Here is a 288,358-nt window from a genome sequence, read left to right on the forward strand (position 1 = left end):
AATACATACATCAAAAAAAGTTTTGCATTACCCCAGTTCCCAGAACTCCGGAAGATAGACATAGACTGTGGATATTGTATCACAGACACAGTCCATTTGCTGCTCAGAGATACCACTAAATCCGCCCAAAGATGTAAACAACCATGAATGCGCAGCGCCTATTAGACGGAGGGAGTCCGACAGCCGATGAGTTCCAGTCATTCCACCAGGAAGGAGGTACATGGCTCGTGTTGTCTGTAGTTCAACCATGCCTAGACGGTCAATACCGCTGTTCGATCAATTCCGCATGGTTACTTTGTGCCAGGAAGGGCTTTCAACAAGAGAAGTGTCCAGGCAACTCGGAGTGAACCAAAGCGATGTTGTTCGGACATGGAGGAGATACAGGGAGACAGGAAATGTCGATGAGATGCCTCGCTCAGGCCGCTCAAGGACTACTACTGCAGTGCATGACCGCTATCTACAGATTATGTCTCGGAGGAATCCTGACAGCATGTTGAATAATGCTTTTCGTGCAGCCACAGGACCACGTGTTACGACTTAAACTGTACGCAATAGGCTGCTTGATGCGCAACCTCACTACCGACGCCCATGACTAGGTCCATTTTTGCAACCACGACACCATGCAGCGCGGTACAGACAGGCCCAACAACATGGCGAATGAACCGCTCAGGATTCGCATCACGTTCTTTTTACTGATGAGTGTCGCATATGCCTTCAACCATAGAATCGTGGGAGACGTGTTTGGAGGCAACCCAGTCAGGCTGAACGCCTTAGACACACTGTCCAGCGAGTGCAGCAAGGTGGGGTTTCCCTGCTGTTTTGGGGTGGCATTATGTGGGGAAGACTTAAGCCGCTGGTGGTTATGGAAGGCGGCGTAACGGCTGTGCGATAGGTGATTGCCATCCTCCGATCGATAGTGCAACAATATCGGCTGCATATTGGCAAGGCATCCGTCTTCTTGGACGACAATTCGCGCCCCCATCGTGCACATCTTGTGAATGACTTCCTTCAGGATAACGACATCGCTCGACTAGAATGGTTCAAATGGCTCGGAGCACTATGGGACTTAACATCTGAGGTCATCAGTCCCTCAGAACTGAGATCTAGTTAAACCTACCTAACTAAGGACATCACACACATCCATGCTCGAGGCAGGATTCGAACCTGCGACGTAGCGGTCGCACGGTTCCAGACTGAAGCGCCTAGAACCGCTCGACCACTGCGACCGGTTCTCGCCTAGAGTGGCCAGCATGTTCTGCAGACATGAACCCTATCGACATGCTTGAGATAGACCGAAAAGGGATGTTTATGGACGACTTGAACCCTCAGGGATCTACGCCGAATCGCCGTTGAGGAGTGGGACAATCTTGACCAACAATGCTTTAATGAACTTGTTTATAGTATGCCACGACCAATACAGGCATGCAACAATGCAAGAGGGCGTGCTGCTGGTATTAGAGGTACCGGTGTGTACAGCAATCTAGACAACCATCTCTGAAGGTCTCGCTGTATGGTGGTACAACATGCGATGTGTGGTTTTCATGAGCAATAGAAAGGGCGGAAATGATGTTTATGTTGATATCTACTCCAGTTTTCCGTACAGGTTCATCAACTCTCGGAATCGAGGTGATGCAAAACTTTTTTTGGTGTGTGTATATTCATTTGATCATTCTGAACGGCTGAAAGCAAGGGGAAACTACAGCCGTATTTTTTCCCGAGGACATGCAGCTTTACTGTATGATTAAATGATGATGGCGTCCTCTTGGGTAAAATATTCCGGAGGTAAAATAGTCCCCCATTCGGATCTCCGGGTGGGGACTACTAAGGAGGACGTCGTTATCAGGAGAAAGAAAACTGGCATTCTACGGATCGGAGAGTGGAATGTCAGATCCCTTAATCGGGCAGGTAGGTTAGAAAATTTAAAAAGGGAAATGGATAGGTTAAAGTTAGATATAGTGGGAATTAGTGAAGTTCGGTGGCAGGAGGAACAAGACTTTTGGTCAGGTGAATACAGGGTTATAAATACAAAATCAAATAGGGGTAATGCAGGAGTAGGTTTAATAATGAATAAAAAAATAGGAGTCCGGGTTAGCTACTACAAAAAGCATAGTGAACGCATTATTGTGGGCAAGATAGACACGAAGCACACGCCCACTACAGTGGTACAAGTTTATATGCCAACTAGCTCTGCAGATGATGAAGAAATAGATGAAATGTATGACGAGATAAAAGAAATTATTCAGGTAGTGAAGGGAGACGAAAATTTAATAGTCATGGGTGACTGGAATTCGTCAGTAGGAAAAGGGAGAGAAGGGAACATAGTAGGTGAATATGGATTGGGGGGAAGAAATGAAAGAGGAAGCCGCCTTGTAGAATTTTGCACAAAGCATAACTTAATCATAGCTAAAACTTGGTTCAAGAATCATAAAAGAAGGTTGTATACCTGGAAGAATCCTGGAGATACTAAAAGGTATCAGATAGATTATATAATGGTAAGACAGAGATTTAGGAACCAGGTTTTAAATTGTAAGACATTTCCAGGGGCAGATGTGGACTCTGACCACAATCTATTGGTTATGAGCTGTAGATTAAAACTGAAGAAACTGCAAAAAGGTGGGAATTTAAGGAGATGGGACCTGGATAAACTGACTGAACCAGAAGTTGTACAGAGTTTCAGGGAGAGCATAAGGGAACAATTGACAGGAATGGGGGAAAGAAATACAGTAGAACAAGAATGGGTAACTTTGAGGGATGAAGTAGTGAAGGCAGCAGAGGATCAAGTAGGTACAAATTCTTGGGTAACATAACAAATATTGAATTTAATTGATGAAAAGAGGAAATATAAAAATGCAGTAAATGAAGCAGGCAAAAAGGAATACAAACGTCTCAAAAATGAGATCGACAGGGAGCGGACCTTGGGGAAGATCAGTTTGGATTCCGTAGAAATGTTGGAACACGTGAGGCAATACTAAACTTACGACTCATCTTAGAAGAAAGATTAAGAAAAGGCAAACCTACGTTTCTAGCATTTGTAGACTTAGAGAAAGCTTTTGACAATGTTAACTGGAATACTCTCTTTCAAATTCTGAAGGCGGCAGGGGTAAAATACAGGGAGCGAAAGGCTATTTACAATTTGTACAGAAACCAGATGGCAGTTATAAGAGTCGAGGGGCATGAAAGGGAAGCAGTGGTTGGGAAAGGAGTGAGACAGGGTTGTAGCCTCTCCCCGATGTTATTCAATCTGTATATTGAGCAAGCAGTAAAGGAAACAAAAGAAAAATTCGGAGTAGGTATTAAAATTCATGGAGAAGTAGTAAAAACTTTGAGGTTCGCCGATGACATTGTAATTCTGTCAGAGACAGCAAAGGACTTGGAGGAGCTGTTGAACGGAATGGACAGTGTCTTGAAAGGAGGATATAAGATGAACATCAACAAAAGCAAAACGAGGGTAATAGAATGTAGTCCAATTAAATCGGATGATGCTGAGGGAATTAGATTAGGAAATGAGACACTTAAAGTAGAAAAGGAGTTTTGCTATTTAGGGAGTAAAATAACAGATGATGGTCGAAGTTGAGAGGATATAAAATGTAGACTGGCAATGGCAAGGAAATCGTTTCTGAAGAAGAAAAATTTGTTAACATCGAGTATAGATTTAAGTGTCAGGAAGTCGTTTCTGAAAGTATTTGTATGGAGTGTAGCCATGTATGGAAGTGAAACATGGACGATAACTAGTTTGGACAAGAAGAGAATAGAAGCTTTCGAAATGTGGTGCTACAGAAGAATGCTGAAGATAAGGTGGGTAGATCACGTAACTAATGAGGTACTGGAAGATGAAGAAGCTTGCACAGGATAGAGTAGCATGGAGAGCTGCATCAAACCAGTCTTAGGACTGAAGAGCACAACAACAACAACATTCTGAAAATTTACAGTGTTAATGTTAATATACACTTATGAAGTTTAGAAAAGGTATTTTAATTTTTAATTTCACTCTTAGATTATGGTTCAGTCCTTTGTATGTTAAGCACAGGCACGTTGTGATGATGTGGCGCTGACAGTAAATTGTGGTAAGCCCTGGCACTCCCCCGCCTGTGAACCTCTTACGATGATACCGCCCTTATTTCGCCTCACATCCTTAACATTACTGAAACGGTACCTCTGGCGCTAGTAGACAAGGCCAAAGCGGCTGATCTTGTTTTACGTTATACCATGAAAGTAGTTGCTACCTCTCTGTGAGGTAGCTTCGTCAGCCGCTTGAGGAACTGGAGTGGTGCCCCGTTGCCTACTCTGACCCAGGGGGACCGTGGCTGCTCTTGTTCCGTATTCTGGCCTGCCTCCTTCCCTTCCCAACATTTTAGTTATTCTTATTCTTTTATATCTGTCGTTGCTTACTGTCTCATCATCGTTGTTCTCTCTCCCGTTGTTCTCTTTCATGCGATTTTATCCACTTGTCCCTGTTGCTAGTTTTTCTTTGGTAATGGAGGGTGTGGAAACATAGGTTGGATGCAGAACTTACAGCTCCCATTGCATAACGTGCCCTGCGCGCTTCCAGTTGCATTCTGGGCTGGGCTACACTCCCACATTCACTCTTTTACCCATCTCTCACTTCCACTTGCTTCTGTCTCTTGGTGTCCTTGATTCTCGAATACAATCAGGTTCATCAGGTGATATGGATGCTTTATTTCTGCCATTTGGACATAATGGTCAGGTACACTATTTATTATGGGTCTGACGCATGTTTTATGAAATACAGTTGTATTTAAGAAAACATTATCAATCGCTGTTGCCCTGTTATTTTATTTATTTATACTTTGCTGATAACGGCCTCCAGTACAACACTTACAATGAACCAGGGTTTCACGCATACAGTATGTATTACAACATAGTTACCTAAGATAATAACAATGTTAGTATGACAACTAGTACTAAAATGATTTCAGTGTCTGCAGTGGCGGTGCGCCTAAAGTATACTGTCAGCTAACTAATTTAACACTAGCATTACTCTTGTACTACTGTGTAAGTAGGCTGTTTAGGTGTAAGTAGGCTGTTTAGGTTTTTTATGTTGGTAACGCCACGTAGCGCTCTGTATGAAAATAACTGACTGTGCTGTGTGCACTCTGTGGCTGGTTAGCATTGTTAGAATATTCGCTATCGTAGTGTTGGGTAGTTGGATGTGAACAGCGCGTAGCGTTGCGCAGTTGGAGGTGAGCCGCCAGCAGTGGTGGATGTGGGGAGAGAGATGGCGGAGTTTTGAGAGCGGATGATCTGGACGTGTGTCCATCAGAGACAGTAAATTTGTAAGAGTGGATGTCATGAACTGATATATATACTCCTGGAAATGGAAAAAAGAACACATTGACACCGGTGTGTCAGACCCACCATACTTGCTCCGGACACCGCGAGAGGGCTGTACAAGCAATGATCCCACGCACGGCACAGCGGACACACCAGGAACCGCGGTGTTGGCCGTCGAATGGCGCTAGCTGCGCAGCATTTGTGCACCGCCGCCGTCAGTGTCAGCCAGTTTGCCGTGGCATACGGAGCTCCATCGCAGTCTTTAACACTGGTAGCATGCCGCGACAGCGTGGACGTGAACCGTATGTGCAGTTGACGGACTTTGAGCGAGGGCGTATAGTGGGCGTGCGGGAGGCCGGGTGGACGTACCGCCGAATTGCTCAACACGTGGGGCGTGAGGTCTCCACAGTACATCGATGTTGTCGCCAGTGGTCGGCGGAAGGTGCACGTGCCCGTCGACCTGGGACCGGACCGCAGCGACGCACGGATGCACGCCAAGACCGTAGGATCCTACACAGTGCCGTAGGGGACCGCACCGCCACTTCCCAGTAAATTAGGGACACTGTTGCTCCTGGGGTATCGGCGAGGACCATGCGCAACCGTCTCCATGAAGCTGGGCTACGGTCCCGCACACCGTTAGGCCGTCTTCCGCTCACGCCCCAACATCGTGCAGCCCGCCTCCAGTGGTGTCGCGACAGGCGTGAATGGAGGGACGAATGGAGACGTGTCGTCTTCAGCGATGAGCGTCGCTTCTGCCTTGGTGCCAATGATGGTCGTATGCGTGTTTGGCTCCGTGCAGGTGAGCGCCACAATCAGGACTGCATACGACCGAGGCACACAGGGCCAACACCCGGCATCATGGTGTGGGGAGCGATCTCCTACACTGGCCGTACACCACTGGTGATCGTCGAGGGGACACTGAATAGTGCACGGTACATCCAAACCGTCATCGAACCCATCGTTCTACCATTCCTAGACCGGCAAGGGAACTTGCTGTTCCAACAGGACAATGCACGTCCGCGTGTATCCCATGCCACCCAACGTGCTCTAGAAGGTGTAAGTCAACTACCCTGGCCAGCAAGATCTCCGGATCTGTCCCCCATTGAGCATGTTTGGGACTGGATGAAGCGTCGTCACACGCGGTCTGCACGTCCAGCACGAACGCTGGTCCAACTGAGGCGCCAGGTGGAAATGGCATGGCAAGCCGTTCCACAGGACTACATCCAGCATCTCTACGATCGTCTCCATGGGAGAATAGCAGCCTGCATTGCTGCGAAAGGTGGATATACACTGTACTAGTGCCGACATTGTGCATGCTCTGTTGCCTGTGTCTATGTGCCTGTGGTTCTGTCAGTGTGATCATGTGATGTATCTGACCCCAGAAATGTGTCAATAAAGTTTCCCCTTCCTGGGACAATGAATTCACGGTGTTCTTATTTCAATTTCCAGGAGTGTATATATATATATATATATATATATATATATATATATATATATATATATATATATATATATATATATAATGACTTTTGAACACTATTAAGATAAATACATTGTTTGTTCTCTATCAAAATCTTTCATTTGCTAACTATGCCTATCAGTAGTTAGTGACTTCAGTAGTTAGAATCTTTTATTTAGCTGACAGTATTGGCGCTCGCTGTATTGCAGTAGTTCGAGTAACGAAGATTTTTGTGAGGTAAGTGATTTATGAAAGGTATATGTTACTGTTAGTCAGGGCCATTCTTTTGTAGGGATTATGCAAAGTCAGATTGCGTTGCGCTAAAAATATTGTGTATCAGTTTAGTGATGATCAGAATAAGTTAAGAGAAAAATGTCTGAGTACGTTCAGTTTTGCTCAGCTGTTTGAAAATTAAATACGTAAGGGGTTTATGAGCACAATCATTCATAAATTTTTCTGAGGGGAGGTTTCAACTGCAGCTGCAGCCACTAATAGTAACAATAATAATGACAATAACAATAATAATAATGCTGACAAGAACTGTGACGTTAATAACTATAATGATAGTGGCAGTTAAGAGAAGACTTTAAAGGTCTACAAAATAGACGTTTTCTGATATAGCCAGTTCTGACAAAAGATCATTTAAGGAGAACACGCCGCCAAGAAACTGGGAAATGAGGAAGATAAGATTGGAAAGTAGAATGTACAAGGTTAACGAGTGGGCACAGGGAGAAAGATAATGTTATCACTCCTTTACTCGATATGTCATTATCTGCTTTCTGAAGCTGGAGATGTTATCAGTGAAAGGTTGTTCAAGAGTCGGGTCCCTGCTACTGCGAAGGACTGCGAGAAGGTGGGTGAACGATAGAGTAGTACAGAAAGAATTTTGCTCTGATGGGAACAAGTGTTTCTGCCGCGTTGTTCCGAGAAGAGTGTTAAGGTCGAGGAGAGATGTGAGGGACAGTGTACACTGATAAGACAGTAGAGACGACGGAGGATACGAAAGTCTCCGCGTTTGTCTGCACACAGCCAGGATAGCTGTACATGTAATGGCGCAATATGATCGAAGAGTCAAAAATGACAGATATAACCAACACAGGCATTCATAACCAGTTCCAGGAGCCGTAAGATTTCCCGAGAAAGGCCTTGTACGATAACATAGTTATTATCAATAATTGGAAATATAAATGTTTGTACAAGTTTGTTCTTCAGGTCAAGAGGGAAGAGCTTATCATAATTTTGTAGAGCATGGGGAGATGCTGACGCCTTCTGTCGCATTATAGTTATGTGCTCAGTCCAGATTTTCCTCTATTATACCATCTACACTCTTTACTATGGCTACACTCTTTACTGATGGAGAGAAATTTATATTTGTCCCATTTAGTATATATGTGGTGCCTGTTCTTTCGGACATGTCCAAAAGAGCAGACACCATCTTTAGATCGAGCAGCCACTATGATTTAACACAAAGGAAGTAAATATATTGACTGCGAGTGAGCATTGATTTAAATCAATGTGGAAACTTGAAAATTTGTGCCAGAGTGGGGATTCTAACCGGGGTTTCCTGCTTGCTAGGCAGATGGTCTGGCAACTAAGCCATGCAGATGCAGTGGACTGAACGGCCTACCTTAGCACGCCTCTCGTCAGATCCAAATACTCAACTTATCCACACTCTACTGATGTAGTGCCCCTTGCTCATTATCCTCGTTACTCGCGGCATTTCGCAGATTCCTATGTGTTCGAGCTTCGTGTGCGTCTGCACTGAAGAGATCGTTGGCCGTTCTCGCCGTAACTGTATGTATGTAGTGTCTGCTCTTTTGGACATGTACGAAAGAATAGACACCATATTTGATCCACTATGAATTAAGACGCAGTGGAACTACAGACATTGGCTGCGAGTGGGCTTTTATTTAAATGGAGGAGATTCCTGATATTTTGGACTAATGAGCCTGGAATGACCAATCAGTGCCGCGTGGGCTTTGGGTGAGTTGAGCTTTAACTCTTCATCCTGCTCCCTATATCCTGCTTCCTATATCCGGAACACAGGTCAGTATTGAGATTGTTGATAGTTGTCTTAAGATTTACAGGCTTTGCACTTAGATACAAATGGAATCATCAGCGTACATGTGGTATTTGCAGTAGGATAAGACTGATGACACATCAGTTATGTACAATGAAAAATGTATAGGACCCAATACCGAATCCTGGGGACTAATGACATTACCTGCGTCCACTTTGACTTTATGGTTCTGGGAATGATGCATCGCTGGCGAGATGTCAGATATGAGCGAAACCATTGCACTCCACTTGACAAGAAATTTAGCCTGTAACTTTGGAAATTAAAATGTCATAGTCCACAGTGTCGGAGGCTTTGCTGAAGTTTAAGAAGCACATGATATTTGCCTCTTGTGCATCTATGTCAAGTTTCAAGTCATCTGTTACCTTTATTAAGGCAGATGTTGTGCTGTGATGTTTATGGAAACCTGATTGGTATTCGTCTAGTAGTTAATTTGTAGTTGGGGTGTTTATTAGCTCGTCGTGTCTTATTTACTCTAAGACCTTGTTTACCACAGAAAGAATGCAAGTAGGTCGGTAACCAGAGGCTGCTGTGGCAGCATCCTTTTAAGGTAATACCTTAACTAGTCCCTGTTTCCAGCCCTAAGGAAAAACACTTGCAGGCGGCCGGAGTGGCCGAGAGGTTCTAGGAGCTACAGTCTGGAACCGCCCGACCGCTACGGTCGCAGGTTCGAATCCTGCCTCGGGCATGGATGTGTGTGATGTCCTTAGGTTAGTTAGGCTTAAGTAGTTCTAAGTTCTAGGGGACTGATGACCTCAGCTGTTAAGTCCCATAGTGCTCAGAGCCATTTTGAACACTTGCGGTTGTGCAGTGGTTTGAGGTATCTGTTATAGTGAGCAGTAGTGGTTCAGTAACATGCTTCATCATTTGGACTGTCCTTCCACTGTGGCCAGCAGATGATCGTCCGTTACACATGACGCCTTTTTTGACGATGTTGCAATTAACATACTTTAGGCAGAATTTTCCGCTGCCCAGCAAGTAATCAATCAGTCTGTGTTTCGTTTGTGGTTTAGTTGTCGTTGTAGGTTGTCAGTTGTCGTTGTTGGTGTTGGTAATGTGAAGTACCGGTCCAGTTCAATGTCTGGGAAATGGGGTCGGCTGGAGCGTTTACTTTACCTACACCAGGAACATGCCAGTTTTTCCATAGGACATGTGGTGTAATCCTATTGTAAGTTAATGTATGGGTATACCTGAGATTTCCATTTCTCACAGCTTAACTGAATCTGCTTCACTTCTGCTTGTAAGGAATATGATTTTCAGGAGTGGGGCACTATTCGTACGCCTGTAGTGCAGCTTCTCTGAGATTCATGAGCTGTTTTAGTTCTTCAGTTAGCCAAGATGCGGGTTTCATTCTTATTTTTCCACTCTTTAAGGGGGAATATTTGTCATTTAGTTGAGTATGTTTGTTAGTAAAACCATGAAGTATATCTTTCTATTGTTGTTTGGAATTATACTGTCGAGGTCAGACCAAAGCGGGACACCACTATCTCTAGACATGGACTAGTACATTACTGCTTCGTTTGAATTACACTGTAAACTCATTAGTGCTCATAGTTTCAGATCAGTAATTACTCATCCATATGAGTTAGCAGAAAGGTACGACAGAAGTTGTATGTTCAATTTATTTCAAGTTATTAAACTTTTAATGGATGCAATCTTGATTACAATATGATGATTGCATTAGCATAAATGTGTAATAATGAATACTAAATAAAACAATCTGCAATCTAGACTAAAATGATCGACTTCTTCACACATTTTGTATCCTACATTGTGGAAAACAGTGTAACAAAGTTTTTCTAAATCTTCCAAATTTTGTATATCATTTACTACTGAGAACTGATAATAATTAATCAATTGCTCTATGTAACACTATTACAACATCTGATGTTTGAAAGTCTATTTTTAAAACTGTTCATTGTCTAACACAATCACATAAAATTACAAATGGGAATTAACAATTTTGATCACTTTCAGACATATTTGTTGCAGCCTTGGCCAGTTACAAATGGTTCAAATGGCTCTGACCACTATGGGACTCAACTGCTGTGATCATGAGTCCCCTAGAACTTAGAACTACTTAAACCTAACTAACCTAAGGACATCACACACATCCATGCCCGAGGCAGGATTCGAACCTGCGACCGTAGCAGTCGCACGGTTCCGGACTGCGCGACTAGAACCGCGAGACCACCGCGGCCGGCGGCCAGTTACACCGCCCATTGCTCTAACCAGCTGTTATGTACATATACACTCCTCCAGTCACCGAATAGTACATGGCAGAGTGTATCATGTGCCACCGCTAGTCATTTCCTTTTCTGTTTCAGTCGCAAACAGAGCGAAGGATAGCCGACAGTCTATAATTCTCCTTACGAGCCCTAATTTCACTTATCTAATCTTTGTGAATCTTGCGCGAAATGTGATCGGATGTCAGCAGAATCCTTCTCCAGTCGCCTCAAATGCCGGTTCTCTAAATTTTCTCAATCATGTTTTCCGAAAAGAACATCGCCTTCCATCAAGGGACTTTCATCTGAGTTCACGAAGCATCTCTGTAATATCTGCATGCTGATCGAACCTACCGGTAACAAATCTATCAGCACAGCTCTGAAGTGGTTCCATGCCATCCTTGAATCGAACCTAGAGGGGATACCAAACACTCGAGCAGCACTCAAGAATGGGTCACTGTAGTGACTACATGGCTTCTCCGTTATATACCAGCTACACTTTCCCCAAACACTCCCATCTAAACGAAGTGGACCATTCACTTTCCCTACTACCAACCTAACGTGCTCGATCCATTTCATATGCCTTAGGCCTAGATTATCAATCGATTTGACTCTCAAGCAGCATACTACTAATGCTGTAGTCACAGGAATATTTTTCCTGTTCATCCATATTAACTTACATTTTTATACATTTAGAGCAAGCTGCTTTTCGTCACACCAAGTAGAAATTCGGTCTACGTTATCCAGTATCCTCTTCATCAGCAAACAGCCGTAAATTGCTGCTTATCCTGTCCCTCAGATCATTTACATACACTGGCTGAAAAAAAAATCGGTACATCAAGAACGTAAACGAAAGTTGGTAAGTGTTTTCTAGATCAGAAAGATGATATCTACTCAAATTTTGCGCCAGTCGCATACGAGTAGCGCCACTGAGTATGCAAATCAGGTTTGCTTTAAACTAACGGTAATGAGTGTTAGTTATCTTTGACCGTGGTGGGTTGATGTTAGTCAAGAATGCCTTCAAGGCGACAAAGATGCCATTTACAGTATCTCACTAGTTTGAAGGAGGTCGTATAATAGGGCAACGAGAACCTGTATGTTCCTTCTGCGATACTGCAGGAATGTGGCCACTCTACATGATTGCTGGCAGCGTACGGTTGCATGAAGACCGGACTCCGGACGTCCATGTGGCGCTGCTGAGAGGGAAGTCCATCGTTGTGTTAAGCGAGAGCTGGTTGGAGGGCAGGATGGAGGTCTGTTGTGTTTTATAATGAGCGCCAGTGGCGGCCGTGTGTTGATTAGGAGCAGGCCAGTTGAGGACCTGCAGTACGACCAGCCTGCCTGCTGAATATACTGAACCTGCATCTGGAGTTATGGTCTGGAGTGCGATTTCATACGACAGCAGGAGCACTCGTGGTTATCCCATGCACCCTGCCTGAAAATTTGTACATCGGTCTGGTGATTCGACCTGTTATTCTGCCATTCATCAACAGCGTACAAGGGGATGTTTCTCAACAGAACGATGCTCGCCCTGTAACCCAACATGTTCTGCAGAGCGTCGACATGTTGGCTTGGCCTACTCGATTACCAAATCTGTCTCCAATCGAGCACATATCGAACACCGTCCGACCACAACCCCAGTGTCATCCACAAACACCAGTAACTATCCCTGGATTAACTGACCATGTGCGACACGCATGGAACTCCATCCCACGGACCGACATCCGGCACCCGTACAACACAATACCCGCACATTTGCATGCATGGATTCAACATTCTGGCGATTACACCAGTTTTCAGTGTACAAGCATTCGACATTTGCAAAGGCATACCTCTCGCTTACATGAACCTGTGATCTCACAATGTTAATCACTTAAATATGTTGCCTAGACATTTATTCGACGTGAAATTTAAAACCTGAGCTTTGCTTTTGCTACCTTCTACTGCCACCGCAGACGGGTAGATGAGTGACAGAACAGAAGAAGCCTTTGATCCGTTTAGTAATTTTACGCGTTATCAGAGTTTCCTTAGTTCTAGCCAAGATCTTTTGCTAAGTGGAAGTTGTAAGATTCACGCGTTGATCTTCTCACAGATGCACGAATTTCCACAAAATTTAGTTTGTCAGCATTTGCACACTATCCTTTGAATTGAGAGTGCAACAGTCTCTGCCTCTTCAGCATTAGCCGAAACTTTATTATTAAACGACGGTGGGTGTTTTCCACCCTTAATCCACTTACTTGGTACATACGTCTCAGGAGTGTGATTTGCAGCTTAAACTTCTGTAATTCCTCTACGTTTGACATATGGTAGCTAAATGTGCCGCCAACTTACATTTCGCAGAAGGACCACAAAGATAAGATAACAGATATTAGGGTTCGTACAGAGGCATATAGGCAGTCATTTTTCCCTCGTTCTGTTTGGGAGTGGAACAGGGAGAGAAGATGCTAGTTGTGGTACGAGGTACCCTCCGCCACGCACCGTATGGTGCATTGCGGAGTGTGTATGTAGATGTGGATGTAAATGATGTCCATTCGTTTCCTAAACGGAATGCTAATAACTGGAAAAAAGATAGCCTCACTAGTGGACAGTGAACCTGTACATGAACATGGCTGCTACAAATTTATTTGAAGAAGGCCGGCGATGCCCAAAACTCATAATTCCCACTGGAATTTTTACATCATTGTGCTGCGCAATAAATCATTTCATAAATAATTATTCAATCGCAGACATTTCCATTATCACTGACGTTATTTTTTACAAAATCTTAATCTTCTGTTTGTGAGAAAGAATACCGTACTAAGTAGCGAATTCAGTACCTGTTTAAAGGGAAGGTCTACCAATTCATTTTCTGCGCTCTGTACCTCATTTTCAATTTCATCTGGTCCTGACTGAGAAAAGACAAGATCCACTGTACACAGTCCAGAGTTTCGAATAACATCAATTAGTTTCTGTAGAAACTATCATTCCTCAGCAAAGAATAGAGTGCTGTTGGTGAATAGCAAGTTTGTAAGAGCACAGTGTTATAGGATTCATTCATTTTTATTGTTGCTGCAGTTGTGTTCGTCAGTCCAAAGACCAGTTTGATACAGCTTTCCATCTACTCTGTCACGTGCAAGCCTCGTCATCTACGAACAACTACTGCAACTTACATCCCTCTGAATCTGCTTTCTATATACATCACTTGGCCTCCCTCTACGGTTGTTACCCCGTCCAATACTAAAATGGTGATCCATTGATGTCTCAGAATGAGTTCTATGAATCGATGTTCTCTGATAATCAGATTGTGCCACAAATTTCTTTTCTCCGCTGTTATAATCAGTATTTTCTCATTAGGTACGTGTTATACCACACAGTCTTCAACATTCTTTTGTAGTACTACATTTCAAAAGATCTTATTCTCTTTTTTCCGGGAAAGTTTATCGTCCATATTTTACTATGCGCCCTACAAATACTTTCCGAAAAGACTTCCTAACACTTAAATCTAATTACTTGCTATTTACAGTTTACATTTTATGTTCTCTCTAGTTTGCCCACAATCAGTTACTTTGCTGCCCAAATAGGAAAACTCATCTAGTATCTTTGGCGTCTCGTTTCATAACCGAATTCCCTCTGCATCACCTAATTTAATTTGACTACATTTCATTATCCTTGTTTTGCTTTTGTGTATGTTCATCTTGTATCCTCCTTAAAAGATGCTGTCCATTCCGTTCAATTGCTCTTCCAAGTTCTTTTCTGTCCCTCAGAGTATTCCAATGCCACTGCAAACCTCGAAGTTTCTACTTCTTCTGCATGATCTTCAGTTCCTGCTCCAGATTTTTTTTGTTTCCTTTTTTGTTTGCTCAATGTGCAGATTGAATAACATCAGTGATAGGCTACAACAGTGTCTCAGTCGCTTCACAACCATTGTTTACTTTTTATACCGCTCGGCTCTTGTAACTCCCATCTGCTTTCTGCACAAGTTGTAAATAGCCTTTCACACCTTGTATTTTACCCCCGCTGCCGTCAGAATTTCAAAGAGAGTGTTCCATTCACCATTGTTAAAAGTCTTCTCTAAGTCTACAAATGCTATAAAAGTAGGTTTGCCTCTCCTTAGCGAATCTTCATAGAGTTAGTATTGCCTCAAGAGTTCCTACACATCTCTGTAATCCAAAATGATCTTCTCCGAGGTCGGCTTCTACCAGCTTTTCTGTTCTTCTATAAACAATTCATGTTAGCATTTTGCAACCATGGCTTTTTAAACTGATAGTTCAGTAATATTCCCATCTGTCAGAACGTGCTTTCATTGGAATTGGAATTATTACATTCTTTTGGAACTCTGAGGGTGTTTCACCAGTCTCGTACAACTTGCACACCAGATGAAAGAGTTTTATCATGGCTGGCTCTCCCAACGCTGTCACCAGTTCTGACAGAATGTTGTCTATTCCCGCGTTCTTGTTTCTATCAGTCAGGACTCACCACCGGTGTTCCCATTACTCCAATGTCCAGGCTTCGCAAGATATTCCTGCTGTAGCAAGCACCACACGGTCCAACAGAATCTGTCCGATCTACTGCCTCGGCTTAAGGCGACCGTTCAAACATGGCTCTGAGCACTGTGGGACTTAACATATGAGGTCTTCAGTCCCCTAGAACTAAGAATTACTTTAACCTAACTAACATAAGGACATCACACACATCCACGCCCGAGGCAGGATTCGAACCTGCGACCGTAGCGGTCGAGCAATCTCAGACTGAAGCGCATAGAAAAAGCGACCGTGAACCACGGCAAGACCCATACGGTTGGCACCACTAAAGCCTCCGCACAACACAGAAACTTGGAAATACACAATTTACAACAAATTGCCGGCCGGTGTGGCCGTGCGGTTCTAGGCGCTTCAGTCTGGAACCGCGTGACCGCTACGGTCGCAGGTTCGAATCCTGCCTCGGGCATGGATGTGTGTGATGTCCTTAGGTTAGTTAGGTTTAAGTAGTTCTAAGTTCTAGGGGAGTGATGACCACAGATGTTAAGTTCCATAGTGCTCAGAGCCAAACTTGGAAATGGGTCTCCACACACGTTCATGCTATCATCTTGTATCAGAGGATATATGGTCTCGTCTGTGAACAAGAATTTTCGCCAGCGAAGAAGTTGCCAGTTGACATGGGAATGGCTGAAATAAAGGCTAGCTGCAAGATGTTGTCATGTCAAACTCGGGTACTCTGACAAGGCAACTGGGTCTTAACGTGCTTTCTTGTTACATATTCATTACACTCAGACCACTGCCTGTCTGAGATCGTCTTGTACGGTTCTGGTTGTATCCGTACAATGCAGCGTCACAGAGATGACCAGATAACCGTCTTCAAAAATGTTCAAATGTGTGTGAAATCTAATGGGACTTAACTGCTAAGGTCAGCAGTTCCTAAGCTTACACACTACTTACTATCGTAACAACAAACACACACACCCATGCCCGAGGAAGGATTCGAACCTCCGCCGGGATCAGCCGCACAGTCTATGACTGCAGCGGCCTACACCGCTCGGCTAATCCCGCGCGGCTAACCGTCTTCAAGTAGAGTAGTAATACGTCGGCGAACTTGTCCAACTTGCCTTGTGTACTGACCTCTCTCCCTGTAACGTGTCCACAACCCACAGATGACACATGGAGACGCATTGGCATCTGCAGCAATATCACTGAAAGTCCATCCTCTTTTCATGAAACAGTCTGCCCTGGCAACTTCCACTGCATTAAGATGTCACATTGCATGTGATTGGTTAAATACAACATCCGCGTGGGGTAGCCGCGTGGTCTTGGGCACCTTGCCACTGTTCGCGCGGCTCCTGCCGTCGGAGGTTCAAGTGCTCCCTCGGGCGTGGGCGTGTGTTTTGTCCTTAGCGTAAGTTGGTTTAAGTTAGATTAAGTAGTGCGTGAGTCTAGGGACCGATGGTCTCAGCAATTTTCCCATAGGAACTCAGCACCACCACCATCCACAAGTTACAACTTCCATCTGCGTACCTCACTAGAAAAAAAATGGGACACTGGTACTCAGTTGCTTCTGATGAGTCACCTGACGCTGTGATGCATAACACAACCAATAGAGGGCGAGTGCTTTTAATTGTTACCAACACTGAAAGCGAAGATCTCAAGCCATGCTATGAGATAATATGTACAGCCCGTATCAAAGTAAATTTAACTCCGGCTGTTGACACAAATGTTCCCCTAACATAACTGCTTTGAAAAATGTAGAAATCTTGAGTTCCATATGAAGGCGAAGTCGGCGGAGGATCTAGTCGTGTAGCCGACATTTTGGTAGAGACTGGGAGCAAGAACAGGAAAAAGTAGAACATAAATTGAAGAAGAGGATACCAGTGTATAGTGGGGTTAGGGGAGCGATACATGGAAAAAATATAAACCTGTTTTGTTAGATTTTGTAAGCTGCCTACTTTTCTTTCATTTGGATGAGGCGCCGAAAATTAGGTAGAAAAATAGGCAGGTATTAGAGATTTTCTCTGCTTTTCTTGACTAAGCATAATGGAGAAAGTGACATACATAGTCATTACGCACTTGAAGGTTAAGATAGGGGGGGAGGGGCAAGATAGCCCTTTAATTTCTCTATCAAATTTGATGTTTGCTGTGTCAGTTCACAGGTTCTTATTCAACAGTATGAATTATTTCAGTAATCACTAGACATAATTTTTCATCATACAGTTGTTTAAAATAGTCCAGTGCCTCGGGATTTTATGCCACCACCTCTTGCTCCCTTTGCTATCCAAATAATGATGTTGACAGTTTCTTCCAAACTGAAGTATGGATCAGTCCTGTGTGGGTTTTGCGATAGCTCCTTTTTATTCAAGATTTAGTTTAATCAGCAACATTTGAGAGAATCTCATGCTTTCAGAAAAAGGCGACATAAATTTTGTTATGACATTATCGTAATTAGCATTTATAATTAATCAACAAAAGGTAATTAGAAATATGCATAACAGAAGACATGATAAAGGGTTAAGTTCTAAATTCTGATTTACAAGCACCGACATATGAGAACATCAAGCACCAGACCTAGCAAAATGAATACAGACAAACACAGTTAATATTAATGTGAGAATATTAATAGCTTGTTGCTGAACAACAGAGGAAGTACTCTACTAATTAAGTTTATTCACATTTATCAGATGACATAACAACGTGAAATGTTATTATTCCCTAAAGCAATACTTATGCAAACATTAGGAGACATAAAACCTGTATCCTCATTACCAGTGTTATAGTAAATTAGTATCCTGTCACATGCTGGCTTCAGATCTTACCAAAACGGAGAATCTTTCTCTTTGTAGAAATTTTGTTTTAATTCATTCCTTTAGAACAGCTATTTAAGTTAAAATGTACGCAAGACGTATAATGACATCATCTCACTCGACAGAAGTGTCGTGTGTCGAGGAACATCTTGAAACACTCAGTCCCTGAGCAGGAGTGTGCATACGAGCGCTCAGACGAACGCCTGACATATGCACCTTGAGGGTACATAATGACAGGAGCGACCATTCAGGGCATGCAGTCTCTGTGAAGGAACTTCAGAAAATCAGAGGGCGAGAGATGCTAAATGAAATGGGTGTAGCTCCCAAAAGTGGAGTGAATGAAACTTTCAATGACATCTACACTCCTGGAAATGGAAAAAAGAACACATTGACACCGGTGTGTCAGACCCACCATACTTGCTCCGGACACTGCGAGAGGGCTGTACAAGCAATGATCACACGCACGGCACAGCGGACACACCAGGAACCGCGGTGTTGGCCGTCGAATGGCGCTAGCTGCACAGCATTTGTGCACCGCCGCCGTCAGTGTCAGCCAGTTTGCCGTGGCATACGGAGCTCCATCGCAGTCTTTAACAATGGTAGCATGCCGCGACAGCGTGGACGTGAACCGTATGTGCAGTTGACGGACTTTGAGCGAGGGCGTATAGTGGGCATGCGGGAGGCCGGGTGGACGTACCGCCGAATTGCTCAACACGTGGGGCGTGAGGTCTCCACAGTACATCGATGTTGTCGCCAGTGGTCGGCGGAAGGTGCACGTGCCCGTCGACCTGGGACCGGACCGCAGCGACGCACGGATGCACGCCAAGACCGTAGGATCCTACGCAGTGCCGTAGGGGACCGCACCGCCACTTCCCAGCAAATTAGGGACACTGTTGCTCCTGGGGTATCGGCGAGGACCATTCGCAACCGTCTCCATGAAGCTGGGCTACGGTCCCGCACACCGTTAGGCCGTCTTCCGCTCACGCCCCAACATCGTGCAGCCCGCCTCCAGTGGTGTCGCGACAGGCGTGAATGGAGGGACGAATGGAGACGTGTCGTCTTCAGCGATAGTCGCTTCTGCCCTGGTGCCAATCATGGTCGTATGCGTGTTTGGCGCGGTGCAGGTGAGCGCCACAATCAGGACTGCATACGACCGAGGCACACAGGGCCAACACCCGGCATCATGGTGTGGGGAGCGATCTCCTACACTGGCCGTACACCACTGGTGATCGTCGAGGGGACACTGAATAGTGCACGGCACATCCAAACCGTCATCGAACCCATCGTTCTACCATTCCTAGACCGGCAAGGGAACTTGCTGTTCCAACAGGACAATGCACGTCCGCATGTATCCCGTGCCACCCAACGTGCTCTAGAAGGTGTAAGTCAACTACCCTGGCCAGCAAGATCTCCGGATCTGTCCCCCATTGAGCATGTTTGGGACTGGATGAAGCGTCGTCTCACGCGGTCTGCACGTCCAGCACGAACGCTGGTCCAACTGAGGCGCCAGGTGGAAATGGCATGGCAAGCCGTTCCACAGGACTACATCCAGCATCTCTACGATCGTCTCCATGGGAGAATAGCAGCCTGCATTGCTGCGAAAGGTGGATATACACTGTACTAGTGCCGACATTGTGCATGCTCTGTTGCCTGTGTCTATGTGCCTGTGGTTCTGTCAGTGTGATCATGTGATGTATCTGACCCCAGGAATGTGTCAATAAAGTTTCCCCTTCCTGGGACAATGAATTCAAGGTGTTCTTATTTCAATTTCCAGGAGTGTATAACAGAATCGTTCCGAAAGAACCTTGACAAAAAAGCTGTTCGTGGGACCAAAGCTAGTGCTCAGGCACTCACACACGATACGTGGATTGAAATCTAAGGCAGCAAACAAATCAGAAATGCTGGACTCGACTGTCAAATGTTCCTCAGCTAAAGAGTACCCATAGGTGCTGCCTTAATTTAACTCTTGCTAAATAACTGCAAAGATAAATGATTAGGTGTTAGTGTACGTATGCGGTGTTAAGATAGAGCTTAAACTCATGAAAATAGACGACGTGTGACGGAATTACTGCAAGACAGAATTTGTAGGTGAGTTAGCCCCTTCCAGAACAGTAATATACTGTAGACCTTTCGAAAAACAAAAATTGTCCCACTAGTTGCAATAAAGCACAGTCCTTGTGCATTTGCAATAAAGGTAACAGAAGTGATCTAGGAAACTAGTAAGGGTAACAGAACTGATCCACGAAATTACCATCCACTATTGTTGACATTCGTCTGTTGTAGAGTCTCAGAACATATTCTGAGCTTATATCAAACAGGAAGACCACCTCTGAAAACATCGGTCACGCAAAAGTCGACTCGTCCTTTTCTCAGCCGCCATTCCGAAAATGAGGGATCGAGGCAGTTAAGTAAAGGCAAAATTTATTGACTTCCAAAAACTATTTGTGTCTGTGCTACGTCAATGCTTATTAAACCATGTCCAGTACGGAGTATCTGTCAAAGTTTCTGACTGAAATGAGTATATCTTAGTAGGGAGAATGCAACATGTCGTCTAGGATGGATAGTCATTGACAGTTGTAGAAGTAACTTTAAGTAGCCCCAGGGAAGTGTTTCTTCGCACAGCTGTTCATACTCTACACTAATGGCAATGGCGTGCCACTCAAGATTATTCATTTTTTTTGCAGTTGATGCAGGTATCTATAATGAAGTAGTATGTAAGAAAACTGCACGGTAGTGCAGCTTTGGAAGTAGTGCAAAGAGTAATACCTTGTGTGGTGTCACCGCCAGACTTCACGCCATCCTTCGTACGCTTATAGCGTGCATTTCGGCCCACCTCAAAAAACACTGTGTCGGCATCTCGTGTCGACACAACAAGTGGCGACGAGGCTTAAAAGAGGATTTCGTGTTTGTATTAATTTGCTTGTGTCATGGCTTCGCCACATTCTCCAGATGTACTGTCCGAATTTTATCGCTTGCAGAATCAGCAGACGCAGGCGTTATTGGAGGCCCTTGGACAGCTCGTCCAGGGTCAACGTGCACTGCAAACCGATGCGGCAGCCGCCGCTTCACCGCTACCGCAGCCACAACATGCAGTTGCACCCCCATTTCGACCGTATGATGCAGCCATCGAAACCTGGACAGAGTGGTCACGCCAATTTGGATTCCATCTCGCCGCCTACAGAATTCAAGGTAATGAGCGGCAGCTGTTTTTGCTTTCGTGTGTAGGTGTGTCCACCTACCGTGTGATAGTGAAATTGTTTCCCCGACGCGACGTAGCAACTCTGTCCTACGAAGAAATTTTGTCTGCTTTAGCTGCCTATTTCAAGGAAACAGTCAATGTCGTTGCAAAACGGTATACGTTCTTTCGTACAAAACGTACGGCCGGTCAGACTAATAGGGAGTGGGTTGCAACATTGCAAGGCCTTACAAGGGATTGTGCGTTTGAGTGTGAATGTGGACTCCCTTATTCAGATACAATGGTATGTGATGCAATAGCACAGAACGTTTCTGATGTTCGTATACGGGAACAGATTTCGAAACTAGTAAATCCCTCCCTTCAACAAGTGATAGACATATTGGATAGGCAAGACACACTTGACTTTGCACAGGAATCATTTGAAACTTCGCCAGCCGTGTGTCACATTAACCGGCCCGCCGGGCGAGCTGCACGGAACTGTAAACAGCCCTCCCACACGTCCGCGCAGCCACGTGTCCTGCGCAAGCAGGCAACTGCAGTGAAATCATGCCTGCGGTGTGCAACTAGACATTCGCGTGACAATTGCCCGTCACGCCAAGCTATTTGCTTTTACTGTCATAAGAAAGGACATGTTCAAAGTGTTTGCCAGAAAAAGCTCAGATCAGACAATCACAACCATTCCAGGCCCTTTGCTTCGCGCCGGAATCGAACCAAGGACAATCAGGCTCGTGGACCTTCGCCCATGGACATTCATGTAGTCAATTCCACCCCGTCCAGTGCCCCTTTCTCTAACAGTGACTGTGTTCGTCCCACAAATGGTGTGCGTCGACGTCGCCGGAAATCTCGTCCGGTCGCAAGTGCTTCTGTACCAGTATCAGTTCAAATTGCACGAGCAAGTCGCTCTTGTCGTCGGCAGGACAATAAACTTTTTGTCGACTTGGACTTTGAAGGCAAAGTGATACCATTCCAGCTCGATACCGGAGCTGCAGTTTCCTTGATCAATCACGACACATACAAACAACTGGGCAAACCTCCGTTGCGTGCCGCAAATGTTCTGCTCACTAGTTATTCAGGACAGCAGATCCCTGTGTTAGGACTGTGCACTCTTCTTGCAACGTACAAGGGACAAACAAAACTTGTGTCGTTTTACGTCCTTCGTTCTTCTTCTGCAGTGAACTTGTTTGCTTTAGATTTATTTCAGTTGTTTAACTTGTCTATATTAAATCAGGTCCTATCAGTGAACCAGACTGTGCCTTCCGCCAGTGTTTCTAGTCTATGTGAAGAATTTGCAGACATTTTTGCACCGGGCCTTGGTTGCGCTACGAACTATGAAGCACATTTGGAACTGAAAGTAAACGCGCAACCGAAATTTTTCAGAGCGCGCAATGTTCCCCACGTACTGCGTGATGAGGTCGCCAGAGCATTCGATTCTTCCGAACTTTCTTGCATGTTCATTGATGCGGAAACCGATGATGTGGTCGAATCGTTTCCGATTCATTTTCGTCGTGTAGCTACAGCCACGGCTTCTGACCCGGTCCTTGCTACTGTTTTGCGTTTTGTTGCTACGCAATGGCCCTTGTCGAAGTCACGGATCGCGGATCCGTTGGTTCGCCGATTTTTTGCTCACAAGGAGAGTCTTTTTGTACGGCATGGTGTTTTGTTGTTGCGTTCTGATAATGATCAGTCCCGAGTCGTGGTCCCACGTTCGTTACAGTCCTCTGTCTTACGGCTTCTTCACCAAGGACATTGGGGTATAGTGCGAACGAAACGACTTGCTCGTCAGCACTGTACTTGGTTCGGATATGTGCTCTTCTTGCCTGGCGTGTGCCGAACAACAATCCGCGCCGCTGCGGAAATTCTTTGCATGGCCGAAAGCCACTTCCCCTTGGCAACGCTTGCACATCGATTTTGCTGGTCCATTCTGGAATGCTCGATGGTTGGTTGTGGTCGATTCTTTCAGTAATTTTCCTTTTGTTGTCCGGATGTCTTCCACGACGTCTTCTGCCACCATCCAAGCGTTATCTGCTATCTTTTGCATTGAAGGTCTTCCACAGACTATTGTTTCAGACAATGGCCCACAATTCATGTCCGCAGAATTTCAGTCATTCTGCACGGCCAATGGTGTTCAACATCTGACATCCGCGCCGTTTTCGCCTCAGTCGAACGGTGCCGCTGAACGATTGGTCCGGACTTTCAAGTCACAGATGTTGAAGTTGAAAGAGTCGCATTCTCGGGAGGACGCGTTATTGCTCTTTTTGTCCTCGTATCGCTCTCAGCCCCGCGATGGTCGCTCGCCAGCTGAGTTGCTCCACGGTCGTCCTCATCGAACCTTGATGTCTTTGCTGCATCCGCCGCATCAGGTGCCTGTGCAGCGGCAGACTCCTGTTTTTGCTCCAGGCGACGTTGTATTCTATCGCAACTATCGAGGTTCACGGCGTTGGCTCGCAGGGCGCATCCTTCGCTGCCTCGGCCGCGCGATGTATTTGGATTTGGGGGCCTTTGGTGAGGTGCGTCGGCATCTCAATCAGCTGCGCCTCTGCCGTCGCCTGGGTTCTGCCGCTCCCCGTCTGCTTTCAGTGACGGTGCCGTCCGGTCACCGCCCTGGGGACCCATCTACTGGCTCGCCTCATCCCCAGGTGTTACCGACGCTGCCTTCCATTTTGCCTCATGGCGACGCGCCGCCGCCGCCGCCGCCGCCGCCGCCGCCGCCAGTTCTCCCGCCGGCGCCGCCCGCAGTGGACGCGTCGCTGCACCCGCATGGCGCCTCCGTGGGTCACGCGCCGCCGATCGCTTCCCGTGACCAGCTGTCCTCCGCCATGGAACTCTTGCCCGCTCCGGACCAGATGTCGTCATCGCGCGTCGGATCCCCCGACGCAATGGAGGTCGACCCTTCGGCCCCTCCTGTCTCATTACGGGCTCATACACCGCTTGTTGACGTGCACCCTGGACTAGGTTTCCAGGCGTTTCCTAGCTCCCCTCGGACCGAATGGCCGGGTGCGGGTGGCACAGCCTCGCCTGTTGTTAGGCTCCCCACCTCATCGCATGCGTCAACATGGGGTCCTCCCCACGGCGGGCGGAAGCCTTATCACACGACCGTTCGCCGATTTGCGGGGGAGGAATGTGGTGTCATCGCCAGACACCACACTTGCTAGGTGGTAACTTAAATCGGCCGCGGTCCATTAGTACATGTCGGACCCGCGTGTCGCCACTGTCAGGATCGCAGATCGAGCGCCACCACACGGCAGGTCTCGAGAGACGTACTAGCACTCGCCCCAGTTGTACGACGACTTTGCTAGCGACTACACTGACGAAGCCTTTCTCTCATTTGCCGAGAGACAGTTAGAATAGCCTTCAGCTAAGTCCATGGCTACGACCTAGCAAGGCGCCATTAGCCTTACATAGCTTGTATCTAAAGAGTCTCACTTGTATAGTCAAGAGCGATGTACCACAAGGATGGATTAAAGTTAAGTATTCAAGGAGCTACGTACTTTTCTTTATAGCATTCATTACGTATCCTGTTTCACACCTATCTCTAGCCTGCGTCAGTAACGCGTGCCTTTCGGCTACTTCCGTGGCGTGGCTGTCTTGCTACGCCACAACACCTTGCTTTAAATGTCCAGAAGATGTGCACTTCGAGAACAAAATAAATGTAATATAGTGTAACTTTGAACACAGCTGCTAAGGTTCAGTGACCGTGTCAGAATTATATTGGGACAAATAAGCCCTCGGTCTCAAATGTTAAGTCAAAATTGACCAGGTTTACACGCTACTATGGGCGTCGTCTTCAGAATTAAACTAACTGTTCTAAAACATAATAGGTATATAAGACATTAATAAACTAAAGTGTGTACTGACTGAAAAGAGACTGACTGTCACATTCTACAAATCTCTTAGCCGGAAAGGCGACGTCATGAAACGTTTTAAATAAGATAAGATGGAGAGCCGCCAAGGGCTGCTCGTACCTGAGCGAACACGGGTTGCAACAAAACTGAGGTGCCCACGTTAGTAAGTGTGGGCAAGTAAACATGGTGTTGCTACGAGCGCCATCTAGTAGCCGTAGAAACAAGTAGGCTACTGTACATTCAAAATTAGACACATGAAATTGTATTGAAGCTGATTCAGGCATATGTAAGCACTAATAATAATAAGATGAAGTTACATATTTATCTGCTTTAAACAGGGATACACTTTGCAACGTAATGAAACGTCAGTTATGACATACAAGAAAACAGCAAAGACGAACAGGAAAACAACATTTCGGCAAACTGCATGAAGAAATTTGTATCAAAGATCAAGCGACGGCTTTATACAGTCGAAAAAGTTTTTATTTCGCAGCTGCAGCTGTTCGTTGAGAATGAGGCCATCATGACCAGATAGATGTTTAGAAATCTCCAATTCCTCTAAAACATCTAACCTACGCCCCTTCATTTCGGTATGCAGAATATTGCTATCGCCAATGGCTTTAGGCACGTGTCCAGTAATTAAGAGATGATCGGCAAAGGATGAAATTAGGGGACGTGTGCCGTCAGTACTCAGAATGAAAAAGTCCTGTTAGGAAAAGGACTAAAATACAACGTCAGGCCTAACCTGTCAGACAGAAATGTGAAAGAAAATATGATTGTTGATTTAAAAATCGGTCTTGATTATAATAAGATAGATAATGCTTCTCAAGCCAGAATTGCGTATGATGTAACCCGCATGCTAGAGAAAAATACAGCTACTTAGCCCAATGCTACCCATAACGACAGAATTTTAGTAACTTCCATTAATAATAAACTTAAAACAGCAAATGCTTTAATAACTAAATCCGATAAAGGTTGTTCGCTAGTCATTGCTTATGTTTCTGAGTATATTTCTAAAACTGTAAATTTTTTTCAATGAAAACAAAAATATCGGAGCTGCATGAGGATCCAACTCCTAAATTACAGAATGAAGTGAGGTCAGCCATTAACAATACAAAATTTCTTATAAAACCTTTCCAAAAGAAACTACTCATTGATATGAACCCTCAGCCCCCTAAACTTCTGTCCCAGTTCAAAATTCATAAACCTAATCATCCAATACGTCCAATTTCCAATAGCATGAATAGCGCATATCACGATTTGGCCCGATTTCTACACGAAACTTTGAAAAAATCTTTCGATTTCGAAAATAATTATTCCGTTCCCAACAGCTCCGTTTTGGTCCAAAATATCAAAAACTTAGTATGCAGTTCAGACACCAAGCTCTTTTCCTTAGATATTAAAAATCTTTATACCAATGCCCCGGTACATGAGACGCTCATCATTGTGGAAGAAAATTTACGTCAATTTAAAAAAGATCTATCAGATAAACAGATTACCGATTTTATGAATCTCATTAATGTCGTTGTCAAGTACAACTACTTTGAATTCAACGGACAACTGTACCAGCAATCTGATGGGCTCGCTATGGGGCAACCCTTTAGCCGGCATCCTTGCCGACATCTTTATCAATTCCTTGGAAAAAAAAAGCTGTTTAACCGTATCTCAGCCGCTTCACTAGGTATTCTTTCTTACACAAGATACGTAGTCATCTATAACAGACCTGCCGGCCGCTGGTGGCCGAGCGGTTCTGGCGCTACAGTCTGGAACCGTGCGACCGCTACGGTCGCAGGTTCGAATCCTGCCTCGGGCATGGATGTGTGTGTTGTCCTTAGGTTAGTTAGGTTTAAGTAGTTCTAAGCTCTAGGGGACTTATGACCTCAGCAGTTGAGTCCCATAGTGCTCAGAGCCATTTGAACCAATCTATAACAGACCCTCTGATAGCACTGATCATATATTTAAACTTTTTAACGACCTCCATGAAAAAATTTCTTTCACCATTGAACTCGAAAACGAAAACCGCCAATTACATTATTTAGACTTGACGCTTACAATAGAAGACAATAACATCACTTTCAATGTTTTTTGAAAAGAAACATATACTGACCTCTTTTCATCCACAGTCTCCAAAAATGGCCTTTTTTCATTCTACCGTCCACCGAGCCACCTCTATACCACTTTCAACAGCAAAGTTTAATGAGGAGATTAATTTACTTAAAACCATAGCAGTCAATAATGAATATACGCATAACATAGTGGACGATATCCTCAAAAAGAAAACTGCAAGAACTAGTACGCTCAACACCTTACGCGCTGAAGGTAACCCAAAAAAACGTTTTTCTATTCCTTTCGTAGGACCCATTTCCTATCAGATTCAGCGCATCCTTCGCAGCAAATACAACTGCGATGTTGTCTTCTCTACTAATAATAATCTGAAGAGAAACTTCATTCATAATTTGAAATCCATTCGCTACCCTACAGAAAGTTCTGGCGTTTATAAGATCATCTGTGATACCTGCTCCTCCTATTATATAGGGCAAACTGGACATGCTTTCACCATCAGATATAAAGAACATCTTTTGAGAAAAAACGGCACCAGTCCCCTAAATTCATCCTTTACCGATCATCTCTTAATTACTGGACACGTGCCTAAAGCCACTGGCGATAGCAATATTCTGTGTACCGAAAAGAAGGGCCGTAGATTAGATGTTTTAGAGGAATTGAAGATTTTCGAACATCTATCTCGTCATGATGGCCTCATTCTCAACGAACAGCTACAGCTGCGAAATAAAAACTTTTTCGACTGTATAAAGCCGTCGCTTGATCTTTGATCAGATTTCCTCACGCAGTTTGCCGAAATGTTGTTTTCCTGTTACGTCTTTGCTGTTTTCTTGTATGTCAGAACTGACGTTTTTTTACGTTACAAAATGTATCTCTGTTTAAAGCAGATAAATATGTAACTTCATCTTATTATTATTAGTGCTTACATTACGCCTGAATCAGCTTCATTACAGTTTCATGTGTCTAATTTTGAATGTACAGTAGCCTACTTGTTTCTGCGGCTACTAGATGGCGCTCGTAGCAACACCATGTTTACTTTCCCACACTTTCTAACGTGGGCACCTCAGTTTTGTTGCAACCCGTGTTCACTCAGGTACGAGCAGCCCTTAGCGGCTCGCCATCTTATCTTATTTACAACTTCTCATGGCGTCGCCTTTCCGACTTACAGTTTTTTAGAATGTGACTTGTAAGTACTGCATCGCTTTCCAGTCAGTACACACTTTAGTTTATTAATGTCTTATATACCTTTTATGTGTTTGACAGTTAGTTTTATTCTGAAGACGACGCTCATAGTAGCGTCGAAACCTGGTCAGTTTTGACTTAATATTGGGGATCGAGGGCTTATTTGTTCTAATGTAATATAGCATGGCTACAGTATCTGTGAGTCACAATTGACAAACGTTTGGGTGTAGGAACTGGTAAAGATATTAATCGGAATGATCGTTTACACATAGTTAAAAGAAGTGGCAGACTTGATTTATGGAAAGGATACTGGAAAATGCAACCAGTGTACAAAAGGGAGTGCTCACAAAACACTCATTTGACCCATTTCTGCAATTGTTAGGGTGTGTGATACCCATAAAAAGTATGACCGAGATTAGATATTGAACTTATGCCCTGGTGACAGGTTTGTTAGACCTGTGAGAGAGGAAAGACGCAGACTCTCCCGAGAAAGTCGAGATCCAGCATGAAGTTACGAATCTAGGGATACACCACAACTCTATATGCGACGGGAATGGGAAGAAGCCCTAGCACGTGGTAGAACGAAACGTACCCTCTGCCACTCACTTTTCAATGAGTTTGATAATACTGTTTTATGTATAGAAATACAGAACCTGATGCGCAGTCCAATTAACTATCCGCAGCTCTTTCCCAGAGTGGTGGCGTGGAGAGGGGGATGGTGGGGGGTGGGGGCAATTAAAGAAATACTCGAGCTGCAATAGCAAATCAGGCATCACTTTTATCTCATTGGCTAAGGTTCAGGCAGCGACAAGTGGTGATCAGAATAGGTTACTTTTCATTTACTCCTAAACACGTTGCTGCTCATGCAGAGAGATTAAGCATTAATATATGGCCATGGCCTCGGTGCAGTGCCCTGACGGGTGAAAATGTGATGGGCGCCTCCCACCCAGAGAGACAGCAACCACGTGACACAGCGAGGGAAGTATGTAACAGGAGCAGAGGCAAATAAGGAGCCATTCTGACGACGATATGGCCTGCAAAGGGGGATATATTCCTGGGAACGAGCGTGTGAAAAGTCGCAAATTTGGTCAGCCGTTTGCGTGCTGTTGTCGTGAATATCTGTGGAAAGCGTTTGCCGGTCGGTGAAACTACAAGTAGGCGACGAGGTGTGGGATGTGCGCGCCTTCTCACAGAATGTTCTCGCGTCCGTCGGCCGTCGTAATTTAATATATTGTTATGGTTATTATTATTTTTTTGATTGTTGCCGACTTACGTGGTGGGCCTTAATAAAAATGATATATCATTTAATTTTGATTTTACGATTAAATGCTTTCCTGAAGTTCTCCATTTTAGCAATATTAATCTTAAATTATTTGTTACGTTAATGAATGTTAGACTCGCTGAATCTTAAAACATGAGCATATAAGTTGTACAATGTAATAAACTTTTCATATTAATTTCCTCGGCTAGTCAGTTCACTTTAAAGCAAGAAATCTTTAGTTATTAATTTAAATTGCGGCCCACACACGCGCGAGAGTATTTTTCTTACCTCCGTTAACCATTGTATTGTAGTCAGAGTACTGGCTCTGGGTCTCGGCTATGGTACTGAAAATAAGAATCTTAAAGCTAAGTATTTTCTGCAACGTCGGGCGGCTGTGGAGAAAAATTAATATTATCTTCATAGCAGGCGAGTATTTCGCTTCCGCTAGTTTTTCATAAGTTAATATCGCAACGTAATGGCGTCGTTGGCTGCATCGGCCGCTGCGATTGTTGAACTGTAAATTACTTGAATGCAGGTTAATTCAAGGAAGGCGGACATGAAATCGGGATCACCTCTTACAAATTAAAAGTGCACAATAATATTAAATCATTATATTATATGCTTAACTCATACAAATATGCTTACATTTGCCAGCACTCGCAAGATGTCCGTCTGTACATCATCAAGACAAGTGAAGAAGAGGAGAACGACTAAAAAATTAACAAAAGAGCGTATCTTGTCGTCTCTTTAGATCACTTTGTTATATTTCTTTGCATTGCATTTCTTTGCATTTCTCGACAGAGAAATTATTGTTTTACGGCTACATGAAAAAAATATATATATTATTAAATTTAGGAATGTCTCTTATTTATAAATATTGTTTTTAAGTCTTTTCGTAATATGGCACTGGGGACGCTATATTGCCCCCGAAATGTTTATGTCATAAAAAATGTTCGTGGTTTTTGACATAAATATTTCCTCTTTCATGTCCACAGTGTCCACACGCAGATTTTTCTTTCACAGTCTACATATGTCACATCGTATATTTACACAGTAGTAATTACTGAGGTGTGTTGCACACAAGGTGTAATACAGATGAAGTTATCTACATAACAATATAATATACAATTGGTTACGTATACAGTCATGTACAAAAGGACATACAATACAATTAATTTAATTTTGGCTGCTTCTTTTTAGGGATGGAACTTTTGCAGTGTTCAAAGGTATACAAGCACGAGTTAGTCCGAAATATTTGAAGTCCCAGGGGTGTCAACTGTTCGCTCCCCATTTGGCGCGGCCGTAGGGAAACCTGGGGAAAACCTCGGCGGAGCGACAGACTAACTGCTTGGGTCACTTTAACTTAAATGTTTCTGGGATGTCATTGGAGTACAGGATGTGCATACATTACAAATAATGTTTTGTTGCACTATGCAAAGAAATGAGGTCATTATAACAATTGATTGCGGTGTCGTTGATGATCTACGCCGCGGCGTTTAGCTCGCGACGGCGTCGGTTGGTGTGTTCGGTGCTCGGCGGTCGCGGCGGCTGCGGAGAGGTCAACGCCCGCTCGACGCCAGCGTGTCTCTCGCCGTCGCGGAACGTCAGAATCAGCTGATCGGCCGCACGGTTGGCGATGCGCTTCTGTCTCGCCCGGGCGTGGCGGAGTGGGATGATATTCGCCCCCCCGCTCTTGTTGGCAGGAGTCAGCTCTGCTACGCATCTCCGACGTAGTACATGAAACATACACACAACCAACGTAATATTTGTTTCCCGCTGCAGATGGTCACGCTAGTGGGAAAGAAGCAGTTATTAGTGCGGCAGTTGTTGTTAAGTTTTCGCCAGTTTCCGAGTGTCAAGCCAGCACTGTCTTGCAGAATACATGACATGGACCTTCTCCCGTGAATGCAGTTTTGATGCAATACTGTTTCCATTACACGTCAGTTTTTGTCTTGACAAAATTATTTATGTTTTCGCCGCACTCGCAGGCACTGGTGAGTGTCATAGTACGAGCTTAGCACAAACATTCGCCGTTTCTGCGGTCGCTGTTTTGCAACAGTCCACGCATCGCATTCCAATCTCGCATTATTGTGCTCACTAAAACTACAGTCTGTCCCAAAAATATTGACTGTGGGTTCACTTTACGTTAACAGTTCACATTTATAAGCAAATTCACAGTTTTTCGTGCGTAATATTGGCGTTTGGCGTCTTCACCGCTGTTGAACGTTCAATACTAGCACTTCACTGTCCGTATTACAGTTTCACCTTCACAGTTTTTCACACTGTTTAAAGTAACTGTTTCGATCAGTTCACAAACACTAATGTATTTCATTCAGTCTGAACTGGATTTTGGCTCGTGCTGGATTTTACCAGTCTCTCGCACTAATTATCTCTTTTCATTTTCCACTTAGAGTGGTACTTGCCTTCAGATTTTTTGACTGTGCAATTGTATTTCCGTCTCATCTGAGGTAAGTCCCCATGTCATGTCTGCCCACTCATTGCGTACTTGCCCTCCAGAGCCAGGCTCGACTTTACAAAACTTTGCCTCTCGCATTATTGTACACATTTTATAATCTAGGCCTAGCGTGCAAGTTCCTAGATTAATGTTAGATTTGTGACTTTTGTTTACACTACAAATTCGTGCAAATCTCTGCCTTAGCAGATGGCAATATATTTTAACATTGCTTAGCGGTAGTCGCGTTTACTGATTTGCTTTGTACCTGGTCCACAACACATGAGGTACCTTGGGTGATGTACACCCTGCACTGATATTGTTAAGTAAATTATGATTGAGCATATTTCAAGATCGGTATAGACACAAATACATAGAACAACGTATACACTATAATATTGAATTTCATAAGTTGCATTACTACTACAGTTCAAAAATATTCATGACACACTAATGAAAAATTCTTTCATCATTAAATGCTGTTGAATTGTTTTTTAATATTTTTAAAGCATTTTTAAACATGAAATTTGTAAAATATTCTCAAACCTACGTTCATTTTTTTTTTCAAAATGCAATTGCTTAATAATACTGTTATTCCTTAACATCTACAAAATTGAATCACACTAATCTTGTGTGCCTCATTATCTTTAAATGTTAAACTAAAATCTGAACATTTACACACAGAAAAAATACACTATAAACTTAACCTACTACACACAAATGTAAACGTTGCTCTACTGAGCGAACTTCTTTAAGTCTTTGTAAGTATTTTCTCTTATTTCCTTCGTAACTGCCTCCTTCTTTGACCACGGGATGGTGTAGTTTGATATTGTGTATGGCTCTGGTTTTGCGGTGGTCGGTTGTAACTCCCTGACATGTTCTGTGATGGACCTGGGTTGGCGTTCCATTGTGGCGCTGTGTTTTGTTGCCACTGTGGTGTTGGTTCATTACAACCACGCCACTGGTTTCGGTTGTTCCGCCATTGCGGATTGCCGTTACCATTATATCCATTACTCATGCGTCCATCATGATGTCTCTTTCGATTTTGACGATTATAACCGTTGCCGTTATAACCATTGCCACTGTTTGTGCCTCGATTCTGTTGCCGGTGCTCTTTCCTATTCCCATTGTTACTACCGTTACTGTGGCTTCTATTGTAGTCGGCTTTTTGTTGATTACAGCCTGCATAGTTCCACTTGTTTTCGGTTTTCATATCTTCGATCAATAAGTCAACAGAATCCACTATTTCCATGAATTGTTCTATATCGTATTCCGACACATTGATGAAATATCTTTTAATTTCACTGGGCAACTTCATTTTTATCAATCTGATTATGTCAAGATCGGACATTGGCTCGTCCCAGTACCTGGTTTTGTTTATATACTTTTCGAAATATTTGTGTAACGTTCCCATCTTAGGATTGTACATTTCTGGACTGTACAACTCTTTTCGTAGTCTTTCTTGGACGCTATCGGACCAGAATTTTTGCAAGAAAGCACCTTCAAACTGTTGCATCGTTAGACATTTTTCGGACACGTCGGTGGCCCACAGTGCCGCGTCACCTTGAATAAAGGAGACCACGAACTGTATTCTTTGTCTTTCCGTCCATGTCCTGGGAAACACATTCCTGGAGCTCTTAATAAATACAACAGGGTGGACATTTCGTTTTTCGCTATTGAAGGGTTGGAATGTCCTGTGTTTTATTACATTGTCCTCTTTTTTGCACATCTGATCGCTACATTCTGGGACATTCATCACTTCGTGGTGTGCGCTGCACGGTATCGCATGTTGTTCGTGCTCATAATTCGCATTAGGTTGCGGTTGTGCACTCGCACCCTGCATACCGTCAGCGTTATTACAGTAATCAGTACGCGGAGTCGGATTCATGATCTGTCCGCCACTGTTTACATTGCTTTCCAACGCAGACAGTCTCCGCGCGACCTCCTGTTGCCAATTTGGCAACTCCGCTGTCACACGGGATTTGATCTGTGTTAATTGCGCATGTAGTGCAGCAGCGCTAGCGTCAATATTTACACTCGCGGCCGCAGTCGCTTGTTCTACAGCTGTTTTTACGTCGCTTTCAATCTTTGCAGATATCTCGCGATCCTTTACTTCTAGCCATTCATTTAGTTCTTTTTCTACTTTTTGAGCTTGCACTTCCAAATATGCGTCAATACTTTTCCGTGCATCTATCTGCACATTATCTACGCGGTTGGTTAAAGTCTGGACATTGTCTTCAAGCCTAGCCTGCGATATCTGTAATTTTTGCATCTCGCCGTCTAAGCTTTGCACAAGATCGGGGATTTCTTTGCAAGCGTCCCGCATCTCGGCAAGTTCGCTTTGGATCCTATCTAGTTTCGCTTCATTGCGCTGCTCTTGCTCACATAGCATCTGAGCCAGTTTTTGATCTCTTTCCCTACCTCTTTCTTCTAACCTGAGCAGAAATTCTGCAAATGGGTCTGCAGTCGGTGAGCATACTGGTGCCCCGCTTTATCTAGCACTCGATTGCTCCCCCTGCCCAGGCAGTGGAGTTGTTACTCTATTCCCATTCTGCTGTGGAGCGTCATTCACCGTCCACAGATCCTCGCCCTCCGCTCCGGAAATTATGTTACCCGAGGCGGTGGCTTGGGATTCGTTTGCGTATTGCAAATGACCCTCACTCTCCATATTAACAAAATTTTGTTTGGTACGGATGCTTTAGCTTGTCCTATCTTACCCGTAATAAATTCACTTTAAGCCACTGACGAATCTTTAACACTGATACACACACGAATAATTATCCCCTCCAAAAATAAACATATAAATAAACAAAACGAATAATTATCCCCTCCAAAAATAAACACATAAATACACAAAACACCGAAGGTATCTCATGTGCACATGGGTTCGATATTCCGCACAGAGCTACACAGGATGCTTGCACAATACGCCTTACCTTTATTTTTCTTTCTCGTAATCCCTTTTCTTTCCTACACTTTTTCTTCTCCAGCTCTCCTTAGGGTGTGGTTTTGTTGTTGTACATGTAAAAGAATTCATATAGGCATTAATATTTTACAACAATTAGACACACATATATATACATTCATTACAATAGAGTCAGATTTAGTACATTTCATATTTTCTTTGATCGGGCCCCAAAATTGCGGCGCCAATCTCGCGTCCGTCGGCCGTCGTAATTTAATATATTGTTATGGTTATTATTATTTTTTTGATTGTTGCCGACTTACGTGGTGGGCCTTAATAAAAATGATATATCATTTAATTTTGATTTTACGATTAAATGCTTTCCTGAAGTTCTCCATTTTAGCAATATTAATCTTAAATTATTTGTTACGTTAATGAATGTTAGACTCGCTGAATCTTAAAACATGAGCATATAAGTTGTACAATGTAATAAACTTTTCATATTAATTTCCTCGGCTAGTCAGTTCACTTTAAAGCAAGAAATCTTTAGTTATTAATTAAAACTGCGGCCCACACACGCGCGAGAGTATTTTTCTTACCTCCGTTAACCATTGTATTGTAGTCAGTCCTGGCTCTGGGTCTCGGCTATGGTACTGAAAATAAGAATCTTAAAGCTAAGTATTTTCTGCAACGTCGGGCGGCTGTGGAGAAAAATTAATATTATCTTAATAGCGGGCGAGTATTTCGCTTCCGATAGTTTTTCATAAGTTAATATCGCAACGTAATGGCGTCGTTGGCTGCATCGGCCGCTGCGATTGTTGAACTGTAAATTACTTGAATGCAGGTTAATTCAAGGAAGGCGGACATGAAATCGGGATCACCTCTTACAAATTAAAAGTGCACAACAATATTAAATCATTATATTATATGCTTAACTCATACAAATATGCTTACATTTGCCAGCACTCGCAGGATGTCCGTCTGTACATCATCAAGACAAGTGAAGAAGGGGAGAACGACTAAAAAATTAACAAAAGAGCGTATCTTGTCGTCTCTTTAGATCACTTTGTTATATTTCTTTGCATGGCATTTCTTTGCATTTCTCGACAGAGAAATTATTGTTTTACGGCTACATGAAAAAAAATATATTATTAAATTTAGGAATGTCTCTTATTTATAAATATTGTTTTTAAGTCTTTTCGTAATATGGCACTGGCTCTGAGCACTATGGGACTCAACTGCTGTGGTCATAAGTCCCCCAGAACTTAGAACTACTTAAACCTAACTAACCTAAGGACAGCACACAACACCCAGCCATCACGAGGCAGAGAAAATCCCTGACCCCGCCGGGAATCGAACCCGGGAACCCGGGCGTGGGAAGCGAGAACGCTACCGCACGACCACGAGATGCGGGGATGGCACTGGGGACGCTATAATGTACAGTATAGGTCAGACGAAAATTCAATAGTCATGGGTGACTGGAATTCGGTAGTAGGAAAGGGGAGAGAAGGAAACGTAGTAAGTGAATATGGATTGGGGGTTAAAAATGAAAGAGGAAGCCACCTGGTAGAATTTCGCACGGAGCACAACGTAATCAGAGCTAGCACTTGGTTCAAGAATCATAAAAGAAGGTTGCATACATGAAAGAAGCCTGGAGACACTGACAGGTTTCAGATAGATTATGTAATGGTAAGACAGAGATTTAGGAACCAGGTTTTAAATTGTAAGACATTTCCAGGGGCAGATGTGGACTCTGACCACAATCTATCGGTTATGAACTGTAGATTAAAACTGAAGAAACTGCAAAAAGGTGGGAATTTAAGGAGATGGGACCTGGATAAACTGACTAAACCAAGGGTTGTACAGAGTTTCAGGGAGAGCATAAGGGAACAATTGACAGGAATGGGGGAAAGAAATACAGTAGAAGAAGAATGGGTAACTCTGAGGGATGAAGTAGTGAAGGCAGCAGAGGGTCAAGTAGGTAACAAGACGAGGGTTAGTAGAAATCCTTGGGTAACAAAAGAAATATTGCATTTAATTGATGAAAGGAGAAAATATACGAATGCAGTAAATGAAGCAGGCAAAAAGGAATACAAATGCCTCAAAAATGAGCTCCATAAGATGTGCAAAATGGCTAAGCAGGGATGGGTAGAGGACAAATGTAAGGATGTAGTGGCTTATCTCACTAGGGGTAAGATAGATACTGCCTACAGGAAAATTAAAGAGACCTTTGGAGATAAGAGAACCACTTGTATGAACATCAAGAGCTCAGATGGAAACCCAGTTCTAAGCAAAAAGGGGAAGGCAGAAAGGTGGAAGGAGTATATAGAGGGTCTATACAAGGGCGATGTACTCGAGGACAATATTATGGAAATGGAAGAGGGTGTAGATGAAGATGAAATGGGAGATACGATACTGCGTGAAGAGTTTAACAGACCACTGAAAGACCTGAGTCGAAACAAGGACCCGGGAGTAGACAACATTCCATTAGAACTACTGACGGCCTTGTGAGAGCCAGTCCTGACAAAACTTTACCATCTGGTGAGCAAGTTGTATGAGACCAGCGAAATATCGTCAGACTTCAAGAAGAATATAATAATTCCAATCCCAAAGAAAGCAGTTGTTGACAGATGTGAAAATTACCGAGTTGTGAGTTTAATAAGTCACGGCTGCAAAATACTAACGCGACTCTTTACAGACGAATGGAAAAAATAGTAGAAGCCGATCTCGGGGAAGATCAGTTTGGATTCTGTAGAAATATTGGAACACGTGAGGCAATACTGACCCTACGACTTATCTTAGAAGAAAGATTAAGAAAAGGCAAACCTACGTTTCTAGCATTTGTAGACTTAGAGAAAGCTTTTGACAATGTTAACTGGAATACTCTCTTTCAAATTCTGAAGGTGGCAGGGGTAAGACACAGGGAGCGAAAGGCTACTTACAATTTGTACAGAAACCAGATGGAAGTCATAAGGGTCGAGGGACATGAAAGGGAAGCTGTGGTTGGGAAGGGAGTGAGACAGGGTTGTAGCCTCTCCCCGATGTTATTCAATCTGTATACTGAGCAAACAGTAAAGGAAACAAAAGAAAAATTCGGAGTAGGAATTAAAATCTATGGAGAAGAATTAAAAACTTTGAAGTTCGCCGCTGACATTGTAATTCTGTCAGGGACAGCAAAGGACTTGGAAGAGCTGTTGAACGGGATGGACAGTGTCTTGAAAGGAGGATATAAGATGAACGCCAACTAAAGCAAAACGAGGATAATGGAATGTAGTCGAATTAAGTCGGGTGATGCTGAGGGAATTAGATTAGGAAATGAGAAAGTAGTAAAGGAGTTTTGCTATTTGGGGGGCAGGGGAGCAAAATAACTGATGTTGGTCGTAGTAGGGAGGATATAAAATGTAGACTGGCAATGGCAAGGAAAGAGTTTCTGAAGAAGAGGAATTTATTAACATCGAGTATAGATTTAAGTGTCAGGAATTCGTTTCTGAAAGTATTTGTATGGAGTGTAGCCATGTATGGAAGTGAAACATGGACGATAAATAGTTTGGACAAGAAGAGAATAGAAGCTTTTGAAATGTGATGCTACAGAAGAATGCTGAAAATGAGGTGGGTAGAGCCCTGATGTGGAGTGGGATAGGTGGGGGAAAGTTGCTAGGAGGTACAAATATCTGGATGGGTCTCACTGTAAGGGAGAGGCAGTTGCGTTGGGCTAGGACATGGTGTGTGTGGAGTTTGCTTGGAATCTAGCTTGCAGGCAGTATTGGAGATGTGGAAGTGTTCGATGTTGGTGAGGAGGGGTGGGAATCTGATAATATAGTAGAGGTTGCAGTTGGAGAAAGGTAAACGTATGCGGAATGCAAGACGCAGTGCATGACGTTCGAGGATTTGGAGGAACTCACAGAGATTTAATGAGGTGAAGATCTATGCAACGTTGCATAGCATAGGAGGGGTCGGATCAGGGTTTTGGAGGCGTGGAGAATATTGGAGGGGGGCTGTAATCCCCAACTCGGCCTGTTAGTAGTTTTATTGTGTCGTGGGCTTTCTGTTGGATATTTAGTAGGTGAAGTTTCCAGGTTAGCTGCCGGTCGAAGATAAGTCAAATATATTTTAGTGTGTTAGTTACTGCATAGGACGGTTGTAAATGGTTAGGTGGAAGTGATGGAGGCGGAAGGTGCCGTGGTTCGTTCTATACTTGTTGTATGGATATTGGCGGGAGGGTGATTTATGTGGATTATGGAGGGATCTTTGTGATTTCTGAGGTGGACGGCAGAGGGCAAGTAAAGCAGGTTCGTCAGCTTACTGAAGGAGGTGGAAATCCCTTGCCTACATATCGGCGCTTGTATACCTCCATCGGAGTCGCGCTGCGTTGCATGTACGTTGCAGCAACGCCCGCAAATCGAAACTTCTTGATGGCCCTTTATGCCTGCACGTGTTTAGCGGGCCAGACAGCACAGAAACAGGGCAGCAGCTGATTGCACACGTGTAGTCTGGTCTGGCTAGTAGCGATTCACAGCGGCGAGCTCATCGACGGTTCATGAGGCAGTCAATCTGCAACGTGTAGAGAATGTAGTTCATGGGTGGCAGTGGTTACCTAATATTGGGAGTGTTCTTCCACATGTCTTGGGACCACTCATGAAGGTTACCGCGAACATGAGCCGGGATGTTTATTTAAACATTCTCGCTAACTAAATGTTACCCATCCTTCTACATCTTCATGATGATTATTCTAAGGACACACTCATTTTCTCAGACGATAACAGCCATATTTACAAGTGTGGACGCATACGTTCCTGGTTCGGCAAAAACTCAGGCGCCTCGGCTGCACGGCTGAATCAGCCGATTCTAATCACACGCAAGGTGTGGAACGTGGCAGCCAACATTTCCGCACTTTGGTAGCTCTATGACCGGTGAGTAGCTTCAGGTGGGTCTCTTTCTTTACGTCCCAGGGAAACTTGTGGCCTCTCTGCGTGGCCACACTGACGCCGTTATCGAGGCCAGAAGTGTTGTTACAGGGCGTCAGCGTGGTGACTCCTGGTGGTGGCCAACCTCTTGTGCGCTGTCGTTCTCAGACATTCCTGCGAATGGAGATTTGTGGTAGTGCCTTGAGACTCTGAGAAATCGAGTTTTTAGTCGGGTGTTAACCAATGCTGGAGGCAGTTGGCCGAATATTACTGGCATTAGCACCGTTACAGCAACCACGAATTTCGATGTTCGTACGTTGCCTCACGGGATTCCGTTCCAGATTTTGTCTAGCATTTACCCTAGCAAATGCTAGAATTACTTTAAAATTCTACCGGCATGTTCATGCATTGTAACATTCCGGAGAGTCGTAAACCATCACTCGTAGTTACTGGAACTGGTAAGGGACAAGGAGGGGGCCTCCAAGAGAGGATTCTCCAAGTGGGAAAGCAGATAACAGACCAGAGAATGCCGGCGCCCCCCTCTGCGTACGTTGTCTGCAAAGATAGTGGCCGATCCTTCCACCATCGTAAACCTATCTTCAAGACAAATCAGAAGCAATCCAGGCACTTCTCATAGTCATCCCTGGCGATTGTAAGCCTAAATATCGAGGAAAAAACGAGGAAAAAAGAAGAACTCTCATCAGCACTCTGCCAAACACACAAATGGGACGTATTATTCCTTCAAGAAACTCACTGAGGCCCAGAGGGTAAAATATCCGATACATAAGGAATGGAAGCAGCTGTGAAAGCACAATGTATTAGACACGGCGCTGCCATACTCACTAGACCAGATATAGTTGTGAACTCAGTCGATAAAGCCACAAAGAAGACATTGAAATAAAAACAGTTGAAAGTGGAAACTTGACAGCATCAACGGGGGCTGCAACGGAACAGATGAGAAGAGACTCCTGCTGGAGGAGAGGACAGACACAAGTGGTCTGTCCACGCTTCATCATGCAAAACATCCCCAATACGTTAGTAGTAAAATATGGAAGTGTAGCTGCAACCTCGTTATGTGTATCATCGGCTTTGCTCTAGCATACAAACCTGCTGTTTTACAATAGTAAATCAGTCCATTATTCAAACGCAACAAGTGTGTACCGCATTTAAGACCACTATGGTGCTATTCTGCAGGACTCAACTTCAGGAAGACCAGATGGACAGCTTTTCAGAAGGAATTTGAGAAAGCCATTGTGGCTCTCACCCCTACATCTCAGTATCATCATATATGCCACGAGGCTGCCGGCAGCAATTCATCCCTGGTCTCTCACACGTATCTAAGCAACTAGTCGCTACATATGAGAGTCTGTATCAGAAAGAATATTTTGATGAATATACCGTAACATGCGGTACAACACTGACGGTACGAGAAGTGAGGCGAGGCAAAATGGATGGCTCGAGACCTTGCAGAGGACCGAGATTATACACAGCCACAAAATAGCCTTGAACCTTACAGCGTGCTGAAGTGACGCCCAACGAAGTTGCCCATCAAATCCTCTTGAATGGAAAATCCAATGCAAAATGCCATAAAGTAAAAATAAACAGGGTCCTACAATCGGAAACCCATACGTTCTCAGCGCCTTTCACAATGAAAGAACTCGACCAGGGCCTCAGTAGTATGAAAAAGGGTAAAGTGAAGGGGGTGGATGATATTTGCCCGGTACAGATCAAATATTTTGGCCTAGACGCCAAAATGTGGATCCAGTGGCTCTTCACTATTTCTGCGAAACTTACTAGATCCCCCAGAACGTGGAGAAAGGCAAGAACAGTGGAGCTGCAGAAGCCTGGGGAGGAACCAGATCCGCCAAAAACCTACTGGCCTATATCACTTCTTTGTCACATGTACGAATTGTATGACACACTCATTTTCAACTGCATGGCAGACTCTATCGATCTGAAACTTATGCCTCAAAAAGCTGGTTTTAGCCTGGCAAATCTTGTAGCAGTCAAATTCTGTACTGGACAGAACATATAGAAGAAGGGTGCGAAAATAAGAACTTTATAGAGCTAGCATTGCTCGACCTCAGATCTGCATCGACAAGTTCAACCGTAGGCTGCTCTTCAAAAACAACTATAAAGAACTCGGATATATCATTCTGTCAAGTCGTTGAGTCTCTCTCACAAAACAGACAAATTTGCGTTGTTCTAGACGGAAAGAAGAGTCGATGGAGAAACCTAAGAAATGGACTGGCCCAAGGAAGCCTTTTAGCCCCTCCCGTTTTAACCATACACTAAAGACCAGTCAACACCAAGTCATACGAAGCATTTCCTATCTGCAGGTGACCTGGCAATCAGGATTTTCGAGGACGTGGAGCAGAAACTGTAGAAAGCACTCAGAGGTTGTGAGAATATTATCAAACTATCTCCCTTAAGCCGAATATTTCCAAGACTCAAGTAAGCGCTTTCTACCTATGATCACGGCCAGCAAACCGAAAGCTCAATGTTTACTGGAACAATATCTCATTGTAACACTCAGATAAGCCTACTTATGTGAGTGTGACGTTGGATAGATCTCTGGCGTATAGACGCCACTGTGAAAAGATCTGTCAGTAGGTGGTCTCCAGAAATAATACTTTGCAGAAACTCGTCAACAGCAAGTGGGAAGCAAAACCTACTATCCTGAGGACCACCGCACAGGCAATACACTTCTGCAAAGCCGAATATACTTGCCCAGCATGGACCAGATCAACTCACGCAAAAAAGTCGATACGAGCCTTAACGAAACTTGTCGAATAACGATGGGGTGTATGAAACCCACGCCCCTACAAAAGCTTTACAGAGCTGCTGGTCTTGCGAGTCCCAGATCCCGAAGAACATCCCACGAATTCACAGCGAGGCTCAGACAAACAACCGATGATCGACAACCCTTCTTTGGTACTGGAGGCCTGGACGACTGAGATCCCGTAAAAGGGTTCCTACACATGGCCGTTAAAGTACCATCTTGACTGTCCACCATTACAGGTAGTGCCTGACGGCTCCACGAAACCGCAGGAAGTGGAGGACCCTGAACTGCATAAGAACAGGGGTGACTCCAGTGAAAACATACACGATCAGGTGAGACCATGGTAATGTGGAAAAGGACAAGCGCGATTGTGGTCCTGTGCGTGGAACACTTTTGGCCTGTCCAAACTGACTCTACACTGTAGATGTAAACTCGACGATTTGTGGCTGGTCAAGAAAGAAGCCCACAACGTGACCCTATACTGGGCTGAAAGACTACGGTTTCAGGACACGAAACAGTAAAGTAAGTGGACCCGACAGTTTCATGTCTTCCTCTTCAATAATCTGAGATATTGCTCCACCGTTGTGTAACCACTCTCCAACAAGTGTGTGTGCTACTCTTCTGGAGAATAACATGCAGCGTCGCTGTAGCCCTTTTGATGCTCTGTCGTGAGTCAGCGGAAACACATCCATCCTATGTCCGAAAACTGTCTGCAAGATACTTGCGCTGTGATTTGACCTCTTTGGCGTGATGTCTAATATTGAAATTGTGCCTCAATTACGTCCCTGCCTGTCATATGATAAAGTGCCGTGTGAGAATTTATCAAAGTCTTACTGTCGGCCATTATGTATTTTATGGTGACAGTGTTATCTTACGTGGGTGGGCGTGCTTCATATAACTATCGCAATATTAGGAAACAATATTCTCTCGTTAATTTTTTCTGGTAACGTTTTCTTGAGCGCTGCTGACTAATCCGAGCTTTACTTTCACCGAACCACGAATGAATACTAGATATGTTTTGCTCTCGCAATTTTGTCAATCGAAGTCTGGTACAGTTTTTACGCTAATTCCTGGTCGTATAGTAAGCCACAATTAAGCCGCCAAATTCCTCAACCGTCAGTGAATCTTTTCTAGTGCTTAATAACTATGTTATGCGGCCTGATGTTTAATAGCTACGGACCAAAGTTTTGTTTATCCGTTACTATGATACAATGTGACTCCTAGCATTAGCTCTATCGGTATTTTAACCTCCAAGTATCGGACAATAGTTAGACGTCAATTAAACTTTGAATATAGCCGCCAAAATAGTCGTGACCTAACATAGGATAGAAGGAAGACAGGGTATTTGAGGTTAGCCTGCAATAACCTGTGTAAACCCAATGATGTTGCAGTTATCAGGAGTAAGTATAAAGCGTGCTGCCTGTGCTAAGACGTGCCTTTTCGCGGCCATCTTGTACAGTGACACCATACGACAGCGTTTCGGTGGTGGATGGAGTTATCAGTTAATTCTCTGAAGTGTAACTTCTCCCCCGGGAGAGCTGCACAGATCGTCTGCAATTTTCAGAGCTCTAATGTTACTATTTAGCTCCGGTAAACTAAATGCTACGAATTTTGCCTGCTCTCTGCACTGTGTCTCTCATTTTCTGTTTTGGAGTGCCCTTGATGACCTTAAGCGTAACGACGTACAAGTCATTAAGTCTTCAATATATAATTCATGTATGTGCTTCTTATATAGTTGAGTACATAAGCATACGTTCCCAATGACGATCATAAGAACACAGGTGCTTTTTGTTTGCGTGGTGGAAAATTTCTTACGTTGTTGCTCGGCTGTTCTCATTGAAGGCGCACTAACATTAACAGTTCGGGTGCCAAGAAAGCCAACTACGAAGCAACAACTTGCTCACAATAACCATGGGCTCACGTTATCACCCGTCTCGAAGTTCCACTGCTCAGACCCAGTATCTCGTCATACACTCGTGTAGCCATTAGTTCACAGGAATTTCATTTTACACGGCACAGGGGTATTGCTGGAACCTCGTATTTTAGTCTATGGTTACATTCCGTTTACTTTAATCGTCACAATAGTGTAACTTTGTTGAATCACTGCAACGGAACTTTCTTTACAATATAGATCGTGAATAGGCGTGTCCTCGTCCCTGGTCTCTCGCCAATAGAGGACGATTCTGTATTTACCAATTTTGCGGCACGACCTGTCTTACCGGTTAATCGACTAGACCTACGTGTCCATTGCCGTTTCCATATTCGCTCTGTATCTTGATGTCAGAATGCATTTCTTGGAGCACTGGCTGTCAGTCACCCTCTGTGAGACCCAGTCCGCACCATTTCTCGTCCTTACTCATGCTCGCCTAGTTCTTCTGCCATTTCAGAACACAGTCCTGTGATGGAGCGCACATATTTCGGGGCCCCTTCTTCGTCATGTTCATCTTTTGTATAGAAGTGTGTTTCCACTCTTGACGTATCTTCTAGTGGAATATCGTGATCCTCCGGAACACGAGTCTTCGCCACACATCCCGCACATTGTACATCGGTCTGCGCCCGCTTGGTTTTCCACCCGCACCACTCTCACAACGCTGTCCACATAAAAAAAAACTATTCCCTTACCATTTCCAATTATAAACCTGTATGACTGGCCAGCATTGCTGTAGTAGCTTTCGTAGAATTTAGTTTGGGGCTTAAAATGGCGTATAATAGATTCGAAAGATACAGATACCATTACAAGTTTCGGTAGAATCGTTCCCAATTCAAAGAGTTCCACTGAATTCTGACACTACGCCATCCCACCTCTCATCCGCTGACTATTTAGTCACAAAATCCTTTTGTTTGTAAACCTATTTCTTCATCTTCTATTACTCGCATCTTCTCAGCCAACGATATATCCTGTTGTGGAAGAGTGTGGACGCAGCTGCCTGCTTGGCAACCCGAGACACAGCGCCACACGACAGCCGCAGCCGGGATCCTCGCAGCACTAGCAAGCTGTGCTTCGTGCTCCTCCTCTTTGCGTACAGCTCGGCAAAGCGAACAGCCGGTCTCACCCGTTGATGCCAGCCACGTCTTGTTTGCGACCGACAAACGGGCGACGGTGGTGGTAGTAGCGTCTAATCCAGCATCTATACAAGTCGAGTGCTATCACACGCTAGCCAACCGGAGTGGCCGAGCGGTTCTAGGCTCTACAGTCTGGAACCGCGCGACCGCTATGATCGCAGGTTCGAATCCTGCCTCGGGCAAGGATGTGTGTGATGTCCTTAGGTTAGTTAGGTTTAAGTAGTTCTACGTTCTAGGGGACTGATGACCACAGATGTTAAGTCCCATAGTGCTCAGACCCATTTGAACCATTTGAGCCATATACAACGGTTAATCCTTGGCTGAACTTTTGTTCCACAGTGCTCTTTATAAAATTTAGCTTTTACTTTTCAATGTACGGTTTCATCTAAATGAGCCACTGGCCGCTTTAAATCTGCTACTTACTGTTTTGTAACATGTAAAGCAGTTAGCAATGTTTTTAACTGAGTCGTTCCTTTCGTACAATTGAGGATTTATTTATTGTGGCACATTTTCGAATAAAATCCGATGGAGAGAACAAGATGTGGTGTCACCGCCAGACACCACACTTGCTAGGTGGTAGCCTTTAAATCGGCCGCGGTCCGTTAGTATACGTCGGACCCGCGTGTCGCCACTATCAGTGATTGCAGACCGAGCGCCGCCACACGGCAGGTCTAGTCTAGAGAGACTCCACTAGCACTCGCCCCAGTTGTACAGCCGACTTTGCTAGCGATGGTTCACTGACTACATACGCTCTCATTTGCAGAGACGACAGTAGCATAGCCTTCAGCTACGTCATTTGCTACGACCTAGCAAGGCGCCATATTCAGTTACTATTCTGAGCAGATAATATTGTGAATCATGTACCGCCAAGAGCGACGTTCATCATTAATGGATTAAAGTTAAGTATCAAACTAATTACGTCCGCTTTCTGAATTCTAATTCCTTGTCATGTTCCAGACCTCACGTCAGTATAGTCCTTCCCTCCTCACGCCAGCCTGCGTGAACTAAAACGTGTGCATTTCGGCCTCCTCTAGTTACACGGTGTTGGCACTTCTGCCAACACAACACAATATATCTCAGATTATGTCGTACCCTCACAGTCCAATTCTATGCACCAAGAGCTGTTAAGTTTTCAGGACGATGATATTTCTTTGTACTGAGAATGGATGACATATGAGTACTTTCATTAGAGGTGTTGCAACTTTATAATCTTTTCACAAATATGTTTTTAACAGTTCAAAAATGGTTCAAATGGCTCTGAGCACTATGGGACTTAACATCTGAGGTCATCAGTCCCCTAGAACGTAGAACTACTTAAACCTTACTAACCTAAGAACATCACACACATCCATGCCCGAGGCAGGATTGGAACCTGCGACCGTAGCAGTCGCGCGGTTCCAGACTGAAGCGCCTAGAACCGCTAGGCTACCACGGCCGGCTTTTTAACAGTTGGACTTGCTATTCATCATACGTGATACCTATTTCATATCAATAATCAATTTCCGGTATAAAATTGAGTAAAACATGAATAAATGTCTTCTTCATATTATCTACATTTCCGGTACAATTACAAAAATTTTAAATGTTTTCAATCTGCGTTATTTATCGCAAATAATAATAATTTTGTATTCTAGACAACACAGACTGAAAATATTTAAAATTCTTGAATTTGCGTCTGATTTATCACGAGTTGTGAAATGTCTAACTTCTTTAAAAAGAATACAAAAGAAATGAAGATTAGTTTTTAAGGTCTCATCGACATCGACATCGGAGCACAATCCGGGAACGTTTCAAGGATGCGGGGGTAAATCGGCCGTGCCTATCGAAGGAACTACCCAGGAATAGCCTGATGCGGTTTTGGGAAATTACGGAAAATCAAAATGTCGATGACCGACCGCAGATTTGAACCATATTCCTTCCTGAACGCGAGTCCATTTCACCTGCTAAAAAATAAGAAAAAACAGTCAAAAGCTGTAAAATAAAAGGAGCACCACCATATAGAACACCTGTGACGTTATCAGTGGAACACAGCGTATTACCAAATTCAGTCTGCGTCATACAGAAACATGTGTCATGCATAATAGGTGGGGTGGACAGAGGTGGAAGGTGCAGAAGATGAGCAGCTAATACTATGCAGTATTAAAATGTTACAGAAATATTCTCTAAAAGAAGTAAAGCTATTAATTTAAAAACTAAGAAGCTCTGTAGATATTGGACATGATATTAACATGTGAGACATTTTGTGAAAATTAGTAATTCAGTTAGAACGTTATATGAAACTTCCTGGCAGATTACAACGTTGGTATAAAACGTAGTTTCGACCAGAGAGCTTCTGAGATGTGTGTTTCTGTTTTTTGTACCAGGGCGTGCTGAAAAGTAATTCCTCTGAATCTTTTACGCAAAAGCTCTTAAAGCTTTCCAAATAAAAGAAACGTTATTAACAATCTACTTCTTTATTCTTCATTTATACCTGTTTGCAGTCCTCTGCCTATAGAGCGTTCCAAATTGTAGACTATGACATGGCGGTGTGTAGAGTAGGTGTGAGTGCGTGTGAAACAGCTTGCTGTAGTCGAGTTTCGAACTGGGAGAGTTCGTCCACATATGGAGCTCCCTCTCCTCCAGCATGACACTGCGAGACCACACACGAGCACCTCGTGTTTACTGTCATCGATCGTCATCCATAAACAGGCCCGACTTCGCCCCATCCGAATTTCATCTGTTTCCAAAACTTGAAGAACAAGTTCGACGTCACCTTAACAGTGATGAAGTTGTGCAAGCAGGGGTGAGGTTGTAGCTGTGTAATCAAAGTCAAACATTCTGTAGTGACTGTATCACTCGATGGGACAAATTCGTTCATTGTCAGCGTGACTACTTTGTAAAATAAATGCGCTCTAAGAAAAATAAAGAATTACGCACCACGAAGAAATTATCCGACTCAGACGATTTGTTCAACAAAAGGGACTCATAAATTGAGCAAGCCAGTTACGCATTGCTCCAAATTTGTCCAATGTGCAAGCAGTTATCCAGCTTGGCATTCATTCATATAAAGAGGTGACAAACGTCATCAGATACCTCCTAGCATCATGCCCGACTTCCTCTAGCCCGGCATAGTGGACCAACTCTACGTGGGACGGACGCAACAAGTCTTTGGAATTCCTGTGCAGAAATACTGAACCGTGCTGCCTCTATAGTCGTCCATAATTACGAAAATCAACGGTGCTGGATATTATGCACTATCTGCCTTCTCGATGATGTCTCATCACTTTCCGATGGGATTCATGTCGGGAAATCTGGGTGGCCAAGTCATTCTCTCGAACTGTCCAGAATGACCTTCAAACCAATAGCGAAATACAAGTCGACCAGTGGCTTGACATCGTTGTTTGGGAAGGTGAAGTTCATGAATGGCTGCAAATAGTCTCCAAGCAGACGAACATAACAATTTCCACTCAATGATCGGTTCAGGACCCAGTTCATTCCATGTAAAGACTGGTCGCACCATCATGAAGTCACCACCAGCGCACACAGTACCTTGTTGACAAGTTAGGCCCACGGTTTTGTGAGGTCTGCGCCACAGTCGGATCTCTCCACCGGCTCTTACCAACTGAAACCGGGATTCATCCGACCAGGGCACGATTTTCCAGTCGTCTAGGGTCCAATCGATGCGTTCGTGAGTCCAGGAGAGGTGCTCCAAGCAATGTCATGCTCTTAACAAAAGAAATTGCGTCGATCCTCTGCCACCAAATTTCGCCCCACTGTCCTAACAAATACGTTTGTTAAAATTAAAAGTAAGGTCAGCGTTGGCCGTAATATTGACGTTTTATTGATAGCAAAATCGATTTTCGATCACAATCATTGTCAGTGCTGTACAAACTAAACTCAGACACTGGTATCAAGTTACCAAAAACCAAAACTGAGATGCGATGATTGTGATCGCTTCTCAGTTTTGGTTTTTGGTAACTTGATACCAGTGTCTGAGTTTAGTTTGTACAGCACTGACGATGATCACTATGTGATCGAAAATCGATTTTGCTATCAATATTACGGCCAACGTTGACTCTCCTTTTAATTTAAAATATATGATCGTTGTGCACACAGCACTCCATGGAGTCGCCAATCAGTAAATACGTTTGTACTTCTCACATTGACTTCTGTGGTTATTTCAAGTAGTGTTGTTTGTCTAGTTAGCAGTGACAATACCACGCTAACACCACTGCTCTGTCGTAGGTGCAGGCCGTCGGCCACTGCCTTGTCCGTGGTGGGAGACAATGGCTGAAATTTTCCACTCTGGGCACACTCTTGACACTGGATTTCGGAATGCTGAATTCTCTAACGATTTCCGAAATGGACTGTCCCTTGTGTCTAGGTTCAATTACCATTCCGCTTTCAAAGTCTGCTAATTCCCGTCGGCGGGCATAACCACGTCGGAAACCATTTCACGTTAATTACCTGAGTACAAATGACAGTTCCCCGAATGCACTGCCCTTTTATACGCAATGGACTGCTCGGCCCCTCCCGCCGGAGGTTCGAGTCCCCCCTCGGGCATGGGTGTGTGCGTGTGTGTTGTTCTTAGCATAAGTTAGTTTAAGTAGTGTGTAATTTTAGGGACCGATGACCTAAGCAGTTTGGTCCTTTAGGAATTCACACACATTTGAAAATTTTATATGTTCTACAACTACCAATTGTAGCCGGCCGGTGCGGCTGTGCGGTTCTAAGCGCTTCAGTCTGGAACCGCGTGACCGCTACGGTCGCAGGTTCGAATCCTGCCTCGGGCATGGATGTGTGTGATGTCCTTAGGTTAGTTACGTTTAAGTAGTTCTAAGTTCTAGGGGACTGATGACCACAGATGTTAAGTCCCATAGTGTTCAGAGCCATTTGAACCATTTTGAGCCAATTCTACAGGGTGTCCAGAAAATCTTTCCCTGATTACATAAATTGATAACTCAGGCTAGAAGTAAGATATAAATATAAAACTGGTGTCTAATTGTTTACAAACTATCAAAGTTTTTTTCACACATCAGTAAACTTCCACATGAGCACCCTTGGTAGCACATATCACATCTAGGCGATATTCAATTTCCGTCCACACATTAGCCAACATCACTGGAGGGATCGATTCAACGACTGTGGTTATCCATTGCCGCAAGGTTTCAAGATCTGGTACACGTGTTCGGTAGACCGTGTCCTTGACATAACCCCATAAAAAGAAGTCTAATGGGGTTATGTCAGGAGAGCGTGGAAGCCAAACCGTTGGCCCATCACGACCAATCCATCGCCCAGGAAAGGTCATATCGAGAGAGGCACGGACGTCCAAACCCCAATGAGGCGGTGCACCGTCTTGCTGAAACAAGACATCGGGGTGATACTGAAGCAGCTGAGGAACAACATACAGCTGCAACATGTCCAGACACACTGCAGATGTGATGGTAGCCTCAGCGAAGAAGAATGGCCCGATAATTCGATCGTGCACTAGCGCGTACCAAACATTCACCTTTGGAAAATGGTTCAAATGGCTCTGAGCACTGTGGGACTCAACATCTGTGGTCCTCAGTTCCCTAGAACTTAGAACTACTTAAACCTAACTAACCTAAGGACATCACAAACATCCATGCCCCAGGCAGGATTCGAACCTGCGACCGTAGCGGTCACGCGGTGCCAGACTGAAGCGCCTAGAACCGCACGGCCACACCGGCCGGCTCACCTTTGGACTGCCTCTGGTGCACTCCATAACCTCGCCAGGGGATTGTGAACCCTAAATGCGCACATTATGGCGATTCACTACTCCACTGACAAAAAAGGTCGCTTCGTCGGAAAAGGCATCCTCAATTTCCACCGCAAAGTCATATCGACCTGTACTGTCATTGGGCAACAAGGCCTGAACGATTTGCACTTTGTATGCACGAAACAATAAACGTTTGTGTAAAATGTCATGGGGAGAGCTTTTTGGCATCTGTAATTGACGTGAGGCCCTGCGCACCGATTTCTTCGGACTTCGCAGAAAAGACTGCCTTACAGCTTCCACCCTGTCTGCTGAGATTCTTGGTCGACTAGACCTCGGAAGGTCAGAAACCGATCCTGTGTTCTTGAACTTCTGATACCAGGCTTTAATGATCTTGACATCAGGTGGATTCCTTCCAAATGTTGTCTGGAAGTGTCTCTGCACTGTGGTTGGTGATCGTGTCTCATGGTACCACAGGACACACTGTGCCTTCTCCTGATTGGTTAACATGGCTTCTTGGGCACTGCATCTCATCCACTACTTACGTACTGCGAACCTAAAACAGAAAAAAACTTTGATAATTGTAAACAATTCGGCACAAGTTTCATATTTTTATCTTACTTATAGCCTTAGTTATCAATTTATGTAATCAAGGAAAGTCTTCAGAATGAGATTTTCACTCTGCAGTGGAGTGTGCGCTGATATGAAACTTCCTGGCAGATTAAAACTGTGTACCCGACCGAGACTCGAACTCGGGACATTTGCCTTTCGCGGGCAAGTGCTCTACCATCTGAGCTACCGAAGCACGACTCACGCCCGGTCCTCACAGCTTTACTTCTGGCAGTATCTCGTCTCCCACCTTCCAAACTTTACAGAAGCTCTCCTGCGAACCTTGTAGAGTGAAAATCTCATTCTAGAAACATCCCCCAGGCTGTGGCTAAGCCATGTCTCCGCAATATCCTTTCTTTCAGGAGTGCCAGTTCTGCAAGGTTCGCAGGAGAGCTTCTGTGAAGTTTGGAAGGTGGGAGACGAGATACTGGCAGAAGTAAAGCTGTGAGAACCGGACGTGAGTCGTGCTTCGGTAGCTCAGATGGTAGAGCACTTGCCCGCGAAAGGCAAAGGTCCCGAGTTCGAGTCTCGGTCGGGCACACAGTTTTAATCTGCCAGGAAGTTTCAAGGAAAGTCTTTTCGGACATCCTGCATATGCGCATGTTGCTATCCTGTGACTTTTGTAACCTCAGTGTAGAGTTGCTGGGAGTCCTCCTGAGGGATGTCGTGCCAAATTCTGTCCAAGTGTCGCGTTAGATCGTCAAAATCCCGTACTGGCTGGGGAGCCCTCCACATAGTGCTCCAAATGTTCTCAACTGGGAGAGACCCGGCGACCTTCCTCGCAAAGATAGTGTTTGGCAAGCACGAAGACAATTAACAGAAACTCTCGCCGTGTGCGGGAGGGCATTACTTTGCTGAAATCTAAGTCCGGGATGGCTTTCCGAGAAGGGCAGCAAAACGGGGCGTGGAATGTCGTCGACTTATCGCTGTGCTGTAAGGGCGTTGCACACAGTAACGAAAGAGGTCCTGCTCTGAAAAGATATGACACCCCAGACCGTCTCCCTGCTTGTCAGACCGTATGGCGGACGACATTCATATTCGTGTATGCCTCCACCATGTGGAGCGTCTGCAGAATCGTCTTAGCTGCTCATCGGGGCTCGATTAGAAACGGGAATCAAGGCAATTCTACTGCAGTCAATGAGATTGCAGCACGAAGACATGTCTGAAGACGCCCCGAATAGTGGTGGAATACCTACCTGTCGCGCACCGTACGGCCTGACAACGAGGTATTATGGCCTGGGATCCCATATCTTTTCACAGCAGGACCCCTTTTGGTTGTCATCCGCAGCACCCTTACAGCACAACGGTACTCCGACGACATTCTGCGCCCAGTTGTGTTTCCATTCAGGTAAAAATCCATCTTGGGCTGACATTTCAGCAGGATGATGCCCATCCATACACGGTGCGAGTTTCTGCTACTTGTCTTCGCGTTTCTCAAAAATCCCAGCAAGATCACCGGATTTCTCCCCTATTGGGAAATTTAGCAGTATTCTGGGAAGGGCTCAACATTCATCTCGTGATTTTGACGATCTAAAGCGCCAATTAGACAGAATGTGGCACGATATCCCTCACGAGGACAACAAACAATGTCGAAGTCAATGCTAATACTGCCGCCAACTTATATTTCGCGGAAAGACCGCAAAGATAAGATAAGAGAGATTAGGGCTCGTACAGAGGCATATAGTCAGTCAGTTTTCCCTCGTTCTGTTTGGGAATGGAACAGGGAGAGAAGATGCTAGTTGTGGTACGAGGTACCCTCCGCCACGCACCATATGATGGATTGCGGAATATGCATGTAGATATGTAGATGTAGATGTAATACCTGCTTGCACTAGGGCCAGAGGTTAACCCACGCATTATTAACTTGTTCTCTTTGTGAAGCTCATATTTTTTCTACATCATCCCATTTTTCCCAATCTGTACACATTTGTTTGTCTGTACATGCGTACATGTGCATCACAACTAACGATATTCTTCCCATTTCGATAATTCATTCATTTACGGGACTTCGATTTTCTTTTGTTGAGGTATATGTGAACATGAGGAATAAAGATGTAGAATTTGAATAACGTTTGTTTTATTTAAAGATTTTTCACGTGAGGAATTCTGAGGCATTGTTTCCCAGTACGCCCTCGTTCATAGGACTCAGCCTCCCTGTGAACACTTTGGGACCGCCTCCTGCAGGTGCAACCAGCTGCTAAGGTCTTCGCGTGCCGAGAGGAACTGTGGCAAATACGGTGAGAGTGCGTTGATGGGGCCGTTCGAACACGTACTCGAAATTCCTGAAGCCCCAGTGGAGATCGAGTATTTTATACGGTTCTTTCATGTGATTACCATAGATTTCATGTTATTCTACGATGTTCAAGACATACTTCAGGAAATGTGTGTATGGATTGAATAAAAGTCTCCAATGAATTTCATTTATATAATCTCGAAAGGCTCTAATTAATTCGTAGTGAAGTGTGTTTTTCAGTTCGAATATGGAAAGTTCTACCTGTCTGACACATACGCTTTCTACATTGCCTTTGCATTTACTCTTGCACACACCTGAAGCACTAAATTTAAAACTTTATTATTTGCACGCTGTTTTAGTTTGAAACGAAGAGCTTCCCTACTATGGAAATCCATAATTACCCTAGTCTTATGAAACTGCAGCCCTATTGTATCTGTTATCTATAGGCATGCACTGGGTGATCAGAAAGTCACTATAAACTTAAAACTGAATAAATACGGAATAATGTAGATAGAGAGATACAAATTGACACACATGCTTGGAATGACATGGGATTTTATTAGAACCAAAAAAATACAAAAGTTCAAAAAATGTCCGACAGATGGTGCTTCATCTGATCAGAATAGCAATAATTTGCAAAACAAAGTAACAAAAAGCAACGATGATGTTCTTTACAGGAAATGCTCAATATGTCCACCATCATTCCTCAAGAATAGCTGTAGTCGAGGAATAATGTTGTGAACAGCACTGTAAAGCGTGTCCGGAGTTATGGTGAGGCACTGGCGTCGGATGTTGTCTTTCAGCATCCCTAGAGATGTCGGTCGATCACGTTACACTTGCGACTTCAGGTAACCCCAAAGCCAATAATCGCACGGACTGAGGTGTGGGGACCTGGGAGGCCAAGCATGACAAAAGTGGCGGCTGAGCATACGACCATCACCAAACGACGCGCGCAAAAGATCTTTCATGCGTCTAGCATTACTTTTTTTTTGTTCTAATAAAACCCCATGTCATACCAAGCATGTGTGTCAATTTTTACCTATCTACATTATTCCGTGGTTTATTAAGTTTTCAAATTTATACTGACTTTTTGAACACCCGGTACATAAATTCTTTCACTTGCTGTCCCTCTTTTTAGGTAACAGTATCTCTTCTTCCCTACCCCATGAACCATGGACCTTGCCGTTGGTGGGGAGGCTTGCGTGCCTCAGCGATACAGATGGCCGTACCGTAGGTGCAACCACAACGGAGGGGTATCTGTTGAGAGGACAGACAAACGTGTGGTTCCTGAAGAGGGGCAGCAGCCTTTTCAGTAGTTGCAAGGGCAACAGTCTGGATGATTGACTGATCTGGCCTTGCAACACTAACCAAATCGGCCTTGTTGTGCTGGTACTGCGAACGGCTGAAAGCAAGGGGAAACTACAGCCGTAATTTTTCCCGAGGGCATGCAGCTTCACTGTATGCTTAAATGATGATGGCGTCCTCTTGGGTAAAATATTACGGAGGTAAAATAGTCCCCCATTCGGATCTCCGAGCGGGGACTACTCAAGAGGACGTCGTTATCAGGCGTTCTACGGATCGGAGCGTGGAATGTCAGATCCCTTAATCGGGCAGGTAGGTTAGAAAATTTAAAAAGGGAAATGAATAGGTTAAAGTTAGATATCGCGGGAATTAGTGAAGTTCGGTGGGAGCAGGAACACGACTTTTGGTCAGGTGAATACAGGGTTATAAATAAAAAATCAAATAGGGGTAATCCAGGAGTAGGTTTAATAATGAATAAAAAAATAGGAGTTTGGGTTAGCTACTACAAACAGCATAGTGAACGCATTATTGTGGCCAAGATAGACACAAAGCCCATGCCTACTACAGTAGTACAAGTTTATATGCCAACTAGCTCTGCAGATGATGAAGAAATAGATGAAATGTACGACGAGATAAAAGAAATTATTCAGGTAGTGAAGGGAGATGAAAATTTAATAGTCATGGGTGACTGGAATTCGAGAGTAGGAAATGGGAGAGAAGGAAATATAGTGGGTGAATATGGATTGGGGGAGAGAAATGGAAGCTGTCTGGTAGAATTTTGCACAGAGCATAACTTAATCATAGCTAACACTTGGTTCAAGAATCATAAAAGAGGGTTGTATACCTGGAAGAATCCTGGAGATACTAAAAGGTATCAGACAGATTATATAATGGTAAGACAGAGATTTAGGAACGAGGTTTTAAATTGTAAGACATTTCCAGGGGCAGATGTGGACTCTGACCACAATCTATTGGTTATGAGCTGTAGATTAAAACTGAAGAAACTGCAAAAAGGTGGGAATTTAAGGAGATTGGACCTGGATAAACTGACTGAACCAGAAGTTGTACAGAGTTTCAGGGAGAGCATAAGGGAACAATTGACAGGAATGGGGGAAAGAAATACAGTAGAAGAAGAATGGGTAGCTTTGAGGGATGAAGTAGTGAAGGCAGCAGAGGATCAAGTAGGTACAAATCCTTGGGTAACATATCAAATATTGAATTTAATTGATGAAAAGAGAAAATATAAAAATGCAGTAAATGAAGCAGGCAAAAAGGAATACAAACGTCTCTAAAATGAGATTGACAGGAAGTGCAAAATGGCTAAGCAGGGATGGGTAGAGGACAAATGTAAGGATGTAGAGGCTTATCTCACTAGGGGTAAGATAGATACTGCCGACAGGAAAATTAAAGATACCTTTGGAGAAAAGAGAGCCACTTGTATGAATATCAAGAGCTCAGATGGAAACCCAGTTCTAAGCAAAGAGGGGAAGGCAGAAAGGTGGAAGGAGTATATAGAGGGTCTATACAAGGGCGATGTACTTGAGGACAATATTATGGAAATGGAAGGGGATGTAGATGAAGATGAAATGGGAGATACTATACTGCGTGAAGAGTTTGACAGAGCACTGAAAGACCTGAGTCGAAACAAGGCCCCGGGAGTAGACAACATTCCATTGGAACTACTGACGGCCTTGTGAGAGAAAGTCCTGACAAAACTCTACCATCGGTGAGGAAGATGTATGAGACAGGCGAAATACCCTCAGACTTCAAGAAGAATATAATAATTCCAATCCCAAAGAAAGCAGGTGTTGACAGATGTGAAAATTACCGAACTATCAGTTTAACAAGTCACAGATGCAAAACCCTAACGCGAATTCCTTAATGAAGAACGGAAAAACTGGTAGAAGCCGACCTCGGCGAAGATCAGTTTGGATTCTGCAGAAATGTTGGAACACGTGAGGCAATACTGACCCTACGACTTATCTTAGAAAATAGATGAAGGAAAGGCAAACCTACGTTTCCTGCATTTGTAGACTTAGAGAAAGCTTTTGACAATGTTGACTGGAATACTCTCTTTCATATTCTAAAGGTGGCAGGCGTAAAATACAGGGAGCGAAAGGCTATTTACAATTTTGTACAGAAAGCAGATGGCAGTTATAAGAGTCGAGGGACATGAAAGGGAAGCAGTGGTTGGGAAGGGGGTGAGACAGGGCTGTAGCCTATCTCCGATGCTTTTCAATCTGTATATTGAGCAAGCAATAAAGGAAACAAAAGAAAAGTTCGGAGTACGTATTAAAATCCATGGAGAAGAAATTAAAACTTTGAGGTTCACCGATGACGTTGTAATTCTATCAGAGATAGCAAAGGACTTGAAAGAGCAGTTGAACGGAATGGACAGTGTCTTGAAAGGAGGGTATAAGATGAACATCAACAAAAGCAAAACGAGGATAATGGAATGTAGTCGAATTAAGTCAGGTGATGCTGAGGGAGTTAGATTAGGAAATGAGACACTTAAAGTAGTAAAGGAGTTTTGCTACTTGGGGAGCAAACTAACTGATGATGGTCGAAGTAGAGAGGATGTGAAATGTAGACTGGCAATGGCAAGGAAAGCGTTTCTGAAGAAGAGAAATTTGTTAACATCAAGTATAGATTTAAGTGTCAGGAAGTCGTTTCTGAAAGTATTTGTATGGAGTGTAGCCATGTATGGAAGTGAAACATGGACGATAAATAGTGTGGACAAGAAGCGAATCGAAGCTTTCGAAATGTGGTGCTACAGAAGAATGCTGAAGATTAGATGGGTAGATCACATAACTAATGAGGAAGTATTGAATAGAATTGGGGAGAAGAGAGGTTTGTGGCACAACTGGACAAGAAGAAGGGATCGGTTGGTAGGACACGTTCTCAGGCATTAAGGTATCATCAATTTAGTATTGGAGGGCAGCGTGGAGGGTAAAAATCGTAGAGGGAGACCAAGAGATGAATACACTAAGCAGATTCGGAAGGATGTAAGTTGCAGTAGGTACTGGGAGATGATGAAGCTTGCACATGATAGAGTAGCATGGAGAGCTGCATCAAACCAGTCTCAGGACTGAAGGCAACAACAACAACATCTCTTCTTCACGTGTGCACTGGTTTAATTTTTTCAATCATTTCAGCAACTACTTCAGTAATGTAGTTAGTTACTGCCACTTGCTTTATAATGGCTATCCCAATTTTCATATCCAACTCACCCAGTGGTAGCTTAAGCAATCTGTTCATTAGGCACGAAAATATGCTATTTTCTATGTAGTTGGATGCCATGATCTATGATGGAATCTGTGCAACTGGGCCTCCTGTAAATTCCGAATTTATGTATACCATCTTCTTTCACGACAACTGTCACAGGGAAATATATTATCGCATTATATTCATATCCAGCAGCAAAGTTTAGTCTGGGATCGAAAGCACTTAGGTTCACGGCAACGTCATTGATCTCATTATTGTTCCCTTTTAACAATATAATGGATACTTCTCCATATCATAGTATATTGTTTTCTTGGATTCTATGAGATTCCATCAATAAACTTTTGCTCTATGCGGTATTTCACTGCAGTGTTCTCAACATTAGCGAATTTACTTTGCAGTAACACGTTCGTACATACACCGAGCTGACAAAAGTCATGTCATAGCGACATGCACATGTAAAGAGGATGGTAGTATCGTGCACACAAAGTGTAAATGGCCATTGCATTGGGGAAGCCGCCATTTGTACACAGGTGGTCACGTGACAATGCATTCGATGTTATCATGGTCGCACGACGGAAGTTAACGCACTCTGACCGCGGAATGATAATTGGAACAGGACGCATCGCACGGTCTATTTCGGAAATCGTTAGAAACTTCAATATTCCGAGATCCACAGTGTCAAGACTGTGCCCAGAATACCAAGTTTCAGGCATTGCTTCCCACCACGGATAACGCAGTGCTCTACGCACTCCACTTTACGACCGAGGGCAGCGGCGTATGCGTAGAGTTGTCAGTGCTAACCGACAAGCAACGCTGCATGAGATAACAGCAGAAGCGACGAACGTATCCTGTAGGATAGCACTACGTTAAGGACTATGGCAGCAGACGACCGACCCAAGTTCCTTTGATAACAACACGACGTCGCTGGAGTACCTCTCTTGGGCTCGTAAGCATGTCTTATGGGCCCTAGATGACTGGAAAACCGTGGCCTGGTCACATGAGTCCATATTTCAGTTGGTAAGTGTAGTAACCAAAACCAACTGCGGGAACGCCTTGGGCTGCGGATCGGAGCCGCCAGGTGGGGAAGCCGCCGGCGGTGGAGCACGCACCACCGGGTAAACACAGGACGAGTCGGACGACAGACCAACGACAACCGACCACGACCGACTATGGCCGACACAACAAGGAAGAGATAAACAACGGAGGCTTGTGGAAACCACAACACCAAACACCAACAGTAAATCCACTCGGAACCAGAGCCAGGCAAATGTCAACAACGAGCAACAACCAGAACGCAGTACTGCCGAGATAGAAACGAAATCCAGAGCGAGTACCAGACTGGCTGGACTAGGTTTTTTTTTTTCTTTATTGTGATTTCATTCCCCTGCCCCATATGGGCAGGGGAGGGCTGTCAGCAGCACAATCCGCCGCTCTTCAGCCGAGTGACATGACAACTAAAACAAGAATAAAATAATACATACATAAGGAGGTAAAAAAAGGGGAACATAAAACAGAGTAAGGGGAGAAAATGGAGGTAAAGATACACTGATATGTAGACGTTCGATGGGGACAGTTAAAAAAGTCACCAGAAAGTTAAAAAAAAATCACAGTTGGCGATCCTTAAAACACAGAGAAGTCACTGGATGCGCAGGCACAGGTGCTGGACTAGGGCAGAGCGGGCCCCTATATACGAAACCGGAGGGAGTGGCTATTGGCCGCTGTCTGCACGTGGCGTAGCGGTGGAGCCCTCGCTGCGCGAGAGCCGCTGCGCGGAATAGCCGCCGCGGAGGCGGAGCCCTCTATAGGCTGACCACGTCCATTTGATCTGGCGCGTGTTCGACTTCCGCGGCGGTGGGTACTAGAGTAAGAGCTCGAATGTGGTGCAAACCTCAGAAAGCCAAGGACCAAAGTAGGCAACAAGGTACTCTGCCGGCTGGTCGTGATTTCATAATGGTGTGATCACTCTTTACATGGAATGGACTAGGTCCTCTAGACCAACAGAATCGATCATGGATATGTTCAGCTACTGAAAGGCCATTTGCAGCCATTCATGGACTTAGCGTTCCCAAAAAACTGTGTCATGTCACTGTGCCACAAATGCTCTCGAATAGTTTGAAGAACATTCTGAACAATTTGAATGAATAATTTGGTCACCCAGATCACGCGATATGAATTTATCGAATATTTACGGGAAATAACAGAGAGGTCAGTTCGTCCACAAAATACTGCACCGGCAACAGTTTCGCAATTATGGATGAAGTGTGTATGTGTTTGTTTGAATCTAACAGGCGCTCAATGGCGATGTCATCAGCAGCCTTACACACAATTAATTTGCATAAAATTACTAAAATTGTTTTCACACATTGAGGAGGAAGCCTATAAAATGATTCTCATACAATCAGTCCCACCTCACTCGCAAAATGATTCTCATGCTCTCACTCCCACCTCACTCGCTTTGACCCACAAAATCATTCTATCTCACTCGCCTTAAGACGACGAAGAAAGGGTGCAAGGTGCTGCACCATGTGTTAAAACAGACTTAATATGACGGAGGAGCGAAACGAAAGGCGCAAAGAAATCTTACTTGCTGACCACATACAAAAAACATGGGTGAGCCAACCGTCCTGTTAAAACTTAGTGAACATCTTCCTAAAATATGAGGACATGCGGGACAAATTACTTACACTTAAAACTCTCCGCACATTCGTTTGAATGTTACTTAAAACATAGGGAATATCTGTCAGCACATCTGCCGCTATGCTCTGGTCGGAAAATAAAACACAGTCTAATAAAATGTGGTACACAGTGGCCTACACGTCCCAAGCATCGCACATCTCGAGGGTCCTCTAACATGTTAGCTACCTGTCATAGGACTGTGGCCCATGCAAAGACGAGCAAGGAGAACCTCGTCTCGTTGACATGGCTGGAAGGAGATACGCCACGGCCGCGTTGTGGTCTTTGCTGGACGGAGCTTGTACTCTTCCAGCCATTCATGTTCCCATTGACGCATGACTCTGGACCTCAACAACGAGACGATAGCATGCAGGGATATGGCACACAGAACTTTTGTTCTGCGCAATACCCATGTACCCTGACACCTAGCAAAAGGAAACTTCCTTTACCAGCCTTTGTAGCCAGAGGAGGGCGTCGTGGGTATACTGGCCTCCTTTATCAGCTGGATACAAGCGTTGCAGAGACTGAAAGCACTCAGGGAGTTGAAACAAACTAGGATTTTACCAGGCATGGCACATCTCATCTGCTCCAGCGCCCTCAGGATCGCGGATAGTTCGGTATCAAATACAGCGAACTCTGGAGGCAACCGAATCTTGAGGATGCTATCTGGAAAAACAATAACCAACGGTGTCCCCCTATTTAGACCCATCCACGAATACGGCCACATAGTCGGAGTGAGTGCTCATTTAAAATATCGAAAGATAAGACTATAAAAAGAGATCTTGGAATGCAATCTCTCCTGTTGTTGTTGTGGTCTTCAGTCCTGAGAATGGTTTGATGCAGCTCTCCATTCTACTCTATCCTGTGCAAGCTTCTTCATCTCCCAGTACTTACTGCAACCCACATCCTTCTGAATCTGCTTAGTGTATTCATCTCTTGGTCTCCCTCTACGATTTTTACCCTCCACATTGCCCTCCAATACTAAATTGGTGATCCCTTGATGCCTCATAACATGTCCTACGAACCGATCCCTTCTTCTGCTCAAGTTGTGCCACAAACTTCTCTTCTCCCCAATCCTATTCAATACTTCCTCATTAGTTATGTGATCTACCCATCTGATGTTCAGCATTCTTCTGTAGCACTACATTTCGAAAGCTTCTTATCTCTTCTTGTCCAAACTATTTATCGTCCATGTTTCCATACATGGCTACGCTCCATACAAATACTTTCAAAAATGACTTCCTGACACTTAAATCTATACTCGATGTCAACAAATTTCTCTTCTTCAGAAACGCTTTCCATGCCATTGCCAGTCTACATTTTATATCCTCTCCGACCATCCTCAGTTATTTTGCTCCCCAAATAGCAAAACTCCTTTACTACTTTAAGTGTCTCATTTCCTAATCTAATTCCCTCAGCATCACTCGACTTAATTCGACTACATTCCATTATCCTCGTTTTGCTTTTGTTGATGTTCATCTTATACCCTCCTTTCAAGACACTGTCCATTCCGTTCAACTGCTCTTCCAAGTCCTTTGCTGTCTCTGATAGAATTACAATGTCATCGGCGAACCTTAAAGTTTTTATTTCTTCTCCATGGATTTTAATACCTACTCCGAATTTTTCTTTTGTTTCCTTTACTGTTTGCTCAATATACAGATTGAACAACATCGGGGAGAGACTACAACCCTGTCTCACTCCCTTCCCAACCACTGCTTCCCTTTCATGCCCCTCGACTCTTATCTGGTTTCTGTACAAAATGTAAATAGCCTTTCGCTCCCTGTATTTTACCCCTGCCACCTTCAGAATTTGAAAGAGAGTATTCCAGTCAAATTTGTCCAAAGCTTTCTCGAAGTCTACAAATGAGAGAAACGTAGGTTTGCCCTTCCTTAATCTAGCTTCTAAGATAAGTCGTAGGGTCAGTATTGCGTCACGTGTTCCAACATTTTTACGGAATCCAAACTGATCTTCGTCGAGGTCGGCTTCTACTAGTTTTTCCATTCGTCTGTAAGGAATTCGCGTTAGTATTTTGAAGCTGTAACGTATTAAAAAGATAGTTGGGTAATTTTCACATCTGTCAACACCTGCTTTCTTTGGGATTGGAATTATATTCTTCTTGAAGTCTGAGGGTATTTCGCCTGTCTCATACATCTTGCTCACCAGATGGTAGAGTTTTGTCAGGACTGTCTCTCCCAAGGCTGTCAGTAGTTCCAATGGAATTTTGTGTACTCCTGGGGCCTTGTTTCGACTGAGGTCTTTCAGTGCTCTGTCAAACTCTTCACGCAGTATCGTATCTCCCATTTCATCTTCATCTACATCCTCTTCCATTTCCATAATATTGTGCTCAAGTACATCGCCCTTGTATAGACCCTCTATGTACTCCTTCCACCTTTCTGCCTTCCCTTCTTTGCTTAGAACTGGGTTTCCATCTGAGCTCTTGATGTTCATACAAGTGGCACTCTTTTCTCCAAAGGTCTCTTTAATTTTCCTGTAGGCAGTATCTATCTTACCCCTAGTGAGATAAGCCTCTACATCCTTACATTTGTCCTCTACCCATCCCTGCTTAGCCATTTTGAACTTCCTGTCGATCTCATTTTTGAGACGTTTGTATTCCCTTTTTCCTGCTTCATTTACTGCGTTTTTTATATTTTCTCTTTTCATCAATTAAATTCAATATTTCTTCTGTTACTCAAGGATTTCTACTAGCCCTCGTCTTTTTACCTACTTGATCCTCTGCTACCTTCACTACTTCATCCCTCAGAGCTACCCATTCTTCTTCTACTGTATTTCTTTCCCCCATTTCTGTCAATTGTTCCCTTATGCTCTCCCTGAAACTCTGTACAACCTCTGATTTAGCCGGTTTATCCAGGTCCCATCTCCTTAAATTCCCACGTTTTTGCAGTTTCTTCAGTTTTAATCTACAGTTCATAACCAATAGATTGTGGTCAGAGTCCACATCTGCCCCTGGAAATGTCTTACAATTTAACACCTGGTTCCTAAATCTCTGTCTTACCATTACATAATCTATCTGAAACCTGTCAATATCCCCAGGATTCTTCGATGTATACAGCCTTCTTTTATGATTGTTGAACCAAGTGTTAGCTATGATTAAGTGGTGCTCTGTGCAAAATTCTACCAGACAGCTTCCTCTTTCATTTCTTAGCCCCAATCCATATTCACCTACTACGTTTCCTTCTCTCCCTTTTCCTACTACCGAATGCCAGTCACCCATGACTATTAAATTTTCGTCACCCTTCACTATCTGAATAATTTCTTTTATTTCATCATACATTTCATCAATTTCTTCGTCATCTGCAGAGCTAGTTGGCATATAAACTTATACTACTGTAGTAGGTGTGGGCTTCGTATCTATCTTGGCCACAATAATGCGTTCACTATGCTGTTTGTAGTAGCTTACCCGCATTACTGTTTTCCTATTCATTATTAAACCTACTCCTACATTACCCCTATTTAATTTTGTGTTTATAGCCCTGTAGTCACCTGACCAGAAGTCTTGTTCCTCCTGCCACCGAACTTCACTAATTTCCACTATATCTAACTTTAACCTATCCATTTCCCTTTTTAAATTTTCTAACCTACCTGCCCGATTAAGAGATCTGACATTCCACGCTCCGATCCGTAGAACGCCAGTTTTCTTTCTACTATACTGTACTAAATATAAAACTAATCTTAGCCTCTGCAGTAACCAGTGTGACAAAACTCCAGATTTGAACCCATACGTGCCCTACAACACACACTTTGCACGGATCCCAGACAGCCCTGTTGCCTGTGGACAACAGAGACGTTCCATAGCCGGTCGAGCAACCGTATCGCATGCTGGGGAAGTGGCAGTAGTGGAGAACTGACATGCCTGATGCACCATGGGAAGCTGCCGCCTCAGTACAGAGTCTGGACATGGGGCTGGTACTGTTAGCGCCCATGCCCAACCTGATCGCGTCAATGACATTCAGGTACGAAGGCCTTACTGTCCCATACACTGTGCATATGTGCTCAGCCGCAATCCCACGACATCATTGTAAAACTGGACGAGTCGCACCACGTCTGCTCCGCAAGACATGTCGCATAGCTCTTTAAGGCGACGCTCCAGTAACTACTGGCACACATTCCGTCCTTTCCCGTTTTGAGAAGAGGTATCAAAATTGCCTCTCCACGAGTTAGGAAAGTCGCCTTTCTGCCATACCGAATTAAGGGGACTTCCTTTGACGCTGGCTGCAAGTGCCGCAGCGTGCTGTATCGGATTTGGTCGTGGCTGGGCACAGTATCACAAGTAGGAGTGCCAGTTCCAGTTACCTCATGGATAATAGGCAATTTTAGGACTCTAAATTGCTAGACCTGCAGTCCAACTCACCCCTCTTGATGGTAGCACGATAATGACTCAACGCTTGATCGTAGCAGGCAGTGGCAGTAGTCAGCGCAAAATGCCCTGCTGTTGTCTATACAATGTCTCCAGGTGTTGTTTCGAGACAACCCTGATTCAACAATGCTGCTATTGGTAACCGACTGCATTTACCAGAAATCCTCCTAATGGCTTCCCATACTGCAGTAGAACTAGTGGGGTGGTTGACAAAGACCAGAACGCTTGGCATGACCTTTTCGTGTTCACCTTGATGATGCGTCGAGCCTTCCCCCCTTGCTAATCAAAAGGCTGCGAGGTTTTCCGACGCTGAGCGGCACTTCAACTGCCGCAGAGCTGTCTCAATGGCATCAGTCTAACAACGGACAGATGTTCTCCTAGGATCGTGAGAAGACTTTGGGATGGAGGGGTCAGGGGCATGTTGGATTACTCTCACTCTTGGATGTGGTCGCGGCATTCGAACACAGCGAGCCGGCTGATTAGCGTTCAGTTGGCTCTGCTGATTATTCGTCATGGCTGCATCTTTTCAGGGAAAGCTCAATCCAGCAGGTGAATGCGGAGTGAAAACTGGTTACTGGAATGAAGACTGTCAATGACTTCCCACTTAACAAAGGCCACGAGCGCTAGAGAGCGGAAAGAGAGGTCAGCGCCTGAGAATGAGCCAGACGTAGCACAGAAGTGAGTGGGAGTGCCTGTGTTGAGGATGCATAGCTGGGGAAACGTCATTAGGCTCTCCAAACCCCATAATACACTGTGGACATTGAGGTCTCCCAGTAGGAGTTGTTCTGTAAGATTCATTAGAGCCTCAGAGTCAATCACATCATGTGGAGGTAACTTAAGTGAGCAAGTAGTGGTCCTCTGACAAGTATGAATTTCAACTGCAACCGCTTACATGCGAGTACCCTGGAGTAGACGAGAGTAATGGTGTGCATTATCGACCAACAACGTGGCCACTCCCTTGACCGTTTCCCCAGTCAGGTCATGCTTGTCATAAAACATACAGCCCTGTAGTACAGGAGCATCAGACACTTTAAAATGCTTTCCTGCGAACACAAGCACAGGGGGCGTTCCTGTGCTAACTGTTTCAGTTCTTCCACGTGTAAAATATGGATAGCGGAATGTAGTCGAATTAAATCAGGTGATACTGCGGGAATTAAATCAGGAAATGAGACACTTAAAGTAGTACATGAGTTTTGCTATTTGGGGAGCAAAATAACTGATGATGGTCGAAATAGAGAGGATATAAAATGTAGAATGTCAATGGCAAGGAAAGCTTTTCTGAAGAACACAAATTTGGTAATATCGAGTGTAGATTTAAGTATCAGAAAGTACTTTCTGAAAGCATTCGTATGGAGTAAAGCCATGTATGGAAGTGAAACATGGACGAAAAATAGTTTAGACAAGAGGAGAATAGAAACTTTCGAAATGTGGTGCTACAGAAGAATGCTGAAGATTATATGGGTAGATCACATAACTAATGAGGAGGTACTGAATAGAATTGGGAAGAAAATTTGCGGCACAACTTGACTAGAAGAAGGGATTGGTTGGTAGGACACGTTCTCAGGCATCAAGGGATCATCAATTTAGTATTGGAGGGAAGCGCGGAGGGTGACAATCTTAGAGGGAGACCAAGGCATGAACACAATAAACAGATTTAGGAGGATGTAGGTTGCAGTAGGTACTGGGAGATGAAGAATCTTGCACAGGATAGAGTAGCATGGAGAGCTCCATCAAACCAGTCTCAGGACTGAAGACCACAACAACAACAACAACAACAACAACAATGACGACGACGACGACGACGACGCAAACTAGCGTCCATATAAGCAAAAACACTACTTTAAAGCTACACAAAATGAAAGGGTACCATTAAAAACCTGGTGAAATTTACGTCCAAATTCATGTGTAATACGTCTGTGAACAATAAATTCATAGTTTATGTATGTTTTCTTGAGTCGTAAATACTTGATTATACTTACGTTCAGTGCGAGGATGTAAGTACAGGTGGCCCTCCCTGCGCGAGCGCGACTACACTAGGATTTGAGCGCTCAGTTGAGCTTCAGGTCGTATGTGCACCTGGAAGTAGCCTCGAGTATGTAACCGAAATATTTTCTAAGTAGTCTGTCGGGACTTGTAAAAGTTTCGAAATGACTGAAATGGCTCCGAGCGCTATGGTACTTAACATCTGAGGACATCAGTCCCCTACAACTTCGAACTACTTAAACCTAACTAACCTAAGGACGTCACACACATCCATGCCCGAGGCAGGATTCGAACCTGCGACCGTAGCGGTCATGCAGTTCCAGACTGTAGCGCCTAGAACCGCTCGGCCACACCTACCGGCAAAAATTTCGACTGTTCAGAAGAAACCCGAGTCGAGCGAACGGGTGGTTGGCGCTCGAAATGTTTCGCGAGCGTCGATCGAAATGAGTTAGAAATCTTGTCCCGTTGTTGGACTTTGAATAACACTGAGTTAGGCGAGTTTGTATGGTCATCGAGAACTGTTCTGCAGTTGACTCTGATGGCGATCTGCTATTAAAAATATCCTTAGTTTGCGATTACAAAACTTTGGCTTAGAAGTGTGATGAATCACTTTCAATAACTTTTGTGGCTTTGCAAAAGGGTAAGCGAGCAAGTGTTTGCTGGTCGATGTATATAGGTCCTCGATCTGGCAGATATTGTTTTTGTAATAAACTGTTGTGAACAGTGTGAAAAGGTATTTAGTTTTTTTTTTCTCTGGAATAAATTCAATGTGTTTGAAAAGTGAGAAGTAAACATAATTTCACTATAAATTCCTGCCTGCAATTTTAGTAAACTTGTGACTACTTTAATTTTAAGGTTAAATGCTACAGATGCATTAGCTGCCTCCTGGATACTGGCGAAGCCAATATTTTGAAATCCAACCACGCACTGGGGAGCCGTATGAACAGTGTTTTTCTCGTTTTCTTTAACTTTTAGAAACCCTTGCTGAAGGAAGTATGGTCTGACGAGTCTAACTCTGGTCGAAGCAGCAGTCAGCGGCTTCACCATCAGTCATTTACTTTTTTCATTACGCAAGCAGCCTGAAGAACAGAACATATTAAAAAATCATCATTCCCCTCTCCTCACCCCCGTACCGTCCTAAGTACTACCCTTACAACGTCGCAATAAACGATCAGCAGCACCATGAGATAGTTTGATGTCAATGCTGTTGTATAGAAGAAAGCATTGTCTTTAGACATCCATAAGGAATTTCAGAAAAAAACGTGTTGAAAACGTATGAAAATACCTATGATATTGGAAAATAGCCTGATAGTATCTAGTTACAATATTTCGCTGAAAACAGACGCTACCGGGAGATTGAAGCCCCACTCAACACCGGTCTAGTACCATGGCCAGAAACTTTTAATCAATCAACGATGCCAGCAAATGCCACATCTCTCTTTTCAGTTGAGAGTCGGAGGGCGTCGCTGTTTCACTGAAGTCTCAGACAACACGCGTCATCCAGCAGTCCCTGTTGGGCAGCACCACTTCTTAAGCTTTCCGATCGCGCACACAGACGTTCGACTTAATCACTTGCATCTTTGCACTGTCATTTCCAACCTGGGACTGAATTTTAATTGCTGTGAACTCGTCAAATAGTCAGCAAAAGCTACTAAATTCCTCCGGTTTTGTGATATGTTGTGGTCACCACAAACACATTTCACTGATGTCCATTCTACAACACTTCGATGTTACCATGCATTCTGTCGGAAGGATGGAAAAAAGCCGCGCGGGTTTAGCCGAGTGGACTAAGGCGCTGCAGTCATGGACTGTGCAGCTTGTCCCGGCGGAGGTTCGAGTCCTCCCTCGGGCATGTGTGTGTGCGTTTGTCCTTAGGATAATATAGGTTAAGTAATGGGTAAGGTTAGGGACTGATGACCTTAGCAGTTAAGTCCCATAAGATTTCACACACATTTGAACGTTATTTATGGAAAAAATCGCAGCTATCGAAATGACACTACAGGAGACTTTCATAAACATTTGATGGCATGTATCTCAGGAAACTTGCAAACGGCTTTCTAATCCATGTAACACAGTCCAACACGCGATTGTGTGCAGGAGTTGGACCGAAAGACTATTAAGCGTGGCTTATTTTATGTTATCCATACTGTACTAGTAGGACTCTTACCGGAAACGACTAACGATAACTTTCATTTGTACGAAAGCATACTTACGGCAAGTATCTGTGTTAGTTAAAGAATAATACTGCGGCCCACGATGGAGAATATATATTTCCACTGAATCGATATCTGACTGTGGCTACAATTGTAAGAATTTTTTTTCTTTATTGTGATTTCATTCCCCTGACCCATATGGGCAGGGGAGGGCTGTCAGCAGCACAATCCGCCGCTCTTCAGCCGAGTGACACGACAACTAAAACAAGAATAAAATAATACATACATAAGGAGATAAAAAAGGGGAACATAAAACAGAGTAAGGGGAGAAAATGGAGGTAAAAATACACTGACATGTAGACGTTCATGGGGGACAGTTAAAAAAGTCACCAGAAAGTTAAAAAAAACACAGTTGGCGATTCTTAAAACACAGAGAAGACATTGGATGCGCACGCACAGGTTAAAAGTGGGCCACAGTATTAAAAACAATCCGAAACAAGACACTTAAAACCCACTTGGAGCACACACGACGAAGAATAAAACTACCAGGTGGGACCTGCCGAGGGAAAGGTCAGAGAGGATGGAAAAGGAGGGGAGAGCATGGGGCAGCTGGGTAAGCGGCGGGATGAAGAGAGGAGGGGCAACCGTGGGTTCACGAAGAGGCAGGAGACACATGGGGCGGGAGAGGAAAAGGGAAGACAGTGCAGGAGGGAGCACAGAGACACTGAAAGAAGGCACAAGAGATGGGAAATCCGCTCAGAAGGAGGGAGGGGGAGGAGAGGAAGCCCTGAGGAGGAGGCAGGAAGAGGGGGTTAGAGTTGGTAGGAAGGGTAGATGTCAGGGCGAAGCTCATCATCCGGGAGGGGTAGACGGTGGAAGTTGTGTTGGGAAAGGAGATGGAGTGTGTGGAGATGGAGAGAGGGAGGGACACAACGGTAAAGGCGCGGCAACTGGTTGGGAGTGGAGAGGAAGGGAGACACCAGGGGGTGATGGGGATCAAGGCGGCGGACAATATATAGTGTGCGGATGTGTTCAAGGAGCCGGCCGAAGTGGCCGTGCGGTTAAAGGCGCTGCAGTCTGGAACCGCAAGACCGCTACGGTCGCAGGTTCGAATCCTGCCTCGGGCATGGATGTTTGTGATGTCCTTAGGTTAGTTAGGTTTAACTAGTTCTAAGTTCTAGGGGACTAATAACCTCAGCAGTTGAGTCCCATAGTGCTCAGAGCCATTTGAACCATTTGTGTTCAAGGAAAAGGAGAAGGTGGGGGAAGGGGATGAGGTCATAGAGGATGCGCGTGGGGGACGGAAGGCGGATGCGGAAGGCGAGGCGGAGTGCATGGCGTTCGAGGATTTGGAGGGCTTTATAGAACTGGGGAGGGGCGGAAATCCAAGCGATGCTGGCATAACAAAGGATGACAATTGAAAGAACTGTTAACCAGACTCAAATAAACATTGCAAATTCTATTAGAATAGCCCGCATCTCGTGGTCGTGCGGTAGCGTTCTCGCTTCCCACGCCCGGGTTCCCGGGTTCGATTCCCGGCGGGGTCAGGGATTTTCTCTGCCTCGTGGTGGCTGGGTGTTGTGTGATGTCCTTAGGTTAGTTAGGTTTAAGTAGTCCTAAGTTCTAGGGGACTGATGACCATAGATGTTAAGTCCCATAGTGCTCAGAGCCATTAGAATATGGGTACGAAGTCCCATACCAGATGATTTCATTTCTAAATGTGAGTGGATGGTCTGTTTGACTTTCTGGAACACCGGACTATGTTGTTGTACATACGGAATACAACATATTTGATTGTATTTTCGGTACTCTGTAGAAACTTTTTCTCTTAGTAGAGATATTGTTGTGTACATAGTTCTGCGTAGTCAGCGCGTACACAACTTTCCCACTATAGCGCGCCCCGTTAAGCACAACAGCGCAGGTGCAGCGCTCGTCCGTGTCCGCACTACGAGATGGCGCTGCCATAGAGACGGAACAAATTCTGCTTCCGCCGATCCGTGTATTAATATGTAACGCAGCCAATGAGATTGCTGCTAACGTAGAACCTTTTCTCCTCGCGGATCACACTCGCGCAGTGATACAGGAACGCGCGAGGCATTATAACGAGTGTACAGACCTCCGATTAGTCAGTCTTCATTTGTCTGCACCAGTCTGTACCATTCTACGTTTGTCTGTACCAGCCTATAGTCAAGTTTCAGTCTGCGCCTAATAAGATTACCATATTCCTGTACATAGCCATGAAGATAAATGTATAGACACTTTTGTCAAGTATCAGAGATATATGTGAGAATAAGATTAACGTACCAATACCGAAGGAACTTCAGATTGTTAATTGTAAATAGCATCCAGAACCAAGTTAAGTAATTTTTATCCTTGTTATTATTTTAATAAATGTGTGTTAAAATTAATCAAGTTCTGTTTAAAGTTGGTCACCGTCAATCTGCTACTCTAAGCGTGCAAGTGGCATTTCTATCGTCTGACCTAACGGCAGAAGATAAACACGCCACGATAAGACCACGAGACATATTGCTGACGCTCGCCTACTTCGTTTGAGCGACAAGTCAAATAATCTGATGGTGTGTGTACTGAAGGTCTTACAGTACGCACACCACAGATATCATCACCCTTCCACATTCTCAGTGAATTTAGCAACAACTGTGACACATAACGTCCCAAAGGAAATATCACACGAAAATACACGAGGCTGACCATTAAACGTTTTATAGTAAACGAAGTGTGCGTCATACAGGTAATGGTTTTTGCTCTATCGTAACACGGTCAATAACTTCCTTAAGAAACAAACTTATGTCTAGTTGAAGTCAGTGTTCAAGAATAAGTGCCACTTCAACGTTCCAAAAAGGTAAAGTTCATAAAAATCAGAAGTTTAATATAACAGTTCTCAATTACTTGAACGAAGTTAAGTTGTGAAGTAGGAACCCATGTTAAAGTCCAGGTTGTAGGTCAGACGCTAAAGTACAAAAATTTTAACGGAATCACAACAGTTGTAATGTCTTGATGTCTTACTTGACTGATGAAGTCCCGACGAAAGAATGAAAAAAAACTGTCTAATTTTGTGCAAATACTACCAGCACTAAGTCAGACACTGTCAAAGCAGTGAACAAGTAGTGATGCGGAGTATACAAGGACTGCCCGGCACGGCACCGTTACAGTGCCACAGTTCGGTCCCTCAGTGACGTGCAGAGAGGAATGACGTCCGCGTTGCAACGAGTGACGTCCAGGTAAAGTCTTTCCAGGGCCGCTCGCTGCACTGGAACTAACTTCTGGAGCCGCAGCGCGAGCGGAGTGACACCACGAGTGACTAGCTCCAGTCGATTTCCGCGGAAGTAGGAAACAGCTGGGCCTGCGCGCACCGACGCCAGGTGGCTGGAAGCTCGCCTCAGCCGCTGGTGACGCCCTCTGCCCGTCTGGCGGTGCGGTGGAAGCTGCGACGGCCTCTCCCCTGCTCTGTCCGCCGTCGGAAGTCACCTGCAGAATTATCGAGCCACGCTGCCTTTATTGTCGTCCGTAATTTCGAAAGCGTTGCAGGTGCAGGAGCTTGCGCACGAACTGACTTCTCGAATATGTTCCATAAATGTCGGATGGGATTCACGTCGGCCGATATGGGTGGCCCAATCATTTGCTCGAACCGTCCAGGATGGTCTTCCAACCAGTCGTCGCCAACTGTGGCCCAGCGACGTGGAGCGTTGTCTCTCAAAAAAATTCCATCGTTGTTTGGGAACATGAAAGCTATGAATGGCTGCAGATGGTCTCCGAGCAGCCAAACACAACCATTTCAAGTCAACGATCAGTTCATTTGGACCAGAGGAGTTATTGAACGCAGTTTTCCGAAATTCCTTCACCAGGGAAGACGAATGGGATATTCCAGAATTTGAAACACGAACAGCTGCTAGCATGAGTTTCTAAGAAGTAGATACCTTAGGGATTGCGAAGCAACTCAAATCGCTTGATACGGCCAAGTCTTCAGACTGTATACCGACTAGGTTCCTTTCAGATTACGCTGATACAATAGCTCCCTACTTAGCAATCATATACAACCGCTCGCTCACCGATAGATCTGTACCTACAGATTGGAAAATTGCGCAGGTGGCACCAGTGTTTAAGAAGGGAAGTAGGAGTAATCCATCGAACTACAGACCTATATCATTGACGTCGGTTTGCAGTAGGGTTTTGGAACATATATTGTATTCAAACATTATGAATCACCTGGAAGGGAACGATCTATTGATACGTAATCAGCAAGGTTTCAGAAAACCTCGTTCTTGTGCAACGCAGCTAGCTCTTTATCCGCACGAAGTAATGGCCGATATCGACGGGGGTTCTCAAGTTGATTCAGTATTTCTAGATTTCCGGAAAGCTTTTGACACCGTCCTCATAAGCGACTTCTAATCAAGCTGCGGGCCTATGGGGTATCGTCTCAGTTGTGCGACTGGATTCGTGATTTCCTGTCAGGAAAGTCGCAGTTCGTAGTAATAGACGGCAAATTATCGAGTAAAACTGAAGTGATATCAGGTGTTCCCTAGGGAAGCGTCCTGGGACCTCTGCTGTTCCTGATCTATATAAATGACCAGGGTGACAATCTGAGCAGTTCTCTTAGGTTGTTCGTAGATGATGCTGTAATTTATCGTCCGGTAAGGTCATCCGAAGACCAGTATCAGTGGCAAAGTGATTTAGAAAAGATTGCTTTATGGTGTGGCAGATGGCAGTTGACGCTAAATAACGAAAAGTGTGACGTGATCCACACGAGTTCCAAAAGAAATCCGTTGGAATTCGATTACTCGATAAATAGTACAATTCTCAAGGCTGTCAATTCAAGTAAGTACCTGGGTGTTAAAATTACGAACAACTTCAGTTGGAAAGACCACATAGATAATATTGTGGGGAAGGTGAGCCAAAGGTTGCGTTTCATTGGCAGGACACTTAGAAGATGCAACAAGTCCACTAAAGAGACAGCTTACACTACACTCGTTCGTCCTCTGTTAGAATATTGCTGCGCGGTGTGGGATCCTTACCAGGTGGGATTGACGGAGGACATCGAAAGGGTGCAGAAAAGGGCAGCTCGTTTTGTATTATCACGTAACAGGAGAGACAGTGTGGCAGATATGATACGCGAGTTGGGATGGAAGTCATTAAAGCAAAGACGGTTTTCGTCGCGGCGAGATCTATTTACGAAATTTCAGTCACCAACTTTCTCTTCCGAATGCGAAAATATTTTGTTGAGCCCAACCTACATAGGTAGGAATGATCATCAAAATAAAATAAGAGAAATCAGAGCTCGAACAGAAAGGTTTAGGTGTTCATTTTTCCCGCGCGCTGTTCGGGAGTGGAATGGTAGAGAGATAGTATGATTTTGGTTCGATGAACCCTCTGCCAAGCACTTAAATGTGAATTGCAGAGTAGTCATGTGGACGTAGATGTTGATGTAGAGGACCCCGTCCTTTCCATACAAACACAGCCAACGCCGTTATGGCCATTATGGAGCCGCAACCAGCTTGTATAGTGCCTTCTTGAGAACTTCCATGACTTCGTGGAGTCTGCGACGCACTCGAACCTTAAAATCAGCTCTTACCGGCTGAAATCGGAACTTATCCAACCAGATCATGGTTTTCTAGTTGTGCAGGATCGGACTTGCTGTGAACTGAGATACCACACGAGAAGAGTTAGCGACAGTTGACACCAGAAGTGGACTTCCGTCCACTGCAGAAACATCGCTGGGCGCAAACCGATCACGCTTTTCACGAGCGACAGCGCCACCAGGAAGAGGGACGGGAACTTACGTAACTGTGCACAGGAAAACACAGTAAGACAAGTGACATACTTCTGGCATTTTGGATATATTTAATTTCCTACCTATAGGATGCATCGTCTTGGATTTTAGAAGTTTATAATTTTGCAATAATTCAGAACACTTGAGACATGTGGATTTTTCAGTCTCGCGCCATTTCATACAATCAGGTTCTTAGCAAAAGTGTGAGGTCAGAGTGGTGGGAAAATTGTTTAAACATTTAAAGATGTTAATTACTTTTGAATACATCGTGGGAGCAGACAGTGATCAATGTTATTACTAATAGTTACTATTAAAATCAGTCTTGATCACAAATTTATTGATTCTGGTAACCGGTTTTGAGCACGCCTGTGGTCATCTTTAGACGAAAATGCCGTATGAGCAGGAGCCTCCTTCTGGTGGTAAATCACTGCTCATTTTAAACTTAGAACAACTATGCTATTTGATTTTCCTACCATTTATACTTAGCACAACTTACTGCCGTTTCAGTCTTAGCGTAAGTGGATCTTTTTAGATTGTGTCGAGAGAGGATTGGGAAAAGGAGTAGCGGAAAAAACCGGAAACACTGCAGAATGTCATCGGGTGACGTCATCGGAAATCTAGGCACAATAAAGTATATTCTCGTTTCGACATTTCTCCACCTCTGTCGCCTTTGTTCTCGGCTTTGTGAGCCGAACGATGACTTTTCCGATACTTTCGTCAAAAGAAAGTCTCCAACCACCTCCTGGCCCATTGTTTGACTGTATTCTGGCCCTCATCGTCGGTATAAAATATTTGCACACCCAGAAACAGCTTCAGAGTGGTGGAAAGAAGTAATTTTAAACTGATAGACCTGGGCTGTGAGCGGAGTCGTCGATCATATCCCATTCAAAACACCCAAGTTACTTTCTGGCGTTGTTTACATGGGGTCATGCAACAAGCACACCCCCTTCGTCTGTATTTCCCTTTTTTATTCTCTATCGTCCTTTGTGTTGTTTTAAGACTTCAAAGTACAAATTATATCTGAATAATCCCCTTACGGTTCCAAATGACGGACGCCGTGATATTTCTGGATGCAACAATTGTTTCGCTTTTTTTCGCTGATGGTGAAAACTGATGTCACCGCTTCATTCATTACGTTTTCGTTGTAGAAGTGTAGTGGGCCACCCAACTTTGTCGACAGTCCAAAGAGACTCGAGCAATTGTTCACCTTCCAGTTGTAATTGATCAACAAATTCCAGTGGATATACGATTATGTTGACTGTGATCTGTTTCGGTACCCACCTCACACAACCATTTTCGAGAACCAAGTATTTCCGTAAATGATTTCATGCAGAGTAGATCTGGAAACTTGAGTAAACATCGGGTTCATCTCAGCCGAAGTCAATTCACGATCATCACAAATCATTCCTTCGCTCTTGTTCACAATCGCAAGAGCCACGGTTGAGGAACGCCCACTCTTGTGGGCGGTGCGGTTCTCCTTAACCATAACCATGCGTTCTGCCAGCTTCAGTATCACGACAGCATTTATACACTTTAGTTGGTTCAAATGGCTCTGAGCACTATGGGACTTAACATCTGAGGTCATCAGTCCCCCAGAACTTAGAACTACTTAAAACTAACTAACCTAAGGACATCACACACATCCATGCCCGAGGCAGGATTCGAACCTGCGACCGTAGACTGAAGCGCCTAGAACCGCTCGGCCACACCCGTCGGCTACATAAACAGTTTAGATTTTATTAAAAATATGGGACGGCACGTATGTCTTTGGAAGAGAAAATTAGATTACGCACTTGAGATCGTAGCTAGCGGGGTTTCGAATAGACAAATATTTCAACACGGCATTGCAGTAAGGTTTCAGCAGACTGAGATAAACGTACGTGCATTCTACTGCCAACAACTTGTCCTCGAAGGAGTGCTGGCAACCTTGTTGTGTGTCAGGGGACCAGTATTGTCACTTTCTGGACATGCCTCATCCAATATGTAGATAACTGTTGATTTATGTAAATATCAGTGCAGAATATGTCCATGCAAGTGTGTAACCAGACAGGAGCAGGGCAGTACAGAGCCTCGCATACGTTTCCACTGCCCATTGAAAACAAAAGTAATGACGTTCGATAAACGAAATTGCGACTCCGCACAGAGACTACCGTGTCAGCTCAGCAACAGAAATTGATACTCATTAATTACAGCCGTATCCAAAGCCAGTTTTCGTGAAATCCGAAAACAAATGGGGCTTTTTCCGTTTTTTACTTATAAATGATATCGTTAGGAAGCTTTGGGCACAAAAAGCTTGAAATTTTTTTCTTGTGTTGCGAGCCAGTATATAAAACTGCTTACTGCATGAGTGCATAACGTATCCTTATGTGTCTGAACGCTGCTTGCATCGCCAGAAGACAATATGTTCAAATTTCGTACAAGCTAAGCTCACTAACGTGCAGGTAGTATACTCCTATTACAATACGGTAGCATTACAGTGATTGGTAATTGATTAATACAATTTTTCAACAGTTCTGATGTTGACAAACTGCCTATTTGCTTCTGTCTCGGGTTCTTCGGCCGACGTTCGTTTGATGATTTTTCTGACGTTTCGTTAACTTGACTAAGATGGACCCGGTATTGCTTACCGGTGCGGTTCTCCTTTACCAGAAGATTAACTGGGCCCAAAAAACGCATAATAGTGCAGGGACCCAGGAAACGGGGAGTGAACCAAGGTTTCCAACACTCACCTTTCTCCTTGGAAAATTACGGCCATAGACCTGGTCTCCTGGTTTACTCTTAAAGACCCATCGATTACGGTTATAGCGCTGAGCTTGTTTGTTGTGGGCCCTGAGAATATTTCGCCTGGCACGATTCTAGTTTTCTTTGACGATTTGCGGGGTAATATCCTCAGGAATTAGATCCTGAATTCACCATAAGATCGAAAGGGGGGAATTAACATGGTAAGCAAAGATCAAGGAAATCGCAGTAGCCTTCAAAGCCTCATGGCTGGCGGTATTGAAGACGAAGCTAAGCCAAGGGGGACTAGACTCCCACTTACTGGGCGCCTTCGGATGGAAAATAATCAATGCGGATTTGAGATTACGATTGACCCTCCCCACAAAAGAACCCTGCGGGTAGTACAGCGTGGTAGTCATGTGCTTAACACCGTTTTGAAAACAGAAGGCTTTGAAGGGAGCCGAAAGAAACTCCGGCCCCTTATCACTAACGATTTGCTTAGGGGTCCAAAAACACTAAACACGTTAGTTAATTGCGAGATAGTGGTAGCAGCAGTCGAGTTACGACTCGGATGAAGCCAGGTAAACCTCGAAAACGCGTCAATAATAACAAGTACATACCGATGGTCTCTCTTGGTGCGAGGTAAGGCTCCCACATAATCGATACAGAGTTTGTGCATGGGGCAGGGTTCGCGCTCAGAACTCAAGAACCCCTGCTAAAGAGCGTTACTAAGTATGGCCACATGACATAGCCGACACCGAGAAACCATGTCTCTAACGTCTCAGTCCATAGATGGCCAAGTCAGATGTTCCTTAATTTTCTGCAAGGTCTTATAGGTTCCTAAGAGCCCGCCAAACAACATGTTGTGAAAGTAATGGAAAACAGGGCGTACCAGGGTGTCTGGTAAACAGATTTTCAACTCCTTGGCAATTCCCACCCTTTTATACAAAATGCTCTTCCTGATCACGTATCGATCCTAACGTTCCCCAGCTGATAGGCGTTCCTTAACCGGTCCCCAAATAGGGTCCTGATTCTGATGCTCGGCAACATCACCAAACAAATGAGGGATCTCGCCTAACACAGCGCAACTATGCCCCCTTGCTCAGTTTCTTGGACGCATTCACTAGATGGATATTCAGTGAACATACGGCTGAGGACGTCCGAGAGCACATTCTCAGTCCCCTTAATGAGTTTAACCTCGAATTGAAACGCTGAAATGCGTACTGCCCACCTGGTGATACGGCCAGTTTTACGCGGCCTGACTAATACGCAGCCTAATGCTTGATACTCGGTTTCGAGCTGAAATACTCCATGCTGACAATAAAAGCGTTACTTCCCCAGCGCGAAAAAGATGGCCAATGCCTCACACTCGCAAACAGAATCGAGTTCGGCACTGGTTAACCGACGAGACGCGAACGCTAATGGCTGCCTTTGACCCTCGAACTCCTCTAGGATGATGGCCGAAATTTTTTTTTTTTTGGTCATCAGTCTACTGACTGGTTTGATGCGGCCCGCCACGAATTCCTTTCCTGTGCTAACCTCTTCATCTCAGAATAGCACTTGCAACCTACGTCCTCAATTATTTGCTTGACGTATTCCAATCTCTGTCTTCCTCTACAGTTTTTGCCCTCTACAGCTCCCTCTAGTACCATGGAAGTCATTCAATCATGTCTTAGCAGATGTCCTATCATCCTGTCCCTTCTCCTTATCAGTGTTTTCCACATATTCCTTTCCTCTCCGATTCTGCGTAGAACCTCCTCATTCCTTACCTTATCAGTCCACCTAATTTTCAACATTCCTCTATAGCACCACATCTCAAATGCTTCGATTCTCTTCTGTTCCGGTTTTCCCACAGTTCATGTTTCACTACCATACAATGCTGTACTCCAGACGTACATCCTCAGAAATTTCTTCCTCAAATTAAGGCCGGTATTTGATATTAGTAGACTTCTCTTGGCCAGAAATGCCTTTTTTGCCATAGCGAGTCCGCTTTTGATGTCCTCCTTGCTCCGTCCGTCATTGGTTATTTTACTGCCTAGGTAGCAGAATTCCTTAACCTCATTGACTTCGTGATCATCAATCCTGATGTTAAGTTTCTCACTGTTCTCATTTCTACTACTTCTTATTACCTACGTCTTTCTCCGATTTACTCTCAAACCATACTGTGTACTCATTAGAGTGTTCATTCCGTTCAGCAGATCATTTCATTCTTCTTCACTTTCACTCAGGATAGCAATGTCATCAGCGAATCGTATCATTGATATCCTTTCACCTTGTATTTTAATTCCACTCCTGAACCTTTCTTTTATTTCCATCATTGCTTCCTCGATGTACAGATTGAAGAGTAGGGGCGAAAGGCTACAGCCTTGTCTTACACCCTTCTTAATACGAGCACTTCGTTCCTGATCGTCCACTCTTATTATTCCCTGTTGGTTGTTGTACATATTGTATATGACCCGTCTCTCCCTATAGCTTACCCCTACTTTTTTCAGAAACTCGAACAGCTTGCACCATTTTATATTGTCGAACGCTTTTTCCAGGTCGACAAATCCTATGAAAGTGTCTTGGTTTTTCTTTAGCCTTGCTTCCATTATTAGCCGTAACGTCAGAATTGCCACTCTCGTCCCTTTACTTTTCCTAAAACCAAACTGATCGTCACCTAGCGCGTTCTCAATTTTCTTTTCCATTCTTCTGTATATTATTCTTGAAGCAGCTTCGATGCATGAGCTGTTAAGCTGATTGTGCGATAATTCTCGCACTTGTCAGCTCTTGCCGTCTTCGGAATTGTGTGGATGATGCTTTTCCGAAATTCAGATGGTATGTGCCAGAGTCATATATTCTACACACCAACGTGAATAGTCGTTTTGTTGCCACTTCCACCAATGATTTTAGAAATTCTGATGGAATGTTATCCATCCCTTCTGCCTTATTTGACCATAAGTCCTCCAAAGCTCTTTTAAATTCCGGTTCTAATACTGGATCCCCTATCACTTCTAAATCGACTCCTGTTTCTTCTTCTATCACATCAGACAAATCTTCACCCTCATAGAGGCTTTCAATGTATTCTTTCCATCTATGTGCTCTCTCCTCTGCATTTAACAGTGGAATTCCTGTTGCACTCTTAATGTTACCACCGTTGCTTTTAATGTCACCAAAGGTTGTTTTGACTTTCCTGTATGCTGAGTCTGTCCTTCCGACAATCATATCTTTTTCGATGTCTTCACATTTTACCTGCAGCCATTTCGTCTTAGCTTCCCTGCACTTCCTATTTATTTCATTCCTCAGCGACTTGTATTTCTGTAATCCTGATATTCCCGGAACATGTTTGTACTTCCTCCTTTCATCAATCAACTGAAGTATTTCTTCTGTTACCCATGGTTTCTTCGCAGCTACCTTCTTTGTACCTATGTTTTCCTTCCCAACTTCTGTGATGGCCCTTTTTAGAGATTTCCATTCCTCTTCAACTGTACTGCCTACTGCGCTATTCCTTATTGCTGTATCTATAGCGTTAGAGAACTTCAAACGTATATCGTCATTCCTTAGTACTTCCGTATCCCACTTCTTTGCGTATTGATTCTTCCTGACTAATGTCTTGAACTTCAGCCTACTCTTCATCACTACTATATTGTGATCTGAGTCTATATCTGCTCCTGGGTACGCCTTACAATCCAGTATCTGATTTCGGAATCTCTGTCTGACCATGATGTAATCTAATTGAAATCTTCCCGTATCTCCCGGCCTTTTCCAAGTATACCTCCTCCTCTTGTGATTCTTGAACAGGGTATTCGCTATTACTAGCTGAAACTTGTTACAGAAGTCAATTAGTCATTCTCCTCTTTCATTCCTTGTTCCAAGCCCATGTTCTCCTGTAACCTTTTCTTCTACTCCTTCCCCTACAACTGCATTCCAGTCGCCCATGACTATTAGATTTTCGTCCCCCTTTACATACTGCATTACCCTTTCAATATCATCATACACTTTCTCTATCTGTTCATCCTCAGCTTGCGAAGTCGGCATGTATACCCGAACTATCGTTGTCGGTGTTGGTCTGCTGTCGATTCTGATTAGAACAACCCGGTCACTGAACTGTTCACAGTAACACACCCTCAGCCCTACCTTCCTATTCATATCTAATCCTACACCTGTTATACCATTTTCTGCTGCTGTTGATATTACCCGATACTCATCGGACCAGAAATCCTTCTTTCCACTTCACTTCACTGACCCCTACTATATCTTGATTGAGCCTTTGCATTTCCCTTTTCAGATTTTCTAGTTTTCCTACCACGTTCAAGCTTCTGACATTCCACGCCCCGACTCATAGAACGTTATCCTTTCGTTGATTATTCAATCTTTTTCTCATGGTAACCTCCCCCTTGGCAGTCCCCTCCCGGAGATCCGAATGGGGGACTATTCCGGAATCTTTTGCCAATGGAGAGATCATCATGACACTACTTCAATTACAGGCCACATGTCCTGCGGATACGCGTTACGTGTCTTTAATGCAGTGGTTTACATTGCCTTCTGCATCCTCATGTCGTTGATCATTGCTGATTCTTCCGCCTTTAGGGGCAATTTCCCACCCCTGGGACAAGAGAGTGCCCTGAACCTCTATCCGCTCCTCCGCCCTCTTTGACAAGGCCGTTGGCAGAATGAGGCTGACTTCTTATGCTGGAAGTCTTCGGCCGCCAATGCCGATTATTTATCAAAATTTGGGCAGTGGCCGGGATCGAACCCGGGACCGAAAACGTTTTTGATTATGAATCAAAGACGTTACCCCTAGACCACGGAAATTACCGCATTAGATGCGGCGGTTTGCATAGTGAATTTTTTATTAAAATCAGGCACTCCGAAAATCGGAGGGTTGGCTATAGCTGTCTTAATGTGCTCAAAGGCGGCCTATAGGGTAAGTACCCATTGAAAATGCACCCCTTTTCGACGCAATTCATTTAAAGGAGCCGCCAAATGAGCAAAATTAGGGACAAAACGCCTAAAATAATTCGCCATGTCTATGAACCTGGCAATCCCAAGTTTATCTGCAGGCAGCGGAAGAGCTCTCAATGCCTTAGTTCGCTCCTGGTCAATGCGAATGCTTTCGCCTGATACTAAGTGATCTAAGAAGGATACGTGCTGCCAGGCTAATGCCACCTTACTAGGTTTGACAGTTAAACCGGCCCCCTGCAACCTAGCAAAAACTAGCTGGATATGCTCCAAATGCTCCTGAAACGAACGGCTATAAATCACCAAGTCGTCCAAATAATTACAAACACAGACTAATTTCAAGGCTCCAAGAATACTATCCAGCACACGCGTAAGGACGGCTTCGCCAGTAGCCAAACCAAATGGAACTCTGTGAAACTCAAACAGATTCCAATCAGTACAAAATACTGCAACATGCTTACATTCTTTGGCTAAGGGATCTCATAATGGGCTTGATTCAAATCGAGCACAGTCAACCAATTAGCGCCAGCGAACCAACTAAAGGAGTTGTGAAGATCAGGATTCAAGGACAACCTTGGTGTTCACGCGCCAGTAGTCAACGGCATGCCTAAAATCCCGCCCCTGATCGTTAGCAACGAATATGGGGGAGGGATAAGCAGGTGTAGAAGGCCTAATAACTCCTTGCTGAAGCATTTTAGATACCTTTGCTCTTAGTATCTTGATCTTAGGCGGTGAGAGACGAATATGGTAGTTAATAACATTAGTAACCCCCAGTCTATCACGGAGAAGCTCAGGGAACCTCCCCAGCAAATCGCCTGATTCAGAGGCCTGCTGTGACGACAGATGGGTGAGACCAAACTTATGGACACCAGTATCAACAGCCAGGATACCGGCAATTTGATGCTCCATACGTTTAGCACTTTGACAAAATCCAAACTTGTGAGCAGAAGCGATCTTAAAGCAGGTGTCCCCGGAATAATCCAAGACAAGACCAGTTTTATCGATAAAATCACATCCCAAAATCAAATCAGCTGAGTGCTTCTTAACCGAGGCCAAAGACAAGGGCCAGCAGAAATCTCCAACCGAGATACTCCCTAGGACACAACCACGCAGTGGCAACAAATGTTCATTCGCAATCCGACATCTGTGCACTGGAGAAGGGACCGGCCGAAGTCTTGTAAGATGACCAAATTCAAGAAACCGTTCCAAGCCCAACAACTAAAAGGAGCTACCAGACTCCAAAAGGCCACAAATAGGTTCGCCAGCTACTCGAGAACAAATATAAGGCAAAGGCGGTGATGATGAGGCGGCGACACGGGTACACCAATGTTTAAAGTTTCGATCCCGAAGTCGCTGCCCATCCCGGCGTCACTTATCGGCTCTGGGCGGCGCGGTTGAACGCAAGAACGAACTAAATGACCTATGTGACCTCACCTGACACAACGCCGCGGTTACCGTTTAGCAGCCTCAGCCGAAGAAGATAATACGGAGTTTTCCTTGACAATGCCCGCGGGCTGAACCTTACCTTTAGGGCCCGCATCGTCGGCGAGCGGTAACGCAGATATAGCTACCAGAGCGGCACGAAGTTCTTCCCAGGTTGAAGGACGATCACGAAAAACAATGTGCGACTTATTCGCCGCCCGAATTCCCCTCAGGACAATAGAAACCAAATCCTGTTCTGGCAAATCGAGCAACAAGGCCAAGCAGGCTGTCTTAACCCTGTCCACGTTTTGATGTAACTCCTCTTTATCTTGTTGCACCTGCCAAATATAGCGATACTCGAGCTGCTTGCGAACCCCCATGGTCAATCTTTCGTTAATTACCGACTGCCTCAACTGCTGCAAAGAAAACCCCCTCGGCCATGGCTCGCGATACGAGGGTCCTCAGTTAGCCTCTGGCTAATGGATACAATAGCAACAAAACTACTCGATGCGAAATACCAAAGGCAGCAGCGTGTTGCTCAAGGCGAACTAGCAACCATAATAAGTGTAGTGTTGGCAGAAGAGCCAACATCGTGTTGCTAGAGGAGGCCGAAATGCACGCGTTTAATTACACGCAGACTGGCGTGAGGTCTGGAACAGGTCAGAGAAATAAGACTGGCAAAACAGGAGGTACTGGTAGAATACTTAACTTTAATCCACAATCGGTGTACATCTCTCTGGACTGTACATAATTTCCATTTCAATATACACTGGTAATGGCGCCTTGCTAGGTCGTAGCAAATGACGTAGCTGAAGGCTATGCTAACTATCGTCTCGGCAAATGAGAGCGTAATTTGTCAGTGAACCATTCCTAGCAACGTCGGCTGTACAACTGGGGCGAGTGCCAGGACGTCTCTCTAGACCTGCCGTGTGGTGGCGCTCGGTCTGCAATCACTGACAGTGGCGACACGCGGGTCCGACGTATACTAATGGACCGCGGCCGATTTAAAGGCTACCATCTAGCAAGTGTGGTGTCTGGTGGTGACACCACAATAAGCTTTCAATTTGCTCAGGTCGATCTATAACTAACTGTGATGTTTCGAAGGAGGTGCACCAGACGATTAGGCAATTTAGCAAACACTACGTCTAACTTCTCGGAAGACACAAGAGCATCGCTTCCGGGCTGGCTCCCGCGCCCCCCTGGAGATACCAAGTCCCGATCCTCATTTTTTCCCCATCAACTTCTAGACATGGAAGCTTAAATTGCAATCCATAAACTAAGACTCCGATTCGGCGGTTAATTTCTTATGACACTCCTCCAGCCTTAACGCCCGTAAATCTGATGTCCGTTGGTTAGAAGCATTAACTGTGCCCGCACTGACTGCCACGAGCTTGAGTGCCCTCCAAAAAGGCTATTTTGTCCTCACGGCCCCTAATGGCCTTAAACAAAAACTCAATGGCTGCTTCTGCCTCACCCAGAACATCCAGCGTGGCGTGAACAGGCTGAAGAATGGTAGCACGCAAACTCGCTGCTAAGTCTAGAACGCTACCCTCAATAGGCTGGTGCCTTATCGCCAGCTGATAAATGTGGTGGTCCCTCCTCAACAGGCCGATCCCGGGGAACTGCCTGACCGCCATTAGAATTAGTCACCTAAAACAACAAGTAGCAAGCAAATATCATGTTACAACTCAAACCAACGGTAACTGTGATAGGAATATTATAATCGCAACCAAATTCTGCTGCCACTGAAACGCGGGAATGCAGGAAAGGTGTGGACGATGCCTAATCACATGCACTTTATTTAAAAATAAAAAACTCTCAACAATCATTTTTAAAAAGATTTAACAACACTGGCGGTGAAAGCCTTATTAGAAGAACTGCAAGTTATTGTCAGCTCAAGCCCACAAGTAATGTTACACATAATCAGCGGCTGAAGGCCTGATTAAGAAGGTTTAAAATTATTCGTCAGCTGAAGGCCAGAAGCAATTTCAAAAATACACAATGGCTGAAGGCCAGGATTACCAATAAGGTGGACAATTACACGTTAAAAATGCCGAAAATACCTTTTAACAATCTTAATAACTGTAACAAGTTATAGTGACGGCTCAAGGCCTTATGAAAACAGAACTGAAACTACACTCCTGGAAATGGAAAAAAGAACACATTGACACCGGTGTGTCAGACCCACCATACTTGCTCCGGACACTGCGAGAGGGCTGTACAAGCAATGATCACACGCACGGCACAGCGGACACACCAGGAACCGCGGTGTTGGCCGTCGAATGGCGCTAGCTGCGCAGCATCTGTGCACCGCCGCCGTCAGTGTCAGCCAGTTTGCCGTCGCATTGGGAGCTCCATCGCAGTCTTTAACACTGGTAGCATGCCGCGACAGCGTGGACGTGAACCGTATGTGCAGTTGACGGACTTTGAGCGAGGGCGTATAGTGGGCATGCGGGAGGCCGGGTGGACGTACCGCCGAATTGCTCAACACGTGGGGCGTGAGGTCTCCACAGTACATCGATGTTGTCGCCAGTGGTCGGCGGAAGGTGCACGTGCCCGTCGACCTGGGACCGGACCGCAGCGACGCACGGATGCACGCCAAGACCGTAGGATCCTACGCAGTGCCGTAGGGGACCGCACCGCCACTTCCCAGCAAATTAGGGACACTGTTGCTCCTGGGGTATCGGCGAGGACCATTCGCAACCGTCTCCATGAATCTGGGCTACGGTCCCGCACACCGTTAGGCCGTCTTCCGCTCACGCCCCAACATCGTGCAGCCCGCCTCCAGTGGTGTCGCGACAGGCGTGAATGGAGGGACGAATGGAGACGTGTCGTCTTCAGCGATGAGAGTCGCTTCCGCCTTGGTGCCAATGATGGTCGTATGCGTGTTTGGCGCCGTGCAGGTGAGCGCCACAATCAGGACTGCATACGACCGAGGCACACAGGGCCAACACCCGGCATCATGGTGTGGGGAGCGATCTCCTACACTGGCCATACTGGTGATCGTCAAGGGGACACTGAATAGTGCACGATACATCCAAACCGTCATCGAACCCATCATTCTACCATTCCTAGACCGGCCAGGGAACTTGCTGTTCCAACAGGACAATGCACGTCCGCATGTATCCCGTGCCACCCAACGTGCTCTACAAGGTGTAAGTCAACTACCCTGGCCAGCAAGATCTCCGGATCTGTCCCCCATTGAGCATGTTTGGGACTGGATGAAGCGTCGTCTCACGCGGTCTGCACGTCCAGCACGAACGCTGGTCCAACTGAGGCGCCAGGTGGAAATGGCATGGAAAGCCGTTCCACAGGACTACATCCAGCATCTCTACGATCGTCTCCATGGGAGAATAGCAGCCTGCATTGCTGCGAAAGGTGGATATACACTGTACTAGTGCCGACATTGTGCATGCTCTGTTGCCTGTGTCTATGTGCCTGTGGTTCTGTCAGTGTGATCATGTGATGTATCTGACCCCAGGAATGTGTCAATAAAGTTTCCCCTTCCTGGGACAATGAATTCACGGTGTTCTTATTTCAATTTCCAGGAGTGTATTTGTCGGCTGAAAGCCACAAGCAATGTTACAAACAATTAATGGCTGAAGGCCAGCAACAATTTCAAAATACACAGCGGCTGAAGGCCTGAATAACAAATATAGTGAACAATTGCACCTTGTTTGTTGTTGTTGTTGTTGTTGTGGTCTTCAGTCCTGAGACTGGTTTGATGCAGCTCTCCATGCTACTCTATCCTGTGCAAGCTTCTTCATCTCCCAGTACCTACTGCAACCTACATCCTTCTGAATCTGCTTAGAGTATTCATCTCTTGGTCTCCCCCTACGATTTTTACCCTCCATGCTGCCCTCCAATACTAAATTGGTGATCCCTTGATGCCTCAGAACATGTCCTACCAACCGATCCCTTCTTCTGGTCAAGTTGTGCCACAAACTCCTCTTCTCCCCAATCCTATTCAGTACCTCCTCATTAGTTATGTGATCTACTCATCTAATCTTCAGCATTCTTCTGTAGCACCACATTTCGAAAGCTTTTATTCTCTTCTTGTCCGAACTATTTACCGTCCATGTTTCACTTCCATACATGACTACACTCCATACAAATACTTTCAGAAATGACTTCCTGACACTTAAATCTATATTCGATGTTAACAAATTTCTCTTCTTCACAAACGCTTTCCTTGCCATTGCCAGTCTACATTTTATATCCTCTCTACTTCTACCATCATCAGTTATTTTGCTCTCCAAATAGCAAAACTCCTTTACTACTTTGAGTGTCTCATTTCCTAATCTAATACCCTCAACATCACCCGACTTAATTCGACTACATTCCATTATCCTCGTTTTGCTTTTGTTGATGTTCATCTTATATCCTCCCTTCAAGACACCATCCATTCCGTTCAACTGCTCTTCCAAGTCCTTTGCTGTCTCTGACAGAATTACAATGTCATCGGCGAACCTCGAGGTTTTTATTTCTTCTCCGTGGATTTTTAATACCTATTCCGAATTTTTCTTTTGTTTCCTTTACTGCTTGCTCAATATACAGATTGAATAACATCGGGGAGAGGCTACAACCCTGTCTTACTCCCTTCCCATCACTGCTTCCCTTTCATGTCCCTCGACTCTTATAACTGCCATCTGGTTTCTGTACAAATTGTACCTTAAAAATACTAAAACCCTTCCTCATAACTTGTAACAAGCTATAGTGATGGCTGAAAGCCTCACTAAAACAGAATTGAAAATTATTGGGGGCTGAAGGCCTGAATTACAAGTAAGAAAGGCAGTAACATGTTAAAATACTAAAACGTTTTTAAAACACTCTTAACGAACAGTAACAGGCTATAGCGACAGCTGCAGGCCTTATTAAGAGAAAATTGAAAATAATTTTCGGCAATTAACAAATGGTTCAAATGGCTCTGAGCACTATGGGACTTAACTTCTAAGGTCATCAGTCCCCTAGAACTTGGAACTACTTAAACCTAACTAGCCTAAGGACGTCACACACATCCATGCCCGAGGCACGATTCGAACCTGCGACCGTAGCGGTCGCGCGGCTCCAGACTGTAGCGCCTAGAACCGCTCGGCCTCTCCGGCCGGCAACAATTAACAGCTGAAGGCCGAAGTTAAAAGTGCGGAAGGCAATAACATGTTAAAACGTTAGGGTAAATTTTAAGCAACTATGACAACTTGTCCAAATAAGACGGAGTGATCCACAGACAGTGGCCCCTGAGGAAGGTGACTACAGCTGTGTAAGCGGTGAGACAGGCAGCCAAGAGTTGTACTCACGTAACAGGCGGCAACTCACACTAGGGGTAGCTTAAGCGCCGACCGACCGACTAACCAATCCGCCTAACGTCCGATCACCAGTACAACGATGGAATATTTTTAGGCAAGGCCGAAAGGACGGACAGCACCACGTCTTCAGAAACACACCCAAGGCCGAAGGAAACTCTTGTACCAAGGTAGACTTCCGAAAAACATATGTACAGTACAATTGAAGAGGCTATCAAACTACACGCCTTGTCGGACAGCATCAACACTGCGAGGCAAGGTATGCTGCCAGAAAAGTACGGTAACCTCCAGAGCAGGTAACTGGGGAGTTAGCGGCCACAAGGCATTTTACACCACCGGTTGCACTTCACTAATAAGAATAATACTAAATCCAAACTAACATCAAGGAGTAGAAGGCGGCTAATAGCTTCCGCCAACCTGACAGACTCCACTTGTTGCGGTTGGTCTCACCGAACCTGGGAGCAGCAACACGCAAACAACATTGAGATCTCGCTGCGGACCTCCTCGCTACTCCGTCCCAAGCCGAACTGCTGACACACACGACGACCCAGTATACTAGCCGTGGCACCAAAGACAGTACCACAGTACTGGCTATCGATAACCACTGCTGCTGTCACTCGTGGACAAGAAATACTAGCAACTCAGTGGCACCATTAACACAAGAAGGAATCGAGAAGCCACTACCGCTACTACACGACGTCAAGTTATGAACGGGAAGAACGTGAGCTGCACACGGCTCAGTCAGTGAACGAAGTCCAAAAACGAGGGTTGACTGAAAAGTAATGCCTCCGCCTTCGTAAGTCTTCAACAGTTGGCATCAGTGGTATGCTGCAGGTACTGGCTTGTTCGATAGCCTGTTGTCTACAGATCCAGTTGGCGGGAAGCCTTAGTATTGAACGGTTGTATTGTTACAGTGTAAAGTATGGAACCCGGCGCAGACGGTCGGTGAATGCGATTTAAGCAACGTGCAGCCATTGAATTCTTGGCAGCAGAAGATGTCATCCCAAAGGAGATTCATCGGAGAATGAAAGCAGTTTATGGTGATTGTGTTGATGTGAGTACAGTGCCTCGTTGGGCGAGTGAGTGTAAAGATGTTGAGGCGGGAACATCTGACCTGCGTGACAAACAAAAAGTTGGACGTCGTGTGACAGCAGCCAACGAGTTTCTCAAGCAAAATGTTGACAGATTGATTCAGGACGATCGTCATATCACTCGGAAAGAATTTGCAAGCGCAATCGGCATTTCACAAGAACGTGTGGGTCACATTATAGCTTTGCTTGGCTTTGCTTGGCTATCCACAATTGAGGTAATAAATGAAATGGTGTCAGAATGCTCGTAATTTTTGAAATGAAAAACCGACAGTGTTACTGAGCTGCTCAAATACGAGGACTTAAGCTAGCTATTGTGGCTCTTGATATGACTGCTCTTTGAAACAAATGAATCAACATCCTATTATATTTTTCATATTTTCACTCAATGAAGTCATATGGAATAATTTTGTAAGTCATCGCTTGGAAACAAGTATGGGTAATACGTAATACTAGCTGCTACCTGCAGCTGTGCTCGCGTCTCAGTAGTTCTTTTTACGGCTAGTTGGCAGTAAGTTAGCTATTGCATGTACAATAATGTCAGCTGCCCTATGTCTGCCTGTTAGCGTAAGCTTAGTTTACCACCACCAATACCTATGGCCCAGCCCCACAACCGGCCGCCCCAACACACTGTGATGTAGAACACGCAGCATGCAGTGCCACTGCAGAGCAGTGAATGCAAGGGGGCGTGGGTAGGCAGTGCGATGTGCTATTGAAGGCAAAGAGTAAATATTTTCCAGACTTAATAATATCCGTACTACACTACTACGCACTATGAAAAGGATTCTTCCTGAGGGCTCAAGTTATCTCCACACCAAATTTCATAGAAACTGGTCCGGCAGTTTAGTCTTGAAACCTCAACAGAGATACTCCCACATTCAATATTATTAATATAATGGCGACGCACTCCCTGGGGGCGACATTAGTCTCTTGGAGCGATGTCAGAATAGCGAATTTAGTACGCAGTCACGAAGCACAGAGTCATTCTGCTAGTGAACATCTATGATACTGGCGCGGCTACGGTCACCGCTTGGAATGTCTCCTAGGAGTCCAGCAGCTTGTAACCGGTGTAGCACTGCCAGGTTTCTAGAACCCTTGCACCCTCACATTGACGAAGGGAAACAGAAATTGCTACACCATTGCATATTACAGGCTCTCTGCAGATGTTTCTCCTAGGCTCTATGGCGAAGCAATTCCTAAGGGCGGCATTAGTCTCTTGGAGAGACGTCGGCCGAGAGCCTTTAGTATGCAATCATGAAGCATGGAGTCATTCTGCTAGTGAATATCTACGGTACTGGCGCAGCTACGGTCACCGCATACAACCGCTCCTGAGTGTCCACCAACTTGTAACCGATGCACCATTGCCAGTTTATTGTACCCCTCGCATCGTCAAATTGGCGATGGCACACAGAAAGTGCTTCGCGACTACATACTACAGGCTCCCTAGCGACGTCTCTCCAAGAGACTAATGACGCCTACAGGAACTGACGTCGGCAGAAGCCTATAGTATGCAATGGCAAAGCAGTTTCTGCACCCCATCGTCAATGGGAAGTGGTGCGTCCGTTACAAACTACTGGACTCCCAGGAAAGGTTCCATGTGCCGACCATAGCCACGCAGTATCACAGATGTACACTTGCAGAATGACTTCGACAATGTCCTTGTGGCTCATGCAATAGTCCAGCACCCGCACACTGGCGAGCCAATTTCTGAGGGTGGCATTAGACTCTTAGAGAGACGTTGGCAGACAGCCAGTAGAATGCCATGGCGAAGCAATTTCTGTGTGCCATCGTCAATGTGAGGGGGCGAGGGTTCCAGAAAACCAGCAGCGGTGGGTTTGTTACAAGCTGCTGGTCTTACAGGCGATGCTCCCTGCGGTGACCGTAGCTCCATGTGCATACTACATGCTCTCTGGCGACGTCTCTCAAAGAGATTAGTGCCGCACTCAGGAATTGGCACTATGGCAGGGCAATACCTGAGTGTGGCATTAGAGAGACGTTGTCACAAAGCCTTTAGTATGCAATCATGAAGCACTGTGTCATTCTGCTAGTGTGTATCTAATCGCGCGGCTACAGTCACCGCATGGAACGTCTACTGTGAGACCAGCAGATTGTAACGGATGCACCACTGCTGGTTACCTGTAACCCTCGCACCATAACTTTGACGACGGGACACAGAAATTGCTTCGCGATTCCATTCTACAGGCTCCCTGCCGACGTTTCTCCAAGAGACAAATGCCGCCCTCAGAAATTGCCCCGTCATTCGGCTTGTGCTGCGATATTGCATACGACTCGAGGATGTCCTCAGGATCTTACGCAATAGCGCAGCCCACGCCTCATGGAGAGACAATTGCAGAGGACGGCATTTGTCTCTTTGAAAAGACGTCGGCAGGGAGCCTATAGTATGCCATAATGAAACACGGAGTCATTCTACAAGTGTACATCTATGATACTGGCGCGGCTAAGGTCACAACATGGAACCTTTCTTGGGAGTCCAGTAGCTTGTAACAGATTTACCGCAGCCCATTTACTGTAGCACTCGCACCCTCATATTGATGATGTGACTAAGAAATTGTCTTGCGTTTGTCTACTGCAGGCTCTCCAAGAGAATAATGCCGCCCTTAGGAGTTGCCTTTCAATTAGCGGATTCTGTACTACTGCATATGCCTCGAGGACATTGTCGGAGTCATAGTGCTAGAGTACATCTATGATACTGGCGCGGCTTTGGTCACCGCATGGAATATCTCCTGGGAGTCCAGCAGGTTTTAACTGATGAACTGCTCGCTGTTTTGTGGGACTTCCGTATCCTCACATTGACGATGGGACACAGAAATTGCTTAGTGATTGCGTACTATAGGCTATCTGCCGACGTCTCTCCAAGAGACTATTGCTAGTCTCAGGAGTTGCCTTGCAATTAGCGCGTGCTGCGCTATTGCATAAGCCTCCAGTACATTGTCGGAGTCATTCTGCTAGTGTCCACCTATGATACTGTCCTGGCTAGGGTCGGCAAATGGAACCTCTCCTGGGGAACAAGAAGCTTGTAACCAATGCACCGCTGCCAGTTTCCTGCAACCCTAGCATCCTCAATTTTACGACGGGGCACAGAAATTGCTTCGCGATTCCACACTACAGGCTCGCTGCCGACGTCTCTCCAAGGCACCAATGCCGCTTTCAGCAATTGCAAAGCCGTTAGTTGAGGGTGCTGCGCTATTGCATAAGACTCGAGGACTTTGTGAGAGTCATTTTGCTAGATTACATCAATACTGGCTCGGCTACGGTCACCGAATGGAACTTCACATGCAGCTTCTAACCGATGCTCCGCTGCCCTCTTTATAGAACCCTTGCACCCTCACATTGGCGATGTCTTACAGAAGTTTCTCGGGCATTGCCTACTACACTCTCTCTGCCGACGTCCCTCCGAGAGATTAACGCTGCCCTCATTAATTGCCTCACCATTAAACGTGTGCTGGGCTATTGCCTAAGCCTCGAGGACGTTGTCGGAGTCATTCTGCTAGTGTGCATCTATGATACTGTCGCGGCTACAGTAAGCGCTTGGAACTTCTCCTGGGAGTCCAGTAGCTTGCAAGCCCCTCTACTATAACCCTCTCACCAACACTGTGACGATAGGACACAGAAAAACTTTCGCGATTGCATACTACAGGCTCTATGCCGACGTCTCTCCAAGAGACTAACGCCGGGCTCAGAAATCGCCCCGCCATTATGTGGGTGCTGGGCTGTTGCATAAGCCTCAAGGACATTGCCGGAGTCATACTGCTAGTGTTGATCCGTGATACTGGCGCAGCTAAGGTCAGTGCATTGAACTGCTGCTGGGAGTGCACCCTAACTTTGACGATGGGACGATTGTGTACTGCAGGCTCTGCCGACTTCTCTCCAAGAGATTAATGCCGCCCTCAGGAATTGTTTCGCCACTAGGCGGTTTGTTGACTATTGCATAAGACTCAAGGATATTGTCGGATATTGCTAGTGTACATCTATGGTACTGACGCGTCTACTGTCACCACATGGAACCTCCCCTGGGAGTCCAGTAGCTTGTAACTGATGCACCGCTTCCGGTTTTCTGTAAGCCTAGTACCCTCACATTGACGATGAGACACAGAAATTGCTTCTCTATTCCGCACTACAGGCTCCCTGCCGACGTCTCTCCAAGAGGATAATGGTGCCCTCAGTTGTTGCCACGCCCTTAGGCTTGTGTGGGCCTATTGCATGAGCTTCGAGGATATGGTTTGAGCCATTCAGCTAGTGCTTATATATGATTCCTGCGCAGCTATGGTTATCGTGTGAAACCGCTCCTGGGTGTCCAGGAGCTTGTAGACGATGCACCGTCGCCTGTTTATTGTAACCCTCGCAGGCTCGCATTGACGATTGGACACCGGACTTGCTTCACGACTGCATACTGCAGTTTGTCTGCCGACGTCTGTTCGCGGCAGGAATTGGGTCGCCATTGGGCAGGTGATGGGCTATTGCATAAGCCTCGAATACATTAACCGAGACATTCTGCTAATGTTCAACTATTATACTGACGCGACTATGGTCAGCTCATGGAACCTGTTCTGTGAGTCCATTAGCTAGTAACCGATGCACCGCTGACCGTTTACTTAACCTTGGCACACTCACATTGATTATGCGTTACTGAATTGTTTTGCGAATTTGTTCTACGGGATCCCTGTCGACGTCTCTCTAGGAAACTAATGTCACCCTTAGGGTACACCGTGCCTATAGGCGGGTGCTGGGCTATTGCTTAAGCCAAGAGAACATTGTCGCAGTCATTCTGTCAGTGTACATATATGATATTGGTGTGGCTACGGTCACTGCATTGAACCTCTCCTGAACATCCTTTAACTTGTAACCGATGAATCATTGCCGGTTTTCTGCAACACTCGCACCCTCACATTGACTATGGGACACAGAAATTGCTTCGCTATTGCATACCACAGGCTCTGTGCTGACGTCTCTCCAACAGACAAACCCCGCCCTCAGGAGTTGATTCGCCATTACGCCGGTGCTGCACTATTGCATAAGCCTCCAGGACATTGTCAGAGTCATTCGGTTAGAGTACATCTATGATACTGGTGTGGGTACGGTTACCATATGAAATATCTCCTGGTACTCCAGCAGCTTGTAACTGATTCAACGGTGCCGGTTTTATGTAACTCTCGCACCCTCACCTTGACGATGAAACACAGAAATATATTCAAAACTGGGTACTACAGGCTTTCTGCTGACGTCTCTCCCACAGACAATGTCGCCTTCAGGAATTGGCTCGCCAATAGGCGGATGCTTGTCTTTTGTATTAGTCTCGAGGACATTCTCAGAGTCATTATGCTAGCGTACATCTATGATAATGGCGCGGCTATAGTAATTGTATGCAACCTCTCCTGGGGGTCCATGAGCTCCTAATACACTGCTGGCCACCGTAAATGCAACACCAAGAAAGACAAGAGGTAGCACAACAAAATTTATTTTGTAGATAACATGTTGACCAAGTATCAAATGATTACGTTTACAGACGTCTGTGACATGTGGTTCCTGCCAGAATCAGTAGCCAGAGTAGCCGCCATTGTTGGAGATCACCGCTGCCACACGCCTCGGCATTGAGTCAAAGAGACGTTGGATCTGTTCCTGGGGTACAGCAGCCCAAGCAGCTTCCACACGTTGCCAAAGATCATCTGGTGTGGCAGCTGGGGATGTAATCTGGGTCACTCGTTGAGCAACCATGGACCACATGTTTTCTATCGGCGAAAGATCCGGAGAGCGAGACGGCCAGGGAAGCAATTCAATCTGGTTATTGACGAAGAACCTTTGGACAATGCGTGCCACGTGTGGTCGTGCATTATCCTGTTGAAATATGGCTGTGGCCGAGCCCTGAAGGTAAGGAAGGACAACTGGCTCCAGCACCTCGGCTATGTAGCGCCGGCTATTTAAAGTACCGGCAATGCGTACTAGAGGCGTGCGAGAGTAATATCCAATACCGCCCCATACCATAATACCCGGTGCAAGACCAGTGTGGCGGTGCATAATGCAGCTGTCCAGCATCCTCTCTCCACGGTGTCTCCACACTCGAATCCGACCATCGTGGTGCTGCAGACAGAAGCGTGCCTCGTCAGTAAAGACAACGTCATTCCATTCTGCCGTCCACATCCGTCTGTCATCACACCATTGGCGACGGAGACGTCTGTGGTTCTGCGTCAATGGTAGACGAAGCAATGGACGTCTTGCGGACAGACCACTCTCCTGTAAACGGCGTCGAATGGTACGCGCAGACACTGGATGATGCGTTACAGACGCAATGTGCTGTGCTATGATTCGGGATGTCACTGAGCGATCCGTCACTGCCATGCGCACAATTTGCCTATCAGCACGTGCAGTGGTGCACCGAGGTGAATGCGATCGACCACGTCGGTCCGTCGTACCCTCCTGCATCCAACGGTCACATATCCGCATTACAGTTGTTTGGTTTCGTCCAACACGACTAGCGATTTCTCTGTATGATAATCCACAATCTCGGTAAGCCACTATCCTTCCTCTGTCGAACTCGGATACTTGATCAAAAGATGTTCGCTGTTGTCTACGAGGCATAACTGATCGTCTTGTGAAACAACCACAAGGTAAACACACGTGCCGAACGTACACTCGTCGAAATCGCCAAGCCTTAAATGGTGCTATGAGGTGGCGCCACAGGCGTGCGTGATGTGCGTCTGCGCTGAAATTCTAATCAGTTGCATATCTCATCGCTGCAGACTCATGGTGTAAATTTCACTTGATTCGGATGATTCCTTCAGGGTGTTGCATTTACGGTGGGCAGCAGTGTACATGCACTGCTGTCGATTTCCTGGAACGCTCGCACCCTCTCAATGACACTGGGACATCGAAATTGCTTCGCGGTTGCATACTACAGGTGGTCTACCGACGTCTAGTGACTGCACTAATACCATCCTCAGGAACTGCTCTGCCATTTCGCTGGTGCTGGGCAATTGCTTAAGCCTAGACGACATTGCCAGATTCAATCTTGTAGTGTACATCAGTGATGCTCGGGCATCTACAGTCACTGCATGGAACCCCTTCTACGTGTCCAGTCGTAACAGATGCACCGCTGCCGGTTTCCTGTAACCAAAGAACACTCAATTTAACGACGGGACACAGAAGTGCCTTCGCCATTGCATATTACAGGCTCCCTGCCGAAGTGTCCTGAAGGGACCAATGCCGCCCTCAGGACTTGTCTCGCCATTAGGCGGGTGCTGGGTTATTCCATAAGGCTCAAGGACAATGTTTGAGTCATTCTCCCATTGTGCATCTATGCTCATAGCGCATCTACGGTTACTGCATGGAACCTCTCCTGAGTGTCCAGTAACTTGTAACAGATGGACCACTGCTTGTTTCCTGTAACTCTCGCACCATCACATTGAAGATGCTACACAGAAATTGCATCATGATTGAAAACTTCATGCTCAATGCTGACTTCTTTAAAAGATACTAACACGGCTACGGTCACCACATGGAACATCTCCAGGGAGTCCAGTAGCTTGAATCCGATGCATCACTGTTCGTTTACTGGAACCCTCGCACACTCACATTCAGGATGCGACATAGAAATTGCATGGCGATTGAACACTACAGACCCCATGACGACTTCTCTCCAAGACACTATCGCGGCTATGGTCACCACATGGAAGCTCTCCTGGGAGTCCATTAGCTTATACCCAATGCACTGCCCGTTTACTGTAACCATCGAAACATCACGTTGTTAATGAGATACAGATATTGCATTCTGATTGAAAGTTACAGGCTACACACTGGCTTCTTTGCAAGAGACTAACGTCGCAACGGTCACAGCATGGAACCTCTCCTGGGTAGAGAGCTTGTATCGAATGTACCTTTGAACGTTTACTGTAACCCCCACGCCCTCAGATGATGCGACACAGAAATTGCATCGTGATTGAAAACTACAGGCTCCATGCTGACTTCTGTCCAAGAGAGAAACGCTGCTACAGCCACCATATGGAAACTCTCCTGGGTTAATAGTGGCTAATACCCGATGGACCACTGGTCACTCGCTGTAACCATCACAATCTCACATTGACGATGCAACACAGAAATTGCATTGTGGCTGAATACCACAGTCTCCATGCCGACTGCCCTCCAAGAGTCTAACGTGGCTACGGTTATGGTATGGAACCTCTCCTGGAAGTCCAGTAGGTTGTATCTCATGGACCACTGCCCGTTCACTGTAACCATCCTCACTCGGAAATTGCATCGCGAATGAAAGCTACAGGATCCATGCCGAATTCACTTGAAGGTGCTTACAGTCACTGAATGGAAATTTCCTGGGAGTCCAAAAGCTTGTATCCGATCCACCACTGCCCATTTACTCTAACCCTCGCGCCATCACGTAGACGATGCGACACACAAATGGCATTGCCATTTGAAACATTAAGCTGTATGCTGATTCCTCTCCAAGAGACTAACTCAGCTACGGTCACCATATGGAAACTCTCCTGGGAGTCCAGAAGCTTGTATCCGATGCACCACTGCCCATTTACTGTTACTCTCGCACCCTCAATTGACGACGCGACAGAGAAATTGCATCGCGATTGAAAACTGTAGTCTCCATGACGACTTCTCTCCAAGAGACAAACGCGGCTACGGTCACCACATGGAACTTCTCCTTGGAATCCTGTAGCTCATACCCGATTTACCACACTGCCCGTTTACTGTAACCCAGGCACCCTCATATAGACGATGCGAAACTGAAATTGCGTCGTCATTGAAATCTATAGACTCCATGCTAACGTTTCTCCAAGAGACTAATGTAGCTGTGGTCACCGCATGGAATCTCTCCTTTGAGTCCAATAACTTGTACCATATGCACCACTGCCCGTTTGCTGTAACCCTAGCACCATCACACTGACGATGCGACACAAAAATTGCTTCCCGTGTGTATAGTGCAAGCCCATGATGACTTGTCTCCAAGATAGTAACGTTGATTCGGTCGCTGAATTGAAGCACTTCCCAGAGTCCAGTAGCTTACACCCGATGCACCACTGCCCATTTACTGTATCCTTCGCACCATCACGTTGATGATGTGCCACAGAAATAGAATAGCGATTAAAAACTACAGGCTTCATGCCACCATCGCTCCAATAGACTAACGAGGCTTCGGTCAACGCATGGAACCTCTCCTGTGATTCCCATATCTTGTATCCGATGCACCACTGCCCATTAACTGTAACCAACTCACCCTCACAGTGAAAATTCGACAGAGAAATTGCCTCGCGATTGGATATTACAGGCACCATGGTGACTTCTCTCCAAGAGACTAACGCGGCTTCGGTCACCACTTGGAACCTCCCCTAGGACTCCAGCAGCTTTCACCCGATGCACATTGCCTGTTTGCTGTAACCCTCAATCCCCCACACTGACGATGCGACACAGAAATTGAATCGCGATTCAAAACAACCGGCTCCATGCCTCCTTCTCTCCAAGAGACTAATGCGGCTACTGTGTTACGGAACCACATGGAACCCCTCCAGAGAGTCCAGTAGCTTCTATCCAAAGCACGAAAGCCCGTTTTCTGTAGCCCATACACCTAACATTGACGATGTGGCACAGAAAATCATCGTAATTGAAAACTATGGGCTCCATGCCAACATCTCTCCAAGAGACTACTACAGCTCTGGTCACCACATGGAACCGCTCTTCAGTATCCTGTAGTTTATACCCAATGCACCACTCCACGTTCACGATGCAACACAGAAATTGCATCATGATTGAAAAGTACAGGCTCCATGCCAACTTCACTCGAAGAGACTAACAATGCAACGGTCAGGAAATGGAACCTCTTCTGAGACTCCAGTATCTCTAATCCGATGCACCACTGCCCATTTACTATAACCCTTGAACACTCACATTGATGATCGAACACAGAAATTGCACCGTGATTCAATAGTGCAAGCTCCAGGACGACTTCTCTCCAAGCGTCTAACGTGGCTATGGTCACCGCATGGAACCTCACCTGGGAGTCCTCTAGGTTATACCGATTGCACCAATGCACGTTTACAGTAACCCTTGTACCCTCAAATTGATGATGTGACATAGAACTTGCATCGCGATTGAATATTACAGGCTTCATGATGACTTCTCTCCAAAGGACTATCGAGGCTACCGTCACCGCAGGTAGCTCTACTGGCAGTCCAGTAGCTTATGCCCCACGCACCAATGCCCCTTAACTGTAACACCCCTACCCACACTTTTTCGATGCGATGCAGTAATTGCATCACCATCAAAACTACAGGCTAGATGATGACTTCTCTCCAAGAGACCAACACAGCTGTGACCACTGCATGGAACCTCTCCTAGGATGGTTCAAATGGTTCAAATGGCTCTGTGCACTATGGGACTTAACTACTGAGGTCATCAGTCCCCTAGAACTTAGAACTACTTAAACCTAACTAACCTAAGGACATCATACACATCCATGCCCGAGGCAGGATTCGAACCTGCGACCGTAGCGGTCTCGCGGTTCCAGACTGTAGCGCCTAGAACCGCACGGCCACTCCGGCCGGCCCTTCTCCTAGGAGTCCAGTAGCTGATACACGATGCCCATTGGCTGCAACCCTCACACGATGCGACGCTGAAATTGCGTCGCGATTGAGTACTACAGGCTCTCACCAAGAGACTAACGTGGCTGCAGTGATCGATTCGAACCTCTCCCTAGGGTTCAGCACTGAAAAGTGCAGTCTCCATACCAACTTCTCTCCAAGAGACTAATGTGTCTACAGTCGCCACATTGAATCACTCCTGGGAGCCTAGTAGCTTGTATATGATGCACCACTGACCGTTTATTGTAACCCTTGCAGACTCACATAGACGATGCGACACAGAAACTGCATCTCGAACGAATACTACAGGGTATATGTCGACTTCTCTCCAAGAGACTAACGTGGCTATAGTCATGGCATGAAATCTCACTTGGGAGACCAGCAGATTATAGACGATGCACCACTGCCCGTTTACTGTAATCATTGCACCCTTGCAATAACGATGCGACACAGAAACTACGTCGCGATTGTATACCACTGGCTACATGCCAAATTCTCTAGAAGTGACGAACGCGGCTTTGGGCACCGCATGAAAGCCATCCCGGGAGTCCAGTAGCGGCACAGACTTTGCATCGAGATTGAAAACTAATGGTTCCATGTATTTACATTTCCAAGAGATTAACCCAGCTAAGGTTACCGCATTGAAAATCTCCTGGAAGTCCAGAAACTTATACCTGATGAACCACTGCTCGTTTAATGTAACCCTCGCACACTTACATCAACAATGCGACACAGAAATAGCGCCGCGATTGAAAACTACAGGCTTCAAGGCACATTCTCTCCAAGAGACTAATGCGGCTATGGTCAAGACAAGGAATCTCTCATGAAAGATCAGTAGCTTATACCCAATGCACCACTAGTCATTAACTATAATCATTGCAGCCTTACAGTGATGATGCGACAGAAACTGCATCACAATTGTATATTACAGGCTCCATGCAGACTTCTCTGCCGGACACAAACTCCGCTATGGCCACCTTGTGCAACCTTTCCTGGGAGTCCAGAAGCTTGTATCCGATGTATCACTGCCTACTTACTGTCACCCTCGCACCCTCACAAGTACAATGTGGCATGGAAATTGCATCGTGATTGATAACAGCAGTCTTCATGACGACTCGGCTTGTGGCACCGCATGGAACCTCTACTTGGAGTCCAGAAGCTTACAACAAAAGCACCACTGCCCATTTATTGTAAAGTTCGCACACTCACATTGTCGATGTGACACAGAAATTGCATCGCGATTGAAAACGACAGGCTCCATGCCGACTTTTATCCAAGAGACTAATGAGGCTTGGGTCACAGCGTGAAACCTCTCCTGGGAGTCCAGTAGCTAATACCCGATGCACATCTACCCATTAACTGTAACCCTTGCAGCCTCACTTTGAAGATGCGACACAGAAATTGCATCGCGATTGCATACTACGGGCTTCATGCCCACTACTATCCAAGAGACTAACGCGGCTACAGTCACCGCATGGAACCTCTCCTGGGATTCCAGTGGCTTATACCCGATGTACCACTACTCATTTACTGTAACCCTCACACTCTCGAACACACGATGCGACACAGAAATTGCACTGCAATTGAATACTGCAGTCTCCATGCAGACATTCTCCAAGAGACTAGTGCGGCTATGGTCACAGCACTGAACCTATCCTGGGAGTCCTCGCACCCTCATATTTATGAAGCGACAAAGAAATTGTGTCGAGGGCGAGTACTAATAGTTTCATGCCAGTTCTCTCCAAGAGACTAATGCGGCTATGGTCACCGCATCGAACCTTTCCTGGGAGTCCAGTAACATACACTCGATGCAACAGTGCCCTTTTACTGTCACCCTCGCACCCTGACATTGACAATGCGACACAGGAATTGCATCGCAATTGAATACCGCAGGTTCCTTGCCGACCTTTGTCCAAGAGACTAACGCCTCTACAGTCTCGGCATGGAACTTCTTGGAGTCCACTAGCTTATAAAAAAAATGTTCAAATGTGTGTGAAATCTTATGGGACTTAACTGCTAAGGTCATCAGTCCCTAAGCTTACACACTACTGAACCTAAATTATTCTAAGGACAAACACACACACCCATGTCCGAGGGAGGAGTCGAACCTCCGCCGGGACCAGCCACTGGCTTATATCCGATGCAACACTGACCATTTACTGTCACCCTTGCACCATGACATTGACCAAGCGACACAGAAATTGTGTCGCCATTGAATACTATAGGCTCCATGCCAGGTTCCCTCCAAGGGACTACCACGGGTATAGTCACTGCATGGAAACTCTCCAGAGAATACAGTAGCATATACTTGATATGCCACTGCCTGTTTACTGTAACCCTTGCACCTTCACACTGATGATGCGACAGAAAATGCGTCGCTATTGAATACTGTATGTTTCATGCCAACTTGTCTACAAGAAAGTACCGCAGCTACGACCACCGCATGGAACCTCTGCTGTGAGACCAGCAGTTTGTTTAAGGTGCACCACAGCATATTTACTATAACCCTCTCACCATTACATTGACGATGCGACACAGAAGTTACATCGCGATTGAAAACTACAGATTCCATACCAACTTCTTTCCAACAGACTAACGCAGCAACAGTCACCACATTGAATATCTCCTGGGAGTCTATATCTACATGATTACTCTGCAATTCACATTTAAGTGCTTGGCAGAGGGTTCATCGAACCACAATCATACTATCTCTCTACCATTCCACTCCCGAACAGCGCGCGGGAAAAACGAACACCTAAACCTTTCTGTTCGAGCTCTGATTTCTCTATTTTATTTTTATGATCATTCCTACCTATGTAGGTTGGGCTCAACAAAATATTTTCGCATTCGGAAGAGAAAGTTGGTGACTGAAATTTCGTAAATAGATCTCGCCGCGACGAGAAACGTCTTTGCTTTAATGACTTCCATACCAACTTGCGTATCATATCTGCCACACTCTCTCCCCTATTACGTGATAATACAAAACGAGCTGCCCTTTTTTGCACCCTTTCGATGTTCTCCGTCAATCCCACCTGGTAAGGATGCCACACCGCGCAGCAATATTCTAACAGAGGACGAACGAGTGTAGTGTAAGCTGTCTCTTTAGTGGACTTGTTGCATCTTCTAAGTGTCCTGCCAATGAAACGCAACCTTTGGCTCGCCTTCTGTATTATCTATGTGGTCTTTCCAACTGAAGTTGTTCGTAATTTTAACACCCAGGTACTTAGTTGAATTGACAGCCTTGAGAATAGTACTATTTATCGAGTAATCGAATTCCAACGGATTTCTTTTGGAACTCATGTGGATCACCTCACACTTTTCGTTATTTAGCGTCAACTGCCACCTGCCACACCATACAGAAATCTTTTCCAAATCGCTTTGCAACTGATACTGGTCTTCGAATGACCTTACTAGGCGGTAAATTACAGCATCATCTGCGAACAACCTAAGAGAACTGCTCAGATTGTCACCCAGATCATTTATATAGATCAGGAACAGCAGAGGTCCCAGAACGCTTCCCTGGGGAACACCTGATATCACTTCAGTTTTACTCGATGATTTGCCGTCTATTACTACGAACTGCGACCTTCCTGACAGGAAACCACGAGTCCAGTAGCCTGAATCCGATGCATCATTGCCTGCTTACTGTAACCCTCACATGTACGACGTGGCACGGAAATTGCGTCAGGATTGATAACAGCAGTCTCCATGACGACTTCTCTCCGAGAGACAAACGTGGCTACAGTCACCACAGGCAGCCTCTCCTGGGAGTCCAGCAGCTTGTATCCGATGCACCACAGCCTGTTTACTGTAACCTTTTCACCCTCACAATAGCGATGCGACATGGAAACTGTGTGGCGATTGAATACTGCAGGCTACATACCAACTTCTCTTCAAGAGTTGCACCGCATGGAACCTCTTCTTGAAGTCCAGAAACTTACACAAAAAGAACCACTGCCCGTTTATTGTAAATTTCGCACCCTCACATTGACGATGTGACACACAAACTGCCTCACGATTGAATACTACAGGCTCCATGCCGACATCTCTCCAACGGGACTAACGCGGCTGCGGTCCCTACATATAACTTCTACTGGCAGTCCAGTACCTTGTACCCGATGCGCCACTGCCTGTTTACTGTAACCCTCATACTTCATCATTGACGATGCGACACAGAAGTTGCATCGCGATTGAAAACTACAGATTGCATACCAACTACTATCCAAGAGACTAACGCGGCAACGTTCACCACATTGAACCTCTCCTGGAATTCCAGTACCTTTTACCAGATGCACCACCGTCCGTTTATTGTAACCATGGCATCCACTCACTGACGATGCAGCACATAAATTGTGTAGCAATTGATACCTACAGGCTCCAAGCCGCATTCACTCCATTATACTATCACGACTATGGTCGCTACATGGAACTTCTCCTGGGCGTCCAGTAGCTTATACCAGATTCACCACTGCACATTTGTTATAACCCTAAACCCTCACATTGACACTGCGTCACAGAAATTGCATCGCGATTGAACACTATGGGCTGCATTGCATTGCAACGTTTGTTCAAGAGACCAAAGCCTCTACAGGCACTGCACGGAACGTCTCCTGGGAATCCAGTAGCTTCTATCCGATGCACCACTGCTTGTTTACTGAAACCCTCGCACCCTCACATTGACGATGCATAGCAACAGAGAACTACAGGCTTCATGTCACCTTCTCTCCATTAGACTATCGTGTCTATTGTCACCGCATGGAACCTCCCCTGGGAGTCCAGTAACTTATACCCGATTCACCACTGTGCATTTACTATATCCTCACACCCTCACATTGATGTTGCCACACATAAATTGTTTCATGACTGCAAACTACTGGCTCCATGCATACTTCTCTCCAAGAAACTAAAGCAGTTACGCTCATCGCATCGAACCTCTCCTGAGAGTCCAGTAACTTACACCCGATGCACCACTAGCCGTTTACCGTAAACCTCGCACCCTGACATTGAAGATGCGGCACGGAAATTGCAACGCTATTGAATACTGCAAGTTCATGCTGTCTTCTCTCCAAGAGAGTAATGCGCCTTCGCTCTCTTTGCATGGTCCCCGCTGGAAGTCCAGTAGCTTATATCCGATGCACCACTGCTTGTTTAACTCTTTTACTGTCACAGGTGACGATGCACACATTCAAGATGCGACATAGAAGTTGCGTCGTGACTGAAAACTAAAGGCTCCATGCCTATTTTTCTCCAAGAGACTAATGCGACTACGGTCATCGCATGCAACCTCTGCTGGGAGTCCATTAGGTTGTATGTGATGCACCAGTGCCAGTTTACTGTTACTCTAGCATCGTCATATTGACGAAACGACACAGAAATAGCAACGAAATTGAAAACTACGGGTGCCATGCTGACTTCTCGACAAGAGACTAACAAGGGGAGACCTTTAGGTTATACATGATGCACCACCGCCCATTTATTGTAACCTGCGCATCCTCACATTGTCGGTGCGACACAGAAATTGCATTGAGATTGAAAACTACAAGCTCCGTGCCGACGTCTCTCCAAGGGACCAAAGCGATTACAATCACTGTATAAACCTCTACTGGGGGCCCAGTGCCTTATCCTGATGCACTACTGCCTGTTTCCTGTAACCCTCGCACCCTCACATGACGAAGAAACACGTAAATTTCATCGCAACAGAAAACTTATGGCTCCATGCCTCCTTTTCTCGCAGCGGGTAATGCGTCCTCGGTCACCACATGGAAAAGATCCTGGTTGTGCCTTAGCTTATACCCGATGTACCACTGCCCATTTACTGTAACCCTCGCAGCGTTATGTAACCTCTCCTGGGCGACCATTAGGTTATATCCGATTAAGCCCATCCCGTTTACAAGAACCTTCACACCTCCGAATTGACGATGCGACACAGAAGTTGCACCACGATTGAAGAATAAGGGCTCTCCAAGAGACTAATGTGGCTACGGTCACCGCAGGTCACCTCTCCTGGCAGTCCATTTGCTTCTATCTGATAACCACTGACCGTTTACTGTAACTAACACACCCTCAGATTTACGATGCGCCTCATAAATTGCCTCTCAACTGAAAACTGAGAGCTCCATGCGGACGTCAATCGGAGGCGCTAACGCGGCTACGGGCACCGCATGGAACCTCTTTTGTGTGTCCAGTAGCCTTTACCCGATGGACCACTGCCAGTATACTGTAACTCTCGTACCATCATGTTGTTGATGCGAGACAGAAATTTCATCGCGATGGAAAACTACATGCTCCATGCCAACCTGTGTCCAAAAGACTAACCCAGTTTCAGTCTGCGCATGGAATCTCTTCCTTAAGACCAGTGGGATATACCCGATGCACCACTGCCCGTTTCCTGTAACCCTCATACCCTCACATTGACTATACGACACAGAAATTGCATCTTTATTGAAAACTACAGGCTCCATGACAACTTCTCTCCAAGAGACTAATGAGGCAACAGTCACCGCATGTAAGCTTTCCTGGGAGTCCACTAGCTTTCACCCGATGCATCGCTGCCCATTTACTGTAAACCTCTAATCTTTACATTGACAATGCGACACTGCAATTGCACTGTGATTGAAAGATACAGGGTTGACGCCGACCTCTCTTCAAGAGGCTAATGCTGCTATGGTTACAGCATGTATCCTTTCTAGGGAGTCCAGCAACTTATACCCAGTGCATCACGGCCCATTCACCATAACCCTCGCACGCTTACATTGACGATGCAACACAGAAATTTCATCACGTTCCATGCTGACTTTTCTCTAGTTGATTAACGCGGCTGTGGCTACCACATCAAATCTCTGCTGCGAGTCCACTAGCTTGTATTCGATGCACCACTGCTCGTTTACTGTAACCCTCTCATTGATGATGCGAGACAGAAATTGCATCGTGATTGTAAACTACAGGCTTCATGCCTCCTTCTCTCTAAGAAACTAACGTATCTAGCGTCACCACATGGATGGTTCAAATGGTTCAAATGGCTCTGAGCACTATGGGACTCAACTGCTGTGGTCATCAGTCCCCTAGAACTTTGAACTACTTAAACCTAACTAACCTATGGACATCACACACACCCATGCCCGAGGCAGGATTCGAACCTGCGACCGTAGCAGCAGCGCGGCTCCGGACTGGAGCGCCTAGAACCGCACGGCCACCGCGGCCGGCCACCACATGGAACCTGTCCTTGGAGTCCAGTAGCTCACACCCGATGCACGACTCCTCCTTTACTGTAACCTTCTCACCCTCACATTAACTATGTGATACAGAAGTTGCATCGTACTGAAAAGTACAGGCTTCATGCCTCCTCCGCTCTATGAAACTAACGTGTCTAGAGTCACCACATGGAATATCTGCTGGGAGTCCAATAGGTCACACCCGAAGCACCACTACTCATTTACTGTAACCACACAACCTCACATTGACGATGCACTACAGACATTGCTTTCTGATTGCTTAATACAGGCTCAATGCCGTCTTCTCACCAAGTGACTAACGTTGCTACGGTAACGGCATGAAACCTCTCCTGGGAGTCCAGTAGCTTGTATCCGATGCACCATTGCCTGTTTACGTATCACTCGCACACTCGCATTGACGATATGACACACAAGTTGCATCGAGATTGAAAACAATAGGGTCCCTTCCGAATTCTCTCCAAGGCACTAAAACAAGTACATTCACCACATACAACATCTCCTATGTGTAAAGTAGATTATATCCGATGAACTACTACTCATTTACCGTATCCCTTGCAGCCTCACATTGACGATGCAACACAGAAATTGCATCGCGATTGAGTACAACAGCATCCGTGCCAACTTCTCTCCAAGAGACTAACGCGGGTACGGGCTCCAGATGGATCCTCTCCTTGGAGTCCAGTACCTTGTACCCGATGCACCACTACGCGTTTAGTGTAACCCCTGCACCCTCACATTCACGACGCGACACAGAAATTACGTCGCGATTAAAAATTGCAGGCTCAATGCTCACGTATCTCCAGGAGACTAACGTGGCTTCCGTCACCACATGGTAAATCTCCTGGGAGTCCAGTAGCTCCTGTCGACTGCACAACTGTTCGTTTACCATACCCCACAAACCCACACGTAGCCGTTGTAACAAAGAAATTCCATTGCGACTGGAAACTACTATGCATTCAAGGAACCCACAGGCACAATATATTCAACCATAACAACACGCACGTAGCAGGTTGAATGGCAAAAAACAAATTTCAGTGTGGGAACTTTTCAAAATATGATATCTCGTAAACGAGTAACACTAGAATCCTACAACTGACACTCTAATTTACCCTACTGTCGGTCTGTTAATGTCAATAGGCATTATCGCATTAAAAAGTGTATATCTGCACAGAAAATACACTTAATAAGTATTATTACAATCTGTTGATTGGCTAAAAGTACGTGCCCCTGGCTACCGATTCATTCTTTCAAAATCGCGCATCGATAGTACTTTCCATTTCTGCAATGTTTGCGATGCAAGTTTTAGGTTGGCAAATGGTTCAAATGGCTCTGAGCACTATGGGACTTAACATCTGTGGTCATCAGTCCCGTAGAACATAGAACTACTTAAATCTAACTAACCTAAGGACATCACACACATCCATGCCCGAGGCAGGATTCGAACCTGCGACCGTAGCAGTCGCGCGGTTCCGGACTGAGCGCCTAGAACCGCTAGACCACCGCGGCCGGCCAAGTTTTAGGGTTCACATTGTATATATGTGTTGATTGTAGTATTTTGTGCATGTCAGCATGAAATAATTTTAAATAAGTTTTCAGTCAGTGCATAAAGATTGTTTTGCACTATTTCATCAACTGTATTCGAAAACAAATCCTGTTGTTCTGTACTACAATTACTTTGATCGATTAGTATCAACTGTCATGCTTATCAATTTCATGTACATTACTTTTCTTTAGCACATTACATCTCTGGTAAGGCATGCAACTAGTCCACTGAACCGACGAAAAGAAACCAATATATTCAGAAACAAAAAGATGGCCTCCACCAACCAAGGACCAGTCGTTCTTACAACCGATCCGCTACATTTCTGGAGTCAGAAGTGGGATGGACTGCATGCAAAGAATAATGTACGCTTCATTCCGATGATTGAAGACTGTAACTGGTGATCCAGTTTTGACAGCAACCCATGTAAGTGGCAGCTTGGGCTTTTGCTTTTCAGTAGTGCGATCCTTGTATCCTGGTATCTTTGCATCTTTGTGCCATTTAGGATTGTATCTTTGTATTTTAGTTGCTCACGGTCTTTGTTTCCCACTCATCCCGAGCCATTAACACCTGTTTACGCACAGAACGTAATTTACCAGAGCTCGCAGCATTGTGCACCATATCTCACGTATTTTGTTGGGCTTACCATCGAAAAGGCATTACCCAAGCCAGTGCCGAAAATGCGCCTATCTTAGACATCAGAACAGTGAACTGTAAAATAACATAAGTATAGGTAACATATTGGAGGACCTTTTACATTTGACTGATGTACGTGGAATATGTGAGTATTTGGATCTTCGCGCTTTTAGTAAGAAGAGAGATGTAACTGGATCAGATTTACTTTCTCTATAGAATGTTACAGTGTTCCAAAGCAACAATATGCTGAGGCATTACACGTCTGCGAGACGTTGACAGTTGAAACGCTCCGGGTCTGCCGGCACACACTGCACATGACAGCATAGACTCAGTCAGCGATATGTAATCACCACTGCTAAGAGTGATTTTCCGTAATTCCGTCAAGCCTCTCGTTTAGTCAAGTGCAGTGTTACGTGGCTGATTGCAGTCCGACGATACTACAGCTTTAGCATTTGTTGTGGTAATTACACTACCGGCCATTAAAATTGCTACACCAAGAAGAAATGTAGATGATAAACGGGTATTCAATGGACAAATATATTATACTAGAACTGACATGTGATTACATTTTCACGCAATTTGAGTGCATAGATCCTGAGAAATCAGTATCCAGAACAACCACCTCTGGCCATAATAACGGCCTTGATACGCCTGGCCATTGAGTCAAACAGAGCATGGATGGCGTGTACAGGTACAGCTGCCCATGCAGCTTCAACACGATAACGCAGTTCATCAAGAGTAGTGACTGGCGTATTGTGAAGAGCCAGTTGCTCGGCCACCATTGACCAGACGTTTTCAGTTGGTAAGAGATTTGGAGAATGTTCTGGCCAGTGCAGCAGTCGAACATTTTCTGTATCCAGAAAGGACCTGCAACATGCAGTCGTGCATTATCCTGCTGAAATGTAAGGTTCCGCAGGGATCGAGTGAAGGGTAGAGGCACGGGTAGTAACACATCTGAAATCTAACGTCCACTGTTCAAAGTGCTGTCAATGCGAACAAGAGGTGACCGAGACGTGTAACCAATGGCACCCCATACCATCACGCCGGGTGATACGCCAATATGGCGATGACGAATACACGCTTCCAATGTGCGTACAACGCGATGTCGCCATCATTATGCTGCAAATAGAACCTGGATTCATCCGAAAAAATGACGTTTTGCCATTCGTGCACCCAGGTTCGTCGTTGAGTACACCATCGCAGGCGTTCCTGTCTGTGATGCAGCGTCAAGGGTAACCGCAGCAGTGGTCTCCGAGCTGATAGTCCATGCTGCTGCAAACGTCGTCGAACTGTTCGTGCAGATGCTTGTTGTCTTGTAAACGTCCCCATCTGTTGACTCAGGGATCGAGACGTTGCTGCACGATCCGTTACAGCCATGCGGATAAGATGCCTGTCATCTCGACTGCGAGTGATTCGAGGCCGTTGGGATCCAGCACGGCGTTCCGTATTACCCTCCTGAACCCACCGATTCCATATTCTGCTAACAGCCATTGGATCTCGACCAACGCGAGCGGAAGTGTCGCGATACGATAAATCGAATTATCGAAGTCGGAAACGTGATGGTATGCATTTCTCCTCCTTACACGAGGCATCACAACAACGTTTCACCAGGCAACGCCGGTCAACTGCTGTTTGTGTGCGAGAAATCGGTTGGACAGTTTCGTCATGTCAGCAGGTTGTAGGTGTCGCTACCGGCGCCAACCTTGTATGAATGCTCTGAAAAGCATATCACAGCATCTTCTTCCTATCGGTTAAATTTCGCGTCTGTAGCACGTCATTTTCGTGTTGTAGCAATGTTAATGGCCAGTAGTGTATGTCTGGTTGGTTGCCACAGTGCCTGTGGTAAATTACACCATTTCTTTCGGCGCAGCTGTGCTTTTGTGGTGACCTAAACTCGTATCAGATGCAGGCATTTTATTGATTAGTTGTCATAATTAATCACAGAAGGATTTAATTTTGGGTCATCAGTTTCAAAAATATATTACACATGGATAATCATTTTAACAGTACAGGAAGGGGTAGTCTGAAGGTAACGAAGAAAGTGTGCTTACCTTTTAAGTGACAAAGTAATTAAGCTATCACAAATATTTTATGGATAATCATCAGTTCTCTGGAATATAATAGTTTTTATGTGACCTACAACATTTACTTTTCGTGGCGTGAGACGACTCGAACTGGTCGACTTATTTACTACAAAATGACAACTCTTAATGACACGAACCACGCAAAACATTGAGGATTAGTCATTTATCAGTAGAATGAATAATAACAATGAATAATAATTAATAACGCCACCTTTACGACTATTGTCAGGCAGATGCATGATGGTATATCTGCTTGGTCATTGTTTTGGCGCATAGTTTTACTGTTTCCTTCAGTGGTGCGGTGGCGCAATGAGGTGTTGTTGTTCTGTTCCGTCTTTAGTCAACTGTGCTATTTTTCATGTCGTCAAGGCAGTACAACAGTTGTGAGAGCCATCCGGGTGACCTGGGTTCGATTCCTTGTAATTCCCGGCATTTATCTTCAGCAGGTAGACTGGAACAGGGTGCACCCAGCCTCGTGAGACCAGCGCAGGAGTTACTTGACGGAGTGGTGGCGTTTCCGAGGTTTGGAATCCCGACAGCGACCGGAGAGCGGTTTCCTTTCCTAAGATCTTACCCAGCGGTTAGATAGAAACGCAGTATGAATAATAATTTGCTTAACCTAGGACAACTCAGTTCCAAGTTCATTTAGTGGTTTAAAATGCCTACTAATGGTCGCCAGCCTATCCAGGCAATGAAACTGTGAAGTATTGGAAAAGCAGAAGTATGAATTTTGCCTACTTTCTTGCTACTGTTTAACTTGGTACTTCAAATAAATATTACTCCACTTAAACAATGTTGGACTACACCCTTGTACATTACGTTTTTAAAAGAGAAAAACCCAGTAGAAAACTTGAAGTAAACAAAAAAAAATTTGGCCAGGGGAGATCTTTAGAAAAGCACTTTCCATAATCAACAAACTTAAACACTAAAATACTTAGATACTAAAGCACACACTTGTTATACTGAACAATTCACTTCAAGAAAACGTATTTCTTACTGGAATTTACTTTCAAAAACTATCAACAATGTGAACTAATTCTGTATAGTCATTTAACAGATTCTAGTAACTTGGTTTCACTCTGATTGAATTTTTACGTAAGCAAACTTTTACTATAACACTTTGCAATAGTTAAGAAAACTTTTTTTATTATATACACATAAACAATTTAAATGGTGCCTCTATATATTAACCTGACACTTCATAAGAATGTAAAACAGGATAGTCGGATTAATCAAACACCAGGAAGGAGCCCTATATAGCTTTATGATTAGGATGAGTAAGAGGGCGAACCAGTTTCTTTAAAGTTAAAGAATGATTATTGAAAACACAGTTTAAATTAATGGTTCACGCTGTACAAAAGTAAAAATACAAAAATCTTACCCGGTGGCTGTAGACTTGGGCGCAGCGAACAATTATGACGGCTACACTACCCACAGTACGACCTGCAAGTATCTCGCTGGTATGGGCTCAATTTCTCTTCTTGGCGTCGTTCAATTTTACATACAGTAGCCCAACAACTCGTAGCTACGCCGTAAGCCGTTTGCAGTCTTCATCCGCGGAATTTTTGTGCAAATTTGCAGCAAAACTTCTATTGCTCCACAAAGGTGTTGCCTCAATCACTGCTGCCTACAGACTGTGTGACTTACTTCTCGCGCTTGCTCTAGGCAGTGCCAATTCGCCCTTGCCACCTTTTCCACTTCCCAGAGCTACTTTCGTTTCAAACAAAAGGACACTGGCTTTTACATGACACCTATTTCTTACATTGCTCCTAAGCGTGACCATTTATTAAACTGTCAAATTGTCAGATGAACATGAACAATGTATACAAACAAATATTTTAAATACGAAATATCATCAGAACGTTATTTAACGTAATAAACAATGTACATAGTATTTTACATGCTTTACTCATATGGAATGCGAAGAACATCAAACTCCAGTGTAGCTTACCTTACTTTACATCTACAGGTAATGTATTACCAATGTGCGAAAAATTTAATGCAAAAGAATGCCCCTGTTTCAATAATGTGTCCCGACAGGTGAGCAAACTTGAAATACCCAAAAATAATAGGTTTCATTGCTTCGTTTACGTTATAGCATTGTCCTCCTGAACAAACACTATACACTTAAGTCTGTTACAAGTTACACCATAAAAACACATTTTACACGTAAACGTTTTAATATTAATAATACAAAATTACTACACTTTAATAGAAAAATTTGATGCCTCCAGTTTGGGTATTATGGCAGTCCTTCTTGGCTCCTATGAACCAACAGGATACACTACCTCTTTATGAGATCAAAAGCAGTACATTTTACATATACTTAAAGATCACTATGTGCATTCTTCCTTGTAGGCTGCCCCTTTTACTTTGACATAATTTTTGGCAGACCCTTTTCATCAAAACCACGGGTTTGTTGTACCCTGCATTATTTCACTTAACTGTCCTCTAAAGGACACAGTTGCTTCAATTTTCCATCAAAGCACATTTATACAAAAGTATCTCAGAACCTGAAACTCGACAGACATTTATACATAATACAGACATTGGATAATAATAATACACTCCTGGAAATGGAAAAAAGAACACATTGACACCGGTGTGTCAGCCCCACCATACTTGCTCCGGACACTGCGAGAGGGCTGTACAAGCAATGATCACACGCACGGCACAGCGGACACACCAGGAACCTCGGTGTTGGCCGTCGAATGGCGCTAGCTGCGCAGCATTTGTGCACCGCCGCCGTCAGTGTCAGCCAGTTTGCCGTGGCATACGGAGCTCCATCGCAGTCTTTAACACTGGTAGCATGCCGTGACAGCGTGGACGTGAACCGTATGTGCAGTTGACGGACTTTGAGCGAGGGCGTATAGTGGGCATGCGGGAGGCCGGGTGGACGTACCGCCGAATTGCTCAACACGTGGGGCGTGAGGTCTCCACAGTACATCGATGTTGTCGCCAGTGGTCGGCGGAAGGTGCACGTGCCCGTCGACCTGGGACCGGACCGCAGCGACGCACGGATGCACTCCAAGACCGTAGGATCCTACGCAGTGCCGTAGGGGACCGCACCGCCACTTCCCAGCAAATTAGGGACACTGTTGCTCCTGGGGTATCGGCGAGGACCATTCGCAACCGTCTCCATGAAGCTGGGCTACGGTCCCGCACACCGTTAGGCCGTCTTCCGCTCACGCCCCAACATCGTGCAGCCCGCCTCCAGTGGTGTCGCGACAGGCGTGAATGGAGGGACGAATGGAGACGTGTCGTCTTCAGCGATGAGAGTCGCTTCTGCCTTGGTGCCAATGATGGCCGTATGCGTGTTTGGCGCCGTGCAGGTGAGCGCCACAATCAGGACTGCATACGACCGAGGCACACAGGGCCAACACCCGGCATCATGGTGTGGGGAGCGATCTCCTACACTGGCCGTACACCACTGGTGATCGTCGAGGGGACACTGAACAGTGCACGGTACATCCAAACCGTCATCGAACCCATCGTTCTACCATTCCTAGGCCGGCAAGGGAACTTGCTGTTCCAACAGGACAATGCACGTCCGCATGTATCCCGTGCCACCCAACGTCCTCTAGAAGGTGTAAGTCAACTACCCTGGCCAGCAAGATCTCCGGATCTGTCCCCCATTGAGCATGTTTGGGACTGGATGAAGCGTCGTCTCACGCGGTCTGCACGTCCAGCACGAACGCTGGTCCAACTGAGGCGCCAGGTGGAAATGGCATGGCAAGCCGTTCCACAGGACTACATCCAGCATCTCTACGGTCGTCTCCATGGGAGAATAGCAGCCTGCATTGCTGCGAAAGGTGGATATACACTGTACTAGTGCCGACATTGTGCATGCTCTGTTGCCTGTGTCTATGTGCCTGTGGTTCTGTCAGTGTGATCATGTGATGTATCTGACCCCAGGAATGTGTCAATAAAGTTTCCCCTTCCTGGGACAATGAATTCACGGTGTTCTTATTTCAATTTCCAGGAGTGTAGTTACAAATCTTTACACATTTCTGGCTATATACTTCTTTACGTCAATAATGTTTCTAGTTCCTAGAGGCTTTCTGGACTTAGGATAAATCTGAAAGTACGCATTAGGGTGTAGTATTCCTTGAATTTCAAAAGAACCGTAGTAAACGTATTTAAATTTTGAAATCTCGTGATTTACCTGACTATATTATTCGTGAGCTTTAACAAGTACTAGTTCACCAATGTTAAATTTTGTAAATTTTATCTTTTCATCGTCCCGCTTGGCTTTGCTTCTGCTTTTCGTCTACTTAATTCTCTCAATATTTCCTTTCCCTTTACCATTTCTATTTCTTTACTGGGTGGATATTCTAACACTTCTTCTATGAAACTTTTAGTCTTATGGCCTAACATAATTCTTCAGGTGTGAAACCAGTGGTTTCCTGTCGTAATGATTTCATGATTACTTCAAATTTTAGAATAAATTTGCCCCAGTTTCTATGGTCTTGGTGACAGTGTGTCCTGCGTAGTCTTCCTAATTCTTGCATATATCGTGCTACTGGAATACTAGATTGATGGTAGGCTGAAATGAGTGTTACTTGTATTCCTTTTTGCTCAATTCCCTCTAACCATAATTTTGCAATAAATTACGAGCCACTGTCAGATTTCATTAATTTGTCCTATTTCATTAAAATATTCCATCAATTTTTTGGAAAACTGCTTGAGATGTGGCTTTTCTAATTGGATACAGCTTAATAAATTCTGAAAATACATCCAAAATAACTAGAATGTAGAAAGGTGGAAGGAGTATATAGATGCTTCCTGGCAGATTAAAACTGTATGCCCGACCAAGACTCGTACTCGGGACCTTTGCCTTTCGCGGGCAAGTGCTCTACCATTCTGGAAACATCCCCCAGGCTGTGGCTAAGCCATGTCTCCGCAATATCCTTTCTTTCAGGAGTGCTAGTTTTGCAAGGTTCGCAGGAGAGCTTCTGTAAAGTTTGGAAGGTAGGAGACGAGGTACTGGCAGAAGTAAAGCTGTGAGTACCGGGTGTGAGTCGTGCTTCGGTAGCTCAGTTGGTAGAGCACTTGCCCGCGATAGGCAAAACTCCCGAGTTCGAGTCTCGGCCGGGCACACAGTTTTCATCTGCCAGGAAGTTTCATATCAGCGCACACTCCGCTGCAGAGTGAAAATCTCATTCCAGTATATAGAGGGTCTATACAAGGGTGATGTATTTGAGGACAATATTATGGAAATGGAAGAGGATGTAGATGAAGATGAAGTGGGAGATACGATACTGTGTGAAGAGTTTGACAGAGCACTGAAAGACCTGAGACGAAATAAGGGCCCCGGAGTAGACAACATTCCATTAGCACTACTGACGGCCTTGGGAGAGCCAGTCCTGCAAAACTCTACCATCTGGTGAGCAGGATGTATGAAACAGGCGAAATACCCTCAGACTTCAAGAAGAATATAATGATTCCAATCCCAAAGAAAACAGGTGTTGACAGATGTGAAATTTACCGAACTATCAGTTTAATAAGGCACAGCGGCCGGCCGAAGTGGCCGCGCGGTTCTGGCGCTGCAGTCTGGAACCGCGAGACCGCTACGGTCGCAGGTTCGAATCCTGCCTCGGGCATGGATGTGTGTGATGTCCTTAGGTTAGTTAGGTTTAACTAGTTCTAAGTTCTAGGGGACTAATGACCTCAGCAGTTGAGTCCCATAGTGCTCAGAGCCATTTGAACCATTTGAATAAGGCACAGCTGCAAAATACTAACGCGATTCTTTACAGACGAATGAAAAACTAGTAGAAGCCGACCTCGGGGAAGATCAGTTTGGATTCTTTAGAAATGCTGGAACACGTGAGTCAATACTGACCCTACGACTTATCTTAGAAGCTAGATTAAGGAAGGGCTAAAGCTACGTTTCTAGCATTTGCAGACTTAGAGAGGCCGGCCGAAGTGGCCGTGCGGTTAAAGGCGCTGCAGTCTGGAACCGCAGGACCGCTACGGTCGCAGGTTCGAATCCTGCCTCGGGCATGGATGTTTGTGATGTCCTTAGGTTAGTTAGGTTTAACTAGTTCTAAGTTCTAGGGGACTAATGACCTCAGAAGTTGAGTCCCATAGTGCTAAGAGCCAGCCAGACTTAGAGAAAGCTTTTGACAATGTTGACTGGAATACTCTCTTTCAAATTCTGAAGGTGGTAGGGGCAAAATACAGGAAATACAGGGAGCGAAAGGCTATTTACAATTTGTACAGAAACCAGATGGCAGTTATAAGAGTCGAGGGGCATGAAAGGGAAGCAGTGGGTGGGAAGGGAGTGAGACAGGGTTGTGGTCTCTCCCCGATGTTATTCAATCTGTATATTGAGCAAGCAGTGAAGGAAACAAAAGAAAAATTCGGAGTAGGTATTAAAATCCATGGAGAAGAGATAAAAACTTTGAGGATCGCCGATGACATTGTAATTCTGTCAGAGACAGCAAAGGACTTGGAAGGGCAGTTGAACGGAATGGATAGTGTCTTGAAAGGAGGATATAAGATGAATATCAACAAAAGCGAAACGAGGATAATGGAATGTAGTCGAATTAAGTCGGGTGATGCTGAGGGAATTAGATTACGAAATGAGACGCTCAAAGTAGTAAAGGAGTTTTGCTATTTGGGGAGCAAAATAACTGATGACGGTCGAAGTAGAGAGGATATAAAATGTAGACTGGCAATGGCAAGGAAAGCGTTTCTGAAGAAATTTGTCAACATCGAGTATAGATTTAAGTGTCAGGAAGTCATTTTTGGAGGTATTTGTATGGAGTGTAGCCATGTATGGAAGTGAAACATGGACGATAAATATTTTGGACAAGAAGAGAATGGAAGCTTTTGAAATGTGATGCTACAGAAGAATGCTGAAGATTAGATGGGTAGATCACATAACTAATGAGGAAGTATTGAATAGGATTGCGAAGAAGAGAAATTTGTGGCACAACTTGACTAGAAGAAGGGATCGGTTGGTAGGACATGTTCTGAGGCATCAAGGGATCACCAATTTAGTATTGGAGGGCAGCGTGGAGGGTAAAAATCGTAGAGGGATACATAGAGATGAATACACTAAGCAGATTCAGAAGGATGTATGTTGCGGTAGGTACTGGAAGATGAAGAAGCTTGCACAGGATAGAGTAGCACGGAGAGCTGCATCAAACCAGTCTCTGGACTGAAGACCACAACAACAACAACAACAACAACAACAACTAGAATGTAGGTAAAATTTCCAGCGATTTTACGTAGGGGCCCATATAGGTCCACAGATAGTAGCTCTAAGTTATCTAGTGGTTTTAGACTCTGCATAGCACCTCTGTTGGTACTATTAGCCATTTTGGACTTTGACAAACACTGCATGACTTTAAATGTTCTGTAATCTTTTTCAAAACATTACTCCCAATTTTGACAATACTTGCAATTTTCTGATGGCACTTTTTCGCTCCACAATGTCCATGTGCCAAATGAAAGTAATCAATTAATTCTCTTTCAAACTGTGATGACCAATAGACTTTCCATTCTTCACTATTTTTCCCTTTTCTAATAAGCAGTCCTCTTCAAACATTTTGTAATATTTTGGTATCTGTTGACAATCATTACTGTCAAACTTACTTTCACTGATTTCGACACTTCATTTTAGTTTTGGAATCTCCTAATATTTTTACATATAAAATTTTGAAAAACACACCCCTCAGTCGCGAACACAATTAATTTGTAACCTAGGTTTAGGTGTCACAGGGGACACCTTCTTCGGACCAAATTAAAACAAAATGTTACAGCATAACGTACCAAAAATTACTAAAGCTGCGGTCATATCTGACAGCGTCAGATAGAATTAAAATAAAATGCAACAGAGGTGCAAGGCACTAGAGGCTGCCGTGTGTCCTCTGCTGCAGTCAACACAAAACTGAAACATCATGTGACTTGTGCGCCACGGTAACTTCAAGACAATACCTCCATCTGGTGGGTAATTGGTAAAACAAGCTATTTTGTAAACATCTCTCGTAACTGCAGAGAAGAAAATAAACAAACACCTGAACTGTGTACATGAAGTAACTACAATAGCGGGATACTTAATGAAAATAAAATATAGCTAATGAATGACTGGCTGTATTTTAGTTGGTCAGGTGTTTTTCTTCTTTCCGGTAGTAAAATCCCTTACGATCTTTAATTGTTGCTGTTTACTAATTATTTCCTCTGGTGGTTCCTTTTTCTTAGGATCCGCAATGTCTTCCGTATCCTGTATTGACATTACTGCATCTCCAGAAGTCTCATCATTTACAGATTTTATTTCCCCTTGACTAACTTCCTTATCCTGTTTACTCTCCAGTTTCCGCAACTTTTCACACGAAATAATCTCATTCTCTGGTACTCTCATTTCTATCAGACAACGTTTCTCAGTAAGCTTTTGTTCCTCCAATTCTAAATCACTAGATTGATTGATTTCTTCATTTTCATTTACGTCGGCATCTGCGCTGTCACTGTCAGCTTCTAACATGAAAGCCCTTCTCAGTTTCTTTGAGAACTCTAGATCGTCACTAGTCTCGTAACGCAAGCATTTCTGAATTAGTTCCTTAGTGACGAGTTCCTCTTGTTTAACTTTGTAGCAGGCAGTTTCTCTGCCTCTGTTGGTGTCCCTCTTTATCAGAACTGTCTTCTTTATCTTCCCTGACGTCTTCAGCTTGCATTTCATAAACTTTATAATCTTTGTGGATTTCTATCAATCGCACAAATTCGTTTTCCTTCAAACCAGGTTTATAAATGACAGAAATGGTATCCGTAGATTCGTCGTCACGGAATGATTCTTCAGCAAAGTGTAAATCTGCATCTCTTACTTGACGTCTACTTACGACTCTTCATTTTCCCTAACATTAGAGACAAGTGTCCTCTGCGCGGTGCTTTTTGATTTAATTGTATTGGCAGCTCGCATACTCTGCATGGCTCCAGACAATAAACCTTATAAGTAGGCTGTTTAGGTTTTTTTATTGGTAACGCCACCTCTGTATGAAAATCACTGGCTGTGCTGTGTGCAGTCTGTGGCTGCTTTGCATTGTTGTAATACTCGCCATTGTAGTGTTAGGCAGCTGGCTGTGAACAGCACGTAGCGTTGCGCAGTTGGAGGTGAGCCGCCAGCAGTGGTGGATGTGGGGAGAGAGATGGCGGAGTTTTGAAATTTGTCATGAATTGATATATATATATATATATATATATATATATATATATATATATATATATATATATATATGATATTAAGGTAAATACGGTGTTTGTTCTCTATTAATATCTTTCATTTGCTAACTATCCCTGTCAGTAGTTAGTGCCTTCCATAGTTCGAATCTTTTATTTAGCTGGCAGTAGTGGCGCTTTCTGTATTGCAGTAGTTCGAGTAACCAAGATTTTTGTGAGGTAAGCGATTTGTGAAACGCATAGGTTAATGTTAGTCAGGGCCATTTTTTTTTTGTAGGGATTTTTGAAAGTCAGATTGCGTTGCGCTAAAAAATATTGTGTATCAGTTTAAGCACAGTCTTGTATAATTGTTAATGAGGGGAAGTTTCATAAGGGTACTTTCGACAACGTGAATTTGTAGAAGCTAGGTCTCCTAATCCCAATAACGACGCGCGCCAATAAAGGAACAGACAATGACTTGCACAGCAGGCAGCTGCGTGCGCCAGCTGGCTCAGAGAAAAATAACATAGATGCTAACCTTGAGAAAAATTCCAGTATTCTTTACCGACATATACCACACGATGATTCCGTTGAAGCTGGAGCTCTGCATAGTAGTAAGAGTAAAGGCTAGCACCACATTTCACATGTAAAACCATTTATTGAAAGATAATCTGCTTTTTAACTTTGTCTTTGCCATATAACTTTTCACTTTATATTACTAGTATGTTTGTCAGACTTAGAATCTGTTAACATGCAACAATGTTTGAAGTTAAATATCCAGTCAATAACCAAGAGAACTTATTTCAACAGAAATTACGAATGCATTGTTATAGTGAACAGACGACACAGTGTTGTTATTTGTACATTCTTGCTTGTTAGTTGCACAATTACGTAACGACTATAAGGCTCACATACTTAGAACATTTACCAGTACTGCTAATGAGATTTAAATGCAACATTTTGGTTTACTTGAAAATAAATTCTGGATTTATAGTACATTCTGTGAGATACCAGATGACACAGTGGTTAGTTTATGTGACAGCTACACGATTTTATCACGACGCTACTAATGAGTGACAATTTACAATGTTGCTTTTGCGGTGTTTCTGTTTTATATCTGCACAGTTTTTCTGTATTATTCTGGAAAGTAAAACATGTTTTAGTAGTAACATTTGTGGTATAGCTACAATGAGACTGCCTTTTCCGTAGCACAACAATACGTTACAGCACAGTACTTTCTTCATCACAACAATAAGCGTAATAACTACGATATCTATACACAAAGCATTTCACTTTCGTTTATGATGAGGTAAGTACATTGACTCCAGCAGAACTTAGCTTTCGGAGGACGATAACTACGAGACTTCCACAGAGATTATCTTACAACATGACGCACAGTTTAGCGCTACAGTACACGTATTTGAGTGATTAATTTCGCACTTAAAACATTTATTTTTTTTAAGATATTTGAAGTGCAATGATACAAGGGTTTTCCGTGATACATTTCATTCCATTGCTGTAATCTGTAACACCTGAGGGTATAATTACATTAATCCTCAGGGGGGTACACGCCTACTTTGTGTACCATGTGTTTGGCAAGCACAAGGAGCCCTATGGTATTTGCTTATACAACTTTACACATCGGTACCATATTTCTCTAACACAGAATTACACAGCTATCTGATTATTTGACAGAGATAAACATTTTTTTTACTACATCAGTGACACATGTTTACGCAATTACACAGTTGGATAACTTCACACTTATGAAATTGTATTTTGTCTGTACTTTGTGAACTGTTCATATTTTTTCGGACCCATTGTGACATTATGAGAGCTTTGAATGATGTATTTGGTGTGAGATCATGATTTTTAAGGTACGTTTGAGGTAGATGACACTATTGAAATGAGCAGAGAATAGTTTTTAGGGTTTGAAATTATTGCAGAAAGCTACGACGTTTTTGAGATTTGACTGAGGTTTTATGATGTTATTTTTACGACGACGATGTGTATTATGCTGCTGAGGTATGTTTATGGTCAATAAGCTGATGTTATATGAGGATTTTGATTATGCTACATATCTGTTATGATGAAATATTGAAGAAGTGTCGACGAATATTTATATGTGTAATAAGGTAAGGAGTAATGAACAGTGGTTAGGGACTCTGACTTGTGAAAAAGGTTGTTGGAAACCAAGAATCGTACTTTAAGAGTTATGAAATGTGTGTAAATGCATGAATGTATCACAATGCCGACGAAAACGTTTTGAACACTGTTATATTCACAGGATTTTGTTTCTACATTTGTAACGCAAATTCTCGACCTATGAAATTTTTATATGAGACTGTCACTGTAGCGGAAACTGCTGTCGTAAATATTTCGTTAAGAAAGGTAAGTGACCTTGACGTAATGCGTTTTTGGCGCCCAGCTGAGAGGTAGTCGTCTGACAAAAGAAAGTCATTAGGTGGAGAAAAAAAGAGGCCATTATCCTCGCCATTGACATTCCTTTAGAGAAAGCATCGCAAAAACGACATGCTCATTACTTGGAAAGATACATCTGCACACCTGATTATGACAAGCGTCTTTCTCGAGAATTGAGAGAATTTTTACTGCCTTATGAAATGCCATATGGCTAATGAATGATGTTTCATGCCATCCTTTGTACATATTTGCTCATTTTCTTTAATATCTAGTTTCTAGCTGCACTGCAACATTGGTTAAAATAAAATTTAATATATATGTACTAATATAGTTATTTTATGCCTACAGATCCAGTCAATAAAAATTTATGATCTACTTCCAAGAAAACGAGGGCACATAAATAGACATTTCTCTTCACAGGAATTGCATAAATAATTTCTTTACGATTTGGTAACTTATCTGCTAGTGTAAGTTCTCGTGATGCATCACTCTAGTGTTAAGATGTGACATAGGTATTAGACATGACCATTTTTAGTGTAATATTTTTTTCTGCTTGAGCTATGTCATGTTTAGATATCTGCTGTTTGCCAGGCATAGTGTTACTGAATTTGACTTTGTATTATTCTGTTAAGCCAGTTTTACTAATGATTTATTTTTATTGTTTGCTGCACATTGCCTTATATTAGTTGTAATTTATGCTGCTTGCTTTGCCTTTTGTATTTTTTGTCATTGCTGTTTGTGTTAATTGTTCTGTGCTGCTGCATTGCCTCGTCCCTTAGTTTAGCATCTGAGCTCAGTAGATTTAAGTTATCTTAAGAGAGGGTAGACTATATAAGAACCTAACTGTGGAGAATAGGGAAAGAATGCTTTGAAAGTTATATGAAAACGATTTGGGCCTAAATGAGTATTGTACAATGAGCCATATTTATTTTGAAAGAAATATGGTTAGAATACAGAAAAGAGGTACAGATAGGACTTTTTGGGAATAATGATGAACGAAGGGAGATCTCCAAGAACAAAAAAGGTTTTGTTCGCAAAATACTGCAGTACCAAAAGTTACACTGAAAACGAACCCTGTCCTTTCCATTGTGTTATCCCCCTATGTGTTTGTGTACCCTTGTGTATTTGTTTTCTTCCTGTCTCTGTGTACTGTTTCATAGAACTTTTTTCTCTTCTAATACTAAGTTACATTCACTATGATGAGGAATACTGTTATCCTCAAGTACAATTGGCATTAATAATATGTTATTTACTTTCTAAAGATGTTTAGACATTATTTATTCTGTTTTGTGTTAATGCTCATGTGTGAAGTTGATGTTTCGAAAGTTATTCTGATCTTTTATGTATGTACTCATGTCATAATTCCTGTAACACTGACGTATATGTCTATTTCTATTCTTTTGTAACGCCTGTTTTACTACAAATGTTATCTGTTGTTATGTTCTTTAATGGTGTATTTTGTACCTTTGTTATTGTGTTCTTATGTTATAAAATTGTACTTGACACCAGTTCATCAAATTAAGTAACTTGTAAGTTCCATTTCACTGCACACGTTTCTGTTGGTCATAGTATATGGACAATATGTGAGAAGTAGGGACTGTTAGTGTTTCCACATGTGTTAATAATTCAGCAAGGGACTGGATAACAGCATTGCTGGTTCTGAGGACAATTCCAAAAACTTTGTGAGTGCACAAGTGGTGGTTATGGACTTGCTACATTATCCGCAAGACTCTTCGATGGTGATTGTGCACCTGCACAGTCGCAGCAGATGGCTGCTGGCCATCTCTACAAGGACTGCAGTGGGTCTACACCTTTTCTGACTCACCAGTACCATTATTTCTACAAGGACTGCAGTGGGTCTGCACTTCTGGTGGCCCACCAATACCACAATCTCTACCAGGACTACAGTGGGTCTACTCTGTGATGACCTACCTACCAATATTCTTCAAAACTTCGACTGACTCTGCGGTGGGTTTACTCTGTTGTGGCCCATTACTTGTCTGCATGTCAAGAGTCAGCACTGTCTTTCCGTTGGAAGGACACTACTTCTTCAAGACTGCATGGAAATCCACTACTTCTGTGTGCATTCTCTTTTACTGTTCAGACTTTGAAAAAAAAGAAAAACACTGTAATTTTACTGTGATGAATCAGGACTGTCTTTATAGACTGTAAGGGATACAAATCAATCTGTTCTTGTTCATTTTGTTGATTATTGTCTACCCCCTAGTCTTCCTCCTCTGAATCTACTTCTTTCTTAATCTGAGATGGGCTTAATAGCATAGAAGTCTCATTCACCAGGTCAATAATTTCTACCTACTTTCCCGTCAATAAAATCGATTCCTCTCTGTCCTGCTCCTGATCACTGTTTACAGAAATGTCATCACTTTTACCCTCCTGCTTTATCGCTTAACCCGAGAGAAGACAAGTTACTCTCGCACCTATTTTTCGCATGTGGAACATTATTAAAGATTTTGTTATAACCCGACAGACCTTGAGCGGGACTCTACAAAGAGAATGGCCTGAGCAGACATTGATGGAGTCTGAGTCTGGTAGGGCGCTAAAGGCATGAGGTATTTTTATGATTCTTAGCTCGTAGCAATGGTTTGTTGGGAGCTGAACCAATTGGTGGCAAGCCCATCCCTTAGTAAATATATCCGGTCAGGCCCACAGCCATACATGGCAGACAGGGCAGCCCCTCATCGAGACAGGTTGAAACGTTCCCTTAGAAAAATTAAGAATGACAGTGCTGGTAAACCTCTTTCGTTATTTTATTTTCAACCACCTGAGCAAAATTGAACGTACTCAGACATTTCTCTCTTTACTTCTTCTCATCAACAGTAAACTGACACACAATATATATATATATATATATATATATATATATATATATATATATATATATAGCGCGACGCAATCTGACTTCCAATAATCCCTGCAAAAGAATGGCCCTGACTAACAATAACCTATACCTTTCATAAATCACTTACCTCACAAAAATCTTCGTTACACAAACAAGTGCAATACATCGTGTGCCAATACTGACAGATAAATAAAAGATTCTAACTACTGAAGGCACTAACTACTGATAGGCATAGTTAACAAATGAAAGATTTTTATGGAGAACAAACAATGTACTTACCTTAATAGTGTTAAAAAGTCATTATATATATAAAGAAAGAAGTAGATTCAGAGGAGGAAGACTAGGGGGTAGACAAGCTCCAAGGTACAAGCGATTTAGATAAAGATCATCTAGATTGTATCTGTTCGCTTGGTGCTGTCAGAAGCGACACGATTCCACGACTCTAGATAAAAATTATCGCTTCTCCTTCTGCCAAAACTTAAAAAAGCCAAAAATTGAAAGTTTCCTTTTTTTAGAGATGCAGGTTTCCTAACTCTTGCTCTGGTTCGACATGAGTTTGTGCTGTCGTGTGGGAGGGGAGATTTAGCGCCCCTAAAGCCTTGAGATTGGCTCAAGACAGGGTGGAGGCGGTGTCGTTCATGCATTTTGTGGGAAAACGGAATTTTTTTCTGGAGAGATGCGAAGCACTTGGGTGCAGGACTTTGGTCTGGTAAGGCACTTATAGTCGAGGCTCCGGCATGTGTGTCCTGACACTGACTTGACTTGAGAGTAGACTGGGGAGCCTGTGGTGAATTTCTTACTGTACTGACAGTGCGACTTAAAACAAGTCGGACTACTCGTTTGCCGGGGGTACACTTATTGGTTTTTGGTTTACCAGTCTTGACGTTTGGTATCCTCGTGCGCTCTGTCATATAAGTGAACCACATTGGTCCTTGGTATGTTCAGCGAACGGGTGTGTCACACACTGAAATTACCATGATTTCAGGGCTCTGGTATAGAGTAAATTGCGATCCGTCTTCATGGTCGTTAGACTGTGAGATTTTTGCATTTCTTTCGTGGCCTCGATCGATTCACAGGTGGCGCCCCCACATCTCACCTCCTCCAACGCACACATCTCGCCAGCTGCAAGTCACATTGCTGCATGGAGTACGCAGGTAAAATTAGCGCCACTCCGGCATTGTCAAGGCATACAGATCTCAATCGCCTCTTGTTCTCAACTGTACCTATCTAGAGAAACTTCAGCAGATTGTATCCATCAGAGTCCGATCAGCGTCAGATCAATTCAGCTTGCGTTATCCACATCGTTAGGGCCAGAGTACTTGACTCATTGATCACCGATTTAAACTGTCTTTGCCAACCAGGATCCACTCAGGGAAGTATTAAAGTATCTGTTAGTTGTTTAGGGAATTCCATCTACAACTTGTTTAGCATAAAATATGTCTGGTTTAGAAAAAGTAAATGTTGTTAGTTCACTAAATTTTACAAAATTGTTAAGGCTTTCGTGGCCACTTGTTGACAAACTGCCTATTGGCTTCTGTCTCGGGTTCTTCGGCCGACGTTCATCTAATGATTTTTCTGACGTTTCGCCAGCACGAGTGGCTGGCATTGTCAAAGCTTCACCCTCCATTGCCGGTGGTGAACTGGAGGCGAGCTCGCGGCCGCAGACTATATGTACCTGGCGCGCCAACGTCCGAGGGCTTCTCCGCGGTCATTTCCGGTGCGGTTCTCCTCTTGCTACCTGCGACGGTCGTTCGCTGCAGTACGGGAAGCCAGGACCCGTTTACCTTAAGGCTTTCCTCTTTCTTGTTGAAACTGTTCGCGTGTTTTTGGATTTCTACAGCTTCTCTGAACAAGCGCGTGTGATAGTGCTTCTCTACAGCCAGAACTTCCGTGTCGGCGAATTTTATTACGTGGTCGGTCTCATTCAGTGCGTGTTCTGCCACGGCCGATTTCTCCACCTGCCCCAACCTGCAATGTCGCTTATGCTCTTTGATCCTGGTGTTAATGGATCGTCCAGTCATTCCGACATAAACTTTTCCGCATGTGCATGGTATGCGGTATATTCCCGACATTGCAAGTGGGTCTCTTTTCTCCTTCGCCGATCTAAGACACTCTTTGATCTTCCTTGTCGGTTTGAAAATCGTCTTTACGCCGTGTTTGCGCAATATACGGCCGATTCTGTCCGTCACTCTGGGAATGTATGGCAGAAAGGCCGTACCCGACACTTCTTTTTCTGGTTCCTTACTTCGCCGAGTGTTTGGCTCTGTTACACTTCTAATGTAATTTGTGGAGTACCCATTGCTCCTCAGAACCGTTTCCAGGTGTTGCATTTCTCGTTTGAGGTGTTGAGGCTCACATATTCGTCCTGCTCTCGTTACGAGCGTACTAATCATGCCTCTTTTCTGGCTCGGGTGGTGGTTTGACAGTTTGTGGAGGTATCGGTCCGTGTGTGTCGGTTTTCGATACACGCTGTGTCCCAGGTTTTCGCCGTCCCTTGTGACCAGCACATCTAGAAATGGCAGTTTCCTGTCCTTTTCTACCTCCATTGTAAATGTTATGTTGGCATGGAGGCTGTTCAAGTGTCTCAGGAATTCACCGAGCTGTTCTTCACCATGGCTCCACCCCACGAAAGTATCATCGACGTACCTGTACCACACCTTAGGTTTGCAAGTCGCCGAGTCCAGTGCCTGTGCTTCGAATTGTTCCATGAAGAAGTTGGCCACCACTGGACTGAGAGGACTAACCATATGGGTAGTCCTCTCAGTCCAGTGGTGGCCAACTTCTTCATGGAACAATTCGAAGCACAGGCACTGGACTCGGCGACTTGCAAACCTAAGGTGTGGTACAGGTACGTCGATGATACTTTCGTGGGGTGGAGCCATGGTGAAGAACAGCTCGGTGAATTCCTGAGACACTTGAACAGCCTCCATGCCAACATAACATTTACAATGGAGGTAGAAAAGGACAGGAAACTGCCATTTCTAGATGTGCTGGTCACAAGGGACGGCGAAAACCTGGGACACAGCGTGTATCGAAAACCGACACACACGGACCGATACCTCCACAAACTGTCAAACCACCACCCGAGCCAGAAAAGAGGCATGATTAGTACGCTCGTAACGAGAGCAGGACGAATATGTGAGCCTCAACACCTCAAACGAGAAATGCAACACCTGGAAACGGTTCTGAGGAGCAATGGGTACTCCACAAATTACATTAGAAGTGTAACAGAGCCAAACACTCGGCGAAGTAAGGAACCAGAAAAAGAAGTGTCGGGTACGGCCTTTCTGCCATACATTCCCAGAGTGACGGACAGAATCGGCCGTATATTGCGCAAACACGGCGTAAAGACGATTTTCAAACCGACAAGGAAGATCAAAGAGTGTCTTAGATCGGCGAAGGAGAAAAGAGACCCACTTGCAATGTCGGGAATATACCGCATACCATGCACATGCGGAAAAGTTTATGTCGGAATGACTGGACGATCCATTAACACCAGGATCAAAGAGCATAAGCGACATTGCAGGTTGGGGCAGGTGGAGAAATCGGCCGTGGCAGAACACGCACTGAATGAGACCGACCACGTAATAAAATTCGCCGACACGGAAGTTCTGGCTGTAGAGAAGCACTATCACACGCGCTTGTTCAGAGAAGCTGTAGAAATCCAAAAACACGCGAACAGTTTCAACAAGAAAGAGGAAAGCCTTAAGGTAAACGGGTCCTGGCTTCCCGTACTGCAGCGAACGACCGTCGCAGGTAGCAAGAGGAGAACCGCACCGGAAATGACCGCGGAGAAGCCCTCGGACGTTGGCGCGCCAGGTACATATAGTCTGCGGCCGCGAGCTCGCCTCCAGTTCACCACCGGCAATGAAGGGTGAAGCTTTGACAATGCCAGCCACTCGTGCTGGCGAAACGTCAGAAAAATCATTAGATGAACGTCGGCCGAAGAACCCGAGACAGAAGCCAATAGGCAGTTTGTCACTAAATTTTGCCAACATTCTCAATCAATTAAATACCACAAACGAGTTAACCTTTATTTCATTTTTAATACTTGCTTAAACCACATATAAGTAATTTATACTGCTGTACCTTTCTCTTAACTGCTTTAACAAATTCGTGCCCCAGAGACCTTTATACTTCTTCCAAAATAATCCTATTTATCTGTAAAATGAATATCTGTGCTTAACTACATATGGACTTTTAACTGGTGTAAAAGGTCCTGTTATCAGGTGCCATGTATACTATACCCCTACAGAATAAATAGTCCTGTCACGGGAAAGCCACGTATAACCCTACCTCTACTATGGTAATTTATTATGCTTTTACCTAAATAATAGAAACCCTGTCTTTATGTTGCCACGTACAACCCTCTTAATAAAATTTATTTTACATTACAAACGAAGTACACTATGGGAGGATAGTCCTGTTTATGGGAAAAGCTAATCAATAGAGTTAGACTTTTTACATGATTTGATCATGTGTTTTGTCTTTTCCTAAGATCTTACCCAGGTGTTAGATAGAAACGTAGTTTTTTTATTGGTCATCAGTCTACTGACTGGTTTGATGCGGCTCGCCACGAATTCCTTTCCTGTGCTAACCTCTTCATCTCAGAGTAGCACTTGCAACCTACGTCCTCAATTATTTGCTTGGCGTATTCCAATCTCTGTCTTCCTCTACAGTTTTTGCCCTCGACAGCTCCCTCTAGTACCATGGAAGTCATTCCCTCATGTCTTAGCAGATGTCCTATCATCCTGTCCCTTCTCCTTATCAGTGTTTTCCACATACTCCTTTCCTCTCCGATTCTGCGTAGAACCTCCTCATTCCTTACCTTATCAGTCCACCTAATTTTCAACATTCCTCTATAGCACCACATCTCAAATGCTTCGATTCTCTTCTGTTCCGGTTTTCCACAGTCCATGTTTCACTACTATACAATGCTGTACTCCAGACGTACATCCTCAGAAATTTCTTCCTCAAATTAAGGCCGGTATTTGATATTAGTAGACTTCTCTTGGCCAGAAATGCCTTTTTTGCCATAGCAAGTCTGCTTTTGAAGTCCTCCTTGCTCCGCCCGTCATTGGTTATTTTATTGCCTAGGTAGCAGAGTTCCTTAACTTCATTGACTTCGTGAACATCAATCCTGATGTTAAGTTTCTCGCTGTTCTCATTTCTACTACTTCTCATTACCTTCGTGTTTCTCCGATTTACTCTCAAACCATACTGTGTACTCGTTAGACTGTTCATTCCGTTCAGCAGATCATTAAATTCTTCTTCACTTTCACTCAGGATAGCAATGTCATCAGCGAATCGTATCATTGATATCCTTTCACCTTGTATTTTAATTCCACTCCTGAACCTTTCTTTTATTTCCATCATTGCTTCCTCGATGTACAGATTGAAGAGTAGGGGCGAAAGGCTACAGCCTTGTCTTACACCCTTCTTAATACGAGCACTTCGGTTTTAATCGTCCACTCTTATTATTCCCTCTTGGTTGTTGTACATATTGTATATGACCCGTCTCTCCCTATAGCTTACCCCTACTTTTTTCAAAATCTCGAACAGCTTGCACCATTTTATATTGTCGAACGCTTTTTCCAGGTCGACAAATGCTATGAAAGTGTCTTGATTTTTCTTTAGCCTTGCTTCCATTATTAGCCATAACGTCGGAATTGCCTCTCTCGTCCCTTTACTTTTCCTAAAGCCAAACTGATCGTCACCTAGCGCATTCTCAATTTTCTTTTCCATTCTTCTGTATATTATTCTTGTAAGCAGCTTCGATGCATGAGCTGTTAAGCTGATTGTGCGATAATTCTCGCACTTGTCAGCTCTTGCCGTCTTCGGACTTGTGTGGATGATGCTTTTCCGAAAGTCAGATGGTATATCGCCAGACTCATATATTCTACACACTTTAATGAAATAAAAAAAAATGAAATGAATTGATTTGAAAATTTTGGGGATGGAAATGTTGCTTTATATATATTTTTTAATTTTTTCTTTCAGTACAAACTTTGTTATAGAACCCCTTATTTACGTGTGGTAATAAAAATTCATTTAGACAGAATTAAGCACATTTAAAATTACGTGAACCTTAGTCAACCCTGTCATGCTGATAAATTCATGTTAACTGATTAAGAACATTTAGTTGAAAATTGTATAAATTAAATTTTTTACGTATTACGGCCTTGGCACACATTTTCTAAATGCAGTGGTTTTTTAAATAGTTACTGAATTCTTTCCCGGCGTTAGCTATGGAACACAAGACTGTCACTGTTAGCAGAAAATGGTTAAATATTGCCAAGCTGACCTGAACGTTTAATTGTCATTGATAAAACACACTTCACTATACGTTTAAGTTATTTGCTTTAGAAATTGAAAGAACCAACAGTTTGTTAAACTTCAACGTTAACTATCCGCCTCTGAAAAACCAGTAATAAATTCCGTCAGTCTCAGGATTTCTGTAAAAGAAAAATAATTTCGTAATTCACTGCTAATTTTATCTGCTACCGATTTACGGGTTTGGTTAATTTTTCTTAGCGGAACAATTTTTTAAACGTGCCGCCGCTGCAAATCGTTCGGACGCGGCACAGCCCAGCAACACCAGCGATAATTGCTAAAAATGCTGAAAATTCTTTAAAGAAATATTATAGATGACATGGGCAAGCTAATTTACATTAGTAATACACAATTTTGATAAATTATAATGTATTTAGACCACAACAATAATTCAACTTACATTAGTTTGTAATTTCTCGTCTAATGGCGGCTAAAGATAGATACAGACAAAAGAAGTCTACTCATTCATAAAATGCTACGTCACAGGTTCCTCTCTCTCTCAGCTCTCGAGGAAGACGACAAAGAATGCACATTATGTATTCCTATTTATACCACTGCCGACCGTTAATGTCTCTTTGCAATCTTACAACATTACTCCCCTCTGTGGCTGTATTTTACATTTTTCTTATCGCAGATATTGACATATTTCGTAATTACACTATGAGTATAGAAATATTACAATCATAAATACATCGAGAATATTATTACAGAAAATATTACAATAATAACGAATGTCCTTTATACAAAATTAAATAATATTTTTTGTTAAACAATTACAGTACATACGAATTGCTTCATAGCGTACATAGTACAATCAAATGTCATTTCCTTTGATTAATAGTGTGTGTGCTGCCAGGGAACGTTACATTGCCCCCTGGCAGCATTTGGCAAAGAGTTTCTATACTTTGACATAATGGTGCCAGTAACGTTCTTTACAATTCTGTATTTTTTTTATGGAATGGCTCTTTTAATTAGTCCCAGGGTTATATATATTCATGGCTCCCCCATTTGGGCGAAGGCAGACAGGAAACCTGGGCAAAACTGTGCCGGAGCCCAGCCATCCCAGTTGGTTCATGATTAATCTTGTCTCTTTAACAGTCATTCTTTTGAATTGATTTAGCAGTTTGTCATCAACGGTTACATAATATCACAGTCACATACAGTTCAAGAAAGTTTGTTGTGTGTGATTAACAACTCGTAATTATCATTTTTGCGATATACTGCAAGGTCATTGTCCTAGGATATATCACTTAGTTTTTTGAAATCATTTAGCACAACGTCACTTGTCATAATGTTCCCACTACCTACGTATTACAAATCCATCTCCTACACTTGTTAGTATTCATTTTGTCTCGTCAATTTACGGGTATACATAATAAGTGTTCAATGTTTGTCAAAAATCGAGTTCATTGACATGTTATGCAGTTTGTGTAAATATTTTGGAATATGTCAATAACGCTGTAGTTGCCGGCCGCGGTGGTCTAGCGGTTCTAGGCGCTCAGTCCGGAACCGCGCGACTGCTACGGTCGCAGGTTCGAATCCTGCCTCGGGCATGGATGTGTGTGATGTCTTTAGGTTAGTTAGGTTTACGTAGTTCTAGGGGACTGATGACCACAGATGTTAAGTCCCATAGTGCTCAGAGCCAACGCTGTAGTTGGTGAGCGGTGCGGAGCGATTGTTGAGCGGCGCTCGGCGCGGCGCGTCGGCTCCGTGTAGGTCACCGCCCCCGGTGTTGACAGCTACGGCGCGGAGAGGCGTGTGGCTGTCTGGTCTGCTACGGGCTGCTGCGGCCGCTGCATGGCTGAAGTAGCCGGATGCGCGTTGTATATCAGCTCGCCCGTGTGGCGTCTTCTTGCAGTGCTCCAGCAAACATGCAACAAGTTCACAAACAGTGTACTATCCTTATGGGCATTTTTCCTGTTGTGGGAAAGAACGCACACAGTTATTGGCAGTTATTATTCAGTAGGCCTTCACTAGTCTGGTTTGCACAGTGTTTCGTCGTCACAGTAACACATTTTATGGGCACACAATATTTTTTCACCATGTCATGACTTGTCATTAGTCACATGCAGGTTTTCACCTTAGACCAAAATGTATCTCTGTAGTCAATGCGCTTTCCTGGCGTCCCTTGACACACAATGAGTTATAGTTTGACACTAGCTCGGTCCATCGTCTGTTATCGGCTCACTGTTCGTGTCGTGTTTGTTCCTTGTCCACTTGCACACACGGCGATGATACAGTTTCTTATTGCTTGTTCAAAACAACCTCGTGACGTATTGCTGCAGTTTTAACAGTCACTGTCTGTCTCTGCCACACAATACTGCACATTTGTTTAAGTTTTTTCAGTTACAATGTCCGTTATGCAATTTTTTGTAACAGCACATTCGTAACTTCTTTGTTCGCTCTTTACCAAGGTGTGTGATAATTGCGTACATGGTAACAAATATTAAAATTTCGTATTAGTTTGCCCAAAAATCATCTATATTTATGTTCGAGTAGATTTTATTTGTGCATTCCAGCCGGATTCAGGCATATTGTTCAATAACTCCTTTGAAATTATGTCTCACCTTACTTGCAAGGTCATACGTAACTACAGTGTAGTCTCTGTAGGCTAAAATTGGACTGTATCAGGCTAGCTCTTTTTACTGATTCGATCTGCACATGCTTCAATTGAAGCATCTTTGCGCGTAACATTGCGTTACTTAAATTTACAATAAGTTTGCCTCCCGTGGTGCCCTCGGGTCACTACTGGGTGCATTACTCTCTTTGATAATACTAGTTTGAAAATAAAGTTCTCAGGGTCTCATATTATTGATATTATTCTGGGTTCGAATCTGTCAATCTGATATATATATATATATATATATATATATATATATATATATATATATATTGTTGTGGCGTAACAAGCTAGTCACGCCACACTGAGGAGGAAGCCGAAAGGCACGCGTACACACACGCCGACTGGCGTCAAGTCTGGAACTGGATAAGTTATGACTGCTATAAAGAAAATACGTAGCTTTGGAATATACTTAACTTTCAATGCTTCCGTTGGTACATCTCTCTTGACTATACAAATGAGACTCGTAAGATACATGCACTGTTACAATTGGCGCCTTGCTAAGTCGTAGCCATTAACTTAGCTGAAGGCTATTCTAACTGTCTCTCGGCAAATGAGAGCAAAGGCTTCGTCCGTATAGTCGCTAGCAACGTCGTCCGTACAACTGGGGCGAGTTCTCGTACGTCTCTCGAGACCTGCCGTGTGGTGGCGCTCGGTCTGCGATCACACAGTGGCGACACGCGGGTCCGACATGTACTAATGGACCGCGGCCGATTTAAGCTACCACCTAGCAAGTGTGGTGTCTGGCAGTGACACCACACACACACACACACACACATATATATATATATATATATATATATATATATATATATATATATATATATGAAATACAAAAGACTAGACTGTACCAAGAAATATTTCAAGTGTGACACACATATAGAATATCATGCAGTACACAAACTGATCACTACTAAAATGTTCCTCCTGACTGATCTCCGTCACAATTTAACACTACAAATAATTGCACTAATCAGGTTATCTGTGCAGACATTTAGAGCATGCTTAAGCTAACACTAATTAAAAGGAAGACATAACACAGATAATCATAAACAAAAGAGAATGTCAATCATATTCTTATAACTGAATACTTCTACACTAGTACATTATCTCTACAGATCACACATCATTAATGTTCATTCATTTCCAAAGAATGGTGTACCTTTTTTACACATAACACATAGGACTATTAGTCATTTACTGTAGGAATATTTTCACATCCTTACACGGATACAGTCCCCGTACTCTTCCTGAGTGGGGATCTGCTAAGAGATAGTTACTATTTCCTTCTTGGACCAAGGAATGGAGTATGAGGCTCGACAGTAGGTTTTGTGAGGCTTCACCTCGATATTGTATTGATATTCCTTAACAATTCCTGGTCGTTCTGAAAATACATTTTCATAGTTAGATAATAACTGTACCAAATTCTGCTGTTGCATTGAGTTCAAATTTTCGGACTGTGATACTTTGTTCACAAGTGCGTCCACATTTGCTTTTAATTGTACGTCTGGAGAATAGAGATTTTGTCCTAGAGAATGATTTTCTAAATGTAGCATCCACTGATTCCTACATTTTATGTTAATAGCATTACAATTAGGCACAGGTACCTCTTCAGATCTGAGCATGGACAATTCTATCCTCCTACCCGCGTTCATCAAACTTAATTTTCCCCGAGAAAGGTCGATTACCGCGTTCCTTTCTCTCAAAAAATCTACCCCCAAATCTACTACCTTTAAACCCTTTACTACCAGGAACGAGCACGCTATGACTTCTCCCCCTATATACATCTCTACCCGCACTTAGAGTTTAACTATTTGTCGCTGTGCACTGATGGCTCCAGTGACTTTGCAATTGTTCACAGGAAAAGTCAGCATACGCTTTTCTTTCCCCAGTACTCTGAATAAGTCCATACTCATGACACTGACAGTAGCACCTGTATCTACGATCGCTTGCACATCAATATTGTTAATTTTGATCTCTATTATCGCTCGTACTTCGTCTTTGTGCTCCTTTATGCACGTCGGTGGTTCAGTTATTAATTCATGTCCCATCTGTACCCTGTCATTATACCTGAGGATACAGATTTCCGATGTTTTGTTCTGTGTCGGGCTGCTCTCACTCCAAACCTCAGCCGACGATGGAGAGCGTATCTCGGCTGAATCTAGTTTGCTGGATTATTACTGGTGGATGGGTGTGGCTGCTCCGTGTCGCGGACCTCCACTATGTGTAAGTTGTGTTGCGTCGGCCGCCACGGTTGCGCAATTGGCGCATTTTCTGGTGGCGGTTGGTTATTGTCATATCTTTCACTGTTTTGCCGGTCCGGACTGGGCCTCTGGTTCTGTGGCCAAGTTCGGTTTGCATCGTCATAGGTATTGGTGTTCCAAGGCCCCCTGGCATTTTTCCATCTACTATTGCTTGGTGGGCTTGTTTCATATCGGTCATCGGACCTCCTTTTCCGGTCATTATTCACCGGCGGACTATTGCCTTTTCGGTCTCTACCTCTATTCCCGTTGTGTACATAATCTTGTCTCCTATTGTTACCTCCGCCGTTTCCATTATTTGGTGGAGGCGTGTTATTTCCACCATATCTGTAACCGTTTCCGTTACTTCTAGCCTGTTCAGAGGCTGCCTTAACATCCTCCTAATCAGGTCAATTGAGTCCAGAACACACAAGAAATGTTCCATGTCGTTCTCCGGTACGTGTATAAGTTTTTCCTTTACGTGTATCGGCAAGTGTGATTTCAAAAGTCTGATCAAATCCCGGGATGAAAACTGCTCGTCCCAGTAACGGGTCTTATTAATGTATTTCTCAAAATATTTTCGCAAACTGCCTAATCGTGGAGAATACGGCTCTGGATTATATACCTCTTTCCGTAATCTCCCCTGAATACATGTTGACCAATATTTGGCCAAGAATGCCTTTTCAAATTGCTCATATGTTGCGCAACTGTCAGCTGCTTCGGTTGCCCATAATGCAGCATCTCCTTGTATGTAAGACATAACGAACTGTGTTTTCTGTGTATGACTCCAAACGCTAGGCAAAATGTTTCTAAATCCCTTGATAAACACTACGGGGTGAACAGATTTCCTCTCCGTTGTAAAGATCTGAAACTGTCGGTTTTTAATTAGGCTTTCTTCAATCACTATTTTGGAGTGACATTGCTTGGTGGGCTTGTTTCATATCGGTCATCGGACCTCCTTCTCCGGTCATTATTCACCGGCGGTCTATTGCTAACATTGGTTGCCTGTTGTGTTTCGCAGTCGCATATTTTTCACTGCTGTATTTATATGCCTATCATTGTCGGACCTGGCTGGCGTGACTCACGCCTGTGCGTCGCCGTGCAACAAGCTGTTTTCCAGCTCCGCAAGACGACGGTTGACACTTCGCTGCCATAGGGGAATGTCAGTGTGCACCGCCCTTTTCAGGTCCTGCACTTCCGCACTTGAGCCCAAGTCCTTGGCCTCAATCGCGGCGTGCACCTTCTCGTTTTTTTTTTTTTTTTTTTTTTTTTTTTGTAAATTCCTTTTCAATTTTGTTCGCCTGTTCGGACATTTTCCGCTCTATTGCCTGACTTGTGTCAATTTCTAATTTTTCCATCCTGTTAGCCAGTACACTAATTTCACCCACGATACTGGCGTTAGCCACTTGGATATTATCTACTCTTTCGCTCAGTTCTTGCACCGCTTTGGGTATGGGTTCATAGTTTTGTCTCAAACTAACAATCTCACTTTACATAGCTTCCAAAGATTGCATTAACTGCAAATCTCTCTCATGCTGGCGTCGATCACGCTCTGCTTGTTTATGCATAAACGTAGCTTGGAAATTGAGCATGCGCTCGAACATAACCCTTAATGATTGCACTTGTCACACCTCACCACTCTCTGGTCCGTGTCTAGTGCTTGTGGGTGGCACAGTATTTCTGCTTTCAACTGGATGGCAGTGGCAACATTTCTTGCCCTTCTGCCCCCAGATTCTCACATTGTGCTTCCTGAACTACGCCACTAACATTATTTTGTGCCTCACTTTCTAACTCGGTATCACTGCTTGCTAACTGATGTTCATTATCTATGTTTATATTTTTCTGACAACGCAATCTAACCATAGTCAACAAAAGAAATAAAATCTGAACTAAATATCCTAACACTTAGGTTTCACTGACACAATCACACAAGAAATGGTCATTTGTTGAAACACACTTATTATACACTACGATGACTAACTACTCAAATGTCCTGTTATTTTTTAAAAAAAGAACGCTAACAACAAACACCACTAATGATCCGAGAACACCGCACTGAGGCTACTTTACTACCCACAGGACAATTACACTGTAGCTTTACCTTTTGGTGATCTATCTTGGGTGCAACTGCCCCCTGGTATTGTGGCAGGTAATTAATTTTTTGATATAATGAGCTCTCTTCTTCAGCTTCCCTCTGGGTATATAGTGTTCTCATGCAAAAAATTATATACAGGTATTACCATTCAATATTGGTTAGGCAATACATACAATACATGAAAAATTATTAATTGTTCTCCAACAAAGTTCGACTACAATAATTCCCTAGTTATCTCATGGGTATTTTGTGGCCACTGCTTATTCTGGCCCCACGTTATTGGGCGCCAATTTAATGAAATAAAAAATAAAATAAAATGAATTGATTTGCAAATTCTGTGGATGGAAATGTTGCTTTATATATTTTTTGTTGTTTTTTCTTTCAGTACCAACTTTGTTGTAGAACCCCTTATTTACGTGTGGTAATTAAAATTCATTTAGACAGAATTAAGCACATTTAAAATTACGTGAACCTTAGTCAACCCTGTCATGCTGATAAATTCATGTTAACTGATTAAGAACATTTAGTTGAAAATTGTATAAATTAAATTTTTTACGTATTACGGCCTTGGCACACATTTTCTAAATGCAGTGGTTTTTTTAAATAGTTACTGAATTCTTTCCGGGCGTTAGCTATGGAACACAAGACTGTCACTGTTAGCAGAAAATGGTTAAATATTGCCAAGCCGACCTGAACGTTTAATTGTCATTGATAAAACACACTTCACTATACGTTTAAGTTATTTGCTTTAGAAATTGAAAGAACCAACAGTTTGTTAAACTTCAACGTTAACTATCCGCCTCTGAAAAACCAGTAATAAATTCCGTCAGTCTCAGGATTTCTGTAAAAGAAAAATATTTTCGTAATTCACTGCTAATTTTATCTGCTACCGATTTACGGGTTTGGTTAATTTTTCTTAGCGGAACAATTTTTTAAATGTGCCGCCGCTGCAAATCGTTCGGTCGCGGCACAGCCCAGCAACACCAGCGATAATTGCTAAAAATGCTGAAAATTCTTTAAAGAAATATTATAGATGACATGGGCAAGCTAATTTACATTAGTAATACACAATTTTGATAAATTATAATGTATTTAGACCACAACAATAATTCAACTTACATTAGTTTGTAATTTCTCGTCTAATGGCGGCTAAAGATAGATACAGACAAAAGAAGTCTACTCATTCATAAAATGCTACGTCACAGGTTCCTCTCTCTCTCAGCTCTCGAGGAAGACGACAAAGAATGCACATTATGTATTCCTATTTATACCACTGCCGACCGTTAATGTCTCTTTGCAATCTTACAACATTACTCCCCTCTGTGGCTGTATTTTACATTTTTCTTATCGCAGATATTGACATATTTCGTAATTACACTATGAGTATAGAAATATTACAATCATAAATACATCGAGAATATTATTACAGAAAATATTACAATAATAACGAATGTCCTTTATACAAAATTAAATAATATTTTTTGTTAAACAATTACAGTACATACGAATTGCTTCATAGCGTACATAGTATAATCAAATGTCATTTCCTTTGATTAATAGTGTGTATGCTGCCAGGGAACGTTACAACACCAACGTCAATAGCCGTTTTGTTGCCACTTCCCCCAATGATTTTAGAAATTCTGATGGAATGTTATCTATCCCTTCTGTCTTATTTGACCGTAAGTCCTCCAAAGCTCTTTTAAATTCCGATTCTAATACTGCATCCCCTATCTCTTCTAAATCGACTCCTGTTTCTTCTTCTATCACACCAGACAAATCTTCACCTTCATACAGGCTTTCAATGTATTCTTTCCACCTATCTGCTCTCTCCTCTGCATTTAACAGTGGAATTCCCGTTGCACTTTTAATGTTACCACCGTTGCTTTTAATGTCACCAAAGGTTGTTTAGACTTTCCTGTATGCTGAGTCTGTTCTTCCGACAATCATATCTTTTTCGATGTCTTCACATTTTTCCTGCAGCCATTTCGTCTTAGCTTCCCTGCACTTCCTACTTATTTCATTCCTCAGCCACTTAAATTTCTGTATTCCTGATTTTCCCGGAACATGTTTGTACTTCCTCCTTTCATCAATCAACTGAAGTATTTCTTCTGTTACCATGGTTTCTTCGCAGCTACCTTTTTTGTACCTATGTTTTCCTTCCCAACTTCTGTGATGGCCGTTTTTAGGGATGTCCATTCCTCTTCAACTGTACTGCCTACTGTGCTGTTCCTTATTGCTGTATCTATTGCGTTAAAGAAATTCAAACGTATCTCGCCATTCCTTAGTACTTCCGTATCCCACTTCTTTGCGTATTGATTCTTCCTGATTAATGTCTTGAACTTCAGCCTACTCTTCAACACTACTATATTGTGATCTGAGTCTCTATCTGCTCCTGGGTACGCCGTACAATCCAGTATCTGATTTCGGAATCTCTGTCTGACCATGGTGTAATCTAATTGAAATCTTCCCGTATCTCCCGGCCTTTTCCAAGTATACCTCCTCCTCTTGTGATTCTTGAACGGGGTATTTGCTATTACTAGCTGAAACTTGTTACAGAACTCAATTAGTCTTTCTCCTCTTTTATTCCTCGTCCCAAGCCCATATTCTCCCTTAACCTTTTCTTCTACTCCTTCACCTACAACTGCATTCCAGTCGCCCATGACTATTAGATTTTCGTCCCCCTTTACATACTGCATTACGCTTTCAATATCCTCATACACTCTCTCTATCTGTTCATCTTCAGCTTGCGACGTCGGCATATATACTTGAACTATCGTTGTCGGTGTTGGTCTGCTGTCGATTCTGATTAGAACAACCCGGTCACTGAACTGTTCACAGTAACAGACCCTCTGCCCTACCTTCCTATTCATAACGAATCCTACACCTGTTATACCATTTTCTGCTGCTGTTGATATTACCCGATACTCATCTGACCACAAATCCTTGTCTTCCTTCCACTTCACTTCACTGACCCCTACTATATCTAGATTGAGCCTTTGCATTTCCCTTTTGAGATTTTCTAGTTTCCCTACCACGTTCAAGCTTCTGACATTCCACGCCCCGACTCGTAGAACGTTATCCTTTCGTTGATTATTCAATCTTTTTCTCATGGTAACCTCCCCCTTGGCAGTCCCCTCCCAGAGATCCGAATGGGGGACTATTCCGGAATCTTTTGCCAATGGAGAGATCATCATGACACTTCTTCAATTACAGGCCACATGTCATGTGGATACACGTTACGTGTCTTTAATGCAGTGGTTTCCATTGCCTTCTGCATCCTCATGTCGTTGATCATTGCTGATTCTTCCGCCTTTAGGGGCAATTTCCCACCCCTAGGACAAGAGAGTGCCATGAACCCCTGTCCGCACCTCCGCCCTCTTTGACAAGGCCGTTGGCATAATGTGGCTGACTTCTTATGCCGGAAGTCTTCGGCCGCCAATGCTGATTATTTATCAAATTTTAGGCAGTCGCGGGGATCGAACCCGGGACCGAAGACGATTTGATTATGAATCAAAGACGCTACCCCTAGACCACGGGTCTCCCCACTATATCTATCTTCAACTTTTCCATTACCCTTTTCGAATTTTCTAAGATATTTACCCGATTAAAGATCTAACATCTCCCGCTCTTATCTGTAGAGTTCCAGTTTTATTTTTACTGATAACGACATCCTCCTAAGTAATCCACGCCTGAAGGCGCAAAGGATAACTGTTTTACTCCTGGAATATTTAACCATAGAGCAGAATTACATGTCCCAGGGAAAAATGAAAGCTGTAGTTTCTCTCGCTTTCAGCCGTTTACAGTACCAGCAGAGCAAGGCCATTTTGGCTACTGTTACAAGGCGAGATCAATTCATCATTCACACTGTTGCCACTGCAACTACTGAAAGGCTGTTGCCCCTCTTCAGAAGCACATGTCCGTCTGACCTTTCCACAGCTACCCCTTCAGTGTGGCGCCACCTATTGTATGGCTATCTGTATCGTTTCGTTGAGGCATGCGACCCAACACACTTTGCCAATATTTGTGGATCACTGGGCAGCATTGATGTATCGAAGTCATTACGGTGAATAAATGAGAGAGTTGCGTATCTACGTGTTATACATGTGAACAGTAAAACATTCTGAACCTGATCATAATAAACTGAGTTTAGGGCAGCACTTCTGTCATCTTATAATCTTAATCTCATGAGAGCTAGGAATACCAAAGCCGTACGTATTTAAATTAAATATACGGATAGTAAGTTCTTGAATCCTGTATTTCGCGAGTAGTAACGTAAACGCTTTTTATAGGACTATTAGTTTTTTTGTGAATTATCAGTAATTGTCCAATTCTAATTTAAAGAACAGCAAGGTCAGAGGTATCATCGCAACAGCATTTGCACCTTGAAGAGCTTGGAGGCAACTGTGTTGGAACAAATGTGGGAAACTGATCATTAACACATTTCATGAGTGAACCCCTGAAGCATGCAATTCAATGCAACATGCCATGTTCATAATAGTAAGCTCAACTATGTATATGTATAGTGTAAAGGTGGTGCATATATGAAAATGCCATGTAAAAATATTTATTGATACAAAGTGTTATTCCTAAACGAATAAACAGTTCTTTTCTTTAATAATCAGTGTTGATGCTGTTGATGAGCAGTCTAGTTTCTTTGTTAATGTAGCACTTGAGTTTTTGTCTCTACATGTTTATTTCTCTTTCCAGATTCTATAGTCTGCGTTATATTTTCGATTTACTTCTCAGATTATCGGCGTATTAGTCGATGATTTTCTGTGTATGGTGAGCTGCAAGTTGTGTACGTTGCTGAGAACTTCTGAACATCTTATCAACATACAAATATGTCAGTATCACACCTATAGGGACGAAAACTTCAGTAATCACAAGTGAACTTAGCACAGTTCGTTACATGTTGGGATGGGCTAATGCACCTTCGTGTATAGCCTCTACCAAAAAATGAGATTACGAATAATTAATATTCTATAAATATCATTGAAGATTCTAGGCCCCTTCTTAGTCTTTCATAGTTAAAATTTCTTTGACATATGTTCGAAAAGTTACGAGTAAAAAACTGTCTTTTGTTATGATCAAAACACACTTTCTTTACCAACAAAATTTGAAGTTTGCCACTTTTGATAATCAGTGAGATGGCACATGTGTGTCTGTTTAGCCTAACTAAGCCCGTGATAAATGAGGATTTTCAAAGTTCAATTTTTGTTTTAAGAGTGTTTTTAATATGCTGAAAAATATGGGAAAATGCTTAACAGTACAATACCAAAACACATTTGTTCTTCTGACAGTTAAAAATATGAGAACCACACATACTTTTCAACATGAAATTTAAAGATCACTGTGCAATATTGCATAAAGATGTTCTCTACAGTCTATGAAGTTTGTTGGGTATGTATGTCCCACTAAATACAGGTATCGTAGAAGCCAGTAGAATTGCTGAGCCTTGTGATGAAGTTTCAAACCAAATCCACTATATGTAAGATAACTCACTTACTTCAGAGATTGTTGTAATGGAAGAGACGGTGATCTGAGTCAATTTTAGTGAAACAGGCGCACTGCTCCAATTGATGGCTCATAGCTACAGAGAGGTATATGTGCTCCATTAGTCATGAAAGTGTTGAACTCGTTGTTGAACTCGTCATCGAGTCGTCAATTTTATTTTGAGGTTCACTAAACTTTCAAAGCAACTTACCCAGTGAGATGAAGGACCACATAATTGACAGTTTACTGCCATACTGAGGAGCAGTATACTGAAAACCGACTGTGGATGTGATCATTTGATCTCACAAGCTGCGACATTGTCGCATATAAAACAGTGACCCATATATACAGTAAGTTTCCTTTAATTTACATCTATGGTCACAAACTTTTTGTTAACAAACTACTGATTTCGGTCTATAATGATCATCATCAGATCTGTTTTATAGAAACAAAGTCCTAATGTACTGCAGCCATAGTGGCATCGTCAAATATTAAATGCAAAATCAGCACCAGCACATTTATATATATTTGACGATGCTGGTGCTGATTTTGCACTTAACATTTGACAATGCCACTATGGCTGCAGTACATTAGGACTTTGTTTTTATAAAACAGAGCTGATGATGGTCATTATAGTCTGAAACCGGTAATCTGTTATCAAAAAATTTGTGCCCATAGACATAAATTAAATGAAACTTATTGATCATTTAATTATTTGTTCAAGATGGCAAAAATCGGTAAATCCATATAGAATGCAAAACGTATATCAGCTTAGTTTGGTGGCAAGTTAAGGGTAACTGACAGAGCAGCCAGCAGTTTAATTAATTAACTTCAAAAGATGGCTGAAAGCCACATGACGAAAACATCTTAACTTGAACCATTCATAAATTCTGTAAACACAAGAAGACTTTATTAATCTCAAACAGAATTTTTATGATAAACATCGGATGTACTCCACATTCAAATGATGTCAAACATGTAAAAGCATTCAGAATTCTACATGAGTTGTACTTTCTTGTGTGGTGTGAGCTTATATTTGATGGATTAGCAATACATGCTTATGAGATACTTGGTAACATAAAATAAAATTATTATTGTCAAAACTTGCTACATATTGTAATTTGAGCATTTTTCATAAAATTAGTAAAATCTCAAACATTCGCTATATAGCCTTGTCTATATGGTAGCCAATGTCTAATTGCTTCTTAGGCTGAATATCTTTATTTCAATGCAACCTGACATTCAGTACATTTTATGGCTATTTATACTAATTATAAAACTAAACAATTTATAGTACAATCATGACTCTGGTACTGACTATATATCTCCTAATCAATAATAACCAAGTGTTGTTCCCAGACTTATTAATATAATACCTTGCACACTCACGTGTGTGCTAAGCCATGTATAACAGAATTGTTACTATTTGTTTACAATTTAGGCTAATAATTATGAATAATTGTTGTAGGAGCCAGTAAAACTGTACGTCAGCTTTATGCCTTCAATTACATACTACCTGCAATCAATACATTTTTTGGTAAAGAACTGGCTGCTTACAACAATCAATCTCCAATAGAATATTAAAACAATCGTTGGTTATGTATCCTCTTATGAATACTAACCAGATGTTAATATTTTCTAAAAGGCGGGATGTTCGCCGCTGACTGTAGAAATTATTTCACGATTGCAATTTCGGCCTTTGGGCCATTTTCAAATGGTATTGCTAAAGATTTTGCTTTAGCATATTCAAGACTTCAGAATCTTCTGCGACACACATACCGTATTTCATCGTCAAAAATAAGCATCTTCGCTGTAGAAGTACGGCAACATGAAACGAGAGCAAAGTGCAAAGCTCTGTAGCTTTAAATTATGTAAATTGCGTGAACTGTTACCAGTGTTAACATTTTTCACATAAATCGCTACAAATTAATGTTCTGACACACAATTTACGTGTGAACTAAGGTCATTGGAGTAAAAATATATTCACAACTCAGGCAGACTGAGTTCAATACCACTTGAAAATGGCTCAAAAGCCGAAATTGCAATCGTGAAATAAAGAATTTCTACAGTCAACGGCGGATGCGATGTTCTTCAAAAAATTCTCTATGATTGTGAATCTCGATCATGAGAAGTTAATCAAGATGTGTATTGTCATTACATTATCAATGCACATCAAATACAATGTTTCAGTTTAAAAATCAACTTTACACTGTTACTCAAAACGTAACTATAATGTAATCGAATGCTAGAAACAGCAAGATGTGTATTGTTATTACATTACCAATGCACATCAAAGACAATGTTTCAGCTTAAAAATTGACTATAAACTGTTACTCAAAAGGTAACTAAAATATAATCGAATGCTGGAAACAGCACCAACCATCTGCAGTCGTATGAGAAATAAACTAAATTTAACAGAATTTAGTATCTCATACCTGAGTATCAATCGTCATTTTGCTACCAACCGATAGCTAAAAGATTTAATAAATTGGAAGCTTATAATTTAGCCTCATTCGAGTACTAATTAATCTCTAACACAGTTTTAAAACTAAATATTGGCTGCAAAGTGTGAAACATACAGGAACCAATATATAGTACATGTGACAGAATAAAATTCTGTAGTGAGTCACTAACAGTGCTAATTAACATTGAAATGCAATTTAACATTGAAATCATCAAGATTCAACAAAATTTCAGTCTTGACATTGGATATCCATTCTCACTTGAGTGTTAATGAGTATTTGATTCAGTTTTAAACCCAACATTAAGTATGAATAGGCTTACTATTATGAATCAATGTCTGATATAGGAATTTAAATTTACGTAGCTCAAAGGTCAGGAAAAGGCTAGACTATGCCACATCTAATAGCACCAGTCCTTAGACTGATAACTTCAGACAGTCTTTAGACTGGGACCCCAATGATTGTGAAGACAGAAACAGCTACAACGGTAATAGTCCATGCTGACTGTGGAAGTTGAGATGCAGAATTTCCAACATCATTTCGTGTTAGATGTATTGTTGATTGTGTGTTATTGTGAAAATTTAGTGGAGGGGATTCTCGACCACCAGTGGTGGGCTGAGAGGGACGATACTCTACAGAGTCTTCGCAGATGACGGAGAGATCAGGCAGAGCCTCCTCCAGCCGTTTTATCTCAGACAGGCAGTGTAGATTACTATTGCCACTCAATGACAGGGTCTTCAGCGCTGTCATTCTCTTCACTACGGCAACATCAACGCTCGTCAGGCTGCAATTCTCTATATACACGGTCTCTATTGATGAACTGACCAATAGAGGCAAGTGATGCAGACTGGGATTGTCAGAGAGGTTTACAGTTCTCAAATGCTTGTTGCACTTGAAGCTCAATGCATCTAGAAGATCCAATCTGAAACAAGAAACATACATATATTTAAATGATAGTCGTAGATATTATACTGCTAATGGCCAAAAGATTTTGAATGAAAGTAAAATAGTATCTGCTGGGTATAATTCAATTATGAGTTAGATACATGAAACAAAATTCACTAAGTAGCTTCATTAAATACATCGCTTCAATGGCCTGTTTCAGCAGTTACCTTACTCTCCCCTCTTCTCTGCATACATATTACTATCAGTGTCTCAAAGACTTGACCCACAAATTCGAGTTTCATATTTTCCCAGAAATTTAGTTTCAGCCATTTTTCTGTGTGTCAAATCAATGTATCATACACATCATATGTCTTGTACAACTATCCTCTTCTGCATAGCCTTTTCAGTTGACTCGTTTCTTCCTCTGTAGTTTCGGGTTGGGTTCTGTCTGTTTAATAAGACCTTATAATTTTTCTACTCTTACTTCCCTTGGTCAGACATGTTTTGTGACAGCACACTTAAGCTGAAACATGTTCCGACAAGAACCATGAAATCAAAAATATTTTATGGTTTATGTAATTGGTGGAACCTAATCCTGTGAGTTGATCTACAACGTGGCTGATGTTAGACCATAACAACCAAAGAATTATTATTTCCTTTGTTGTATCCAAGGTCTGTTCAGTTTTTACTTTGGTTGCCAATTGATGCTTCTATCTCCTTCTTAAAGAAGGTAACAATATTTAACTTTCATTGGGCATCTAAGTCATTAGTGGTGAAAAATAAGATCGATTAAGAATGGTGAGGAAGGATACGGGGCAAGATCAAACCAATATGGACGAATTGGAGTTTGATTCTGTTCTGTCGTGTCTCACTACACGTTAAGGTTTTTGTTTTTCATCTTCTTGAGGAATATGAATTACTCTTCAGAAGTGTGTCATACCCGGAAGTGTAAAAACGCCAGCATAGTAGAAAAAGACTAATAGGTAGGATCAGATACTCGTCAGCTAATTTATCACAGCTAACAATGCTAGTACTACATTGTTGAATGTTTAATGTTAAAAATTTGTAACTCGCTCACAGTTGTTAGGGGTTTGAGAGATTTGGTTACACGCGGTCACTTTTAATTTGACAGGTCTATGAACAATACCAGATAGGGTACAGATATCTTCTACGATAAATGATGAAACATGTGGTATAACTACCTCCATGGCATAGCTTGACATAACATCCTCCATGCCGAGCTAAAATTACATTTTTGTAGGTTTTGCACTGGAAAGGTGTTTGTAGTCGGAATACGATTTTAGTATAACCTAACCTTGTTTTATGTCCATACACATCGGTTAACGTTTCTTCAGTATTGAAACCCATCACTGAAATTCATGAGGCATCAGGGAATCTTTTGTTTCGTTATGGAGGGAAGCATTAGTGTAAGAACTGTAGAGGGAGACAAAGGCATGAATACAGTAATCAGGTACAGACGGTTGTAGTCTGCTGTAATTAGTCGGAGATGAAGAGACTTGCATAGTATAAACTAGAGAGGAGGTCTGCATCAAATCAGATTTTTCATTTTGGCATTTTTGTTGTGACCAGTTTTACTTCATTTTCACCTCTTCTGTCCTTAAAAGAGTTTAATCAGCATATTATAAACTCGAGTTGCATGCAAACAGGAATATCAGAGTACGTTAGGCTATGATTTTTATTTACATTCTTTGAATGTTCCATAAAACTGGCGACCCCTGTAATTTGCCAATATATAAAGATAATTTAATTTAAAAGATATTTTGTAATTAGGAAATGAGTATGAAATGTTCAAATAAGTGAGAAATGTATATCGTAATTAAATTACTGAAATATGTGGAACATTATAAGGTTTTCATAAGAATTACCTTAGAAACAATTAATTACATGAGAAGGTATATTTCACAGAATGCATATGACATGTTCTTTCATTTGTTTTCAGAACGAATGATATGCACTCGAAATTTTTGTAGACATCGTTCGAAGTATCACCACAGGAGAGTACGGCATTGATTTGCGATTTAGATCTACCAGCCCCAAACCAGAAACGATTTATTTTGATTTATGTGTGTGCTTAGTTGCTTAATTCGTAACTTTTTTGGGTGTTTGCAGGATTATTAGGCACAGTCTAGTGTATAGTTCCGCCGTCTGCAGCGCCACAAGCATTTGTTTTGGGCTGAACAGTCAGTGTTGGTTGAACAGCTCAGTAAAGCGGTTGCTCTAAGTAAAGAGGTTGCTCCTGCTCCAGCAGGAGAGTACAGCATTCATTTCTGACTTATTGATATGAGCTTCTAACTAAAACCGACTTATTTCGACATACAGGTGCTTAGCAGTTAAATTCGTATAGTTCTTGAGGAATGCAGGATGATTTGGTGATCCTTCGCTCATAGTTCCAAGCAGTGCTGTCTTCGATCATGCAGTCTGAGGCTGTTGCAAAAGGGCATCGGTGTGGGAGACCATATGTAGGGATCCAAGGGACATATGGCACATCCGTGTCTCCTCCGATTGGTCCACTAATGTGGCCGCCACGGTTATTGTCCGCACTGAGGCTGACATCTCACACGTTGGTCGAGTAGGAGGTCGTTCCTAGATACGCCAGGCAGCGAAAGACCTTTATGGAGGCCGATGGAAAGGCCTCACTAGTTCGTCTGACAAACAAATTTCAGGCGCTGTCAATGGTGGATAAAGATCGTGAGGCAGATCAGGTCGCTTGTCCTTTTTCAGACGAAGCATCTCGGCCTGCGAGATCTAGGCATTCACAGAAGGTGAGCCCACTGGTAGTTGGAAGCTCCAGTGTTGGAGGTAATGGGGCCCCTTGAGGGGGAGGTTGTATGTAAAATCAGTCAAAAATGTTAGGTTTTTTCCACCATATAGTTCTGTACCATGCTAGAAATATTATCTCCAATTTTCAGAGTTTAATTTGTGATACAAATGATGTAAAAGCCGTCTCGTTCCAACAAATACACAGTGCATTGCTCCCTTTTGTACAAGACTTTGTCCTTGTTTGTGATATTTTATGATTTATTGCCATCAGAGAAGATATCTGTAGAGAATAGAAGTGCCTGAGCACATTTACGATGCAGTTAATTAAGTTTTATTAAAGAAATGCACACATGGTGGAACACGAAACTCGAAAGGAGGCTTCGATAACCTCATTTAGAGGAGACGTCCAAAGGCAACATTTTGCCCATCTACTGTTTTTAAAATTTCCGCATATGATGCTTGTCTGGTGACATTGGAAGAATCAGAACCCTTATGAGACTTAAATTTGTTACACGTTCCTTCACTGAAAAGTAATTGAAGGAGACTGTTGGTGTGCGTATTTCTAGTTCTGAAATGTGAGTGAAGGATACTGCCAAATGGGCACCCCAGAAGGTTCATATTAGAAGATTAAAGCTAAAGATCTACATGAACACCAGATGTAATGTTATGGCTACCAAAAGATACTTTTTTCGGTTATAAATTATAATAAAATCTTTTTTATGGATTTCCAGTACATTTCATTTTTCATTGAATAAGAAACATTTTCTGGTGAACCATTGAGGAAGAAAGGTGAAATTTGCTACTGACTTTGTACGTACTACAACACAACTTCCTGTGGTACAGAATTTTTGAAAGTGCATTCATTACTGCTAAATTTATTACAATCTTTGTGTGAAATAAAAACTGGTATGTACAATACACATAAATTTAAAAGAAAGTTGTTGCGGCACTTCCAAGACAAATATTAAAAAACTAATACACAGACTTGTTCGCCTAATTTCTAAGAATAGCAAGCCACATTATGAAGTGGTAAGAAAAGTAACATTTAGGAAAAGCTTCCTTGTGTGGTACTGTGTGTGTAAAATTATATAGCAATGTCCTGATCAAATGAGCTGATCGGGTATCGAGCCTGGGTCCACTGCATTGCAATCAGACGCACTGACCACTTAGGTAAGGGGGTGGAGGAGGGAGGACTGGAGCTCAAGTAGGTTATAGGCACTGAAAGCTGGCTAACGCCACAGGTAAGGTCAGCCCAAAATTTTTTCAAGGGGCCTGACGATGTTCAGAAAGTTTAGATAAACTTCAGTTGGTATAGGTGTGTTGGTTGCTGTTACAAGCAATTTACGTTGTAGCGAAATTGAAGTAGATGGTTTCTGTGGGTTAGTATGGGTTGAGGCTTAACAAGCGCACTAAATTAATAATTGGCCCTTTTACCAACGACCTGTCGGTGATGGTACAGTTGCTGGAATATTCAAAGAAAACTCGCGTATTATCTCAAAAAAGTACCCCATTGATACTGTTATAGTTGGTGGCGACTTCAACCTATCTTCAATGTATTGGAGAAAATGTGTGCTCAACGTCTCTGGTGGGTGTAAAACAGACTGGAACTAAACTAAATGCGAAAATTGTTTTCAACATTTTGTTTACGAAACCCACTTGGAGCGTAAACGCTTGTGAAGAAACATTTGACTTCATAGCAATATATAATCCTGGGCAGATAGATAGCTGCATGACGGATACAGGGATTAGTGACTGTAAGTGGTTGTAGCGAGACTGAACACTGTAAATCCATCCCCACCAGAAGTAAACGCAGAATTTATCTTTTAAAAATATCGGACGTAAGATCGCTTAAAGCTTCCTAAGAGACAGTCTCCATTCCTTTCGAACTAACTATGTGAGTGTAGACGAGGAGTGGCTTGAATTCAAGCAAATAGTATCAGAAGCAATTGAGAGAATTATGCTTAATAAATGAATAACAGGTGGGACTAAAGAAATGAATAAGAAAAGGAACTGATCCTCTGTGGTACACAAAGCACGACAGAACACTGTTACAGAAGCAACGAGAAAAGCATACCAAATTAAAAAGAACGCAAAATCCCCAAGATTGGCGAAGTCTTACAAGAGCTCGGTATTTAGGGCGGACTTCGATGCGAATCGATTTTAATAGCTTCCACAACGAAACTCTATCTCGAAATTCGAGATTCTGGTTTTATTTGAAATACATCAGTGGCAACACACAGTCAATACCTTCACTGCATGTTAGCGATGGTGACGTTCATGATGACAGTGGCACGAAAGAGGAGTTACGAATACGATTTTCCGAAACTCCTTCACCAAAGAAAACGAAGTAAATATTCCAGAATTCGAATAAAAATGTGAAACCAATGAGAGTAACTCAGAAACGTATATCTTATGTGTAGTGAAGCTCCTCAAACCACTTAATAAAGGCAAGTCTTCCAGTCTAGATTGTAGAACAATTAGGTTCCTTTCAGAGTACGTTGATATAATAGCTCCATACTTAGCAATTATATACAATCACTCTAACGATGAAATATCTGTACCTACAGAGTGTAAAGTTACGCGGGTCACACCTACACTCAAGAAAGGAATTGCAGGATGTGAGTTCCGCCAGATATGCGGAACACCGGTTTTTCTCAGTACCCAAACATGTTTCAGCACCACTGTGCCATCATCAGTGGGTTTCCGTTTTATTCATTCCGTAATGTGAACATTTTTATTACATTATTACAAAATTATGTGGATATTTAGTTCAAATAATAGTTCGTTTCTTTTTGTTAATACCTTTACACTTGGTGTGCATGATTTTTCAGGTCACATGTATATTATTTACTATAGGTAGCTTGTCATCTGCAACCAAACGATGTTGATGATAAATTTTGCTGGGAGTTAACCTACCATCTAGAATGTATTTTAGTTCGTCGCGATATTTAGCGCCTATATTCGTTTTTACTTACGTTTTCGTGTGGCAAGCCCTTTTTCTCCGCATCATGGTGAGGTGTCGTGATGCAGACGTAAATATAGCTAGTATTATCCACAAATAAGATTGTATGGAACCGTTTTTCGTGTGTGTGTGTGTGTGTGTGTGTAGACTTTATCTGTTTGTGTTGTCTTTCTTGTAAAGTTCCTTTAATGTGTTAAATAGTGTGGCCTTGCAGAGTGTAGTAAGTGAATACACTACACTGTTCAAGGTCGCACTATTTAACACATTAAAGGAACTTTACAAAAAAGACAACACAAACAGATAAAGTCTACACACACACACACACACACACACACACACACCACACGAAAAATGGATACACTACAATCTGGAAAGACTCACCATTTACATACAAAAGGAACACCATGTAAAAGACAACTCAAACATCTAAGAAGCGTACAAAACACACACACACACACACACACACACACACACACACAGAGAGAGAGAGAGAGAGAGAGAGAGAGAGAGAGAGATAAAACGTAAACCAAATTCGAATTTGGCGCCGAACTCTCTGGTGTTTTGGAGAAGTGAGAAGTGTTTTACGACCTTATTTGTGGAAAATACGTGCTATATTTACTTGTGCATCACGATATGAAATGGGTTTGTCACACAAAAATGTAAGTAAAAACGAATATATGCGCGAAATATGCCGATAAACCAAATTACATTGTAGATGGTAGGTTAACTCCCAGCAAAATTTCTCATCAACATCGTTTGGTTGCAGATGTCAAGAAACACATAGTAAATAATATACAAGTGATCTGAAAATAAAACATGCACACCAAGTGTAAAGGTATTAACAAAAAGAAACGAACTGTTGTTTGAACTAAACATCCACTTACTTTTGTAATAGTTTAATAAAAATGTTCACATTACAGAATAAATAAAACGGAAACCCACTGATGATGGCACAGCGGTGCTGAAACATGTTTGGGTACTGAGAAAAAAGGTATTTTGCATATCTGGTGGACTTCACATCCTACAATTTTAACTGCAAACAGGGTCAACACAAGAAGCTGCAAATCCAAATCATGAATATCAAGACAGGAAGTTGGATTGCAGACCCATATCATTCACGACTACTGGCATTTCGATTTTGGAACATATACTGTGGTCGATTTGTATGAATTACCTAAAAAAGATGTATTGACAGAAAGTCAACACGTCTTCAGAAAGTATCGTTCTCGTGCGACACTACGAGCTCTTTATCCTGATGGAATAGGGAGTACCACCGACAGAAGATCTCAAATTGATTCCATATTTCCAGATTTCCAAAATCTTTTTGATATCGTTGCTCACTGGCGTCTTCAGATAAACGTTCATGCCTTTGGTGACTCAATCGTGCTACTTGATTCGTGAATTACTGTCAGAAAGGTGAGTGTTCGTAGCAATTATTTATTTATTTATTTATTTTTTTTTTTTTACTCAATCGTGCTACTGGGTTCGTGAATTACTATCAGAAAGGTGAGAGTTCGTGGTAATTGACGGAAAGTCATCGAGTAAAACAGAAGCGATATATAGCGTTCTCTAAGAAGTGTTACAGGCTCTCTGATGTTCCTGTTCTGTATAAGCGATTTAGGAGACAATCACAGCTTGTTGGCCGGCCGGAGTGGCCGTGCGGTTCTAGGCGCTACAGTCTGGAGCCGAGCGACCGCTACGGTCGCAGGTTCGATTCCTGCCTCGGGCATGGATGTGAGTGATGTCCTTAGGTTAGGTTTAATTAGTTCTGTTCTAGGCGGCTGATGACCTCAGAAGTTAAGTCGTATAGTGCTCAGAGCCATTTGAACCATTTGAACCGCAGCTTGTTGCACGATAAATCACGTTCACCTAAATCGCTACGGATAAGACCTACGAAGAACTTGACTTCGAACTGTTACATTTTGTAGGGAAGGCGAACTGAAGACGATGTGTTATTGGCAGAACAATTAGATGATCCAACAAATCCACTACACTACTCGTGCCCGCCCTCTGTTAGAGTACTGCAACGTGGTATGAAATCCTTACCAGGTAGGATTAGCGGAAGACATGAAAAAGATCAAAGATAGGCAGCTCATTTCGCATTATTGCAAAACAGGAGAGAGACTGTCACGGAAATGATACGCGAGCTGGGGTGCAAACGAAAGAGCAAAGGCGTTATTCGATTACGAAAATATTTTGTTGACACCCACCCACACAGGAAGATGCGATCATCGAAACAAAATAAGTGAATTGAGGGCTTGCAGGGATCTTCTTTTTTCCCGGCCGCTGGTGGACAGTGTAACGACCGATACTCTACATCTGCACCTACATACGTACCTCGCAAGCCACCGTGCTGTGTGTAGCGGAGGGTACCCTGTTCCACAATTAGTCATTTTCTTTTCTGTGCCACTATCAAATAGAGCGAAAGGAAGACGATTGTCTATGTGCCTCCCTACGAGCCCTAATTTATAGTATCTTATCTTCGCCGTCCGTACGCACACTGTATGCTGGCGGCAGTAGAATCGTTCGTCAGTCAGCTTCAAATGCCTTTTCAATGAGTTGTCTCAACAGGGTTCCTCGAAAAGAATGTCACTTTCAGACGGGAATTCACATTTGAGTTCCTGAAGCATCTTCGTAGCACTTGCATTTTGGTGGAACCTAACGGTAACAAATCGAGCAGCCTCTGAATTGCTTCGATGTCTTCCTCTAATTCGAACTGGTGCGGGTCCCAAACACTCGAGCCGACCCCAAGAATAGGACACGCTAGTGTCCTACATGTGGTTTGCTTCACAGATGTACCACACTTTCGTAAAATTCTCACAATAAACTGAAGTTGACCATCTGCGTTTCCTACCGCAGTCCTCACATGCTAGATTCATTTTATACCGCTTTGCAACTTCGCGCGCAGATGTTTACAAGGTGTGGCTGTATCAAGGACGACACTAATAACACTGTACCCGGATATTACTGGCTTGTTTACCTACCCATCCGCGTTCGCGTAAATTTTTCTTCGTTTACAGCTGGCTGGCATTCATCACACCAGCTAGATATTTTGTCTAAGACATCTTTTATCCTCCTACACTCACTCAACTTGGACACCTTGCCGTACACCACAGAATAATCGAGGAACAACCGCAGACTGTTGGCCACCCTGCCCGCCAGGTCATTTAAGTTTGCAGAAAATAGCAGCGGTCCTTACTTGAGGCATCCGTGGCGACAGCCTTGTTTCTGATGACACCCCAGCGTCTAGAACAATATGCTGGTCTCCATTGCTTAAGAATTCTTCGAGCCACTCTCATATGTGGGAGTTTATTCCATTTGATCGTTCCTTCGTAACCAGTATGCAGTGGGGCACCGTGTCAAGCGCTTCACGCAAATATAAAAATGTGGGATCTGCCTGTTGCCCTTCATGCATACGTCACAGTATATCGTGTGAGAAAAGGGCAAGCTGAGTTTCACACGAGTGATGCTTTCTCAAACCGTGCTCATTGGAGCACATAAGCTTTTCGGTCTCTAGAAGATTTAATATACTCAGATTCAGAATATATTCTAGAATTCTGCAGCAAAGCGTTGTTAAGGATATTAGTCTGTAATTTTGCGGGTCCGTTCTTTTATTCTTCTTATATACAGGAGTGATCTTTTTTTTTTTTTCAGTCGCCTCAGACTTTGCGATGGGGGAGAGATTCGCCCTAATTGTAACCTAAGTAAGGGACCAATGCCGTAGAGTTCTCTTTGTATAACCAAAGTGGTATTCCATCCTGACCTGCGATTTATTTGTTTTCCTTTCTTTCAGTTTTTTCTCTACGCACGCAATGCTTATTCGTACATAAGGGACTCTGTGCAATGGTGAAACGATGGTATGTTTTCACAGCTCTCCTGCGTCAATGATTTCTTAAATAAAAAATTTAAAACTTCGGCTTTACTTTCGTTAAGTTTTGCTGCCACACCTGACTGATCAACAACTGACTGGATGGAAGCCTTAGACCAACTTAGCGATTTTACGTAGGATTAGAATTTTCTTTGATTCTCGGAAAGATGTTTAACTAAGGCATGAGGATGGTACTTGTTATAAGCTTCGCGCACCGATCTTTTTACAGAAGTCCGCATTTGTATTAAATGTTGCCTGTCGTCATTTGCGCGTTCTCTTCTGAACCGACAGTACAACAGTCTTTGCTTCCTCAGCATTTTCCGAATTTCGTTGTTAAACTATGATGAATCTTTTTCGTCCTTGTTCCACAGTACGATTTACAAAGTGTTTAGACATCCTCTACGCTCTTTCTAGCAGAACCATTTCCCTAGCCTTCTTAACTGAATTATTAACTTTCGTAACAAGAGTCGCTATGATGACATCGTCATCACCAATCCCGTCTATATGCCAGTACCATTGATGAGGTCCAGTCTCTTTGTAGCTGTAAGGTCTGCATGTGGGCTGCAAAACTAGCAGCTGAAAAAGACCGTTTTCATAAAACGTAATCAAAATTACTTGACAAGACTAAATCAAATGGCTCTGAGCACTATGGGACTCAACTGCTGTGGTCATAAGTCCCCTAGAACTTAGAACTACTTAAACCTAACTAACCTAAGGACATCACATACATCCATGCCCGAGGCAGGATTCGAACCTGCGACCGTAGCAGTCGCACGGTTCCGGACTGCGCGCCTAGAACCGCGAGACCACCGCGACCGGCTACTTGACAAGAGTGTCTGTCCATACCGCTGCGGTGAGCCGAGAGATGACCCATTCCGTATTTGATAGGTTGGACTCGCCTCCAAGTAATGTCGCATTTGCGTATTTACGTGCTGTTGACCGTAGGTTTCGTTTGAATGTCTCTGCTACTATCACAGCCGAATCGGGTGGCCGGTAATTGCATCGAAAAATTAACTTGGTTTCACGTAGATCTGTTATACGTGACGAGATGACTTTTGCATTACACTCAAATCCTATTTTTGTCATCTAGACAAGCTGTATTTCCGATATACATACCATGACTCCCTAACTATCTTAAAGCGTACTACTTTGGGTTTCTGTCAGTTGTAGATCCCAGGAACAATTTGAGCACGAGACCTATTTTGGAGGATAGTAAAATGTTAGCTATATTTCGACAATTTACTGACATAATATTGGCAGTCGAGTGTCTCTGAACGCGGTCTGATTTCACCATCTGCATTTCAACTGGTGGGTGTCCATCAGAGTACCACAAACTACTGCCTAACCTTAAAAAACCCTCTTGTGCTCTCCACAAGTACCCTGCTACCCGAGTAGCTGTTTTCTTCATATAGTGCACCCCTGACGTACCAAGAGGAGTCCTTCCCCATCCGACCACGCGGATCCGACTGCCACAGAGTCGACGAAGTCTTTGGGTGAGACTCCTCCACTCGGCATCAGAGCAAAGGAAACCCATCAGCTCTCGGAGCAATGTTGAAAATTGCAAGCTCTGCTTGCACCCCGCGGCCGAGGCGCGCAGCCTTGACCACATCCGCCCGAAGCCCGTATGAACTGAGGATGGCCTGAAAACCCAAATGATCGGCGCCTTTGGTGCCGTCGTGATCTACCAGTTGCAGACGACTGCACTCTCGATAGCCGTAGATAAGACCTCCTCCACATCTCGCATGAGGCCCTCTAGCAGACATACAGAAGCCACATTGGCTTTCTTTCCAGGCCTGAACGCAATCTTCCAGAGGGGATCCTAAACACGAGTATCTTGGAACTCCGATAGCTAACATATGTCTGCCCGTGTGTTACTGCTGGGACCCTGTTGAAGGAATGACCATCTATTCGCTCACAGGGCGAATAGTCGAAGCCAGACGGCCAGCCTCCACATTGGCCCTCCGCCTCGAGCGACGCGAACGCGTTACCCTGCTGTCGGGTGCAGCAGGAGGTGACTCAGTAGCAGAGCTCGTGGACGAAACAAGCGAGACGTGATGTGTCCCACGCGACGCGCCAGATTTTCCGCCACCGTTACACCCCGAAGGAGCCTCTTGAAGGCAGCTGACCTTAACTAAAATGACATTCAACTGCTGGCGAACTGGGGCCAGCTCCTCCTGCGTCTGACACGGCATGCAAACATCCTACCCATTCTTGCAGGACTAACTGAAGAAGTAAACTGTAAAACCAGACAGAAACGTAGATATGCAACCTGCTACCCTCCTGACGTGCGACCAAAGGACGCTGATGCCTTAATGAACTGTGTAGCTGGCTGTTCAGCAAAAATTAAAAGAGCGCTACAGATTGCCTAAATTTACACTTGGAGATAAAATCGCGAGATTAAACCGCTTAAACACAAAAACACGCACGGAATTGAAGAAATATATTACTATGAAACTACAGGAAAAGATAAATATTGAAACTTGCGGCTGTGGGGCTGTGTAACAAGCGATTCATTGTAAGTGGTGTGACGGTCGTTCAGTGAACCTTCTACCAGGTGTGTATGTGTGAGTTGCCGAATGGTAAAGTAGATGTAGACGTACTACACTTACTGTTCAAGATGCTCCCTGAAAAGAAAAGTACTGGTAAATAAGGTATTTGGTATAATTGGAAAGGCTAATAAAATGTAGAAAGTGGTCTACGACGTCTATGTAGCAAGTTCTGGTACTAACATAATTTTTTATTCCGGAAAATTGATATCTTGTTCTGAAAATGATATTCTACAAGTCGAATTTCTCAGAACTTCAATCTGAAATCTATTGATAAATAGAAGAATTCTGCATTCGTTATTTATAAATCTATTTCAATTGATAAAGAGGCTACATTCACTAACATAACAGTTATGTCCTTAACATTGATTCCATTGGCTAGTTGTTAACGTCATCTATGGCGCAGAGTCGGTAACTTCCTTCGAGCATACGGTGAACATGTTGAATGAGACTCATTTTAACAATTGACGTAAAATCTCATTACTGTAGTAAGACGAATTACTTGCATTTCCTCCACTGTTAAGGAGATTAAAAAATGTGTCTCTAAACGAGGGATTCAACATAAAAAAATATTAGCTTAAAGGTGTTCCCGTCAACGAAGAAACTTAAGGCATAGGTGCGTTTCCCATAAGTGAATAATAATTGAAGGAGATTCACAGTGGTTCACCAAACGTCACATTAGAGGAGAGTAACGAGTACTCACTGGTTATGAGACAAGTCGAGCTTCGCCAGGGCGGGCAACGGGCAGAAGGCGTTAGCCGCGACTCTGGCCAGCGCACCTCCGCTCACAGAGAGGGTCGTGAGCTCGGCCAAGCTACGCCCCTCGAAGCTGGTGCTGTCCAACGACGTGATGTTGGTCCCAGTAAGACGCAACAATTTCAGATCGCTGGACAGCATCGTCGGTACTTTCGTCACCAACGGCCCAGAACACTCCATCGCCACACGCTCGTAGTCCAGCGATGGGTACCACCCGCAGCTCATATTCATATTCATTGTTGTGCCACCAGATATCCATGGAAACAGCACCAAAAATCCGAAAATCTACTGGAACAAAGAAGAAGTATGTATATTTAGGTTAAATATTTTCTGCGTGTATAGCGTTATAGCGCATTCCACTGTAAAAGGTGTCAGACTTGTTGTTATGCGCTAACACAACGACACAGTGACATAAAGGAGACAGACAATAGTCTAAGCTCGTATAAGAAAATCTTTCAAATACTCAGAGGGGTGTTGAATTGATTATGCAGTTTTAGCCTACAAATATAAGAAACAAACTTAATGCAACTATTAAATCTTACATACTGAAGCCAAATCTCAATACTGGATGTGAGAAACAATAAATGATAAGGGGCATTTAATGAGCTGGACTGAAGTAATGTATGCTACACGTTACTGACGTATTTATGAATGTAATTATTGTAGACCTGACACTGCATCATCTTCCCGTTTTTGGTCCATACAAGCCTGCTTTGGCCATCAATGAGACGCAGGTACAATTTTGCAAACCGACACACCAATCCCACTTCGGTTGATCTGTGGTGTCTGTGATGTTTACAGACCAAAGGTTCTCCAGCTGATACATTTACAGCCCCAATAAATAGTAAACGTGATGACTAAACGAACATCTTGTAAGTAGTGTGGATATCAACTATCTGGGGCATTTTTGTACTGTCCTCTCTCCCGCGACCTATAACAGTGACATCATCTTCCTTGTGAGTGATGTCATTATCTTTATCAGTTACACTGTAATCCTTATCAGTGTTCCCCCTTATCTTCAGCCAATCACAGCACAGTATTATCCAAGATGGCAGAAATTCTGCAACTGTGTTAGTGGAAAATATTAAAAAACCCTCCCCTCCCCCTTCCCCATCCAATCACAGTGCAGTACTCCTTATTTCCAGCCAGTCATGGCGCAGTATAAAAACTGGGAGATGGCAGAGACAGTAACATTGTATTAGTGGAAAAAATTAGGAATTCACTACCCTTCTTCCGTCTCCAGGCAATCACACATTGCAGTACTCCTTATATCCAGCTAATCTTAGTACAGTATTAAAAATCCAAGTTAATGGAAACTGACCACATACAGTATAACTAAATCCGCAACTTTTTTGCAACCAACTACAGCATGATATTTAAATGCTATGTAAAAATGGTGTCAAATTACATTATTTTCGTTGTGTACATCGTCCCTATCTCCAACCAATCACAGTGTAGTATTAAAAATAGTGTCAAATATGAAGTAAACATTATGTAACCTTCACATTCAAGACAAATATATTCATTAATTCTGGAAGACATTTACCTCCTGTGTACTTCTCTCTCCTTAGCTCCAATTATAACCTAGTATTAAAATGAAAGAGCCAACTGAAATGTAGCCCCATATGGGTTGTGCCAAAAGGTATCCGAATGAGCCAAATTATTTATTAAAAAATACTTCAGACACCTCTCTCTCTTCCGATGGGAGACTAGTATTACTACTGGAATATAACCACACCTGTTCTGTGCAGACAGATCTCCAAAGTATTTTTTATCAAAAAATACGTCAAAGCATCTGAATTTCCTAAAATACTACAAATATTGTCACATCTATGTTTACATTAATAACTTCCGAAAAATCGTTTATGGGCTGACTCACCAGTCTCATTGTTTTTTTTTTTTTTTTTTTTTTTGTGATTGTTGCAGTACAGCATCACCGCTCTTTTGCGGTCTAACTGTGTTGGTGAGGCAGTAAATTTATCCACAGGGCAGTGACACTGCATTACTGTAATATACTTTGGTGGTGTGGCGGTGGGACTTGGAGTCCCGTACCACCCTCCGACGGTGACAGTACCACATCAGTCAGGCAGAAAAATTTAGACCAACGTGGGCAGGTAGGATGGGAAAGTGTTGGATGTAGAATGGGGGCTAGTCCCGCAAAGGATGCATTGGTGGTGGGCGTGCCAGGCCTATCGTTATCCATGGTCGGAATCCGATTCCTCTTGGATGGTTAGGGGAACCGGATGTCGATGTAGAAGTGAGGTCCCAATGAGGCGTACCCCATGGACAGTGTCCCACAGGGCAACCACTTTCTCATAGAGCACCTGCGCATTGTTGTGTATAGTCGTCTTGAGGGGGACGATATACGCTTCCTCGTCGAGAGTGACAATTCTCGTGAGTGGCATGGCGTGCAGGCTCCACCTAGCACCTTGTTCTGCAGGCGCTACAACGTCCGCATCCTGGTGACACTAATCGCGGCCCATGCAGCAGAACCATACGTGAGGGCAGGCAGGATAACTGTTCGGTAGATGCAGAGCTTGGCATGCAGGTTAAGTTCCCTACAGCAGAAGAGTGGGTACAAAACCCTGGTCAGCTTTTGCCCCTTGTTGGCAACATACTCCGCATGACAGTGGAAGAGCAACTTGTGGTCCATCTGGACCCCGAGATAGGTGGTTGTTGGGGACCAGGGTAACTGCACGCCTGCAATCGAAATACTGTAGCGGAGGACTGGATGCCGTTTCGTGAAATAGACTGCCGTAGTTTTGGCGGCATTGAGAGCTATTTTGTTTTTCCGGCACCTGGTGATGATGGCCTCCACCTGTCGCTGGAGGCGGGCGACGACGGCGACAGTAATGCGTCCAGTGGTGTATAGTGCTGTGTCGTCAGCATATTGTGCTAGGTGGCACTCGGGGATGACTGGCATATCATTTACATAGATATTAAAAAGGATGGGAGATAACACCGACCCTTGTGGAGTGCCTGCCGACAATTGGCAAATGGCAGAATGCATTCCCCGTTGAGCCACTAGGAAAGTACTACTGTGGTGGAAGTCATCCAAGATCTTGACACAAACTTCTGGTATAGGGGTCTGCGTCAGCATCTTATGTACTACAGTGTCTTGCCAGATCTTGTCGTAGGCGTTCTGAAAGTCCAGAAATCCTGAATCTGTCGACTTGGCGGTGTTGAAGCCATTGCTGACGTGTACAGTGATCCGTAGGACCTGAAGTTCGGCAGAGACATGCAAAGTGAATCCAAACTGTTCAGGACGGATCGTCCCAGCGGCCGCCAGAGGTTTGAAAAGCCGGTGAAGGATTAAGGATTCAAGGACTTTCACCATAGTATTTAGGAGGCTGATGGGCCTGTTGTTGATGGGGACCATAGGGTCCTTGAACCTCTTGGGGAATGCAATCAGCTTGGCTTGTTTCCACTGAGGGGAGACTTTTGCCATAGTATTTAGGAGGCTGATGGGCCTGTTGTTGCTGGGGACTGTAGGGTCCTTGAACGTCTTGGAGATCACAATCAGCTTGGCTTATTTCCACTGAGGGGGGAAAAGGCCAGACGTGAGACAACAGTTTAAAATCTTGATGAACAAGATGAGTGGCTTGCAGGGAAAGTGGCAAAGATGTTCATTTAAAATTCCGTCCAATCCAGAGGCTGACCAGCCACATTTACCTTGAACGATATGCTGCCATGGACGTAAGGAGGGGGCAGACTGGGGTGGGCAATTGCAGAAAGCAGCAACAGCTGCCAGGACTTCATGTTCGTCCTGTAGTTCGTCCGGAGAAAGGTCTTGGACAAGGGGGCGGTTTTGGGCCTCAAATGCATCTGCCTGCATTTCCACAATTTGGAGGGTATAATATGACAAGCCCACTACTGTGCGAATATAATGGGCAGTCGCTGGCATAGTACGCCACAGCGTGTGAATGACAGCCCAGTCAGACCTATGGTGGAGGAAGAAAGCGGCCATCCTGTCCTCCCATTGTTCGGACCTCCAGTCAGTGAGCCGGTGACACAATTCATGCTGGAGGCATCTCATTTGGCGTTTGTCCCGAGGATCATGAAACTGCTTCCACCTTCAGCTCCCACAACGGGGGAGGCAAATCGTCCAGGGGGGTTAAATCCCGAGGTGGAGGGTTTCATTGCTCTCTGTATTTTGGCGGTAAGGTAATTCAGGGTACGGACTGTATTGGCCGGTGTTGTCAAATCGAGGTCGTGTAGAGTGGTGTTATTAAGTACCCTAGCAAACTTGTCCCAATTGGTGAGGGTCACAGTGGAACAAACACCGAATGAAAGGACAGCATTGGTGTGGTGCAAGAGTACTGGCTCATAGAGACCAGTTCATGGAGAACTTCCAGTGAAAACTGAGTGGTGATGTTTTTCAAGATGGCCACATCCAGAACGCCTGGTTGGCAGTTCGAACGGACTGGGATATGGGTAGGTACATGCAGGCCATAGACCAATAGCGCTAAAGTATCCTACAGGTCAAGGAGGAGCCAGCCTTTGGGGGTAGACACGCGAGAATGCCAAGCTGGGTGCTTGGCATTGAGATCTGCCCCAATGATGAGCCTGTCGAAGGATGACAATGTGCTGAGGTCTGCTTCCAGCAGTGGCTTGTTTGGGCTCAAATAAGCTGCTGCAAAGGTAATGGCACCAAGGCATGTGGAGATGGTAGCTGCTGTGGCCTCTATGTGTTCCATTGGCTGGAGAGTCTCTTGGGTATGGACAAGAGCTCTGTTGAGGACCACTACCGTGCCTCCACCATGGCAGTCAAGGAGGTAAGAGCACTAAGACACTATGTTGCAAAGGTGGAAAACATCTGCCGGTTTAAGGTGTGTTTCTGTCACCAGTAAAACATACACATAATGGTCAAGGAGGAAGGGGTTCAACTCTATCTTCATCCGTTTTATGCCCCTGCTATTAAAAATGCAGGTGACAAGATCCTGAGGGGGCTGGTGGTGGTGGTGTGGTGGTCGATTCGCCAATACAAAAATATTTGACTAAGCCCTTCCACTAGGGCGATGACCTCGGAGAACCCATCCTCTGACCGACGGACTTTTTGTGCAGTGTCACGAATGACAACCCAGATGTGTGGTTTCATGAGAAAGGAGATGACCTGGAGGATTTCGAGCATGTGGGCCCGAAAGGACGCATCAGTCTCCACCGCTGGGGGAGGGTCCTGGGCGGTCTGCTTGCCCCTGCGGCAGGTAGGTGCCGGTGTAGTAATAGGCAGAGTGGGGGTAGGGGCAGAGGGCTGGGATAGAGCCACAGATGGAATGGGGGGAGCTGCAGCTGGCTCCTGTAGTCGGTGAGCAGTAGAAGCCGTCACGGAAGATGGACAATGAGGACGAGACCGAGCTGCAGCAGCAAAGGATGTCATGGGAGTCTGGAAAGAAAGGGGCCCAGGAGCCATAGAACCATCTGATGTCTGAGTGACTGGTGCCAGAGTGGCAGCTGAGGGCAGTGCATCAGGCTGGACCCACAAAACAGGATAGTTGGTCGTGTTCCATTGCGGTGGAGGAGATTTTTGGGAGGACAAGAAGACTTCAGTGCCTTCTGGTAAACATGGCACCCCCTCCAGGATGCCATGTGGTGGGGTTCATGAGACGTGTCCAAACACCTGCAGGTAGGTTTCTCCAAAGCTGGGAGTGTGCAGTTCTCCACTAAATGTGGGCCACCGGATCAACACCCGGGTCTCAGGATCCCTCTTGCTATACTGGTGGACCAAAGGATCTTCGAAATGGAGCCGAAGCAGTTCGTCCTTGACCTCCTCTGCCGTAACCTCTGGTGTCAAATCGTTGATATCCTTGATTACGATTTTCGTTCGGCTATTACCCGACGTCTGGTGTGTAAAGTAAGACATTGTCTTTCATTTGACAAAGATGATAATGGTAAGATAGTCGCACCTACTGTCAATCAGGTATTTCACATGATCTTTTTGGTAAACAGCTCGCAATTGGCCGAAGATGAGCCGCTGGAGCTCAGTGTTCAGTTTTGTATAATTAATGTACCACAATGCGGAGAATCTTCTCTTTCTTTGGAGGGCTTGACGGGATCTCTTGAGAAGGAGGGTCAGGAGCATCCACAGGGCCATCTGGTGCGGCGTCCCCTGGGAGGGGGGTATTGGAACACGATCCGCTGTCACTACAGCCCGCGTGTGCGGAGGAGCGTCTGGAGCGACGGCCAGAGGACTGTCTGACTGGGTCAGGGTGTGCAGAAGACTCGCCACGGTGGTGGGACAGCGTACGAAGAGGTGCACTCACAGGTACAGCCGGATGGTGGCCAGACAGAGCCGATGTGTTCGCCGCCTCACTGCGAGAAAGATCGATCACTAAGCGGTCAGGTGAGTCACCGGACGACGACAACACGGATGAACGGACCCTGACACGGGACAGTCTTCACGTGGATCGCCGGCCGCGGTGGTCTAGCGGTTCTAGGCGCTCAGTCCGGACCCTGCGCGACTGCTACGGTCGCAGGTTCGAATCCTGCCTCGGGCATGGATGTTTGTGATGTCCTTAGGTTAGTTAGGTTTAAGTAGTTCTAAGTTCTAGGGGACTGGTGACCTTAGAAGTTAAGTCCCATAGTGCTCAGAGCCATTTGAACCATTTCACGCGGATCGGTTTCAGTGCCGGTGCTATCCATCGGCGATTTGTGGCGGTTGGCGCGATTCAAGCGATCCTTCGCCCGCTGCGAGGTGGGCGGAACATCACGCGCGACTGGAAGCTGGGGTGAGCGGCGTGTCCGACGCGATTCACCCCGAGGGGCGACAGTGGGAGAGTCGGAGGGCCGCGAGGGCTGCTCCGCGGACTCCTCCATGGTGGACTTAGGACTTCGCACACCAAAAACTTCCCAGCTAATCTGGGGCTAAAACTACGAAAATACCAACGCCGAAAAGGCAGGTACACAACGCTGATATTCGGTGTAAAAACTACAACGATACGACACGGAACCGCACTCGTATAAGAAAACATTTTCAGGTATCCAACCTGAATCATGTCACATTGATAAGTTTTGTTCAGGGCTATATATTACTCGATATGGAATATTCGAAAGAGTGTATAACATATTCCCTATAAATATTCAAAATCAAAATTTGGTTATAAAATTAAAGAACCATGTTAAGAATATGTAGTCGTCTAACATCAGTTTCACGTAGAATACTGTTCTGCAAACCTTAAAAACGCGAAATAAAATCAACTCCCGTTTTACATCTGTTGCTTAGTGTCCCCAACAGATGGCTTCATTGTTAAAAAGCATCGGATTTTTAATCTCTTTATCACCGGTTGTTTTCACTGTCACCAACAGATTTTGAAATGGTAAAAATGTTTTAAGTTCGACTTACGTATCACACTTGGTTTTAGACGCAATAGAGTCTTTAATTAATCTATAATATCAAAATATTATAAAAAGCAGCATAAAAGTTCAAGAATGCAAAAGTGAAATATTTATGTCGATTACCACAGTATTTACATCATGTTATTTTACGTCCATATAACGTGATTGTCAACTTTAAAGTATGTGTTAGGGGTTCACGGAAGAGTGAAGTTCATGCATCACTAGAAAACTGTAATCGAACACATATACTAAAAATGATAGTGGCCCAGTTGATGTTAACTACAAGAAAGATGATGGAATGCTCAAAATAATTATTTTACGTCAGCTGTGACACTTGTCATCAAAATGTCACAATATTCTACAATACATCAAAAAATGTATTGTTTACGCTGCAACACTGTGCAAATGCGTAATGTGTCATTTTCTAACTTTTTTTTTTCATCGATGGTTTAGGAGTGGGAACAAAGATAATGCATCACAAGGGGCAAAAACAACAAATCGGTGACTCGTTATAGAAAAACGAAACCAGTAATGAACTACACCAATACCTAATGAAAGTTCCATCAAATGACCGGTTACAGTCCGTAATGACCATCCTCAGATCTTTTTTACACCATGTCCTAAAGTTTTAAGGCCATAATGGCATCGTCAAAACATCACTTTAGGACATGGTGTAAAAAAGATCTGAGGATGCTCATTACGGACTGAAACCGTTCATCGTCTAAAGAATTCACATTGTGATCAAAGACTGAAATAAAAAACATTTGACAGTATTGGATCACTGTTTGTATATGCGAACATGTCGCAGTTGGTGAAAGTTCCATCACACATTCACAATATGATTTTTTCAAGCAAGTAAGGAATAGTAAATTCCATTTTCGGAAGAAATAAGGTATTTATTACGAAATATCTCTGATGTCATTACTACTGTGTTTGCATCATGTTACTTTCCTTCTATAAAACATGACTGTCAGCTTTAAAGTATGTGTCACGCTGCGAGAAGAGAGTGAAGTGAACGTGTCTCTAGAAACATGTAATTACTGCAAATAAATGGGATCCAGTTAATGTCCTGTAGAAGAGGCTGAAGAACGACAAGAGGTTTTTGTACGCACCCTCACAAGGGGCGACCAAGGACGGTAACAACGAACGACGTATCACCTCCAAAGACAATGTAAGCGTCGATATCTCGAAAATGAATAAAAGTATGTATCATGTGTCCTATTATATGAGAGACTTCTCACACTTCGCAAAAGCTATGAAGATTCATATTAAATATTTCAGCATGTAAATTCACACAGCTTTCACGCTTATTGGTCCATGCCAACATGTCCCAAAAAGCAGCGAGTTCTATTGGTCATAGAGATAAGGGATCCAGGATTTTGGATAGCCCTTGGGTTAGCGACCGTTTCTACACCTACTGGAAGAACTAACTTACTGTAGCTACTCTACAGTACAGTACACATTTTAAACATTGCACACTTCAACCTGCCCAGGCCAATTGAGCAAATCTGTGGTTCTAGCTGTGGTACAGGATGGTCCTTGGTTAGATTGTAAAAGCACCATTTGTTGATGAGCGGTTCCTGAGAAAACCTGGAAAAACAATGAGTTTTGAGTATGGACAGTATCAGTTGTGGGGATGGCATTTGTGCCATCTCCTGGCGTATTTTTCCCTGTGAATATACTTGAAAAAATGACTTCATATTTTCCTGTAATGTGTGAAAAATACTGACATTTTTTAATGTGAAGTGCCTAGAGTCAAAAGGACAAATACAGATTTATTATCTATGAAGAAATACCTAAGAAGACAATGTATACGCTGTTAATTTTCATGTGTGTGATAAAAGAGAAGACATTGTACCTCTTCGAGTAGTACCGCTGACCTAGCAAAACGCATTCTTTCTACGTTCCATACTAAGATGTCTGTAATAAGTGTAATAATTATTAATTTATGTAAATTGTTTTAAGCATACAGAATGTTGTTTGTTACTATTGAAAACAATTTCTTTATTTATAGGACAGCTCTGCCCATTCCAGAAGTTATTTAAAGTTTTATTAGTTACGATCTTGCTCTATTGTTGTCCGCCATTACAGCCGATACAACTAGTTTTGGTCATCACGATCTCCCAGCCCAGATATTATTAAGATAACATATTCAGTTTATGCATTTATGAAGGTGTTAAAGCATCTCCGTCATTATTTTCATTTTCCGATGTAAATTTTACCGCAAGTATCGCTCCTTTACAGAGTAAACTATAACTAAACATGCTTCATGAAATTATAATGAACCACCCAGTGTCGTAGTAATAATTATACATATATACGAACCCTAAGGTTTCAACCCCTGACAACAAAAATATCATGTTCATATGTCGTTTTTGCTTTGGTGTCTAATTACGCACCTGCACGATACCGTAACTTCAATAAAAGGAAATCATTATGATAGATTATTTAGCACACAGAGATGTTGGGTGTAATAGGTCTGTGTTAAAATTTTGTACAGTTTAAAAGATTGTAAGAAGATCTGTGACATAAATAATTAACCATTATCTGTTTAAAAGACAGTTTCATACAACACGTTACAATTACAGTACTCACAGATCATTCATTCATATTTACACATACACACACACACACACACACACACACACACACACACACTATACACAAATTCTATCGTTTCTGTTCATGTCAGATCGTCGATATGTTAACCGCATGTTCTCCAGATGATATTCTCTTCGACATTCGAAACTTTTTTCGCTGTTCAGTGTCCGTTACCTAGTTCCAGAGGTTCAAACATACCATATTTATGAAAAAAATTGCAAAAACCGGTTGTCAGCCGATTTTGTACCGTGGGTCACAATTTATCTAAATATCTAACCATGGAAAATGGTTCAAATCTGCGCTCTACATTCTTCAGGCATTTATATAGAAATCCGTTTTCGGTAATCTGTATCCGTTAACAATGTACGTACTCAGGAGAAACCATAATTTTTAGCTATCAATATTACCGATTGACAAAAAAATAAACTAAAAAGGGTCTTAATATTCCTAAAAAGAACTTGCAATTGTTGCCAAAAATTACGCCAAACTGGGAAAACTGCAAATTAAGTAAAATATTTCTAATAACATTTTTACTCTTTTAAGATACATATCAATAGCTGGGCGTTTTCAATGAACTGCGAACGATGAACAAAGTATCCACAAAAAATTAACGGAAACGATTTTGTGTTAATCTTATGGTATACATATTTATCTGTTGTGTATATGTGTCATAATATAAATCGAAGTATATATCGAGGTATATACATATGAGGGTGTGCTCAAAAGTAAGGCCTTCGAATTTTTTATGTAAAAACTCTTAAAGCCTTTTAAATAAAGCGAACTTTATTAACACTGTACGTTTTCATTCTTCATGTCTACATATTTATTTCCCGATATAGTCACCCGGGCGACGAACACATTTCTCCCAACGAATGACCAGTTTATCGACATCATCACTTTTATCACTACTGAAATGGAGCCCTTGAAAGTGTTCTTTAAGTTTTGGAAACCGCTGAAAATCGGATGTGGCCAAGTCGGGACTGTAAGGAGGATGAGTGACAACAGTGAAGCCATGGCGTCAGATTAGTGCAGATGTCACATCGGTCGTATGAGGTTTGCCATTGCCATGGTGAAGAGGGCGTTGCTTCAGGTGTGGACGACCTTTCAAGAACCGTGCTTTCAGGTTTCTACGAATAAAATCTCGATTACAGCGCGTTCTTTCTCACACACCGACATAGTCAGTTACACACCGCCATGTTACACGCTACAATTCGGAGCCCTGTGGCAGCAGAGGGTTGAAACTCGCGTCAACAAAGCGGGAATGTCGACCGAGTAATGCTGAAAGGTTGTACCAGAGACACAGTGACGGTGAAACAGAGAGGACACAGCACCAGTGGGAGAGAAAGAGAGAGGAAACAGTGACATTGGGAGACGAGAGGGAGCAGTGAAAGAGAAGAGAGATGGATGAAGACAGCAGCAGTGGGAGCAACAGAGAGGAGGTACTGATAGTGTGAGACAGTGGCAGTAAAAGAGAAAGGGGACAGATGGAGAGCGAAAGAGGGAAAATACAGTGTAACTGGAAAACACGGGTGAATGGAAACCATACCCATACACCGGCTTGGGGGACGGGGGGAGGGGGGGCGGCCTCTGTGGAGCTCCCCAAAGCGGCAAATTTTAACACGTACGTGTAGTTGAGGTAGCAGTTTGGACCGAAATTTTTAAACACGTAAGTATGGGGAAGGCAGGAAGTTGGATTCCCAGAATTTTTGGCTGCCGAGGTATGGTGGAAACAGTGAGTGCGGGAAAAAAAAGTTAAAAGGAGACGCTGTAAGTGAAAGAGGAGACATTGGCAGTGGGATATACCGTAAATCAATGGGAGACAAATTAAACAATGGGAGAGAGATATATACAGGCAGTGGCAGTGAGAGGGAGTTGCAGTGAGCATGAAGGCTTAACTACAAAGAGAGACAGAGAGTTAAAGGATTTGGAATCGGAATGTTCTGTGCTAAGAAAGCGCGAATATGTTTGCAAACCAAAATCTTTAGTGAGGAAGTCGGAATCAGAATTGAGGGAGCTGGTTCACCACGTTTCTGTCAGTCTTTTGAAGAGGAATATATTCTACGTTTTTGCTCTCCGACAGGAGGATTTATCCTCTGATCGTAATATGCGCATGATCTCTACGAAAATTCGGGCTAAATAAAACTGCGTTATATGTTAACTTACATACTGCAAACAGAATGCTGCTTCAAAAAAATATTATCACATGTAAACTGTCTGTATTACGTATTGAAATACTCACAGCTTGTATATTGGCACTACTAATAAAAACTTTGGGTTAAGCAGAACTCATTTACGGGTAACCTTCGATAGGCGTTCCACAATTGCAATGTCTTTGGACTTTTAAATTAAATATTTTTCCCCTTCTGATGTATCTATTTAGCTTATTAAAAAACACAGCTCGCATGCCTATCGCAATACGCAAGACCCCTACGGAAAATCGAGCGAAAGTGAACTTATATATAAGATTTCATACACTTTTCAAGCAGATTGAAGCTTCAAATTTTCTGTATTACTTATTAAAACACTCACAGCTCGCTAACTGGCACTACTGATAAAGAATGTGCTTGGAGACTACCTCAGTGCACTGTGCAGACATCTGCAAGTCTTATGATGACATCGATTAAGAAAGTAGAGACTTCTTCCAACAAGAGAAAGTAAAGTGAGGCTTATCAGTTCAATACTTGGGGGGAAACCTGTATTCCCTCGGCAGTATGTCGTTGTATGGAAATTTACAGCGGTGTATAAATCAAGAGATGATTATCATGAAAACAGTATGCGCCGGCTAAGTCAGAATGAAGAGAGTCCCTTTTGTAATTTCTTATCTCCGCCAATATCCAAGAAAGCATGTTTGCTCTCACGCATCTCCAAGTGAGAGTTCCTTGAGGAGCAACAATGCATTAAATTTTATGTTACAGAAAATTTACCACAACAAACCAACTTAAAACTGTGTGCCGGACCGAGACTCGAAATCGGGACCTTTGCCTTCCGCGGGCAAGTGCTCTACCATCTGAGCTATCCAACCACGATTCACGCCCCGTCGTCACAGCTTTACTTCCGCCAGTTTCATATCAGCGCACACTCCGCTGCAGAGTGAAAATTTCATTATGGAAACATCCCCCTGGCTGTGGCTAAGCCATGTCTCCGCAATATCCTTTCTTTCAGGAGTGCTAGTCCTGCAAGGTTCGCAGGAGAGCTTCTGTAAAGTTTGGGAGGTAGGAGACGAGGAACTGGCGAAAGTAAAGCTGCGACGAAGGGACGTGAGTCGTGCTTGGGTAGCTCAGTTGGTAGAGCACTTTCCCGCGAAAGGCAAAGGTCCCGAGTTCGAGTCTCGGTCCGGCACACAGTTTTAATCTGCCAGGAAGTTTCATATCAGCGCACACTCCGCTGCAGAGTGAAAATCTCATTCTGGTGACATCTACATTTATCGCACGAAATCCTAGGGAGACACGTGTTGTGACGTCAAGAAAGGAACACATTCTGCTAGTGTGTTTCGGAAATAATCTTGCCCACGCTGTCGTTTGTGATAGTGAGTGCAGCGGTCTTCTGTATGTAAGAGGCACGATGTGAGTTTCGAGTAACAGAAGATATTGCAATTGATTGTCTCATCTACTGTTTACCCATCGTCAAAGTTTTATTTCGTGTCACAGAGTCGTTTGTTAAGGATTATCCGTGTAAATTGCTGTCCACGTATCATTTCTGACTAGCGCAGATGAGCCAGATATAAAGGTCTATTTATACCGTGCGTATTGGTACATAATAAGCAGACTTCGTAACACAGGTGATACGATATACACTCCTGGAAATTGAAATAAGAACACCGTGAATTCATTGTCCCAGGAAGGGGAAACTTTATTGACACATTCCTGGGGTCAGATACATCACATGATCACACTGACAGAACCACAGGCACATAGACACAGGCAACAGAGCATGTACAATGTCGGCACTAGTACAGTGTATATCCACCTTTCGCAGCAATGCAGGCTGCTATTCTCCCATGGAGACGATCGTAGAGATGCTGGATGTAGTCCTGTGGAACGGCTTGCCATGCCATTTCCACCTGGCGCCTCAGTTGGACCAGCGTTCGTGCTGGACGTGCAGACCGCGTGAGACGACGCTTCATCCAGTCCCAAACATGCTCAATGGGGGACAGATCCGGAGATCTTGCTGGCCAGGGTAGTTGACTTACACCTTCTAGAGCACGTTGGGTGGCACGGGATACATGCGGACGTGCATTGTCCTGTTGGAACAGCAAGTTCCCTTGCCGGTCTAGGAATGGTAGAACGATGGGTTCGATGACGGTTTGGATGTACCATGCACTATTCAGTGTCCCCTCGACGATCACCAGTGGTGTACGGCCAGTGTAGGAGATCGCTCCCCACACCATGATGCCGGGTGTTGGCCCTGTGTGACTCGGTCGCATGCAGTCCTGATTGTGGCGCTCACCTGCACGGCGCCAAACACGCATACGACCATCATTGGCACCAAGGCAGAAGCGACTCTCATCGCTGAAGACGACACGTCTCCATTCGTCCCTCCATTCACGCCTGTCGCGACACCACTGGAGGCGGGCTGCACGATGTTGGGGCGTGAGCGGAAGACGGCCTAACGGTGTGCGGGACCGTAGCCCAGCTTCATGGAGACGGTTGCGAATGGTCCTCGCCGATACCCCAGGAGCAACAGTGTCCCTAATTTGCTGGGAAGTGGCGGTGCGGTCCCCTACGGCAATGCGTAGGATCCTACGGTCTTGGCGTGCATCCGTGCGTCGCTGCGGTCCGGTCCCAGGTCGACGGGCACGTGCACCTTCCGCCGACCACTGGCGACAACATCGATGTACTGTGGAGACCTCACGCCCCACGTGTTGAGCAATTCGGCGGTACGTCCACCCGGCCTCCCGCATGCCCACTATACGCCCTCGCTCAAAGTCCGTCAACTGCACATACGGTTCACGTCCACGCTGTCGCGGCATGCTACCAGTGTTAAAGACTGCGATGGAGCTCCGTATGCCACGGCAAACTGGCTGACACTGACGGCGGCGGTGCACAAATGCTGCGCAGCTAGCGCCATTCGACGGCCAACACCGCGGTTCCTGGTGTGTCCGCTGTGCCGTGCGTGTGATCATTGCTTGTACAGCCCTCTCGCAGTGTCCGGAGCAAGTATGGTGGGTCTGACACACCGGTGTCAATGTGTTCTTTTTTCCATTTCCAGGAGTGTACTACTAAGCAAGACACGATTTGCCCCAAAGATTAATGGCCTAAAATATTGGGGGCGTGGGAGAAGACAAACCGAGATAACGTTGAGTCACCAGATGCGTATTGCATCACGTGTGACGACTGGTGGTTTCAGGTACATAGATCAGACAGAACGAAGCTTTGGGGTACGGTTTAGTGAACGTATTAACAACACGAGCTCAAGGTCAGCTTTAAGCGCCCATCTACACGAAACAGGCCATTCGAATACCGGGCTCCATTCAAATTTGCAGCTGCTGCGCTATGAAAATAAGGGCATTACACTCAACATTTAACAAGAGGTTGAAATTCACCCGTCAGTAAAAAAGTTCCCCGAAACTACTCTTAGCGCGCAAACCGAGCGGCGCCACAAAATCCTCCTATCCGGTTTCGTTTGTCTAGGTAGATAATGATTAGATAATGGTCAGCCCACGTAGCAGTTGCACCCCTAAAAGACACTGTTATTTTCGTAAGACTTGGTTGTATTTAATTTTATTCTCAATTAACACAACTGACCTTCTTAAGAAACAAACATGTATCCTGAAATACTGTCGATACGCTGTATGCTTGCATCTACATCTACATCTACATGACTACTCTGCAATTCACATTTAAGTGCTTGGCAGAGGGTTCATCGAACCACAATCATACTATCTCTCTACCATTCCACTCCCGAACAGCGCGCGGGAAAAACGAACACCTAAACCTTTCTGTTCGAGCCCTGATTTCTCTTATTTTATTTTGATGATCATTCCTACCTATGTAGGTTGGGCTCAAGAAAATATTTTCGCATTCGGAAGAGGAAGTTGGTGACTGAAATTTCGTAAATAGATCTCGCCGCGACGAAAAACGTCTTTGCTTTAATGACTTCCATCCCAATTCGCGTATCATACCTGCCACACTCTTTCCCCTATTGCGTGATAATACAAAACGAGCTGCCCTTTTTTGCACCCTTTCGGTGTCCTCCGTCAATCCCACCTGGTAAAGGTCCCACACCGCGCAGCAATATTCTAACAGAGGACGAACGGGTGTAGTGTAAGCTGTCTCTTTAGTGGACTTGTTGCATCTTCCAAGTGTCCTGCCAATGAAACGCAACAGTTGGCTCGCCTTCCCCACAATATTATCTATGTGGTCTTTCCAACTGAAGTTGTTCGTAATTTTAACACCCAGGTACTTAGTTGAATTGACAGCCTTGAGAATTGTACTATTTATCGAGTAATCAAATTCCAACGGCTTTCTTTTGGAACTCATGTGGATCACCTCACACTTTTCGTTATTTAGCGTCAACTGCATGTTCTTAAAAACAGTACAGTGTGGCATTCATAAAAGTTCATGTAATTAGCCAGTTTTCTTAGAGGGGTATTAACTTGTATCTTGAAGTTTTTCACCTTTTTTAAAAATATTAATGTATGATAATTGTTCACAGACCACGATTTTTCACTGCCTCTCAGTGATTACTGACGATCATTGTTCAACGACCGTCAGTGACCACTGACCATCATTAATCACCGATCATCACTGATCCCTGACCATCACTAATCACTAAGCGTCATTGATCACTGACAATCATTGCTTACTATCATTTATCACTGATCATCATTGTCCACTTTCCATTATTGACCCAATGAAATGCAATTTTTCTGTTTCACATGGTTTAAAAATCGATTGCAGAAGACTGTAAAATGCCATAACAAGCTGTTGAGCGTTTGTGGATGAGAAAAGCAGACGAAAATTTTAAAATACCTTTTAACCCACTAGGAACCAGATTAAGGAGATGATATGAATCAGAACCCTGCTTATCACATTAAAAAATCTGACCCTATAGTGTGTTTAATGAATCAATCGCCCATCACACTCAGCGAGCAAAAATGTAAAATAACAGTATTTATGTATTCTCTTAGAACAACTTAACAGGGGTATTAATGTGATATTATTATCAGTTTCACACGCTAATCCAGCAGTGGGTAACGTCGGGTGTAGAATATCACACCAGATTTTGTCAGGGGAAAAGAAGATGAGCGCCCTTCAACTCGCCATCAGACTTAGTGAGTAGAAAAGTAAAGTACCAATATTTATATGGTCACTTACCTTTAATTAACAGACATATTAATGAGACATTATTCTCAATATCAGACCATAATTCAACTTCGCCTAAAATATCTCGGCAAATTTTAGCAGACGAGAGGAAGATGAGGTTCAGGCAGGAAGAGGGCGTTTCAGCTTTCCATCAGACCTGCTTCTCAGAGATTAGGACAACTATTCCAAAAGAAGAGAGATGAAGCCTTTAAAAACACTGTATTTATGACAGCAGAAGGTGCAGAAGAAGAAAATGATGATTACGACGAGGAAAATGATGATGATCACGATGAATGAGAAGAGGAAAAAGAAGAAGAAGAAGAAGAAGAAGAGGATGACGTTGATAGTTGGAAGACGTCAGTAACAAATTGATAAAATGTATCAACGCAAATGAATTGGTAGAGTTCTTGTTGCCTTTGAAAGTGTTATGGAATAATTCACATGAAAATAACATACTACCTTTTGAAGAGGAAATTAAAAGTTAAGTCGCATATGAGAACATTAAGTTATACTCATACTCAGGAGGATACGGAAGGGGAAAACGTGCAACTCTTACCATAAAATGTTTACAGCTTATGACAAAGCTCACCTGTTTAAAATTTGTTTCCACAAAGAGGTGGAAGTGCAGACACATATTTGTTTGTGTTAAAAGTGCACCTTGCCTTTCTTCGTGTACTGTGTTTAGAATCCTGTTTTAGCTAGACCGTATTGGTCCTAATAAATTCAGTGTCAACGATCGGTATTGACATACAAAATGGGTTGTTGGTATACAAATTTTTGTACTTTGTTAATTTTGAAGTAAAAATCACTAACGACAAAATACTGACTTTCCCTTTTTCATAATAGGATACTCAGTTACAACACGCCCGTGTAATTCTCAACAGCGCTGATAAACCTAAAATTCTTATCAGTAGTGCAAATAAGTGATCTGTGAGAATTTTAATGTACAATAAAGATTCGGAAATACTGAATTTGAAGATTTACTATGCTTTCAAAGTGTGTGAAATCTTGCCTATACAGCAGTAAAACTTTATTTTCGATCGAATTTTCATAGAGATCTTGCACATTACGACAAGCACGCAACTGGCAGTATGGAGATCGATTATATGATGCTTTTTAAGAGTGGAGCCATCAGTCTGGGACACTAAGCAACCGATATGTAAAACAGTAATTGATTTTATTTCACATTTTCAAGGTTAACGTAATAGTATTTTAGGTATTACTGACGGCGGAAACTACATACTCCTAACTCATTATTCACATTTTACGAGCAAATGTTTGTTTTTAAATACTTATAGGGAACATGTTGTAAACATAATTCAGTATTCCATGTAGAATGATATGTATCTTTGAATAAAATTTACCGATATGGCTGATGAGTCAGCCCATAAATGATTTTTTGGAAATCAGTAATGCAAACATAGTTGACAACATTTGTGGCATTTTTGATAACTCAGATCCTTTGACGTGTTTTTTGATAAAAAGGATACTTCTCACCACGGACCAGATGGGGTTACGTCCCTGTCGTAATACTGGGCTCTGACTGGATGGGAGAGAGGTGTGTGATGTATTTTTTGGTAAATAATTCAGCTCTTTCGGAAACTTTAGAGCACAGTCAGTATGGGGCTACAATTCACTTCACTCTTGCATTTTAGTACTAGGTTCTTAATGGAAGAAAGAAGAGAGAGAAAAGCGCAAAAAGTAAAAATGTCTTTGGGTATTAATGAATATCTTTGGATTTAATCCCACTGTTACGTGTTTTTCACTGCACATTGGCGACTATTTTTTTAATATTACGCTCTTAATGGCGGGCGGTAGGGAAATGAAAGCTAGACATAATGAAATCTGACGCCAGTTTTATGTATCATTTGCGGACTATGCTCTGGTTGGATGGAAAAAGGAGGCGGCATGGGGTACAATGCATACAACTGGTCTACTTTCGTCAACTTTCGTTTAGGATACTGCGCTAAGATTAGCTACGAATAGCCTTGCTGCGGTTCCCGTCAGATCATCGAAATTAAGCGATGTCTAGCTTCACTACCACTTCCGGGTCTGTTGAGCACTGCTGGGAAGAAATAGCGGATCACGCCACAAAAGCTGTCGACAGCCAGGAGAGCGGCGCGCTGTGAACGTGCTCTTCCATGCCGGTTAAGTTTGATACGGCGGTCGGTCAGTGTCGATGCGCCTACCGCGGCCTGTTTGGATGGAGTTTGAGTTTCTACTAAAATTAACTGGAGGCATGTAGTAGTGCACTGTGTAATGGGTTGTGGATACGGAGAGCAAAGGTTACGTTAATTCCTCCCACTTACGAAGTTTGACTATTTCCTCCATCTTCGAGTTCTTGAATGCTGTTCTGTGATTGGTTGGAGGTAAACAGTGCTGCCCTAAAAATGGTCCAATGGCTTTGAGCACTACGGGACTTAACCTCTGTGGTCATCAGTCCCCTAGAACTTAGAACTACTTAAACCTAACTAACCCAAGGACATCACACAACGCCCAGTCATCACGAGGCGGAAAAAACCCCTGACCCCGCCGGGAATCGAACCCAGGAACCCGGGCGCGGGAAGTGAGAACGCTACCGCACGACCACGAGCTGCGGACAGTGCTGTCCTGTGATCAGTTGGAGATACAGGGAGTGTAATTGAACTATTTCCGACATTCTGGATTTTCAGTACTGTGCTATGATTGTCTGGAGATAGGGTGGCTTCGCACAGATAAGAATGAAAATGTTACTGATCAGAATGATGACATCATCAATAAGAGTGATCTTGTCACTGACTGCGTCAAGATTTCAGAGTTATCGATGATGTCATGAATGACATTACTGATAAGGATGAAGACGTCACTTTTCTTCGTCGGGACAGACGGCAGCTCAAAAGTGCGCCAGATTGTTGGTATCCCTTCTAATATTGTAAGCTGTTGATCTGGTATTACCTGTTTTCATTAATAAAAAGAGGTAGGAGTGTCATAGGATTTCGGACCACTTTTTGACCTTGGCCGCTAATGTCACAAAGGAGTGAAAATTGTACCTCAACGTCCATTAGAGTATGAGACATTACAGTCAGACATTTCTATTGGACTGGGCAAGGGCGCGAAAAGAATATGCCCGTGCCCTCTCAGAGGCATGCCTACCAACTTGGCACCTGCCTACTCAGATTCAGGGAAGGTTTTCATCGTCATCACTGGACAGGGTATGTGTGATGTTAAAGTTCGGACGAATAATCTCAAATGTGGATGACAACTATTACAAAATTAAAAAGACTCCAGCTATGTGCTGAGACGTCCATTCATAGCTCACTTAGGAATACTGATACTGCTATTTGGCCCACTAGAAGACAGAACACTGCAGAGACAAAATAAGTTGTGATAAACAATCAGAAAAACTAAAAGAAGAAAAATGCAAAGAGCCCAACAGAAATAAAACAGATTGGACAAATACGCAAAATTTCAAACGAAAGTGTATTGAGCACACCATAAAATAACCCTGTAACAATCCATACTCCATCATTGTAGAAGACATAATAAGGGAACTGGGGTAGTTACAGCAGCTGATAATATGACCACCAGAGAAATAAAGGGTCTTATGCAAACGTTAAAAATGTGGATTTGAAGGAAACAACTGCAACCAGTACAGGTTTTGATGAATGATTTATTCTTCCATAACTGGTTTCAGGCTGCAGTCCATAGCCAGATGGTAGTAAGGATTTCTTGTACAAATTTAGCTTTGTTTCGGTTCTATAATATATCAGAATATTCATGATTTTTTTCTTTACAAAAAGCTTCTACATTTCACCTATTTGAGGAAAAGATGTAGATTGTGCTTTACGGCATAAGGGTCTGTTTCAGTAATATGGAGCATGCTGAAGTCGAGATCGACTAAAGACAATGTGTCGGACACTTGTTTCTACATCTGATGTGACATCAGCTAATGATCTGACTTATTGTACCAAAGAACAAGAGGGAGCAGTAAAATAAATGCCGTGTGGATAGGGCGTCCCGTCCCTCCAGTCCCTGAACGGAGAATATCTTCGAACTACCGGGAATCGAACCCGGATCGTTAGGTATGACATTCCGTCGTGCTGACCACTCAGCTACCAGGAGCGGACAGAAGGCGCAGTAATAGCATGTTTCTACAGCTATGATGTATAATATTGCAAAGCTTCTATTTCTTAGGCTGGATCATGCAGGACACTATGCATTTAACATTTTAAGTCATACTGGTGATGTAATATGAAAGTTTTTTACATGAATGTTTTCTTTTATTTATTAGGTTAACTATGGCAGTCATCTCTCTCTCTCTCTCTCTCCCTATATATATATATATATATATATATATATATATATATATATATATATATATATATATACTGTGTCGTTATTCTGTCGTTACGCTGGGCCATGTGAGCACCGAAAGTTGATTTACTTAAGTTTTTTTAGACTGAGTGGATTCATGTGTTCTCCATACAAAATTTTGAATATCCTGCCAGTTAAGCCACAATAAAAGTTAGGGCATACAGAGCACTTCAGTTTATAAATAGCAGCTTTGTTGTGTGAGTCATTTTCAAGGTTTAAGTTATGAATTAATTTATTTTTTCAGTTGTTGTTGAACATACATTCTTTTCAGAGACCCTGGTCTAAATTTGATGAAAAACAGCCTCAAACTTAGTACTGAACTTCAAGATTGCACAAATAATTTTAAAGAAGTAATACTGTATGTGATATAGTTATGCTGAAAATGGGGATAATCCAATAGGCCATAAACTAAAATTATACTGAAACTTGTAGAGATGAAAAGGGCACAATGCAATATTCCAGATGAATCAAAGCATCTCACAAAAAGAAACAAAACAACATTAACACAATCAAACATTAATAATAAAAGTTTGCAAAGGAAGTTTTGCTGTAATAGTGTGAGAAGATTGTTACCTAAATGTGACACAAGGTTTCTTCTTAAATAACTTCATAAGGAAAGTCAATTGTGATTCAATCCTCAAATTACAGACAAAACTTAAAAAAGTGTTGAAAGAATGTAATTTCTTCTCCTCAAGTGGAATATCTAAACGCACATTAATAAACACCTCCAGAAGAGTAATCACAATGTAAAATGTATAAAGCAAACTGTCCAATATGGTCAATTGGCAATATACAGAAGAGCTCATTTTAAACAAATTGGCAAGAAACTTAATGAGACTCCTACTAGAACATAAAAAACTGGGGATAATTTTTCTATGAACAACAGCAATAAACTCATAAAAAGCTTTACAGATATTTCCACTCCAAGGACTGCTTCATTTACTGATTTAATACAGTGAATTTATATGTAAATGTGCTGGTAGATGAAACAATCCTGTTAATTGAAATTAATCTGCTTGGACCCAATTAACTTGAATTGACAGAATTCTAACCCTAGTACTGTCATACATGTTCAATTACAAATTTTGTATATAAGAAGATGGAGTAGTAATAGACAGCTACCTAGCTAGTCCCCTAGCCAACTGCTACATAAATGATAGGGTAACCATGGTTCTTTTTTCCAAAACTAATACACCAACAAACAAATTAATTAAATATTATCAATGATATGTGGATAATAAACTTATTCTGTTTGCTGGGATAGAAGAAGAAATAGATAATTTTGCAGAAGAACTTAACAAACTATACAAAAACGTAAATTCTCTGCTATAAACTTTCTATCTTAATACATTAGCAAAATTAATGGCAAATACGAAATCGAAATATATAGGAAACCGACTATCATGTCAGATAATGCAGAATAGTTTATTATAGATAGTTTATTATATGGCAATACTCAATAGAATAGAAGAAATGGTTTGGTTGACTGTACCAAAATACTGAATGTAAACTACAAGAACTTCACACAATTAAACTGACAGCACACAGAAATGAGTACACGTCTGCCACCATCAATACCCTTCACAGCGGCATGAAAAACAAATTCATTCAGAGCAGTGACCCCATATCAAAACAAACAACGCCTTAGCACAATTACCCTGTCCATGACACTCAGTGATATGTGTCTACATAACATAAATAGCCAAAGTCTCATATCAAATTGCTAACTTGTTCCAGTTTGGATGTATCCAGATTAGTTTCTCTACAAATAATAAAATACAACGTAATTTAACTCATAAATCAAATTTTAAAAATGAACCACACAGCATGACTTGCGTTTATAAACTTCATTGCTCTGTATACCCTGAATTTTATATTTGCCAAATTTAAATAAATTAACTTTTGCTGCTCGCATGGCCCAACTTAGCTACACAGATAATAGTATACAAGAAAACTTAGAAACACTACATTTTGCTGAGAAAGAAGTACAGAAGAACGTTTGGAAGAAATGGAAATGTATAGCGACCTTCACAACAAACCTGACTGTGTGACTGTATCTTCAGTGACGAAACAGAGCTAAGAAACCATATGCACACACTACTTCAGTAATGTTGCACCGATAGAGGGAAATAAACCTCCTGCCATTGTCTCATTGCCACTATGTTTTTAAACGTTAAATGTATAGCGCCCAACGCGATGTAACTCAAGCAAAATTTTTTGGCAATAATATACATTATAGCTGTATAAGTATGTCATTACTGCACCATCTGGTTTTTGAGAACATCCAATTAAGTCAATAGCTGACGCGAAGTTACATATAAACACATGTGTCCACCACCTCGTCTATCTTCAGCCATATGTTAGACGTGCTCTGTATGATTCATGCAGACCTCTACGTTATAATGCATTAGGAAAAATCCTTTCCCAATTAATTAAAACGTAAAGACTTTGAATATACTGTAGCAACCTTTCTAAACAAGAAAATCACGATTACTCTATTATGTAATACAGACTAAAATAATGTGAAATGTGTGCAAGAAATTCTCCTTTCCGTCTGACGATGGACTAATGGGCAAAATGATTTACAGCCAAATAAACAATTCGTCAAAAAGTGCGGCTGGTGGTAGTTTCCTCTTCAGTGATGTCTACGAAAACAGTGTTGGTGTTCTCAAACTATTAAACTAAAAATAACACTACGGTACCATATCCTTGAACGAAATGAAGTAAACGGAAATCGTTTAAAAAGTAAACATATTTTGCATAGAACATTCTGTAAGTGAAAGTTGGCGCGAAGATTATGGAATAAAAAGTTACTTGAGTCAGTCAGGAAAAATTTTAACGTTTGTCAGAGTTACCTCTGCTGAGTATTAGACGTGCATAGCTTGTCCTCCTACGAGAAACTGTATTCTGTTATGCACATTATAAGTTTCGTAATGGGACTTTTCACCACACCGGTTGAAACAAAACGAAGCAATACTTGTGTAGGTTACCACTGTTACAGATGGGGTAATACCTACCAAGACATCATTATATATTATGATTAAAGATTTGCAGAACTCCTCAATCGTTAATGGGGGAGTTGATGATAAATGTCCAATCTGTGTCGAGTTTACCAGAGGACACAAACTTAAGAAAATGTGAATTAGAGGTTAACGCTAGCTATCATCTCTTTATTCGGGTGACGTGATTTGGGGAAGCAAAATGAGGTTAACATGGCTCACCATTGCCAGATGGAGTGTTGTACCCTAATTCCGCAGAATACAGACTTAGTGCGTCATGCACTGTGCCATTGTTGTCTGTCACCTGATCTTGTTACCAGAAGTTGTCGCAAGTGGAACTTCACTTAGTAAACATTCTTTACGAATGGAAAATGAAATAAGTTAGTACTCACCATAAACATTTTCAGGCAGCGGTAGCTTCTTAAACAGAAAAACAGCTACAGCGCACGAAGCTCAGCAAATAATATCACTCATATCGAAGAAACTTCGAGACGTAAGGCACCTAGATAACGTCTGCGACACATGCATGCAACGGGAAAGATAAGACACGATAAGGGAACGATGCAAACGGACTGTCATTGAGCAATCGGTTATTTTAATCTTATACCATCTTTCCAACCTTATCTCAGGAAGAACCGTAGTGCTAGGTCTGCTTAGCCAATATTCTGCCGCATAGTTTTACTATTTCCCTCAGTGGTGCGGTGAGACAGTGCGTTGTTATTGACACAGAAAACGGAGGAATCACCTTCAACAGCCGTGAGTTTCATGACTGTCTGGTGTTTTTTTCGATCTTTAGTTAGCCGTGGTGCTTGGTACTGGTTTACCTTATTATACAGAACTTCTAGGAAACGGCGTTAAGACAGTGTGCCTGTTGTTATGCAAGCACATTAGACAAAAAATTAGTGACCCGCAAGAGGCACGACGGTAATATCGCCACTAGCAGTGTCACTGGCCTCAAATTCGCGAGACACACAGTACGGAAGCCTCAACGGGTATCATATGTGGCTGAATCCGCTCATTCAAGATTAGATTCCACAGAGGTAACAAACGGTGGGGATGTTGATGGTTACTTTTCACCCCTTTTTCCAAATAGACCAAAGAATTTTGTGTTTTGATCCATTACAAACGGTTTGTGAAAGCCTACGAGTCTGAAAACAAAGAGTTTGTTTGTAAATAAGTTTTCCGCTAACAGTTACAATTTTCTTTTATTCGTATTGTGCCCAACAGGCCGCAGTTTCAACGTCGGGTACCCAGAGCACACTAAAGCTTACACACACAACAGACACACATCAGCAGTAGTCAAACAAGTAGGTCTACATAAATACAGGTCACCCATTTGCAAAAGTAAAGCAAAATGTCAAAGTACTCCAACTAGTAAATAAAGTACATAAAACTGACTTATTAGAAGAACTGGAGACCTATTCACATTACGGAAAATGTGCAGAAAAAAACATTAAACGAAAAAGTTGGAGATGAATTAGTGGATTTCTTCAGATACTTCTACAGTGTAGCTCCATAAAAATAATGGCACTTAGATTGCGAAACAGCAAATTATGATGACAATTATCTTCTGTACAAAAATACACTCCTGGAAATTGAAATAAGAACACCGTGAATTCATTGTCCCAGGAAGGGGAAACTTTATTGACACATTCCTGGGGTCAGATACATCACATGATCACACTGACAGAACCACAGGCACATAGACACAGGCAACAGAGCATGCACAATGTCGGCACTAGTACAGTGTATATCCACCTTTCGCAGCAATGCAGGCTGCTATTCTCCCATGGAGACGATCGTAGAGATGCTGGATGTAGTCCTGTGGAACGGCTTGCCATGCCATTTCCACCTGGCGCCTCAGTTGGACCAGCGTTCGTGCTGGACGTGCAGACCGCGTGAGACGACGCTTCATCCAGTCCCAAACATGCTCAATGGGGGACAGATCCGGAGATCTTGCTGGCCAGGGTAGTTGACTTACACCTTCTAGAGCACGTTGGATGGCACGGGATACATGCGGACGTGCATTGTCCTGTTGGAACAGCAAGTTCCCTTGCCGGTCTAGGAATGGTAGAACGATGGGTTCGATGACGGTTTGGATGTACCGTGCACTATTCAGTGTCCCCTCGACGATCACCAGTGGTGTACGGCCAGTGTAGGAGATCGCTCCCCACACCATGATGCCGGGTGTTGGCCCTGTGTGCCTCGGTCGTATGCAGTCCTGATTGTGGCGCTCACCTGCACGGCGCCAAACACGCATACGACCATCATTGGCACCAAGGCAGAAGCGACTCTCATCGCTGAAGACGACACGTCTCCATTCGTCCCTCCATTCACGCCTGTCGCGACACCACTGGAGGCGGGCTGCACGATGTTGGGGCGTGAGCAGAATACGGCCTAACGGTGTGCGGGACCGTAGCCCAGCTTCATGGAGACGGTTGCGAATGGTCCGAGCCGATACCCCAGGAGCAACAGTGTCCCTAATTTGCTGGGAAGTGGCGGTGCGGTCCCCTACGGCACTGCGTAGGATCCTACTGTCTTGGCGTGCATCCGTGCGTCGCTGCGGTCCGGTCCCAGGTCGACGAGCACGTGCACCTTCCGCCGACCACTGGCGACAACATCGATGTACTGTGGAGACCTCACGCCCCACGTGTTGAGCAATTCGGCGGTACGTCCACCCGGCCTCCCGCATGCCCACTATACGCCCTCGCTCAAAGTCCGTCAACTGCACATACGGTTCACGTCCACGCTGTCGCGGCATGCTACCAGTGTTAAAGACTGCGATGGAGCTCCGTATGCCACGGCAAACTGGCTGACACTGACGGCGGCGGTGCACAAATGCTGCGCAGCTAGCGCCATTCGACGGCCAACACCGCGGTTCCTGGTGTGTCCGCTGTGCCGTGCGTGTGATCATTGCTTGTACAGCCCTCTCGCAGTTTCCGGAGCAAGTATGGTGGGTCTGACACACCGGTGTCAATGTGTTCTTTTTTCCATTTCCAGGAGTGTATATCATACACTGCGGAAGACCTGGAACATTATCTACGTTGACTACATCTAAAAACTTCTTTATAACTGCTTATAAAAGTTACTCTCAGTGCATACTGTGAACAGAAAACTGTGTGTATTGTTTAACAGTTATGGAACACCGTACAAATGGCTCATAAGCAAACTTTAAACAGAAATCCTCCAAATTTTGCCACTAGCTACACATTAACATTGATAACAAACCAGAAATGGAGAGTTTTTATATACTGCTGTGAAGTTAACAGAAAAAAGCAGAACTCCATACATAAAAAACATTACGTAAAAATGACAGAGAGAAAACGCCCTTGGAAATTGGAATAATTTGCACAAAGGCGTCGTGTAAAATGTAAATAAAAGAAAACCGTGACCGGTAGCACAATAATTATTTGTAAACAAAGTCAACGCATTTTCTGCGCGATTAAGATCGGGAGATTTTTATGACTGAATCTCTGATTCCTCGTCAAACCGGGAATCAATGCGAACATGGCTGATTCCACAGTGAAACACTGGAGTGTTCGCACCTTACTCATCGATAAGTTTCGAGTTTCTACGGTCGCAGGTTCGAATCCTGCCTCGGGCATGGATGTGTGTGTTGTCCTTAGGTTAGTTAGGTTTAAGTAGTTCTAAGTTCTAGGGGACTTATGACCTCAGCAGTTGAGTCCCATAGTGCTCAGAGCCATTTGAACCAAGTTTCGAGTTTAGACGAAAGGGCAACGTTTAGTCATTGACAACAGTGTGTAAATAAACGATGTTCGCAGTAACCTGAACGAGTGAACACAAGCCGCGGTACAAAAAACCTGACCGTAAACGTCCCAGAACCACATCCGGTCTCAACTGCGCCCTCCACAGACTGAGGGTTAAACACCTCAGTAGGCCCTCGCTCCTGACGACGCTTGGCATCTCTCGCAAAGAGACGAAAAAGCGACTGTGGCGACACTGCACGCCTCTAGTCAGACAGAGTCTGGTTTCTGCGTCGTTTGACGCACTGAAGACGCGACAGCATAGGAGCCGATGAGAGCCTTTTGCGATGTATCCCTTTCCACAAGTCTCCTCCTTGCGGTTCCCTTCGCAAGATACGTAGCTCTTCTACCACCGTGTCACATTGAGAAGATATTGCCAATTATGAGAAATAATTTTTTATCCTCTTACTTTCCTTCTGCTTCATTTACTCTGTACATACATCTTTGATGGTTTAGAGCAACGGTTCTCAACTGGGGGGGGGGGGGGGTAATAAACCTGCTGAGGAATAAAATGAATTTTTCTGAAGGTAAAAACTAGACGATTGCATTCTGTTTCTGTTAGGAAACTAAATTATTTTCAAAACATCATAATTATTATAGTCATTTCACAAGACTGATTATATAAGTTATCAATAATTACTTTTTCTCAATTAGTAGCATTAATGCGGAAGAGGTTACAGGTTGCTCACATAGTCCACCCACTACAAACATACACTACTGGCCATTAAAATTGCTACACCACGAAGATGACGTGCTACAGGCGCGAAATTTAACCGACAGGAAGAAGATGGTGTGATATGCAAATGATTAGCTTTTCACAGCATTCACACAGTGTTGGCGCCGGTGGCGACACCTACAACGTGCTGACATGAGGAAAGATTCCAACCGATTTCTCATACACAAACAGCAGTTGACAGGCTTTTCTTGGTGAAACGTTGTTGTGATGCCTCGTGTAAAGAGGTGAAATGCGTACCATCACGTTTCCGACTTTGATAAAGGTCGCATTGTAGCCTATCGCGATTGCGGTTCATCGTATCGCGACATTGCTGCTCGCGTTGGTCGAGATCCAAAGACTGTTAGCAGAGTATGGAATCTGTGGGGCCCGCATCTCGTGGTCGTGCGGTAGCGTTCTCGCTTCCCACGCCCGGGTTCCCGGGTTCGATTCCCGGCGGGGTCAGGGATTTTCTCTGCCTCGTGATGGCTGGGTGTTGTGTGCTGTCCTTAGGTTAGTTAGGCTTAAGTAGTTCTAAGTTCTAGGGGACTTATGACCACAGCAGTTGAGTCCCATAGTGCTCAGAGCCATTTGAACCATTTGAATCTGTGGGTTCAACAGGGTAATACGGAACGCCGTACTGGATCCCAGCGGCCTCGTATCACTAGCAGTCGAGATGACAGGCATCTTATCCGCCTGGCTGTAACGGACCGTGCAGCCACGTCTCGATCCCTGATTCAACAGATCGGGACGTTTGCAAGACAACAACCATCTGCACGAACAGTTCGACGACGTTTGCAGCAGCAATGACTATCAGCTCGGAGACCTTGGCTGCGGTTATCTATGATGCTGCATCACAGACAGGAGCGCCTGCGATGGTGTACTCGACGACGAACCTGGGTGCACGAATGGCAAAACGTCATTTTTTGGATGAATCCAGCTTCTGTTTACAGCATCATGACGGTCGCATCCGTGTTTGGCGACATCGCGGTCAACGCACATTGGAGGCGTGTATTCGTCATCGCCATACTGGTGTATCACCCGGCGTGATGGTATGGGGTGCCATTGGTTACACGTCTCGGTCATCTCTTGTTCGCATTAACGGTACTTTGAACAGTGGACGTTACATTTCAGATGTATTACGACCCATGGCTCTACCCTTCATTCGATCCCTGCCATTTTCAAACAATATGTGGAACAGCTGACTACTCAAGTACCAAACTGTTCAAACTATTTGGACGATACTGTCGTAGCAGGTCATACACCTGAAGAACACATTGTAACTTTGCGTGCTTTATTTCAGATGTTATCTTATGCAGGACTGAAGTGTAGACTGATGAATTTTTAATCCTGAGTTCCAGTATCTTGGTCATGTCATAAACAATCAAGGTGTACATCTTCTTCAGTCGCATTTGTTAGCCATGTCACAGATTTGCAGTCAGTGTTAGGGAAATGAATTATTATATTCGGTTCATACCGAATGATGCACAAATCGTGGTTCCAACTGCACCGCTTCCATCGCAAGAATGTCCCCTTTGTTTGTACGGATGAGTGCAAGACGCTTTTCAAAAACATAAAGATGCTTTGCTCAGTGATCGTTGTTTGGTTCAATTTGATCCTGACAAACCAGTTGTGTTCGAAGTTTACGGAATCGGTGCAGTGCTTACTCACAAAATTTTTGCTCAGGACAGGCCGATTTCTTTCGCATCAAAAGAGTTGACCAGTGTAACTATTCACAAATAGAGAAAGAGGCATTGGGTATTGTGTATGGTGTCACAAATTCCACCAAATTTTGTATGAGAGAAAAATCTAGTTAGTAACGAATCACAAGCCGTTGCAGTCCTCGATTCATCCCATGAAGCCGATTCCTGTACGAACTGCCCAAAAAGTGTAGCGATGAGCTTCGTTGTTGTCTCAATATCAGAACGAGATTGTGTGTTGTCGGACAGCTCAACATGGTAATGCGGACTTTCACGTCGTCTAGTTGGTCCTGATACAGACTTTGACGCTTCTGCTGCATCTTCTTGTGACATCGATGCTCCGGATTCTGAATTTCTTCGGTGTTTTTCTCTGATCGGAAAATTGCACAGGCCTCGGAACCTGATTCCGATTGGAACATTTTGTTGAAACACATACGCACATTTTGGCTTCGCTCATTGCATATCATAAAGAACTCTGCAATGCGCAGATACTTTGTACGTCGGCATACCCTAGCTATACAGAAAGGAGTGATTCTTCTTCAAAATGACAGCGGACAGTAACGTGTGTTCATCCCCAAAGCCTTGCACACAGAAGTGTTGAAGTTACTTCGCCAAGGACCCTAAGCGATTGTTCGTACGAAACTGTTTGCGCGTCGACACTGTACTTGGCAGGGTACGGACACCCAAATAGAAAAGATGACGCCATGGTGCCACGCTTGTGCGGGAGATCAGCCTGCTCCGCTCCGTACTTGGCAACGAATGCACGTGGACCTTGCGGGACCTTTTTGGAATACTCGTTGGTTGATTGTGGTAGACTCTTAAAATACGCTTCCTTTTGCTGTGCCAGTGAACTCGACATTGTTACTTATCACAATTCAGGTGTTGTTGTCTATTTTTTGCCTCGAAGGTTTACCTGAGGTCATAGTGTCGGATAACGGCCCTCAGTTCGCGTCTAATGAATTTGAAGCATTTTGAGAACGCAATGACATACAGCATCTAACCGGTGCACTGTTCCATCCCCAATTAAACGGTGAGGCGGAACGTTTTGTCCAAATCTTCAAGCAGCAGATGGCCAAACATCGCACCGCGCACACCAGGGCTCAAGCAATGCAACTGTTTCTGGCCTCCTATCGATCTCACCCACAAGATGGACGATCGCCGGCCGAGTTGCTTCACGGCAGTTCCACCCTCCCCAGCATCCGGCGCCGAAGGAATGCCGCAAGTAGCGCTTCTCGCCGCACGCCACTGTGTTTTACAGGTTTTCAGCGACAGGAGACGGTGGCCGCGAGGCGATATCCTTCGTCGACTTGGCCAAGCATGCATCTCATTTCAGGTGCCGACGGATTGCAGGGCCGACATCTCAATCAAATTCGCCACTGTTATGTGCACGGTGATCCTCCCGTGCCTCTTCCCCCAGATTCACGGATACCGAGGACAGCGCGGTCACAGCAGCCGCCAGCGGGTGACACCACGACACCGAGGGACGACCTCATGGAGCATTCGCCTCCTCCGCCTCCTCTCGTCCTATCAATGGAGCTGGACCTGCCGACGCCGCAGCAGCCGAAGCATTCTACATCTGATTATGGCCCTCAGGAGGTGGCGGGTTACGACCAGAATCCTGACGTCCCTTGCAGCCACAGCTTCCGATCCAGCGCAGCATCCACAGTCCTGGCTTCCCCGCCGTTGTCGAGCTCCCTATACGACGACGGTCCGTCGCTTTGGGGTGGGGGGGTGGGGGTGGGGGGAGGAATGTTCCGCCGTAAAGTCAAGCGCCGACACGACAGGCAGCAACGTTAGAGCAGAGAGGGCTGTGAGGAAGACGTCAACCAACAGCGGTTCTAGGCGCTTCAGTCTGGAACCGCGTGACCGCTACGGTCGCAGGTTCGAATCCTGCCTCGGGCATGGATGTGTGTGATGTCCTTAGGTTAGTTGGGTTTAAGTAGTTCTAAGTTCTAGGGGACATGACCTCAGAAGGTAAGTCCCATAGTGCTCAGAGCCATTTGAACCATTTTTTTGAGAGAGCGCTTGGCGCACAGTTGTAGGTAGCTGTCTGGATGGAGCCTTAATCATCTTATAGCAATTAAGATCAGCATTTACATGTAGAAAGGCCACTAGGAGCCTCTGATTGATATTTTCTATACATTTATTTTAACTATTAAGATTAGCACGTATTCCAGGTACAAGGCCACCTGGAGCCATTCAGTTCTTGATTTTATTCTTAGGTTCTCTTGAGTAATTACGTCACAATATTGCGCATACAAGGCCACTGAGAGCCACAGTACAATATTATGAAACAGTGATGTCCTCTGTCATGTCAGGTTATTCTATGTTTAATTGGCAGCATGATGCACACCTATTGATTTTGTCTTATTCAGAATTCAATTTCAATTTTGGACACACTGATGTAAAGCATTGTTGGGTCATCCAGTCTCTAATTTCATTAGGATAATAAACTTTTCTGATCAGATAGATTACTCGATGTTGACATAGGTAGAAACTACCGCAACCTTACCTCTGCTACCTTTTCATACCTTCCATTATCCGGTCTCCTACCTCTGTTCATGGTACTGGAGCAGTTTATTACTGGTATTCATACGTCAACGTACAGCCACTTATTATGATAGCCCACCAGCAGCTAATTATAGTAAAACAGAGTAAGTATATTCATGTCGCAGTTCGATGTAGCATTCAGAAGGCGATCCAGTAACGACTGAGGGCCACGACGACGACACATTCTATGTTTCGTCGAAATAATCAGCAAATCACTTTTAATAAGCAGTATGCGAAGATTGAGAAAGAGAATTAATTTCAAAGGGAAGATTTCATTTGTTATTATTAAACAAGAGGTAGAAATCCTCGGTTCCATAGGTTATTGTAGAAAAGAGATATAGAGGAGACGGAAAGGTTTCACTTGTAGTGAATTCAGCCTACAGTACATATGACATTACGTGACAGTCAATAACATAAACAAATATTCCTGTAAGTGGAATTTAGTAGTACATTTAGGCATCAACATTTCAAATAAAATAGACAAGGACTTTTATACAAACTATGTCACTTTCTGTAACTTTATCAAATACATCTCCTCTAAATAAATCATAATCTGGTCCTCATATAAATAATTACATAAAGACACTTTTATATTGTTTCACAGGTTGTGACTGCACAGTTTTTGAAATAGGAAAGTACATTTCGACAAACTATGTCACTTTCTGTGACTTTAGTATGTTCGGTAATGTGGTCGTCAGTTACGATTCATACTGTCAGTCGACTGTACATTATGTTTGAGTTGTGTAGACACATCGTTACTGTTATTTAAGAGAAAACATTTGTATTTTACGCAGAGTGCGAATGGGCATGCTGACGTTTGGAGTGATCTGTTTTTCCTATGTATGTATCTGATGTAAAAGATATCATGTTCAACGCAGAAAAAAAATTTCGAATAGCGAAGTACATATAGTAAGCAGTTTAATGTGGTTTATCCATCCGTAGTGCTGCGCTGTGCTGTGTCATCTGTTATCAAAATAAAACATTACTAAATTATATTCCTTACATACTAACATCTTCATTCCCCTCTCTCCTTTGTACCTCGTGTCATCTCCCTGCATAGCCTATAATAAAACATTCATGGTTAATAATCGTCAGCGCACGGCATGACTTCAACATCTCTCTGCATCTGGAAAATCGCGTCAGCTCTCGACATGACTTGTAAAGCTTTTATCCATATTTCTCCATATTCAATACTTATAATTAAAACTACGTTTATTATGGTGAACTATGACAACAACGCTGCATGCACGGGTTAATGAATACATCTAATTGCTACTATTGTATGAGAATCATTTGTACGTGTTATACATTTACATATAAAGTAGTCCTGTGAATTGCTTCACTTACCTTACGTAATGTGAAATAAATATCCTGCGAGAACGCTTCTAAGACTGCTATTAATGTTCAGTGTATTTATCTGCGGTCGAGTCGAGGTGACCTGTTATGCACGTTAATAACCCATTAGTAGCTCAAGGGTTCGGGCTTGCTGGAATGTGTCAAAAAGCTCATTGTTATACTCTGTCTATATGTATCCCTGTAAAAAAGTTTTTCTATTTTAAGAATTTCTTTATTTTTGACATATGATGGTTTCCTCCTGATTTTTTTGTTCTGAGTGTCTCAATGTGTACTACATTAGCGTGCGGAATATTTCTAATTCTGTACGGTCTTGCATATAGAAGTTCAAATTTTTTCCATCGGTTCTTCCCTTTAATTGACAGATAATGGGTACGGACTAGTACCTCATCGCCAATCTCGTACTTGCGTAGTCTACTTCCCTGCTTCTGCTGTCTCTTCCGACGATTTGCTGCTCGTTTAATGTTCGCTGGTGCCGTGTCTATTATCTCACATTGACGAAGTCTACGCTTCTTTGGAAAAGTAATCATTTCAGTAAGTTTATTCGGTGGGTCTTTATTCGTCAGTATTACAGCTGGTGAGAGCATCGTTGACTCATTAGGTATAGCATTTATTACTTCCTGAAACTGTGAAATGTATTCGTCCCATGTTGTATGCTTTCTGTGGCAATAAATTCTACATAGTTTCCCGATCTCTTTCATTGTTCTATCTGACGGGTTCGAAGAACTTTGATACCTTGATATATAAATTGGTGTTATGTTCTTACTCTCTAACATTTGTTTCCATATGTCTGACCTAAACTGCGGTCCGTTATCGGAAATAACCTTCTGTACATGTCCTACTGTTAATTGAAAATCTCTTACAAATGCTCTTGATACTGATCTAGCTGTTGCTTTGCATAGTGGAGAAAATGTTACAAATTTGGATGTCAGTTCTATGGCTACTAGAATATAACTATAACCTTTACTTGTTCTGGGGATTTTACCGAAAAGATCTACTGCTGCCATGTGTCTTAACTTAACCGGTATGATGGGTTACAGTGGTGGAATATGTGATACTGTTGATGATTTAGCTTTCTGACATATCTTGCATGATGCTATAACTTTGCGAATGTGTTTTTTCATATTGCGGCAGTGACAATTTTGTCGAAGAATTAGGAAGCATTTCCTAGCTCTATAATGTGCATAGCTTAGGTGCGTATACCATATCAATTTGTTTCTGGTCCATTCTGGAATGCATAAAAGCCAATTGTTGCCGTCTGGGTATGAGCGAATAAACAGAATATTTTGATGTATAGTGTAATTATGTCTGACTTTTGCGTTGCTCTTGTCTCGCCAAAGCGGTACAATCTCTTTTAGTGTTTCATCTTTCTGCTGTTCTCTCTCTATGTCCTGCAATGCTGATGATATAAAGTTTTCGAAAGCTACTTGTTTGATATACATAATACTATGGTTGTTGTGGCAGAAGGTATTTTCTTTCTCTAGTCGTTTATGGTGAACAGATCTCGATAGTGCGTCGGCAACAATATTCTGCGTGCCTGGAATGTGTACAATAGTGAAGCCGAATTCTTGTAGATATAATTTCCAACGGCTTAATCTATCATGCGTAAGTTTTGCTGATAATAAAATTTGGATTGCTCGGTGATCGGTATATGCTGTGGTGTGTCTTCCATATAGATAATGACGGAACCTCTTAAATGTCCATACTACGCATAGCGTCTCCTGTTACAGAATAATTGCGCTCTGCTGGAGAAAGTATCCAGCTTGCAATACGTTTAACGATTGTCTTACCTTCCTCCTCTACTTCCTGGAAAATATGTACTCGTAGTGCTGTAGTTGAACTATCTGTTGCAATGGAAAAGTTTTGTGTTGGGTCAGGATGTGATAACAAAGGTACCCTTAGTAACACTTCTTTCAAATTCACGAATTCGGCTTCAGCGTCTTCATTCCATGACCAAATTGTGTTTTTACTTGTGAGCTGGTATAGCAAGGGTCTGTCTAATGCTTTATAATGAATGAATTTTCTAAAATAATTAATAAGGCGTAAATAGCTCCTAAGTTCCTTTTCATTTGTTGGAACGTCGATATCTTTCAATGCTTGCAATTTGTCGGAGTCTGGTGCAATACCTGTTGGTGAAATGATATGACCTTATTGAGGCTTTACCAAATTCAGATTTACGGAGATTTATAGTTACACCGTTCAGCTCGAATGTATTCAGTAATTGTTGAAGGGTGTGGTTGTGCTGTTCCCAGTTTTCTGCTGCGATTAGAATGTCATCTACATATGTAGTAATATTGTTTTTAAAATCCTGTGGGAGAACTGTATTCATGCCTCGTATAAATGCTGTAGACGAAATCGTTGGTCCAAAACAAAATTGGTAACATTCACCAAAGGAAAGGAATGCCGTATGCTTTCGGCAATTTGGATGCAACTGGATTTGCCAAAATCCTGATTTGAGATCGAGGGTGGTATATATAGAGGTGCCATGAAACTTTTGCAGTAACTCTTCTAACGTCTGTGCTCGGTCAGTTTCTGTAATGATTATTTTATTAACCTGACGTGAATCTAAAACTAAATGGAGCGATCCATACTTCTTTTCAACGATGTGTAATGGATTTATATATTGGCTTGCTTCTGTGTGTATATGCGGAATTGGCTAGTGTTTCGCTTTGAACTTCTCCTGTGGTTTCACCTGAAATTCATATAAAAATCCTGTCATCGTTCCTGGAACATTGTTAAAAACTGTTTTATGTTGCACAAGAATATTTTCTAATTCTGTGCGTTCTGTGTCGTCTTATGCTATACTGTCTCCAACCTTGCATGTAATTTTGTCTAATACATTGTACTCCTGTTCCTCTGCCATGTCGTTTTTATGTGTATTATAGTGTGAGATAACAATCGTTATCTTTAGAATCTGCAATAATCTCGATCCTGTGCATATTTTGTTCTTCTAAGGATTCGGCGTTTTGAAATCTGACTACCGCTTCACTGTCTTCCTTCTGTAATCTTAGGTATGACGATTTAAAGTCAATCATTGCGTCGTACTGTACGATAAAATTCATTCCTAATATTATATCAGTTGTTAAATGTGGAACTATCCAACAACTGCTGTGGAAAGTTTGCCCTGTAAAAACAAACGTTAATTGTGTCTGTCTTGACTTCAATGCTTTTTCCTGGAAATGCTCCCTTAACTTTAGTTTTTTTTTTTTTAATGGGAATACTGGGTAATCATTATTGCTATTGCTACTGTTAAATGTGTCTTCGTTAATTACGCACACTGGTGAGCCTGAATCAATTATTGCTAAAATATTTTGTGACTTTAAAATTCTCTGGATTATTGGGTGGCATATAGTTTTCTGCATGATCGGTTTTTCGTGTAACAATGTGTCTCGCACGTCATTGAATGTAATGGCATTCTCTATCGTTATCTTTTCCCTGTCCTTAACAATAGTGTCGCCATTTAGAGATTCATCAGAGGCTATCTCTAGTCATAAATGTTCTGACATTTCATTTTCTGTCGGGGAGTGTTGTGTGTTTTCTATGAGCTATACTGTTCTACCGTTTTGATTATTAGCGGTAGGTGACGGATGAGATCCTGTGTCCGGTACATTCATACAATGACTTGGTTGTTGTGCACTGTTTGAATTTCTATGACAATTAACATTGTATAATGTCCTTTGCGGTCGGTGTTCGTTTTCTCTCCTTCTGTCGTTATAGCTGTGGTTATACGGCAAGGCCCACGTGTTTCTCTAAAAGGCTGTCTTTGTTCGTTTTGTGTATTTTGCGGCTGACCCGTGTAATTGCTTGCACCTGTCCCATTTTCTGGGAGATGAGTCACGTGAAAGTTTGACCGGTTCAGCATTTCCTGTCGTATATGTGTCGTGTTAGGTGGATGGCTTTGTTGCTGTCTTGAATTGTAATGTACATTGTTGTTATACTGCTGTTCATTAAACCCCTGTGTGTATTCTCGATTAAAATTTTCATTTCCGCTGTGAAAGCGTTTATTACGATTGTTATTGCCAAATCGTGTTTGCTCAAAATTAGCATTGTTTGTCTGGTTTGCATTATGTCGTGAAAAGTTCTTATTAACGAACGCATAATCTGCCTGGTGTACCTCTAGTAATTGCAGGATGTCTCTAAATGGGTACACGCTGTCCTTTTGCTGGCCTGTTAATAATGACACTTTTAATGCTCTGGGGAGTTTTGAAATACACAGCTGTATTAATGCGGATTGACTGTATGGCTCACTGAGGTATTGGTTTTGTTCAACCATATTGTGTGATTGTTGGGAAAGTAGAATTCTCGAAATTTGGCAGTCTAATTAGCCGATCTTTAATGCTAGTCTGTGTGGTATCTGACCAATATGCTGCTAGAAATGCTTCCTGGAATGCTTCTACTGAAAAACACTGTCTAGCAATTGGTCGCATTCTTCTCGCTGGTTCCCCTTCAAGGAATCTAATAATAAATTCTAGCTTATGTTGAACTGGCCATGAGGGTGGGAGTGCCGCATTGAATTGTTGGATCCAGTCCAGTGGATGTATTTCCGTCCTGCCACTTTTAAATGTTTTAAACTTTCTCACTGAAAGGAAATGCTTGTGGTCGAAACTGTCATGTCTTTGTGTGTAATTATTTTCGTAATGTTGTGCATATGAATTTATGTGTCTTTCTGCCTGATTAAGATCTCTTACTCTCTGAAGTCTACCGACATTATATGTATTGTGCATCTGAGGTAAGTCGTAAAGGTGTGTGTTCTGTTGAAATTGATTGTTTGCAGTTGTTTCTTGTGTGTCATCTATCCTCTGCTGTAAAGAATTGATTTTCAAATGTAACAAATTATTACGCGATTCTAGGTCTGTGATTGTTTGTTGCACATTTCTAATTTGCGTATCTTTACAATTAGAAATCTGTTGAATTGAGACTGGTGTAGTGTCATCTGATTTACTGTCATTGTTAGTATCTAACAAGTCTATTCTTGTAGTGAGTTCGTTGATCTTTTCTGTAAATTCGTTTCGTAATTTACGATTACTTTTGGTTACTTTCTTAAAATATGCTTTAAAATTTTCTGAGTCTTGATTGATTTCTATGTGTTCCATTTTGTCAGTTAGTGTCAGAACTTGTTCTGTTAATTTATTCCTAATATTCTGGATTTCAGTGTCTGTAGAAATTTTCGCCTCAATTGTGTGTGATTGGATTCCGTGAGCCTCTCTTGTGTTTGGATATTTGCCTCCTTAACCGTTTCGATTTCTTCCGAAATCGAGTGTATGTGATTGTCCACATAAGTTTTTCTCTGAGCAAACACTTTCTTCTTGTCGTCCTGTCGCTGTTTATTAATTGATTGTGATAGTTCTTTTCGTTCTTTATCCTGCGATGGCACCAGTTTGCGGTGACGTATCAAACAGTTTTCTGTGTGATTCTGTGCGTTTTGTTTGAAAAAGTTCTCTGTCATTGTTTCTCGTATGCTAACCGCGAATGCTTTTTGTCATTGTATCTCGTATGCTAACCGCGAATGCTTCTTGTTTATCTGTTATTTCTTGAATCTTGGAGTGTAACTCTTGGTTGATTGTGAACATTTTTCAGCGACTGCTTGAATTTCTACCTTAATTTTGTTTTTTTAGGTCTGCTGATTCTTGTGCCCTTCTGTTAAAGTTTTGATTCATGTCTTGTCTCATTTGTAGTAAGAATGCCATTATTGGATCCGTTTCGGATTGACTTCTGTGTGTATTTGTATTCGTTGTTAAAGGTTGCACATCTGTGTTCATTTGAACTTCCTCAGATGTGGTTTCGGAATTTGCTTCAATAAAACTGTGGTATGTGCTACGCAGATTGTGTAGCTGTGTATCGTTTGAATCTGTTTCGGCACGTAATGGAGTTACACTGTTTGACTGCATTATAGTGGTTTCGTTACTACAACTACTATGTCTCCTACGCGTAATTTGTGGCTGTGTAGCGTCTGTTGTATTTAGAAACAAATTATTTTGCACTAATGTCTCATTATCAGTTGGCATTTCTGAAGATGATTGGTCGTCAAAAGATTCCATATTATTACTACTCTCGAATGACTGTTCACCTAACGTTTCACTATCGCGTTTTTCACACGTATTATTTCTGTCTATTCCTTTAAAGAATTTCTCGTCAGTATTTTCTACACTTTTATCGCTTTGAGAACGAGTAATTATTCTGGGGGTCATTGTCTATAATTAGCACACGCAACAAAATATATCACTGTTCAAAGCGGATTCAACACTGAACAAACACTTTTCAACGCAGAATCAATAGAGCAAACAGAATTGCCGATGGGCTGTGAATTAAAGGTATACAGTTTAGCATAAGCGTTGCGCCACTTAGCACTAGCTTATTCATACAATTGTCAGAGTCAGTATATTCATTTTCACAGTAGATTCACAAAAGAGTCTTACTGATTGGATGTCGCCAAGTGAAACCTTCCCGTCTCCTCTATATCTCTTTTGTCACGCAACCTTCCCTTCTACAATAACCTATGGAACCTAGGATTTCTACCTCTTGCTTAATAATAACAAATGAAATCTTCCCTTTGAAATTAATTCTCTTTCTCAATCTTCGCATACAAATTTAAATGCTGCTTATTAAAAGTGATTTGCTGATTATTTCGTTGAAACATAGAATATGTCGTCGTCGTGGCCCTCAGTCGTTACCTGCAATAACCCAAAACTGTTCCTTACCTTTTTTACTGTTACTGGATCGCCATCTGACTGCTACATCGAACTGTGACATGAATATACTTACTCTCTTTTACTATATTAGCTGCTGGTGGGCTGTCATAATAAGTGGCTATATTTATTACCAAAGCTGACGTTATTCTTTAATAGCAAGGCTGACGTTATTCTTTAATTAATTTCACTGAAGTTACGTAATTCATAATCAAACTTTTTCTTAACAACAATAAAATGTTCCAGAGTTTTTCGTTGATGGTTTTTGGGATAGATTATAATCAGTAATGCAATATTGCTGGCAAAAATTAATTATATTCTGAATGAAATGATTTTACAAACGTTCAAATAGGACTTACTTTTTACAATAATCTTACAACTAGCATTGCGCAAACATACCTTCAGTAGTCTTGAGTTTCTCAAAAAAATAATTCAATAATATTAGTCCCTCTTATGATAATAGTTAGCTGATGTCTCTGTACATCCGTTTATAATCTCTTGTAAATCATAGCTGGTGGCTGGCAGGCACACCGCTCCACTCAACCTCTCGCTTCAGACCTGCTACCGACTCGCTTCACTTCTCGCTTACTACTCGCTTCCTACGAACACTAAAGTGCGGTCTCTCCTGCCAACAATGCTTTCTGGTGCAGACAATCCCTGCTACCATTACAAAATGTATCAATGCGCGGTCTTTCCCGTTCTTTTCTTAAAATGTATCCATACGCTGTCTCTCCCGCCCTTTTTTTAAAATTATATCAATGTGCGGTCTCTCTTGCCAACAATACTTCGGTGTAGACATTCCCTGCCACCACAATTATTTCCAACACGACAAATATTCATTATTCCTACTTAATCCTATTAATAAAATATAAACATCTTTCATAAATTGTGATTTGACAATAGAAATATACACGTCTTACACTACCTCCGTTCATGGTTCTGGAGCAGTTTATTACTGGTATTCATACTTCAACATAAGTGACTCTATATGTCTTGGATTTAGGAAGAATCTCTGCTACGATGAGCAGTGAAGATGCTGGTCATCACATTATTGATATGATAATCGCCAGCTAGGGTTGTTGGTAATTTGTTGCTGAGCACCTCTAGCATCTCTGCACATAACTGAAGAAAATAATAAGGAGTTCACATGTCTTGGGCACTACTCAGTTGTCGAACCCACAAAAAAAAAGCAAAAAGAAATGGACTTTATGATGCAGTCACTTCAACATGCCCAAAGGCTTCAGTCACGACTCTTCCTTTCCCTTGCCCAATCCTAAACCATTATCCTTACGACTAGGATTGTATATAGATTTAGCCTTATATGATTTACTTCTCAACAACCTTGTTTACGAGACAATTTACTCATAATATAACTAGATTATGGTTCATAATAGTTCACCTGAGCACTATCAATTCTTTCAAGTTTAATGATGTTATACACTTAGATTTTTTGTACAATCATGACATGTTAGTTGATAATGGTCCTTAGGACTAAACTGTAATGGTTCTATATTGCTCAAGATTTCTACTTATCAATAACGGAGGTTAATTTACCACACATTTGTTGTACTAAGATACTTCCAAATATTAGCCAAATTTGTTAAACCCCGCTGGAGGGTTGTGAAAAGCGTCTACTGGATTACACTTTCACGTGGGAACTGAATACGATAGTAATACTAATGAAAACTAAAACGAAACTATTGTATTATAAATGATGTATGACTCTGATAGGCTTTATAAAGCGGATCGTTGACTGTGTACAGCCACAGAGCCAAAGATACTGCTTCTGGTCTGAGACAGTAGTGCTCTCTTGCACATGGCGCACAGTTGTAGGTTGCTGTCTGTGAGCGAAAGAATATGGAATATGCAGTTTTTGTGGTGTGTTCTGTGAAGCCACCAAGTCTTAGATTAATGTAGGAATTACGAGAACATGTAAGCAGACTTCTTCTGGCAAGCAAGGTAAAGATGTTAAATAATTATGACTCTCGTTTTGCCAGAGTGTTAATGTAGATGATTTGGCTGGTAATTGGTAATTATTGAGTAACTCCAGAATGTACGTAAACTGATTTGATGAGAAGTTTTGTTAGATATTTCCCTTTTGTAATTTTTGATAATTTGCGTTATTATGGTTTTTTAGTGAGGTTAGGTAATAGCTCACTGTTTGTCAGTCAGTTGGTAAAAAGGATACAATTTTGTAATTTTTCTGAATAATGTAATTTCTGTTGTCAGATGTTTTGAAAATCCAAACTTAACTTGGAATACAAGTGCATTAAAAAGTTAGTGTTAGTAATTCACCACAATCAATACCGCCTCCCTGTCCAGTTCATGTGTTTTTCAAAGATGATGCATTTTTTTTAATTTATCAGCCAAAAGAATTTCATGTACATTTCAAAGTACTACGGCCAGCGTTGCACACCGCTGAGCCTGTAGTTAACATATTTTTGTTTCCTTCATGAAAGACAAGAATATATCGCGTTCCGCCGTTGCTACTTTAGAGGTAAGACAATTGAGTTTATTTGTTGTGTTCACAGGGAACAAAGTTATCAGTTTTGAACAGGGCGAGAGGATTCAGTGCCTAAGGGGCTGAATGTGTACTGCAGTGACTGTATTTCTGTATTGGTATTGAGAGCTGCATTGCTCAGTCAATTCGTATAAAGTTTTGCTAAGAATAACACAGAGTAAGTACACCATTTTCAGTTACAACACGATACATGCCGCAAGTGTAGTTATGTATGCGTTCTACAGTCTCGCATTCATTCAATGTACCACAAAGCAGGTCAAGTAAGACAATTTAGTTTGTTTGGTACGTGCACAAAGACGCACTTAAGCATTTTAAAGAACGCTACAACATGTCATACTATACGAGAAAACAACAATTATTCCAAACCAATGGTTCTCAACCTTTCCTAGACCATTACCCCAGAGTGTAATCAGACATTAGCTAGTACCACCGCATTCCCCCTTCCCCCCCCCCCCCTCCTCCCGCGCCATTTATAAGCCCCCACCACTTCCCCTGCATTATCACTAACTTCAACACCTAAGTAAACTGCAGAATGAAAGAGTTTTCTTGGAACAATTTCATTTTTAAAATGATGAAAGGTGAATGATATTTACTTGTGTGTGTGTTTTAGAATGAATGAAGAAGGAAATCGTGTGCATCGCAATTTCTGCACGCAACTCCTTCTCAGAAAAGAAAACTAACTATCCATGCTGAGTGCACACATTAGTAACAAAACACACTTCCCCTGCATCACTCCATTCCATTGTGGCGCTTGCTTGACCTGTACAATGCATTCCCATTTAAAATCAAACAAGTTCATATGGTGCACTGCTTACTCCTGAACTGGCAGAAACTGGACGACTTCAGGCTGTTAATGCTCTCAGTCTAGCAACACTAACAATGATGATAAAACTGTGTAGAGCACTATGTAGCCCTTACGCAGTTACTGCTGTGTCGTGCTGTCAATTAATTCAATTACTTGTTTCGAAACGAGTAATGAAGCAATTCCTTCATTACTGCAGGTACTGTCTACAACTTAGAGAAGACATTTTCTTGACATATTTAGCATTCGTTACGTATATGTATCACTTTTATCATCAGCAATGTACGGGACAAAGCACAACATACACTACTGGCCGTTAAAATTGCTACACCAGATGATAAACGGGTATTCATTTGACATTTTATACTAGAGCTGATATGTGATTACATTTTCACACAATTTGGGTGCATAGATCCTGAGAAATCAGTACCCAGAACAACCACCACTGACCGTAATAACGGCCTTGATACGCCTGGGAATTGAGTCAAACAGAGCTTGGATGGCGTGTACAGGTACAGCTGCCCATGCAGCTTCAACACGATACCACAATTCATCAAGACACAAAGCACAACATACTCTACTGGGCATTAAAACTACTACACCAAGAAGAAATGCAGATGATAAACGGGTATTCATTTGATAAATATATTATACCAGAACTGACATGTGATTACATTTTCACGCAATTTGGGTGCCTAGATCCTGAGAAATCAGTACCCAGTACTGATTGTGACGAGCCAGTTGCTCGGCCACCATTGATCAGACGTTTTCAGTTGGTGAGAGATCTGGAGAATGTGCTGGCCAGGGCAGCAGTCGATCATTTTCTGTATCCAGAAAGGCCCGTACAGCACCTGCAACATGCGGTCGTGTATTATCCTGATGAAATGTAGGGTTTCGCAACTGAAACACGTTTTTAACAAATACGCAAATGAACAAAAAGTTTGTTGGTCTGTCATAGCACTGAAGAAACCATTCACTTGCTAGTTTTGCTAATGCCAGTTGCAGGCTTTGAATACACTGCATTGATTACATGGGCCTCGTGACTAGATTTATAGGACTGTGCAGAATTCTAATGTTTTCTCCAATGCAAACATATGGATTGTACGTGATCTTTCTTGCAACAAGTGTAACACTGTCTTGACTTGTAGTCTTCTACATCTACATCTACATACATACTCCGCAATCCACCATACGGTGCGTGGTGGAGGGTACCTCGTACCACAACTAGCATCTTATCTCCCTGTTCCACTCCCAAACAGAACGAGGGAAAAATGACTGCCTATATGCCTCTGTACGACCCCTAATCTCTCTTATCTTTGTGGTCTTTCCGCGAAATGTAAGTTGGCGGCAGTAAAATTGTACTGCAGTCAGCCTCAAATGATGGTTCTCTAAATTTCCTCGGTAGTGATTCACGAAAAGAACGCCTCCTTTACTCTAGAGACTCCCACCCGAGTTCCTGAAGCATTTCCGTAACACCCACGTGATGATCAAACCTACCAGTAACAAATCTAGCAGCCCACCTCTGAATTGCTTCTATGGCCTCCTTCAGTCCGACCTAACAGGGATCCCAAACGCTCGAGCAGTACTCAAGAATAGGTCGTATTAGTGTTTTATAAGCGGTCTCCTTTACAGATGAACCATATCTTCCCAAAATTCTACCAATGAACCAAAGACGACTATCCGCCTTTCCCACAACTGCCATTACATGCTTGTCCCACTTCATGTCGCTCTGCAATGTTACGCCCAAATATTTAATCGACTTGTGTCAAGCGCTACACTACTAATTGAGTATTCAAACATTACAGAATTATTTTTCCTATTTATCTGCATTAATTTACATTTATCTATATTTAGAGTCAGGTGCCATTCTTTACACCAATCAAAAATCCTGTCCAAATCACCTTGTATCCTCCTACAGTCACTCAACGACGACACCTTCCCGTACACCACAGCATCATCAGCAAACAGCCGCACATTGCTATCCACCCTATCCAAAAGATCATTTATGTAGATAGCAAACAACAGTGGACCTACCACACTTCCCTGGGGCACTCCAGAGGATACCCCCACCTCCGATGAACACTCACCATCGAGGACAACGTACTGGGTTCTATTACTTAAGAAGTCATCGAGCCACTCACATACTTTGGAACCAGTCCCATATGGTCGCACCTTAGTTAGGACTCTGTAGTGGGGCACCGAGTCAAAGGCTTTCCGGAAGTCAAGGAATATGGCATCTGTCTGATACCCTTCATCCATGGTTCGCAAGATATCATGTGCAGAAAGGGCGAGTTGCGTTTCGCAGGAGCGATGTTTTCTAAAGCCGTGCTGATGCATGAACAGCAACTTCTCTGCCTCAAGTAAATTCATTTTATTCGAACTGAGAACATGTTCGAGAATCCTGCAACAAACCGATGTTAAGGATATTGTTCTGTAATTTTGAGGATCCGTCTTTCTACCCTTCTTATACACAGGCGTCACCTGCGCTTTTTTCCAGTCGATCGGGACTTTACGTTGGGCAAGAGATTTGCGATAAATGCAAGCTAAGTGAGGAGCCAATTAATAGAGTACTCTCTGTAAAACCGAATTGGAATCCCATCAGGACCTGGCGATTTATTTATTTTCAACCCATTCAGCTGCTTTACAACCCCAGGGATGTCTATCACTATGTCCTCCACACGGGAATCTGTACGAGGCTCAAACGGCCGTATGTTTGTACGATCCTCGTGCGTGAAAGATTTCTCAAATGCTAAATTTAAAATTTCAGCTTTCGTTTTGTGTCTTCCGTTGCCAGGACAGACTGATCATTGAGTGACTGCATGGAAGCCTTCGACCCGCTTACCGATTATACGGAAGACCAGAATTTCCTTGGGTTTTCAGCAAGATCTTTTGCTAAGGTACGACGGTGGTAGTGGTTGAATGCTTCACGCATCGCTCTTTTTACAGCAGCACGAATACTAACTTTTGCCTGTCCTCATACTCCCGATCTTTCTTGTACCGCGAGTGCAAGTGCCTTTGCTTCCTGAGCATTCTCCGAATTGCGCTGTTAAGCCACGGTGGGTCTTTTCCGTCCGTAACCCACTTTTTCGGCACATACTTGTCCAATGCGTGATTTACAATGTGTTTAACATTTGCCCATAATTCTTCCACGTCCATCGTACCGGAAGTAAATGAGGTCGATTCATTTACTAAGTGGGATGCTAACAACTGCTTATCTGCTCTTTCTAGTAAGAATACTCTCCTGGCCTTCTTGACCGACTTTTTAACTTTCGTAATCATAGTCGTAATGACAACGTCATGATCACTAATCCCTGTTTCAACTCCGACACAGTCGGTAAGTTCTGTCTTGGAATTCGTGCAATGAATAGCACCGGGGGCATGACTTAATTCCGTTCGCGTGCGTAGAGAGCTGTTAACACGGCGAAGAGAATTGTTTATGTGGCTTTGTGCGCGCAAGTTGGCACTGCCTAATGGTCCGGTCGCGGGCAAGGGGCGACTCAATGCGACAAATTGCTGGCTGCTCAGACTGATCAAGCGACAAGGCATCTATATAGTACTGTTCTAGTATCTGCACTATGTGCTGAAATAATGGATCGGACTGTTTGGAAACCAGCTCTTTTGTATCCCGCCGGGAAGGCGGCGCATGGGTAGGAGCAGGAAAAGTTAATACACGTCGGTACTGCAAATACAGTTAAAACACCTTTACCTAGTAGATAGTGTCGTAAGTTCCATGCGGCTTTTCGCGGATGATGCTGTAGTATACAGAGAAGTTGCAGCATTTGAAAATTGCAGCGAAATGCAGGAAGATCTGCAGCGGATACGCACTTGGTGCAGGGAGTGGCAACTGACCCTTAACATAGACAAATGTAATGTATTGCGAATACATAGAAAGAAGGATACTTTATTGTATGATTATATGATAGCGGAACGAACACTGGTAGCAGTTACTTCTGTAAAATATCTGGGAGTATGCGTGCGGAACGATTTGAAGTGGAATGATCAAATAAAATTAATTGTTGGTGAGGCGGGTGCCAGGTTGAGATTCATTGGGAGAGTCCTTGGAAAATGTAGTCCATCAAACAAGGGAGGTGGCTTAGAAAACACTCGTTCGACCTATACTTGAGTAATGCTCATTAGTGTGGGATCCGTACCAGGTCGGGTTGACAGAGGAGATAAAGAAGATCCAAAGAAGAGCGGCGCGTTTCGTCACAGGGTTATTTGGTAAGCGTGATAGCGTTACGGAGATGTTTAGCAAACTCAAGTGGCAGACTGCAAGAGAGGCACTCTTCATCGCGGTGTAGCTTGCTGTCCAGGTTTCGAGAGGGTGCGTTTCTGGATGAGGTATCGAATATATTGCTTCCCCCCACTTATACCTCCCGAGGATCACGGATGTAAAATTAGAGAGATTCGAGAGCGCACGGAGGCTTTCCGGCAGTCGTTCTTCCCGCGAACCATACGCGAGTGGAACAGGAAAGGGTTCAAAAATGGCTCTGAGCACTATGGGACTTAACATCTATGGTCATCAGTCCCCTAGAACTTAGAACTACTTAAACCTAACTAACCTAAGGACAGCACACAACACCCAGCCATCACGAGGCAGAGAAAATCCCTGACCCCACCGGGAATCGAACCCGGGAACCCGGGCGTGGGAAGCGAGAACGCTACCGCACGACCACGAGATGCGGGCAACAGGAAAGGGATGTAATGACAGTGGCACGTAAAGTGCCCTCCGCCACACACCGTTGGGTGGCTTGCGGAGTATAAATGTAGATGTAGATGCAGACTAGTGTGGAAACATATGCAAACATATTACATAACTTTAGGTGATGACACGTAGCTGCGACGTTGTGGCCCCATCGTAACTGATGCAAAGTCTCAATAGCAGACTAAGCTGAAGCGAAGTGCCCTGGCTGTCTGCTCCTGATGAAATGGGGCGAGCCTGTAGCGATACTCGTAGAGCTCTCCGGCGCCGGCTAGAGGGCGCTGTCGTCGGTGTCTGTCGCAGTGCCAACCTAAGCAGCGGCATCGTAGCTATCGATAGCACAAGTTCTCTGAGTCTGACACCAGGTACGTTGCACACAATCGTATCACGCAATAGAATATCTGAATATAAAGCACCGCAAGCACTTTTCAGTTTGCATTTCCTCCCTCATACCCTGCAAATCTGTTGGTAAATAGCCGCTACCACATTCACGTGTTGGTCATAATAGTTAGTTAGCGAATCTATAACCTGATCATAACTAAATTCACTCAGAGTTGCGTTGAGAAATAACTTCTGAATGAGTCTAAACACGGCACTTCCTACCGTGTAAAATAAACAGGGGAGCTGCACAGTACCTGGTACGTTGTCAAATATTACGTGGGCTTCAAAATGTTGCAACCATTCAAGCCATTCCTCTGCTTGTTCATGAAACCTCCGAAAATGCGGTATAACACTTAGAGCTGCTGTAAGTGAGTTTGTTGTTCTATTGGGCGAACAGCGTTGGCCAGTAGCTGCTGCACCGTGTTTATCAGCTTTGAAATTTGTTGGCTCTGAAACTGAAATGCATCTAATACTTGCAGCTGTGGCGCCTGAGCAGGGGGCGGGATAGGTGGGGTGGGCATATTGGAAGAAACAAATGCAGACAAGGCAAGCAATAAGTACAAAAGCAATGAAAAATCTGCAACACCCACCTGAAAACACTGATTAGCAAAGACACTAGAAGAGACACTATTAAAACAAGTAAATACACCGCTGCAAGGAAAAGACAAAGTAGAATTAAGGCGCCAGTAAAACAGAAAAGCCCATGAGCAAAAACCAGGATGCCGCTACGGGATCAGTTGACCTTCTTGTCGTCAATGACCTGCCTACTCGTCGCATACGGGGTGCCCAGGAAACCTCTCTCGGATCACTAGACAACAGTTCAAACAAATAGTATTAATGAATTTTTATTACAGTAAGATAAATGACAATACAATGATGTGTCGCAAGCAATGGGTGACAGACAAAATAAGTAATGTCTTCAGTATATACAATTCCTAATACGAGTGAAATACACAGTTCCTAAATCGCAGCCACAGAGCTCGTAGACCTCCTAGTCTTCAACTGGGCTCTGTTTTGTTCGTTTAGATGCTGCCTGTGTCTCGCTGTCGTCCTAGAGACGGGTCGGTCTGCATAATATTGGCTGACATCTTCTTCACTGCGCTCTCTGCTCTAACGTCCTGCCTGTCGAGCTGGCGCTTGGTTTGTACGCTGCAAAATAACAGTTTCATTTTAGTTTACGTTAGTATTATCATCATATTCGGGTCCCACGTACATTTGTACCCCAGTAGACTCCTTTCAATGTGATTAGTTTAGCTTTATTAATATTGCCACACGAATGTCTTTCAATTAAGTATGCAGAAGAGTCAATGAATCTTTGATGTTCTTTGTAAGGCTTTTCTAAAATTCGCCTTGTGGAACCAATGCAATATGCAGCACTGTAATGCGAGAGCGATATCGATAGTTGGCAGTCGAACGGTGTGGGCTTGCACCGTCACGCTTACACAGCGTGTCTGTTGTGTAATCGAGTCACACAAAAGCACATGAAAATTTATGGCCAGTTTCTCATTTTTCAGTCACAGTATTGCCTAAATTTCGACATGGACGTTATAAAGCAAAATGTTAGGCTATGAATATTGTAAACAGCAGTGGCAATGCTTCTGTGAATGGACTCTTGACTGTCGCGGTTAGAACCGTACCTTTTTCACTTAACTGAGTTGCACCAACTACTTTACTTTGAATTTATTATCTCGTGTTCAATTTAAAGAGCTGTCGCGCATGCGAGAACGTTAACTGTGGCCGTGGAGATTTCTAAGCTGTTTATGATGTGTGCTACTGTTGTCGCCAGAAATGTGAATTCACGGCCGCGATTCCTAGAAACGAACGGACTATAACTTCGCAATCGGCGGAGTAAAAAGGGCATTTTCTACTGTTTTAAAACTGCACAATTCATAAAGAACGTTGTTATCGTTCATATACGAACCTGGATTCATACTGCAGCAACTACGTCTTACCGACGTATCACCGAAGGAATGATACGGGTAATGATATTTCCGCCTGAAGTATGACATTCCAAGCCAAAGAACTAATCCACTGTAATTTCATGGCTGTTAAAGCCAAAATAATTACGCCGCCAGCATCACCGAGTAGCCGCTGACGCCACATGTCGTCTCTACAGAAAGGTAAGCTGCAATGCCAAGCGCTCTCCCCCTGTAACGACTTAAAGTATCTGGTGTAGTTTCAAATGTAATTACTTTCTCGTTTGCGACAAACGTTCCTCATTATTTGATTTCTTTAAAAATCAATGTAATTTAAGAGAAACGTGTTTACTGTATTTGTTGACATTGTTGATCCACCGTTATTTACTACCTTTGTGTTATTTATTTATTTTATTATAGTTGTTATTCCATGCATTTTACGTATTACTTTGGAGGGGTGTGTCCTCATGCATGCGTGTAGCGTTTTTTATAGGGCGCCTTTACGTGTTTTGTTGTAGTATGTGCCAGCCCCTGTAAGGTGCTGCGTCCTCTATTAAATTCGAGCGCCGACCAATCACAGTTAGGCGGCTCGGCAGCTCTTAGTACAAGGCACGCTACAGGTGGGAATTACGTACCTGACAGCTGTCAACTACGTAATCTCTGTTTGCATCGAATATGACGTCAAATTACGACATACTCACGATAAAGTGCAAGTTTATTTGCCGCTTACAGTTGTAACTCAACAAAATTATAGTCAAATCATAACATGTAAGCTTTCACGGCCGGCGCCTTCATTAATTAAAACTTCCGGGCCGGAAAAGCAGTGGTCCATATATAAAATTTCTTCTCCTTCCTGACGTTTCGTTGCCCACTGCGGGCAACATCTTCTGAGGTGAGTCGTAGACTGGCTGCTAGGCGCTGGAGGTCCCGCTTATATAGAGCGCTTAGATGGCGCCACCACTCATCACGTGCTTTCGACTTTAAAACTATCTCTGGCTGGTGCCATCTCTATATTACAGTTAATCGATTGTCACTTCGTTGGTACAAAGTCGACCGACATATCTTGTCTAGTTTTAATCCTTATTCTTTTTTATTAAAATTATTTTCGTGCTTGTAGATCTCTATAGCTCCTCTATACATGCGGGTATAATAATGTGAGGTCCTAGCTATGACGTTTGTCTCACTAAATTTTATTTCGTGATCACCGTCTTTGAAAACGTGTTCCGCTACAGCTGATTTGTTAATTTGTCCCAATTTGTGTTCCGTTAGGCGGGTATTAACACTCCTTTTAGTTGTTCCAATATAAACCATGCCACAGCTACACGGAATTTTATACACACCTGGAGTAGCTATAGGGTGTCGTGCGTCTTTCACCGATCTTAAACTTTCACTAATTTTCTTGGTAGGTCGAGAGATTGTCTCCACTTGAAACTTAGCCAAAACTTTCCCAATACGGTCCGTGATGTTACGAATAAATGGAAGAAAAACTTTTCCAGCCGACGGTTGTTGTTGTCGTCTATATTCGGACACTTTTCTTCTAGTGTGGAATGCTCGATCTATTTCGTTGCCAGTATACCCATTTCTCCTGAAAGCCGTTCGCAAATGGCTTAATTCATCTTGAAAATAAATTGGCTCACAGATGTTATTAGCCCTGTCCACTAAAGTTTTTATGACTCCTCTCTTCTGCCTAGGATGATGATTCGAATATTTATGTAGGTAACGATTGGTGTGTGTGTCTTTCCTATATACCTTGTGCCCTAAAGTCCCGTCTGCCCGTTTAATAACCAATACATCCAAAAAAAATTGTTGTCCATTACTCTCTTTCTCCACGGTGAATTGTATCTTTGGATTGAAACTGTTTATGTGCACCAAAAAATCACTTAGTTCCTCTTCAGCGTGATTCCATATCAGTAGGAGGAGATGAGTGTTTAACGTCCCGTCGACAACGAGGTCATTAGAGACGGAGCGCAGGCTCGGGTGAGGCAAGGATGGGGAAGGAAATCGGCCGTGCCCTTTCTAAGGAACCATCCCGGCATTTGCCTGAAGCGCTTTAGGGAAATCACGGAAAACCCAAATCAGGATGTCCGGAGACGGGATTGAACCGTCGTCCTCCCGAATGCGAGTCCAGTGTGTATTCCATATCACAAAGGTGTCATCCACGTATCGATACCATTTCAAAGGGCTTTTTTTGGCCGACTGTAGACTTGTTGTTCGAAAAATTCCATAAACAGATTAGCAATAGCAGGGCTCAGAGAGCTACCCATGGCCACCCCATCAATTTGTTCATAAAACTCGTTGTTATATTGAAAATAAGTCGAGGATACACAACGTCCAAACAAAGTAGGCAAGGAAACGTCAGGAAGGACACGTTTTATACATGGACCACGGCAATTCAGCCCGGAAGTTTCAATTAATGAAAATTACAGTCATTTCCTTTATTATTTACGAATTTTTTTACATGAGTTTTCGTGTTTTATTTTCCTTCGGTATTTGTTGTCAGAGTCAGACGTGGTTGCTTTAGTTGTGTGGAAACAGAGCGTGTTCTTTTGAGTTTAAATAATCAAAATTCGCGATCAGAATTACGCAAAGTAGTCCTCTGAAGACCGTTCCCTTCACACATGGCTCAATTCGTGACAGGACTGGGTAACACAGCATGTTATGGTTGAGACATTTTCTTCACTTCTCCGAGCCTGCTTATCTTATCGCACTCTGTCGATGCAGCCGACTGGCGCACGCCCACACACACACGTACACAAACCACTTTACTGTCCTGACTTGCGCCAGCGGTGGAATGTCACATGCCCGTCTGGTACCACAGGGTCTGCTTCATCTGCAGCTTATTATACAACAACCAGAATTAGTTCTTTTTGCCAATGACACTAGTATTAAAATCATTCCAAGCATACATGCAGCAACAGAAGAAAAGTTAAACATTGTTCTTAAAAGTACCACTGACTGGTTTTCTGCGAATGATCTCACAGTGAATTTTAAACAGACACATCATACTCAGTTCTGCGCATATAGAAATACCAAACCAGTGGTTAATGAGATTTTAACCTGAAAAAAGGACATTTTAGAACTGGTAGATAGGGGAGCGGGGCACAAGGGATGCTGGAGTAGAAACACTGAGTCCAGTAGAGGATCCACGTTGCAGTTTTTAATTTATTCCAAAAGACACAAAACAAGCTTCACTGGCAGTAGCATAAACAGTGACTAACATCCAACATGATGAGCCGATTACAGGTAAATCAGCATTAAATAAAGTACAAGGCAACACCCCTACAAGACGTCACACTCCTAAAAAAACTCTTCCCCTCCCTTTCTTTTTTTTTAAAAAAAAGCTTTAACAGCAGCTAAAGAACAATATAATTGTTCCACCTTCATTTTCTTTGCCCCATTAGCTTTTAGCTAGATACCATTATTGCTCAATTGTATAAAAATAATTTCAGACAACTATTAGCACCAAATAATCAGGTAACAGCAACAAAGATCACTGTTGATAACTGAATTTAACGAGCCATTCTTTCTCAAAGATTTGTACACGACGACTAATAACAAAGGAAAACCTTCACACAAGCATTGTCTTGCTCTGATCGTAATCTCCATTAGGCCAAATTAAGAAGTGTGAAAGCAATAATTTAACAACTGGGCACAAACTTTCTTATAAATATCTTTCAGGTTAATACACATTAAACAAATTGGCATATAACAAGTTACACCTGAACAGCCAGTCCTGGCCCCCACCACGTGCTGTTGATAAAATGAATAAACCCGCTTCCCTCTTTGCAAATTTTCCTCTAATGGACAAACTGTAGTTACTAATACTGCTATAAAGAGCAAAAAACTTGCTTTTTTAAGAAAGAAAAGGAATCAAGAGTCCACAGGTTTGTTTTGTGTGGCCGTTTACGGCAGCACAAGCTGTTTAGCCAACTTGGTCGCATAACCGGACTCAGCCATCTGGGCAGGACTAGGAACACCTAGATCTAAAACACCAGGAAATACTATTACCACAGAAAAGTTGTTTCAGCAATTAAACCTTGTTACCGCAGCCTACGATTCATAAGTTTGGCACTGTCGTGAACAAGGCACAAGTGGTCAAATTATAAGCACAATGGCACCTAGTGCTCATATTAAAATTATTTTTCTAACGGAACACAGAAGCACAAGACTTACACGTGCCACCGAATACAAATTTTGCACCTGTAACTTTCAAGTACGATATTCTCATAACAGCACCTTTTATACAAGGCTTCAACAACCGCTCGAAATATTAATCCACCAAACAGTTTTGAATTCTGCTCCAACAGCATTTGTTTAATATGTTAACCGGGACAGTCTGACAGTAACAACTCCTAGTCAACCACATTAGCATTATAATCATTGCAAACCTTGGGGACAGACATATCAGTAAGTTAACATATTTTGCATATTTTCATTCAACGATGTTGCTGGTGACAGGGCCATAGACGCTCGCCACTTGCGCGAGATCCACCAGCGCCGCGGCCTGCGCTGAGGATGAAGTTACTGACTTCACCTCGGCCAGTTGCCGGCCGAGTACAATCTGCCAATGACAGGACGACAACGGGCAGATGCCTATTAGGAAGATAGAATAGCAGCTCTCGTCCGGTTGGTTACAGATCATCGTCCAGGGCTGACGTAGGCAGGGAACGTCGTTTAGTGAACTCTTAGAAGTGAACAGATTGTTGTTGTAAATTACATTACCTATGTACTGTGAAGTTTACCTACGATTACTTGCACTTAGCCACTGAGGGCCTTTTCCGTGTTATACGAGTATTACATGCAGTGTTGCAGACATCACCATTCGACAAGTCACAAAGTTAAGTACACATTTTTAACTCATTTGTGTGACTTTTCTACTGATTAGTTGGAGTGTTGTAGAACCTTCGTTCTCCTATCCTGTTACCTGATCCTGGAGCATAGCTGTATAATAGTAGCAAGGAGAAACTGTCTTAGCTTTCCACTGCACCAGAAACCGTTTCACGAACCCATAAAGCTCGGCCTACCCCAACAACGGTGGTAACTCGGCCACCACAGCAGTAGCGACGAGGCCTTTACGAAGCTGGCGACGAGGGTTTACAAAAAATGTCATATAGAATAGTGTTTTGGATTAACTCTTTGCTGTAAAACGTGTGGAAGAATAACATTTGCTGCTCACCCTCGATCGTCTTGTAGACCTCTGTTTAAGGAGTTGGCATTACAACTACTGCTTCACCGTATGTTCATTCCCTCATGAAGCTTGTTGTAAGCAACCCACTGCAGTTGAAAAGGAAAAATGTTGTACATAATTAAAATACCAGGAGGAAAAATTGTGGTGTCACCGCCAGACACCACACTTGCTAGGTGGTAGCCTTTTAAATCGGCCGCGGTCCGGTAGTATACGTCGGACCCGCGTGTCGCCACTGTCAGTAATTGCAGACCGAGCGCCACCACACGGCAGGTCTAGAGAGACGTCCTGGCACTCGCCCCAGTTGTACAGCCGACTTAGCCAGAGATGGATCACTGACAAATACGCTCTCATTTGCCGAGACGATAGTTAGCATAGCCTTCAGCTACATTTGCTACGACCTAGCAAGGCGCCGTATTCAATTGATATTGAGATTCTATTAATGTATCATCCAGAGCGATGTTCTACAAATGTGGATTAAAGTTACGTATTCCAGAAGCTACGTACTTTTCATTCTAGCATTCATTACGTATCCTGTTTCAGACCTCACGCCAGCCTGCGTGAGTTTAAGCGCGTGCCTTTCGGCTTCCTCTCATTGGGTCTAGGCTGTCTTGTCTAGACACAACAAAAATAACGCTAATTACTTCACATGAAGGATTCACCAGCACAAAAGGAGAGCACATTGTTCGAAATTAAATTTTCCGTCAGTAGCCCAGTGATTTAAAATTCCTGACAGACAGCACAGAAAATTTTTTAAAGAAACTGAGAAAGTTTCTCGTTGAAAATTCCCTCCATTCTGTAGAGGAATTTCTATTATCGTAACGTGTAAAAGGTGGTAGGTAGCATTTACTAACTCACATTTGTGTAATTAATACTAATAATTCGAAAAACAGAAAACTAAAAGGCTAATGAATGTGCAGCATGTAGCCATATTTAGAGAATAATTTGCGATGTGTATGTAAAATAACTCGTTCCACATCATTACCATATATCGTACAAATAGTCAATGGAACACGAAACTAACTACAGCAATTAGTGTGCTCCTTCAAGTGATTCCCCAGCATTTTATTCATTGAAATTATTAACTGTTGTTGTTCGGTGTTATTACGTGTGTTGTTGCAGGTGGTATTTTGTCCACACTACCGCGCAAGTTGGAAAGTATTGTGTGCTTAGAGACTTCACGGCAGCTTACCTTAACAAGATTTTCTGATGCTCAAGCAGCGTGGTTTCAAATGTCCGTTTTCCAAACACATAATGTCAGATTTGAAATGACACAGCTTTGAGTACTGAGGAGGCTTTATTAAGAAGACCTCTGCCAAAATTTTCTTCATATCCTATAATCCATCGATTATATAGTGTGTGAAGCACATACGACACTTGATGTTATTTCCTCCTCACTTGTTTGTAATAAACTGACTTGGAGGTTGCTGCAGTGAGGTATAGGAATACCAGATAGAAAAAAACTGAAAAACTGTTGATCAGGGTAACATGCGATTATAATTCTATAGGTTCACAAATGAGAAATAATTGTAACTATCAATAGTTTCACTTCTTCTGTACGTTGTCGCCAAGAATATGCCACGCACTCAGAGATGAAGTAACTATACTTTCTCAAGGTTTCTGCTAACATTCAGGTTTCTGTCTAAATTTTTCGCTAAGGATTTCAGCTCCTAATCTGTTTCTATTCTGCTCTTCCAGAGGAGATCAATCTACCTTAGAGGTATCTCTATTATGTATTTCTCTATTCTTCGTCCTATGGCCTTCTTTGGCGTTCTTGTAGTGGTATGGTGTAAGTCATAGAATATGGTGTCAGATTCGTTAAGATATTTCATCTACGTTTTATGTTTCCTGTCACAGTACATTCTAAATAGGCTATTCAGTTCATTGTTGTCACAGTCAGAAAAATCCTCAGATACATGGGATTTCGAAACGACTGTGTTTTTTAAATTTAGTTCTCGAAGGAATCTTTTGCAATTTTGAACAGTAAATTGAATGTCAATGTCTGAAAAAATAATTGTGTGACTTGCTTACCTTAATGACTTAATGAAATAGTCATCTTCAAAAATGAGCACAATTAACTTACTAGATGCCTGATAATTCTTATTCTTTCGAAAAAATTATTTTCTGAAACACAAGATTTTTATCGGAAGTTACTTCTGTGTAAACTTCAGCTCTTTATGTTTAGTCCTTTTGGACAAGAATATCAGAGAGAGATGTGATCCTTAACTATTCGAGACACACATTTTCCTGGGCGCTATGGTTCCACAGTCTCTTGCCACACCTTATTTTTTAGCCTCATAAAACTTCAGTTCCTGCCGTTCTTCTACGATATATTATCCTAGTCTGTGTTCACTAGTGAACATCCAATCCATCCACTGAAGTACACTGAAAGAAAAAAAACATCCAAAAGTAATTTATATAAATGAAATTTTGGGAAGGCATTTGTCTAGGTAATATGTCTAAGCGATTAACATTGCAAGATGCCAGGTTAATGTAAGCGAGAGATAAGCCATTGGAAATGTGAAATACTGGTACATTAGCAACTGGTGTAGCCGCCAGAAAGTTGAATGGTTGAATGAAACCAAGCAAACACTCATAATTGTGTTTTGTACAGGTACCAGATCTCAGTTTATGGGATGGATTTCAGTGCGTATTGCACTTCGTCGGTCAATACAGGGAAGGTTAATGCTGCTTGTGCATGACGCTGAAGCTGTCGTCCGGTGATATCCCATTCTTGCCCTATCGGATATAGATCTAGGGATCGAACAATCCAAGGCAATTTGTCGACGCTCTGTAGAGCATGTTGGGTTACAACAGCGGTATGTGGGCGAGCGTTATACTGTTGGAAAACATCCCCTGGAATGTGAGATTGTGGCAGGAAGTTACAAACATCCGGCAGTTCTCCCGAAATTTTGTCGAACGATCCCCCGGAATGCTGCTCATTTACGGATTGAGGTATAAATTTCCAGTCAGGAGGCACGGGATAGCCACAAGAGCCCTTTCGCTGTCATATGAAATCACTAGGTGTAGGTCCAGGGTGGCACACAGACAGGTTGCTTGCAGGGCCTGGTCTCCTTCTAACCACCACACGTCATCAGTGGCACGGAGGCAGAACCACCTTTCAACAGAAAACGCAACAGACCTCCATCCTGTCCTCCCATGAGCTCTCACTTGACACCACTGAAGGCGCAAGTGGTGGTGGCTTGAGGTCAGTGGAATGTACGCTACAGGGCATGTGCTAGGAGATGTCCTTGAAGTAATCAATTTGTAACAGTTCGATGTGTCACTATGGTAGCGACGGCTGCTCCAGTTGCTGCTACGGACGCACTACGATGCGCCAGAGCCGTACGCCGAACAGGACGGTCTTCCGCCTCGGTAGTGCAACGTGGCAGTCCACAGGTCGGCCTTCTTGCGACCGTACATTCTCTTGACCACCGCTGCCAGCTATCATGTACATTGACTACATTCCCGCCAAGACTTCTTATAGCATCGCAAAAGGAACATCTAGGATCGCGCAGCCCTATTGCACGACTTCGTTCAAACTCAGTGAGGTGTTTGTGATGGCGTCGTTGTCGCGTTAAAGACATTCTTGACTCACATCAACTCACCACGTCCAATCTCAAAGGTAACTAACGCTCACGACCGTTACAAGTGTATGTAAAGGAAACCTGATTTGCATCCTCATAGTGGCGCTTCTAGCTTCACTCTTATGGGACTGGCGCGAAATATGAGTAGGCATAAGCTTTCACATGTGGAAACACGCCTACCAACTCTCGGTTATGTTGCACCAGCGTTTCTCGGTGTTTTGAATTTTTTCCGTCAGTGTATTTCTGTCACTAACCATGCAGTTGCAGTGTGGTAACCCTTTTTCTCTTGTTAATAAATTCCAATAAGCGTTGTTAATGAAACTCTCATTACTCCCCATGTAAAGCATTACAGTCACTTCATTGCCTCCCTCATTCCCTTTTAGTTTACTATTGACATTTGATCAGATTGTTTCTCTTGTAAAGGAACATGTGTTCCCCATGCACATTGGATTGACACCTTGTGTTGCAGCGGACAGATTAGAAAATATCCACCTTATCAATTCTAGTGTACCCTTTCCAGCTGACAACAAACAATGGATGGTACACCGCACTGGATATGATGGAACTTGTCGGAAGATCAGTCATGATTTTTTAGACTTTAACTAACAAGAATAATTCCAGAGTTCCTACAATAACCAACACATATGAGACTAGTTTGGCAGGCATTAAATAAATACAACGTTGAAATCTGAGTATGCTCTCCTCATCAGCATGCAACTTTTCGTGCAACTTTTCGTAGTCCAGAAAAAAACGACTCACGTCGACGCATAGACACCACATATCAACGTCACTCTCCGAGTATTATGATGGAACACACGCTAGGAGCGATCGACTGATATGAAATTAACCCACAGTTCTATTAAAAAAAAAATCAATACTGTCACAACGACGTAATGTGTAATCAATGTTAGCAACAGCATTAATTAATATTCTTCTATCTAGCAATGCTGAGCTTCAGTATGCACCACTACCACTAAGAAACTTTTACTACTGGTGATAACAAAATCTAACTTTCACTGTGACTGATTCTACCACAATGCTGTCGTGTGGGATATGTAGTACTATTTCGGTTCAATGTGAGCATACACAACCTTGTTTAATAATTCTACAGCCGTTTTATACTTTAATGAAATATTATATATTTCAGGTATGAATTAAACAACACCTTCAGTCACAACTTTTTCGTGTTTTATTAACTACACAATGCATTTCTTACCCTGTGGGTCCATCTTAAGGTGTAATTTGTCTTAATACATGTTTCATTTCTTCTCTTGAATGAGGTGAAATGCATATTCCTGTCACGAAAAACTTTAATGTTAGGTTATGAATTTCGTAAGTCGAACGCCGAAAATATGTGTAAAATAGTGCAAAATGAACAGTGTAAACTTACCACATAATCCAAAGAAAGCATTTTTAACGTTTTAGCACCGGAAAACATTCTTTACTCCGTCGTTTTAGTACATGTCACTTCGTCCAAGAGGCACATATGTACACACATGTTGGGTCTAGTGAAGTAGGGGATGAAACCCGTCGGCTTTGACCAATGACGTCGGAATTGGCCAGAGAGCATTTATTACACAGATGAAAGAGCTGACAAGACTGCTCAGAAACAAAGGAATACGAGAGGCGAAAAATATAGTTGACACATATCAAAGCAAGATATCGCGTATTTGTATCGTATTATTTCTGTGAAAAATCAATGGGAAAAAATGAAAGGAAATATTGGTAGCATAGAATACCTCATATATATATATATATATATATATATATATATATATATATATATATATATATATATATATATATATATATGGGTTGATCTCGAACCTCATTCGAACTGTATTGGTTAACTCCAGTACGGGATACAAGTTTAGCGGACGTCGATTTCTTCATTTTAGTTAGCATTAATATCCTGTTGTTCAGTTGATCTACACTCCTGGAAATTCAAATAAGAACACCGTCAATTCATTGTCCCAGGAAGGGGAAACTTTATTGACACATTCCTGGGGTCAGATACATCACATGATCACACTGACAGAACCACAGGCACATAGACACAGGCAACAGAGCATGCACAATGTCGGCACTAGTACAGTGTATATCCACCTTTCGCAGCAATGCAGGCTGCTATTCTCCCATGGAGACGATCGTAGAGATGCTGGATGTAGTCCTGTGGAACGGCTTGCCATGCCATTTCCACCTGACGCCTCAGTTGGACCAGCGTTCGTGCTGGACGTGCAGACCGCGTGAGACGACGCTTCATCCAGTCCCAAACATGCTCAATGGGGGACAGATCCGGAGATCTTGCTGGCCAGGGTAGTTGACTTACACCTTCTAGAGCACGTTGGGTGGCACGGGATACATGCGGACGTGCATTGTCCTGTTGGAACAGCAAGTTCCCTTGCCGGTCTAGGAATGGTAGAACGATGGGTTCGATGACGGTTTGGATGTACCGTGCACTATTCAGTGTCCCCTCGACGATCACCAGTGGTGTACGGCCAGTGTAGGAGATCGCTCCCCACACCATGATGCCGGGTGTTGGCCCTGTGTGCCTCGGTCGTATGCAGTCCTGATTGTGGCGCTCACCTGCACGGCGCCAAACAGGCATACGACCATCATTGGCACCAAGGCAGAAGCGACTCTCATCGCTGAAGACGACACGTCTCCATTCGTCCCTCCATTCACGCCTGTCGCGACACCACTGGAGGCGGGCTGCACGATGATGGGGCGTGAGCGGAAGACGGCCTAACGGTGTGCGGGACCGTAGCCCAGCTTCATGGAGACGGTTGCGAATGGTCCTCGCCGATACCCCAGGAGCAACAGTGTCCCTAATTTGCTGGGAAGTGGCGGTGCGGTCCCCTACGGCACTGCGTAGGATCCTACGGTCTTGGCGTGCATCCGTGCGTCGCTGCGGTCCGGTCCCAGGTCGACGGGCACGTGCACCTTCCGCCGACCACTGGCGACAACATCGATGTACTGTGGAGACCTCACGCCCCACGTGTTGAGCAATTCGGCGGTACGTCCACCCGGCCTCCCGCATGCCCACTATACGCCCTCGCTCAAAGTCCGTCAACTGCACATACGGTTCACGTCCACGCTGTCGCGGCATGCTACCAGTGTTAAAGACTGCGATGGAGCTCCGTATGCCACGGCAAACTGGCTGACACTGACGGCGGCGGTGCACAAATGCTGCGCAGCTAGCGCCATTCGACGGCCAACACCGCGGTTCCTGGTGTGTCCGCTGTGCCGTGCGTGTGATCATTGCTTGTACAGCCCTCTCGCAGTGTCCGGAGCAAGTATGGTGGGTCTGACACACCGGTGTCAATGTGTTCTTTTTTCCATTTCCAGGAGTGTATATAGCACAACTGAATCAAGGGATACTAATTTTACATGGGTTGTTTCTTTCGCCTCTTCTACCACTAATAGTCTGTTCTTACGTAGATAGTAGTACTACCGATGGCAGAAAGAGCTACATACACAATATTTGTATCCCATACTTCCGTTGACCTAAATATATGTACACTGCTAACGAAAACGTGGAAATGGACGTAAGTTACATTTACAACCTGTACCTCAGTTGAACAAAGCGAAGAGGCAATAGGACGACACACATACCATTTGTATCCCGTACTTCACTATGAGGTCCAGTTTTTTTTCGCCTTCGATGCTAATAGTATCGACTAAAAGTTATAGTTTTGGTCACAGCAGTGACAGTCGTATCCCATTCTTTAGTTGAGCTATATAGCTATACACATTTTTATCCTACTCTCCAGTTGACATATGTAGGTAAATCTCATCAATGTTACATATGTCGTTCTTTTCGAATAGGTAGTGTCAGTGTAAAGGTCAACGGAAGGGAGGGATGCAAATTTTAGTTGTGTCGGGCGTTTCGCCTTTAATATTTCTAGTACAGATTCGAAAACACTGTACTGATACTAGTGCTGGGAAACGGAAGAAGAACAACAGCTGCGAAATTTCTATTACGTACTGGAGTACACGAAAACATACGTAATGGCGTAATACAACAAAGAAATACGTGAAAATAGTCAAATGCAGTACAAGAAAGAAATGGAAAACTGAACTGGAAGGACATCAATAAAAATCACATACCCATACACACAATAAACAAAACATTACGAACACACACACACACACACGGGCTCACAGACACACACAGACACATATATTCACCCCCACCCCCTTCCTAATGTGAAATTACCTGATATATTTTGGATGGTATGTTGCCCAACACGTTTAACAAAACATTTAAACGGGCAATATATTTGGGGAATACTACGCCTCCATGAATATTCGTCTAAGTGACTTTGAAGTGGGGAAATCCGGCGTTTCCCCTTCCCTAGAAAAGATTTCACAGCTAACCAAATTCCGGGTTCGATTCCCGGCGGGGTCAGGGATTTTCTCTGCCTCGTGATGACTGGGTGTTGTGTGATGTCCTTAGGTTAGTTAGGTTTAAGTAGTTCTAAGTTCTAGGGGACTGATGACCATTGATGTTAAGTCCCATAGTGCTCAGAGCCATTTGAACAGCTGACCAATAACTCTCTACGCTATTTGTGCAAGCCACTTTGGATAATTATCTGAACTCAATATTGTGATTAACTACGAGATGCTGACAAATCCTTTCCTCTAAATTCCTGTATGAATAAAAACAATATGAAATTACAATGGAACCATCTGCAACGAGAAATTCAATTAAACTGACCAGAACTTCCTACCTACGATTGGATACTACTTTAAACACTACATCGTCACACTCTTGACCAGAAACTACAGCCCCCCAAACCCAAAATCACGCCGGAGGTTCCCTCCCGTTGTACTTCCTTTTGCCAAAATGCGACTCGTCAATTTCGACCATAACACCCCCCCCCCCCCCAACGGCCCCCTATATTTCTTGTATTCCCCACAAACTTCCGTACAAAAAGAGCACCAATCCACAACTGTACGCTTACTCGCACGACATTCATGGACACACAGCCACACAGGATATCTCAATTACCAACAGTGCGTGATTTTCATAATGTCTCTCAGGGTGAGCTTAGGTTTTTCAAACCACGTCCCTCGTCTAATGGACCGCCACAACCGATCTTTGCTGCACCGCCATACGAATAAGTCGTGGGTACGGCGACGAGAAACACTTGTGAGGCGCATATGTTCGCCGCACCCACGACATCGAACATACTCGGTAACGGGACCACACATTTGTAAAAAAGGAATCGTGGCCAACATGTCTACGCCCAAAGTCTCTCTCAAATCATCCAGGTTCATCGGAACAGATAAATCCATACCTACAAACGAAAATGAGATACTAAAAATTGTGTAAAATGAGAAACTAATAATCCAAATTACCTCAGTATCACTAAGAATGAAATTAAGTACCGAATGAATTGCAAACAACCAATTATTTAAATAAATGCACACGAAGATTATTTTGAGTAATATGTAGCGATCTCTTTTAATTATTATCTATGAGAAATGTACGACGTCATTGGCCAAAGCCGACAATTGCATCCACTGCTTCACTAGAGTTTTCTCCGTCGTTTTAGTACATGTCGTTTCATCCAAGACGCACATTTGTACACACATGTTTGTACACACTTCACAGATGTTTTTGTACGTGGTGTTGTCAAAGATGAATTTATTCGTAGTGCTAAAGATATAACTATTAAACAATTGATATATGCAAGAAATAACTTTAGAATAGGTCTTTAAAATTGCTGAAATATCTATGGCTTGCGAAATCTGTTTGTCCATTTAACATAGATTCTGTTTTTTTTTTTTTTTTTTTTATTTTGTGGAGGTATATCTCCAGTTGTTCTAACAGACTTGAGGTCCTACCATCGGCTTCGTTATATAGTATTATCAAACTGTTTCCAACATATGTCGTGCAATGACTGACTTTTCGAAATTCTTGAGTCAGAAAGCATTTAAATGTTCTCGGAAACGGGTCTTGAAGTTTCTGCCTGTTTTCCCTGCATAGTAGGCAGGACAACTGGGGCACGATACTCTGTACACTCCGCTGTTCCCTTATGTTTGTGTATTTGACTTTACGTTATGGATGAGTAAGTTTCCTAACTTATTATTGGTTGAGAATGCAACTGTTACATTTGTTTTTCTGAAAAGGTTGGCGATTTTTTGTGATATGGGGCCCAGGTATGGGATGCTGGCAAATATTTTCTCTTCTCTCACAGTGTGTCCATTCGTTGTCTTGCTTTTGTGTATTTGTCTGCTTAAATTGTCAATTGTTATGGCTATGTAGCCATTGCTTATAGCAGTGCTCTTTATTGTATCTATCCTATTCTTGACGGCGTTTTCTTCTAAATCAAGGGAGTGTACTCTGTGTAGCATGGACCTAAATGCAGCATGTTTCTATGTGGTGGGATGGCATGATGAGTTGACCAGTGTTATGTCTGTATATGTGCGTTTTCTGTGTATGCTAAACATGTGTTTTTGCTGGTGGTTGGTAATTTTAAGATCCACGAAGTTTATGCTATTCCATGGAACAAAAGATGAGCTCAAAGAACTACTAGCAGTATTCAATTCTTTCCACAAAAACATAAAATTCACAATACATGAAGAGGACAAGAAAAGCGTGGTTCAAATAGCTTAGAACACGCAATAATAATAATCGCAGTTGGCCGATACTCACTCTGTATTCCAACTGTTACAGCAGATGTGTCACCATCTATGGTGCACGCGACCAATACTCCAAACTATCCAAAATATTGGATAGTTAACAGATATGTCGCTAGATGCCGTTGCGGACCTGGGATATCGAATTCAAGACACCGTCCTACCGACCTCCTGCTCTGAAATTAAGACGGGGTGTAGCAGCACCTCCGTATTAACGCTAGCGGATTACGACAGTCTCGTGAGCAAGATTGACGAGCTCAGTAAGCAGATGGGCGAACTACTCTTCGACAGGTACACTAGAGGAGAGCTGCAAGTCGTTCTTCGGCGAACTCCGCCGCGGCCGAGGATTCAACCCGGGCACACATGTGTTCGTAGCACAGGAAATTCGGAGATCAGGACCACAAGTGTACTTCGCCGCGTACCTTTCTCATTTGTAAGCGAAAGGCAGAAGTAATCGCTCCGGGCTGTCGGTCGCCGTCCTTGCGTCTCTTATGACAGATCGCAAGACAGGGCGCAAGTTTTTTGTGGACACTTGTTCCGACGTAAGTATTTTGCGACGGACCCAGTTACATAAGTATCGGCCAGCCACCTAGTTTTGCCTTTGCGCGGTTAGTAAGTCGCGACGAATAGAATGCAGCACATCGAGTTGGACTTGGGATTACGCCGTGCGTTAAAGTGGAATTTCACCGCGGTGGACGTAACCGAGCTTATAATCGGAGCCGATTTCTTTGCGCATTATCAACTGCTGCCGGACGTCGCCAATGCCCGCCAAATAGACAATGTCATGGGGCTATCTGCCCATGGATTCCGACGTGGCGCGGCAGTATACGACGCCAAATTGATCCAGTCGAAGAGACACCAAAATGCTTTCTGGGACCCCACAAAAGCTATGTCACAACACGGTACATTATATAGATACAACCGCATTTCGTGTAGGACCAGGCGCCTTGCTCCTGACCGATACGCTGTTGCCAAGGAGTGATTTAATACAAAAAAAATGCTTTAAATGGCTCTGAGCACTATGGGATTCAACTTCTGAGGTCATTAGTCCCCTAGAACTTACTAGTTAAACCTAACTAACCTAAGGACATCACACACATCCATTCCCGAGGCAGGATTCGAACCTGCGACCGTAGCGGTCTCGCGGTTCCAGACTGTAGCGCCTAGAACCGCACGGCCACTTCGGCCGGCGAATTTAATACAGTGCTGAAGGCCTCATTCACCCCTCCATTTAGTGCATGCCGTCCTGGTGACAATTACCGAACCTCGAATGCCAGGACAATACCCGATCAGTACCCTGTTCGTCTCTTGAAAGATTACAATTACGCATTATGTGGAAAAAGGGGCTTTTAGCATATTAGATTGCGCAAAGGCATATACACAGATTCCTGTTGCCGAAAGAGACATTCAGAAAACGGTCATTAAACGCCTTTTGGTCTGCTGGAAAGCCTGTTTATGTCGTTCGGATTGAGAAATGTTGCCCAGATATGGCAAAGATTTTTAATTTCTGTTTTGCAAGGCTTGCAGTGTTGTTTTGCATATCTTGGTGATACCTTTTCAGTGACCCCAGAAGAACACAAACAGCACCTGATTGAGGTATTTCAACGCCTTGACGAATATGGCTAGTGTTGAACACCTCAACATGTGTTTTTGGCCAGACACAGGATACCTTTTTAGGCCATCGGATTTCATCAAACGAATCACGGCCATTGTGGTGTCCCCGCCAGACACCTCACTTGCTAGGTGGTAGCCTTTAATTCGGCCGCGGTCCGTTAGTATACGTCGGACCCGCGTGTCGCCACTATCAGTGACTGCAGACCGAGCGCCGCCACACGGCAGGTCTAGTCTAGAGAGACTCCCTAGCACTCTCCCCAGTTGTACAGCCGACTTTGCTAGTGATGGTTCACTGACTACATACGCTCTCAATTGCAGAGACGACAGTTTAGCATAGCCTTCAGTTACGTCATTTGCTACGACCTAGCAAGGCGCCATGTTCAGTTACTATAATTACTTCAAGAATGTATTCTGAACGGATAATATTGTGAATCATGTACCGTCAAGAGCGATGTTCATCATTAATGGAATAAAGTTATCAAACTACTTACGTCCGCTTTCTGAATTCTAATTCCTTGTCATGTTCCAGACCTCACGTCAGTATAGTCCTTTCCTCCTCACGCCAGCCTGCGTGAGGTAAAACGCGTGCATTTCGGGCTCTTATGCCAACACAAAAACCATTACCACGGAAAGTAGAGGCTATATTGAGTAGTCCATGGCCAGAAACTGCTAAAGAACTGCGACGGTTCTTGGGAGTACTTAATTTCTACGGACGTCACCAATCTCATACGTCGACGCTCCGAGAGCCTGTTACCACAGCTTTAACTGGTCCTAAAGTTAAAGGCAAAACGCTGGTATGATGATGTCGATGGAAAACGCGTTCGATGCGGCCAAGAAAAGTATAGCAGGCGCAGCCCTTCTTGCACACCCGCCTTTGGAAGCACCTCTCGCGCTGGCAGTAGACGCTAACCAGACGGCAATCGGTGCTGCCTTGCAACAATATGTAGGCGGAGCCTGGCAGAATCTCGCATTAGCTTTCGTGAAAATATCTCCTGCGCAGCAACAATGGAGCGCCTAAGACTGCGAATTGTTGGCGGTTTATGAGTCTATTTAATATTTCCCTACACAGTTGTTTCGCGTTTATCCCATTTATTGTTTGTCATCTTCTATTACGGTACCGCCGCATCGTTTTCTTATGCCATTTACTGGCGACACTAACTTAGTGCTGACTTGCCCGTGAGCGGCAGCAGCAGCGCGTATCGATAAGTGCACTGTCGTACCATCTCTGGAGCGACCGATAGTATTTCCGTGTCGTCGTGTGTCTGACTAGTTAGTTGGAGACGGACCAGGAGTGCAGTCGGGAGGCAGCAGCAGCGAAGTTGGGGAAGGAGCACCGGTGAGGCGCCGACAACCAGTGCTCGCCGACAACTGGCGACACCCATGAACTGCCGACGGAGGGAGACTGGGGTGGGGCTACCGGTAGTTGGTCGTTCGGTTGGTGGTCTCATCGGCCGACGTATATTTGGTCCTTTCACCATTTACGGGCCTGGGCAGTTGGTCGGTTGGCGTGGAGCAGCGAGGAAATCTCCGCGGCGCGTAGTTTGGCCAGGCCCGCTGGAGGCCACTGTGAGGTGTCGGAGTGTGGTGGTGCTGTTTCCAGTGCTATGAGGTTCGTGGCTCACCGATCCTGGACACGAAAGTTGAGTTTTGACTTAATCTACCAGAAAGTCATGACTGTTCACATTGTGTCGTTTGGGGTTCGTTGTCAGCTGTTGGGATATTCCTGCAAGCAATAACGTGGTTTTCAGGTTAGAAAATTCTAGCCAGCCTCCGGTGGAGTTTCACTGTGTTTGGTTATTTGAATTGAAGTTCACCAGCGGAATCTTCTGCCTTGTGGCCGTTAACGTTCCGGTTACCTGCCTTCGCCGTTGACATAAATTTCAGGCAGTGTAGTTTGTGCATCATGTTGTTGCCGTCCATCATTGTGTTTAGTTTGACAGCTCCATGTATGACTGGTTGTGGGCGTCAATATCTTCTTCATTGTCCCGTTGAACTCCCTGTTGTGCCTTGGTCGGGTGAAGTGGAAGTTATCTAGTCTGTGTGTCCATTGACTGTCGGTCAATACTTCGGATTTGATTATTACTATTACGAGTACATTTTACTAGTGGGCAGCAGGACTGTTTATTTTAATCACTTCTTCATGCATGGCAATTTGTTGTTTATTTCGGTAGTATCTCGCAGTACAGGAAAAGATGCAGGGATAGAACAAAGTTCAACACCTATCCTTAGTGCATATGATTGCAGATAGACTGGCGTGAATGCTCTGTTTGCTGTGTAACTAGCCGTTCCATCCCTGATGATAATGATGGTTTTCGTGACAGTACCTATAACTGTATGGCCGCAGCATCATTTTATCTGCCGCAGTATATGGTTATAAACAAAAGCAAACAACTTCAGATAACTTGTGTGGTGGAAGGGTTTGCTTGTCGAAAGCATATGACTGAAAGTACATACACTCCTGGAAATTGAAATAAGAACACCGTGAATTCATTGTCCCAGGAAGGGGAAACTTTATTGACACATTCCTGGGGTCAGATACATCACATGATCACACTGACAGAACCACAGGCACATAGACACAGGCAACAGAGCATGCACAATGTCGGCACTAGTACAGTGTATATCCACCTTTCGCAGCAATGCAGGCTGCTATTCTCCCATGGAGACGATCGTAGAGATGCTGGATGTAGTCCTGTGGAACGGCTTGCCATGCCATTTCCACCTGGCGCCTCAGCTGGACCAGCGTTCGTGCTGGACGTGCAGACCGCGTGAGACGACGCTTCATCCAGTCGCAAACATGCTCAATGGGGGACAGATCCGGAGATCTTGCTGGCCAGGGTAGTTGACTTACACCTTCTAGAGCACGTTGGGTGGCACTCGATACATGCGGACGTGCATTGTCCTGTTGGAACAGCAAGTTTCCTTGCCGGTCTAGGAATGGTCGAACGATGGGTTCGATGACGGTTTGGATGTACCGTGCACTATTCAGTGTCCCCTCGACGATCACCAGTGGTGTACGGCCAGTGTAGGAGATCGCTCCCCACACCATGATGCCGGGTGTTGGCCCTGTGTGCCTCGGTCGTATGCAGTCCTGATTGTGGCGCTCACCTGCACGGCGCCAAACACGCATACGACCATCATTGGCACCAAGGCAGAAGCGACTCTCATCGCTGAAGACGACACGTCTCCATTCGTCCCTCCATTCACGCCTGTCGCGACACCACTGGAGGCGGGCTGCACGATGATGGGGCGTGAGCGGAAGACGGCCTAACGGTGTGCGGGACCGTAGCCCAGCTTCATGGAGACGCTTGCGAATGGTCCTCGCCGATACCCCAGGAACAACAGTGTCCCTAATTTGCTGGGAAGTGGCGGTGCGGTCCCCTACGGCACTGCGTAGGATCCTACGGTCTTGGCGTGCATCCGTGCGTCGCTGCGGTCCAGTCCCAGGTCGACGGGCACGTGCACCTTCCGCCGACCACTGGCGACAACATCGATGTACTGTGGAGACCTCACGCCCCACGTGTTGAGCAATTCGGCGGTACATCCACCCGGCCTCCCGCATGCCCACTATACGCCCTCGCTCAAAGTCCGTCAACTGCACATACGGTTCACGTCCACGCTGTCGCGGCATGCTACCAGTGTTAAAGACTGCGATGGAGCTCCGTATGCCACGGCAAACTGGCTGACACTGACGGCGGCGGTGCACAAATGCTGCGCAGCTAGCGCCATTCGACGGCCAACACCGCGGTTCCTGGTGTGTCCGCTGTGCCGTGCGTGTGATCATTGCTTGTACAGCCCTCTCGCAGTGTCCGGAGCAAGTATGGTGGGTCTGACACACCGGTGTCAATGTGTTCTTTTTTCCATTTCCAGGAGTGTATATTATATCATCTATCATACTGAAGTATTGCCTTTGGAGTACTGGTTTAGGATACTGTATTGTCAGACGCCTATTTTTCGTCAGATTGTGAATGGTTGCCCGACTGCCTGTCTCACCTAAGCGAACGTTAGTGTTTGAATTCCAGGCCAATACTCGACCATCTGAGCGCCCTTGGGGGTACTACCTTTTGTATATTTGTTCTTGTTGTTTGTACTTGTACGGCTTCTGGCCGATTTTTTTTTCTTTCTTTAAATTAAGGTTGTTTTCCCTGTAAGGTGTAAAATTCTTTAGGCCTTCAGCCTAATTTAAAGAACTGTTTCACGCAAGGCCTTTGGTATTTAAAAAAATAATGTTATCGATTTTTAAGTGTTAGGCCTTCAGCTGATTTGAATGTAACTTGTTTCCGCTTGAAGTGTCTGATTCTTTAGGCCTTCAGCCTAACTAAGGAACTGTTTTAAGATAAGGCTTGTCCTTTTAAATTTCTGTTTTGGTTGAGTTTTGCCTAATTAAGAACTGCTTTACTTAAGGCCTTGGTTTAAGAAAAAATTTATGTTGTTTAGCCTTAAGTGTTGGGCTTTCAACCGAATTTGAATTCAAATTGTTTGTTCTGAAAATCTCAGATTCCTTGGACCTTCAGCCTAAATGAAGAACTGTTGTAATATAAAGCTTGCCTTTTAAATTTCTGATTATGCTAGCGTTTTAAATTATTGGCCTTCAGCCGTTTTTAAATTAAAGTGGCTTTCAGGCAGTAATTAAGTCCCAACGATTAAAGCTGGACACTTGTAATGTTTGATCAAATAACAATGTTGTATGTTCGAGTGTAACTGGCAGCCCCTTAATTTGGTCCCTTTCCACAAGTTAAGCTACCTGTCCTGTCCTGCGGGTTTAGCAGGGCGTCTCACAGAGTTTTTGTCATTTTTACAGACCATAAGCCCCTCACATATGCCTTTCGGCAAAATGACAAATGTTCTTCGAGACAATATAATCAACTGGAGTTCATCACACAATTCACTACTGATGTACGGCATATATTGGGAATCGACAATGTCGTTGCAGACTGTCAATCCCGGGTGAGCAGTATCACGAAGAATGTAGATTTCGCACAGCTAGCCCAGTCACATGAGTCTGACCTGTAACATCGAAATTGTTTACAACGTGCCACGTCTGGCCTTCAGGCAATCGACGTTCCAGCTACAAACGCAAAGCTATATTGAGAGGTTTCAACTGGCAAAACTCCTCCGTTCTTTCCTACGGCGCTAAGCAAGCAAGCCTTCGAAAGTCCACATAATTTATGTCCCCCCGATGTGAAGGCAACAAGTAGACTAATAGCTATCCCGTTTGTCTGGCCTGGAATACAAAAAGACTGTCGGACACGGGCTCGCTCATGCGTACAGTGCCAGCGCAGCAAGATTTCTCGCCATGTCTCTGCGCCGGTCGGCAAATTTCCAGACACAACTGCACGGTCTGCCCATATTCATATTAGTGTAGTACGTCTGCTGCCAGCTTCAGAAGAACTACGTTAATTTCTGACAGTAATAGACAGGTTCACGCGGTAGCCAGAAGCCACTGCGGTTGATAACATTTCCAGTGAGACGCTAGCCAGTGCATTTGTGTCACATTAGATCGCCCACTATGTTTGGCCACAGAGGAGGCAGTTCGAATCTGATCTACTTGCCCAACTAAGTAAATTTTGCGGCCCCGGTAGCTGAGTGGTCAGCGCGACAGACTGTCAATCTAAAGGGCCCGGGTTCGATTCACGGCTGGGTCGGAGATGTTCTCCGCTCAGGGACTGGGTGTTGTGTTGTCCTAATCATCATCAGTTCATCCCCATCGACGCGCAAGTCGCCGAAGTGGCGTCAAATCGAAAGACTTGCACCAGGCGAACGGTCTACCCGACGGGAGGCACTCGTCACACGACATTTCATTTCATTTTTTTTGCGGCGCATTGCATCACACGGCAACAAGTTACCATCCTCCCAGTGACGTCATGATTGAACGCTGGCACCGATCGCTTGAAGCCACCTTAACGTGCCACGAATCACAATGTACCTGTGTCTTACCACTGGTTTGCTCGGCCTACGGATCTAGACGCGTCACCGGCAGAACTGGTATATGGAGAAGCCCTATGGCTTCCCGGTGAGTTCGTGGAGCCACAGGCGATTTCGTTGCACGATGTCAATGGACCAAATTTTGTCGCCCACCTCAGAGAAGACGCAGATCCGACCGCGACAAGCATTCGTACCCCGACAGTTACGATCCTGTAAACACGTAATGTTGCGAGTAGATGGTGACAAACCGCCGCTCGTACCGCCATATACTGGTCCGCATCGCGTTGTCATTAGAGGTGACAAAACACTTGATATCAACATCAACTGTAAGATGAATTCTCTATTGATTGAGTGAAACCAGCGATCGTCCTACTAGGCTCTTCACATTCACATCTGCAACGCAATCAGGCGAAACCTCCGCCCACCACCTAGCAACCTCCACCGGAACCATCATTGGCTCCAATGGAACGGACGACGGGTACCCTTCCCGCCACGCTTCAGGGACGTCACTTCCGGCATCATCCAAGGACGGGGCTCCGGTTTCCCGAAGGGGGCTGGTGTAGCGGCATCGGGAGTCAGCCGCAGCAGATGTCAGCTAATCAGCTGATCGGCCGGCGCATTTGAACAGTGTTCGCACGCTTGACCGCCAGGAGCGCTATGAGACTCTTTCTGCTTGCTGCAGCGGGCGGGCCATGAATTTAATAATTTTCTTTGATTTTTTAGTATTCGTGTTACAGTTTTTCACACTCAGTTATAAAAAAAACTAGTAATATTCGTTGCACTGTAAATGTTTCATAATGTTTCTCATGCTGTTATGTGAGCTTAAAATAAACTTCTCGTCTAAATAAAGTGTTGAACAGAATTATATGCCGCATGTATCTTATTCGCTGCGGACAAGAACACGATAACGAGATCGCAAGTACAACACACACAACTTGCGACAAATTCTCCAACATTCACATAAACCTGTAACCAAAGAAAAGAAACCTCCACAACATCTAATAGACGGTACGACCAACTATACTTCAAAATTCATCGATCTACATTATGCCGGCCGAAGTGGCCGTGCGGTTAAAGGCGCTGCAGTCTGGAACCGCAAGACCGCTACGGTCGCAGGTTCGAATCCTGCCTCGGGCATGGATGTTTGTGATGTCCTTAGGTTAGTTAGGTTTAATTAGTTCTAAATTCTAGGGGACTAATGACCTCAGCAGTTGAGTCCCATAGTGCTCAGAGCCATTTGAACCATTTGATCTACACTATAATCGCGTACGGTATTTCCGTACTTATAACCTACAGTGCGTTGCGTTACACGGACACCCACTTATCTGTCTTCCGAATCTCATTTATCATACCCTCGTATAGCAATCACGTTAGACTATCACGTAGACATCAACACTTCCCAGTACTAATCCAATCGATTAGATTCCCGGCCTCAAGACTGGTAGCCGAATCTCGAACAAATTAATTTCATTTAACTTGTCAGAGTACATTATCACTGATGACGAACGATAATTCAGAATCAAACTATGACACATCAGTGTCCTGTTACACATCACTACGACCGACCATTACCCGTCTGCGTCATAACAGCAACTACACACGCTTCCTTTTTCGAGGATCGAACTGAGAACTATTTTTCGAACAATCTTAGAACGGTGACTATCCCTCGTACAGGCTAAGTTCATTCTCCGTGACCTTCAGTAGAGTTTCTGGTGGCCAGCAGCAGTAGTTGTAGCGTAGCGGACTTGCGCTGCTACCCACTCGCTCTGGTGATGGAGCATCTCTGTGATCTGGTTTTCGTCGGCTTTTTCTCTCGGTCTATAGATACAAAGTTTAAACATCCATTTTCTTGTCGAGATTGAGTCGGCTCTATTGCGTGATGGCCCGCCGCTGTGGCCGAGCGTTTCTAGGCGTTTTAGTCCGGAACCACGATGCTGTTACGGTCGCAGATTCGAATCCTGCCTCGGGCATGGATATGTGTGATGTCCTTTGGTTAGTTAGGTTTAAGTCGTTCTAAGTCTAGGGGACTGATGACCTCAGATGTGAAGTCCCATAGTGCTTAGAGCCATTTGATCCATATTGCGTAATGCGAAACGAAAAAATGGTAACAAAAATTTTTGGCACATTACAAACGCTTTTTAGCTTTCACACTCCTGAAAATGCATAAATGTGACACGAACTTGAATATTTTAATGTACGTATAGTTTGCAGCAACCTAATGGATTGCCACATTTCCTGCCTCCCTGATGTAGAGCATCTTCTCCCAAACCTCCTACCTCCAGGTTAAGCTTCTCTCTTTTTGATAATATTGATCGTTTCCAACGACATTATTCCTCTAATCGAGCATTTTCTCTATCGTCCACAATTCACTTGCTGGATATAACCTCGGTTGTCTCTTTTTGCTTTCAATCCTGACTGAAATCGACACTATTTACTCCTCTACTAGTCGATTCTAATTTGCTCTATTCAAATAATACAGTTGGACTAGAATCTCAAAGAACTGCTAGCAAACTTCTTATGTCCAATTCAGGAGTTCCTCTTTAACTGCGTCGCATACTTTACCTAGGAGTATCTCTAGCAAATGAATTCCATTAACGTCACTCATCCAAATATTGAGCGTAAGTTAAGTAGCACTTCACAATATTTCAGTACCTAATCCACAAATTCTTATATTGTAAGCGCAACCTATTTGCCCTCCCTCTGATCAAAACTTTAAATAATTTCTTTAAGAACCAATAGTTTTCAAACCTTTACATGTTAAATTTATAATTCTGCAGGGCATTGCACACTAATTCATTCCTTACATAACTAATTTTCATGCCCTTGTCCCACGAGAAAGGCTGTGGTCCATGGAAAACTTTCAGTGAAGTAGTGGGATGTGTTTTTACTGGAGGATCTTATATCCTCCACTGCTTGACTTCCAGTACTCTTACTTACCCCATGCTAAGAATCTCCTACTCTAGTCACGCTTATGCTTCTAAACCTTTTTCTGTATTTTGTATGTAATCCTTTGGTTTTGTTTCTAGATGGCAAGTTATTTCTATCAACCGATGTTCCTCGTGTTACTACAAGGCAGTGGTGTTTCATCCTTGCCTGGCAAAGCCTTCTTACCGCTTCATGAATACGAAGTTCAGTGCTGATTAAACTTACGCCATCTGAATGCAGTTTCTCAGTTTTCGTATCGTCCAGTTCATCTCACCACCTATTTATGTTTCCGTTTAAGTATTTCACGTCGTTAAATTCTTATTTAGAGTATATAACTCCCGCTTCAAATGCTGATTCTCGACTTCTAATTTTTCAATTGCTTTTACTTTTTTTAATTTCTTGTTTCGAAACGGTTTCGTGTAAACACGTTATGTTAATAGCGACGAAGGTTACTGTCACAATAGCATTGTATTCAGTATTTCCTTTAAAGTTATGTAGACTTTATTCAATTCTTTCCATACATGTCCCACCAAATTTTCATTATACTTAGCTGCAAATTCTTCGGATTTTCCCTTAGGTTTTCGTTCAAATGTTCTCCCAGCCTACTTCTTTACAGTTGTAATCCGTTTTGTAACTCGTTTTTCCTTTTGGCCTGCTTATCGTGAACTCATCTTGCCTCTGTCTCAGACAAAACTTTAAAAAATATCCATCTGATGCACTTATATAAGAGAAATAGAAAAAAAAACTTCGGATAGACAAGGCACCTGGCAATACAATATCTTAAACCAGTCCTCCAAAGGCAATACTTCAGAATAATAAATGATGTATTATATGTAGTTTCAGTCATATGCCTTCAACAAGCAAACCCTTCCACCAACAATTTATCTGAAATTGTTTGCTTTTCTTTATAACCATATACTGCCGCAGACAAAATGATGCTGAGGTCATACAGTTATAGGTACTGTGACCAAAGCCATCAATATCATCGGGGATGGAACGACTAGTTACGCAGCAAACAGGGCATTCACGCCAGTCTATCTGCGATCTTATGCACTAAGGATAGGTGTTGAACTTTGTTCTATCCCTGCATATTTTCCTGTACTGCGAGATACTACCGAAATAAACAACAAATTGACATGCATGAAAGAGTCCTGCTGCCCACTAGTAAAATGTACTCGTAATAGTAATACTCAAATCCGAAGTATTCCGTGAAGCGAAAAGTGCATTGAAATACCGAAAATGGGGAAAATACAATCTGGTGTCTATATCAATAAAGTTATGTTTGCAATGGTACCAGTGCAGTGTGTTAAGAAGGAAATAAACTTTTTTCGAAACAGCTTCACTTTGAACTTAGTTTTGCCTGCAGAATGTCAAACTGTTTCATAAATAACTTGACTAGAGGAAAGTGTATTAATGCGTTATTCTGATCAGAAACTCCCAAAAGGCGCAATCTTCCTCGTAACCACGAGAAAACCTTATACCACTACTGCCAGTTTGAAACCTACTTTTCCTAAAAATCTCGTGACCAATTCTTCGCCTTAATTACGTGTAAATAACATTAACTAGCTACGCGATAACCCGACAACAGTTATATCAGAACCACACAATTGCAGGGAGGTTGTTCGACGCACAATATTAATATACCACCTAGCACAATCACTTTTCAAAGTAAGTAAAATTGTCACTGAAACCAATAGCTCCCTTGCGCTAGTGCTTTCAGGTTTGGTCTACGACAACAGCCTACTTACTTTTTTATACTTATAGTTCCACTAAACAAAAGTCCTGTTATCATGCGTAATATTAAACAGGAAAGACAATCGCGGTGTTCTGCAAATAAGTATTATTTTATCACGTACCAGGTTCATTGGTCATCATCAGTTGAAAGCTGAAAGTCGGAACCACTGATACAGAAATAAAGTGTTAAGTCAAAGATTGGTTACAAACCATAGTACTGCTTTGTTTTCTTAGAAGAAAAGCTGCCTTTGAAAAAACAAAAACTTTATTTATTATGTTACCTAGAATCTGTTACATTTAACGAAACGTACGAGCCGGCCGCTGTGGTCGAGCGGTTCTAGGCGTTTGAGTCCGGAACCTCGCGACTGCTGCGGTCGCAGGTTCGAATCCTGCCTCGGGCAAGGATGTGTGTGATGTCCTTAGGTTAGTTATGTTTAACTAGTTCTAAGTTCTAGGGGACTGATGACCTCAGATGTTAAGTCCCATAGTGCTCAGAGCCATTTTAATCATTTGAGACGTAGGAAATAACTTCTGCACAGTTGAAACTAAATTTAAGAAAAGGAAAAAAGAAAATTTTGATTACTCCATTAAAGGTACTCTGTATTATATGTTTAATTTTTCCCAATATTGTCGTATTTATGATATTCCTAACGCTATGTAAAATGTCACAAACTCGTCGTATGGATGCTTTTCCGTTAAAAGACGTTCCGAATACTTTGAATGTGTATCTCGTAGTTTCCAGGCTCTCTCACGTTCCGATAACTTAATTTCTACAGTTCTCATTGACCAACAGATTTACTCGGCGTTTGGAGGTTATCTTATACATAAATTCTGTGACAAAGATTTGATTTTATCTCTGTTATTGAACAGATTTGTAACTTTGATACTGTTAATGTAAAACGTAGCTCATAATTCTGAAGATTTCTAATTTTTTCCAAGCCTGTCAGAAATTTTACGACATACGGGATAATGAACAAGTTTTTGTAACTTCTGATTGATTCCTGTCAGCCAACGTGAAGAAGTGGTGTAGCATTACAATATTTTTTTCGTACAACGTTACTAAAATGGTTCAAATGGCTATGAGCACTATGGGACTTAACTTCTGAGCTCATCAGTCCCCTAGAACTTAGAACTACTTAAACCTAACTAACCTAAGAACATCACACACATCCATGCCCGAGGCAGGATTCGAACCTGCGACCGTAGCGTTCGCGCGGTTCCAGACTGTAGCGCCTAGAACCGCTCGGCCACTCCGGCCGGCTACAACGCTACTACTGAAAGCGGTTGGTTTTGTAGTGTGTACTACAGTGTGAAGTGAAGAGTCAGACAACGGAACTTACATAAAACGACGCACCTTAGGATGCAAATCTGTACACGTATGTTTGTGAGTATGTGGGTGCTGGGACGTGGCAATGTTTACAGTTTCCATAGCTGTTGTTTCTCTGTAAACACTAAATGGGTCCAATAAATTTATAATACTGCCGCGACCTGTGGTACATGAAGTCTGGTGTAGAGGCTAGTGTTGCTAGCATGGTGACATCAAACCCAAAAATCAGTTGATTAGTGTTCATCACTTCTGGAAGGTACTTGAAAATCTTATGTTTGTAGTGTTTGTATATTGTGGAATATTCCATGCAAGTCTGAATACTTGAATTCTGGAATTTTCAAAGTTTCTATGAATGACTACCCTCCAGGTCCATTAGGTCAGTTCTGTTCTGACTGTACGCTTGGTCCTCGTAATGAACGTGACATCAGTCATAAGTGTATTTCACTGACGACCCATCTTTCGCATTCGGACTTGACTGTAGTTGCGTTATGATAATATAGTAATAATTGTCAACAGAATTGAATCTGTGTCCTTATTTTTCAGCATGCCTAGTAGCGCTTTATTCTCATAAAGTACTGAGTGCTACTGATAGGGCATCTCAAATGCATCCCATTTATGTAAGTCTCAAGAAGGGTTCCGTTACCAACGCTGACAAGCAGCTTCTAAGCAAATTGCATGACAATGCTGTACCGCATCGTCTGAGTTGAGCGCCTGGGTTCGTGATTTCCTGTCAGAATAGTCACATCTCGGAGTAACTGACGGAAACCCATCGAGTAAAACCGAAGCGATATGTGGCTTTCTCCAAGGAGCTGTTATAGGCCCTGTACTGTTCCTAATCTATGTAAATAATTTAGAGACAACCTGAGTACCCCTCTTCGACAGTTTGCAGGGGATGGTCTCATTTATCGTCTAGTAAAGTCATCAGAAGATCAAAACTGATTTCGAAATGTTTCAGACAATGTATCTGCATAGTGTGAAAAGCGGAAATTGACACCAGATATGCTACGGTCGCAGGTTCGAATCCTGCCTCGGGCATGGATGGGTGTGATGTCCTTAGGTTAGTTAGTTTTAAGTAGTTCTAAGTTCTAGGGGACTGATGACCACAGATGTTAAGTCCCATAGTGCTCAGAGCCATTTTCTTTTTGACACCAGATATTGAGAAGTGTGGGGCCGACCACATAAGGGCTAAACACAATCCGTTACATTTAGGTTACAGGATTTATCGCATAAATACAAAGGTTGTCAGTACTGCTAAATACCTAGGGATCACAATTACGAACACATTAAATTGGGACGATCTAACTGGTAATGGTGTTGGTAAGGTGAACCCAAGACTGCGTTTTATTGACAGAACACTTAGAAGATGCAACAGAGCCACAAAAAGACTGGTCTGCTAGAGTACTGCTGTGCGGTACGGTATCCTTACCAGAGAGGATTGATGGAGGACATCGACAACTTCCAAAGGAGGACAGTTCGTTTTGGATTATCGCGAAGTGGGGCAGGAGTATCTCGGGTATGACCTACGAGTTGGAGTGACAATTGTTACAACAGAGGCGTTATTCGTTGCGGCGAGATCTTTCCGCGAAATTTCAATAACCTACTATCTCTTTCGAATAGGAAAATATTTGGTTGACGTACTACAAAGGGAGAAATGATCTTCGTAATAAGATAAATTAAATCAGAACTCGCACGGAAAGATTTAAGCGTTCGATTTTCCCACGCAATATTCGAGTGCGGAAGGATAGAGAAATAGCGTGACAAATAATAGATACCTTCACCTACGAACTAAAGCTTGGCTTGTAGTGATGTAGATGTAGAGGGTTTTCACAATTCATGTAACTCACTTGCAGTGGTTGTAGAGGGGACGTAGCAGATCAAGTTTTACATAGGAACCCCTGTCCGCAAACGTTATCCAACGATGTTAAAGGGCTTCAAACTTATAGGCGCCGGCGTCTGTAAACGTGTGCCTATACAGGGCGATTCCGTGATGGTGTTACGAGCTTTCACGGATAACGGAGAGGGAAAAATGTTTCCATTTAAGGTAAGGATCTCTGGTTCGGAAACGAACGAATCAGAACTTACGAGTATAACCAAATATCATTCCGATACCTCTGACAATGGAACACATGTACCTGTGCAGTTATTACTAAGAATGTAGGGTATGCAACTTCCAGAGGTGGTAGTATGGACCAAAATAAAAAAAACTTTAGTACACATTAGATCTAAAATGTACAACTTGTTCTATAGAGGAAATGTTTCACGCTAGCCAAGATGAACAAGTGCTTATAACTTCTCAGGCATATATTTTACAGCTAATGTTTACTAAACTCTTTTTCTTGTCTTGGTCCATACTACCACCTCTGACAATTGACTAACCTACATTCTTAGTAACAACAGTACCGGTACATCTATTCCACTTTCATAGGTATCAGAAAGGTTTTGGTTATAAGTTTCGATTCGTTCGTTTCCTAATCAGGGACACTAACCCTAAATTGATACATTTATCTGTCTCCATTATCGCTGATAGTTTTTAGAACCATCAGGGAATCACCCTTTATATTTAGGTATTTACAAACACCGGCACTTTGTAGCATCGTTGGATGACGTTCCCGGACACGGGTGCCTATGTAAAACTAATCCCCTACACAACCACTAGATATATGTAACTTGAACTGGGAAACACCTTGTAGATATAAATAATGTTGGAACTGAATGACGAAATGTATCAATTGTGTAGCAATGCCTGATCTTTAATACAGCACTTTCGTCCTCATACTTTGATCCAGTACTTAATTCTGCAACTTAGTGCTCATTCAGAACGCAATTGTTTTCTAAATTGTACTAGGACATTGAGATAGTAGGGGACGAAGAGGGTATCAATAACTAGACCATCAGACAGTCTATAATAAGCGTTCTCAAAAGGGAAATAATTATGTTTTATAAGTGTTTGAGTAGCAACGGCTGTTTCATGTAATTATTATACATTTATTTCAGATCTGTGCAGACGATTATATGATGTGAGCAAGATGATATATTCGTCAGTGGGAGCTTTCATAAATAAGTTACTGAGTTAAAACGATACTAATTTTAAACAGATTGGGACCTATATGTCTTAAATTGTATCAGCGAAATCCATGGACTTTCATAAACCCAACTTACGTTTAACTTTCGCTTTTATGATGTAATCTTTGCTGCTAGTAAGCAGATAGCGGCAGAGATTGTTGACTATAATGAGCATATTGGCGTGCTATATTTATGTTTTTTATGCAGGCTGTAGAATCTAGGAGCTATAGGATTCGTATTAACAAACATGCCACTGTTGACAGTAAAGTGAAATGTCTACGATGACGAAAAGACATTAGGTTCTTCTGAAGTGTTGTACTAGAGAAGAATGATGAAGATCAGATGGGCACATCGAATAATTAACGAAGTGGTACCAGGGTGAACTGGGGCAAAAAGCAATTATGGCAAAGCATGGAAACAGAAAAGGACTGGTTGTTAGCACACGTTCTGAAGCACCAAGGGGTAGTTAATGTGGTAATGGAGAAAAGTGTGGGACGTAGAATCTCAAGAGCGTGATCAAGACTTGAACACTGTCAGCAGGTTCAGAGCAATGAATGTTGGAGCTGTTGTTCGGAGATGCAAAGATTTGGAACAGGAAACTCTTGTGGGGAGAGCTGCATCACAATGAAGACCACAACAACGCCAACTGTACCTGTCAGTTTCTTATACAATACTTCTAAATGATTTCAGAGGGCCTTCTCCTTCTTCACTGAAAGCTACAATCGTATCTTTATGCAGGAGACAAAACAAGAGCCTCAGACTATCATCAGGTGACAATTTCACATTGCAATCACGGGTGAGATAAAGTAACGTGCGACTTGAACAGATGTTGCTGATAAGATACAGGAGATATTTCAAATGATGAAAATATACAGGGTGTTACAAAAAGGTACGGGCAAACGTTCAGGAAACATTCCTCACACACAAAGAAAGAAAATATGTTATGTGGACATGTGTCCGGAAACGCTTACTTTCCATGTTAGAGCTCATTTTATTACTTCTCTTCAAATCACATTAATCATGGAATGGAAACGCACAGCAACAGAACGTACCAGCGTGACTTCAAACACTTTGTTACAGGAAATGTTCAAAATGTCCTCCGTTCGCGAGGATACATGCATCCACCCTCCGTCGCATGGAATCCCTGATGCGCTGATGCAGCCCTGGAGAATGGCGTATTGTACCACAGCCGTCCACAGTACGAGCACGAAGAGTCTCTACATTTGGTACCGGGGTTGCGTAGACAAGAGATTTAAGATGCCTCCATAAATGAAAGTCAAGAGGGTTCAGGTCAGGAGAGCGTGGAGGCCATGGAATTGGTCCGCCTCTACTAATCCATCGGTCACCGAATCTGTTGTTGAGAAGCTTACGAACACTTCGACTGAAATGTGCAGGAACTCCATCGTACATGAACCACATGTTGTGTCGTACTTATAAAGGAACAAGTGCTAGCAGCACAGGTAGAGTATCCCGTATGAAATCATGATAACGTGCTCCATTGAGCGTAGGTGGAAGAACATGGGGCCCAATCAAGACATCACAAACAATGCCTGCCCAAACGTTCACAGAAAATCTGTGTTGATGACGTGATTGCACAATTGCGTGCGGATTCTCGTCAGCCCACACATGTTCATTGTGAAAATTTACAAATTGATCACGTTGGAATGAAGCCTCATCCGCAAAGAGAACATCTGCACTGAAATGAGAACACGTTGTTGGATGAACCATTCGCAGAAGTGTACCCGTGGAGGCCAATCAGCTGCTGATAGTGCCGGCACACGCTGTACATGGTACGGAAACAACTGGTTCTCCCGTAGCACTCTCCATACAGTGACGTGGTCAACGTTACCTTGTACAGCAGCAACTTCTCTGACGCTGACATTAGGGTTATCGTCAACTGCACGAAGAATTGCCTAGTCCATTGCAGGTGTCCTCGTCGTTCTAGGTCTTCCCCAGTCGCGAGTCATAGGCTGGAATGTTCCGTGCTCCCTAAGACGCCAATCAATTGCTTCGAACGTCTTCCTATTGGGACACCTTCGTTCTGGAAATCTGTCTCGATACAAACGTACCGCGCCACGACTATTGCCCCGTGCTAATCCGTACATCAAATGGGCATCTGCCAACTCCGCATTTGTAAACATTGCACTGACTGCAAAACCACGTTCGTGATGAACACTAACCTGTTGATGCTACGTACTGATGTACTTGATGCTAATACTGTAGAGCAATGAGTCGCATGTCAACACAAGCACCGAAGTCCAGATTACCTTCCTTCAGTTGGGCCAACTGGCGGTGAATCGAGGAAGTACAGTACATACTGACGAAACTAAAATGAGCTCTAACATGGAAATTAAGCGGTTCCGGAAACATGTCCACATAACATCTTTTCTTTATTTGTGCATGAGGAATGTATCCTGAAAGTTTGGCCGTACCTTTTTGTAACACCCTGTATAGAGTATTATGTTATGAGACCAAAACACTGCTGTGTTTCATTATATTGTATATTACTACAGGCCTATTTCGCCGTTATTCGCATCTTCAGCCATAACGAAACATTCTTATGAAATAAACTTTCGCAGTTCGAAAACTACGCAAATAAATGTTCCAGCCAAAGTTTAACATCTGCTACATCTCCAACAACATCAAAGGAGCAAATTTATTCTGTAACGCGATAGTAACTGAAACATCGATGTCATGTGGATATCACAACCAGCTGATATAACCTGAACGTAACAATCACACCGAAATAGCTATAATAACAAACAATATAATCAAACAGAGCAACGTCTTGGTCTCATAACGTTATACATAATCTCCTTATTTGGCATTTACGATGCAGCGGACCCAGATGAGTACAAAGGAAGATATACTGATTGGTGTAACGCTAACTATTAACTTTTTATGTTATTCAGTAGTTACGAAATCTGATGCTGGCAAAATTTCTGATAGCTCTGGAAAGAATTTGAAGCTTTGCGACTACAAACCTATGTTATTCATTAGCAACAATAAAACTCAAATTTTATTCAATAGTAAATGCAATACATGACATTTCACACACACTAGCATGTATAAAACCTCCTGTAAATTGTGTAGAAAATAATATTTTGTTCAGACTGGCAGAGGGGCTACAATTAGAATTGCAGAACATCCAAGAAACTGAAGACAATGTGCGACAGATTTAGCCTTTGCATAAGAGTTCTTAACGGAAAATAATTTTTATGTTGTAGACTCCGGAGCTTTACATACTGTCAAGGTAGTGAGAGAGCCGGTACTGCTGAAAATACGTGTTATCAGGAAACATATGTATACTTTTAATAAACCAAACAAGGTTTCTAAACTCCCTTTCTTATACTAGCTTCCAATTGCGCGAATTCTAGATTTAAATGTTAAATTCAATTCAATTTTCCATCTTTTATTAAATCTAAGGAATAGTAAATAATACAATAACTTTGCAGGCTACCATGCGTTTGGAGTGTTAATGGGAGCATTTTATTGGCAAGTTACTGCCCATTAAAGATTTTCTTGAACGGTGAGTATTACCGTCTGTACTCCGTATGCTTTTCATCTCCTACGTGCCACACTCGGCCTGTATTTCAGGCTAGAAGTGGTTGTTTCCACTTAGGGCTGCTGACAGGACAAACTTTGTTTGATGGTGTCTGCCGTGACCAGCAGAACATGCTGGAGAAGACTTACATGTGGTGCTGCAGTGTTGGATGTTGGTGGTGTTGGGATGGTGATGGAGGGGGGAGGGGGGGGGGGAGCATGCAGAGTGTGAGCCGGAATGGCGACGCTCTCTCTCCTCCCTTCGAACCGACGGCACACCTGCTTACTGCTCTTTTCCAATTTTTGGACTTCATTCCACCTGAGATTAGCCATGAAGGCTCCTCTGAGTGATTGGTGGTATGGACATCATCCATAGGTGCACCTCATGTTAGATTGTAAACAAGGTTTTTCCTGTCAAACCTGACTTCTCATTTCAAAACTCCTACGGATGGCACGTCCTTAGAAGACCAATAATTTCTCCTCACAAGGTCCCATTCGATGAACAAATATGGTGTCAGTGAAGTGGCATCCCCCACCTTTCAGTCCATTAACAAGACCGCACTTCCATGACTGAACGCTGTGATGCGCTCGGAACTGAAAAAGGAATGGGTGCGGCTCAGCGTGTCTGGCTTATGTCCATCGTCACTGTGGGGTGTGAGCCTGCCTGCTTCCCATAGTGCTCAGAGTCGTTTTGAAAGTTATCATTTAGCTACAATATAGCAGGTCAGCAACTGGAAGCAGTTAATACCATAAATTATCTGGGAGTAGGCATTAGGAGGGATTTAAAATGGAATGATCACATAAAGTTGATCGTCGGTAAAGCAGATCCCAGACAGAGATTCAAAGGAAGAATCCAAAGGCAATGCAATCCGAAAACAAAGGGAGTAGGTTACAGTACACTTGTTCGCCCGCTGCTTGAATGCTGCTCACCAGTGTGGGATCCGTACCAGATAGGGTTGATAGAAGAGATAGAGAAGATCCAACGGAGAGCAGCGCGCTTCGTACAGCATCATTTAGTACTCGCGAAAGCGTTACGGAGATGTTAGATAAACTCCAGTAGAAGACTCTGCAGGAGAGACGTTCAGTAGCTCGGTACGGGATTTTGTTGAACTTTCGAGAGCATACCTTCACCGAGGAGTCAGCAGTACATTGCTCCCTCCTACGTATATCTCGCGAAGAGACAATGAGGATAAAATCAGGGAGATTAGAGCCCACACAGAGGCATACCGACAATCCTTCTTTCCACGAACAATACGAGACTGGAATAGAAGGGAGAACCGATAGAGGTACTCAAGGTACCCTCCGCCACACACCGTCAGGTGGCTTGCGGAGTATGGATGTAGATGTAGAACGGGGCGCTCCGCACAACACACGGACTTCGAACGTGGTCAGGTGATTGGGTGTCACTTGTGTCATTCGTCTGTACGCGACATTTCCACACACCTAAACATCACTAATTCCACTATTTCCGATGTGATAGAGAAGTGGAAACGTGAAGGGAGACAGACAACACAAAAGCGTAGAGGTCAACCTGGTCTGTTGACTGACAGAGACCATCGACAGTTGTCTATCCAGACCATCACACAGGAATTCCAAATTGCATTAGAATCCACTGCAAGGACTATGATAGTTAGGCGGTAGGTGAGAAAACTTGGATTTCATAGTCGAGCGGCTGCTCATAAGCCACACATCGCGCCGGTAAATGCCAAACGACGCCTCGCTTGGTGTAAGGAGCGTAAACACTGGACGATTGAACAGTGGGAAAACGTTGTGTTGAGTGACGAATCACGGTACACGCCGTGGCGATCCGAAGGCAGGGTGTGGGTATGGCGAATGCCCGGTCAACATCATCTGCCTGCGTGTGTAGTGCCAACAGTAAATATCGGAGGAGGTGGTGTTATAAAAAAAAAATGGTTCAAATCTCTGAGCACTATGGGACTTAACATCTGTGGTCATCAGTCCCCTAGAACTTAGAACTGCTTTAAACCTAACTAACCTAAGGACATCACACACATCCATGCCCGAGGCGGGATTCGAACCTGCGACCGTAGCGGTCACGCGAGGTGGTGTTATAGTGTCGTCGTGTTTTTCATGGAGGGGTCTGGTATCCCTTATTGTTTTGCGTGGCACTATCACAGCAGAGGCCTAGAATGATGTTTTAAGCACCTTCTTGCTTCCCACTGTCGAAGAGCAATTCGGGGATGGCGATCGCATCTTCCATCACGATCGAGCACCTGTTCACAATGGACGGCCTGTGGCGGAGTAGTTACACGATAATAACATCCCTGAATAGAGTCCTGAGGTAGATCCTATAGAACACCTTTGGGATGTTTTGGAAAGCCGACTTCATGTCAGGCCTCAGCGACCGACATCGATACCTCTCCTTAGTGCAGCACTCCGTGAAGAATGTGTGGTGTCACAGCCAGACACCACACGTGCTAGGTGGTAGCTTAAATCGGCCGCGGTCCTGTAGTACATGTCGGACCCGCGTGTCGCCACTGTGTGATCGCAAACCTAGCGCCACCACAAGGCAGGTCTCGAGAGACTGACTCGAACTCAGCCCAGTTGTACGGACGACAGAGCTAGCGACTAGACGTACGAAGCCTTTCTCTCTCATTAGCCGAGAGACAGAATAGCCTTCAGCTAAGTTAATGGCTACGAACTAGCAAGGCGCCATTAGCCTTACAGTGATTGTAATTAAAGTCTCCTTTGTGCGATGTACCACAATGAGTGATTTAAGATAAGTATTCTACCAGCTACGTACTTTTCTTCATAGCATTAATTACGTATCCTGTTCCAGTACTTCACGCCCGTCTGCGTTAGTCTAGCGTGCCTTTTTAAGCCACCTCTATCTACAAGGTGTTGGCCCAGCTGCCGACACATCAGAATGGACTGCCATTCCCCAAGGAACCTTCCACCACCTGATTGAACGTATGCCCGCGAGAGTGGAAACTGTCATCAAGGCTAAGGGTGGGCCAATACCATAATGAATTCCAGCATTACTGATAGAGGGCGCCACGAACTTGTAAGTCGCTTCCAGCCAGGTGTCCGGATACTTTTGATCACATAGTACAAGTGTCGTCTAGCAATGCACTCCAGCCGTCCTGCCGCCGAACTGCCTGTGGATAACATCAAGGACATCATGGACAACAGGAAAACAGCTGTTTATCCTTACTTATATGGTGATGAGGAGAGGTGCCGGTTTCTCTTTTGCTTTGTTCAACTACAAGTTGATCTCATTCTGTATTGAATATTTCTATCATAAGTTCACACCTAGAGAGTGGAGCAGAGGCTAGTAGTGTGGATCTAAATAATTACAGTATCAGATACAGATACTTTTCTTCATAAACTTGGAGTATGCGAAAAATTAGAACGAGTGCAGTCACTACAGTCTACATCTACGTCTACGTCTACGTGATTACCTTGCTATTCACAAAGAAGTGCCTGGCACAGAGGGATCAATGAATCACCTTCAAGCTGTCTCTCTACCGTTCCACTCTCGAACTGCGAACGTGAAAAACGAGCAATAAAATGTTTCTCTTATTTTATCGTGATGATCATTTCTCCCTATGTAGATGGGTGCCAACAGATTGTTTTCGTAATCGGAGGAAAAAAATTGGTTATTGAAATTTCATGAGAAGATCCCTTTGTTTTAATGATTGCCACTCTAATTCACGTATCATGTCTGTGGCACTATCTCCCCTATTTCACGATAATACAAAACGAGCTGCCCTACATTGTACTTTTCGATGTCATCTGTCAGTCCCAGTTGAGGCGGATCTACACCGCGTAGCAGTACTCCAGCACACGGCGGACAACCGTGGTGTAAGCAGTCTCTTCAGTAGATCTGTTGCACCTTCTAAGTGTTCTGCCAATGAATCGCAGTCTTTGGTTTGCTCTACCCACAACATTATCTATGTGATCGTTCCAATTTAGGTTATTTGTAATTGTAATTCCAAAGCATTTAGTTGAATTTACATATTTGTGTGACTTATCGCGTAATCGAAATTTAGCGAATTTCTTTTAGTACTCATGTGAATAACTCCACACTTTTCTTTATTCAGGGTCAATTGCCACTTTAAGCACCATACAGATACTTTATCTAAATCATTTTGCAATTCGTTTTGATCATCTGATGACTTTACAAGATGGTAAATGACAGCATCATCTGAAAACAATTTAAGATGGCTACTCAGATTGTCTCCTATGTCGTTAATATAGATCAGGAACAGTAGAGGGCTTATAACACTTTTAAAAAATGGTTCAAATGGCTCTGAGCACTATGAGACTGAGGTCATCAGTCCCCTAGAACTTAGAACTACGTAAACCTAACTAACCTAAGGACATCACACATATCCATGTCCGAGGTGGGATTCGAACATGCGACCGTAGCGGTCGCGCGGTTCCGGACTGAAGCGCCTAGAAACTCTCGGCCACCCAGGCCGGTTTATAACACTTCCTGGAACGCCGCATATTAATTCTATTTTACACAATGACTTTCCGTCTGTTACTACGAACTGTGACCTTTCTGACAGAAAATCACGAATCCAGTCTCACAACGGTGGCGATATTCCATGGGCGCGCAGTTTGGTTAGAAGTCATTGTGAAAAATGATCTCAGTCTCCAGCCTACTCCCAAAGGGTCTAGGGAACCTGAACATCTGCTGTTCTTGCACATCCGCTGAGCCAGAGTCTAGTGTAGAGGCGTAAGAAGTAGTGGCCTGGTCAGAATGGTAGAGGAGAGCGTTGGAAGGGAGAGATTCGAAATAAAAGTGTAACATGAACTTAAGACTGACCGTACTCTGAAATCACCGGTTATATAAGGGCTCGTCGGCCAGATTGTTTAGGCATCCACCGATTGTGATGAATACAGGAATAGGGAGAGAGAGAGAGAAACTTATTCATTAGCTGGTGTCCAGTCGATGCCAGAGATGATGATGATGCCACAGTTCTTCCAAGCTTGTAGGCACTGCGGAACCCTTGCTGGACACAAAAACGTTAAAGAAAACTTTCAGAATCTAAATAAAGTATTATTGAATTACACCTAATAATCCAGGTGGGTAAGGCATCTTATACATTAGAGTAAGGAACAGTTTTCTTGTGGCCACTTTTATTACCTTGTCTTAAAAAAAACCTAGTGCGAATGTATCCACATTTTCTGCACAATGTATGAGACCTTGGCTGTGTCTGCTCATTTCAAATGAATGTAGCATGATTTTAGTTGTTGTAAAATACTTGAACGTATGTGGAACCAGTAGACATCCTAAGAAATGGGGCAAGCTTCGTGGTACTGGCTAAGGGATTAGCAGAGAGATGCTCAGAGGAAAGAGGAATTACTATAGGGTCATGTTGTGTCTGCTTAGGCAGTGTCTGGGAGAAGGTTCTGAGGCTTCAACCGACCGTTTTCGTACATTTTCGTGAAGTACATACTCTTTAGGCGTGCAAGAGATGACAAGAATACTGATGTCTTACTGGAAGAAGCAGAAGCACTGGCTATAAATGTATTTGTCAGAGGTATAAACTCACGGATTGGGGGGGGGGGGGGCGGGGAGTGAACATGAGGTTGCCACTCCCTCATCTCCACATCTAGTAGTTTTTTAAGAGATGAGGCTTACCATTTTATCTCGTTGCACTCGTCTGCTAACAACACCTGCAGTTTATCTGTAAGTGAGTCAAACTGTAGGTGACGTAAGTGGCCAGGCCACACTGCCGACAAGTGCAGGGCCCTTGGCTGTATTCGTTGTAGGGAGTTTGGCCATTTTGGTATCCACACAACAGATAATGGCTGCGGAACAACCTTCACTGAGAGGAATGCAATTACAGAAGAACAGTAGGCAGAAGTGAGAGAAGTACACTACTGGCCGTTAAAATTTCTACACCAAGAAGAAATGCAGATGATAAACGTGTAGTCATTGGACAAATATATTATACTACAATTGACATGTCATTACATTTTCACGCAATTTGGGTTCATAGATCCTGAGAAATCAGTATCCAGAAAAACCACCTCTGGCCGTAATAACGGCCTTCATACGCCTGGGCATTGAGCCAAACAGGTACAGCTGCCCATGCAGCTTCAACACGATACCACAGTTCATCACGAGTAGTGACTGGCGTATTGTGACGAGCCAGTTGCTCGGCCACCACTGACCAGACGTTTTCAATTGGTGAGAGATCTGGAGAATGTGCTGGCCAGGCAGCAGTCGAACATTTTCTGTATCCAGAAAGACCAGCCGGCCGCGGTGGTCTCGCGGTTCTAGGCGCGCAGTCCGGAACCGTGCGACTGCTACGGTCGCAGGTTCGAATCCTGCCTCGGGCATGGATGTGTGTGATGTCCTTAGGTTACTTGGGTTTAAGTAGTTCTAAGTTCTAGGGGACTGATAACCACAGCAGTTGAGTCCCATAGTGCTCAGAGCCATTTGAACCAGAAAGACCCGTACAGGACCTGCAACATGCGGTCGTGCATTATGCTGCTGAAATGTAGGGTTTCGCAGGGATAGAATGAAAGGTAGAGCCACTGGTCGTAACTCATCTGAAATGTAACGTCTACAGTTCAAAGTGCCGTCAATGCGAACAAGAGGTGACCGAGACGTGTAACCAAGGGCACCCCATACCATCACGCCGGATGATACGCCAGTATGGCGATGACGAATACACTCTTCCAGTGTGCGTTCACCACGATGTAAACAGAACCAGAATTCATAGGAAAAAATGACGTTTAACTATTCGTGCACCCAGGTTCGTCGTTGAGTACACCATCGCAGGCGCTCCTGTCTGTGATGCAGCGTCAAGGGTAACCGCAGCCATAGTCTCCGAGTTGATAGTCCATGCTGCTGCAAACGTCGTCGAACTGTTCGTGCAGATGGTTGTTGTCTTGCAAACGTCCCGATCTGTTGACTCAGGGATCGAGACGTGGCTACACTATCCGTTACATCCATGCGGATAAGATGCCAGTCATTTCGACTGCTAGTGTTACTACTCCGTTGGGATCCAGCACGGCGTTTCGTATTACCCTCCTGAACCCACCGATTCCATATTCTGCTAACAGTCATTCGATCTCGACCAACGCGAGCAGCAATGTCGCGATACGACAAACCGCAATCGTGATAGGCTACAATCCGACCTTTATCAAAGTCGGAAACGTGATGGTACGCATTTCTCCTCCTTACACGAGGCATCACAACAACGTTTCACCAGGCAACGCCGGTCAAGTGCTGTTTGTGTATGTGAAATCGGTTGGAAACTTTCCTCATGTCAGCACGTTGTAGGTGTCGCCACTGGCGCCAACCTTGTGTGAATGCTCTGAAAAGTTAATCATTTGAATATCACAGCATCTTCTTCTTGTAGGTTAAATTTCGCGTCTGTAGAACGTCATCTTCGCTTTCTAGCAATTTTAATGGCCAGTAGTGTATAAACAATCACACCACTTCTTCGAAATAATTTGCAGAGGAAATGAAACATTTGTCGGAATCAGAGAGAAACCTGTTATATCCAGTGCTAGACAGATTTAATTGGTTATTTGAATGTAGGGAATAGTAGCCAGCCACAGATTTAACATATCCCTATATCCCAACATGGTATTGCAATACCAATGGTGAAAAGACGCTGTCAACTGTACTACTGTTTTCAGTCAGTCATGGAACGAAGTAACTAGCAAGAAATAGACGTAGGAATAATTAAATCATCATCCAGCCCTTCGTCATCATATATGGTACTAGTACCCAAGAAGTTATCGACAGTGGGAAAATATGTCACCTTTTATGTAAATGCCAGCGGTGGACAGGGTAATCATGCTACATATAGAGAAACATTTCGATAAGTTAGGAAACTGCAACTATTTCGCTACTTTGGACATGAAATGAGGGTATCATCAGATTCCTATAGCGCCAAAAAAAAAAAAAAAAAAAAAAAAAAAAAAAAAAAAAAAAAAAAAAAAGACAACATTCGTTGTGTCTTCAGGGCTATATGGCAAGGGGAGACGGAAGGCAAGTGGGCTTCAAAAATTCGATTTTTTGATTTTAGCATATTTGAAATGCCTGGTCTTTCCTGCGTGAAACAGTTTTTTTATATAAATACGACAATTTTTTCGTGAGATATGATGGTTTCCCTGACATTCTGTGCAATCTGGCATTTAAATGCCACGCCTTCCTGTTGCGCCATGCAGAGATAATGAACAGCATTCCTTTACCCCTTGTATATTATTCCATGTTTCTATTGTTTTAACGCTTCAATGTTTCCTACCCTGTATCTACTATCGATACTCGTATTTCCGATCGTATTTGTTATTGTGTTCGAGCGTTAATGTTTGTACTTCGGTTCAAATGACTCTGAGCACTATGGGACTAAACATCTGAGGTCATCAGTCCCCTAGAACTTAGAACTACTTAAACCTAACTAACCTAAGGACATCACACACAGCCATGCCCGAGGCAGGATTCGAACCTGCGACCGTAGCAGTCGCGCGGTTCCGGACTGCGCGCCTAGAACCGCTAGACCACCGCGGCCGGCGTTTGTACTTTGTGAAGTTTCTTGTGAGTGAGTGTTGATTTGTATTTTCTTTGGTTCCGCCTGTTTTCATAAAAATGCCGCGAATAAAGAAATTCTCGCCTGAATTAAAAGTTAGAGGAAATAAATACGTAAAGATAAATGAGGTTAGTGGGTCAAAGGACGTAAGAATGTTAGCCATAAAGGAAATCAGCACATCAAGAAAGAAACTGCAGTGTCTTCAAGGCATTTCCTCCCAGTCAGCTTGTGGAGAGGAACATTCGTCTGGAGATATCATGGTGAACCTTAGCATGCTCTGTGATTTCATTTCCAAAAATACTGTTTGCAGAATATATGGTGGTGACATATCTTTTGGGCGAGAATCAGCGTCTTCGTAAAGGGACTGTGTCAAACCAGACATTGATTTGCACAAAATGTGGTTCATTTGCTACAACAATGACATCAAAAATGGCAAATAATAATTTATATGAGAACAACGTAAGGCTAGTTTATGGTCTCGGATGTATTGGTAAAGGATGGAGGCAGGCAAACTCTTGAGTGCATGACTTGACATTCCAAACCCTCTTGCAAAATTTGTGACTAATAATAAAGTTATTGGTACTGCTGTTCCTCAATGAAGGAAGCAGCTGATGAAGCACTCAAGGAAAGTGATGACAGTGAAAGTGGTGATATTAGTGCATGTTTTGATGGCAGCTGGCAGAAACGTGGACACGCTTCACTACATGGTGACAGCTACATCATTTGATACCGGCAAGGTAATTGATGTAGCGATTCTAAGCAAGTACTGTAAAACTTCTGGCAGTGGAAAGATGAATTATACTGGTTCAAGTGGTGGGATGGAAGTAGCAGGAGTTCACAGGATTTTTAATCTTTCAGTGGCAAACACAGGTGTCACATACACAGAGTAGTTAAGGGATGGTGACAGCAAGGTTTATGACCGAATATGTGCAGAACAACCCTATGGTCCTAATGTTACAATTTCTAAATTAGAGTGCATTAGGCACGTTCAGAAGAGAATGGGGTCCAGTTTGAGAAGATTATTGAAAGAAAAGTAAACAATAGTGTTGGAAGATGGTAAGAAGATTTGTGGTAAAGGTCGCCTGACAAATGTTGAAATAGATAGATTACAGGATTATTATGGCTTGACCATAAGAAGAAATGTAGGGAATTTAGAAAACATGAAAAAATCTGTAAGGGCTATCTTTTTTCATAAGCTTTCCAAATGAAAATCCAATGCACGGTCTTTACCTGAATGATCCTGACACTTGGTGCAAGCACAGGAGAAGTGACAGATATGACCACAAACGTTCTTTACCTGCATCAGTAATGAATGAAATTAAACTCATATTTAGAGATATTGGAGAAGATACTTTGTTGAAGAAATGTCTCCACGGAAAGACCCAAAATTTAAATGAAAGTGTCAATTCTGTCATTTGGAACCAGTTACCGAAAATTATATTTATTCAGCTTACAACCCTCAAAATTGTTTATGCTATTCTATGCTTCAATTATGGTGTAACTAGAAAACTGGATCTTTTGCAATTACTGGACATAAAATCTAGTGGAAATACTGCAAAATCCTTGGCGCAAATAGATAGAGAATATTACTAATTTAAAATGCACAAAAGAAGCCAGACAGGAAAGAAGAGGGACCAAGAGAAGAAAAGAAGATCAGTATGATTCAGATGATGCTCAGTATGGGGCAGGAAAATGTTAGTGGTAAGTAATTCTCACGAAAAACTATAATAGAATCACAATATTAAATTTTAAATGGATTTTTCTCAAAACTATATTTTTTACTTTGAGATACCATTATTTCATAAACTAATGTGGATAGAAACATGAAATTTGGTCAATTTGTACTACAGATGGTAATAAGTTACTTCAATTAAATTGAGAATCACCAAACAATCAGAAACTGAGGTTAAAATAGCATTGGCAGAATAGGGACGAAAATTGCCTTCCGTCTCTCCTCAATGCCTTTTGGTTAGAGAAATGTATCTGCTGCATTTCAGCAGATTTCAGATCTTTTATTACAAGAGTTGAAGTCTGCTACGTGTTTGGTTTATCGTGATGATATCGTAGATTTTTCAAAGACAATTGAGAAGCATATGGATAAAGATCATTTTATCATGTATACAAGGGGTACACTTAAGTTTAAAACTGGAAAATGTTGTTATGTGGAGTCTCGTGTACAGTATCTATGCCATATTCTAAGTTCTTCTAAGGTGAAAGCAGCCTCTTGTCTTATGGAAGCAGACGGTAATTTCCCTGCATGCACAAACATGAAGGAATTACAGCTATTCCTCAGTTTGGCTACTTATTAATGCAGATTTGTCGAAAATTATGCCACTGTGAACCTTTGACCAAGTTATTGAAAAAGGGGTACCTTTTATTTGGAACAAAGAATGTAGCGGGTTAAGGATGTTTTGACGGTGCCTCCCACCATCTCTTTCTCAGGGGTACTTGGAGTGACGAAAATTAAAAGGCGAGCACTTTATCTTGCTTATATTGCCTAGGTATTTTATGTACATGCACATACAGTATGTGTTATCGTTTTTTTGCAGTAAACGGATTACGTAAGACGTTTTTCCACTGAAAAAGAAAGTCTTAAAAACTGGGGTGCATATTTTACGGAAGTGCATCTTATACGCTGGCAAATACGATAGTTAAATTAGGGAAATGTTGGCTTTTGACGAAGATATTATGTCCAGAAGGTTCTAAAGGACACAGATAAATTTTGCAATTGACGTCATAGTGCAAGATAAGAATTTTCAGTTTGATTTCCGTGTTAATTGCTTCATGAGTTTTGAAGCAATTAACACGGAAAGAAAACCGTAAATTCTCGAAATATACTTTTTTCGCGTAAATGTATAATGAAATTAAGGAACTGCTGGTTTTGAAGGAGGATATTATGGACAAAATGTCATGTTTACAAATGACGATATAATATTAAAAAATACGTCATGACACAGGTACAAGTTCTGCTACAGTCAACATGAAATACACGTTTATATTTTATGTCAAATTTTAATGCAAGCTTTCGACCTAAGTTTTCGAGGCAATTTTATCTTATATATGTGATTTTGATTGGACACAATGGAAATAGCGGGAGTCGTCCTAAACGTATAAATATAGGTAAGTAAATGTTTCAGTCTTGCGGATTTACGACTTAGTAAGTTTTACGCCTCCTTTTACACTAGCTTTCCAAAGACAATAACAAAACAGTGTGATGTTCCAAGGAAGTGAGCAACACATGATATTGATACATGTGACGCGTGCCCATGGTAAATTTGAGTTGCGTTCTGCTAAGTAACAGATTAGTTCTCAGCAAAGTCGAAATGAAGAACTAATGTGTCAGTATTCTGGGTTGTGCCTGATTTTATTTCTGCTAGGGCTTGCTCCTGAATCCTTCGGGCATGATGGTGAGCTATTTCTTTCACGACTCAATACCTAACGTCTGTAACAAACTTCTCTGTGTCCCCTTCATCTTCACCAGCTCTCTTCCCTCCGACAATGCATAGTTTACGTCATTGTCAGTAACCTGAATGCGTAATCGCTTCAGCACCAGGACACCTTGCACACTCCTGCAACCAACATTTGTCTCACGGCTCTTAACATATACACAAAAGCATCAGGTCCATCTCTGTGTACTTCTTTCGTATGGCACTGCTTATGACGAAACAAATAAGTTTCAAATAAGTGCAGAAAATACATGTGTATACTTCCTTCACTGGCTGCCATTTTAACCATTTTGGTCGTAAGGGGTAGAATTTTGTGAGTCCAGTTTTTAAACTCTCTCTTTTTTCATTAGGAGATATACTTCTCTTATTCATCTTGTCATATATCTTCTTACCTTTTTAACTTCTTCGCCATTTTCAGCCTGGTTAGTACTTTGCCTGCTGCAGTCTTCGTCATGGGTTAGCGAACATTCCAGAACAACAGCAAGCGCGTCGTCTTGCAACGGATGCGCACAGTACGCTTCTGAGCATGCCCAAATACCTTTCTTGTTCTTTATTTTACGAGCTTCTGAAGTCAAATAATGTGAGGACGTGGCTATGTATTTCTGTATCTGCTGCTTACAGTAGCTACCTGCTATCAGTATCAGTAGCTGTAGCTTCTCAGTACAGGTGGCTGCTGAGATAGCAGTATCTAGGTTTCGAAACCACGCATCACGTTTCGTGCACATATCACTATCTTCAGGTTCTACACACTTCGCAAAGTTTTGTAGATGTTGCTTGCGTAAAACATTTCTCAATTTCTTCCACTTTTCTTTTTACGCTCTGTTTTTTTCTTGTGCTTCTTACCTTTCCTGGGCGTTTAAAGAGGGGGGGGGGGGGGGAGGTGTATAGTAGGGCTAGAGCAGAAATGCTAACATTCAACGAATCAACGACTTAACACCCAGGATATAAACGACTACACTGTCTTCTTGATTTTCACATTCGGGTGATTGCGATCTTTCAGATAGGTTCAGACATCGAGAGATCAGAAATTTGTTATTGGAGGAAGTGTTTTGGTGTCAAAATTGTAGAGGAAGACCAAGAGATTAATAAAATATGCACCTTGAAAAGAACGTAGGTTGCAGCAGTTGATAAAGACGCTTGTGCAGGTTAGAGTAGCTTGGAGGGATGCATCAAATCACCCTTCGGACTGAAGACCTCAGCAACAATGGTGGTCGTATATAACTTCGCGTGTTTCGCCACAGCAGTTTTATCACACGAAAACGAGGCAGCGCATTACGTGCTGCGATGCACTGTCCTGTGCTTCAACGGAGCCTCGCTAGATGTCTTATCGCGTACCTCTACAGCGATAAGCAAACGTAGTCTCGTGTGTTCATAAAGCACTATCCCTGGCTGCACGCACTGAGTGTACACAGGCAGTGCTTGCGATATTTCTGTTCACTCACACGATTTTCGTTCGCGCCCTGTATTGAATACAGCAGTTACCAAACCCTTAAACTACACCCATTTTGGGTAGCCTTTATAAACGGTGTCATCACTGTTGTTTGGGCCGCCACCTGACCACCTCAACGTGTCCCTGCCCTGCTGTCCAGTAGCAGATTCTTGTCACTAGAGGTATCTAATTCTCTCCAGGCTGAGTGCAGGGTTCCAAGCCTGACTAAGTTGAAGGCCGCTGTCTTTATTAATTAGATCTAATTAATAAAGACAGCGGCCTTAGTCAGGCTTGGAACCCTGCACTCAGCCTGGAGAGAAAGATGCGGTCCCAGAGATCGAGGACCGCCCCCGACGGCGGCAGCTGGGAGACTGCAGACGTCAGTTCAAACCCAGGCGCCGCTTCCCCCACCACCTCCAGTAGCCGCCGCGCCGGCCGCACCGAAGACACCACGAGAGGAACGGTGGAGGGGGTAGCTGCTAGTAGATATAGGGCACGGAAAGGAACAGCACAGCATTCGTAAGAAATCACCTGAAGATGACAGCGTGTACGTCTGCCGAAATATTGTGAAGAAATTACGACGCTACCCAGTCGGATACCCGAGAATTGTTCAAACTGGAAATACGCCGGGAAAACTTCAGATCGAATATATGTGAAGCTTAACATTTTCACATATACAGTAAAGTGTCCTTTTCGTCCTAAAACTATTTCTCAACCTACGTTCATGGAACGTAGGCGCCCACAGCCCTTGAAGTTAGAAATCACAGTGCCAGTTACTATAGCAGGGGCAGTTCAGGATCGAAATTAATGTCACTGATCAGATAAGACTTACGGGATGTCATGTTACACCTGAGGCAATTGTACTAATTCTTTTCAAGGGCAGGGTGTATCCCGATACCAGTCACGTGGCCCCCCAAGATTTTAGGGCATTTGTGTGTGCTACATTCAAGGTCAGGATGTAACCTACATCATGAGAATACATTTCGGGCAATTACGTGACATAAAATTGGCGGGAAATTCCTCCCCTCCTCGCCCCCTTTCTCTTTGCACTAATGGGAACGCACTGAAATGGAACAAAAATCCTCCACCTGCTACTGCTATTACCAGTTCACTTGCATGAGTCTCTTCATTCGAGTTCCGTTCACTATACTAAGAGGAAAAGATTTCTTGTGAATGATACAATTAATTTCTGGAGCGTAGTCATTTTGTAGTCTGTAGTGACAGAATCAGGTTCTTTTGTAAATAATAATATTGATGTAAAAATTAACTTATGATTCAGTAATAATTTCCATTTTGCAATATGGTTTTGTTAACTTTTTTCTTTACATATGTTGATCGTCAACTTTGCTTCCAGAATTCTGCAGAAGTTTCGATGGGTAGCCCTTACACGTCTCCCAAACAATACAGATCTCTCTCCATGAAATTTCCATATTTTTTGAGTCCTGAAGCAGGGGTACAATCATGGTTCTGCAGACAGCCGCAAATATTTTTCCGTGAAGGCTTTGGCGTCTTGCCTCACTATAAGTTATGGCGATTACTTTTGGAATAATAAGCATTTTACGTACTTTTTTTCATCTGTCTCTTTTTCGTTTGACTACCCCTCGTATATCACAATACACTTTTCATATAGCACTTACAGCTGGGTTGAAGCATGAGTGCGTTATTATAAGAGCTGTGAAGTTCCTTAACTGTGTACAACGCTACTGATCATGTGATGAATACCCACAGAGCAAATAAGCATTTATGAGGCAACACCAAGCAGTAAGAATTATATTCTCAGCTAGGGCGCCAAGGAAAAAAAAAAGTTACTTGACACGGCTGTAATTGAAACCTTGTATTAAGATTTAGTTTTTGACGTCAATTTCTAAAACTTACCAAATAAGAACTGCAGCAGCAACTCGCATGCCAAGACGAGCCGGCGTGGCGCTGGTAAGAGAGAGAATCCACTACATTCGTCGCTGCCTGGATTCCTTCTCGAAAAACTTCCGTATGTCCATCTCAAATGGCTCTGAGCACCATGGGACTTAACTTCTGAGGTCATCAGTCCCCTAGAACCTAACTAACCTAAGGACATCACACACACCCATGCCCGGGGCAGGATTCGAACCTGCGACCGTAGCGGTCGCACGGTTCCAGACTGTAGCGCCTAGAACCGCTCGGACACTTCCGCCTGCTGTCCATGTCAAGATAGCGTCTGCTCTCTCTCCTACCTAATGGGAGTGGATGTGTGGTGTCACACGACGACAAGCAGACAGTGCTCCGAGAAATTCTACAACTAAACAGAGACCACGCAGTATGACCGTCTTGCTGCACGGCGGAAAACCACGCAAGAGCCACCTAAGTGAACGGTGATCAACTTTACAGGGGGAACGATCGACGATGCAGTAGTGTCGGTGCTCGGGAAAGGGCTCAACTTCGCCCCGACCCGTTTATCACTACCGATTCTGGACATCAGAGTCTGTGTGGAACAGGCCACCTACGTGTTATCAGCCAATGAGGCCGCAGAAATAGCCGGGTAACGTGGCGTGCGCTCACCAGGGACACACCACCGAAGAGCGACATTTCAAAGACGGAAAGAGTGACCATCCTCGGCCAACGTGTGAAGCCTGAGTTGGTCGTCCTGCCCGCTGGTAAGGAAAACGATACGGTGGTCTGAACATAACCAGAAAATGTATGGACGTCTCGGCCACGCAGCATACCTGAATACAGGGTGTTACAAAAAGGAAACATTCCTCACACACAAAGAAAGAAAATACGTTATGTGGACATGTGTCCGGAAACGCTTACTTTCCATGTTAGAGCTCATTTTATTACTTCTCTTCAAATCACATTAATCATGGAATGGAAACACACAGTAACAGTACGTACCAGCGTGATTTCATGGAATCCCTGATGCGCTGATGCAGCCCTGGAATTGGCGTATTGTATCAGAGCCGTCCACAATACGAGCACGAAGAGTCTCTACATTTGTTACCGGGGTTGCGTAGACAAGAGCTTTCAAATGCCCCATAAATGAAAGTCAAGAGGGTTGAGGTCAGGAGAGCGTAGAGGCCATGGAATTGGTCCGCCTCTACCAATCCATCGGTCACCGAATCTGTTGTTGAGAAGCGCACGAACACTTCGACTGAAATGTGCAGGAGCTCCATCGTGCACGAACCACATGTTGTGTCGTACTTGTAAAGGCACATGTTCTAGCAGCACAGGTAGAGTATCCCGTATGAAATCATGATAACGTGCTCCATTGAGCGTAGGTGGAAGAACACGGGGCCCAATCAAGACATCACCAACAATGCCTGCCCAAACGTTCACAGAAAATCTGTGTTGATGACGTGATTGCACAATTGCGTGCGGATTCTCGTCAGCCCACACATCTTGATTGTGAAAATTTACAATTTGATCACCTTGGAATGAAGCGTCATCCGCAAGGAGAACATTTGCACTGAAATGAGGATTGACACATTGTTGGATGAACCATTCGCAGAAGTGTACCCGTGGAGGCCAATCAGCTGCTGATAGTGCCTGCACACGCTGTACATGGTACGGAAACAACTGGTTCTCCCGTAGCACTCTCCATACAGTGACGTGGTCGACGTTACCTTGTACAGCAGCAACTTCTCTGACGCTGACATTACGGTTATCGTCAACTGCACGAAGAATTGCCTCGTCCATTGCAGGTGTCCTCGTCGTTCTAGGTCTTCCCCAGTCGCGAGTCATAGGCTGGAATGTTCCGTGCTCCCTAAGACGCCGATCAATTGCTTCGAACGTCTTCCTGTCGGGACACCTTCGTTCCGGAAATCTGTCTCGATACAAACGTACCGCGCCACGGCTATTGCCCCGTGCTAATCCATACATCAAATGGGCATCTGCCAACTCCGCATTTGTAAACATTGCACTGACTGAAAACCACGTTCGTGATGAACACTAACCTGTTGATGCTAGCCGGCCGTTGTGGACGTGCGGTTCTAGGCGCTTCAGTCTGGAACTGCGTGACCGCTACGGTCGCAGGTTCGACTCCTGCTTCGGGCATGGATGTGTGTGATGTCCTTAGGTTAGTTAGATTTAAGTAGTTCTAAGTTCTAGGGGACTGATGACCACAGATGTTAAGTCCCACAGTGCTCAGAGCCATTTGTTGATGCTAGGTACTGATGTGCTTGATGCTAGTACTGTAGAGCAATGAGTCGCATGTCAACACAAGCACCGAAGTCAACATTACCTTTCTTCAATTGGGCCAACTGGCGGTGAATTGAGGAGGTACAGTACATACTGACGAAACTAAACTGAGCTCTAACATGGAAATTAAGCGTTTCCGGACACATGTCCACATAACATCTTTCCTTTATTTGTGTGTGAGGAATGTTTCCTGAAAGTTTGGCCGTACCTTTATGTAACACCCTGAATAAGAGATCCGATATGTCACCTACAGAGAAAAACCAGCTATCATTACGTGGATGACACGTTTGTCGTCTGGTCACATGGAGGGGACAGCTTAAGTGAATTTCTTAATCACCTCAATTCTCTACAGCCGAACGTACAGTTTACTACGGAAATGGAACAGGACGGCGATCTCCAGTTTCATAGTGAAACGGATGACGCGTGGCAATCTGGGACACAATGTGTGTAGAAAACCGACACACACTGATTTGTATTTGCATGGCTCCAGTAGTCACCACAACCCCCAACGTGAAGGCGTTTCACAAACTCTTGTTCACAGGGCTCGATACATCTGCGACCAAGACACCCTTCCAACTGCGCTGATGCTTCTCGAGACGACATTCCGACGAAACGGCTGCAGCAACAAGCAGATAAGGCGTGCGTTTAGACAAACTGTACCCACACGACAGCAGGAAGAGAAAGAGGGGCACAGATCACTAGCTTGCGTCCCTTTGGCACCAATACTTCCAGAAAAATATGCAGGATCTTGGAGTGACATAATGTTAAATACGTATTTCGTCCACCTTCTAAAACATTGACACTACGAGCCCCAGTGAAGGACAATCTAGACTAGGCCTTAGGAAATCATGAGCCTTACAAATCCCCTGTCAGCGCTGCAAAGGACACATTGGCGAAACTGTACGCACGGTAGAAGTGAGGTGCCGTGCACATAGATGCCACACTGAATCACGCGAGATGATTAAACATGGACTAAAACAAAACGAAAATACTTCGGCAATATTCCTCCTTCTTGGACTGCGTGATTAAAGTCGCCAAAGGAATCGCGGTCCAAGATGGTCTAATTAATGAAGACAACAGCCTACAACAAATCAAGCGTGAAACCCAGTACTGAGCCTAGAAAAAGAAAGGCGTTCCCGTACAGTGAGTTCCGCGCTCGACAGTCATAATGTGGACACTGGAGACCATTGTTCGGAGCCGGACGCCCCTCCCTCCACCACCGCCAGCACCCACCACGGCGGCAGCGCGCATGGGAATAGGAGTGGACTGGCGGACGGAGCAATGGTCAGCATATGCAAGGCGCCGACATAAGCGGAGCATCATTCATCAGGGACCTCATGAAGATGGGAACAAATGTCTTTGCTGAAATATCGTGGAGTATTTGCGACGCCACCCTTCCGGTTATCCGAGAATTGGTTCAAGTGGCTCTGAGCACTATGGGACTCAACTGCTGAGGTCATTAGTCCCCTAGAACTTATAACTAGTTAAACCTAACTAACCTAAGGACATCACAAACATCCATGCCCGAGGCAGGATTCGAACCTGCGACCGTAGCGGTCTTGCGGTTCCAGACTGCAGCGCCTTTAAGCGCACGGCCACTTCGGCCGGCCGAGAATTGGTTCAAATGTCTCTGAGCACTATGGGACTTAACAGCTGAGGTCATCAGTTCCCTAGAACTTAGAACTACTTAAACTAACTAAACTAACGACGTCACACACATCCATGCCCGAGGCAGGATTCGAACCTGCGATCGCGCGGCTCCAGACTGAAGCGCCTAGAACCGCTCGGCCACACCGGCTGGCTATCCGAGAATTCGAGAAGCTAGAAGTATGCCAGGAAAAAATCAGATCGCTTATTTTATTAGGTAGCAGCAGCAGATCAAAAAAATTAACCCAGTTCCATTCCATAGCATTTTTCACATTAGGAAGTGTTGTCACAGTGTTAAACCCGTAACTTGCAACTATTGTGCAAGTGTTCTGGACTAAATGAATGAAAATTGTTTGTTAAATGATGCCCGAAAGCTTGTAGCAGTTTGGAAGGTGGGAGAGGAGGTCCTGGAGGAAGTTAAGCTGTGAGAGTAATTCGTGCGTGGATAGCTCAGTCGGTAGAGCACTTGCCCGTGAAAGGGAGAAATACGAGGTTAGAGTCCCTGTGTGACACACAGTTTTAATCTGACAGGAAATTTCAGTCCAGCGCAAACTCCACTGCAGAATACAAATTCGTTCTGGAAGATATCGAAAGTCGAAATTTGTGGACTATACCCGGTATTCGACAGATTATTACCATTTGATCTCCATCAATACCCACATCCAAATAAATTCGTTGCTGAGAAACGTTTTCAGACGAACAAGGAAATCATAGATCGGATTTCCACATTCCTTTCAGAATGTAACTTCATAAACAACTGATAAGTAAAAGGTAGGGCAGAGTGCATTGATTTAGAGCAAAGCTATGTCAAAAAATTTATCCTGTAATAACCTACAAAGCCTTGTGAGGCGAAGCATCTTTTCCTCATCTAAACGAAATTCAGAGATATTCCTGTAGCAAGGGAGAACCAGAAACAGCTTAAAGTTGTATCGACTGCAGCTGATAAAATATAACCCACGACTTACAGGGTGACAATTATTGAACTATGTGAAACAAAATTGTCATAACTTCTTAACGGTTTGCGTTAGGACGTTCAAACTGCAAGGTTGGCCGCGGGGAATTTTAGGAATTAGTTTGCGTATGTATGGTTTAGCGACGAAGCCCATTTTCAGTTTGGATGGGTTCGTCAATGAGCAAAACTCGCGGATTTGGGGGACTAGAATCCGTATTTCGCGATCGAGAAGTCTCTTCACCCTCAAAAAATGTTTCAAATGCCTCTGAGCACTATGAGACTTAACATCTGAGGTCATGAGTCCCCTAGACTCAGAACCACTTAAACCTAACTAACCTAAAGACATCACACACATGCATGCCCGTGGCAAAATTCGAACCTGCGACTGCAGCAGCAGCGCGGTTCCGGGCTGAAGCGCCTAGAACCGCTCGGTCACAACGGCCGACTCTTCACCCTCTACAGGTGACTGTGTGGTGTGCAATGTCCACTCATGGAATAATCGGTGCGATATTCCTCGATGGCACGGTGGTTACTGAACGGTACGTGAAGGTTTTGGAAGATGATTTCATCCCCATTATCCAAAGTGACCCTGATTTCGACAAGATGTGGCTCATGCAAGACGGAGCTCGACCCAACCGAAGAAGGAGAGTATGTCCTGAAGGAGCACTTTGGGATCGCATTCTGGCTGTGGGGTACGTAGAAGCTACTGGCATGGGCCTCGATTGGCGCCATATTCTCCGGATCTGAACACGTGCGACTGCTTTTTGTGGGGCCACGTTGAAGACAAGGTGTACAGCAGTAACCCCAAAACTATAGCTGCGCTGAAAACAGCCATCGAGGAGGTCATAGATAGCATCGACGATCCGACACTTCAGCGAGTCATGCAGAATTTCGCTATTCGTCTGCGCCACATCATCGCCAATGATGGCAGGCGTATAGAACATGTTCAAAATGGTTCAAATGGCTCTGAGCACTATGGGACTTAACTTCTAAGGTCATCGGTCCCCTAGAACTTGGAACTACTTAAACCTAACTAACCGAAGGACATCACATACATCCATGCCCGAGGCAGGATTCGAACCTGCGACCTTAGCGGTCGCGGTTCCAGACTGTAGCGCCTAGAACCGCTCGGCCACCTCGGCCGGCTATCGAACATCTCAAAACACAAATCCGAATACCTGTAGTGTAGTTTACATGTTGAATAAAGAGTGTGCACGCTGTAGTTTGTAACTAATTAACGTTTTTTCATACAGTTCAGTAACTGTCACCCTGTATGTACAGTAATTGAGAGTCTTTGCTACTGTAGTATCGCAATATGTAGAAACATAACTTTTTAAAGAACATAGTTCTTATATAGGAAAACAGTGATCTGTAATTATTATGAATAAACTGGAAGCTGTCTTGATCGCTTAACTTTTTTAATGGTGACCGGTTTCGATCTTTTTATCAGATCATCTTCGGACCATAAATGTCTACGGAGGCGGTGGCGCATACACCACCAGCCACAAACAAGAGGATTGCCATGCGCCACCGCCTCCGGCAGACATTGACGGTCCGAAGATGATCTGATAAAAAGATCGAAACCGGTCACTATTAAAAAATTAAGCGATCAAGACTGCTTCCAGTTTATTCGTGTAGAAATCTATTTCTATTCAGTACGCCGGAAACTATTGCGTGTTTTGTGATGTAGAGTAGATGGCGCACCTCTTCGGTCCACACTGGCGGATGCAACACAAGGAAGTATGCTGTACACACCACTTTTTCTTAGCCCAAACCGTTCTAGCTTATATTGTGGTGATGATGCGAAGTGTTCGTTTGGGGAAGCAATTCCCTGATCAACCAAAACGCTTAGACCACCTCCTCAATAGCGCGTTAGTCCACGTGAAGGACTTCAAGCATGATATGCAGTAATGTTCGCAGCAGTCATGGTGGGTTCAGCTGCAACCACAGGACGCATGCAAGTACAGGCGAATGTCCTGTATAGCTTAAAACTCTCCGTACCTACCTACGTGTGAGGCGCAGTGCATGTTTCGGGAAGCCGGTCGCCCAGATGACGGCGTATCTGGAGTCCGGTCACGACCTTCGATATCTGGTCCAACGAGAAAAGTGATTCGTCTGACAAGGTGAACATCACCAATGATCCACAGTCAAACCTCGACGATGTGGTGCCCACTGCATTTATAGTTGACGGTGACGTTCGGTGAACATGGAAACACATCTGCCGTGGAGTGTGAAATGCAGATGATTTCACAAAATAGCTTGGAAGAAAATTGTGCCCCGTTGTCACTGACAACGGCCAAACGAGAGTTAATAGGGTGGGGGAGCGTTCAGAAAACTAGTCGCATTTTCTTGCAGCCCAGTGAACTTTGCTGTTGTCGTCTTGATGTGCCCGTGTGAAAAATGGCCTCTTGCGAGTGACCATTCCAAATGTTCATTGCATGCAGTTCCTGTCATATCGTTCTCCCTCTGGCAGGTTGGAATGGACATTCATTCACCGCCTGCAGCAGTTCCCGTCGGCTTGGGAATGATTTCGTCTTACAATCCGTGAAACGCGTCTCCAGTCCCTCTCAGTCGGGATCTTACCTCGACCAGAACTATGACGCCGTGTTTCGTGGCTACGGGTGTTTCAGCACTGCTTGTAGACACGTTGAATAGTCCGCCGCGAAACACCAATAAATCCCGCAACTTTCCGCACCGTGTGAACTGCCAAACACGGATGCGCCTTTTTGCCACCTCTTTCACGTCCTTACCCTTACCCGCGTTTATGTAAAACCTCCACTTGAAACGTAAATGTCTCATTGAGCGCTACTGCCTCACGTAGAGGCAGTGCGCGTTGCGAACATGACTCGATCGCTGCGCCATCTGTAAAGACTTAACGATTCATTTGTGCACACTGTGCGTACTGGAGTGACTAGTTTTATGTCCAATGAGCTTAATTTGAAGCGTGAAAGCTATAAGCGAGATCGGAGCTGCATTTCTGGCAGGGTGACTAAAAGAAAAGGGTAAAGTGGATTTCTCAGAAACATGAGGATCACTTCAAAAAGAAGTCAGTGATTCAGTGTGTCGACTGGTTACTGTGAGAGAGCTAATTTACATAGTTAATGAAACTGCAGTAAAAGCAACAGGGCAACGAGTCGTTTCTTTCGCCAAAACATTGTATGGTGTACACAAATTACATTACTAACATGCTAATGGACGTGCTGAAAAGTAATGTTCCGAGTTTTGAAATCTGCAGCAGTTTGTGGAAGGGTTACACTTCCGTCACATTGAACGATTCTCTTGAGTCTTCGTTAGTCTCGTTCCTGCAGGATCTTTTTCCAGCAGCAGTGATGTCGGAGATTTGATGTTTTACCGGAATCTTGATATTCGAGGCACACTTGTGAAATGGTCGTACGGAAAAATCCCCACTTCATCGCTACCTCTGAAACGCTGTGTCCCATCGCTCGTGCCCCGACTGTAACACCACGTTCAAACACACAGAAATTTTGGTAATCTGCCATCGTAGCAGCAGCGACCGATCTTACAACTGCGCCAGACACTTGTTGTGGCCGGCTGGAGTGGCCGAGCGGTTCTAGGCGCTACAGTCTGGAACCGCTACGGTCGCAGGTTCGAATCCTGCCTCGGGCATGGATGTGTGTGATGTCCTTGGGTTAGTTAGGTTTAAGTAGTTCTAAGTTGTAGGGGACTCATGAACTCAGAAGTCGCATAGTGCTCAGAGCCATTTGAACCATCTCATAGTGCTCAGAGCCCTTTGAACCATTTTTGAACTTGTTGTGGTACCGGCCGCATCGCCTTATTCTGGCTGTTAACATATGTCTGTTTCTGAATACGCATTCCTATACGATTTTCTTTGTCACTGTAGATTGTCAAAGTACATGCATGTAGCAGGTCAAGCCACCTCATAAAGAGAAGTTAAGTTATGTTTATTTCCTTTTTAGGAATAAAGTGTTCCATTAATCTGTGTTATGTACAGATGAGTTTGGCTTCCTGCCACCGGCCATCGGAACTGCTCTCCTTCCTTGTTTGTGTCAGTGCTGACTCCCAGAGTAGCCGACACAACACCAACAAAACCGAAGAAGCCGGATAATACCTGAGAAAGTAAAGCGTTGTGGCCACAGTGTTTTGGAATCGACTTTACGCCTGGTGGACAGGCCATAAATGAGTCGACGTGACTGGTCACCCACTACGTCACGCCTTGCAAAAGCATACGGCATGTGTTGTTGTTCATCTGCATTGTGCTTCTTCACAATAACGCTTCTCGCCTGCACCCTGATGCACTCAGGTAGGATTTGCTTGGGCAGGATAAATCGACCTTGTGATACAGTCCTGTGATCTCGCAGCGTACCAAAGTATACAACGCACATCGATGGACAGATATGAGCGACGTCTCGCAGCAATGCGCAGCGACAAATAGGAGGCGCAACGGGCGACACGGCCTCTCCCTTAGCACAGCAGTGTCCCCGCACATAGGTCAATACAGAGCCGAGTACGGAAGTATTCTGCCCAGTTGTTATCCTCACATGAAGCAGCCACCGTCGTCGAGTAGAACTAAAGAGTTATACAACTCTCAAATGGAAACCTAATTTTGTAGGTGTTGAACATTGTATTACAAAAGAAGAGTTACAGCTGGATGCATATAGTGATGTTTCAATAGTCAATGACAGTTGCAAATTGTCAAGCACTCCTGTGGCAAAGGGTTGTATTAATTGAAGTAAATCTCTTTATCATGCAAGTAAAAATGTGAACTAAGATTTCATATCTTGTAACTCAGATGTTCATGTATCAGAGCAATCCAAGAATCCATATTTATGGCCAGACAACTGTCGTTTCGCCTGGTCATAACACAACTTATAGCTCGGACTTGGCCCTGAGTGATTACCATCGCCGGCCGGGGTGTCCAAGAGGTTCTAGGCACTACAGTCTGGAACCGCGCGACAACTACGGTCGCAGGTTCGAATCCTGCCTCGGACAGGTTTAAATAGTTCTAAGTTCTAGGGGACTGATGACCACAGCAGTTAAGTCCCATAGTGCTCAGAGTCATTTGAACCATTTCATTGCCATCTTTTCCCCTAGCAGAAGAACTTTTTTTTGTGGAAAGCACTTGGGAAAAGACAAAGAACTGAAAAAGTGTCAGTGACAGTGTCAACGAATCAGAGACACATGAGTACAACGGAAGTGTAGGAAAGTCTATTGCAATCTGAATGTCGAACACATGGAAAGACAGCAAAGATATCAAAAAATATTGAAAATAAGTTATATTTTTTAATTTCTGGTTTTGGGGGAACAAATGACCCTTTCATTTAGAATGACCCTCGCACAATGAATTTTCTTGAGACTGGAGGTAGATATAGATCTCCTTCAAAGTTTAAAAAGAAATTCAATATGTTAGCTACGTTTCATGCACAGAACGATGTACCAAATGTACACTTGTAGCAATACGTATTTTTCAAAGCAAGCTATTGAAATTTCGTGTGGTGGATTACTGAATTTAGAAATTTCGTAATACCCATGGCCATTAAGGAGAAGAAAGGCTGTTCACCGTGGACCTGTCGTACTGGACTATAAAATGCTAAAGAAACAATTTTTGCCATAAACTTTCTTTAAAATCGTGTGAAAAAAATTGCACAGAAGGCAATGCACTGATAGTCGTGTTGCTCGGCTGGCGTAGTAGGCTCGTGTTCTGCGCGTGCACGTACAGGCACAGAGAGCCGTCCTCGTTCGCAGCCGGCGACGTGGTTCCTTTGTGTTCTGTCACAAGCGCGCGCGCAAACGCCGGCTTCACACCTCTGTCTTTGACCGCGCTCGGATTACTTCACCTGCCGACCGTTGCGCTACTAGCTATAAACAGGAACTGAGTTCTTTTAACTTTGGAAATTGACGAACTACGTCTTTATAGCATTTCTGATGTCTGCCACGGTAGGAGACGAAGCGGAAAGGTGTCCTAGACCGTGGTCTAATGGCCATAAAACTGCTCACCAAGGATATAAGACCTCTTATAAGAGCTTATAATGGAGGACTAAAAGGACTGATTACAAGACATTTCGAAATGGCGCAAGATACTAGAGAACCTCTCTGATAAGAAATGCTAGGCTCTCACAATTGCGTCTAACGATAATTGTTTCGTACCACATTATCAAGTCGGCCTTATAACCTCAAGTTTTCACATGTTTCCAGTTAATAGGTGGTGCGTCACGCAATTTGACGTTGTTACTTTGTCTAAAATGCACTTCACCCGAAACAACTCGCTTGTAAAACCCTCGTGAAATGGGTTGGGGTCATAGCTCTGGTACTCCCTGCATATTCATTACATCATTTTCGGTTATAATTATTTTTGTGGTTTGTACGCAACACACACACACACACACACACACACACACACACACACACATGAGCGCGCGCGCAGCAGCCGTCGAATTCAAAGCTACACCCGTAGCGGTGAAGCGCGATAATTCAGAAAGATATCATCAGTGATTGCTCCTACTTGATAAGCAAACTCCTGTGCTCTGTGACATCTCAAGCGATAAGAAAACGGTGCCATTCTTAGCTTCACTGCTGTTGGCGTGACTGCTTGTAGAGGACTGCGCAGTTTTCGGTGTCGGGGAACCGCGTGACTGACGTACTAAAGCACAAGTGTTCACAAAGGTATTTCTCTTTTTTTTTTCTTCACTACACATTTATTATTCTAAACCGATGGCTACAAAACAATTTCCGCAACACTAATGCGAACATAGTGAATATATTCAACGTATAACAATGTCTCAGCTTAGTAAAAATATACCGAAGACAACAGTTTTGGACGTATCATAGCTGTTATTGAACCTAATCCGCAAGTAAATGAGATTATGTATAATCAGTGTGTTCAACTACACTTCAATTTCCCATATCATATGTGAATATCACTGATACCACATTAACACAGTGACTACCATCCTCCTTAACGCATCCAGAGTTCAGTAAGAACATGTTAAGAACGTAAACGCGACATCACTATGTATGGTTTCTTTGGGAAATTTTACAGCACGTAAGCTCTAACTTCCTACTTAATAAATCTAATGTACTGTAAAAAATTATTACCAGTTAGCAAGGTGGCTAAAATTTGTTTTAAAGAAATCTGAATTCAGTAACTCGTTCTCAGCTATGGATCTGTAACATCAACATGTATTATTATTTGAGAAACTCTTCAATATTCAAAACAGAAAATGAAACAGGTATTAAACATATATACAAGACTGTAGAGCCTCAACGTTTCATAGTCACAGGAAAGGCCTTCATTTAAATGTTGATTAAAGTACGTCGAAGGAAGATGATATACACCATTACTTCTACACGAAGTTAAAGCAGGAAATTTTCAGACTTTCAAAACGAAATTAAGACAACTCGTTTGAAATGTTTCCTCTGATTGAAAACCGATGATTATGATAAAATCGTAATTGTCCCATAGAATGTATATATCTCATCCTGAAGATAAGGATAAGATCACAAAATAAATTTGATACTCTCAAAAGTTTTATTATACACTACTGGCCATTAAAATTGCTACACCAAGAAGAAATGCAGATGATAAACGGGTATTCATTGGACAAATAGCTTATACTAGAACTGACATGTGATTACATTTTCACGCAACTTGGGTGCATAGATCCTGAGAAATCAGTACCCAGAACAACCACCTCTGGCCGTAATAACGGCCTTCATACGCTTGGGCATTGAGTCAAACAGAGCTTGGATGGCGTGTACGGGTACAGCTGCCCATGCAGCTTCAACACAATACCACAGTTCATCAAGAGTAGTGACTGGCGTATTGTGACGAGCCAGTTGCTCGGCCACCATTGACCAGACGTTTTCAATTGGTGAGAGATCTGGAGAACATTTTCTGCATCCAAAAAGGCCCGTACAGGACCTGCAACATGCGGTCATGCATTATCCTGCGGAAAAGTAGAGTTTCGCAGGGCTCGAATGAAGGGTCGAGCCACGGGTCCTAACACATCTGAAATGTAACGTCCACTGTTCAAGTGCCGTCAAAGCAAACAAGAAGTGACCGAGACGTGTAACCAATGGCATCCCATACCATCACGCCGGGTGATACTCCAGCATGATGATGACGAATACACGCTTCCAATGTGCGTTCACCGCGATGTCGCCAAACACGGATGCGACCATCATGATGCTGTAAACAGGACGAACCTGGATTCATCCGAAGAAATGACGTTTTGCCATTCGTGCACCCAGGTTCGTCGTTGAGTACACCATCGCAGGCGCTCCTCTCTGTGATACAGCGCCAAGTGTAACAGCAGCCATTGTCTCCGAGCTGATAGTCCATGCTGCTGCAAACGTTGTCCAGCTGTTCGTGCAGATGGTTGTTGTCTTGCAAACGTCCCCATCTGTTGACTCAGGGATCGAGACGTGGCTGCACGATCCGTTACAACCATGCGGATAAGATGCCTGTCATCTCGACTGCTAGTGATACGAGGCCGCTGGGATCCAGAACGGCGTTCCGTATTACCCTCCTGAACCCACCGATTCCATATTCTGCTTACAGTCATTGGATTTCGACCAACGCGAGCAGCAATGTCGCGATGCGATAAATCGCAATCGCGATAGGCTACAGTCCGACCTTTATCAAAGTCGGAAACGTGATGGTACGCATTTCTCCTCCTTACACGAGGCATCACAACAGCGTTTCACCGGGCAACGCCGGTCAACTGCTGTTTGTGTATGAGAAACATGTGTAGTGTGCTCCCTGCCGCCGTTGGATAAGCAGCTGCCGCAGCAAGTCGTATACTCCTACCTCACTCATTTGTTACATAGTTTAATTCTTAATTTCTTTGCGTGTTTTTGGTACTTGCATTGTTTAATTCATAAATTTCGGGCGTATTATAGTATTTGAGAGTTGTAGCATCGCGTTTTAGTACCTGAATAGTGTAAAATCGCGTAATCTCCTTCCGCCGCCGAGCAGTGTGTCAGCAGTGCGCAAGTAGCAGCGTTATTGCATTTACTAGGCAATCTTTTATTTTAATAACCGTTTAAATTTTGTGTCGATTTGTTTGCGCTCTCTGTAGATTAGTTCAGACGTTCTTTGCACAACAGTTTTTAGCATGGATACGGACTGCAACTGCTGTGTTCGGATGCAGGCTGAGTTGGCATCCCTTCGCTCCCACTTCAGGCAGTGTTGGCTTCCGTCGCACAGCTTGAGGCTGTTGCCAATGGGCATCACTGTGGGGGTCCAGATGGGGGTTTGTCGGGTACAGCCAGCTCGTCCCACGCAACCCCGATCGGGCTACAGCTGTGGTTGCCCGGGATACTGCCCGCATTGAGACTCATCCCTCACCTGTGGTAGAGTGGGAGGTCGTCTCAAGGTGTGGCAGGGGGCGAAAGACATTCCGGAGGGCTGAACGGAAGGCCTCTCCAGTTTGTCTGACGAACCGGTTTCAGGCTCTGTCTCAGGCTGATACTGATCTTCGGCCTGACATGGCTGCTTGTCCTGTTCCAGAGGTTGCCCCTCCGTCTGCAAGATCCGGGCGGTCGCAGAGGGTGGGCTTACTGGTAGTTTGGAGCTCCAACGTCAGGCGCGTAATGGGACCCCTTAGGGATATGGCAGCAAGAGAGGGGAAGAAAACCAATGTGCACTCCGTGTGCATACCGGGGGGAGTCATTCCAGATGTGGAAAGGGTCCTTTCGGATGCCATGAAGGGTACAGGGTGCACCCATCTGCAGGTGGTCGCTCATGTCGGCACCAATGAAGTGTGTCGCTATGGATCGGAGGAAATCCCCTCTGGCTTCCGGCGGCTATCTTATTTGGTGAAGACTGCCAGTCTCGCTAGCGGGATGAAAGCAGAGCTCACCATCTGCAGCATCGTCGACAGGACTGACTGCGGATCTTTGGGACAGAGTCGAGTGGAGGGTCTGAATCAGAGGCTGAGACGGTTCTGCGACCGTGTGGGCTGCAGATTCCTCGACTTGCGCCATATGGTGGTGGGGTTTCAGGTTCCGCTGGATAGGTCAGGAGTCCACTACACGCAAGAAGCGGCTACACGGGTAGCAGGGGTTGTGTGGCGTGGGCTGGGCGGTTTTTTTAGGTTAGATGGCCTTGGGCAAGTACTGAAAGGGCAACAGCCTCAACGGGTGCAGGGCAAAGTCAGGACATGCGGGGATCAAGCAGCAATGGGTATTGTAATTGTAAACTGTCGAAGCTACGTTGGTAAAGTACCGGAACTTCAAGCGCTGATAGAAAGCACCGAAGCTGAAATCGTTATAGGTACAGAAAGCTGGCTGAAGCCAGAGATAAATTCTGCCGAAATTTTTACAAAGGTACAGATGGTGTTTAGAAAGGATAGATTGCATGCAACCGGTGGTGGAGTGTTCGTCGCTGTTAGTAGTAGTTTATCCTGTAGTGAAGTAGAAGTGGATAGTTCCTGTGAATTATTATGGGTGGAGGTTACACTCAACAACCGAGCTAGGTTAATAATTGGCTCCTTTTACCGACCTCCCGACTCAGCAGCATTAGTGGCAGAACAACTGAGAGAAAATTTGGAATACATTTCACATAAATTTTCTCAGCATGTTATAGTCTTAGGTGGAGATTTCAATTCACCAGATATAGTCTGGGACACTCAGATGTTTAGGACGGGTGGTAGGGACAGAGCATCGAGTGACATTATACTGAGTGCACTATCCGAAAATTACCTCGAGCAATTAAACAGAGAACCGACTCGTGGAGATAACATCTTGGATCTACTGATAACAAACAGTCCCGAACTTTTCGACTCTGTATGTGCAGAACAGGGAATCAGTGATCATAAGGCCGTTGCAGCATCCCTGAATGTGGAAGTTAATAGGAATATAAAAAAAGGGAGGAAGGTTTATCTGTGTAGCAAGAGTAATAGAAGGCAGATTTCAGACTACCTTACAGATCAAAACGAAAATTTCTGTTCCGACACTGACAATGTTGAGTGTTTATGGAAAAAGTACAAGGCAATCGTAAAATGCGTTTTAGACAGGTACGTGCCGAGTAAAACTGTGAGGGACGGGAAAAACCTACCGTGGTACAACAACAAAGTTAGGAAACTACTGCGAAAGCAAAGAGATCTTCACTCCAAGTTTAAACGCAGCCAAAACCTCTCAGACAAACAGAAGCTAAACGATGTCAAAGTTAGCGTAGGGAGGGCTATGCGTGAAGCGTTCAGTGAATTCGAAAGTAAAATTCTATGTACCGACTTGACAGAAAATCCTAGGAAGTTCTGGTCTTACGTTAAATCAGTAAGTGGCTCGAAATAGCATATCCAGACACTCCGGGATGATGATGGCATTGAAACAGAGGATGACACGCGTAAAGCTGAAATACTAAACACCTTTTTCCAAAGCTGTTTCACAGAGGAAGACCGCACTGCAGTTCCTTCTCTAAATCCTCGCACAAACGAAAACATGGCTGACATCGAAATAAGTGTCCAAGGAATAGAAAAGCAACTGGAATCACTCAACAGAGGAAAGTCCACTGGACCTGACGGGATACCAATTCGATTCTACACAGAGTACGCGAAAGAACTTGCCCCCCTTCTAACAGCCGTGTACCGCAAGTCTCTAGAAGAACGGAAGGTTCCAAATGATTGGAAAAGAGCACAGGTAGTCCCACTCTTCAAGAAGGGTCGTCGAGCAGATGCGCAAAACTATAGAACTATATCTCTGACGTCGATCTGTTGTAGAATTTTAGAACATGTTTTTTGCTCGAGTATCATGTCGTTTTTGGAAACCCAGAATCTACTATGTAGGAATCAACATGGATTCCGGAAATAGCGATCGTGTGAGACCCAACTCGCTTTATTTGTTCATGAGACCCAGAAAATATTAGATACAGGCTCCCAGGTAGATGCTATTTTCCTTGACTTCCGGAAGGCGTTCGATACAGTTCCGCACTGTCGCCTGATAAACAAAGTAAGAGCCTACGGAATATCAGACCAGCTGTGTGGCTGGATTGAAGAGTTTTTAGCAAACAGAACACAGCATGTTGTTATCAATGGAGAGACGTCCACAGACGTTAAAGTAACCTCTGGCGTGCCACAGGGGAGTGTTATGGGACCATTGCTTTTCACAATATATATAAATGACCTAGTAGATAGTGTCGGAAGTTCCATGCGGCTTTTCGCGGATGATGCTGTAGTATACAGAGAAGTTGCAGCATTAGAAAATTGTAGCGAAATGCAGGAAGATCTGCAGCGGATAGGCACTTGGTGCAGGAAGTGGCAACTGACCCTTAACATAGACAAATGTAATGTATTGCGAATACATAGAAAGAAGGATCCTTTATTGTATGATTATGTGATAGCGGAACAAACACTGGTAGCAGTTACTTCTGTAAAATATCTGGGAGTATGCGTGCGGAACGATTTGAAGTGGAATGATCATATAAAATTAATTGTTGGTAAGGCGGGTACCAGGTTGAGATTCATTGGGAGAGTCCTTAAAAAATGTAGTCCATCAACAAAGGAGGTGGCTTACAAAACACTCGTTCGACCTATACTTGAGTATTGCTCATCAGTGTGGGATCCGTACCAGTTTGGGATCACGGAGGAGATAGAGAAGATCCAAAGAAGAGCGGCGCGTTTCGTCACAGGGTGATAGCGTTACGGAGATGTTTAACAAACTCAAGTGGCAGACTCTGCAAGAGAGGCGCTCTGCATCGCGGTGTAGCTTGCTCGCCAGGTTTCGAGAGGGTGTGTTTCTGGATGAGGTATCGAATATATTGCTTCCCCCTACTTATACCTCCCGAGGAGATCACGAATGTAAAATTAGAGAGAATAGAGCGCGCACGGAGGCTTTCAGACAGTCGTTCTTCCCGCGAACCATACGCGACTGGAACAGGAAAGGGAGGTAATGACAGTGGCACGTAAAGTGCCCTCCGCCACACACCGTTGGGTGGCTTGCGGAGTATAAATGTAGATGTAGATGTAGAAATCGGTTGGAAACTTTCCTCATGTCAGCACGTTGTAGGTGTCGCCACCGGCGCCAACCTTGTGTGAATGCTCTGAAAAGCTAATAATTTGCATATCACAGCATCTTCTTCCTGTCGGTTAAATTTCGCGTTTTCGCGTCTGTAGCAAGTCATCTTCGTGGTGTAGCAATTTTAATGGCCAGTAGTGTATATTTTATTGCCAAGTAATGTAAAATAAAAGATTTTATTGCAATTAGCGATTATTCTGGGGCTTGTCTTTGCTGTTTTTCCGCTCTGTCGTTGCACAGATCTTCTTCATCTGTGCATCTGTGCATCTTTTATGACGCCACTTCTTACAGAGAATGCACTGAATCCGATCCGCTTGCTGTCCGATTTTTTGATGGTACTTTTACACACAACACATTAATTGCTTTTAACAGCTGATTTTACTTTCCTCCCTGGTTTAGTAGCTGGAGCACCTTTTTTGTGTCAGTCCTTGTCTGTTTCACTGCCTTCTGACTGTGTGGGGTTCCCTGGTATGTCAATACCGATGCACTTTTCTTCTTCCTTTTCACTGATGATTCCACAGTTAGCACGAGTTCTTCCGGGTCGGACAAGGTAGAGGTCCTGGCTTTAGCTCCAACAATTGCGTTAGGCGCAATATCTGCGCTGACAGATTTATAAGGATTGTTGGGTTCTGAATTATCAGATCACCATGAATATTTGTTCAATTAGTATACTTCTACATATTCCCTGGACAACGTGTGCAAATAAATACATGTACAAAAAAGATATTGCGAGTGTCCACACTACCACCTTTGTAAGTTGCATACCCTGCAACCTCAGCAACAAAAGTATCGGTACATGTATCCCACTGTCAGAGGCATCAGAACGATTTTCGCGTTAAACTGAAGACTCAGTCGTGGCCTCAAATTGAAACATTTATCCTTTTCCTTCATTTTACAAATTTTTTATCATCACCAAATCACCCTGTATATTAACACGTTTACAGGGCCTGGCTCCTGTGGACCTGACGCTCTGTACCGTCGTTGGATGACGTTTCTGAACACGGGTGCCTAAGTAAAACGTGACCTACTAAGTCCCCTCTACAACCTCTAGAAGTGTGTAACATGAATTGCCAAACATCCTGTATATCTGCAACTATATTACAGCGTACGTTTTAATACATATCACAGCTTTTTCGCGCCTAAAGACGAGAAATATTCTTTACAACTGCACCTACCGCTTCCCCCTCGAGACTTGAACTCAAGGAAGCAGTGGACACCTGGGTGCCGTGCTCTCTTGGCGTAGTGAAATAACATCAGTGAACTGCCATCGTAGCACTGTATTGTGTATTTAAACTGGGGACCTAGAAACGACGGAGAGGCTTCGTCCTGCCGTAGCCCTTAGCGGTTCAAACACCGAACCCAGGATTATATTGTGCGGTTCGGCCCCCCCGGGAACGTCTCACACCAGACTACTATAACCCCACATGTTTGCGTGGTAGAGTAATGATAATGTACGCGTACGTGGAGACAGTGTTTGCGCAGCAAAAAAAAAAAAAAAAATGGCTCTGAGCACTATGGGACTTAACTACTGAGGTCATCAGTCCCCTAGAACTTAGAACTACTTAAACCTAAGGACATCACACAGATCCATGCCCGAGGCAGGATTCGAACCTGCGACCGTAGCGGTCTCGCGGTTCCAGACTGTAGCGCCTAGAACCGCTCGGCCACTCCGGCCCGCGTCTGCGCAGCAATCGCCGACATAATGTAACTGAGGGGAACCAGCCGAGACAGACGGAAAACCGCTTTAAAAACCATCCACAGGCTGGCCGGCACACCGGACCTCGACACTAATCCGCAGGGCGGATTCGTGCCGGGGACCGGCATGCCTTCCCGCTCGGGAAGCAGCGCGTTAGACCGCGCGGCTAGCCGGGCGGGCTTATCATAGCATCCTCCCTCGATTCATTCTAAATGATGTTCTGAAAACAGAATTCTTTGATTAATTGTTGGCAGGTCTTTCACGTTTACAATAGCTATTAGCATTCTCCCCGTCCAGTGGCTAATGTTTCCGTAGCTTGTTCCTAGGAAAGAATGATGCTTCCTGGTCTCTGTTTCGTTCTATTCACGAGCTTTAGAATCACTGAAACAACAATCACCTGAGACCGCCAAAAGCAGCTTTCGGTATTTTTTTTTTTTTTTTTTTGTGACTCCCGAGACACTATTTTGTTCGGCATTTGCAAATATAATAAATTTTACATATTTGAGTGGCGTAAAATATAATAAAGCAATTCTCAGGGTTTTTACTTCATTAGCTGTACAATTTTGTGGTGAGTGAAATTCTGTATATTTTAAAATGTAGGTACATAATGTGTGGACGTTAAAGCCACACTTCATCAGTAGTGGACCGTGTTGTATCTCCAAATAGGTTTTTTGTAATATGGAAAACTTAATATTTGCCAAATTGAGATGAAACGTATCAAAGATCAGTTACGAAATGCGAACATTTTGAAACAGAACCTCTTGGCAATGTACATAAATTTCCATTTTCGAGACAAGAAACGTTTTTAAGTAAGTAAATAATATCAGTTAATTTGCAAATATCACGTTTTCCATGGTGCAAAAAACCTCTCTGAAGGTACAATATGGTCCACGTCCGACGACGTATGGCTTAAACGTCCACAGATTACCTACCTACATTTTAAAGCATACAGAATTTCACTCAACACAAAATTGTATAGCTAATGAATTAAAAGTCTTGAGAATTGCTTTAATATATTATACAGCACTCAGACGCGTAAAATTTGTGATATTTACAAGTGCTGCACAAAATAATGTCTCGGGTGTCACAAAAAGAAATCATGTAAGAAATATCAAAAGCTGGTTTTGGCGGTCTCTATGTAGCAGTACAATAATGTAACATGTGGGCAATTAAGTACCGTACTCACATGACTTTCTCCACTGCTATACTTTTAAATTTGAATAGAAAATTTGATCGTAAGTGCATAACGATACTGTACCATGGAGGAGTACCTCACATATATTTTCCTTGCTTGTTGGTGATTTAAGAAAAATACTGCAATGCACATGAAGTGAATGCTCTTCTTTGAAAATGGAATAAGAAAATACATTAAACTTCTGTTAAAGGCTGCCTAGAGTCAAAAGTATGAAAACTGTTGCAACACTCTCCCCTGTTAGTATTAGTGTTAGCATTAGCTAACAGAGAGTGGATTATCGCAAGTAAAATCAACGAAATGAAATGTGATCTGCTGCAAAACAAATCAAAATAAACACTTAAAGCTGGTGGGGAAAATAGTCTGCACAGAAGACACATTGAAAACTGCCTAATTTGTAAAAACAGTCTAAACACAGCAAAACAAAATAAGTTAAATATGAAACACACTAATTTTCAATTTGCAATCTCAGGAAACTAATACGACGCTTTTTGTTCTGTCGTCGAGTCTCTCGTTGGTTTTGATGGCACGAGGTCCACTCCTGCGCCAGTTTGTTCACCTCAGAGTAGCACTTGCACCAGCCGCCCTCAGTTGTTTGTTGCATGTATTTCAACCTCTGTCTCCCCCTACAGTCTTTACCCTCTACAGCTCTTTCAAGTACCATGGCAGTTACTACTCGTCGTGACACAAGGCCCATCATCCCTACCCATATTCTTGTCCAAGTTTTCCACATGTTCGTTTCTTCCCCAGTTCTGCGCAGAACCTCTTCATCGCTTATCCTATCAGTTTTCCTAATTTACAACATCCCCTTACATCAACGCATCTCAAACGCTCCGATTCTCTTCTTTTCCTGTTTTCCATTATTCACATCTACAGGGTGTTACAAAAAGGTACGGCCAAACTTTCAGGAGACATTCCTCACACACAAATAAAGAAAAGATGTTATGTGGACATGTGTCCGGAAACGCTTAATTTCCATGTTAGAGCTCATTTTAGTTTCGTCAGTATGTACTGCACTTCCTCGATTCACCGCCAGTTGGCCCAATTGAAGGAAGGTAATGTTGACTTCGGTGCTTGTGTTGACATGCGACTCATTGCTCTACAGTACTAGCATCAAGCATATCAGTTCGTAGCATCAACAGGTTAGTGTTCATCACGAACGTGGTTTTGCACTCAGTGCAATGTTTACAAATGCGGAGTTGGCAGATGCCCATTTGATGTATGGATTAGCACGGGGCAATAGTCGTGGCGCGGTACGTTTGTATAGAGACAGATTTCCACAACGAAGATGTCCCGACAGGAAGACGTTCGAAGCAATTGATAGGCGTCTTAGGGAGCACGGAACATTCCAGCCTATGACTCGCGACTGGGGAAGACCTAGAACGACGAGGACACCTGCAATGGACGAGGCAATTCTTCTTGCAGTTGACGATAACCCTAATGTCAGCGTCAGAGAAGTTGCTGCTGTACACGATAACGTTGACCACGTCACTGTATGGAGAGCGCTACGGGAGAACCAGTTGTTTCCGTACCATGTACAGCGTGTGCAGGCACTATCAGCAGCTGATTGACCTCCACGGGTACACTTCTGCGAATGGTTCATCCAACAACATGTTCTCATTTCAGTGCAAATGTTCTCTTTACGGATGAGGCTTCATTCCAAAGTGATCAAATTGTAAATTTTCACAATCAACATGTGTGGACTGACGAGAATCCGCACGCAATTGTGCAATCACGTCATCAACACATATTTTCTGTGAACGTTTGGGCAGGCATTGTTTGTGATGTCTTGATTGGGCCCCATGTTCTTCCACCTACGCTCAATGGAGCACGTTATCACGATTTCATACGGGATACTCTACCTGTGCTTCTAGAACATGTGCCTTTACAAGTACGACACAACATGTGGTTCATGCACGATGGAGCTCCTGCACATTTCAGTCGAAGTGTTCGTACGCTTCTCAACAACAGATTCGGTGACCGATGGATTGGTAGAGGCGGACCAAT

Source organism: Schistocerca nitens, chromosome 8 (assembly GCF_023898315.1).
Source record: "Schistocerca nitens isolate TAMUIC-IGC-003100 chromosome 8, iqSchNite1.1, whole genome shotgun sequence".
In the NCBI taxonomy this organism is placed as follows: Eukaryota; Metazoa; Arthropoda; class Insecta; order Orthoptera; family Acrididae; genus Schistocerca; species Schistocerca nitens.